The 248,754-nt window shown below is 44.8% G+C and overlaps 1 protein-coding gene across 3 annotated transcripts; it reads right to left on the reverse strand.

Moving 5' to 3' along the window:
* Positions 1–1,230: 1,230 nt before the first annotated feature.
* LOC137562861 (E3 SUMO-protein ligase ZBED1-like) lies at positions 1,231–169,208 on the reverse strand. Of its 3 annotated transcripts, none has more exons than XM_068274630.1 (12): positions 169,124–169,208; positions 58,253–58,319; positions 52,441–52,509; positions 43,826–43,873; positions 41,403–41,542; positions 41,210–41,298; positions 38,511–38,605; positions 34,190–34,285; positions 27,479–27,574; positions 20,067–20,121; positions 7,884–9,096; positions 1,231–2,129 (listed from the first exon to the last, which is right to left on the reverse strand). In XM_068274630.1, exons 1-12 carry the CDS (start codon positions 169,180–169,182, stop codon positions 1,445–1,447), a joined length of 2,712 nt encoding a protein of 903 aa, XP_068130731.1. In that variant the 5' UTR covers positions 169,183–169,208; the 3' UTR covers positions 1,231–1,444. The 3 variants fall into 3 exon arrangements, with proteins under 3 accessions (XP_068130731.1, XP_068130730.1, XP_068130732.1); XM_068274629.1 differs by lacking the exon at positions 169,124–169,208 and adding an exon at positions 71,279–71,381; XM_068274631.1 differs by lacking the exons at positions 52,441–52,509; positions 169,124–169,208 and adding an exon at positions 71,279–71,381.
* Positions 169,209–248,754: the final 79,546 nt, after the last annotated feature.

The following is a 248,754-nucleotide window of genomic DNA, read 5'->3' on the forward strand; positions in this document are numbered from 1 at the left end:
TATAACAAGTAACTTGTCTATATATCTTATCTAAAGTTTAAACAGCTTCAACAGTTTCTCCCGGCTGTCTACTTTCTATTGCTTTTCTTCCGGCTTCCCCTCACTGCCGGAACGCATATTGCGTTCCATACGTATCATCATATGCATTAATATTATTACTGCCATCTTGTGGCTAACACGCTAACTACCACGACCTACATTAATATGGGGAAGGGATTTGGACGTAAATCCGCATACCGACTTCTCTAATCTGATTGCCATCTTGTGGCGAAGTGGCTAACTGCGGGGTCTTTTTACCACCAATTGTTTTTATGGAAGCTACGCATTAAAAGTTGAAGTTTTATTGAAGTATATGGCGAGTTGCTCCCAGATTTCTTATTCTTTTGAAATACTACGGTTTAAAATTATTTATTCCAGTGAATACGAGAGCAGCCATGTTCTGTTTGTCACACTGGAGAAGCTGTGGGCGAGGCTTGTTTAGTTTATAAGGCATTAGAGTATTAAAACAAACAAACCAAAAAAAGTATTTGTCTTGAGGATGCCCTATAAACTATATGAAAGGAACAATTATGCAGTGAGTAAAAGATTATCTCGGACCCACTTTAAAAGTCACGGTGATCATACAAAATACTAGATGTAGTAGGTTTTGTTGTGGGGTGCATTTATTCTGCTTCAACAAATTTGAGTAAAACTAAAGATTTTGTGATCTAAGTTATATTATTAACCTTAATTTCATGTTACGGAGTTAAAGGGAAGGTTCAGGGAGGGCTGTAAAAAAATAAAAATCAATATCCACTTACCTGGGGCTTCCTCCAGCCCGTGGCAGGCAGGAGGTGCCCTCGCCGCCGCTCCGCAGGCTCCCGGTGGTCTCCGGTGGCCGACCCGACCTGGCCAGGCCGGCTGCCAGGTCGGGCTCTTCTGCGCTCCAAGGCCTGGCACTTCTGCGTCCCACGCCGGCGCGCTGACGTCATCGGACGTCCGCCGGGCTGTACTGCGCAGGCATACTTGCATATTTGCATGAGCAATGTCTTGTGATTAGTCAATAGGCCAAATTTGCAAAGCCAGATTTGCCAGGTTCCACTTGGTGTTTGATGCACACATAAAATTCTTTGTTGTAGTATATAATATACCGTAAATAATATTTTAGAGCAAAGAAGAAATGCTGAGTTTCATTTCGCTTTAACACAACAATAATAAAACAACAATGTAAAAAGTGCAAAAGTACAAAAATGAATTAAAAAAAAACTTTACTGCTCTTTAAAGTAGTCTTTAAATGGTCACGGATACATATAAGTGAACAACCCAGGGAGATCAATGAATCAAAAGTAATGCAGGGACCATGTGCAATCTGCAAGAACAATGTAGATATGGCAAACGCACCACAACACACCGTTCCCTCTGTCCAATTCCCGTTCCCCAATGTCACAAGGGAGACTCTAAAGAGTTAGCTGTCTGCAGGAAAGATGAGATTTTCATTGAGAAAAATCAGTTGCCGAACTGTGTTTGGATTTAGCTGGTTTCTCCTCTCAGAGATGATCTGGCCCGCTTCTGAAAATATCCTCTCTGCAGGCACAGCGGTAGCTACTATACAAAGTCTTTGTTTCATGATTACCGTCAGGCCCTCATAAAGTGATTGCCTGGCTTTCCACCAGGCTAGTGGATCTTCAGTCCTAGGAATCAAAGGCTCTGCAAGATAGCTTTTCATTTCTGACGTTGCCGTAGATTTAGGGTTGCTAATTGTGATTAAATCAGCCACTCTTTCATCAAAGTCCTCCCAAAAAGAAACTGCTCGTTCAGACTGGGGAGCGGGAGTGGTTGTGGGGTCTGTGAAGCCCACTTGATGTTGGTTACTGTCCTCAGTTCTTGCAATAGCTGTAATTATATTCTTTGTAGCTTCATCTGCCGCTGCTGTGTGATAAAAAGCTTTAAGTTTAAAGCGAGGATCCAATAAAGTTGCCTCAGCAAACGGAGGTAAGTATTCAACTTGCTGAAAATGATTATTCATTTCCTTTGATAGTGTATCCATCATTGCAAGAACAGGACCGTGATTGGACACAGCACCCTTTAATCGTTGAATAGCTCTTTGAAGTCCTCTTGCCATCAGAATGACCTTTGATGTGGTCATATATCTGTTATAAGAAAGAAAAGAGAGGGTTACTATGAATGAACACGAGCTATTGTAGGTCAAATGAAAAATAAATGGTTATGTTAATGACGAACACATAAGTAATAATCAATATGGTTTTAACAATGACAAATTAAAGTGTACCAGAGATGACATGTGACATGATGAAATAGACATGTGCATATACAGTGGCAAGCATACAGACACTTGTGCTGGGCTCCTTTCCTTTTTTCCCTGCCTGAAAGAGTTTATAATTAGCTATGGAACTGCCAGTTTTTCTCTAGTCTGGACTCAGTCGGCTCACTGATAAATTACAGCTATAAAACACTTTCCTAAGCAGATACCTGGGCTTTTTTCCTGTGAGAGGAAAAGATAAAAAGGTCAATAGTTTGTGTATTTTCACTCTGGGACGCTTGAGACACTGCAATTGAGCAGAGACTATAAAACATTAAATATGCTTTGTAATTGTTTACACATAAAATACAACCTTGAGATGTCTAATGATAGGTACACACCATACAATTTTCTGTTAAATTTTCTGTTAGATTTACCTGTCATGCTGGGAATACACATTACGTTTTTCGCGTTCGATTCTCTGCGCGATCTATTAGCCATTCGATTCTCTGATCTTCCACTCGTTTTTCTTATCATTTTTCCATTCACTTCTATGAGAAATCGAGCGGAACAGAATTGAGCTGAGAATCGGACATGTCGGTATTTTATCATCAAAGGCATCTATCGGAACGATTCTCTGCAAAAAAACGTAATGTCTATTCCCGGCATCAGATTGTTACAGCTAGACTTACCGGTAACTGTATTTCTAGACATCATACGGGACACTTGGAGATGAGGCTCCGCCCATCCAATTAGTGGAAACCACCTGAAAGAGTAAAAAGAGTATTAATAGCCCCCACCCTCCCCTGGCTCCTCAGTGTAATGAAAGTACCTCAACTAAAACACAGAGAAGAGGAAATAAAAAGACACCTAAAAAGAAGTGTAACCCATGAACCCCCAATCCAATAGCCATAAGAGAGTGCGAAAGGAATAGAGGTGGGTCAGTGTCCCGTATGACGTCTAGAAATACAGTTACCGGTAAGTCTAACTGTAACATTCTCTAGCCGTCGTACGGGACACTTGGAGAGATAACCAAGTAGTCTGAAAAGAAATACCTAGGGAGGGCCACAACCCTGGAGCACTACTCTGCTAAAACGACACAGTGCTATGCACAGGTCCATAGAATCGTATGTGCAGTGATTTCTCATGTAGAATAATTCTGCCACACAACTGAGCACTGGCCCTCAGAGCAGGATTGGCAATATCCCATTAAAATCCTGGATAAAAAAAAAATCTACTGAATACATTTGTAAGATTTAAGCATCTCGAAACCCTTTGCTCTGCATCCACTTATATCCTCTCTACAAGATTGTCAATCTCCACAGCCAGCATAGGTAAAATGCCGGCCTGTACATCAGACCAATTGAAAACAGGTCCGCAGACCAATCCGAAAAAGGCTCAAAGACCCACTCGAAACAGGTCGAAGTCGTAATCAAAACAGAGTCGTAATCAAAACAGAGTCAAAATCAAAACAGACAGAGTCGTAATCAAAACAGACAGAGTCGTAATCAAAACAGACAGAGTCGCAATCATAAGAGACTCGAAGCCGCAATCAAAAGAGACTCGAAGCCGCAATCAAAAGAGACTCGAAGCCGCAATCAAAAGAGACTCGAAGCCGCAATCAAAAGAGACTCGAAGCCGCAATCAAAAGAGACTCGAAGTCGCAATCAAAAGAGACTCGAAGTCGCAATCAAAAGAGACTCGAAGTCGCAATCAAAAGAGACTCGAAGTGATAATCAAAAGAGACTCAAAGTCATAATCGAAACAGACTCGAAGTAAAAAACGAAACAAACTCGAAGTCATAATCGAAAGAGACTCGAAGTCATAATCGAAAGACTCAAAGTCATAATCGAAAAGAGACTCAAAGTCATAATCGAAAGAGACTCAGTCATAATCGAAAGAGACTCAAAGTCATAATCGAAAGAGACTCAAACTCATAATCGAAAGAGACTCAAAGTCATAATCGAAAGAGACTCAAAGTCATAATCGAAAGAGACTCAAAGTCATAATCGAAAGAGACTCAAAGTCATAATCGAAAGAGACTCAAAGTCATAATCGAAAGAGACTCAAAGTCATAATCGAAAGAGACTCAAAGTCATAATCGAAAGAGACTCAAAGTCATAATCGAAAGAGACTCAAAGTCATAATTGAAAGAGACTCAAAGTCATAATTGAAAGAGACTCAAAGTCATAATTGAAAGAGACTCAAACTCATAATCTAAAGACTCAAAGTCATAATCTAAAGACTCAAAGTCATAATCTAAAGACTCAAAGTCATAATCGAAAGACTCAAAGTCATAATCGAAAGAGACTCAAAGTCATAATCGAAAGAGACTCAAACTCATAATCGAAAGAGACTCAAAGTCATAATCGAAAGAGACTCAAACTCATAATCGAAAGAGACTCAAAGTCATAATCGAAAGACTCAAAGTCATAATCTAAAGACTCAAAGTCATAATCGAAAGACTCAAAGTCATAATCGAAAGAGACTCGAAGTCATAATCGAAAGAGACTCGAAGTCATAATCGAAACACTCGAAGTCATAATCGAAAGAGACTCGAAGTCATAATCGAAAAAGATTCAAAATCGAAACAAGGGACTCTCTGAAAACTACCCAGAGATTCATGCCTTGAAAGTTTCCATTACTCCTTAATTGTCAATCACCATCGCTCCAGTGCAGGTTTGACAAATCATCCTGTTGTATTCTTGGGGAAGCCAATTGCTGCAATGGCAACAATTTACCTTCACCCCATCTGCTACTTAACATTCCTAGCTAGATTGTATGGACACAAGGGATAGGAAAACAGAAAAAAATAAATACGGGGAAGAAATACACTCTAATCTCAATGATATGAGTGCACATCCCTGCAAACAAAAGTCAGTTTCTGCATCTAGCATAGGAAACAAATGACTCCAAGACTGCTCATGGGTTTCCTTAACCTGAAAAACTCCATTACCTCTTTGTATAAATTGTCAATCACTACAGCTACGTAATCAAAACAGAGTCGTAATCAAAAGAGACTCAGAGTCGCAATCAAAAGAGACTCGAAGCCGCAATCAAAAGAGACTCGAAGCCGCAATCAAAAGAGACTCGAAGCCGCAATCAAAAGAGACTCGAAGCCGCAATCAAAAGAGACTCGAAGCCGCAATCAAAAGAGACTCGAAGTCGCAATCAAAAGAGACTCGAAGTCGCAATCAAAAGAGACTCGAAGTCGCAATCAAAAGAGACTCGAAGTGATAATCAAAAGAGACTCAAAGTCATAATCAAAACAGATTCGAAGTCATAATCGAAACAGACTCGAAGTAAAAAACGAAACAAACTCGAAGTCATAATCGAAAGAGACTCGAAGTCATAATCGAAAGACTCAAAGTCATAATCGAAAAGAGACTCAAAGTCATAATCGAAAGAGACTCAGTCATAATCGAAAGAGACTCAAAGTCATAATCGAAAGAGACTCAAAGTCATAATCGAAAGAGACTCAAAGTCATAATCGAAAGAGACTCAAAGTCATAATCGAAAGAGACTCAAAGTCATAATCGAAAGACTCATAATCGAAAGACTCATAATCGAAAGACTCATAATCGAAAGACTCATAATCGAAAGACTCAAAGTCATAATCGAAAGACTCAAAGTCATAATCGAAAGACTCAAAGTCATAATCGAAAGAGACTCGAAGTCATAATCGAAAGAGACTCGAAGTCATAATCGAAAGAGACTCGAAGTCATAATCGAAACACTCGAAGTCATAATCGAAAGAGACTCGAAGTCATAATCGAAAAAGTTTCAAAATCGAAACAAGGGACTCTCTGAAAACTACCCAGAGATTCATGCCTTGAAAGTTTCCATTACTCCTTAATTGTCAATCACCATCGCTCCAGTGCAGGTTTGACAAATCATCCTGTTGTATTCTTGGGGAAGCCAATTGCTGCAATGGCAACAATTTACCTTCACCCCATCTGCTACTTAACATTCCTAGCTAGATTGTATGGACACAAGGGATAGGAAAACAGAAAAAAATAAATACGGGGAAGAAATACACTCTAATCTCAATGATATGAGTGCACATCCCTGCAAACAAAAGTCAGTTTCTGCATCTAGCATAGGAAACAAATGACTCCAAGACTGCTCATGGGTTTCCTTAACCTGAAAAACTCCATTACCTCTTTGTATAAATTGTCAATCACTACAGCTCTCATAGATTTAGTGCAGGCTTGACAAATCATCTCGTTATAACACTGGTGAAACAATGTTGCAATAGCAACCTTTTTAGTTTTTGGCTTCTCCAAACACTATCCTATACCTCCCCCGCTTTTACTTTTAGCTTGCTATGATATAGAGAAAGAGGGAAAGGATAAAACAGGTGAAATCACACTCTAAACTGCATCATGTGAGTGTATATCCCTGCAAAAATGCACTATCAGTGCACACACCTCTGCTGCTGGAACAGACTGAGAAGCTTCTTGCCTGTGATCCCATCTCTCCAGCATGGACAATGCACTCACCTCTGCTGCTGGAAAAGACTGGGAAGCCTCTTGCCTGTGATCCCATCTTTCCATCATTGGGAGAACAGGAGCAGTTCCATTTCTTATGCTGCCTAGTTCTCCTGTATTGGACTCCCCCACCAGCGCCAGCTTCCCAACCATCGCTTGTGGCCCAGGGATTTCCTGCATGCGCAGCGCTGCCCAGAGGATGCTAGTTCGGCGACTCGGCAGCTGTGGGAGAGTACCACGATCCTTGCCCGCACAAATGCATATGGAGGGCAGAGGGATCGACATCCGAACACCGCGTTGGGAAGAAAACCGGGTGAGTAAAGAGACGCCACTAGCGTTCACAACGATCACCCAAGCCACCCGGTCTTCTCTTGGCCTCACCGCCTAGTGAGGCTAAATAAAAATAATAAATATTGAGGGAGCTACTACTCTTCGGTGTTTCCGGGACGGAAACCAAATGAAACTGAGGAGCCAGGGGAGAGTGGGGGCTATTAATACTCTTTTTACTCTTTCAGGTGGTTTCCACTAATTGGATGGGCGGAGCCTCATCTCCAAGTGTCCCGTATGACGGCTAGAGAAAGATAATTTCCAACATGTTGGAAATGATCTATCTAACCATCTATCTGCCTAGAAATTGGGCATTGTGCTACTCAGCAGGAGATAACCAGAAGACAATGCACCAGAGATAATGGCCAATACTTTACAGAAAATAATCTATAGATTTTTCTGTTAGATTTTCTGTTATGCTAGGTACACACCATACAATTTTGTGTTAGATAGATGGTTCGATAGATAATACATGTCCGATCGTTTTTCTGATCGATTTCTCTTAGAAGTGAATGGAAATAGATAAGAAAAGATAACAGACTCGAATGGGAAATAGGTTGGAAAATCGAACTGAAAATTGATCGGACAGAAAATCAACAAAAAAAAACGCATGGCGTGTACCCAACATAACAGAAAAATCTAACACAAAATTGTATGGTGTGTACTAGGCATTAAAAAGACATTTTTAGGAGTAGAAAGACATATCCAATTGTTTATCTCAGTGGGAGGAGGGGCAGGTCAAGGGTTACTGGATATTTACCCAGACTTTAGCTTTAACATTTTGAAAAAATGTAAATGGTTATGTGGTATAATAAATTCATACAAACCTTTCTGCGCAGATCTCCACCGTAACCTCCTCAAACGGCTTTAGAATCTCACATGCATCTTTTATTATGTCCCACTCATCCAGTGTCAGGGTTGGAAGGCTGGGATTGACTAAAGTAAGGGTTGAAATTATTGCTTCCTTCTGCTCGTAAAATCGCCTCAGCATATAATAAGTGGAATTCCACCTTGTGACGACATCTTGTTTGAGCCTCAGCTCTTCAAGGCCCATTTGCTTTTGTATCGCATTCAGTACTTCAGTTGCAATGGTGCTTCCATGTACATTTTCCACAACGTTCTTAACCTTTGCCACTGTCTCCTGTATTGGTTTTAAGCTTTCCCTCACGATAAGATTTAGCGCGTGGGCAAAGCAGGCCACGTTCTTCCAACCAAGCTTCTGAATAGCTGCTTTAATATTACTCTCGTTGTCAGAAACACAAGCACTGACTTTGTCTGTTATGCCCCACTCTTCACAAATTCTTTGAAGCTCAGCTGCTAAGTGGTCTGCTGAGTGGCTCTCTGTAAAAGAAAAGCAGTCCAGAAGATAGGACATACGTTTAAAGTATTTATCAATATAATGACAAGTTACTGCCATAAAACTAACTTTTGTCTGAGATGTAAAGCAGTCAGTTGTCAGACAAACAGCAGATGCATCTTTTACACTTTCCATTACTTGTGCCATAGTTCCCTCATACATACTTTGCATCAAAGTTGTTAGGGTCTTTCTGTTTGGCAAGACGTATGAAGGATCAATAGCCTTCACAAAATTTTTAAATCCTTGGTCATCGACAATCGAAAATGGTTGGAAGTCCAACGCTATCATCCTCATCAACTCCTCATCCAGGTTGGTTTGTTTGGAGGCGCTAATTGGTCTCACATAACTGGTTATGCCGCTTTGTCGTTGTCTTTGAGAAGCAGTGCGCCCTTCAGATGTGGTGGATGATTCTGTTGTGTGGATGCTAATTGTGCAGGGTGCTGCTGACTTTGATCGTCGTCTTGATTTTGCTGGGTTCTCTTGTCTAATTTGGGCTAGGACTTCTATCGAATGACTTATTTTCAGATGCCTTTTAAAATTTGAAGTTGATCCTCCATGGCTTGAGTATACCTTTTTACAGATTTTGCATTTTGCTTTCTTGGAATCAATCTCCTCAAAATGAACCCATATATTACTTCTTTTTCTTGATTCCATTTTAAAGGCCATTTTCTTCTTAAACACACCTGTTTCGGGGATAAAGCTCAGTTTGTGAGTAGTTATGGGCAGACAATAAAATGTTCTTTCTCGTTAGAAGGGAAAGGGGACATCTCTTATCCTGCACTGGGTGTACAGATCATGTCTTAAAAGGACAACTGAAGTGAGAAGAATATGGAGGCTGCCATACTTATTTCCTTTTAAACAATACTAGTTGCCTGTCAGCCCAGCTGATCTATTTGGCTGCAGTAGTGTCTGAATAACACCAATAACAAGCATGCAGCTAATCTTGTCAGATCTGACAATAATGTCAGAAACACCTGATCTGCTGCATGCTTGTTCAGGGTCTATGGCTAAAAGTATTATGCTGGGAATACACGGTGTGTTTTTGAGCCATTTAGATGGCTCGATTGATCATTTCCGACATGTCCGATCCCCGCCCGATCGATCGATTCCGCATAGGGAACAATGGGAAGAGATAAAGAAAACGCATGGAAGATAAGAAAATAGGGCGCGAAATCGACCGGGGGAATCGATCGGGCAGCAGAATCGAGCCGCAAAAACACACTGTGTATTCCCAGCATAAGAGGCAGAGGATCAGCAGGACAGCCAGACAACTGGTATTGCTCAAAAGGAAATAAATATGTCAGCATCCATATCCCTCTTGCTTCAGTTATCCTTTAACCTCCCTGGCGGTACGCAGTTTCTGAGGCTGCATCCGCGGGAGGGATTTTTTTTTTCATTTAAAGTTGTTTTTTCCTTTGTAGCTAGCACTAGGCTTGCTACCATTGTCCCCAAGTCCCCCCACAACCTTCTGATCCCCCCCAATCACCGCCGCTATATGTTACCAAGCCGAAATCCCGCGAGAGCCGCAACCTCCCCGATGAGCTTCAGTCATCACTATGGCGACGATCGAACATGACGTCATGCGCAATCCCGATCCTCCCCATAGCAAAGCCTGGAGCTGATTGAAGAGGCTGCGCCATCGCGGGATTTGGGGGGGCTCTACGTATAACGGCGGCGATCGGGGAGAGCAAACAAGAGCGGAGGGACTTGGGGGACAATGGTAGCTAGCGAAGTGCTAGCTACAAAGGATAAAGCAAATTTAATTCAAAAAAATCCCTCCCAGGGTAGAGAAATCCTCTGCGGCGGCTACCCCGAGTGTAGCTCGGGGTTACCGCCAGGAGGGGTAAAACAGAACTCCAGGATTCATGTAAAATATATCAGTAAACAGTCTTGCCAAAGTGTAAAAAAAATAATTATTTTATTTTTAACCACTTCAGCCTACAGCTTCGAAAATCCTATGCATCCGAGCAATGTTCACCTCCCATTCATTCGCTAATAACTTTATCGCTACTTATCAAAATTAATTGATCTATATCTCGTTTTTTTCGCCACTAATTAGGCTTTCTTTAGGTAGTACATTTTGCTAAGAGCCACTTTACTGTAAATACATTTTAACAGGAAGATTAAGATAGAAATGGAAAAAAAATTATTATTTCTCAGTTTTTGGCCATTATAGTTTAAAATTAATACATGCTACAGTAATTAAAACCCATGCATTTTATGTGCCCATTTGTCCTGCTTATTACACCATTTAAATTACATCCCTATCACAATTTATGGCGCCGATATTTTATTTAGAAATAAAGGTGCATTTTTTCAATTTGCGTCCATCACTATTTACAAGCTTATAATTTTAAAAAATTTAATAAGATACTCTCTTGACATGTATATTTAAAAAGTTCAGACCCTTAGGTAACTATTTATGTCGTTTTTTTTTTTTTTATTGTAATTTTTTTTATTTTTTTTTTAATACAAAAATGTATTTGGGTAATTTTAGTTTGGGAGGTAAATAGCCAATTTTAGATGTAATAGAATATATTTTTTTTAATTCAATACAGGTATGTGGGTGCAGTTTACTATTTGGCCACAAGATGGCCACGTTCAAAAAATTCCTAGATGCGAACGATGTCTCATCTAGGAACTAAAATGAAGAGAAGTTTCCTGGGGGCAGAAATACCACGCTCTCTGATGAGAAAGCGTCGGTATTTCTGCCGGGGACTTAGATCGGTGAATGGGAATTATATTCCCATTCACTGATCGGGGGGGGGGGGGGGGGGGGCAGCGGGAGGCAGCGGGAGCGCGCCCGATCGCGCGCACCACACGGCTGCAGCACCACTGCCTATCTGGACGGATATATGCGTCCAGATATGGCGAAGTGGTTAAAACTGAAATTTTTTATGTGTGCCTGATCTAAAAGCAGCGAACCAATGTCTGTTCCTTCAAGCCTGGCTGCTAGATAGGTGTCGACAGTGCAGGGAAAGTCCTGTCCTGACTCCTTCTGCCTGACTTGCTATCACAGTGCAGAAAAGATCCAAATCCTGCCATGAACTATTCCTTTGATAACTACTATTCACTGGGGAGAGAGTGAGTAACTAGCAAAGCAAGTAAATCGCTCCTAGTACTCACACGCCCCCACTCACTGCTGATTGGCCCAGACATCTGAATATTAAGGGTGATTGCTCAATTTTGATTCTTCTTGACTTGTCTGCAGCATTTGATACTGTGGATCATGAAATACTAATCCAGCGACTGAAGAATTACTGTGGCCTAAGGGGTACTGTTCTTAGCTGGTTTCAGACCTTCCTATCTGGCAGGACACAGCAAGTATGTCTGGGCACACACTACTCTAATCCAGTGCCACTTGCCTATGGAGTTCCACAGGGTTCTGTACTATCACCATTACTCTTTGTAGTCTACATGCTCCCACTGGGCAAAATAATCCAGAACTATGGCCTAGGATACCATTGTTATGCAGATGACACACAACTGTATCTGTCCTTCAAGCCTGGCACCCAAGACCCATCAGCATCCATAAATGCCTGTCTAGTGGATTTACAAAATTGGGTGAACACCAGCTGGCTGAGGCTGAACTCCGACAAAACAGAGGTGTAGGTGGTCCACACATGATGAATAAAGTTCAAAACGCTCACCACCTCAAACTAGCAATTGGGGGAGATACTGTACAGTATAAAGACTCTGTGCGAAACCTTGGGGTGATCCTGGATGGAAATCTAAAACTCAAACAGCAGATATCAGCTGTCGTCAAGTCTTCCTTCTTTCATCTAAGAAATATAGCGAAAATCAAACACCTTATCCCAGCTGAAGACCTACCTGCCCTGGTTCATGCATTTGTATCCTCCCGCCTAGACTACTGCAACGCCCTGTTCATCGGATCTACAGAAAAGGTTCTGCGCCCCTTACAGCTAGTACAGAATGCTGCAGCCAGATTCCTAGCCAATGCCCCCCGCAGCTCACAAATCACCCCAGTACTGCAAACTCTTCACTGGTTACCAGTAAAATGGAGAACCAATTTTAAGATCTGCCTGCTGACATTCAAGGCTCTACACCACATGGGACCCAAATACATAGCGAATCTATTGGAACTTTATGCCCCTCCACGCACCCTCCGCTCTGCCAACAAGATGAAGCTGATTATTCCCAGGATACACTTAACATTTGGTGCTCGGGCCTATTCCTACGCAGCCCCTACTCTATGGAACTCACTTCCACAATCAGTACGAGAGGCTCCCTCTCTGGACAGCTTTAAAAAAAAGGCTAAAAACTCACCTCTTTTCCATAGCCTTTGAGACTGCATAATGCAGGGTCACAGCGCTTTGAGTCCCCAGGGAGAAAAGCGCTATATAAATATTGTTGTTATTGTTAATACATCTTGTGTGTAGCTGTGACACACACACACACACACACACACACACACGAATGAGCTAGGATGTGTAATAAAAGACATCTGGGCCAATTAGCAGCAGGGGGAGTGACTACCAAGGAGTTACAGCTAATCATGCCCTCCCCAGTGAATTGAATTAAATGAATCGTTCATGATCCGGATCTTTTTAATGAACTGATTCTAATGAACCGATTCATTGAGACAGGGAACACACTAGCGGTGTTTGTGTGCGTTTTGCTGTGAACACCAAATTGTGCACGATTCTACAGGCTATTGAAGTCCATAGCCTTGTGCGAGAAACGCGTGCGGTGCATCTGTTTGCATTCTTTTCTGCATTTTCCAAACGCAGAGTTTTATGCTTTTTCCCTGAAAAGATCCAGACAGAAGCATGTGGAGGAGGTGGCAGTGTTCTCACCAGGCTCTTTTAGCTGGGTGCTCTACCCGGATAGTTTTGGTGATCACCCGGCTGTCATCGGCTCACCTCCTCCTATGCTTTAAGCAGAGTTGCTCACAGAAGCACTGGCCCTGCATTCTCTCATCTTGCCCCACCTGGTTACTTTTTCATGTCACCCGGCTGGAAAAAAAATTCTGGGGCGAACACTGGGTGGGGCCAGCTCGGACTGCAGTGAATACATAGGGCTTGATTCACAAAGTCGTGCAAACTGTTTAGCACTGAGAATTGCTCGCCGCAAAGCTATGGGCAGCCTGGCCCCTATACTACTTCCAGGTCGCAATGTCCCGGAGTAGTACGCATGCCCTGAACCCGACGCGTCCATTAGTTCGAATGCCCTGGCCCGGCGGTGCACGTGCTCGATTGTGCGCCTGTGGCTGGACACGCTTCACGGCAATCAGGAACGTGCACCGCCGGGCCAGAGCATGCATACTAATGAATGCGTGCGGACACGGGCATGCGTACTACTGCGTGACATTGCGACCCGGAAGTAGTACGCGGCCAGACTGCCCATAGAGATTTGTTTGGCGAGCTGTTCGCCAACATCTCTATTGTTGGGTCAGGAGGGGAGTGAGGAGGAGAGTAAGGAAACCAGCCAGGCGCTAGAGAAATTTAGGGCCCATTCACACTAAGGTGATTAGCGGGCGATTCCCACTAATAGCAGAAATGCTAGCGCTTTTTAAAAGCGCTAGTGCAATAGTAAGTATATGGCAACCCACTGCCGCATTTGCCGCCGATCGCCAGCGATTCGCAATTAGTGGCAATCGCCAAACGTGTTACCTGCTGCATTTTGGGCGATTAGCAATCGCTCCGAGAATGAGTATTGGTAAAGTGATTTTTCTGCATTTAATCACGGAAAAATCACATACACTAAACGGTAGCGCTAAGCGCTGTGGATGGGCCCTCAAGCGGGCGCTCCGCCTGGCTGATAAGGCTTAGGGAGAACAATGCAATATATAGTCACATGACCACTGTTTACATCTAAATTTTATCAAGGCGCCTGATAAAATTTCCCTCTGCTGACAATCTAGTGTGCGCAGAGCAGCCTCTGATAGAGCGCTGTGATTACAGCGCAGGAGATTTGGGCGCAGCCGGCGCCACCATAGGTCGTAATAGGAATTACAGCTATAGCGGCGCATAGTGAGTAACTTTGGCGCCGTCAGAAGATGGAACTGAAGTTGCTTTTAAAGCACCGTAATTCAGCTTCCAGCAATAGCTGGAAGCTGACTTACATTATTTCCCACTCTCCACGTGGACCTGGAGGTGGAATAGTAATTAAAGCCACCAGGAACTTGTGCAGCAGCAGGATAACCCATATACCGGCTGTATCCTGTGCCCAAGTCTACCGGCGGCCAATACATATGTATGCACCTCTGATGTCCCCCTCCCTCGACAGCTCAGCCAGTGATCAGCCTGACAGATTGAATCGGTCAAATGCGTTGTTTTGTCCCCAGTTGGTGATTTGGGTGCACGGTGCATCCGAAAATATACAGTATAATTTCGTTATAATAAACTCTGATATAGTAAACATTTGGGAATAGTAAACTACCTTTCCAGGTCCTGGCCAATCTCCATTATAAGTCTATGGGAGCAACACCTGGTATAGTAAACTCGGATATAATAATGTAAACAAAAGAGGATGCAGTGTTACCACTTTCACTTTGCAATCACCGATAAAAGTATCACCACAGTCCTCCCGCGAGATTGTACACACTCCCGGGTATCTCTTCCCTTGTTAGCAATGACGCTCCTGGTAGCGTGTGGAACACAGTACAGGCTACTTTCACTTTTAGTGCAGATCAGAATGGTCCTACTCACTGCAAAACTAAGAAGAGCGGAGAGTAGAGTGCCAAGTCCCGCCCGCAGAGGTATCGGAGCCTCTCGCAATACAGATGAGAGTGGCTTATTATGATTGGCTGCTTTTTGAAGAGAGGCTTCATGATTGGCTCAAGTGTGAGCAGAAAGTTTTGCAGGACACGTGCTGCAAGTCCGATCCACGGAGGTATTGGTAATACTCACAGGAAACGAGTGGCTGCCTCTATTCATTGACGGCTGCAATTTTTAAGGAGCCCTGGATACTGTATCAGCAATTTGTCCAGCCTGGCTATGCACCCAAAGGCATACTTAACCTTGTAGTTCACCAAATGTGCAAGTGCTGGTACTGTACCTCCAATAGGAGGACAAAGTTGCTCCTTTGCAGCAGAGAATGTACCAGGGCAGACAATTTCTGATATAGTAAACTTCTGATATAGTAAACCACGTTTCCTGGTCCCTTGGGAGTTTACTATAACGAGATTATACTGTACAGCCAATCGGCTATTCGGAGCTAGAATAGATAACACAGAAGTAAACATTATTGGACTATTCTCTCCAAATATAATGTACTGTAAATAATGTGTTATTTAGCACCTCTACATGGTTAACAATAGGGATACTTTAATGAGGTGCAAGTAATTGCAAGATGATGCAGTTTTTGATGCAAATTTTTTTATAAATACAGTGGAGGAAATAATTATTTGACCCCTCACTGATTTTGTAAGTTTGTCCAATGACAAAGAAATGAAAAGTCTCAGAACAGTATCATTTCAATGGTAGGTTTATTTTAACAGTGGCAGATAGCACATCAAAAGGAAAATCGAAAAAATAACCTTAAATAAAAGATAGCAACTGATTTGCATTTCATTGAGTGAAATAAGTTTTTGAACCCTCTAATAATAAAAGACTTAATACTTATCTGCCACTGTTAAAATAAACCTACCATTGAAATGATACTGTTCTGAGACTTTTCATTTCTTTGTCATTGGACAAACTTACAAAATCAGTGAGGGGTCAAATAATTATTTCCTCCACTGTATATGCAGCTTGAAAAAGTTTATGGCTGGCTTAAAGGACAACTGTAGTGAGAAGAATTTGTAGGCTGCAATATTTATTTCCTTTTAAATAATACCAGTTGCCTGGCAGCCCAGCTGATCTATTTTGCTGCGGTAGTGTCTGAATCAGAAACAAGTATGCATCTAACCTTGTCAGATCTGACAATGTCAGAAATCCCTGATCTGCTGCATGCTTGTTCAGGGTCTATGGCTAAAAGTATTAGAGGCAGAGGATCAGCTGGTTGGCCAGGCAACTGGTATTGCTTAAAAGGAAATAAATATGGCAGCCTCCATATCAATCTCACTTAATTTTTCCTTTAAACTATGCAAATTGCCTAGCAGTCCTACTGATCCTCTGCCTCTAATAGAAGGGTCACACTTGAAGCTGTGAGAAAACAGCAGCGGTTTCCCACGGCCGAATCTGCATTCTTGGCTGGCAGCCAGCAGAGACCAGGGCGATAGGAAATGTCATGCTTTGTACGATAAAATCAGCAGTGTTGGCTTTTTATACCCCACTGTGGAAACCCGCAAATTGCTCCTAGCACACTGATTGTGCATTGAGAAGCATTATGTGCGGCCGCGGATCGTTAGCCCAGGAATCAACGAATCGGGCCATGGTGCCCAATCCCTGATTCCTCTCCCACGCAGAAAAAGCGATGGCTTCTCTCGGAAGCCATCGGTTTTTCTGACTCCTACGTCCCCCTAAGCCACATGTGTCGAACTCCAGGCCTGGAGGGCCAGATCCATGCCGGTGTTTAGGATGGACTGAGAATGAGAGGAATGTGTTCTACCTGATGGACCACACCATCCTGATTCAGACCTATTGAGCTGTATCAAAAATGTGTGAGGACTTGGCCCTCGTAGGACCGGTTTGACATACCTGCTCTAAGCGTACATGTTATGCTTAGAGTGACGCCATGTAAACAAACCTAGGGTTGCCATCTTGTGGTCAAAAAGTAAAACTACATCTACATAAAAAATAAACATATTTACATAAAAAAAATTACTATTTACATCCCACCCTCCCAAAAATACCCAAATAAAATATTTAACAAAAAAATAAAAAATAAAAAAATCAAAAAAAAAATCATTACGATTAAAATATATATATCTAAGGGTCTAAACTTTTTAAATATCTATGTAAAGATAAAATATTTCTTTTTTATTATTATAAATGTGTAAATACTGATGGATGCAAAACGGAAAAAATGCACTTTTGTTTCCTAATAAAATATTGTCGCCATACATTGCGATAGGGACATCATTTAAATGGTGTAATAACCGGGACAATTGGGCAAATACAATACGTGGGTTTTAATTATGGAGGCATGTATTTTAAAACTACAATGCCCGAAACCTGAGAAATAATGAATTTTTTTTTTCCTTTTTCTTACTGTTAAAATGCATTTACAGTAAGGTAGCTCTTAGCAAAATGTACCACCCAAAGAAAGCCTAATTGGTGGTGTAAACAAAACAAGATGTAGTTAAGTTAATTGTGATAAGTAGTGATAAAGTTATAGGCTAATGAATGGAAGGTGAACATTGCTCGGATGCATAAAGTGAAAACGACTGAAGGCTGAAGTGGTTAAAGGATACCTGAAGTGACATGTCACATGTGGCATGATGAGATAGACATGTGTATGTACAGTGCCTAGCACACAAATAACTATGCGGTGTTCCTTTCTTTCTCTGCCTGAAAGAGTTAAATATCAGGTATGTAAGTGGCTGACTCAGTGCTGACTCAAACAGGAAGTGACTACAGTGTGACCCTCACTGATAAGAAATTTCAACTATACAACACTTTCCTAGCAGAAAATGGCCTCCGAGAGCAAGAAAGAGGTAAAAAGGGGAATTTCTTATCAGTGAGGGTCACACTGTAGTCACTTGCTGTCTGAATCAGGACTGAGTCAGCCAATTACATACCTGATATTTAACCCTTTCAGGCAGAGAAAGAACAAAAAAGGAACACAACATAGCTATTTGTGTGCTAGGCACTGTACATACACATGTCTATCTCATGTCACTTCGGGTATCCTTTAAGAAATAGCTGTTGCCTGGCTGTCCTGCTGATCCTCTGCCTCTAATACTTTTAGCCATAGACCCTGAACTAGCATGCAGATCAGATGATTCTGACATTGTCAGATGGCAATGGAAAAACACACAATCGCAGTGTAGTGGGAGCAATGTGTGTTTTCCTGCAGCGGTAAAAAAAATAAATAAATATGGGCCCTGGACTTTTTTCCGCACATCTCGTACAATTCCCTGTTGCTGTCAGTCGGCTGCTCTGGTCGCTGGCGGCAATATTACCCAAGGGACAAAAGCTTCTAAATATCAGATGTAGATGTAAACAATGGTCACATGATTAAAGCTGCTCTTTTTAGCCCCTCTTGCCAGGTACAGCAATGCTGCCTTCTGGGAGAAGGAAGTGCAGCCAAGCTACTGCTCACCAAAAATCAGTATGAAGGTAAGAACACACTAGGCAGAAACGCTAGCGTTAACACGTTAAATGAAAGTCCATCAGCCGCATGAAAAAAAAACGCATATGTTCACATTTTAGAAAAACACTGAACTTATTTAACGCATATTTTTCCAAAACGCATCTAAAATGCACATAATGTAGGTCAATGGTGACGCACAGGTATAGATTTTTATTGCATTTTTTATGTAATGTTGAGCATGAAATGCATGTGCGAAATGCAAACTCATTAAACGCAAGCAAAATGCATGTGTCAAACGCAAATGTACAAAAGCATATGCAGCAAAACGCAACCTTTCACGTAACGCTTAGTGTGTTCAAAGCCTGAGGGTGGGAACACACTAGGGGTTGCATTTTGCTGCTTAGGCATTTTGGAGTGCATTTGCATTTCAAACATGCATTTTGCTTGCATTTGCGTTTCGCATAAATAAAAAGCAAAAGTGTTTTTGTGCGTTTTGTATGTGTTTTTACTATGTGTTTTATGCTCATCACCAGGGAGTCAACAGGAAGCGGAAATGCATATCAAACATGTTTTTTTTTTTTAAACATACAAAACGCAATAAAACGCTATACCTCTGCATCACCATTGACATACATTAGGAGCATTTTAGATGCGTTTTGGAAAAATGTGCAGCAAGTTCAGTGTTTTCTAAAACCCACATTGCAGAACGGGTACATATGCGTTTTTTCCTCCGTCCCATTGACTTACATTATATACGTTAACGCTAGCGTTTCTGCCTAGTGTGTTCCTACCCTGAGGAGGGGGGGGTTAGGTAAAGCTGTTACTCTGCTCCCCTCTTGTTGGGCACAATGGAGCAGGGTGGTTCAGCAAGAGGAAGGGGCGTGGTTTGGAATAGTGATGGTCATGTCTAGGAGGACTCATGGAAAAGCATGTGATCAGTTTGGTCAGGTGATAGTTGGGAGAGATAATTTCTCTATTTTGTTGTTGTTGCAGCACTTGTAGTGCGCCACACATTTTCTCTCGTTATGCCCATACCCACTTTGCATCAAAGGGTTGGAGAGGTCATCTGAAATAAATTCTTGCCCTGTGTAGTCATGATCATGTCTAGAAGAACTCATGAAGCATGTGATCAGTTTAGTCAGGTGATAGATATGCAAGTCTCTGATTGGCTAGTTATGATCATGTTCTAAAGCAGGATGTGATCACAGCAAATCAGAGCTTTGCAAATTATCAGCTGATCAAACAAATCACATGCCTCTCCATGAGTTCTCCTAGACATGACCATCACTAGTTTAAATGGCAAGCTCTTGGGGATCCTGCTAGCTATCTGCCAGCAAGAAGAAGCATTTACATGTAAAACTTCTTAAGTGGGATTTATAATAACCCTACACTATTATTGGTAGTCGGGTGTGAGGGAGAGGAAGCCATTAGAGACATCAAAATATTGGGAATGTTACACATGCTGCATATACTCTGTACAGGAAAAACATACCATTTAAGCCTCCTCCAATCTGGTCCTCATAGGCTGGACCAATATGCGACAAATTCTACAAGACAAAAATAGAAATTAATTATAACATGATTTGCCTACAGGGGTGTTCCTTCCACAAGACTCTTCCTGAATTATGGAGATGCTCCAGGGCAGTGTTCCCCAACCCTGTCCTCAAGGCCCACCATGCATGTGTTGTGGATATCCACACAGGTAATTAATGAGCTCTGCTGAGACACTAATTGCCTCACCTGTGCATGTTTGTAGTTTCCTGCAAAACATGTACTGTTGGGTGGGCCTTGAGGACAGGGTTGGGGAGCTCTGCTCCAGGGGATCTGCTATCAAGTGGAGAAAGTTTGCAACCTTCCTCTGGTTCATATCTGGCTCTGTGAATACTAAAAGGTTCATGAAATCTTAGCTGGGATTGCAGTCCACAATACACTTGTGTGTAATTACAATTGCACGACCGTCATTGCACTAAAGGCCTCTTTCAGACTGGTGACTGAATTGCACGCTTGCCGGGCAGGTTCAGGGTCTCCTCTGCCGCCCACCAGTGCAATTTGTGTGCTTTTTAAATGCAGCCAAATTGCAGCGGTTGTAACACCATGTGTCAAGTGCCCACACGCAGTGGTGTTATAGGGCAGCAGAGGACCACAACATGTAACAACTGAGCACTGCTGTGGCCGTGCTCAGATGTGACTCTATGGGCGGGGCCCCTCATCCAGCCCAGGTATTGAGCACTAATAAGCAGCTGGCCAATGCAGGAGAGCAGCTGACAGGAATGTGACTCTATGGAGAGGGGGGGCGCCCATCCGGCGTCAGTACCGAGAACTAATAAGCATCTGGCCGATGCAGGAGAGCAGCTGACAGGCATGTGACTATGGGGGTTGTCCTGCCCATCCACCGTCAGTACCGAGCACTAATAAGCACCTGGCCGGTGCAGGAGAGCAGCTGACAGGCATCATGTGACTGGGGGGGTCGTCCAGCGACAGCAACGAGCACTAATAAGCACCTGGCCGGGGCAGGAGAGCAGCTGACAGGAATGTGACTATGGAGGGGAGGTGCACATCCAGCGTCAGTACCAAGCACTAATAAGCACCTGGCCGGTGGAGGTGAGCAGCTGACAGGCATGTAAATCTATGGGGGGGCATCCAGCGTCAGTATCGAGTGCCAACAAACGCCTGGCCGATGCAAGAGAGCAGCTTACAATCAGTGCATTCATCGCCTGTCAGCTGCCCCTGTGATAGAGACCTAATTCTTCAGCATTCCTCATGATATGACTCAGGTAAGGGTTGCAAACTTTCCCACTTTACAGGACAGCTGTCAAACTAAAGTAGGGGTGTCAATAGGTGCATAACTAGAAATCACTGGGCCCCCCTGCAAAACTTTGGATGCCCCCCCCCCCCTCGCTTTCTGCACAGGTAAACTGAGAACCAATGTTATTCATTTGGCTAGTGCACACTTGAATGCGTTTTCCACATGCAGAGAAAAACAGACAGCAGTGAAGCAGTGTAGGCATTTTCTCTATCAATTAGATTAGTTTAGCTTGTGTGATAAAATGTGCATGTTCTCATACAGAGGCGCGCACACGCACGCACGCACACACGCACGCACACTCGCGCACAGTGCGGAAAATTGACAGACTAGTGTGCTCTTAGCCTCAGTTTGTTACACTCACTATGTCCATTTCTGATGGAGCAGAACTAGCTTTTCAGACTCCTCCAGTGTCACTACAGTACAGAGCACTTGGGGAAGGGTAGGGAGACTGGGGGCTGTATACAAGAGCCTGCTGCACAAGGAATACGGACTGTCTACAAAACATTGTATGATTAGTTATCAGTGGCTGAGCAGTTGCAGTCATTAGAACAATTGTGCAGAGACCAGAAAGCGATTTCTCTCCGTGCCCTTAGTTGTCAGTCTCTCAGGACAGAGAAAACTTCTCCCCCCCATGGGGCCCCCTGCAGCTGCATCCCTTGCAGGGTCTATTACGCCCCTGGGTGTCAAACAAATAAACAGTGGGTCGAAATTGAAACTTAGACCAAGTCCAGGGCCGACCTTGATATGTACTGAAAACACTGTTTAAATCATGAATGTTTTTTTACTTTATATTTTGTAGGCCAATTTCAAGGTTAATCCAAGTAACCACTGTGAGACCAATGTTATGGAGCCGTGGGCCAGAGTTTGACATCCATGAGCTAAAATGATGGAGTGCAAATGGGTATTTTGTACTAGACAGAGGCTAAACTACCTGCTTGCTTAGATAAACACCAGGCTAGCGCTTCCTCAAGAGTGCAAACCTCCCTTTTGACTGAGAAAATTTTATGAAGGTAAGCCAATACTAGAAGGTAAGCCAATACTTGCCTTCCTCTTAAAGGGAACCTTAACTGCACATGATTTTAATAAAAAAAACCAGTTTCCCATATAACTTACATCTGCCCATGCCTGATGTTATCAATTTCGCCACTGTAGTGATCCCCGTTTTGCCTCGCTCAGTTTCGTTTTGGTGACGTCATGCAAAATGGCGGCGGCCGGGAACTAATACTTCCGGGTCACCGAGGTCTCCTCAGCTACATGCCGCGCTGCTGCTAAACGAAAGTCACACACAAATGAGCAGCACTGACACGACTAGCTGAGGAGGCGCGCATATGACAGGCACACTATCGTTGTTCATGAATATAAAATTTAGGAACAACCGCCACTCTTCGGAACTTGATGTCAAAAATAATTTTATTGGTAGAAAAATATACCAAACACCCCTCTGAAAAACCCAAACCCCTAAAAACAACAAGGACACGGGCATTCATGAACAGGAGCACTCCTGGTACATGCAATCGGACACTCAATCCACATACACTACAGATTTAGATCGGCCGATCTGTTATACTGCATGTGCCTGTGATTTGCTGAATTGGAACAGGAATATCTTTCCACATCAAACTCAGGACAATCTTGATATAAACAGATCTATTTCTGCTCTAAAGCATATCACCAGTCCTGGATGGATTCATGTGCATATGAACAGTCCTTGCTCCATACAAGCCCTCTGGCAACAAGTAGCTCCGCAGACAGCACTCAGTGCATAAATCAATCCAGTGTAACTAGATCTCTCCGGGCAGTTGCCCCCTCAGAACATAGATAAATCAGGTTACCTTCTCCGCTTGGAAAGAGCTCCTCTCCAACAATCAACTCACCGCGGCGTCCCGCGGGTCACAGGTACCTGTGAATAGATGGATGTGTCTGCAGCGCCCAGTCAGGGCAAACAGCTTAAAACTTGCTATTCAGGGTCATCAGTGTGTCAGCAACATGCTGTCTCCAGGAGTCCCTCCAGCCCAGCGTCCTCACAAACACGCCCACACGCGTTCCGTCCACTAAGACGTGGCCTTCATCAGTGTGATTATACGCTCTGCTGTCCTCTGGACAGATCCTCCCTCTCATATGCTTGGGAGCCAAACCTCACGACATGTTCGCCGATGCGCTCTTCATGGCGTCGGAGGGAGTCCCGATCCACCCCTTTGCGCTGCCTGGCGGTGATTGGCCAGGCTGCGCAAGGGGTCGAGGGGGGGTGCGGCGAATCGGCGGCGATCGTGTAGTACATTCAGCTAGCAAAGTGCTAGCTGCATGTAACTAAAAAAAATTTTTTTTACAAATCGGCCCACCAGGGCCTGAGAAATCCTTCATGGCGGCTTAGCCTGAGCTCAGCTTGGGCTTACCGCCAGGGAGGTTAAAGAGAACCTGTAGCAAAAAAAGTTCTCCTGGGGGGTACTCACCTTAGGAGGCGGAAGCCTCAGGATCCCAATGAGGCTTCCCCCTCCCCTGTAGCTGCAGGCAATCCACTGCTGGCTCCCCCGTAGTGTCCGGCAATCCTCCCTCGACAAGCCTGACAAGTGCTAATAAGCACTGATTTATTTACCTTTCCTGGCTCCAGCAGGGGCGCTGTTGCGGCTTTCCGCACGAAGATAGGCGAAAATAGCCGATCTCTGTCAGGTCTGCACTACTGCGCAGGCAGTAGAGCGCGCCAACAGCGATCGGCTATTTCCGCCTGAGCTGGGAAAGTAAACATTTACATCCCTGCTGTTCGGGGAGCTTTATCGCCGCCGCCGTGGGACCGAGGAGGACGGGGGAAGCCTCAATAGGATCCGGAGGCTTCCTGCACCCGGAGTACCCGCCAGGGGAGGGTTTTTTTTTGTTACAGGTTTTCTTAAAATGGATTTTAATTTTATCGTTCTTTTGGGCACCATGTTGTTATGCTGATATTCCGTATTTGACAGCAAACAAACACAGTCCACCAGCCTCAGGGATATGTAGTAATAGGATGTGGGAAGTCCTAATTGAGCAAGAGGTCCATCACTCCTCCAAAAACAGTCCACAACCAACAATAGTGCCATACAGGACTCGACCCCAAAAGCGGATATATATCCAAAATGCATTTATTCGATAGTGCAGAGATACAACATGAAAGTAGCACAACGTTTTGGGCGGAGGCCCTTTCTCAAGTGGTTGAGAAAGGGCCTCCGCCTAAAACATTGTGCTACTTTTCATGTTGTATCTCTGCACTATGGAATAAATACATTTTGGATATATATCCGCTTTTGGGGTCGAGTCCTGTATGGCACTATTGTTGATTGTGATATTCTGTATTTCCCTGAAAATAAGACAGTGTCATATTCATTTTTGCTCCAAAACATCTGCTAGAGCTTATTTTCAGGGGATGTCTTCTATTTCTATCAGGAAGTGTCTCTCAGCAGAACATTTCCTGTTCCTCTGTACTTTGCTGTTCCTGAGCTGTGTCTCCTCCTGCCTTCCCCAGTTTGCCATCTCATCCTCTGCTGGATCCTATGGTATGCTTTGGTGCTGATCAGGCACTTGTCCTGTCATCCCTGCACACTGCTGATAACCATGCTGTGTGCTGGGATGACAGGACAGGTACCCGATAGGCACTGTACCACTGTGTCCCTGCTGGCTGTCTGGCTCTTTCTCATGTTCAACGTACAGATTAGGCACGTGCACGCAGCTAGCTGATAAACTTGCTGTGTGCTGGGATGACAGGACTAGTCCCTGATTGGGAGCGGTCAGCCATACTATCTCAGAAAAACAACAACACATATATAAGTAGATAAATACTTGCTCTACTTACATAACACATGTATAATACTGTCCACGTTTTGATTTTAGTGATTTTTTTACAGTAAAAAAAAAAATTCTTCTTAGCATTTCCCATTCTAAGTGTGGCTATTTTGAAACCATTCCTGATGTAATTTCCCCCCTTACTCTCCTCTGTCTGATTTGCCCACCCTTCACTATAGAAAGTGCATTGTCTCAGCATGAGAAATATTGGCCAATCAGAGAGGAACAGAGGTGTGGGAGGGGAAAACAGGAGGGAAAGAGGCTTCAGCCAATCAGACTGCATTAGTTACTGTATTTTTCGGAGCATAAGACGCTCCGGAGTATAAGACGCACCTAGGTTTAGAGGACAAAAACCAGGAAAAAAAAATACTAAACCTGGTGCATCCATGGTACAGAGGCATCTTGTGGATCTTCTCCCCTCCTCAATTTATATGTCCCCCTTGTACCTCGTGTCCCTGTGTCCCTTTTGTACCTTTAGTGTCTCCCATGTGACCTCCTCTGTCCCCCTGTGTCCTCTTAAATGCCCCCCTTGTCCTCTAAGGTGGCCCCTTTGTCCTCTAAAGTGCCCCCCTGTGTTGTCTTAAGTGCCCTGTGCCCTTTAAAGTGCCTCCTGTATTCTCTAAAGTGTCCCCTGTGTCTTTCAAAGAGCCCCCTGAGTCCTTTAAGTGCCCGCCGTGTGCTTTTAGATGCCACCCATGTACTCTTAACTGTCCCCCGTGTCCTTTAAAATGCCCTGTGTGGTATTAAGTCACCCCTGTACTAGTCTGTCCCCATGTCTTCTTTGTCACCCGTCTGTTTAAGGAATCTGTGTATGGTTTATATCCTGTAATACATGATCCGCAATGAGTGTACGTGTCCCCGGGGCTGTCCCGTCCTGCCCCTCTATACTGGTGTGCTCCCGTCCCCTGTCCTCGGCTGTCCCGTCCCCTCAAACTACTTTCTACTTCTCTCTAAGGGTTACGTGAGGAGTGTGAAGGCTGCCGCTTACTGCTGGATGCATAGCGATGATCAGCGGTAATCCTCCGTGTTAAAGCCGCCAGGTGGTCCGTGCGCGCTGCCAAAGCCTTCCTCCCTTCACTTCTGCATTGGTGATAAAAGCCAGAAGTGAAGCGAGGAAGGCTTTGGCAGCGCGCACGGACCACCCGGCGGCTTTCGCACGGAGGATTATCGCTGATCATCGCTATGCATCCAGCAGTAAGCGGCAGCCTTCACACTCCTCACGTAACCCTTAGAGAGAAGTAGAAAGTAGTTTGAGGGGACGGGACAGCCGAGGACAGGGGGCGGCAACACACCAGTATAGAGGGGCAGGACGGGACAGCCCCGGGGACACGTACACTCATTGCGGATCATGTATTACAGGATATAAACCATACACAGATTCCTTAAACAGACGGGAGGACTGGACAGTCGCAGGGACACAAGATTTAAAGGGGGTGACAACTGGCGAGGGGTAGAATTTGCAGCATCCGGACCCATGTTTGGGGGAGGAAAAGTGCGTCTTATGGTCTGAAAAATACGGCAAGTCTAAGGGGGAGTAGAGAAGCAAAACAGGACAACCCAGCATGCCCTGAAACTTCCTTTTTGTGTACCAAATAAGAGGTAAACTGGGGAATGATCATTTATCATCAACAAGAAAAGTAAGTGATTTCAACTTTTTTTGATTGCCTTGTTAGCATCCTTATTACTTGTTTACCAGATAAAAATAAAGAATTGACTTTTGATTTTATGCACGACAGTTACTCTTTAACCTCCTTAGCGGTCTGGACGAGCTCAGCTTGTCCATCACCGCCGGAGGCTGCCGCTCAGGCCCTGCTGGGCCGATTTCTTTCAAATGAAAAGCAGCACACGCAGCCGGCACTTTGCCAGCCGCGTGTGCTACCTGATCGCCCCCGCAGCGCGGCGATCCGCCGTGTGCAGCGGCGAAAGAGGGTCCCCCCAGCCGGAACAAACAGTTCCGGCCAGCGCTAAGGGCTGGGTCGGAGGTGGCCGACATCAGGACGTCGGCTGACGTCCATGACGTTACTCCGCTCGTCGCCATAGCGACGAGGAAAGCGAAACAAGGAAAGCTGCTCATTGCGGCCTTCCTTGTTACTTCTGATCACCGGAGGCGATCGGAAGTACGCTACAGGAGCGCCCTCCAGTGGGCTTTCATGCAGCCAACTAGCTTTTTTTTTTATAAAAAAAAAAAAAAAAAAAACTCCCGCAGCCGCCCTGGCGATCTTAATAGAACGCCAGGGAGGTTAAGCATAAAACACTTCTCAAATGAGACCTCATATGTAGGCTTTTATTACCTGATCAAGAAGGCCAAATTTTGGATAATCGTCTTCAGGGTCCCTTCTGCCTGGGTCTGGATACTCCTTCACTATAAATACATCTCTCTCTTTAGTCTGAAAGCATAGCAGGTCATTCAGTACACTTCTCAGAGTTCTTTGTGCACAGAAAATACCAGTCATAAGCAGTAACTATGAAGAGTGCATTTCAACAGTGGTGCGTTTCCAGACATAGGCCTCAATTCACTAAGATCATGCTGGTGATAATAAGGTAAGAGAAAAAAAAAAAAACAACTTACCAGCACACATCCCTCTTGTCTTATTAAGGTGTAGAAGATACGTTTTCACAGCCAGAGTTATCTTATCACTTCAGTCCTTAAAGAGAACCAGAGACAAAGCACCCTCATGTATTTTACCATATATATATCAGCGGGAACATTTGAGAAAACATCTACTCCGCTTTCTGTTTCATTCAGCACTGCACAGCTTGCTTCTTATCAACCCTGATAAAACCCCCAACTGAGCATTCAGTCTGGCTTTGCTCAGGAATATTTATAGCTCAGTCTGTCTTCTCATGTCTTTTCAAGCCCAAGCCTGGCCCCTGCTGGCTCTGCTCAGGAATTTTTATAGCAGAGTCATAGCAAAGCCAGACTGAATGCTCAGTCGGGGATTTTATTAGGGTTGATAAGAAGCAAGCTGTGCAGTGCAGAATGAAACAGAAATCAGGTTAGGTGTTTTCTCTAATGTTCCTACTGATATATATGGGAAAATACACAATGGTGCTTCGTCTCTGGTTCACTTTAAGTTACCTCCTCTGTAGTTTTTTTTCACATGCAGTTAATTAACAGCCTGTCTTTAAAAGGAAGATCCGCGCTGGAAATAAAAAAAAAAAAAAAAAACTCCACTTACCTGGGGCTTCCTCCAGCTCCTGGCAGTCGATCTTTGCCCTCGTAGCAGCTCCTCTCCCTCTCCTGGCGTCCAGCGGTGAAAAAGCCAACCTCGGCCAGGTCGGCTTCCTGTGCGATCCACGGGTCACGTGGTGTACGTGACGTCATCGGGTCTCTACTGCGCAGGCGCAGTATTTCTGCGCAGTAGTGACCCAATGACGTCCCTGCACCACGTGACCCCCCGCCGTGGAGCGCACAGAAGCTGACTTGGAAGCCGACCTGGTGAGGTCTTCACCGCTCTACGCCGGGAGGGAGAGGAGCTGTGGCGAGGGCACCGATCGACTGCCAGGAGCTGGAAGAAGCCCCAGGTAAGTGCAGTTTTTTTATTTTCATTTCCAGCTAGGACCCTCTCTTTAACATTTGAATTCTGGAGTTATTTTAAGGATTGAAATGTTAACTTTAAGGTGCGTGCACACGCAGTATTGTAACGACGAGTCAGTCAGACCCTCCGGCACGGTCGTTCTGCCAACAGTAGTACGGGAGTACACGCTGTTGGCAGACTGCTAAGACTGTTTTTGACTGATCCAACGGACGAATCAGTCAAAAACAGTCTTATCAGTCTGCCGACAGCCTGTACTCACGTACTACTGTCGGCAGAACGACCGTGCCGCGGGAGGGTCTGACGGACCCATCGTTCGTTACAATACTGCCTTTGTACGCACCTTTAAAGATCTCTCCTTAACTTAAAGGACCTCTGTCGTGAAAATCTTAAAAGTGTAAAATATATGTAAACATATACAATTAAGAAATACGTTTCTTCCAGAGAAAGAAAGAAGAGTTAAGTTTAGGTTTGCCTGAGGTAAATGGTTTAGTGAATACTACATGCCTTATCACCATAGTGATAACACTAAAAACAGTTGAGAAACGTTATTAAAGACAGGAGATAAGCTTAGTGAATTGAGGCCATTGTGTTCAATAAAGAGCATGTTACATAGCAAATGTTCAGGCCCCTTTCACATTGGGACGTTTTCATTGGGTTGCGTTGCCCTTTTTTTTTACCGCAGGGTGACGCTAGGGCAATGAAAGTCTACTGGGCCTTTCACACTGGTTGCAATGTCCCAGAAGTATTGCGTCTGACGCGATAGCATCAGCGTGCCACTGTTCGACATGCATGCCGATGTGCGGCGAGATGGAAGTCATGCAAGTCTTTGGCGACACAGAGATTTTAAAATGTTTGGCATTGGCGCTGCAGATGTGTATTTTTTCAATCCACTTCCACACAATTCATATTTCTGCCACAGGAACTAAGTGCTAGAGAGCCTCTTTTAAGCTCTCATCAGCAACTCTGAATCCTATTACTGCGCATTAGAGTAGGTATCTGGGAAGGCTTATTTTGTTGATGCAATCATCAGATCGCACCGCATTAAAAGCGTCAGTTCGCAGTGTGAAACCGGCCTCAAGCTATGAAGATAACATACATTACAACATATAGAATGGGAGTTGTGTAAACTGAGCCTAAATGGCAAGAATTCAAGTTCAAACTAACTGACAGGTCCCTTTAGTGAAGAATCCTTTTCCCAACACATAATCCTTTTCTTCACCACGTTCTACCAATCCTGACATGTAACCTTAACCCTTTACCCCTAACCTGAACTGATGAATAAGATCCATTCCCTACCTTATCCCCTAACCCTGAGGAGGATCACCCACCAGGCAGCCTAGGCAGATGCATGAGGTCTAGTTAGCATCAAGCAGCCCATCTTCCACCTTCTCTGACCTTTCTACACTTCAGCTTACCAAAACAACCTCAAGGGGGTGCCAAATCTAATACCTTTCTTAAAGAGAACCCGAGGTGTGTTTAAAGAATGTTATCTGCATACAGAGGCTGGATCTGCCTATACAGCCCAGCCTCTGTTGCTATCCCAAACCCCACACTAAGGTCCCCCTGCACTCTGCAATCCCTCATAAATCACAGCCATGCTGTGAGGCTGTGTTAACATCTGTAGTGTCAGTCTCAGCTGCTCCCCCACCTCCTGGATAGCTCCGGTCCCTGCCCCCTTCCCTTTCCTCCAATCAGCAGGGAGGGAAGGGATGCAGGCGGGGACTGGAGTTCTGCAGGAGGCGGGGAGAGCAGCAGACTGACACTATAGAGATAAACACAGCCAGCTCTGACAAGCTGTTTGTCAGCAGCGTGGCTGTGATTTATGAGGGATTGCAGAGTGCAGGGGGACCTTAGGGGGGTTTGGGATAGCAACAGAGGCTGGGCTGTATAGGCAGATCCAGCCTCTGTATGCAGATAATATTCTTCAAACCCACCTCGGGTTCTCTTTAAAGAGACACTGAAGCGAGACTAAATCTCGCTTCAGAGCCTATATTCAGCAGGGGCATGTGTGCCCCTGCTAAAACGCCGCCATCCCGCGGCTAAACGGGGGTCCAATGTATTTTGTGGAGCTCCGCTCACAACCTCCGTCCGCCGACAGTGCAGGAAAGCAGGCTGCCAAAACCTCGAATCCAAGACTGTACAAAAGTGGAATCCGCACAATGTCGGCAGATATATAGACGACCTGCTGGTCGTCTGGGACGGCACGCGCGACCCTTGGTTCCTACAAATGTAATTTTTCAACCTGCCATTATTGTGCTGTACATAAGCCCACTCGTTCTGTTATTTCTTTGTCTAATGGTAAAACTTTTCCCATAAAACAATATATGAATTGTGACACGAAGTACACGATTTATCTAATCTCGTGTTCTTTATGCCGTATTCAATATGTGGGGTGTACTACCAGACATCTTAGACAACGTATAGCAGAACACTATAGGGGAGCTGGCTGGTTAACTCTGGAGGTGTCAAATGTAGCGAAGCACTTTAGATTGGTCCATTCAGGTGATATGTCCTCCTTTTCATTTCAGGGTATCGAGCGTGTCCTGAGGCCTACGAGAGGGGGAGACGTTTATAAACGTCTCCTCACCCGAGAGGCATATTGGATTTTCCAGTTAGGGACACGCTCGCCGGGAGGGCTCAATGCAAAATGGGACCTCAACACAGTCACTTGAAGTGACTGGGTTGTTCATTTCTGCCTGTTGTTCTCATGTAGTTTTATGATCTAATTTGAACCTTTGTAATCATTGAGATGATCATATCCATTGCTGTGTAATGTCATAGTGTGTGTAATCATAGGCATTTACATTTTTATTTTTATATTATGTTTTTATGTACCAGACTACACTAATTGGGGGACTTTTTGTCCTTGTTTTTGTATATGCACTTTTTTCTTTGTGGGTGGGGCCATCTGAGCATGTGATATTGGGTGTAACCTCACTCTATATATGAGTCACCCTTTCTCGCTTGCGCCCATGCTATGATTAAGGGCGTGTAACGCCCGAAACATGTCAGCATGTGGTGCTGGTTTTAGCCTGTCGTGTGTAATGACCAAATAAAGATATACAGATTCTGCCGACATTGTGCGGATTCCACTTTTGTACAGTCGTAAACGGGGGTCCCTTACCTCCCAAATCCCCCCTGCAAAATCCGCGACCAACTTGGTCGTAGATTTTGCTGCTGTTGAGGCAGGGCTAATGGCTGCAGCCCTGACTCCATGCGCGTCTATCAGCGGCGCATCACTGCCTCTCCCCTGCCCCTCTCAGCGAAGGAAGACTGAGAGGGGCGGGGGAGAGGCGGAGATACGCGCTGATAGACGCGCATGGAGGCAGGGCTGCGGCCATTAGCCCTGCCTCACCAGGAAGAGATCCCCGGGACTCCACGAGGGGATTTGGGAGGTAAGGAACCCCTGTTTAGCCGCGGGATAGCGGCGTTTTAGCAGGGGCACACATGCCCCTGCTGAATATAGGCTCCAGTATAGCTAGTATAGGTACCCCGGCGCAGCTAGTATAGTGCCTCAGTATAGCTAGTATAGTGCCTCAGTATAGCTAGTATAGTGCCCAGTGTGCCCCAGTATAGCTAGTATGGTGCCCCATGTGCCCCAAGATAGCTAATATAGTGCCCCATGTGCCCCAGTATAGCTAGTATAGTGCCCAGTGTGCCCCAGGATAGCTAGTATAGTGCCTAGTGTGCCCCAGGATAGCTAGTATAGTGCCCAGTGTGCCCCAGTATAGCTAGTATAGTGCCCCATGATAGCTAGTATAGTGCCCAGTGTGCCCCAGGATAGCTAGTATAGTGCTCAGTGTGCCCCAGGATAGCTAGTATAGTGCCCAGTGTGCCCCAGTATAGCTAGTATAGTGCCCAGTGTGCCCCAGTATAGCTAGTATAGTGCCCCATGTGCAGCTAGTATAGTGCCCCAGGATAGGAAGTATAGTGCCCAGTGTGCCCCAGGATAGCTAGTATAGTGCCCAGTGTGCCCCAGGATAGCTAGTATAGTGCCCAGTGTGCCCCAGGATAGCTAGTATAGTGCCCAGTGTGCCCCAGGATAGCTAGTATAGTGCCCAGTGTGCCCCAGGATAGCTAGTATAGTGCCCAGTGTGCCCCAGGATAGCTAGTATAGTGCCCAGTGTGCCCCAGTATAGCTAGTATAGTGCCCCATGTGCAGCTAGTATAGTGCCCCAGGATAGCTAGTATAGTGCCCAGTGTGCCCCAGGATAGCTAGTATAGTGCCCAGTGTGCCCCAAGATAGCTAGTATAGTGCCCAGTGTGCCCCAGGATAGCTAGTATAGTGCCCAGTGTGCCCCAGGATAGCTAGTATAGTGCCCAGTGTGCCCCAGTATAGTGCCCCAGGGTAGCTAGTATAGTGCCCCATGTGCCCCAGGGTAGCTAGTATAGTGCCCAGTGTGCCCCAGGGTAGCTAGTATAGTGCCCCAGTGTAGCCCCCCTCCCCCCGCGGCCGCCGCTTCTGTTACCGGTTATGAGCTGGCGGCCGATTCCTGTCACAAAGTCCCCGTAGCCGCTATGAGGAATGCAGCATCTCCTATTACAGCAGCGCTTCCTGCGCAGCTGCTGTAAGGAGGGAAGAAAGCGAGACAGCGGCTTCCTGTAGCGGCGATCACCGTTACCATGGAAACCGGCGCTGTCTCGCTTTCTTCCCTCCTTACAGCAGCTGCGCAGGAAGCGCTGCTGTAATAGGAGATGCTGCATTCCTCATAGCGGCTACGGGGAATCTGTGACAGGAAGCGGCCGCCAGCTTATAAGGTGACAGGAGCGGCAGCCGCGGGGGGCGAGAGGCCAGACCCGCCGCGGCCCAGCTGGCAACTGCCCACGGACCGGCAGTGGGCCGCGGCCCGGTGGTTGGGGACCCCTGCATAAACTATATGAAAGGAACACAATTATGCAATGAGTAAAAGTTTATTTCGGATCTACTTTAACCCTTCTCTGCCCTAACCCTCCTAAACATCAAACTCCAGCTGATCATTCTCCTCTAGTTATCTTCACCCCAGCATAGAGTCCAGGCACTAGAATTCTGACTGACAGCCAGAACTGCTCTACTGTATATAAACTATATACTTCTCTATAAAAAAAATGTGGTTACCTGCACTCAAAGAAGCCTTCTACAGAACACCTGAGCCTTTAGACAGAAAAAACACCCAGTAGGTGCCAGTATCGGTTATGTCACAGCCAAACACAAACGCCCGTATCAAAGGCAAGAACCTGTATGGGCTGCAGGTCTAGTGAAGGCATGTCCCTCCAGATGACAATCTCCAACCACTGCAGATGCCAGTTCAGTAATATAGAAGACCCTGAGCAAGACTACTGGTGCCAATATTTCCACACTCACTGGGGTCTCATTTTAAAAATGGAAATGTGGAAACAGTTATCACTCAGATTTCACACTCCCGTTCTACAGCGCACTATCAAATTTAGGTAGATATTAAAATGAACTGTCATAAAACAGCGTACCATAATCTTTACAATTCTATCCGGCCAAGCCTCCTTTTCCTGCCTCTGTCGTGTGGTCAGACTCTTCCAGTATTTGTCAATAAATGGAATAATATCCTACAGGAGGAGAGAATATTGGATCAGTGAAGGAAATTAGTTACAAATTTATATAACTTTTCCTGCAACACTTTATAGAAAACATCAAAATTCACTTGAGCGTTCCTCTGTGCTGCATGCTGTCTTTTTCCAACACAATTCAGGGCTTCCTCCCCCCCCCCCTCCCCCCCAAAAAAGCCAAAAAGATATGTAACGCACACTTTATTTCAAAATTAAGTCCCTATATGTCCCCCATCCCCCCCCCCCCCTTTTTTACTTGGTATGTTTTACTTGCGCAGTGTCAGCAGGATTGTGGAACGTTTTTTTTTTTTTTTTTTTTACTACAGTAACAAGCTTGTCTCAGCATGCAAATGACAGAATGGTTCCTATTTTGGATAACATACGTAATTTGAATCTCCCCCTCCTTACTTTTGAAGAGTCTACAATGATGTAAGCCTGTTGTCTAGGAGATTGCGCTGTTAAAGAGACTCCGTAACAAAAATTGCATTCTGTTTCTTATCATCCTACAAGTTCAAAAAGCTATTCTAATGTGTTCTGGCTTACTGCAGCACGTTCTACTATCACCATCTCTGTAATAAATCAACTTATCTCTCTCTTGTCAGACTTGTCAGCCTGTGTCTGGAAGGCTGCCAAGTTCTTCAGTGTTGTGGTTCTGCTATGAACTCCCCCTTCCAGGCCCCTGTATGCACACTGCCTGTGTGTTATTTAGGATTAGAGCAGCTTCTCTCCTCTCTTATCTTTTACAAGCTGGATAAATCGTCCTCTGAGCTGGCTGGGCTTTCACATACTTAAGAATTACAGACAAGGGCAAAGCTGTTTGCAGGAAGAAACAAGTAGCCTGAAACTTCAGTGCATGAGAATAGGGGGAAAGAAACACACAAATAATCTCTTGAGATTCAAAAGGAAGGCTGTATACAGCCTGCTTGTGTATGAATGTATTTTCTATGTGTGGACATACTGTACATCAACCTACTTCCTGTTTTGGTGGCCATTTTGTTTGTTTATAAACAAACTTTTTAAAACTGTTTTTAACCACTTTTAATGCGGCGAGGAGCGGCGAAATTGTGTCAGAGGGTAATAGGAGATGTCCCCTAACACACTGGTATGTTTACTTTTGTGCGATTTTAACAAAACAGATTCTCTTTAAGGTGCGTACACATGCACTACTATAGAAAACGACGGGTCCGTCAGACCTACCTGCCGGGCGGGCGTTCTTACGACAGTAGTGTGTGTGTACAGTCTGTCAGACAGACTGATAAGGCTGTTTCTGAAAGATCCACTGAGTGGATCGTTCAGAAACAGCCTTATCAGTCTGCAGACAGACTGTACACACGCACTACTGTCGGGAGAACGCCCGCCCAGCGGGAGGGTCTGACGGACCCGTCGTTCTTTATATTAGTGCGTGTGTACGCACCTTTAGGGACAGACTGTGGCAGTAGGGAGGGAACAGAGCCGGGACGTCGTCTTCAAGCACCCAAGGCTGAGACACCAAAGTGCGCCCCTCCATCCCTCCAGTAACACACTGATTGCTATTAGACTAAGAGGCACCACAGGGCCCCCAACCCCTTAATCTAAAGTTATCCGGCTTGCAGTCGCTGCCATACATCCAATTTTCTTAATTATTTCTGCTTCAAACACATTAAGGGAATGACAGCTGAGTGAGTTGTGCGCCCCCTCCTACACTGCGCCCTGAGGCTGGAGCCTCTCTCGCCTCTGCCTTAGCCTGACCCTGGGAGGAAAAATAAACAATGAGCTGGGTTGGGGGGGGGAAAAAGGGCAGAAGTTATGTCGCAAAAATAAGCACTGTATTTATTTCAATCAATATGGAGTATCCCACTTTAACCACTTAAGGACCAGGGGATTTGCATATGCGCTGTGCTGGGTGGACTCTTCAGCCCCCAGCACAGATCACGTTGCAGGCAGGGCGATCCCCGACGGCTATTTGTGCCTTGCAGGGGGGGCACTCCTCAAAGCCCCCCTCCGCAGCGCTATTCCGCCCTCCCTCTCCTTCCCTCCCTCTCCTCTCTACGGGCGGTACAGGACGGCCGATATCCTTTGCGGCGCTGCTGTGACAGCAGCGCCATACGGTGTAAACACCGGGGATTATGTCCCTGGGTGTTAACATTTAGCCTGCGAGCCACGATTGGAGGCTCGCAGGCTGTTCACGGAGACACCCTCCGTGAACGGACAGGAAACGGCCGCTCGAATGGCCGTTTTCATAGAAACCCACTTACGACCAGCCGCCGCCTATCGGCGTTAGGCGGTCGTTAAGTGGTTAAACAAGCGACACCCATGCTAACCTAGAAATAAAAAAACACATATACAAGTAGATAAATACTACTTCTACTTACATAACAGATGTATTGTGCTATCCACGTAATGATTCCTGTGAATTTTATAAAGGAAAAGCAGAAAATCCTATTCTAGGCAGTGGCCATTTTGCCAACCTAATGCTGATATCATATCCTCCCTGACTCTTTGTTTTCCCCCCTCCTTTCTCTTGCTCATTGTGTATTCATTAGCTGCCCTCCTCCCAGAGTCTTCAGACACTCCCACTGAGGTGTATACTAACAACTGCACTGTCTTTGCAACTGGAACTGTGAGAAGAGGTGTTTAAGATAAGAAGCTAGGCAGGGAAATAAATGGAAGAGGAGGAATATATTATAGATAAAAAGAACCCTCAGCATTCAGCTGTTTGGCACTGACTACTAAAGGGCCATGTCAGGAACCGGCCCCGCGGCAAGCCTGCAGATACGGATCCCGACTGCGGGTTTGACCAGATCGAGAGGGGAGCAGCCTTTTTCAAGCTACAATAAGGCTGTCGCCCCTCAAACACTCCTCACTGCCACCACTAGCTGCCGCTAGACACTTCAACGCTTCCCACTCTGCTGTCGAGGGATCTACACGCAATCTGCGTTTCCGTATTTGGGTCAGCTTTGCGCTTTAGGCCGAATACGGGAACGCCACGCACACACACACAGTACAATCGTACAGTAGCAAGGCACAATCAGGCACGGAACTTGTAACGCAAGTTAAACTGCAGACTCTTCTAGGCTATGAGCGTTAGTTTAGTACAGCAGAAGTCAAACTTATTAAATAACGATTTAATATTCCAGAAACGTGTGGAACAATGCAGAAAATAATATATACAAAAGATTTACAAAAACAAAATAACAATTACAAAATAAAGGTTACAAAAGGTACACACAAGGATATTTACTTACCAAAATAAACAGGGATCAAGATAGAAGAAACTTGGACTTGGTTTTGTGGAGGGACACAGTTCTGATTGGATCAGGACTCCACCTAGCTTCAGCAACCGTCAGGAGCGGACTGATTTTAGGTATCTGCCCCTGCCTTTTAAGCCCATTTGGAAGGGGGGGGGGGGGGGGGGGAACTAGTTTTAATTAAATTTCCAGACATAATTTAATTCCCAGATCGTTCAGTTTGTCATATCCTTTCTGTGATATGCGAACTTCACAGGTTTCTCCTGTCCCCCTTTTGATCTTTGCAGATTTCATTTCAAACACTCAAACGCTTCCAGCGCAATATTCAGACCACAGGTGAAATTGTATCTTAACACACACATCAAAAGATTTCTTCCTGGCTGTCATATGTATATTCCAAGGCTTTTCCTGTCCCCCTTTTAACTTTGCAGACTCAATTAGTCCGATTGTATTTTGGCCAACAGGTAGCGGTTTACATGAATACAAAGTTCAAAGCAATGCAACACCTTTGCAGGATGCAGGACAAAAGAGGGGTCATTATCTAATTACATAAGGAACTCCCATTAGCAGCTTCCAACTTCCAGAGGACTGAATACAGGCTCAAAGTACTTCATATTGTCATACAGACAATCACAGCTGCCCTCAAAGCAGACATACACATGATACACAATGAAAAATGAAACAATATGGCTTCCACAAGATATAATATGGCTACTAGGTTCTGCATATTACCATACATATCATCATCACCACATATATCCTTCACAGGCCACTACTCCTAAAGTATGTGATAACTCCAAACCATAACAGCAGAAAAAAGTTTTGCAAGTTTTGAATGCAGAATTAGCATTTTTATCACTGAATACACTCGGACCAATTGCTGTTGAAATTTGATTTTTATGGTGACAATACCGCTTTAAGAGGAAACCCGTGAAAACACTGGGAGTCACAAGACCAGTACTATTCGGTTACTACAACCAGAGCTGTGTAAAGGTTACCTTGTCTTTGGAAAACATTGTCTTTGGACGCGAAACCTGGTTTCTAGATTGCCATGTCAAGTTTGCTAAGGTGGTCAAACACATCTCCTTTAGATCTGCAAATCAAAGAATATGAAGCTAATTACTCTGGTAAAGGTGAAACGCTTCAACATGACAGCAAGTCTGAACTGCAGCTGCATTTTCAATACAAATCCATTATTGCTGCGCACAGGTAATCCCCATGTTACAAACATCCCAAATTACTAATAGCCTGCATATCCTTCGCAATGTCAATTCCAAGCTTGTGGAACCTCTATGGGACAGTTTCAGTGGTGAGAAAATGGCAGGAAGGGGGTGGGGGAAAAACCCAAGAACAGAGGGGAATACTGGAGACACATGGGGGACCAGTATTCCAATTATTAAAATTTAAGAATACGCCTACAGTCCCTATCTCATCTGTTAATTGAGCCAGATGCCAGGATTTTGATGCCAAATTTTCTTGACTAGCTAATAAAACAGCCCCTTGCCTTCATTTCAAGTATCTATCAACTTGTGAGAATACTCAAGTGCGTGACCAGTTACCAGCAATCTGTGACAGACTAAACCCTCGTACACACCCTAGATCAGGGGTCCCAACCACCGGGCCGCGGCCCACTGCCGGTCCGTGGGCAGTTGCCAGCTGGGCCGCGGCGGGTCTGGCCTCTCGCCCCCCTCCCCCCGCGGCCGCCACTCCTGTCACCTTATGAGCTGGCGGCCGCTTCCTGTCACAGATTCCCCGTAGCCGCTATGAGGAATGCAGCATCTTCTATTACAGCAGCGCTTCCTGCGCAGCTGCTGTAAGGAGGGAAGAAAGCGAGACAGCGCCGGTTTCCATGGTAACGGCGATCGCCGCTACAGGAAGCCGCTGTCTCGCTTTCTTCCCTCCTTACAGCAGCTGCGCAGGAAGCGCTGTTGTAATAGGAGATGCTGCATTCCTCATAGCGGCTACGGGGACTTTGTGACAGGAAGCGGCCGCCAGCTCATAACAGGTAACAGAAGCGGCGGCCACGGGGGGGAGGGGGGCTACACGGGGGCACTATACTAGCTGCACATGGGGGCACTATACTAGCTATCCGGGGCACACTGGGCACTATACTAGCTACCCTGGGGCACATGGGCACTATACTGGGGCACACTGGGCACTATACTAGCTATCCTGGGGCACATGGGGCACTATACTGGGGCACACTGGGCACTATACTAGCTATCCTGGGGCACACTGGGCACTATACTAGCTATCCTGGGGCACACTGGGCACTATACTAGCTACCCTGGGGCACACTGGGCACACTAGCTATCCTGGGCCACACTGGGCACTATACTAGCTATCCTGGGCCACACTGGGCACTATACTAGCTATCCTGGGCCACACTGGGCACTATACTAGCTATCCTGGGGCACTATACTAGCTGCACATGGGGCACTATACTAGCTATACTGGGGCACACTGGGCACTATACTAGCTATCCTGGGCCACACTGGGCACTATACTAGCTATCCTGGGGCACATGGGGCACTATACTAGCTATCTCTGGGGCACTATAGTAGCTGCACATGGGGCACTATACTAGCTATACTGGGGCACACTGGGCACTATACTAGCTATCTGGGACACTGGGCACTATACTAGCTATCCTGGGGCACACTGGGCACTATACTAGCTATCCTGGGGCACACTGGGCACTATACTAGCTATCATGAAGCACTATACTAGCTATACTGGGGCACACTGGGCACTATACTAGCTATCCTGGGGCACACTAGGCACTATACTAGCTATCATGGGGTGCTATACTAGCTATACTGGGGCACATTGGGCACTATACTAGCTATCCTGGGGCACACTGGGCACTATACTAGCTACCCTGGGGCACATGGGGCACTATATTAGCTATCTTGGGGCACATGGGGCACCATACTAGCTATACTAGGGCACTATACTAGCTATACTGGGGCACACTGGGCACTATACTAGCTATACTGGGGCACTATACTAGCTGCGCCGGGGTACCTAGACTCCCTATAACTGGGGCAGCTGTGCCGCACCCCCCCCCCCCCCCCCCCAGAGAAAATTTTGGACGGTTACCGGTCCCCGGGCCGAAAAAGGTTGGGGACCCCTGCCCTAGATGACTCTTGGCTAAGGCGGCTAGTTCGAGCTTTAACTGGTGTGTGTACCCCCAGATAAAGTGGCACCCCACCCACTCTGTGCCTCAGCTAGAGATCTCAATGGTGGATCGTCTTGGCCTTATGCACACGGTACGATTTTCCGCGCGATAGATGGATCCGATTGATAAAATCCGCCATGTCCGATATTGCTCCGGATCGTTTCCGCACTCGATTTCTCATAGCGATGAATGGAAGAAGATAAGAGAAACGAATGAAGATAAGAGAATCGAGCACAGAATCGTGCCGAAAAACGATCGGGTCGTAAAATTGCACGGAAAATCTTACTGTGTGTACCCAGCATAAGTCATTGCTCTCCCCACTCTCTTTTTAATATAAAAGCCGACTTTGTAAATAAATAGATATACAGTGATGTTTGTATTGATCAGAATTCATTTTTATTCTTTGAATAAAACAGTGAGTTCTGTTTTGCACTAATCACATCAGGACTGTCTCTGAATGGACACACTGTGGGGAGTCTCATTGTTTTCCTGCATATAAAGTAGTTCAGGACTTACTGGCTTTCTTTCTGACAAAATAAGTCTTTCTGGTGTGGTGACAATCTTTGCAATGGAAGGTGTAGTTGGTCATAAATGGAAGACAAGACCTAAGACCAAACAAAACAAAAAAGATAAATCACTAGCCTTATAGACTTGTAACCATGGGTAAGTTACTTTGTATATGAAGTGTGTGACAGAATGTAACACATACGTGGTGTCTATTCCAAATGTATCTGCGCCAAACCACGTCCGGCAGATGCCACACTGCAGCTCAATCTCTCCCAGCTGGCGTCCATTCTCCTCATCCGCTGAGCCTGTCTGTGTGTCCATGGCTTCACCTTCTATGGCGTCCTGTGAGGAGAACCACAAAGGGACAGCAAGAAAAAGGATCATTTCACTTTCAATTCCACAAGGCTGATAAGCCAACCCCACCATAGCCACATAACACCAATCCTTTGCTCATTCCACTGACTACCCATAAAATGGAGAACATTCCTCAAAACTGGCATGGTAACATTAAAATCTCTACATGATCTAGGCCCTGGGAACCTAAAGGATTTGTTGCACATGCAACACACCTTCCACAATCCAAAATCCAAATCTAAAGGATCTTATAACTTCACCACTCCAGAGTCCAACTCAAAAACCTTGGAAACAGAGCCTTCTGTCATGCTGCCCCTTCTCTTTGGAATGCCTTGCACACCCAATCAAGACAGCTCCAACCCTGGAGGCATTTCAATCAAAACTGCAAAGCCTCCTGTTTAGTCTGGCATCTATGATCAGAAGACTTTTTCCCTGTAACACATCACTATGTACTCATCTGAGACAAGCGTATGCGCTTTGGGTCCTATGAGAGAAAAGTGCTTTACAAATGTTTTGTTCTTGTGGCTGGATAACGTACTGGTAAAGGGCTCTGAATCTGACACATGGGGGCCAGGGTTTGAATCTCTGCTCCTCCTGTTCAGTAAGCATGCACCTATTCAGTGGGGAGACCTTGGGCAAGACTCCCCAACACTGCTACTGCCTATAGAGTCCACCCTAGTGGTCACAGCTCTGGCACTTTGAGTCCGTCAGGAAAAGGTGCAATATAAATGTTCTGTGTCTTCGGTCTTGTTATATAATTTAAGAAAGACTATTACCTGTTTTACAACGAAGTAGCCTGATCTGGTTTTTCCGGAATTTCAATATATATCTAAACAATGTAAATTTCAGTCACATTGCCATTTTCCAGGCTACCTCCCATCCAGCTCTTCTAATACGCTTTGCAGATGGAGGCGCTTCCCAGTAACTCATAAGTACAAATTGCATTTTTCTACCATGGAATCTGTACTCCTTTTTAATACGAACAGCCCTGGTATTTCCTCTTCCTACATCAGCTGCATCAAGCAGGAGATCTTGTAGCTAATCTTCCAATGCTTGCACTAATTAAGTGACTGGCAGCCACATGGACATTCCAAACCCCGACAGACTGTTGAAACAATCATGATAAAGGGGCTGAGTGACTGCGTGCTCAGTATCAAGGTACACAAGTTTGCTATGATTGCCAAATCATACTTCAATGTGTGGAACTCAAGGGTGGAATTCACTGTGCGGGTTCATTGTATTTACTCTCCTGAGGTGTAGATGAAGTTTTTAGGGGAGTAGATATACTGCTCTAAAACCATTAAAGTGGACCCAAATTAAAAATACAAGATTTCAGAAATAAAATCTATTTTCTAAATTATAATAATAAATAGCAGCCTTTTTTCAGCCGCATGATGACAAATCTAAAATATTTTACATTTATTGGAGGAACCCCTCCTTTCCTTTCATATTGCCGGGACAGAATCCGGCAAACTGGTGAAATAGATGGTGTCCAGCAAAAGGAGGAATTGCTAATGGCTGCCTCCTGTATAACCCTAGTTATGAAAAGAGAAGGGTGATAAAGTATGCATTGAAATGCTCATAGGCTTGAAGGAGTGTTTATTTATCTTTGTATGAGTCAGAGTGGTGCAACTTAATATTTTGAATTGAAAAAAATGTTTGGTTTGGGTCCGCTTTAAATGGTTAAAATTCAGCAGGCTACAGTACTGTACAAACAGGAGAGGGGTACAGGCAGTGTGGGGGTCTACAGCCGTTTGACCCCATATATCTGTGGCGCTTCTTCAGGACAATGAGCATCAACACAATACCCCCTTATAAACTCTCTGTCATCCATAATTACCTGGAAAGGGAAGGACGCCACGTGGAGGCGCACATCTGTGTGCGTGGCACGTTAAAGCGTCAAAACCCAGCGCCGGATGCATAAAGCTGTCCCCGATCCCTAACCAAACATTTCCTGCAGTACACAGGAAGTGACGTGAGACAAATAATCCAGTGGGTGGAACGCAAACCCTGGTAACCATGGTGACAGAGGCAGGCGACAGGGGCAGCACTTGGATATTTCCACCGGATAGTAAGCACACAAACTCAACAAATCTTAGATATTAAATATAGCTTATAACATTGTCTCAAAAGAAGTCTGCCGGGGGGCAGACCAAACAAAACCACCATCAGCGTCCTACTAGCCATTACCCGTAGTCCCTAAAAGAGACAATTAAAATAACGACTTATAGAAAAAAAGGATTATTAGGCCGTAACCTATTACGAACTCACCACCGCAGACACAACCTCCGCCCACCCGGCTGAATCTGAAATCTGCACCTACAAAAAAAAGACCAGGAAGGTATTACCATAATGTAAGAATGTATCAAAACGTCAAAGGGTATAAAGGTTAAGGGAAGAATTATAATAAAATTCACATAAAATATATACAGTCTAAAGAAATACAGATAAATTATTTTTGTCATTCAACTCTAAAGGACCAGAGGCATAAAAAAAAAAAAAAGATCCAAAAGCTCTCGCTACGCAAAAGCTTCTTGTCCCAGTCCCCACCACGTTTATCTCTTGTTACCGGTTCTACCCCCAAAAAAACAAAGGAGGGCGACATCACCATCGATCACACGGGGACTTCCTACACAACTATTATTGATGTGCACTGATCTTGATAATGATCCTTGACCAGCCTGGTTGTCTCTCCTATATAGATCCTGTCACAAGGACAGGTTACGGGCATATACCAGGCCTTTTGTTTGGCAGTTATTGAACTGCCTAAACCTGCCACTCACAATAAAATTGCAACACGAGCACCGGCCACATGGATAATTGCCCACCAGGCGATTACCATCCAACCAGGTTGTTGTCTGGAGACTGACAAATTTGCTACGTGTAAGCTTGTCTTTCAAATTGGGAATACTATGATAAGATACACAGGGAGATAGATTGCTTTTATCACTCAACAGCTTATCTTGTTTTATGATCCACCAGTTGTTTTTAATCGAGGTCTAATATGCTCATACATGGGGGAATATGTAAAGTGCATATAAAAGCGTTCTGCTACAGAGCGCTTCTTTGGAATCAACAAGGCTCCCCTGTCCTTATTAGATGCTTTCCAAAAAGCATCTTGAAAAGAGTCATGACTATTAGGTCCTGTGACTGTGAAACAAAGTCCTCCCATGTAATTGCATTACGCCTCAAGCGTAAGAATTGGCTATATGGAAGACTTTTAATCGTAGCTGGAGGGTGATAACTAGAGGCATGCAGAAGGGAGTTGACTGCTGTGGCCTTCCTTTGAGTGTTGGTCAATATTGTTAAAATCGCACAAAAGTAAACATACCAGTGCGTTAGGGGACATCTCCTATTACCCTCTGTCACAATTTCGCCGCTCCTCGCCGCATTAAAAGTGGTTAAAAACAGTTTTAAAAAGTTTGTTTATAAACAAACAAAATGGCCACCAAAACAGGAAGTAGGTTGATGTACAGTATGTCCACACATAGAAAATACATTCATACACAAGCAGGCTGTATACATCCTTCCTTTTGTATCTCAAGAGATCATTATACACAGGCAGTGTGCATAGAGGGGCCAGGAGGGGGGAGATGCATCACAGAACCACAACACTGAAGAACTTGGCAGCCTTCCAGACACAGGCTGACAAGTCTGACAAGAAAGAGATAAGTTGATTTATTACAGAGATGGTGATAGTAGAACGTGCTGCAGTAAGCCAGAACACATTAGAATAGCTTTTGGAACTTGTAGGATGATAATAAACAGGATGCAATTTTTGTTACGGAGTCTCTTTAAAGAGACACTGAAGCGGAACAAAATTATGATATAATGATTTGTATGTGTAGTACAGCTATGAAATAAAAAAACATTAGGAGCAGTGACATGTCTAATATTGTTTCCAGTACAGGAAGAGTTAAGAAACTCCAATTATCTATGCAAAAGAGTCATTGAGCTCCACGACTTCAAAGTCGCAGAGAGCTCTGTCTTCTGAAGCTTATTATCTCAAGTGTCAGTCACTGTATTATTTTATTTTCTGCAGAGGACAGTTCGAAAGTTCACTAGGTTGCTCTGTAAAATCATTTAGAACGCTGAGTAGTGTGTAAACTGCAAATATTACAGAATGATGCAATGTTATTAAAAAAAAAAACCACACACAAAAAAAAAAAAAACACAACAACTATATAACTGAAAATAAAAACATGAGAATATTTTCTTTGCTACAAATGTTCTAGTAATTATACGTACTATACAACCAACTCATATCAATTTTTTTCGCTTCGGTGTCTCTTTAACCTCTTAATGACAAGTAGACTTATAAAACGTCCTACTAGAGCCTCCTAGTGGTTCCAGGACGTTTTTATAAGTCAAACAGTGCTGCTGCCGCCGTGCACGTGAGATTAGTGGGGAAAAAAAACACCTTAGAAAAAATACACCTTTATTTCCAAATTATATATTGTCACCAAACTTTGTACTAGGGACATAATAAAATAAATAGTCTTGTGATAACCAGGACAAATGGGCAGATAAAATGTGTGTGTTTTATGTACAGAAGCAGTGTTTATATTAAAACTATAGGGGATTAAATTGGAAAAATAGTGCATCTTTTCCTTGTTTTTCCCTTTAAAATGCATAGAAAAAGGAATTACTGAAAACAAATATCAACCCCCAAAAAGCTTAATTGGTGGTGAAAAAAACAAGATATAGATTATTTCATTGTGATTAGTAGTGATTAAGCTATTGGCAAATGAAAAGGATGAGCACTGAAAGGTGAAAATCGCTCGTCTGTTAGGGTAAAAACCGCTTTGGGGTGAAGTGGTTAAAGGGAATCTGAAGTGAAAATACATTTATGATATAATGATTTGTATGTGTAGTACTGTTAATAAATAAAACATTCGCACAGATGAGTCTCATATAGTTTCCAGTACAGAAAGAGTTAAGAAACTTTAGTTATTTATTGTATTTATGAAGCACCAACATAGTTACATAGTTATTTTGGTTGAAAAAAGACATACGTCAAGACAAGACAAATAACATTTATATTGCGCTTTTCTCCTTGCGGACTCAAAGCGCCAGAGCACAGCAGCAGCCACTAGGGCGCGCTCTATTGGCAGTAGCAGTGTAAGGGAGACTTGCCAAAGGTCTCCTACTGAATTAGTGCTGGCTTACTGAACAGGCAGAGCCGACGTCCATCCAGTTCAACCAGAGAACAAAGTACAACACCAGCCTGCTCCCTCACATATCCTCGTTGATCCAGAGGAAGGCGAAAAAACCCTTACAAGGCATGGTCCAATTAGCCCCAAAAGGGAAAAAAAATTCCTTCCAGACTCCAGATGGCAATCAGATCAAATCCCTGGATCAACATCATTAGGCATTATCTAGTAATTGTAGCCATGGATGTCTTTCAACGCAAGGAAAGCATCTAAGCCCCCATTAAATGCAGGTATAGAGTTTGCCATAACTACTTCCTGTGGCAATGCATTCCACATCTTAATCACTCTTACTGTAAAGAACCCTTTCCTAAATAAATGGCTAAAACGTTTTTCCTCCATGCACAGATCATGTCCTCTAGTCCTCTTAGAAGGCCTAGGAACAAAAAGTTCATCCGCCAAGCTATTATATTGCCCTCTGATGTATTTATACATGTAATTAGATCCCCTCTAAGGCGTATTTTCTCTAGACTAAATAAACCCAGTTTATCTAACCTTTCTTGGTAAGTGAGACCTTCCATCCCACGTATCAATTTTGTAGCTCGTCTCTGCACCTGCTCTAAAACTGCAATATCTTTTTTGTAATGTGGTGCCCAGAACTGAATTCCATATTCCAGATGTGGCCTTACTAGATAGTTAAAAAGGGGCAATATTATGCTAGCATCTCGAGTTTTTATTTCCCTTTTAATGCATCCCAAAATTTTGTTAGCTTTAGCTGCAGCGGCTTGGCATTGAGTACGATTATTTAACTTGTCGATGAGTACTCCTAAGCCCTTCTCCAAGATTGATGTCCCCAACTGTATCCCATTTATTTTGTATGGTGCTAGACCATTGGTACGACCAAAATGCATGACTTTACATTTTTCAACATTGAATTTCATCTGCCATGTATGTGCCCATATAGCCATCCTATCCAGATCCTGTTGCAATATGACACTATCTTCCTGAGAGTTGATGATTCTGCCCAATTTTGTATCATCTGCAAAAATAGCAGATGATACAAAATTGGGCAGAATCAGTAGTAACTCTCATATTACGCAGCGCTGAATAAATATATACAATGATACAAGGATGGCAGACATAACAAGGTTATACAACATAGAACAAAGTTATACAAGGCAAACAGGATACAAGATACATGATCATGCTATTATGGGCTGGTTAGGTAGGCCCAGTAATACAATTACAAGGCTGTCATAGGAAAGGAGCCCACAATCCTGTAGATTACACTAGGAAAGGAAGGACCCTGCCAGAGGCTGACAATCGAAGGGGGAAAGGGGGTGGAAACACTAGGTGGAGCTGTGGAATAAATATTCAGTAGAGAGTTACTGTGTGGTAGGGGGTGGGTAGGCCATCTTAAAGAAGTGGGTTTTGAGGACTTGCTTGAATGTGTTGAAGGAAAGAGCAAGTCTGAAGGGCGGTGGAAGGGAGTTCCAGAGTTTGGGGGCGGCTCTTGAGAAATCCTGCAGGCGCACATGGGAGTGGGAAATCCTGCAGGCGCACATGGGAGTGGGAAATGCGTGAAGCGGTGAGGCGAAGGTCATTGGAGGATTGGAGGGGGCGACCTGGTGTATACCTGTGAACAAGCTTAGAGATGTAGGTAGGGCAGGTTTTGTGCACAGATTTATACGCCAGGCATAGAATCTTGAAACGTATCCGGAATCGGATATGGAGCCAGTACAGGGATTTACAAAGGGGAGATGTGGATGCGGAGCAGTGCGAAGAATGGATGAGCCTTGCCACCGCATTCATAACTGATTGAAGGGGGGCAATGCGTTTCAAGGGGAGGCCAGAAAGGAGGAGTTACAGTAATCAAGGCGGGAGATGATGAGGGCATGGATGAGCAGTTTGGTCGTGTCCAGGGTTAAGAAGGGCCGAATCTTGCAGATATTACGGAGGTGCAAATTGCAGGCTCTGGTGACATTTTGGATGTGGGGGGATGAAGGAGAGGCCAGAGTCCAGTGTGACACCCCGACAGCAGGCCTGGGGCGTAGGGCGCGGTACAGTCAGAGGGGGAAGAGCCATGTCTCTGTGAGGGCAAGGAAAGTGAGGGATTTGGAGAGGAAGAGCTCATGGATGGATGGATGAGACAGATGTGGTGTTCCAGAGACCACAAAACAGAGGGAGAGAGTGATTGGGGAGGTATGGATGGGAATGAGATTATTATGGTGTGGTCTGCGGATGCAAGAGGAGTGTGATGGGGCTGGGAGGTGGGTGGCCGGGGTTTAGGGACCAGTTTGGTGTCTAGGGATGGAAGGATAGTGGGTGGAGGGAGAAAGTAGGGGGACAAGCTGGTGGAGGAAGAGCATGTGGTAGTGGTGGAGGGGGGCAAAGGGTTTGGAGGAAGATGGTGGGGAAGTGTGGGTGAGCCAGAGAGAGGGTGGGTGTTCGGGGGGGGGGGGGGGGGGGAAGAGTACATTACGTTGTGTAGGGGTGAAGAGAGCAGTGGTCTGGACTGAGGTAGATGTGTAGAGAATGGTGGAAGTGTCATGGAGTAGGAGAAAGGAAGAAAGTTATGTGCAAAGCTTGGATAGTGATCAGCAATGCAGGCGAGGTTAAAAGGTAAAGGAAGTTACCTTAATGTTAAGCTGAATTGCTGGTGAATTCTGGTAAATTCTGGTTAATTTCCACCCTTTGAAAACAAACCGAAGTCGTCCCGAACTGACTACAAAACCTCCTGATATACACACAGCATCGCATCGGAGCAAATGAGTAATCAGGATGGTCTGGCAGACAATTTACAATTAAGCAGGGGGGAGGGTCACTAGAGTCTCCTGCAAGACAAAAACTTGTAGGGGTTACAAAACTATAGGGGATTAAATTGGAGAAATAGTTTCTTTTCCTTGTTTTTCCCTTTAAAATGCATAGAAAAAGTGTCTTCTTCAAGTAATAAGCTTTTACATCATATTATGGCACTAACAAGAAGGCATATTGCCTTTAATTGGAAGTCTAGCCACTTAAATGACATCTCAGTTTTCACTAAGCTTAAAGTGATCTAAGCAGCTCCTGGCTTCAAATAGCTGAAAGGGCTGCCATGTTTCAGGAGTTCAAAAACCCCTTCTGCTTTTACAATGTCTTATCCAGGCTAGGTGTGAAATTCTTCAAGTGCGTCTTATGTTTTCTGTTTGAAGTACAATGGGGAAGGCTCAGGGTTTGTTTGTGGTCAATTAAGTCTAATGAGGTGATTTCTTATCAGCCTTCCATCATCTGTTGCTCTCAGTCCTTTCAAGGACACAAGAAGTGTGTATTTTAACTTAAAAAGATGAGGTAAAATGAAAGGTGTTTTTTTTAATAATAAACTATTTTTAGAATGCATTTTTAATTTGCTATAGAGCTGCACTGGGTGTTAAAAATGATGCTCTGTTCACTTTAACGAAGCTATGCTGTCAGAGCACATCCTAGCCAAGGTACATGACACACTAGACTTCTTCTCGGCAACCTGGTCCCCGTGGATAGAGACGCATGACAATGAGGGGCTGGAATATGCTTTACATTCTTTTTAGGATTTCTCTCCACTCTGGTGTTGATGTGTATGGTGATCTAAATGGCATTGAGTAAGTTAATTCAGGGGGAATGGGGCGTGGTGGATGGTATTGAATATTTTCGTCTGATTCTTTTAATTTAGCTACGCAAGTGAGAGGCTGCTTTTGTCCTTTGAGTTTCTTACCTTTCCTTTCCCTTCCCTTCCCCCCCTATTCCCCTTACCTTCCCCTTGGATGCATCTCATCGGCATGATGCGATTTCCCCACCCATGAGATCTCCTTGTATTTCCCTATCTTCCTTACTCCTCCCATTTGTCCCTTACTTTCCCCCTCCTGTTTTTCCCCTTTTTCCCTTCCCCAACCCCTTATCAATATAGAAAATTGGGTTGATATCAATATGATGTTTTCAATGTGCGTATTATTCAAGGAAGTAAGATTTTAGGTTCTATGAGCTTGTTATTTGCATGTACTCATAAAGATCTGTATATTTTGTGAATTTACCTTTTGATATTCCCCCCAAGGGGGATTTACTGTTTGTACATTATTTGCTATCTTTGTGAACTTATTTCTTACACAATTAACACCCTTGAAATGAAATTACTGACAGGCCACCAGGACATCCAGTGTGAAAAAAAAGCCAGAATTTCAATTGCAATTAGTAAATTACAATGTAAATATGTTACTTAGGTACTACTAATATGGGAGAGGCAGAGCAGGACAGCAGAAATGAACCACATGCAATAGATTAGAGATCAAACATACACAGGCAGATGAATGCAGTAAGGGGTCATTTTCAAGTTCAGTGCAGGTCAGCTTAGAGATCACACTACACAGGCAGGTGAATGCAATAAAGGATTGGTTTCACGTTCAGTGCAGGTCACATTAGAGATCAGTGTTCTCCCCAGAGCCTATTAGCCGGGCGGAGCGCCCACCTGGGTCTCTGTTCCCGCCCGGCTGCTGTGATTAGGCTCAACCTAAGCCGAGACTCATTCCTCTGCACGGAGTTTTGAATCATTTCTCTGCACAGTTTTGAATCACTAGCCCTCCTCCTCCTTCCTATCAGCAGCATGGAGGGGCGGGGAAAGCTCCTAGCACAGAGCAGAGATGAGTCAGACCGCGGGAGCTTTTAGCTGCAGTCCAGACTCCAGGCACAGAATAGAATGTGCAGCTCTATTGCTTTCCTTTTGGTGAGTCACCTGATCTCCCCCAGCTACTACAGTGCACAGACGCTCTCCTTTCCCTGCAATGTCCAAAAACCTCAAATACTGGCTGATCAACACATTTCCTTTTTTCTACTGATAATACAGATAACAAGCTGTTTACAGGATCTGTAACCTGAACCTGGTGCTGCATTCACTCTGCCTACTGTGTTCCTGCACTTCATCACAAACTGACCACCAAGTGTTCAGTTAAATCACTGAGATATCCAGCTTCCAGTATGGGCAAATGAATGGCAAATTGTTCAGTACAGCATGTTTAACTTATCTTTGCTCAGCAGTTAGTTTTAGGTTGAACAGAAGATTTACAGCCATCCAGAATACTAAATCATTGTAGCATGGTTTTTACAGTCTTCTCTGGAGTTCTCACCATGATTGTCACCTGCCTGTGTGATTTTAGTCAGCACTCGTCTGCTCCGATACAGCAGCAGGAGTCACATACATTGCATGCTGGGAGTGGTTAATGATGTCTGGTCATATATGTGATGATGGGGGCTATGGCACTAAGGCCCCTTTCACACTGGGGTGCTTTTCAGGGAATGTCCAGAGCTTTACCGAATGCCAGCAAACAGAGGTACTATGGCAAAGTTGCCCTGTGGTAGCATTTACACTAAGTTGCAATTTGTATGAAAATATCATACATATACAGCATTTTGGAAGCGCTCGCAATGTGATTTTTGTTTCTCAAACAAGTTATTCCCCCCTTTCCCCCAAACCAGCACGATCTAGAAATCTTCCCATCTAGTGTGACCCTCCCTCTCCAGCAGCACCCAGCGTGACCTTACTTCCCCACCCGGCTACAAAATATCTCTGGGGAGAACACTGGAGATCAAACATACACAGGCAGATGAATGCAGTAAGGGATCGGTTTCAAGTTTAGTGCATGTCAGCTTAGAAATCAAACATACACAGGCAGATAAATGCAATAAAGGATTGGTTTCACGTTCAGTGCAGGTCACATTAGCGATCAAACATACACAGGCAGATGAATGCAGTAAGGGATCGGTTTCACGTTCAGTGCAGGTCAGAATAGGGGTCAAATACACCTGTGAGGAGAAGAGGATGAAGATGATCAGGGAATTTGCAGATGAATTAATTGCGGGTGCATGTGCAAGTGTAGTTCAATCATAAATTGAATTCTGGATAAAATTTCCACCCTTTGAAAACGACACCCTTCGAAAACGAACTGAAGACGGCCCTAACCGACTCAGAGATCTCCTGATATACACACAGCATTAGACCAAAATCTATCTGTTATCTATGCAAAAGAGCTTCTTTGAGCTCTGCCACTTTATAAAGTCGTGGACAGCACTGTCTTTTGAAGCACTTATCTCAGCTGTCTCTCATTGTTTCTTATTTGTTTATGATTTTTCTACTGAGAAAAGTTCAAAGGGACAGTAGCCTGCTCTGTGAAATCATTTCAAATGATGTGTATTGTGGAAACTGCAATTATTGATGCAATGTTATATATAAAAAAAAAATATATATATAAAAAAAAAAAAAGCTATATACCTGAAAATAAAAATGACACTATTTTCCTTGCTACTAATGTTCTATTAATCATCCGTATTACACAATCAATTCATTATATCATGAGGGTTTTTTTTCGCTTCAGCGTCACTTTAAATCAAGGAATTCCAATGACTGATCTCCCCAATGATCCAATGATGTGTAAATAACATTCACATCAAATATATATATATATATATATATCTGGTCCAGGAACCCATTCCTCGGGAAGTAAATGGAATTAGCCTCCCAGTGGCCCATGAAGAGGTCGGCATTGGTAGGGGCCACAGGGGTTTCCATAGCCGTGCAGAGACTTCCTGGTGGTACCACTCATGATCAAAGAGGTACGAGTTCCTGGTCAGGACAAACTCCGGACCCGCCAACACAAACCATTGCAAGGCATCATCCTCAACCAAGGAAGGCAAAAAACATTCCACAGCAGCCAACCCATCTACATGACAAATCCTACTGTACAGTGACACTACATCAATTGATGCCAAATGGTAGGAGTCTTGCCTTTCAAAATCCCCCAAAATATTAAGTACCTCTGTACTATCTCTCACATAATAAGGAATGGATTGTAAAAGAGGTCTCAAATGGAAGTCCAGAAACTGCGACAGGGGTTCCCTCAGTGGGCCAATAGACACGATAGGATGGCCCAGAGAGTTCTCCAAAGATTTATGTATCTTGGGGATACAATACCACCCCGGGCTCCTAGGGTGTGTAGGAATCAACTTGTTTGCTGTGGCTCTATCTAGATCACCCTCTGTCACAGCTCTTGGGAACAGTATTCTCAATTCAGAGAGATAATCAGATGTCAGATCAATAGGTAATCTAGAGTAGGTAGATCTATCTTGCAGTTGGTGGATACAATCAGCACGGTATTTCTCAGTTGACAGGACCACCACTAGGGTTGCAACGGTATGAAATTCCACGGTATGATAACCGTCAAAAAAAAAAAATACTACGGTATGACGGGATTATACAATTATTTGGACCCTGAGCCCCCTCTGTAGCCAGTAGTAGGTGCCCGCAGCATAGGTAGCCAGGGATAGGTGTAGCCAGTAATAGGTGGACGCAGCATAGGTAGCCAGTGACAGGTGGCCGCAGTATAGGCAGCCAGGGATAGGTGTAGCCAGTAGTAGGTGCTCGTAGCAAAGGTAGCCAGGGATAGGTGTAGCCAGTAGTAGGTGCTCCCAGCATAGGTAGCCAGTAGTAGGTGCTCGCAGCATAGGTAGCCAGGGATAGGTGTAGCCAGTAGTAGGTGCTCGCAGCATAGGTAGCCAGGGATAGGTGTAGCCAGTAGTAGGTGCTCGCAGCATAGGTAGCCAGGGATAGGTGTATCCAATAGTAGGTGCTCGCAGCAAAGGCAGCCAGGGATAGGTGTAACCAGTAGTTTGTGGCTGCAGCATAGGTAGCCAGGGATAGGTGTATCCAATAGTAGGTGCTTGCAGCAAAAGGTAGCCAGGGATAGGTGTAGCCAGTAGTAGGTGGCTGCAGCAAAGGTAGCCAGGGATAGGTGTAGCCAGTAGTAGGTGGCTGCAGCATAGGTAGCCAGGGATAGGTGTAGCCAGTAGTAGATGCTCGCAGCAAAGGTACCCAGGGACAGGTGTAGCCAGTAGTAGATGCTCACAGCAAAAGGTAGCCAGGGATAGGTGGCCGCGGGAGGGGGGGGGGGGGGTTGGGAGGGGACGCAGCAGCAGGGATAAATACTCACTTGCCGGCAGCAAGGTCCTTCACAATGTATGGGCTTCATTCTACTTCCTGTTCTTGCATCATCTTGTAATAGCACCCAGGGGGTGCTGTTTCTGGGAAATGTGATGCAAGAACAGGAAGTACAATTAAGCAGGGCTGTGGAGTCGGAGTCATGGAGTCGGAGTCGTGGAGTCGGGCAATTTTGGGTGCCTGGAGTCGGAGTCGGGAAAAAATGCACCGACTCCGACTCCTAATGAATTTGTAACTAATTAAAATAGAAAATATGATAACATGTTCTATTTCTCAGATAATAGTCATTAAAAATAATGTATATATACAGTATCTATACAGCAATAGCTGTGCTTAGTCCACAAAAATGAAATAAACCAATCAAAATTAGTTACTTGTGCTGCTTCAATAAAGCAGTCCCTGTATTTTTAAGGTCAGATATACATATCTGATTGTGACTGTATATATGATGTGTACTCAGGAATCTCTTATATATACTAAATAACATCTATGCTGTAAGAATAAAGCCTGATGTGTAGCTGTGTCACTAATAGAGATGGTCAACGAGATGGAAATAATTCTGCATTGATGCTGATTTATGCAAATGTTTGCACTCCCTTTGCTGATGAAATCAAATAATTTGATATGTTGTTAAAATTTGGTTTGGTGACTACAAATTAAAGGGTAACTGAGACGGATGAAAAGTAAAGTTTTATACATACCTGGGGCTTCCTCCAGCCCCCTTCAGGCTAATCAGTCCCTCGCTGCCCTCCACCACCCGGATCTTCTGCTATGGCGGTGGAGTGTGTGCATGCGCACTACGCCTGACTGGCTCAAGTACCTGGACTCATAGCAGAACATCCAGGTGGTGGAGGAGGACAACGAGGGACTGATTATCCTGAAGGCGGCGGGAGGAAGCCCCAGGTATGTATAAAACTTTAATTTCATCTGTCTCAGGTTTACTTTGTTACACAGTAGTACTATACTCTACATATGCACTCCCCACAGAGCTGCAGGGAATCCACTGAGAATGCTGTGCACATTGAACACAGAGGTGTTGTCTGTTTACAGTACCTGCACATCATTCTTACATGTACCCACACTTACATTGCCTAGGGCCTGATAGATGTTCTTTGTTCCGGTTTGTACCTTTTACAAGTACTCTTACCAAGGACTAGTTTTAGTCTAAAGGGAAGAAATATAGTAGTCTACATATCCTTCTCACTTCAGTTGTCTTGTAAAATTCCTAAGCGTTGGCAGTTAAGAGACGAATTTCATGTTACATACTTTTAATCAACAAAATTGTAATATGCAAATTAGAGGAGTCGGAGTCGAGGAGTCTGAGTCGGTGGATTTTTGGACCGACTCCACAGCCCTGCAATTAAGCCAGTACATCGTTCAGGATGGAGCTGGCTGCCCGCAAGTGAGTATTTGTATCCCCACTGCTGTACGTGCGCTCGCCGCTGCGTCGCCCGCCCCGCCCCCTAAAACAAGATTGTGCATGGTATGATTACCATGCACAACCAAACTGCGGTATATCGTCATACTGGTATACCGCGGCAACCCTAACCACCACCCCACCCCCCTTATCTGCCTCCTTCACAGTAGAATCCGGTCTACTGAGCAACCACTTCAAAGCTTTTTTCTCAGCAGGAGATAAATTTGACTGCACTTTTGGATAAATCAAAGCCCTACAATCTGCGAGCACTCTCTGCTGGAACAATTCAACTGAACCACCAGGAATTGTGGGTGGATTAAAAGAAGACCTATGTTGTAAGGCAGTGGTGCATTTCTATCTACCAGATTCAAAGTTCCAGTCTCAGAGAGTTCACATAGGTCTTGTAAGGTGCATGCATACCAATAATTAGCTGAAGTTCCAACCAGTGGAGGTACTTGAACTATATCCGGGGTGGTCGGACTGTCCCATGGTCTTCGTTGAGTAGAGAAAAACTTATGAAGAGCCAACTTCTGTGTGATGAGAAACAGTTCTTGCTCAAATTGGACAAAATCAAACTCCACAACTGGACAGTACCAGAGTCCTTTATTCAAGAAACACAGAACCGCATCATCCAGAGATACTCCAGATGAATTAAACAATTTTACTTTGTTTCTTTCGGAGCGTCTCACTTGTCGGCTGTTCCAAGACACTTGTTTCAATATGCTTTTTTGCTTTTTTGAGCCTTGTCTGTTAAAGGGACCTCATCACCAGAAGATCTTGGGGATCCCCCAGGGGACCCAAAAGTAGAATCCTGGCCAGATTTGTTACCTGAGGGATTACGTTTCCTTCTCCATTTGTTTCCTCTTCTTGGTTTATTGATTAGTTTGTCCCCATCACCATGAGAAGACTTTCTGCTGTTCATAATCCAGGTGATCTCGTGTAAACTTAGCATTTTTATGTTTCTTGATTTGATCTTGTATAGGAATCAACCTTTTCTCAAATGTTGTAATGCAAGATTGTAAGAACTCTTCACTAGATTCTGCCAGTATAGTTTTTTTTTGACCTGTTCAATATCCTCACAGTCAATTTCATTCCCCTCAATCAAAAGATCGAGATACAGAAGAACACATTTTCTAAAAAGATCATGATATTTCTCCTTTGCCAATGGATGAATTTTATGCTAGGAGCACACAATGCGTTTTTCCTGCTCGATCGATTTTGCCGCTCGATTCTCTTATCTTCCGCTCGTTTTTCTTTTCTTTTTCCATTCACTTCTATGAGAAATCGAGTGGTAAAACGAAAGTGAGATCGGACATGTCGGAAATGATCTATCGAACCATCTATCTGCTGGAAAACCGCATGGTGTATACGCAGCATTAGACTGTTGAGCTCCTGAATTTTCATAAAAGTAGCACACAATCTTCATCAGATAAGAATGATGCGCATCTCACACAGGCCATCCCTGCTTGGAGATAAATGACCTCAGTAACTGATAAGGCCCCCAAAAGAAGAAAAAAAATAAATTAAAAAAAAATTAACCTTGCTTTTCAGGCACACTTAACACAAGAATGATGCAGAAGAGAGGAAACTTTTACTATATTCTTACTTAAAATGTCTTGTAGCAGTGTGATTCAGTGAGGTCTCTAGTTTAAAAAAGGAATGGCAGTCTTGCCACCATTCCTCAAATTCAGTACATACAGCCCACTGTGTTGTAATCGGTGTCCAACAAAGAAGCACGCTGGTGCATGTGAACTGTTATGTGCCGAGTTCAATTATTGTCCCCTCAGAATCACTACAAGATGGTATCAAGCCTCATCTACACGTGTAGATGAGGCGGCGATCCGGCGGCTCAATTAGCCGCCGGATCGCCTCTTCCGCGTCCCCGCGTGTACCCGCTCCGGATTCGATTCCCCGCTCCTCAGCGCCGGCGCTGCTTATCTTCCGCTCGATTCCTTGCCATTGTCCCCTCGCGGGGAGCGAGCAGGGAATCGGCGGTGCGGAGATCCGTCCTGTCGGATCTTATCAATAGAGCCGCATCAGCGGCTCGATTGATAAGGAACATCGCGGCCGCATCTACGCGTGTAGATGCGGCTTTAAGGGTGTTACCAATTACAGAGCCAGCTCTGTACATCACTTACCACAGCAACCTTTTCATTGGAGGATTCTGTGTCCGGTCCAGCTCCTGAGCCCAGCTGAATGGAAACCCTACAAGGAACAAAATATGGTAAGTTATCAACTTCAACACATATGCAGTAATTGCCATAATAAATATGATAAAAATATTACAGAAACACAAATGGAGGGGTTGGTTGTTTTACAGGTACTTCTATCATCTGAACTCCGAGTACCTATCAATTTTTATGTCTCTTGCAAATGAGTAAATCCTTTCACACCTGTATAGGGGGTGTAACCTCCATGTAGTCTTCCCAAAGCTCTCGGCACTTGAGAGGTCTAAATGTTGATACATGTAAGAATGGCTGCAAGAAATATGGGTGCAAGATGAAGCTGAAAAACAGCTCTCCCTGGCTCCTGCAAAAGTCCCCCTCCAGGCTGCCATGGACAATGGGGAAAGACAGCTTTTGCTGGAGGCCAAATTATGCTCTTTTAAAGTAATTTGCGCTACATCTTTAATTGGCGCCCAAATTGCCTTCTGAGCGCAGCTATAGCTGTAATTCTCATTGAAGCCTACGGGGGGGCATGGTGTGTCCAAACTTACAGACGCCTATTTGTTCTGTTTACCCTTACACACAATTATTTTCCTATTCACTTCCTGGCAGATTCAATCACACTTATCAAATCTGATGGGTTCATATTCCCCTGAAGGAAAAAAAAGGGGGTGGGGAGAAGGGGAGGAGCCAGAAAGAAACAGAGAAAGAATGTCTAGTAGAAGTAAGGGGGAAATATGGAGAAAGAAACAGTGGAACCCAACAAACCAGATGTATAGCTATCAATAGTACGGTGATATTATGCAGGACCTAGAACACAAAGCATTAAAGTGAACCAGAGACAAAGCATCCTCATGCATTTTACCATATATCAGTGGGAACATCAGAGAAAACACCTACCCTGCTCTCTGTTTTATCCTTCACTGTTCAGCTTGCTTGTTATGAGCACTGATAAAATCCCCGACTGAGCATTGTTTGGCTTTGCTCAGGAATCATTATAGCCGAGTCGGTCTTCTGTGATGTCTTTTCAACCCCAAGCCTGCCCCCTTCTGGCTCTGCTAAGGAATCATTACAGCTGAGTCATTATAGCAAAGCAAGACTGAATGCTCAATCAGGGATTTTATCTGGGGTGATAACAAGCAAGCTGAACAGTGAAGAATGAAACAGAGAGCAGGGTAGGGGTTTTCTCGTATGTTCCCACTGATATATATGGCAAAATACATGAGGGTGCTTCGTCTCTGGTTTACTTTAAAGCTGATCCGAGATGAAAAGCTAACTATAACAAGTAAATTGTCTATATATCTTATCTAAAGTTTAGTTTACAGAGCAAATCTAGCTGCAAACAGCTTCAACAGTTTACGATTATTTATTCCTGTGATACGAGAGCCTCCATGTTTGTCACATTGCACACAGGCAAGCTGATCTGTATCTCCAGCCCTCTCCTCCTCCCCTCTGCCTCTGAAATCTCTGGCTAATAACCTCCTCCTGCCCAGACTGAGCTCCCATAAGCCCTTGCTTCATGGATCTGAGAGTGCCAAGGCACTCTGGAGAAGCTGTGGGTGAAGCTTGTTTAGTTTATAGGGAATTAGAGTATTAAAGAAAAAAAAAAAAAAAGTATTTGGCTTGAGGAATGCCCTATAAACTATATGAAAGGAAAACAATTATGCAATGAGTAAAAGTTTATCTCGGATCCACTTTAAATACAACTGCTACAGAAGCCAATAGCCAATAAAGTGAAGTAAAGAAACCAGGCTTATATGCAAAACCACCATGAGGGTGCTATATACAATAAAATAACCAGAACCCTATCTATCCTATAGACAGGGCTGTGGAGTCAGAGTTGGAGTAATTTTGGGTACCAGGAGTTGGAGTCAGTGATTTAATAATCTGAGGAGTGGGAGTCGGATGATTTTTGTATCAAATCCACAACCATGGTAAGTATTACAGTCCTGGCCAAAAGTTTTGAGAATGTCAAAAATATTGGAAATTAGAAAAGTTGGTGCTTAAAGGAGTTCTGTTAGGGGTTCCTGAGGAGAAAAACAGACACTTACCTTGGGCTTCTATCAGCCCCCTGCAGCGGTAATGTCCCACGGCGTCCTCCTCCCATCTGCCGTTCTCCGCCGCCGGCCCCGGTCTAGCGTGGCATGGTATCCAACTGCGGCTGCGCTACAGAGGCCGCGCAACCGCTCGCTTCCGTCTGCGTCATCGGAAGCTTACTGCGCAAGCGCAGTACAAGACTCCGTTGTATTGCGCATGCGCAGTAAGCCTCAGATGACGCGAGCGGAGGCGCGGCAACGCGCAGTATTCGTCTGTGTGACAGACAAATAATAGCCCGTTGCCGGCTGCGGGGAACGGCGGATGGGAGCAGGACGGCGTGGGACATTACCGCTGGAGGGGGCTGATAGAAGCCCCAGGTAAGTGGCAATTTTTCTCCACAGAAACCCCCACAGAACCCCTTTAAGTTTTTATAATAGCAATTTGCATATACTCCAGAATGTTATGAAGAGTGTTCAGATGAATTGCACAGTCCTTATTTGCCATGAAAATTAACTGAAAACCCAATTGCCAAAAGCTGGAAGCAACCTTCTGTGCTATTCAATTTAGTGTTATCCAGAGTTGAGAATCTGAGGATTATGGATCTTATACATCATTCATTATCAAACTCCATGTATAAATATCATAATGATTGGGATGATTGGAGCATCTTTAAGATGTTCCCTACTAACACTATTTAATATACTGAAATAAGACCTACTAGGACATTATGCCCTTACTGTTGCTGAAACTAAAAATATCTTGCACTGTTATCTGTATCTGGAGGTACTAACACTGTTAATACTGTAACGTTAATAAATGTTAAGTTCCAATAGTTTTTGCTATTTTGTATGCAATTGGAAATCTATATTGGAAATAAGTATAGTTCAATAGTTCTGTTAATATTGTTGGAAGTTGGCAATTGTATACAACTCATGAGATCTGTATCTTAACGTTAAAACATCACAAAGCAAAGTTGTAATCAATATGGTATCTTTAATAAAGATTTTGTAAAAGAAAATTAACTGAAAACCCCCCAAAAAAAAACAAAAAAAAAAACTTTCCACTGCATTTCATTGCGGTCATTAAAGGACCTGCTCAGATCATTTCAGTAATAGTCTTCTTAACTCAGGTGAGAATGTTGACGAGCACAAGGCTGGAGATCATTATGTCAGACTGATTGGGTTAGAATGGCAGACTTGACATATTAAAAGGAGGGTGATGCTTGAAATCATTGATCTTACATTGTTAACCATGGTGACCAGCAAAGAAACACATGCAGCCATCATTGCATTGCATAAAAATGGCTTCACAGGCAACGATATTGTGGCTACTAAGATTGCACCTAAATCAACAATTTATAGGATCATCAAGAACTTCAAGGAAAGAGGTTTAATTCTTGTTAAAGAGAGACTTTGAAGTCTCGTAAAAACCATCTTTTTATTTTAAAATGTGTTTAACATGAAAACTCCAGTGATTGGTGGGTAGAGCGGTGTTGACACGTACTTTACTAATTGTTTAACATGAAAATGTGCTTAAAACAGCAAGCGACAGGATCGTCTCCTAAAGAGGATTTAGCTGTGGAATCGGAGTGCAACCAGTGCAGAGGTTGCTCAGGAATGGCAGCAGGCAGGTGTGAGCGCATCTGCATGCACAGTGAGGCGAAGACTTTTGGAAGATGGCCTGGTGTCAAGAAGGGCAGCAAAGAAGCCACTTCTCTCCCCAAAAAACATCAGGGACAGATTGATCTTCCGCAGAAAGTATGGTGAATGAACTGCTGAGGACTGGGGCAAAGTCATTCTCTGATGAAGCCCCTTTCCGATTCTTTGGGGCATCTGGAAAAAGGCGTGTCAGGAGAAAAGGTGAGCGCTACCATCAGTCCTGTGTCATGCCAACAGTAAAGCATCCCGAGACCATTCATGTGTGGGGTTGCTTCTCATTCAAGGGAGTGGGCTCACTCACAATTTTGCCAAAAAAACACAGCCATGAATAAAGAATGGTACCAGCACACCCTCCAACAGCATCTTCTTCCAACAATCCAACAACAGTTTGGTGAAGAACAATGCATTTTCCAGCACGATGGAGCACCGTGTCATAAGGCAAAAGTGATAACTAAGTGGCTCAGGGACCAAAACGTTGAAATTTTGGGTCCATGGCCTGGAAACTCCCCAGATCTTAATCCCATTGAGAACTTGTGGTCATTCCTCAAGAGGCGGGTGGACAAACAAAAACCAACTAATTCTGAGAAACTCAAAGAAGTCATTATGAAAGAATGGGTTGCCATCAGTCAGGATTTGGCCCAGAAGTTGATTGAGAGCATGCCCAGTCGAACTGCAGAGGTCCTGAAAAAGAAGGGCCAACACTGCAAATACTGACTCTATGCATAAATCTCATGTAATTGTCAACAAAAGCCTTTGAAACATATGAAGTGCTTATAATTGTATTTCAGTACACCACATAAACAACTGAAACAAATATCCAAAAGCAGTTTAGCAGCAAACTTTGTGAAAACTCATATTTTTGACAGTCTCAAAACTTTTGGCCAGGACTGTAGACTAAGGAGTCAGAGTCGAGGAGCTGGAGCTTTTTTGGGTGCCTGGAGACGGAGTTGGAGGTTTCATAAACTGAGGAGTTGGAGTCGGATGATTTTTGTACCTACTCCACAGCCCTGCTTATAAATGGAAAATAGACTGACATGGTACGTGTATGTAGACACAGTGACTGGTTGTCTATAAGCAACAGTAACAATGGTAATCTGAAGAGAGGCATGGAGGGTACGGGCATTAAACATACCATAGAGAATACGAAGGCAGCGTAGTAAAACAAAGACCACAGCAAACAGACAGAAAATATATCTGCAGGAATACTACAGTTTCGGTAAAAGAAATGGGCTCACCTCATGGAAGCAGTGTTTGGGACGGATGACAAGGTAGGTATGTGGGCTAGATGGATATGTGGCCATCTTTTTAACGGAGCACAGAGCCACACTTCACAGTCACGTGAGGACTCTCCCCTCCAACAGGTGATAATGGCAAATAGCAGCTACATTTACATGTTGCGTAATATCCCCATAACCAATCAGGGGAGGAGGGTGTGTCCACCACCTATGCAATGTTCACAATGCAGTGAGTGTGCTATGCCATTGTAACGCATAGCATGTAGTATGTTCCCACAAAACATGCACATTAACGATATACGGCTTAACCTGCTCCTGCACAAGTTCCCGGCGGCGATCATTGCTATTCCCCCTCTGGATAGCGGGGAATGATGTAATTTGGGTTCCAGCTATTGCTGGCAGCTCAATTACAGTGTTTAAAAGTAACTTCAGCTCCATCTTCTGACGACGCCGAAGTTACTCTCTGTGCGCTGCTATTGCCATAATTCCTATTACGGTCTATGGTGGCCCAGGCTGCGCCCACATCTCCTGCGCTCTAATCGACGTGTTCGACTTAAACTTACCTTGAGAGGAAAGCCTCAGGACACTACCCTCGCTACTCCGTTGTCCCCCGTTGCTGAGCGGGGCCTCCCTGAAGATTAGTGACAAGGCGGACGGGATCGCGGCCCGCGACTACTGCATGGCCATGATCCAAGAAGACGAACTGCACGACCCCAATGTGAAGGGGGGCTGTGCTCAGCATATGTGGAAGCTGCATTTTTCATAATCCAGACACTCCTGCCATGACCCATCGCCCCTGTACAGCCTTCAGAAGGGAGGCACACAATGTGATAAGGAAGGCGAGCCTCAGATGGACCATTACAGTAAGCAATTACTGGAGCACCTGAAGGCAAAAAGCTGGGTGCATGTATCCACACCATTCCCAGCAATTTTAAAGAGACTGTAATAAAAAAAAAAAAAAGTTCCCCTGGGGGGTACTCACCTTGGGAGGGGGAGGCCTCTGGATCCTATCGAGGCTTCCCCTGTCCTCCTCCATCCCACTATGGTCTCGCTGCAGCCCATTGAATGTACAGCCGACAATTTGTCAGGCTGCGCAATATTTACCTTTACCTGTTCCAGCGGGGGCGCTGTTGCAGCTCATGGCTCGGAAATAGGCGGAAATAGCCAATCTCAGTCTGGTCCACTCTACTGCGCAGGAGACTTGCGTCTGCTCAGTAGAGTGGACCTGACTAGGATCGGCTATTCCCGCCTATTTCGGAGCAGAGAGCCGCTACTGCGCCTGCGCTGGAGCCGGGAAGGTAAATATTTACATGCCCACTGCTCGGAGGGGCAGCGAAAGACCACCATGGGACACAGTAGGACGGGGGAAGCCTCATTAGCATCCAGAGGCTTCCCCCTCCTGAGGTGAGTACCCCCCAGGGGAATTTTTTATAGTTACAGATTTATGTTCTTCTATCCTGGCTGAAGAAGATGGAGGCGTGCATACAGATGAGGAGCTAGTGACTAGCTCCCAAAGGTACGTTAAAGTGAACCGGAGACAAAGCACCCTCATGCATTTTACCATATATCAGTGGGAACATTAGAGAAAACACCTATCCTGCTCTCTGCTTCATCCTTCACTGCTCAGCCTGCTTGTTATCAGCCCTGATAAAATCCCCAACTGAGCATTCAGTCTTGCTTTGCCCAGGAATAATTATAGCTGAGTCTGTCTTCTGTGATGTCTTTTTAAGCCCAAGCCTGCCCCCTTCTGGCTCTGCTCAGAAATAATTATAGCTGAGTCATTGTAGCAAAGCCAGACTGAATGCTCTGTTGGAGATTTTATCAGGGCTGATGAGAAGCAAGCTGAACAGTGAAGAAAGAAACAGAGCAGGGTAGGTGTTTTCTCCAATGTTCCCACTGATATATATGGTAAAATACATGAGGGTGCTTTGTCTCTGGTTCACTTTAAGCCTGACAACCTCCCAACAGGCCCACACTATTTACAACCCTCTCTTAACCACCCTGGTGTTCTATTAAGATCGCCAGGGTGGCTGCGCAGCAGTATTTTTTGAATTTTTTTTTCTAAATCATGTAGCTAGCCCAGCTCTAGCTACATGATTCCCCCCTCCCTGCTGCATCCCTCCCACTATTCGATCGCCGCCGGCGATCAAACAGGACGCCATTTTACCGTAGCCCTGCTCTGCCGCTGCGGTGAACTGACAGGGCGTATATTAGACGCCAAAAGTCAGTTCACGCTGGGGGGTGCTTTGGGGGTGCTTGAAGAATTTTAGGGGGTGCTTCAGCACCCAAAGCACCCCGCTGGCGCCGCCACTGGCTATGGGTGTGATCTCACTAGAGCGATGTGATTTTATAAAAAAAAAAAACCCATAGCATTGCATTAGCAAGATCTTTTTCAAATCACTAACGTTTAGAAAAGGCTTCTAGTGCGTTTGAGCCCTTACGCTTAACTCACACACACACAAAAAAAAAAAAAAAAAAAAAAAAAAAAATCACAATCACTAGCACTTAGCGAATTTGTAAAGTAATTTTCAGAGATTTTTGAATGTGCGTTTTTTGCACATACATTCTAGCTGATAACCCGATGAGTGGGAGACTTGTTGGTGAAGATGAGGTGTAACCCTTCTGAGAGTTCAGGTGAGTATAGTTTTCATTTTTATTTAAAGTGGATCCGAGATAAACTTTTACTCATTGCATGATTGTGTTCCTTTCATATAGTTTATAGAGCATTCCTCAAGCCAAATACTTTTTTGTTTTGTTTTTGTTTTAATACTCGAATGCCCTATAAACTAAACAAGCCTCGCCCACAGCTTCTCCAGAGCCTAGGCACTCTGAGGGCCCGTTTTCACTATCGCGAATCCGCATGCGTTGCCCGCATGCGGATTCGCACAGTCAGTACAAGTGGATGGGACTGTTTCCACTTGTGCGTTTCCCCGCACGTTTTTCTGTGCAGGAAAAATCTGCAGGGTAGGGCCCTCAGAATTCGCCTGCATGTGGAATGCAGGCGAATCGCACGCAATGTATTTAATAGGGAAATCGCATGCGTTTTCCCCATGCGTTTTTTGCCGCGATTTCGCATAGGTATTAACCACTTCACAACTGAGGGGTTTTACCCCTTCAGCATCCAAGCAATTTTCACCTTTCAGCTCCTTCCATTCATTTGCCAATAACTTTATCTCTACTTATCAGAATGAAATGTGTTAAATGTCTTTTTTTTTATCACTAATTAGGCTTACTTTGGGTGGTACATTATGCCAAGAATTTTTTTATTTTAAATGTTTTTTAATGGAAAAATAAGAAAAAAATTGGAAAAAAATCCTTATTTTTCAGTTTTCGGCCATTATAATTTTTAAATAATGCATGCTACCGTAATTAAAATCCACGTAATTAATGTGCCCATATGTCCCGGTTAATACACCATTTAAATGATGTCCCTATCACAATGTCTGGTGCCAATATTTTATTAGGAAATAAAGATGCATTTTTTTTCAGTTTTGCATCCATCATTAATAAAAAGCCCATAATTTATAAAGTAACAGTATTATACCGTCTTGACATACATATTAAAAAAGTTCAGTCCCTAAGAAAACTATTAATGCATTTTTTATAATTGTAAATTTATTTCATTGTATTTTTTTACAAAAAAAATAAATGTTGGTAACTATTGGGGAGTGTGGGAGGTAAGGGGTTAATTTAAAATGTAAAAACAGGTCTTTGCATTTAAAAAAAGTACTTTTAGATGTAGTTTTACTATTTGGCCAAAAGATGGCCTCAGTCTTTTTTTTTGTTATATGTCCTGTAAGCGAAATATGTATGCTTACAGGAAGTGTACTGAAGATGGGAAACTTTTATTTATTAGAATGATCGTGCAGCTTCTCATAAAAGGTGCCGATAATTGGTACGGGGACTTAGATCAATGATTAGGAATTGCTTTCTCATTCATTGATCTCCTGGCGGGCAGATGGCAACATGAACGAGTGCACAAATAAGCGGGAGCGCTTTCAGCAGTGGTAGCAGCGGGAGTACGTATATTTACTCCCCTGGGCGGTTAGATGAAGTCTGCAGGGGAGTAGATATACTGTACTGGAGCTGTGAAGTGGTTAATGTTAATTTACACAGGCAGTGACATGGTTAATTTCGCATACAGCCTTACCTATGCGAAATCGCATGCGAAATCGCGGCAAAAAACGCATGCGGAATCGCACCCGCATGCAATTTCGCCTGCGGTGATTCGCCGGCGATTCCGCAACGCTATAGTGGAAACGGGCCCTGAGTCTTAGTAGCAAGGGCTTATGGGAGCTCAGTCTGGGAAGGAGGAGGTTACTAGCCAGAGATTTCAGAGGCAGAGGGGAGAAGGAGAGGGGAGTGACGTTTTCACAGGCTGAGGGCTGGAGATACAGATCAGCTTGCCTGTGTGTAATGTTTACAAACAGAACATGGCCACTCTCATTGTCTCACAGGAAGAAATAACCATAAACTGTTGAAGCTGTTTGCAGCTAGATTTACTGTGGACATCTAGCTACACTTTAGATAAGGTATATAGACAAGTTACTTGTTATGGTTAGTTTTTCATCTCGGATCTGCTTTAAAAAGGTACCACTGACAAATGATTTGTGGGGTTCTGGAGGGGGAAAACATATGGGGACACACTGCCTATGTATTGGGGGGGGGGGGGGGGGGGGAGGGGGGAGACAGTTTATTATACTGTCTATGGAAACTTAAATGGAGTATAAGCATATGTTGGCATTACAGAGTGTGCAGTATGAGTGATGGGGATTGGGCCACAGATGCATTCCAGCAGATTATGTACAGCACCTGGGAGAAGAGTGGGTGGAGCCAATAACAGCAGGATGCTGCAAGTCAGATTTCCGGCTATACACAGTATATTAACGGTCTGTGCACACTGCCCTGCAAAAACGCAGTCTGTGCAAAACGGTCGTCAGCCTTTAATGCCCAGCACCCACCGCCACTGATCACAATACTATGTACAGATATATGAGAAATTTAGCAATAGCATGTGCATATTTCGAGTTGTGACCTGTTTGTACACATCTCTTGGATTAAATCATATATCAGCAGTACGGACTTTCCCCTTTCTACTCATTATTTCATAGACCTTATTAACCAGTTGAGGACCACAGGCTTACACCCCCCTGGTGACCAGGCTATTTTTACAATTCAGGCCACTGCAGCTTTAACAGCTCGCTGCAGGGCCATACAACTTAGCACACAAATGAATTTTGCCTCCTTTTCTTTCACCAAGAGAGCTTTCTGTTGGTGGCATCTGATTACTGCTGTGATGTTTGTTTTTTATTAATTTTAATAAAAAAATCTTTCTTTAAATTTTCCCTACCCAGCATCTCTCCCTCCCCTCAGGGAGCAAATCAGTGTGATCAGCTCTCATAGGCATTAGCCTATGAAGCGATCATCTTTTGAGCTAATCGAGGGGACAGCTGTGACAGAGCTGTCCCCGTACAGCAGGAGATCTCAGCGCTGTACAATGTAGATAAACGGCAGTTTCCCTATCTAACAGTCTGCCAGCAAAAATTGCCGCCGGGCAGACTGTTTCAGAGCTCAGCTCCCTTACTCAAGCGCCCAATCCCCTGCATTATACTCCCCGAGGACTTGACACCAATCATAGTTAAGGGGCCCATACACCTAACGATTTTCCCGCCGATATACAGCAGTTTCGATCACAGTGATCGAAACGGCTGTGAAATCACCGCGCACACCGCTGACAGAACGATCGATTTCCGTCCGAAATCGATCGTTCCCATCGACCCATCCGTGCGGAAGATTTTTCTCGGTCGCCGGCGGGTCGGGAGTATGTCGCTAGCGGCGTTCGAATGCCCGACGACCGACGCAATACAGCGGTAATACATTACCTGCTCCAGCCTGCGCGAGTCCTCTGGTCTTCTCCGCTTCGGGCTCCAGAGCTACACAGAACTTCCTGTCCCGGCAGGAAGTTTAAACAGTAGAGCACCCTCTACTGTTTAAACTTCCCTTGGACAGGAAGTTAAGTAGCCGGAGCGGAGCCGAAGACAGCAGGGACTCGCGCTGGCCGGAACAGGTAATGTATGCAGGGGGGCAGCAGCTTCACAGATTGTGATCGGTTTCAGGTTGAAATCGATTCACAATCTGTTTGCAGTAAAGATGGCCATACGATCCCTCTCTGATCAGATTCGATCAGAGAGGGATCTATCTGTTGGCCGAATCTGATGGCAAATCGACCAGTGTATGGCCACCTTTAGGCGATCCTGAGGGAGCCACATTGTGGCCACCTATCGGCATTAGGCGGTCGTAAGGTTTATGAAGATACACTGCCCACTACAAAGACGGGGGGGGGGGGGGGGGAAGCTAGTCTAATTTAGGTGAGCAAGCAGGAAACCTCGTAGGAAAATTCTACATACGTGACTGGATGGACAAGATTGCAGTGCTAGGTTTCAGATAGATTATAGTAAACTATGCCTACACTATTCAGAATGTTTTGTGCTACAGAGATTGCTGTGAGAAATGAGCCCTATACGTTTTCCTGCTAGGCTCCCCAAACTCTACTGGCATTTAGATGCCTCTCATGATCCATAATTCCCATAGGATTACACAATGCATATTGTTTCCATAGGAGGCTGAATATCTCTTGAACGTTACTTACAGGCGGTAATCACATCGTCAGCAGCAGCACAACTCTAGGACCCGTTTCCACTAGTGCGGTGCGGAATCGCCGCATATCACCGCTGACAAAATCGCATGCGGATGCGATTCCGCATGCGTTTTTTGCCGCGATTTCGCATGCGATTTTGCATAGGCAGGGTATATGCGATTTTAACAATGTCACTGCCTGTGTCAATTTACATTACTTCAATGCGAAATCGCACGCGAAATCGAGGCAAAAAACGCATGCGATTTCCCTATTAAATACATTGCCTGCGATTCGCCTGCATTCCACACGAATTCTGCAGGGTCTACCGTGCAGAAAAATCCTGCACATAAAAACGCAAATGAAAACTGACAAGTGGAAACAGTCCCATCCACTTGTATTGCCTATGCGAATCCGCATGCGTTGTCTGAATGTGAATTCGCGCTAGTGGAAACGGGCCCTTACAGGTAACAGGAACACTTGCTGTTCTGTAGGATCCCGTTATATAATACAGGTGCTTATCATTGCCATCTCTGGTGGCTAATAACCACAACAAGGATGCTGCAATCTTATCTTGCAATTGGTACAAGTATACTCCAAGTACAGTATGGAGTAAATCATGCATTGGAGTAAATCATGCATTTTTAAAGGTTTCTCAGGGAACTATAAAGCATACCTCCCAACTTTTTGAGATGAGAAAGAGGGACAGTTAAGCCATGCCCCTGCCACGCCCCCATCACACCCCTAGTCACGCATACCATGAGGATTTCATAAGAAAAATATGTTTTATAATTCAAACCACATTGGTCCTTTCTATCCTGGTTAATGTTACTTAATATTACCATTTTAAAATTAGTAATTTATCAATTTAAAGGATGGGAATAAAGTTTAGAGTCAACACACATTTTTTAGTAGAGAAATATATATATTTTACACAGAAAGAGGGGCAACGTTCTGAAAGAGGGACAGGGCTCCAAAAGAAGGACAGTTGGGAGTTATGTTATAAGTACAATACTTTCCTATATGTTTAGGCTCTTGCTCTCACAAATGGGGATACTCCCACCCTCAGAGGTTTGTACGGCAATCGGATCTGAGTTTCCCTTACTTTTCCAGAGTGCAAGAGGGCAGAAGAAGCTCCATACAGATGTTGTCCCAGAAACCCAGTGCTGCAAGAGGGAAGTACTACATTCTCCAGCCTATAATATTTCTCCATGCACAAGGGCTTCTGGGATTTTTAGTTCCTCTCTGCACGAAAAGCGGACAACTTGCAGTGAGTTTAACCTTTGCCAAGCCACTTCTCATGTCCATTCTGTGCTGCCTGCAGAGGCCATTCGCTGCCTCCATTCAGAAGCACACAACCACACATCAGACCTACATTCCCTACACGACCCCTTATCAGCACCGTGCAACTCCATGCCCCACCCACACTGCTTACCCGCATCGGTTATCCCCGCCCCCTCCCGGGCTGAAGCCGGATCCTCCTCCCGCCTCCGCACTCTCGTTCTCCGTTACCGCCGCCATCTTCGTACAGAGTCGCGTGCTGCTGACGCGTGACGCCAGCTTGGGCGGGGCATCGTGGCGGCTGCGCAGGAGAGAGTGGAAACCGTCGCCGCCATGTCTGTTGAGGGCGCTGATTCCATTATAAGAGCAAAACGCGGGAAAAGCGAATGTGTGTGAACTGAGCTCGTGCCTCGAACTGCTCGCCGTGCGGAGTATCTTCCTGTGGCGGCAGTATGGGCCTATAGAGCGGTTATCAATTGGAATATTATTAATATCAGTTATATCACGGAAGTTTATATCTTTCACACAGCAATTTACAGGGTTATGACATACCTCACAATTTTTTCAGATGAGAAAGACACGCCCCCCCGACACACCCCTAGTCAGGAATACCATGAAGATTTCAAAAGAAAAATGTGTTTTATAACTCAAACGATACTTGTCCTTTCTACCCTGGTTTATTTTCCTTCATATTAACATTAGAAAATTAGTAATATATCAATTTAAAGAGAACCCGAGGTGGCCTTGTATTACGTAAGTGGGGCACAGAGGCTGGTTGGGCACACTAACACCAGCCTCTGTTGCCCCATCGTGTGTGTCAAAGACCCCCCTGCTCGCCGCTAAACTCCCCGCAGTGCTGGCGACACGCAGCGCGTCGCCAGCACAATGTTTACTCTATCGCTGTCTGTCAGTGCCGCTCCCACGCCTCCTCCGCATCGCCGCTACCCGCCCTCGTCCCTTCCCTCCAATCAGCGGGAGGGAAGGGACGAGGGCGGGTAGCGGCGATGCAGAGGAGGCGGCGGAGCGGCGCTGACAGACAGCGCTAGAGTAAACATTGTGCTGGCGACACGCTGCTAGTGTTGTCCGGATCATGAACGATTCGGATCTTTGATCCGAATCTATTTTATGAGTCGATCATCCGAATCATCAAAATGAGTGATTCGGATCACAAAAGGGGCGGGGCCAGGAGCGACACGCCCCCTCTCAGCGGGCAGCGGGGTCTTGGAAGCAGAGCAGAGATGGATCGCTCTGTTGGAAGGGAGGCAGCCTTGCAGGGAGACAGGTAGATGACAGAGAGGGGACATGGGTGCCACTGCCAGATATGTGTAGAGCACACATACTGGCTATAACGTGCTGCTGAGTATAGGCTGGCTGTTCCGTAGTGCTGCACAGTGACCACATGGGAAACTTTTGGCTCAGCACAGCTCAGTAACTTTGCAGACAGTGTGATTGAAAGGCAATATAATCCTCCTGCACTCGGCACTAAACAGCTGCACTTATCTTCTGGGAATGCTTTCTTTCACTGTGCGACCTTTTCTTTCAAAGTGTACAGATGAACATATAGGTGAAATATATGTAAAGCATATGACTTCAGCATGTGGGTATTACGTGCAAACATTTCTGCTCTCTGCTCGTCCCTCCTCCCTTCTCTGTCCACTCCCTGCCCTCTGTCCATCTTCTCCCCTTCTCTGTGTGTCCACCCCCTCCCCTTCTCCTGTCCACAGACCTGTCCTGCTGTTCATTTCACCCCCGAATGCTTCCAGTAGTAAAATGATCCGAGATTCGGATCAAAGATCCGGATCTCTTCAATGATCCGATTCGAATCATCCGGATCATTGAAAAGATCCGAACTTCCCATCTCTACACGCTGCGTGTCGCCAGCTCTGCGGGGGTATAGCGGCGAGCAGGGGGGTCTTTGACACACACGATGGGGCAACAGAGGCTGGTGTTAGTGTGCCCAACCAGCCTCTGTGCCCCACTTACGTAATACAAGGCCACCTCGGGTTCTCTTTAAGGATGGGAATAAAGTTTAGAGTCGAACACATTTTTCGGTAGATAAATACAAATATTTACATAGAAAGAGGTACAACGTCCTGAAAGAGGGACAAATCAGAGGGACAGGGCTCCCAAAGAGGGACTGTCCCTCCAGGGGAGGACTGGGACTTTTTGGCCTGGGGGGAAACACAAACCAGAGGCCTGTTATCATGGCAGCCCCAGCCCAAATGACGTCACACACGCACCCCACATCGTGTATATGCCAGTAGTCATGTGGAGCGCCAATGCAGAAATACAGGCAACGGGGGTACATAATACATTTTGAGGGACACCGGCCGGGGTTTACGTCGTGTCTATCATTTGTGGTTATCGCATGCCATGATTATCGCACTTGACAATCACATTGGCCCGAGATTTCCCAAGATCTCAGATTGATACATTCAACCAATTTCCACCCAAAATTCCATCACTGTTTTCGCTCCCCCCCCCCCCAACATCCACGCCTTGCTTACCTGCTTTTTATTGGTGTCAGTGGCAAAGAGTCACTGCCTGCCCACAACCCACTTCATGCCCCCCAACAGTCCCGGATTGGTCGGGATTCTCCCGATTTGGGGGACTCTCCCGCGCTCCCGGGAAGCCCCCCTTAAGTCCCGGCCGGCTGGGGAGAGAAGACAGAAAAGAAATGATCGAGGCGCCAGCCTCGCCAATAAGGGATGCGGGAGCCTGTTTATTGCTCCCTCCCTTCCTCTGAATGCCCCCACCTGCTGTGAATGTGTCCCCCCCCCCCTGTAGGCAGTGTGTGCGGAGCGGAGCGATAGGTCCTCTTACCGCAGATCCATGCGCACCGGCAACTAGTCTCTACGTCCTGTGATGTCATGGTAAACAGGAAGTAGAGACTAGTTGCCGGTGCGCATGGATCTGCGGTAAGAGGACCTACCGCTTCGCACACACTGCCTACAGGGGGGGGGGACACATTCACAGCAGGTGGGGGCATTCAGAGGAAGGGAGGGAGCAATAAAGCAGGCTCCCGCATCCCTTATTGGCACGGCTGGCACCTCGATCATTTCTGTCATCTCTCCGTAGGGCAATCTCCTCCCCACACAGGGGCACCTTCCTCCCCACCCACGGGCATTCTCCCCTCCCTCCACTGACGACTCCCCCTACCCACTAGCACCCTCCTCTCCCCACCCACTGACACCCTCCTCCCCACCCACTGGCACCCTCCTCCCCACCCTCCTCCCCACCCACTGGCACCCTCCTCCCCACCCACTAGCACCCTCCTCCCCACCCACTGACACCCTCTTCCCCACCCACTGGCACCCTCCTCCCCACCCACTGGCACCCTCTTCTTTGCTGACTGGCACCCTCCTCCTACCCACTGACACCCTCCTCCTACCCACTGGCACCTTTCTCCCCCACCCAGTGTCACCTTCCTTTCCACCCACAGGTACCCTCCTCCCCACCCAGTGTCACCCTCCTCCTTCCCACTGACACCCTCCTCCTACCCACTGGCACCTTTCTCCTCCACCCAGTGGCACCCTCCTTTCCACCCACAGGTACCCTCCTCCCCACTCAGTGTCACCCTCCTCCTACCCACTGGCACCTTTCTCCCCCACCCAGTGTAACCCTACTTTCCACCCACAGGTACCCTCCTCCCTACCCAGTGTCACCCTCCTCCTACCCACTGGCACCTTTCTCCTCCACCCAGTGGCACCCTCCTTTCCAGCCACAGGTACCCTCCTCCCCACCCAGTGTCACCCTCCTTCTACCCACTGGCACCTTTCTCCCCCACCCAGTGTCACCCTCCTTTCCACCCACAGGTACCCTCCTTCCTACCCAGTATCACCCTCCTCCTACCCACTGACACTTTCCTCCTACCCACTGGCACCCTCCCCCTACCCAGTGGCACCCTCCTTTCCACCCACAGGTACCCTCCTCCCCACCCAGTGCCACCCTCCTCCTACCCACTGACACCCTCCTCCTACCTACTGGCACCTTTTCCCCCACCCAGTGGCACCCTCCTTTCCACCCACAGGTACCCTCCTCCCCACCCAGTGTCACCCTCCTCCTACCCACTGACACCCTCCTCCTACCCACTGGCACCCTCCTCCCCACCCAGTGTCACCCTCCTTTCCACCCACAGGTACCCTCCTCCCCACCCTCTGGCACCCTCCTCCCCACCCAGTGTCACCCTCCTCCCTGCTCACTGGCACCCTCCTCTCTGCCCACTGACACCCTCCACTTTCCACTAACACCCTCCTCCTACCCACTGGCACCTTCCTCCCCCACCCACTGGCACCCCCCTTTTCACCCAGTGTCACCCTCTCCCATCCACTGGCACCCTCCTCCGCAAACTTATTCCTCCCATTGTCACCCTCCTGAAAAAGCAGGGGTGTGGCTTAAGGCCGCACAGGGGGCGTGGCTTAAGTGTCCCTCTTTCACATCTTCAAATGTTGGGAGGTATGCCCACTTTACTATAGTATGAAACAGGGGCGTTCCTAGGGTCCTTGGAGATTGGGGGCACCTGTGGGCACTAGGTGGGTGGTATATGGCAAAAATGGGCGTGGCCAAATGTACATGAACTTAGCAGCGGTGTAAGCTACAGATAATGGGCCTGCCCATCAAAATATTGGATGGAGCCCCCTGTCCTTTATTTAGATAATTTACAATCAGTATAGGCATAGATCAAAGATGTATACGCACATACAATTTTGATTGGTCAATCACTGACCAATTTTACCACCCCCATGCAGTAAGTGGGCCAACAGACAATGAATTTGATGAACAGAGCTAAAATTGGCTAATCAAAATTGTATGTGTGTACCAGGCTTTACAGCTAATACTGTCCATACTGAAAGTTGCAGGGATCAGCATAGAATACGGCTGGTTTACAATCAGTAAAGGCACAGAGTAACACCTTATACTGTACACACTGGGAGGTAGATCAGCACACAGTGCAGGCACTAGAGAACAGCTTAAACTGTACATACTGTAGGTAGCAGAATTCAGCACACTGCAGCTAGCGTGCCGAAAAATATGAGGGTTACATTGTGCGGCGCGGCGTGCCGAAAAAGGGGTGGGCCATGGACCAGAATGTGGGTGTGGTAACGGGTGGAGACAAATTTACATGAACTTAGCAATGGTGGGACATTAGGTTAGGACAGTGGAGCCTTTTGGAGGCCGAGTGCCCAAACTGTAACCCAAAAGTCACTTATCTATCGCAAAGTGGCAACAGCAATTTAAACTAAACACTGTAAAAACGTTTTAACTCATACATGAACATTATGGAAAATCCAAGTTGAAAATAAACTGTGAAGATAAACAATTTCATCCATCCTACTCTTGAAAAATGTACTAAATTTTTTAGAACCTCACAGTTTTATTTTCTGTTTTAAAAAGCTAAAAAAAAGTAGGTTTAATGCTATTGTCTCATATGATGATGATTCAGCTTTTCCCATAGTCTCGCAGTTAGCAATCATGTGACCCCCAAAAAGACAAATTCAGCACTCATGAGGCCCCCCATCAAGACAAATTCAGGAAACGTGAGGCCCCTATCAAGACAAATTCAGCAATCATGAGGCCCCCAACATGACAAATTCAGCAATTGTGAGGCCCCCAACAACACAAATTCAGCAATCATGTGACCCCCAAAAAGACAAATTCAGCAATCATGAGGCCCCCCATCAAGACAAATTCAGCAATCGTGAGGCCCCTATCAAGACAAATTCAGCAATCATGAGGCCCCCAACATGACAAATTCAGCAATCATGAGGCCCCTAACAAGACAAATTCAGCAATCGTGAGGCCCCCAACCAGTGGTGTAGCTAGAGATCATGGGGCCCCATAGCAAAACTTTCATGGGGCCCTCAGATGAAGGCACTCAAGCAATTCCACCTGCCCTACCCTATGTATGTAAGCTAATTGGGCAATTTCCATTCTCATGCAATCAAAACTGCACATAGTTCATGGGCATTGAGACAAAGTCAGAGGGTGGAGAAACCCCAAAAAGTTAATGGTAAATACATTAAGTACCCAATGAGCCCCCTATGCTCCAGGGCCTCTTAGCCACTGCTATGGCTGTTATGGCTATTGCTACGCCCTTGCCCCCAACAAATCATGAGGCCCCCAACAAGACAAATTCAGCAATTTCGAGGCTCCCAACAAATCATGAGGCCCCCAACAAGACAAATTCAGCAGTCATGAGGCACATAAATAGACAGCATTTCACATAAATAGGCAGAATGCCCCCTTAATATGGTAGACACCTCTCACCTGGCTTCTGAATTCTCCTCTACGGGCTGCTGTGCCTGGCAATACTGTTTTTGGCTGGATTGGGGATGATGTGTGGGCTAAAAGGCCTGGCAGTGATGCTGTGGCCGATGCTGTGGCTGGGTTGGCTGGCGGCGATGCTGTGACCTTGCTGGCGGTAATGCTGGGCTGTTGAAGTAAATTCTGGCCTGACTGGTGGTGATGCTGTGGCCTTTTTGACAGTGATTCTGGGCTGGTTGGCTGGTGGTGATGCTGGGCTGGCTGGCCTGGATAGTTTAGGTAGTGACAGGTGCCCCCTAGTTAAGGTAGCGACAGCAGTCCCCCAGTTTAGGTAGTGACAGGCGCCCCTCAGGTTAGGTAGTGAGTGACAGGGACCTCCAGGTTAGGTAGTGAGTGTCAGAGATCCCCAGGATAGATAGTGAGTGCCAGGTGCCCCCTAGGTTAGATAGTGACAGGTGCCCCCCAGGTTAGATAGTGAGTGACAGGTGCCCCCCAGGTTAGATAGTGAGTGACAGGTGCCCCCCAGGTTAGGTAGTGAGTGACAGGGACCCCCAGGTTAGGTAGTGAGTGACAGGGACCCCCAGGTTAGGTAGTGACAGGTGCCCCTTACTCACCCCCCAGCAGCAGCAGCAGCTTCAGACCTCGATCAGCGGGCGACCCGACCAGTTAGAGGAGGCGCACGGACACACCACGCTCTATATGCGGCTGATCGAGGTCTGATGCTGGCAGCGGCGGCTGGAGGACACAGCGGGGCAACCCAATAAATAGATTGATGTTGGTGGCACAAGCCCCTCTAAAATAGGGCTAGCGACGCCCCTGGTATGAAACCCTATAGGCCACATCCATACTCAGTACTGACAGGTGGAAAAGCCATTATGATTCGATCACAGTGAAAAAATCTGTCCATAACAATTGATGCATGTATGGCCAGCTTTAGATTATGATTTCTAATAACAAGATTGGAGAGATGAAAGTGAAGGCAAAGCAGGTGGTTTTTGGTGCATGGTGCCAGGGCTGTGGAGTACAAAAATCTTCCGACTCCAACTCCGACTCCTCAGTTTATGAAACCACCGACTTCAGTTACCCAAAATGGCTCCGACTCCGACACCTCGACTCCGACTCCTTAGTCTAATACTTACTAGGGCTGTGGATTTTGTACAAAAATCATCCGACACCTCAGTTTATAAAATCTCCAGGTACCCAAAATTGCTCTGACTCCGACTCCACAGCCCTGCACCGGTTACCCAAACCAGGAGCCCCATAGCAGCAATAATAAACTGTGCGGGGCACGTAATGGTAATTCGGGGCCCAGGTGATCGCCGTGCCCCAAATTACACCTCCCTCTAAGGTGCAACGACTCAGAGGGGGAATAGTATTTAACACTGCCAGGGAGTTTAGTGGCAGCAGGAAGAGCCGTCATTCGTCACTCCCGGCACCCAACTTACCCGCAGCGTACAAATACTAAGGGCTCAGACACACTATAAGCACTTTTATGAGAACTTTTTAGCCATCAGAACTTTCTGAGAGCTTTTAAAAAAAAGTGCTCCCATTGACTTACATGAAAATCATGGTAAAATTGTGATCACAGTAAAATCGCTCAGAAAAGCACTCATAGGGCTTAATTCACTAACTGGCACTAAGCCGGTTAGTGAGCCCTATCTCTTAATGGGCAAAAACCACAGCGCTAGGTGGTTTGTGCCCACACATCGCGCACTGCACTGTGCATAGTGCGCGCAGTGCGGTGCGCCGATAACAGCGGTGGTGCGACAATAACGTTGCACCTGCTATGCTGTCTATGATGCAACGATAACGGCGCATAGGATGCGACGATAACGGCGCATTGAGTGCCCCTTAAACGGCACACTGATGCACAGTTATGGTTGCATCATAGAGGGTGCGACAATAACGTTACACTGCGCACTGTTATGGGCGCCCTGCACTGCGCGCACTATGCGCGGTGCAGTGCGCGATGTAGCTTTGTGCATCTGTGATGCACAATGCTACATATGGGGCACCAAGTGGATTTTCACTTCGGTGCTTCGCACCAGTTAGTGAATCAAGCCCATAGTGTGTCTGAGGCTCTGAGCCCTTATGCAGAGAAGGGGAGAAACAGTGAGGAGAGAAAAGCTGAAAGAGAAGGAAGAAGATAGTTAAGTGACAAGACAATATGTTCTGTACAGCACTGCCGCAGATGGCGGTGCTATATAAATACTAAATAATAATAACAATAATTTGCCTCACCACGATTGCACTTTCGTTTAGCTTTCCTGTATAAGAAGACACAGCCAGGCAGCACTAGGGGAAGAGGAAAAGAAAGGTGACCGAGGAAGGGCTGGTGCCCACCAAGAGCGATTTTGAGCGTTTTTCAAATCGACAGTGATTTGAAAAGTTCTTGGCTAATGTTACCCTATGACGCTGTTCCCACAGCAGATTTTTTCAAAATCGCAAACATGCTGCAGGTAGTGTTGGGCGAACATCTAGATGTTCGGGTTCTGGCCGAACAGGCCGAACATGGCCGCGATGTTCGGGTGTTCGAGCCGAACTCCGAACATAATGGAAGTCAATGGGGACCCGAACTTTCATGCTTTGTAAAGCCTCCTTACATGCTACATACCCCAAATTTACAGGGTGTGTGCACCTTGTGAGTGGGTACAAGAGGAAAAAAAAATTAGCAAAAAGAGCTTATAGTTTTTCAGAAAATCGATTTTAAAGTTTCAAAGGGAAAACTGTCTTTTAAATGCGGGAAATGTCTGTTTTCTTTGCACAGGCAACATGCTTTTTGTCGGCATGCAGTCATAAATGTAATACAGATAAGAGGTTCCAGGAAAAGGGACCGGTAACGCTAACCCAGCAGCACACGTGATGGAACAGGAGGAGGGCGGCGCAGGAGAAGGCCACGCTTTGAGACACAACAACCCAGGCCTTGCATGAGGACAAGAAGCGTGCGGATAGCAATTTGCATTTTGTCGCCATGCAGTCATAAATGTAATACAGATGAGAGGTTCAATAAACAATAAACAGTAATTGGTGTAGTCCAGAATGCGCACAATGCGTGGGTCGCGTTCAATGCAGTCCTAGGCCGAAGAGGTCATAGCCTAGGGTCACAAAAACATGTTTATTTGGGCAATTTCAATGGTGGCGAGTCTGACGTACATAAATCGCAGCAATGGCCGTTAGCAACGTCTGAATCTCACGAAATGTCTCATGCAGGTAGAAGACATATTGTTAGACTTGGGCTTCAAAGATGGGTTCCCTACATCTCTGCAAACCAGAGTTACAGGGCTCCAAATTTGGTAAAATCCCCCATAGGCTTTCATTGGGCCTTCTATTTACAGTTCCAAAATCTCACATCTTTTCAAAGGGCAATTGCTCAGCAGTGGCAAATTTTCTAGCATTGTAGGGACCCTTAGGGGGAACATGACTGGTGAGTTTCGGGCCCCTAGGCCAAAGAGGTCATAGCCTAGGGTCACAAAAACCTGTTTATTTGGGCAATTTCAATGGTAGTTATGCTGACGTACATAAATCTCAGCCATGGCCGTTAGCAACGTCTGAATTTCACGAAATGTCTCATGCAGGTAGAAGACATATTGTTAGACTTGGATTCCAAAGATGGGGTCCCTACATCTCTGCAAACCAGAGTTACAGGGGTCCAAAATTGGTAAAATCCCCCATAGGCTTTCATTGCCTCCCTATTTCACTTTCCAAAATCTCACATCTTTTCAAAGGGCAATTGCTCAGCAGTGGCAAATTTTCTAGCATTGTAGGGACCCTTAGGGGGAACATGACTGGTGAGTTTCGGGCCCCTAGGCCAAAGAGGTCATAGCCTAGGGTCACAAAAACCTGTTTATTTGGGCAATTTCAATGGTAGTTATGCTGACGTACATAAATCTCAGCCATGGCCGTTAGCAACGTCTGAATTTCACGAAATGTCTCATACAGGTAGAAGACATATTGTTAGACTTGGATTCCAAAGATAGGGTCCCTACATCTCTGCAAACCAGAGTTACAGGGTCCAAAATTGGTAAAATCCCCCATAGGCTTTCATTGCCTCCCTATTTCACTTTCCAAAATCTCACATCTTTTCAAAGGGCAATTGCTCAGCAGTGGCAAATTTTCTAGCATTGTAGGGACCCTTAGTGGGAACATGACTGGTGAGTTTCGGGCCCCTAGGCCGAAGAGGTCATAGCCTAGGGTCACAAAAACCTGTTTATTTGGGCTATTTCAATGGTAGTGATGCTGACGTACATAAATCTCAGCCATGGCCGTTAGCAACGTCTGAATTTCACGAAATGTCTCATGCAGGTAGAAGACATATTGTTAGACTTGGATTCCAAAGATGGGGTCCCTACATCTCTGCAAACCAGAGTTACAGGGGTGCAAAATTGGTAAAATCCCCCATAGGCTTTCATTGCCTCCCTATTTCACTTTCCAAAATCTCACATCTTTTCAAAGGGCAGTTGCTCAGCAGTGGCAAATTTTCTAGCATTGTAGGGACCCTTAGGGGGAACATGACTGGTGAGTTTCGGGCCCCTAGGCCAAAGAGGTCATAGCCTAGGGTCACAAAAACCTGTTTATTTGGGCTATTTCAATGGTAGTAATGCTGACGTACATAAATCTCAGCCATGGCCGTTAGCAACGTCTGAATTTCACGAAATGTCTCATGCAGGTAGAAGACATATTGTTAGACTTGGATTCCAAAGATGGGGTCTCTACATCTCTGCAAACCAGAGTTACAGGGCTCCAAAATTGGTAAAATCCCCCATAGGCTTTCATTGGGCCTACTATTTACCGTTCCAAAATCTCACACCATTTCAAAGGGCAATGGCTCAGCAGTGGCAAAACTCACCAGTCATGATCCCCCTAAGAGTCCCTACAATGCTAGAAAATTTGGTACTGCTGAGCCATTGCCCTTTGAAAAGATGTGAGATTTTGGAAAGTGAAATAGGGAGGCAATGAAAGCCTATGGGGGATTTTACCAATTTTGTACCCCTGTAACTCTGGTTTGCAGAGATGTAGGGACCCCATCTTTGGAATCCAAGTCTAACAATATGTCTTCTACCTGCATGAGACATTTCGTGAAATTCAGACGTTGCTAACGGCCATGGCTGAGATTTATGTACGTCAGCATCACTACCATTGAAATAGCCCAAATAAACAGGTTTTTGTGACCCTAGGCTATGACCTCTTCGGCCTAGGGGCCCGAAACTCACCAGTCATGTTCCTCCTAAGGATCCCTACAATGCTAGAAAATTTGCCACTGCTGAGCAATTGCCCTTTGAAAAGATGTGAGATTTTGGAAAGTGAAATAGGGAGGCAATGAAAGCCTATGGGGGATTTTACCAATTTTGGACCCCTGTAAATCTGGTTTGCAGAGATGTAGGGACCCCATCTTTGGAATCCAAGTCTAACAATATGTCTTCTACCTGCATGAGACATTTCGTGAAATTCAGACGTTGCTAACGGCCATGGCTGAGATTTATGTACGTCAGCATAACTACCATTGAAATTGCCCAAATAAACAGGTTTTTGTGACCCTAGGCTATGACCTCTTTGGCCTAGGGGCCCGAAACTCACCAGTCATGTTCCCCCTAAGGGTCCCTACAATGCTAGAAAATTTGCCACTGCTGAGCAATTGCCCTTTGAAAAGATGTGAGATTTTGGAACTGTAAATAGGAGGCCCAATGAAAGCCTATGGGGGATTTTACCAAATTTGGAGCCCTGTAACTCTGGTTTGCAGAGATGTAGGGAACCCATCTTTGGAGCCCAAGTCTAACAATATGTCTTCTACCTGCATGAGACATTTCGTGAGATTCAAACGTTGCTAACGGCCATTGCTGCGATTTATGTACGTCAGACTCGCCACCATTGAAATTGCCCAAATAAACAGGTTTTTGTGACCCTAGGCTATGACCTCTTCGGCCTAGGACTGCATTGAACGCGACCCACGCATTGTGCGCATTCTGGACAACACCAATTACTGTTTATTGAACCTCTCATCTGTATTACATTTATGACTGCATGGCGACAAAATGCAAATTGCTATCCGCACGCTTCTTGTCCTCATGCAAGGCCTGGGTTGTTGTGTCTCAAAGCGTGGCCTTCTCCTCCTGCGCCGCCCTCCTCCTGTTCCATCACGTGTGCTGCTGGGTTAGCGTTACCAGTCCCTTTTCCTGGAACCTCTTATCTGTATTACATTTATGACTGCATGCCGACAAAAAGCATGTTACCTGTGCAAAGAAAACAGACATTTCCCGCATTTAAAAGACAGTTTTCCCTTTGAAACTTTAAAATCGATTTTCTCAAAAACTATAAGCTCTTTTTGCTAATTTTTTTCCCTCTTGTACCCACTCCCAAGGTGCACATACCCTGTAAATTTGGGGTATGTAGCATGTAAGGAGGCTTTACAAAGCACGAAAGTTCGGGTCCCCATTGACTTCCATTATGTTCGGAGTTCGGCTCGAACACCCGAACATCGCGACCATGTTCGGCCCGAACCCGAACATCTAGATGTTCGCCCAACACTACACGTGACCTGTTCGGCCAATCACAGCGCTAGCCGAACGTTCGGGGAACGTTCAGCCATGCGCTCTTAGTTCGGCCATATGGCCGAACACCATCAGATGTTCGGCCGAACTCGAACATCACCCGAACAGGGTGATGTTCTGCAGAACCCGAACAGTGGCGAACACTGTTCGCCCAACACTAGCTGCAGGTAGCATTTTTTTGAGGGAGTCATTCAAAAATCGCTCTGAAATTCGTTTCACAAAATCGCACTTGCAAATTGCTAGCAATTGCTATGGTGCACTAGCCCAGAGAGAGGAGGAGTGGAGAGAGACTGAGAATAGCCCGAGATGGAGCAGAGCTGTATTGCAGTCCCACATCACACAGAGACTACTTGCCTGTAATATGACTCATGTCCCTGCCAGTCTCTCACACAAGTCAGAAGGCAGCCCTCCTGGAGTCTAGGGACTGTCAAAAACTTTTCAACCTGTTTAACGCCTTACCCACACATTATAACAATGGGAAGAGACCAGACAGATGTTTGCCCACGGACCCTCCAGGCAAGCTCTGCATCATGCTGTGCATATTTACTGGGTCCAGTGAAAAATGGCACCGGCTAAATAATGGCGCCCCCTTCTGCCCGATATATATGTTTAAAACGATATTTATCGTTTTAAAGGTTAAAATAGTGCAGACCTTTTGAACGAAATTTATCGTTTTAAAACTTTTTTTTTTTAACCCTGCCTCAACGATATTTATCGTTTTAACCCCTGCTTTGCTGTCATTTGGAAAATATCTGCCCGCCGACTTTAATGTTTAATAGCAAAGCCCCCTTAAACGCTAAAAACACCAAATTTTCAGAGAATGTTAAGAAAAAACTTGTGAACAAGAGAAATTTTTTTTTTCAAAAAGATCTTATAGTTTTTGAGAAAATAGATTTTGAATATTCTCCTTCTGACCGTGGGAAAATTAAACGCCCGCCGACTTTAGCGGTTAATAGCAAAGCCCCTTTAAATGCCAGAAATACCAAATGTGTAGGGAAATGTTAAGAAGAACAGTGGGAACAAGAAGTAAAAATTTTTTTTTCAAAAAGACCTTATAGTTTTTAAGAAAATCGATTTTAAATCTTCAAAGAGAAACATTATCTATTTAAATCGCGTAATGACATTTTTGCGGAAACATTTCCCGCCGACTTTAGCAGTTAATAGCAAAGTCCCCTTAAATCCTAGTAACACCAAATTTGCAGGATATGTTAAAAAGATACTGGGAAACAATATTTAAAAAAAAAATAGAAAAATTGTATTCATTTATTTTTTAAATTAAAATTTTTGGGTTATGTTCTGAGTGTGGGAAATTTTTTGAAAAAAATGACGAGGGGTCCCCTCCTTCTAAGCCTCTGTAACCCCTTGTCTCCCATGCAAGCTAGGATAGCCAGAATGGCCAGAGTGCAAAGCCCCCGGCCGACTGGGGCTTTGCACCCTGAGCTATACCAGCCCGCATGGTCCATGGTATGGGGGGCTCCGGGGGGAGGGGCGGCCAAGCTTTCCCCTCCCCCCCGGAGCCCTTGTCCAATCCATGGACAAGGGGCTCTTCCCCACGACGACGACTCCCTGGGAGGGGGTTCATGGTGGCATCTGGGAGTCCCCTTTAAGAAGGGGACCCCCAGATGCCCACCCCCTTCCCAGGAGAAATGAGTATAGGGGTACAAAGTACCCCTTACCCATTTCCACAAAGGGTTAAATGAAATAAAAACGCAACCACGAGAAAAGTCCTTTAATGTTCTAAATTAACCACAAATACTTACCTGTACCTTTAAGAAAAAAATCCCACGTCAATTAGGTCCCACGACAGTATCCTCCATCTTGCGACCTTCTGATACATCTTGATTGAAGATCTCCGCCGCCCCGACGCCACACACGCCGCCCCCGCTGAACTGCTCTCAGCTATACTTAGTATAGTGTTAGTACTTAGTGTTATTCGTTGGATCATTTCCGAGGATATATTGGCGTAGGAACATTTTTTTTAAAGGTACAGGTAAGTATTTGTGGTTAATTAAGATTATTAAAATACTTTTCTCGTGGTTGTGTTTTTATTTCATTTAACCCTTTGTGGAAATGGGTAAGGGGTACTTTGTACCCCTATACTCATTTCTCCTGGGAGGGGGGTGGGCATCTGTGGTCCTTTTCTTAAAGGGGACTCCCAGATGCCACCATGAACCCCCCCCCCAGGGAGTCGTCGCCCCCACCTCCTCCTGGGGCACCGGAGGTGGGGAAGAGCCCCTTGTCCATGGATTGGACAAGGGCTCCGGGGGGGAGGTTTGGCCACCCCTCCCCCCCAGAGTCCCCCCATACCATGGACCATGCGGGCTGGTATAGCTCAGGGTGCGAAGCCCCAGTCGGCCGGGGCTCTGCATTCTGGCTATCCCAGCCTGCATGGGAGACAAGGGGTTACAGAGGCTCGGGAGGGGGGACCCCACATCATTTTTTTCAAAAAATTTCCCACACTCAAAACATAACCCAAAAATTTAAAGAGAATCTACCATTCTATTCATTATTTTCTCCTGTGCCCCTCTGTGCTGTTTCTGCCACTCTCTGCTGCAATCCTGGCTTGTAATTAACAGTTTTAGGCAGTGTTTACAAACAAACTAACCAGCTTCTAATAGGCTCAGCTAAGCATAGTGTGTGAGTCATTCAGAGTGTGCAGGGGGCCTGCAGAGGGTGTGTATCGCTTCTACCAATCACAAGCAGCCCTGCACATTCCACACAATAAAGCCTTAGCCCGACAAACAGGACAGAGGAAAGATACATTGATTTATTACAGAGACAGTGCAGTTAGGAAAGACTGCAGTAAGCCAGAGCAGATTAGAACAGGCATAGGAACTTATAGGATAGAAGAACTAAGGCTGAAAAATTTGTTACAAAGTCTCTTTAAATTTTAAAGAGAACCCGAGGTGTGTTTAAAGAATGTTATCTGCATACAGAGGCTGGATCTGCCTATACAGCCCAGCCTCTGTTGCTATCCCAAACCCCACTAAGGCCCCCCTGCACTCTGCAATCCCTCATAAATCACAGCTATGCTGTGAGACTGTGTTTACATCTGTAGTGTCAGTCTCAGCTGCTCCCCCGCCTCCTGCATAGCTCCGGTCCCTGCCCCCGTCCCTTCCCTCCAATCAGCAGGGAGGGAAGGGATGCAGGCGGGGACTGGAGTTCTGCAGGAGGCGGGGAGAGCAGCAGACTGACACTATAGAGATAAACACAGCCAGCTCTGACAAGCTGTTTGTCAGCAGTGTGACTGTGATTTATAAGGGATTGCAGAGTGCAGGGGGACCTTAGGGGGTTTGGGATAGCAACAGAGGCTGGGCTGTATAGGCAGATCCAGCCTCTGTATGCAGATAATATTCTTCAAACCCACCTCGGGTTCTCTTTAAAAAAAAGTTTTTCAATTTTTTTTTTAAATATTGTTTCCCAGTATCTTTTTAACTTATCCTGCAAATTTGGTGTTGCTAGGATTTAAGGGGACTTTGCTATTAACTGCTAAAGTCGGCGGGAATTGTTTCCGCAAAAATGTCATTACGCGATTTAAATAGATGTTTCTCTTTGAAGATTTAAAATCGATTTTCTCAAAAACTATAAGGTCTTTTTGAAAAAAATGTTTTACTTCTTGTTCCCACTGTTCTTCTTAACATTTCCCTACATATTTGGTGTTTCTGGCATTTAAAGGGGCTTTGTTTGCTATTAATCGCTAAAGTTGGTGGGCGTTTTTATTTTCCCACGGTCAGAAGGAGAATATTCAAAATAGATTTTCTCAAAAACTATAAGGTCTTTTTGAAAAAAAAATTTTCTCTTGTTCACAAGTTTTTTTCTTAACATTCCCTGCAAATTCGGTGTTTTTAGCGTTTAAGGGGGCTTTGCTATTAAACATTAAAGTCGGCGGGCAGATATATTCCAAACGGCAGCAAAGCAGGGGTTAAAACGATAAAGATCGTTCAGGCAGGACAAAAAACAAAAAGTTTTAAAACAATAAATTTCGTTCAAAAGGTCGGCGCCATTTTTTAACATTTAAAACGATAAATATAGTTTCATAATGTAAGTGAATGGTGTGCCGTTTTTATCTATCAGCGCTGGGCGCCATTTTTAACTGACCCGATATTTAACAGCTTTCCTGCCCTCTAATTGCACTTTTATCAGCTAGCCCAGTGTTTCACATTGCCTTACAATAATAATAATCCGAACATTTATATACCGCTTTTCTCCTGTCGGACTCAAAGCACTCAAGAGCTGCAGCCACTGGGACGCGCTCAGGAGGCCACCCTGCAGTGTTAGGGAGTGTTGCCTTGAACTCCTTACTGAATAGGTACAGACCCTAGCCAGGACTCGAACCCTGGTCTCCCATGTCAAAGGCAGTGCCCTTAACCAGTACTCTATTCAGCCACTTACAACAAACCTGAATACACCAGGCACTGGACCGGGCCTAAATCACTGAATGAAAGGCGGCCTGGGGGGAGATTGCCCCCCTTCCTCCCTGGCCAGTCTGCCCGTGTCCCTCCGAAAGAGGGACAGTTGGGAGCTATGTTATGGGCTCATTCACCAGGGCCTATTTACAGTTTTTCTCCTGAGATTTCTCCTAGGTGGTATTTTCACACTTTGCCAATAAAATTATTTTTAAATCCTGCAAGCAAGTAAATGCTTGTAGCAGAGCTGAAAAATCATACATACCAGGAGCTTCCTCTAGCCTGATTGCTCCCTTGGCGCCATCCTCTGCCTCCTGGATCTTCAGTAATGGGTCCCGGTATCTTGGGCCAGTCGGTGCACGCGCAGTGTGGCTGAGCCCGCTCCCCCCAGGTCTATAGGTTTCCCCATTGGAAGTAACCAGGCCTATAGGTGTCCCCAGAATAGGTAGCCAGGTGTATAGATGTCCCCAGAATAGGTAACCAGGTGTATAGATGTCCCCAGAATAGGTAGCCAGGGCTATAGAAGTCCCCAGAATAGGTAGCCAGTGCTATAGAAGTCCCCAGAATAGGTAGCCAGGGCTATAGATGTCCCCAGAATAGGTAGCCAGGGCTATAGATGTCCCCAGAATAGGTAGCCAGGGCTATAGATGTCCCCAGAATAGGTAACCAGGGCTATAGATGTCCCCAGAATAGGTAGCCAGGGCTATATATGTCCCCAGAATAGGTAACCAGGGCTGTAGATGTTCCCAGAATAGGTAGCCAGGGATATAGATGTCCCCAGAATAGGTAGTCAGGGCTATAGATGTCCCCAGAATGGGAGAGGTGGGTATAATGGGGAAAGGAAGGAAGGAAAAATGGTAAATGAGAGGGGAGGGTAGAGGAAAAAGGGGGTCCAGTGATTGGGTCCTGCAGTAGCAGGACCGGGGTATAGACCAGCATGGATAGGTATGGGGAATGGGAGAGTATGGAGAAAGAAAAGGAGGAGTCACCTGAGGAATAATGGATAGTAGTGCATTATGCTTACATATCAATAACAGAAAATAATAGCAAGAACCAAATATAAAAGCGCATATAGTAATCATAGCTGCTGAAAGTGACATACAGAGTGTCATATGAATCGGTCATAACCTTCTGAGAAAGAGTTGTAAGAAAGAGGGATTGTGCAACATTAACAGAACAGGACCGTAGAAACCTCTAGTGGTGAAAAAATAGGAGTCCATGCTGTAAAGCAAAGTTTAGGTTAACAAATAAAACTTATGAAGTATTAGAAAAGGGGGGGGGGGGGGGGGAGAGAATATTCGGATCCGTATTCAGTGTAGAGGGAGCAATCAATAGTTAGTTAGAGATACTTCTCACTTATAGATGGTACATTCAAAATCCACCATATGTACTTTCCTGCAGGGATAGAGGAGTTCGCCATAAGTATTTATTTATTTATATAGCGCCAACATATTACGCAGCGCTGGACATTAGTTTAGGTTACAGACAATATTTAGGGTGACATACAGCAAAATGACAATACAGGAATACAAGAAAGACCACAGTATGAGTACAAGGTAATGCTTAGTCACTGGAGGGGAGCATGGAGATTAGGCAAGTTAGGTTCACTCCGATGCCTAGCATGGGTTCACAGTAATGGAGGTGCATGATCAGGTAGGACACAAAAGGAGGAGGACCCTGCCCAAAGGCTTACAATCTAGATGGAGAGGTAAGGACACGAAAGGTAGGGGACCAGAGTTCAGCTGTGGATTTAGAGCACTTGTGAGGAGCAGTAGGCCAGAGTGAAAAGGTGAGTTTTGAGGGCTTTCTTGAAGATGTTGAAGGAGGGGGCTGCCCTAATGGGTGGAGGTTGGGAGTTCCATAGTGGTGGAGCAGCTCTTGAGAAGTCCTGGAGCCGTGCATGGGACTGGGTGATGCGGGGGGCGGTTAGGCGAAGTTCATTGGAAGAGCGGAGTGAGCGGCTAGGTGTGTACCTCTGAGTAAGATCGGAAATGTAGGTTGGACAGGTTTTGTGGACAGATTTGTAGGTCAGACACAGTATCTTGAATCTGATTCTGGACTGGATAGGAAGCCAGTGGAGGGATTTTAGGAGGGGATCTGCCGTGGTGGAGCGATGGGAGCAGTGGGTAATTCTGGCTGCCGCATTCATGATGGACTGCAGTGGGGCTGTTCGGGTCATAGGGAGACCAGTCAGCAGGGCATTGCAGTAGTCAAGGCGGGAAATTATGAGGGCATGGATGAGGAGTTTGGTGGTGGCAGAGGTCAGGAAAGGGCGAATCTTACAGATGTTACGAAAGGAAAGGAAAAGTGTAGGATTAACAATGTTTTTTGTCGAAACCCATGGACCCTAACATTTTCGGTAGACTATATGCAGCATCAACAGATCGTATAGAAAGGTGTGGTAGCGAAAACTTACAGTTCAGAGTGTACAGCCATGTACATAGATGCAACATGTAAAGTAGGAGCCTTTGGCGTCCTGTCCATTTACAATGAAAAGTTTTCTTATATGACATAAAGAAAAGACAAGCCAACATGTAATTTTCAGCCCTTGTGCACAGGAAGGGTTTCACTGCATGGTGGCTTCTGGATCAGAAAAGCCGGGAATAGCATGGAGTATTGTATGTTTTGTTCCCTTAGTTTTAACTTGTAGGAAGGATTTCCTCGCCTTTTGAGTTTCTGTTGTAAAGTCAGGGAAGAGCATAATCTTATTGTTCTCTAGGCGGAGTTCTTCCACCTTCCTCGCAGCTACCAATATGGCATCTCGGTCTCTGAAGTTCAACACTTTGAAAATCAGAGGCCTAGGAGGAGTGCCTGGTGGGCCTTTCTTAGCAGGCATACGATGGGCCCTTTCCATAAGGAAAAATGTAGAAAAAGTATCAGGAGGTAAAAGCTGCTTAAGCAATGTTTCAACATAAACTGGAATGTCTGCGCCTTCACTGTCTTCAGGGAGGCCTAGTATGTGGATGTTGCAGCGTCTATTCCGATCCTCTGCATCCACAGCTCTGGTAGTCAGGGCCCGCATCTGTTTTTGCAGGGCAGGAAATCACATGTGCTAATGTGTGGTGTCTTCAATGGCGGAGATTCTGTCTTCTCTCTGACTCGCGTCTTGGAAAGTTCCTATATAATACATTTTTACTGTCGAGGAGGTCTGGCATTTCTTAATTGCCGCCATAAGATCTGCTATGCTAGGCTGGGGAGGGTCATCGTCAATGTCCTGTTCCCGTCGTCTGTCACTCCTACCTCTATTCCCAGTTCTTTGTGACGCCGGTGTCAATAATGAGTGCTCCGGGGATCGGGATCTGTCCCTTCTGTCTCTGCCATTTCTCCCTTTGGATGGCATGTCAGCGTAGGAGTAGGGGGGGTGTAGCGGTCTGAGCACTTCTTGTGCCGCGTGGTGCGTGCGGCCTTCAGCTGTCTTGTACTCGAGCGGCCTTCTCCGTGGGAGTCCTCCGACGGTGGGGAGAACCATTCGTCCAGAATGATGTGTGCTTGCTTCCCCAAGTAAGGTGAGCAGCTTTACCTCTGAAAGGCAGGTGCAAAGCAGCGGAATCAGGAGGATATCAGCAGCCAGGTAGCGGAGCAACTAAGAGCACGTCTGCTCAAGGTGCCATTCAAGCCACGCCCCATAAGGACCTATTTTAGAAAAAAAAAAGTGTTTACATATATATTTGGGGATCTAACTATTTTTAGGCAATTTTTTTTTATTTTTGAATATCACCTCCTTCTTAAAATGGAACCTTAACTGAGAGGGAGAAAAAGAGTTACACTTACCTGGGGCTTCTACTGGCCCCCTGCAGATGTCCTGTGCCCACGCCGGGACAAACCGATTCTCCAGTCCCCTGCAGCAAGCCAGTTTCGTTTCAGATGACTGGCCAGTTGGTGGGCTACTGCGCCTGTGCGGCCCTGCCTCCGCACATCCTCGTTCACGCTTCCATCAACATCGCCATCCTGCCCAGTACTAGATTTCTTGTATTGTGCACGCGCAGGACGACAACGGCAGCATGAACGACGATGACAGTCTGCATTGGCCCCAGACTGTCCTGAAACGAAACAAGCTCGCTGCAGGGGACCGGAGGATTGGTTTGTCCCGGTGCGGGCACAGGACGTCTGTACGGGTCTGGAAGAAGCTCCAGGTAAGTGTAATTTTTCTCTCCCCAGTTAAGGTTCCCTTTAATGCACACGTTTTGTGGTAACACATGCAGTGCGTTATGATGCTGCACGCAGTTATACACTCTGAACATTGCCTAGGTAGAGCACTGCGGCAAGCTGCGATCAAATGGATCTGACACACCACAACGTACCATTGTGAACGTAGCCTTCATTATTGTCCAAAAATATGGGTTTCATTCGTCACACACCTTAAAGGGAAACCGTGACCAAGAATTGAACTTTATCCCAATCAGTAGCTGATACCCCCTTTTACATGAGAAATCTATTCCTTTTCACAAACGGATCATCAGGGGGTGCTGTATGGCTGATATTGTGGTGAAACCCCTCCCACAAGAAACTCTGAGGACCATGGTACTCCTGGCAGTTTCCTGTCTGTGAACCTTGTTGCATTGTGGGAAATCGGCGTTTACAGCTGTTTCCAACTGCCAAAACAGCAAGGAGCAGCTACATCACCTGCCAACAGTAAAAATGTCACCATGTAATAAATGTCAGAATGTAAATCAGGGATTTAAAAGATTTTACAATGGGCAAACACTGACTAAATCATTCATACATAATGATTGTAAAAATGAAGCACTTTTTTATTACATTATTTTCACTGGAGTTCCTCTTTAATCTCTTGCCGATCGCGTCACGCCGATGGGCGTGGCCGCAGCGGCAGCCCCAGGATCGCCTAACACCAATTGGTGTAAAGTCCTGGGGCTCTGTTTTGCAGGAGATCGCGCGCCGTCTGCACGCGCATCTACTGCTTAGGGGGCTATTGCCGCTCGGGAGACTGTTAGACGGCGTGATCGCCGTCTATTTCCATGTACAGCGCTGCAATCAGCAGCAGCGCTGTACTGGGGACAGCTGTGTCACATCGCCTGGGGGACAAGAGAGCGATCGGCTCTCATAGGCAGAAGCCTATGACAGCCGATCGCCATAATTGGCTGGCTGCAGGGAGGGAGGAAGGGGAGATTTTTAAAGGGAAGGTCCAAGCAAAATAAAAAAATGAGTTTCACTTACCTGGGGCTTCTACCAGCCCCATGCAGCCATCCTGTGCTGCTCCAGTCCCCCTGGGAGGTCGGCGGATCGCATTGCGTACATTTTTACGCATACCCGCTAGTGCAGGAACATTAACACATACATTTTTACGCGTCAGTGGTGCCATGCGTACATTTTTTACGCATTGACCCACTAACGCGTAAAAATGTATGTGTTAATGTTCCTGCACTAGCGGGAATGCGTAAAAATGTACGCAATGCGTCCCGCCGACCTCCGTCGTCGGCAAGCTGCCAGTGGGGGACTGGAGCAGCAGTGAGTGACTACGAGGGCACAGGATGGCTGCATGGGGCTGGTAGAAGCCCTAGGTAAGTGAAACTCATTTCTTTATTTTGCTTGGACCTTCCCTTTAAAGAAACAGGGTTTTTAAAAAAAAAAAAAGTAACAATAATATTTATTAAAAAAAAACAAAAAAACAATGTGGGGGCAATCAAAAAGGGGGGGGGGGGGGGAATCACTTGTGTGCTGTGTTGTGCGGCCCTGCAGCTTAGCCTTAAAGCTGCAGTGTCCTATTTTACTAAAAATGGCCTGGTCACTAGGGGGTTTAGCACTGCGGTCCTCAAGAGGTTAAACTGGCTTATGCAATGATAACAGTTACAGAAATCTGATCAGTTGCAAAAGGGTGAAAGTAAAAACAAGACAGCACACACCGTGATGACACGAGGCGGCCGGCGTGTGACGTCAGCCGCGTCATACGCGGAAGGAACAGCCCGACACTCAGCAGAGTGTCGCCCGGGCTGCGGCCGGTCAGCCATTCCGGAGCGGGGACTAGGAGAGGAGCCAGGACGCCGTCGTGGGACCTCCCGACCAGCACTGGGCTGGAAAAAGCCCCGGGTGAGTACAACTTTCTTTTTTTACTTGAGCTCGGAGTCCCTTTAAAAAGTTCAGACCCTTAGGTAACTATTTATGTAGTTTTTTTTTATTGCAATTTTTAAAATTTATTTTGTAATTAAAAAATGTATTTGGGTAATTTTAGTTCGGGAGGTAAACAGCTAATTTTAGATGTAATATAATGTAATTATTTATTTAAAAAATGTATGTGGGTGCAGTTTACTACTTTCATTACATTCAAAAAAGTCCTGGAGCATACGATCACGCTACCAGGAACTATAAGGAGGCTGTAATTTTTTTTTTGGGGGGGGGGGGGGGGGGAGCGACAGAAATACTGCGCTCTCTAATTAGAAAGCGTCGTTTTTTCTGCGGGGGACTTAAATCGGTGAATGGGAATTATATTCCCATTCACTGATGGGGGGGGGGGGGGGGTTTAACGGCAGGCAGAGGGAGGGCAGCACAGTCTATCTGGACAGATATATGCGTCCAGATAGACTTAAAGAGACTCTGAAGCGAGAATAAATCTCGCTTCAGAGCTCATAAATAGCAGGGGCACATGTGCCCCTGCTAAAACGCCGCTATCCCGCGGCTAAACGGGGGTCCCTTCACCCCCAACCCACCCCCCGCAAAAGTGTGTCGTGAAAAAGTCGCTGGCTGTCTCTTCCTGGAGGCAGGGCTAACGGCTGCAGCCCTGCCTCCAGTCGCGTCTGTCAGCGGCGCATCGCCGCCTCTCCCCCGCCCCTCTCAGTGAAGGAAGGGGAGAGGCGGAGATACGCGCTGACAGACGCGCGTGGGGCAGGGCTGCGGCGGTTAGCCCTGCCCCAACCAGGAAGCGCTCCCCCGGTGTATCGAGGGGGATTTGGGGGTGAAGGGACCCCGTTAAGCCGCGCTATAGCGGCGTTTTAGCAGGGGCACACATGCCCCTGCTATTTATGAGGTCTGAAGCGAGATTTATTCTCGCTTCAGACTCTCTTTAAGTGGTTAATATTTCAAAGGGACTCCCAATAGATGTAATTACAGCCTCCATATCCCTCTCACTTCAGATGCCCTTTAAAGGAAACCCAAGGTGAGAGTGATATGGAGGCTGCAACATTTACAGGATCTTCTCAAAAAATTAGCATATTGTGATAAAGTTCATTATTTTCTGTAATGTACTGATAAACATTAGACTTTCAAATATTTTAGATTCATTACACACAACTGAAGTAGTTCAAGCCTTTTATTGTTTTTCTTATTGATGATTTTGGCATACAGCTCATGAAAACCCAAATTTCCTATCTCAAAAAATTTGCATATTTCATCCGACCAATAAAAGAAAAGTGTTTTTAAAACAAAAAAAGTCAACCTTCAAATAATTATGTTCAGTTATGCACTCAATACTTGGTCGGGAATCCTTTTGCAGAAATGACTGCTTCAATGCGCGTGGCATGGAGGCAATCAGCCTGTGGCACTGCTCAGGTGTTATGGAGGCCCAGGATGCTTCGATAGCGGCCTTAAGGTCATCCAGAGTGTTGGGTCTTGTGTCTCTCAACTTTCTCTTTACAATATCCCGCAAATTCTTTATGGGGTTCAGGTCAGGAGAGTTGCCCATGGTATTACTGTGCTCAATTGGCCTGCCAACTGGACAGCTCTCTTCAACTTACACCACAGATTTTCAATTATAATCAGGTCTGGGGACTGAGATGGCTATTCCAGAATGTTGTAATTGCTCCTCTACATGAATGCCTTAGTGTATTTTGAGCAGTATTTAGGGTCGTTGTCTTGTTGAAAAATCCAGTCCTGGCGCAGCTTCAGTTCTGTCACTGATTCCTGGACATTGGTCTCCAGAATCTGCTGATACTGAGTGGAATTCATGTGTCCCTCAACTTTGACAAGACTCCCAGTCCCTGCACTGGCCACACAACCCCACAGCATGATGAAACCACCACATTTTACTGTAGGTAGCAGGTGCTTCTCTGGTAATGCTGTGTTCTTTTTCCTCCATGCATAACACTACTTGTTATGCCCAAATAACTCAATTTTAGTTTCATCAGTCCACAGCACCTTATTCCAAAATGAAGCTGGCTTGTCCAAATGTACTTTAGCATACCTCAAGCAAATCTGTTCGTGCTGTGGGTGAAGAAAAGGCTTTCTCTGCATCACTCTCACATACAGCATCTCCTTGTGTAAAGTGCGCCGAATGGTTGAACGATGCACAGTGACTCCATCTGCAGCAAGATGATGTTGTAGGTCTTTGGTGCTGGTCTGTGGGATGACTGACTGTTCACACCATTCGTCGCTTCTGTCTATCTGATATTTTTCTTGGTCTGCCACTTCGCGCCTTAACTTGAACTGAGCCTGTGTTCTTCCATTTCGCTTCCTCAGTATTACCAAAGAGACTTATATCACGATTTTGTGTTCCTCTAATTGAATATTGTAACCTATAACATTCACAACTTTTAGCTGCAACCTGGATGCGAGTCCCCCTGGTATTGGGGTAATTGTATGTCACACAAAGGTCATATCTGCAGGCAGCCAAAAAATAGGAGACCCCATAGGGGTCAAAAGTATAGATGATCTACCCAGGGCCGGATTTGTAATTTCCAGCGCCCTAGGCCGGCTGTCACCAACCGCCCCCCCCCCAACTCTGACTAGTTTGAACGGGCCCCCGTTTTGCTGCTTTGCCCCGTTCAACAAAGAAGCAGTGCGTGCTGTCCACTCAATGTAATTTTGCGCTCCTGTCTGCATGCACAGCAGCCGATAGTGTTCTGGGCTTGCATACTTCAGAAATGATGCTCATGTATGAGCACTCAGCAGCACTTGTCAAGTACACATACCCATAACACTCCCTCAGCTCCTGTGCACATGCATACAGGAGTGCAAAATCACAAGGAGCCCCAGTAGACATCGCTGCTTCTTTGTCCTCTGTGCTACTTGCTGCCATCAGAGCCACAAATAGGGGACAGTGTAGCACAATGCAGAGAAGCCCATAAAAAAAAAGAGAACAGGTATGTAGAAGGATCCGGCACTACACACACTGGCATAGATGTAGTGTAATGCTAGGTACACATGATGCAATTTTCTGACAGATTTACTGTCAGGTCGATTATTTCCATCATGTCTGATCTAATTTCAATTTTTCGATCAATTTGTTGTTCACTTCCATGAAAAATCATTCAGAAAATTGATTGGAAAGCAGATCGGACATGTTGGAAATAGTCGATCTGACAGTAAAGCTGTCAGAAAATTGCATTGTGTGTACCCAGCATAAGCTCAGGTGTACTTTCCACAGTGACAATTTAGCACTTAAAGCCAATGGGTACCGGTTAAAAAAAGAAAAAGTCAGATACTCACCTAAGGAGAGGGAAGGCTCGGTCCTAATGAGCCTTCCCTCTCCTCTCCCGGTGCCCTCGGTGCTGCGCTGGCTCCCCCGTTCGCGTCCGCCGCCGCAGGAACTTCAGAGGTCTTCTGGAGCACTCGGGCTTCCGAAGACGGGCCGCTCCATACTACGTATGCGCGAGCGCGTCATAGAGGGCGCTCGCGCATGCGTAGTATGGAGCGGCCGCGTCATCGGGAGCCCGAGTGCTCCCGAAAAGTCCCTTCGGCATGCGGAAGTGGCAGTATTTGACTGAACTGGTCGAATACTGCCACGGGGGATCCTGCACGGGACCGGGCACCGGGAGAGAAGAGGGAAGGCTCATTAGGACCGAGCCTTCCCTCTCCTTAGGTGAGTATCTGACTTTTTCTTTTTTTAACCGGTAAACATTCACTTTAAGACAGATTTTAAAATCAGTCAGCAGGAAGTTTTGTAACAGAATAACACTTTTTATTGGCTAACCAAAAGAAAAACAGTGAGCCTTTGGTTAATGAGCCGTCTTCAGACTTTGTTACTGTATACAAGATGTTAGGCACACAGCTATATATAGTCAGCAGGAGATGCATTGATTGTTTTGTAAATATAAATAAATGTAACACAGTTGTCATTCCGTTTCAAAACATCCTGCTTTCACTGATGGTCAACACAGTACTTTGCCGACAAAAAAAAAAGCCAGGAAAGAGTTAAACTGTAGCACAAAGAATGTTGTTGTCCTTCTCTAGGAGGGAAAAAAAGCCATAAATTCAACAGATCTGAGGTCTTTAACAGCACTGACCTACTAGTAATAAACTAACATCAGTCAGGGAGGGGGAGAGCTGCTAATTTCTGCCCATGAATGCGTGCTGCATGAGAAAAACGAATCTGAACTCAAGAGTTCTGCAACTTGAGCCCATATATTTTTCTTCTCACAGCAGATTGTTTGTCCCCTCTCATCATACAGGTGACAGCAGATGCTGACTGCCATAACACACACTTTGCACAAGTAAGAGAGATGCAGGGATCTCTGGAATTCAGGCAGACCAGAGCAAAGCAGGAGTGGTGATTTACTTTGACATGTGACCTCTTATCTCTCCAAGTCCTGCGCCCTGCTAATTTTTATCGCCCTAGGCCATGGCCTCTGTGACCTTCCCAGGAATCCGGGCCTGGATCTACCCTTCACGGAAGGGATACTGGGGTATCAAAATAAACAGTAGGTGCATAAGTGTACAACATATATACAGTGCTCTCAACAATTGTTTCACCCCTTTAAGGGGCGTCGTCAGGAGAAGATCGTGCACAAAATAATAAAATTAAAGTTTCCCCCAGCAATAGCCCAAGTCAGAGTTAAACGATTGACCAGCTGAATGGGTTTAAATAGCTGATGATCACCACACTCTGCCCTTCAAAGAACGCTCTTCTAAAATTCCCTATGCATGTTACCTGTCCAGGAGGTGAAACTGCCTGTCCCATCTTACTCCCCTATCTCTGCCCCCTCCTCTGTATATAAGAGCGGTGTGATTCGATCCATCTACCGCTCTCCAAGCCTCGTTTTGGCCAACTGACATTTCCTGTGACGTCACATCCTCCTTGTTGCCATGCGTCCATAGCAACTCACAGAAGCCCTGCGAATGTCAGCGTTGTGTATTCAGATCTGCGCTGTACGTCCGTTTATTGGGCGCTGTCATGGCAACTCTGCTTTGTTGTCAGATACACGCTGGTGCGCGCGATCAGCACTGGGCATGATGACTAGTTCTTATGTGTGTGTGTGTGTGTATATATATATATATATATATATATATATATATATATATATATATATATATATATATATATATAATCCTGGTTTTCAAACTTATACCAGGCAACACGGCTGTAGGAATTAACCCCTTGATGATGTATGACTGCCTAATGTAGTTGACATTAATGTATGCCGGATTTAAAGGTGTATTACTTAGAAGCATGTGTTGCACTGTAATGGCCTATTTATAAAGGTGTAGATTTAACTGCTGCCGTGGGAGGGTTGCTGGCTTTTGCATGGGGGGAGGAAAGATAGGGGGTGGAAGACATCAGGGACATGAGACTATGAATGGAGGGAGGGAGAATGCAATCATAAATACATGTATCAACTGGGTATAACACAAGATTGACCGGGGATATATCAATAAAGCTAAACATCAGTGATTACAAAAAGCATTTAACAGAAAAATCTTCATTCAACCCTTTTGGGGCAAGGGTATCCATCCTGAAGATCCATGCTGCCTCCAATTGCAACTTCCTATCAAGGTCACCCCTCCGAACTCCACATTTCCACTGCTGTAGCCCCCAAAAGGAAATGGCAAAGGGGTTTGTAACATGTTGCGAGTTCATATGCCTTGATATGGGGGTCCACATTTGAATGAACCTTTAGGTTTAGGGGGTAACCATGTAAGATGAGTTCACCCCTCCTTTTTGGCTGTATATGTACTGTGCACTAGCATATCCCTCAGGCTTTCACTTCGTCGGTAAGTCACTGATGGTTTCATTGCCAGAAATTTAGTTAAGTCCTTGTCTTGATGTAAAATGGGCCAGTACCTCTCTAGTATACGAAAAATCTGATGGGACCGATTCGAAAAAGTCCCTATCAATCTCAAAGGTTGTTGTTTAGTTTGTTGGGGTGCTCTTCTAGGCATCAGGGTCTCTGCGCGTCCAGTGTTTTTGGCCCTTCTGTATGCTTTGTCGATAGTGTATTTTGGGAACCCGCTTTGAGCAAATCTTCTGCTCAATAGTTTACTTTCTTCTTCGAATAGCTCCTCTATGGAACAGTTTCTCCTTGCTCGGAGAAACTGTCCGATTGGGATCCCTGCTTTTAATGATTTGGGATGCACCCTTTTCCAGTGTAACAGCGAGTTAGTTGCTGTACTTTTTCGAAAGATTTTCGTATTTAGACACCCACTGGTACTCTTACTGATCTCTAGATCCAAAAACGTGATCCTCTGCAAGTTAATCTCATATGTAAAGTGCATCCCAATATCGTAGTTATTCAAAATGTCAACAAAATCCATAAGTTCATAGTTCATTGGGGCCCTCCCACAGTACCAAGATATCGTCTATAAATCTTCCTCAAAATATGATGTGTGACGTAAAGAATGAGAGGTCATCATTGAAGACCCTTGTATCCTCCTACCAGCCCAGGAACAGATTAGCATACGAAGGGGCACATGACTCCCCCATCGCGCAGCCCCTGAGCTGGTGGTAGCACCTATCTCCAAATATGAATGTATTGTGGGTCAAAATGAATTCCAATGACCTCAACAAGAAGTTGGAGCGTGCTGCCAGGTGTGTACCCCATGATCAGAGGAAATATTCCACAGCCTGGATGCCGAGATCATGTCGTATGTTGCTGTAAAGTGACTCTACATCCAGGCTGGCCAAATATGTGGATTCTGAGATATGGATGTCCTGTAGCTTACATAGGACATCTTTGGTGTCCTGTAGGTATGATGGTAAAATCACTACAAAAGGTTTAAGGAATAAATCCACGTATTGGCTTAAGAGATCTGTCAGATTCCCTCTCCCTGAGATAATGGGCCTCTCGGACGGCTCAGTTTGATGCTTGTGAATTTTAGGCAATCGAGTGTTTCGTTGAATTTTTCAAAAGTTCAAAATCATCTTTGTCTAAAGCGCCAGTTGACAGGCCTTCTTTTAACAATGTTTTCAATTCTTCCCTATGAGTGTTTATGGGATTGGATGTTAGTAGCCCATACTGATCATTTTTTTTTCAAAATCTTTTCACACATTCCCACATATTTTTCTGTGTCCATCACCCCCTTGTCCGCCGGTTTTATCACAATGTTTTTATTTTGTGTTAGACTTGCAAGGGCTGCTTGTTCATCTCTTGTTAAGTTTCTATAATCTGTATCGTTTCTCTGATGAACCTTCATCCCCAATTCCCGTAGGTCTCTTGCTACCATGTTTACAAATGTTTGTATGTGAGTATATTGCGAAAAAGTGGGACAAAATGTGCTTGTGATGTATAGACTACTTTCGGGAGTCATTTCCCTCTCTCCAGAATTCTCCAACAATAATTCATTAAGAGCATCATATGCTGCTTTGTCCAACTGATCAGTTCTTTTTTTCCTTTGCCAAATGAGTTTCATGTGTTTTGATTAATGCCAGTTTCCTGGCGAAAATATGTATATCCTTTGCCCACTCGAAGGTGGAGAAATCTTTTGTGGGAACAAATGATAAACCCTTCTTTAAAGAGAATCTGTACTCTAATATTCTTACACTAAAAAGCATATCATTCTATTCCTTATTTTCTCCTGTGCCCCTCTGTGCTGTTTCTGCCACTCTCTGCTGCAACCCTGGCTTGTAATTAACAGTTTTAGGCAGTGTTTACAAACAAACTAACCAGCTTGTGATAGGCTCACATAAACAGAGTGTGTGAGTCATACAGAGTGTGCAGGGGGCCTGCAGAGGGTGTGTATCGCTTCTATCCAATCACAAGCAGCCCTGCACATTCCACACATTCAAGCCTTAGCCCGACAGACACGACAGAGGAAAGGAGATAAGATTTATTACAGAGACAGTGCAATTAGGCAAGGCTGCAGTAAGCCAGAGCACATTAGAACAGGCATAGGAACTTATAGGATAGAAGAACTAAGGCTGAAAAATTTGTTACAGAGTCTCTTTAATACCTCAATCTGTGTCTCACTGAATGGTTCATCAGATAAATTCACAACTTTTAAAGAGACACTGAAGTGAAAAAAAAACTATGATATTATGATTTGTATGTGTAGTACAGCTAAGAAATAAAACATTAAGATCAGATACATCAGTCTAATTGTTTCCAGTACAGGAAGAGTTAAGAAACTCCAGTTGTTATCTCTTCACAAAAAAGCCATTATCTCTACGACTTTCAACTTGGAGAGGGCTGTTTTCTGACTTTTATTATCTCAACTGTTAGTTAACTATTTACTTTTCCTCTGGCAGAGGAGAGGTCATTAGTTCACAGACTGCTCTAAAAGAATCATTTTGACTGCTGAGAGTTGTGTAATCTGCACATATTAGAGAATGATGCAATGTTAGAAAAAACACTATATACCTGAAAATAAAAATATGAGAATATTTTCTTTGCTGCTAATCTTCTAGTAATTATTCATAGTACACAACCAATTCATTATATCATATATTTTTTTTCGCTTCAGTGTCTCTTTAAGGCAGTGTGGGAATCCCCCTCAGTGGTTATCTCTTCTTTCTCTACCACTGATGTGTGGGCCTTCTCCTCTTCTCCCCTGTGTAGCCCCATCTGTCCTTGTTTCGCAAAGTCGGTGTCTGGGTAGAGTTTTTTCCTTTGGGCCCACTCACTGGGGTGTCTATAGTCTGTTCTAAAAAACTGGCACCTTGTTATTTAAGAAGGCAATTACACCAAGCTTTGCTTTTTTAGTAGGAGGGCTTTTTGGTTCCTTTCATCCCCCTATACATTCCTAGTAGTTTGGGTCACCCTGAGCTGCTTGGTTACTCTGTTGTACTCGACCAAGCCCTATTTCATACAGCCTTATCAATCCCTGCCATGTACTGATGAGGACCAAAAGTCCGAAACAGGCTGTCTACATGTGGGTTTGATATGGCTGTGTAAAACTTAAAGCTATAGGCTTGCTATAAACCAGCGGTTCTGAAAGCTTGCTTGGCTTAACAAGGGCGGAAAGGGATAATTTGCATATTTAGTAGGTGTGCATTGTGGGTAACCACAAATGTTCATTTATAACTGAATTATTGCAAATTTCCTTCTGTTTTAAGAAGGCAATTACACCAAGCTTTGCTTTTTTAGTAGGAGGGCTTTTTGGTTCCTTTCATCCCCCTATACATTACTAGTAGTTTGGGTCACCCTGAGCTGCTTGGTTACTCTGTTGTTATTTCTCAGAGAGGGGTTGGGATTCAAGGGGGTTTCTCCTGTTTTTCTTTTTATTGAAAGCACCCTGGTTTCTTGGAGGGGGGCTCCTTCTGTTCGTGTGTCTACGTGTTTTTACTGATGACAATGATGATTCTGTTTCGGATTGTACTTCACTCTCTGACTGCGATTCTTCCGTTAGGTGTAGGGTTTTAGTTCGCAGCCCAAGAATAAATTTTATTCTGTTTGAAATCATCACGGTCTCTCTGAATTTTGCGTTGTTTCCTGGATTTGATTTCTTCCCTATATAAATTGATTTTTATTCTAGTTTGGCTTCCAGCCAATCGAAATCGGGATGTCCAGATGCTTCTAATATCAGTTTCTGTTGTTCCTTAAGTTTTATTTTTGTTTTTTCTAGAAATTTGCTCTCAAAGTCTCTCAGGTATTGCATCTGTTCCAGGGTTTATTTTGTTTTGTTTTTAAATCTTCCCACCCCCTCATAAACTCAACACATGCTCCTAAGTAATACACCTTTAAATCCGGCATACATTAATGCCAACTACATTAGGCTGTCATACATCATCAAGGGGTTAATTCCTACAGCCGTGTTGCATAGTATAAGTTAGAACACCAGAATTATATATATATATATATATATATATATATATATATATATATCTACATATATACATACACATAACAACTAGTCATGCCCAGTGCTGATCGCGCGCACCAGCGTGTATCTGACAACAAAGCAGAGTTGCCATGACAGCACCCAATAAACAGGGACGTACAGCGCAGATCTGAATACACAGCGCTGACGTCCGCAGGGCTTCTGTGAGTTGCTATGGATGCATGGCAACAAGGAGGCTGTGACGTCACAGGAAATTACGTCAGTTGGCCAAAACGAGGCTTGGAGAGCGGTGGATGGATCGAATCACACTGCTCTTCTATACAGAGGAGGGGGCAGATATAGGGGAGTAAGATGGGACAGACAGTTTCACCTCCTGGACAGGTAACATGCATAGGTCACTTTAGACAGTTGTTCTTTGAATGGCAGGCTTTGGTGATCAGCAGCTATTTAAACCCATTCAGCTGGTCAATTGTTTAGCTCTTACTTGGGCTATTGTTGGGGGAAACTTTGACACTTGGTGGGGGATTGCTGTATCTGTATTTATTATTTTGTGCACAATTTTCTCCTGACGACGCCCCTTAAAGGGGTGAAACAATTGTTGAGAGCACTGTATATATGTTGTACACTTATGCACCCACTGTTTATTTTGATGCCCCAGTATCTCTTCCGTGAAGGGTAGTTCACCTATACTTTTGACCCCTATAGGGTCTCCTGTTTTTTGGCTGCCTGCAGATATGACCTTTGTGTGACATACAATTACCCCAATACCAGGGGGACCCGCATCCAGGTTGCAGCTAAGAGTTGTGAATGTTATAGGTTACAATATTCAATTAGAGGAACACAAAATCGTGATAGAAGTCTCTTTGGTAATACTGAGGAAGAGATAGCTACACTCCACTGTGCCAAAACGATCAGTGGGGGGGATCAGCAAAGACCTTAGTAGACGCATTACCATAGACTAACCATACGGTTTCTTATTCCTCATAATATTGTACAGTAATTCCCTCACAAATCGTGGCAATAAAATTGCCGATTTATGTGTGGGACAGGATAAAAGGCAACCCGTTTTTAGGTACATATGGTCAAGCCATTTGGGCAAAGTGTAATCATTAAGTTATTACCAGTACCCCCATTCGGTAGCGTGGCAACTTAGTTCTTCCATTTCCTCAATATGTTCCTAACTGTGGAAACAGCTGAAATCTGAGTAAGCTTTCTGTATCCTTCCCTTAAACCATGCTGGTGAACAATCTTTGTCTTCAGGTCATTTGAGAGTTGTTTTGAGATCCCCATGTTGCTACTCTTCAGAGAAAAATAAAAGAGGAGGGAAACTTACAATTGACCCCGTTAAATACTATTTCTCATATTTAGATCCATCTGTGTATGTAGGTCAGGGGTCACTGAGCTTACCAAGCCAATTTGAGTTCCAATAATTAGTTCTCAAAGTTTTGGAATCAATAAAATGACAACAGTGCCCACATTCATGCACCTGCCTAATTTTATTTAAACAATTATTGTGCTCTTTCTGTAAATCCAATAAACTTCATTTCACTTTTCCTATATGATATATTTAACTAACATTTTTTATCGTAACAACCAACAATTTATACAGGAAAATCATGAAAATTAACAAGGTTGCCCAAACTTTCGGATCCCATTGTAGGTAGCTACAGGTGTCTCTTAGCATTAGGTAGCCATAAAGTACCCAGAGGTGCACCTGACTGAAGGGAGGTCACCTCAGTGTAATGCCGAGAGCTGGGTGTGTAACCTCTCATTTACACTCTGCTCAGGACTCTGGATAGGGAAGGAGGGAGGAAAGCGCTCTTGAAGGGAAGTGAGCCGCCTTTCCATCAGGCGCCTGTAGGCACCTGGTGCTCCTGCTCCCCCTTCCCCTCAGTGCAGCCAGAGTATAGGGGCATCCCAGGCAGCGGCCAGCAATCAGCTTACCTCCTCCGGCGCGCGAGCCGTGAGGGAAACTCTGCATGCCGCCGCCTGGTCTAATGATGTCACTAACTAGACCACACCAGCGGCATCCAGAGTTCAGGATCATGTCCCGGACGGCCGCTGCCACTCTGCTGGAAGGCGGGGAAAGAGAGCGAGTTCCCCTCCATGTGTGTATGCGCTCTCTGCTGCTCCCCTCCCCCTCCGAGGGGAAAAAAAAACATTTTTTAAATAAAAATTAAAAAGTTTAAAAGAAAAAAAAAAAAGAAAAATGATAAGTAAATTAACTATAGGTGGCCGCGGCCCCCCCCTAAGGCCCACCCCATGCCACCGGCCCACGGGTGCCTCTTAATAGATACGTCCCTGCATATCCCTCTTACTACAAAATTGTAATGAACAGGCAATCATGCACAGGTGAGTGTAATGATTCATTTAAGAGGTGTCCAGCAGACAGGCGACTATAAAAGGGCATTGCTTAAAGAAAAGCCCCTCCCATTTCATGCTGCCAGTAATGGCTCCACATGGAAGAGAAACGTAAAAAAAAATTCAGAGAAAGGAAATCATTACTTTACACAAAAAGTGTGAGGGCTACAAAAAGATCAGCAAAGCTTTATACATCAGTCAAAATACTGCAGCAAAAGTGATCCAAAATTTAAAGAAAACCTGAACTGAAAATGTAAAGTCAAAATAAACATACACAATTCATACTTACCTCCCGTGCAGTCTACTCCTCAATCTCTTTCTCCTCTCCTGCATCCTGTGTGTCCACTGTGATCAAGGGAATTCTCTGTCCTCCATTTTGAAAATGGCCATTACCCCATAACAGCTTTCTGGTCAGCACACTGGTAAACTGTAACGTCGCCCAGTTGAGCCATGAAAATGACATTACTGGGCACATCAGTTGTCCTCTCAGCTATAACTGACAACAACTGATCTATTTCAGTTTTGACAAAATGTTGTCAGAACTGAAAGGGATCGTTGTCAGAAGAAAATGGTGAGCTTCTGAGAGGAACTGATGGCAAGGTAACTATGTAATGTTTATCTGAAGTTACCTCATGTGTTTATTTTAAATAATTTTACTCAGTTCAGGTTCCCTTTAAGAAAGATGGAAGGGCAACCATCTTACATAGACGTCCAGGCCGTCCACAGAAGTTAACATCTCAACAGGAGCGTCAGCTGATGAGAAGGGTTGAAGAAAGTCGCCATGCAAGTTCACTGCAGTTAGCTAAAGCAGTAGAAAGCCAAACTGTAGTGACCGTTTCCAGTGACACCAAACGGCGCACACTGCAGAGGAAGAGAAGAACCTCTCCTAAAGCCCATGCACAAAAAAAGCACACATGGAATTTGCTAGGGCCCATGCTGAAAAAGATGAAGACTACTGGGATTCTATATTATGGAGTGATGAGACAAAGATCACGGTTTTTGGAACTAATGGTTTCAAAATTGTATGGCATCGTAAAGGTGAGGATTTCAAAGAAAAATGCATGGTGCCTACAGTGAAACATGACGGTGGCAGTGTCCTTATGTGGGGCCGCACTAATGCTGCTGGTGTTGGGGAGCTGCATTTCATTGATGGTATCATGAATGCAACAATGTACTGCTCTATACTGAAAGAGAAGATGCTGCTATCACTTCATGCACTTGGTCGCTGTGTACTTTTCCAACAATGATCCAAAAAGCACATCTAAAGTTACTGCTGAATTTCTGAATAAGAACTGGGTGCAGGTGATTGAATGGCCACGTATGTCTTAATCTATACCCAATCGAACACCTGTGGGGAATTCTGAAGCGACAAGTTGAGCATCACTCTCCAGCTAGCATCCAGGCTCTAAAAGAGGTTATTCTTGAAGAATGGAAAAAGACAGATGTTGCAATAGGTCGCCAATTTGTTCATTCCATGCCTAGAAGACTTGGTGCCGTCTAAAAAGCGGATCCGAGATGAAAAACTAACTATGGCCTGGTGCACACCGAGCAGTTTTTGCAGTGAACCGCTTCTGCCTGTGAAAACACTTGGTCAATGTATTTCAATGGGATGGTGCACACCAGCGGTTTGCGTTTTTTAGCAAACCGCAAACGTGCTGCAGGAGGCAGAGGCGTTTCTGCCTCAAAGTATAGGAAAACCGCAAACCGCTCTGGAAAACGCTAGATCAGAGCGGTTTTCCAGGCATTTTTGTTACAGAAGCTGTTCAGTAACAGCTTTTACTGTAACAATATTTGTAATCTGCTACACAAAAATGCTCCCAAAAACGCTAGGCATGCTTAGAAAACGTCTCTAAACATGCCTAGAATCGCTCTGAAATCTGGTCCAAAAACCTCTAGCGTTTTGAGGATCTGCTAGCGGTTTTGGTGTGCACTGGGCCTAAGACAAGTAACTTGTCTATATATCTTATCTAAAGTTTAGATAGTTTACACAGCAATTCTAGCTTCAACAGTTTATAATTATTTATACATGTGAATACAATGAGAGCAGCCATATTCTGTTTATCACATTACACGCAGTCAAAGCTGATCTGCATCTCCAGCCCTCAGCCTGTGAAAAAGTCACTTCCCTCTCCTCCTCCCCTCTGCCTCTGAAATCTCTGGCTAGTAACCTCTTCCTCCTCCTGCCCAGACTGAGCTCCCATAAGCCCTTGCTACTAAGGTTCAGAGTGCCAAGGCACTCTGGAGAAGCCGTGGGCGAGGCTTGTTTAGTTTATAGGGAGTCAGAGTATTAAAAGAAAAAAAGTATTTGGCTTGAGGAATGCCCTATAAACTATATGAAAGGAACACAATTATGCAGTGAGCAAATCTAATAACACTGCACAGCGCTGCGATCTAAAGCGATCCGCTGACATACGCTGATGCCTATGACAGCCGATCGCGCCGATTAGGTAAATATTTGTGTTTTTTTTATTGTAATTTTTTTATTATTATTATTATTATTAAACATTTTATTTGGGTATTTTTGGGAGGGTGGGATGTAAAAAGTAATTTTTTTAATGTAAATATATGTTTAATTTTTTTTTTATGTAGATGTAGTTTTACTTTTTGGCCACAAGATGGCAACCTTAGGTTTATTTACATGACGTCACTCTAAGCGCAACATATACGCTTAGAGGGACGTAGGAGGCAGAAAAAGCAAAGCTTCCGAGAGAAGCTGTCACTTTTTCTGCGGGGGAGAGGAATCAGTGATCGGGCACCATAGCCCGATACATTGATTCCTGGGCTAACGATCCGCGGCTGGGAGCACGCGTGCACGATCGGCCGCGGGAGCGCACATGGCCTCCTGGACCTAGCTAGTACGTCCAGGAGGTGAAAGTAGCTAAAGTGGATTCAAGGTGAACTTTTACATTAGGGGGGCAGTTGCAGGGATTTTGTCTTTAGTTGCTCGTTCCACCGCACACCCGATCAACCAACTTCTGCCCGACATCTTACATCAAGGGTGATCAATTAACGCGACCAATTTCATCTTGAAATTGGTCGCATCGTCGGTCGGGCCTGCACTTGGTGGCACCGATTTTCAACCAATTTAATAATAATAATTAAATTGGTTGACCGACCGCCACAGTCGCCTAATGTATGGGCACCTTAAAACATTGGCAATCAGGTTAAATTGCAGTATTGGCACTGTGAAACAAGTTCTGCTTGCGTTGCAATTTAGACACGGTGGCTCAAAAAGGTTTATCATCAATTTTACACATCTATGCAAGCACCTATAACAACATAAGGTTTTAATTAAAGCGGTATAAAACCCTTACATAATATTCAATAAAAACATGCTTTCCTACTTTTTAGATGCCATACGGTTATCATATTTGCTTTTGTGCATAAGTAGTATTAGTCATTTAGAAATTACAAGTTCCCAAAGTACAGTTTTTTGATCTGAGAGCTGCCTTTGCATTTTATACATAACAGGTTTTATTTATTTTATTTAGTCAATAGGCCAAATTTGCAAAGCCAGATTTGCCAGGTTCCACTTGGTGTTTGATGCACACATAAAATTATTTGTTGTAGTATATAATATATCGTAAATAATATTTTAGAGCAAAGAAGAAATGTTGGGTTTCATTTTGCTTTAACACAACAATAATAAAACAACAATGTAAAAAGTGCAGACGTACAAAAATGAATTAAAAAAAACCTTTACTGCTCTTTAAAGAGAATCTGTACACTAAAATTCTTACAAAAAGCATACCATTCTATTCATTATGTTCTCCTGGGCCCCTCTGTGCTGTTTCTGCCACTCCCTGCTGCAATCCTGGCTTGTAATTGCCAGTTTTAGGCAGGGTTTACAAATAAAAATCATGGCTTCTAACCAGAGTGTGAAATGCTGAGAACAGCTCACTGTGTGACTCATGCAAAGCTTGGAGAGGGTGTGTATAGCTTCTGCCAATGACAAGCAGTGCTGCACATTCCACACATTCTAGCCTGAGCCCGACAGAGGAAAGAAGATAAGATTTATTACAGAGACAGTGCAACTAGAAAAGGCTGCAGTATGCCAGAGCACATTAGAACAGGTATAGGATTTTATAGGATAGAAGAAATAAGGCTCAAAATTTTGTTACAGAGTCTTTTTAAATTAATCTTTAAATGGTCACGGATACAATAAGTGAACAACCCAGGGAGATCAATGAATCAAAAGTAATGCAGGGACAATGTGCAATCTGCAAGAACAATGAAGATTTGGCAAACGTACCACAACACACTGTTCCCTCTGTCCAATTCCCGTTCCCCAATGTCACAAGGGAGATTCGAAAGAGTTAGCTGTCTGCAGGAGAGATGAGATTTTCATTGAGAAAAATCAGTTGCCGAACTGTGTTTGGATTTAGCTGGTCTCTCCTCTCAGAGATGATCTGGCCCGCTTCTGAAAATATCCTCTCTGCAGGCACAGCGGTAGCTACTATACAAAGTCTTTGTTTCATGATTACCGTCAGGCCCCCATAAAGTGATTGCCTGGCTTTCCACCAGGCTAGTGGATCTTCAGTCCTAGGAATCAAAGGCTCTGCAAGATAGCTTTTCATTTCTGACGTTGCCGTAGATTTAGGGTTGCTAATTGTGATTAAATCAGCCACTCTTTCATCAAAATCCTCCCAAAAAGAAACTGTTCCTCCAGACTGGGGAGCGGGAGTGGTTGTGGGGTCTGTGAAGCCCACTTGATGTTGGTTACTGTCCTCAGTTCTTGCAATAGCTGTAATTATATTCTTTGTAGCTTCATCTGCCGCTGCTGTGTGATAAAAAGCTTTAAGTTTAAAGCGAGGATCCAATACAGTTGCCTCAGCAAGCAGAGGTAAGTATTCAACTTGCTGAAAATGATTATTCATTTCCTTTGATAGTGTATCCATCATTGCAAGAACAGGACCGTGATTGGACACAGCATCCTGTATTCGTTGAATAGCTCTTTGAAGTCCTCTTGCCATCAGAATGACCTTTGATGTGGTCATATATCTGTTATAATAAGAAAGAAAAGAGAGGGTTACTATGAATGAACACGAGCTATTGTAGGTCAAATGAAAAATAAATGGTTATGTTAATGACGAACACACAAGTAATAATCAATATGGTTTTAACAATGACAATTTAAAGTGTACCAGAGATGACATGTGACATGATGAAATAGACATGTGCATATACAGTGACAAGCATACAGACACTTGTGCTGGGCTCCTTTCCTTTTTTCCCTGCCTGAAAGAGTTTATAATTAGCTATGGAACTGCCAGTTTTTCTCCAGTCTGGACCCAGTCGGCTCACTGATAAATTACAGCTATAAAACACTTTCCTAAGCAGATACCTGGGCTTTTTTCCTGTGAGAGGAAAAGATAAAACGATTAATAGTTTGTGTATTTTCACCCTGGGACTCTTGAGACACTGCAATTGAGCAGAGACTATAAAACATGAAATATGCTTTGTAATGGATTACATAAAATACATCCTTGAGATGTCTAATGCTAGGTATACACCATACAATTTCCTGTTAGATTTTATGTTCGATTTTCCTGTCATGCTGGGAATACATGTTACGTTTTTCGCATTCGATTCTCTGCGCAATCTATTAGCCATTCGATTTTCTGCTCAATTTGCTTATCTTCCGCTCGTTTTTCTTATCTTTTTTCCATTTACTTCTATGAGAAATCGAGCGGAACAGAATCGAGCGGAGAATCGGACATGTCGGTATTTTATCATTGAAGGCATCTATCGGAACGATTCTCTGCAAAAAATGCAATGTGTATTCCCGGCATCAGATAGATAATTTCCAACATGTTGGAAATTATCTATCTTACCATCTATCTGCCGAGCAATTGGGCATTGTGCTACGCAGCAGGAGATAACCAGAAGACAATGCACCAGAGATAATGGCCAATACTTTACAGAAAATAATCTAAAGGGTCCCATACACTAAGCCGATTAGCGACTGGTCGATCGAAATCGATCGCAAATCGACTGACCAATCGATTTGCGTCCGATTTCAATTGATTTCAATCAATCTGACATGCTGGAAAATCTAGGTCGATCTGTTGAGATTGCTTATCATTTTGCATTGGACTTAATGGAAATCTGATGGCAAACAAAATGCCATCACATTGATTTTCAATAGATTTCATACTGAAATCTATTGGAAATCTGTCCCTAGTAAAAAAATGTTCCTAAACACATCAGATGGATCAGAAAATCTATCTGATGATCTATCTGCTGCTAATATTATGCTGAGCATACACGGGCTGCTGGGAGGCTTATCATTCGAGCCTGATGGCTCGATTGATAATATCCGACGTGTCCGATACCCCGCTGGATCGATACTGCGCTTGATACCGGCGGGGAGAACAATTAAAGAAATGAGCGGCTGATTAGCAGCCGCCCGCGGGGACGAGCGGGGATCAATCCGCACGCACGCGCCGGCATTGAGCGGCTGGCTTGATACCGCCGCATAATCTAGCCGTGTATACCCGGCATAAGGAGTGTATGGCCACCTTAAAACCCCATACACACACTCAACAGCGGTCTTTTAGGCTCTCACAACTTTTCTTGTGAAAAACCTAAAAAAAAAATCTCTTGCTATTGTTCAAGCAGCTGATAAGACTGATAAGACGTCAATTCAACATTTGGATTGACTTCTTATCAGTCTTATCAGCTGCTTGAACAATAGCAAGAGATATTTTTTAGGTGTTTCACAAGAAAAGTTGTGAGAGTCTAAAGGTCCGTACACACGCCGGAATTGGAGGCAACGACGGGTCCGTCGTCACCTCCCGCTGGGTGGGCGTTCCAGCGACAGTCCGGCGTGTGTACAGTCTGTCTGCAGACTGATACGGCTGTTTCCAGCGGGAGGTGACGACGGACCCGTCGTTGCCTCCAGTCCGGCGTGTGTACGGACCTTAAAGGTGCGTACACGTGCACTACAAATGGCAATGACGGGTCCGCCAGACCCTCCCGCTGGGCAGTCTTTTAGAAGGCAGTTTCTGAACGATCCGCTGAGCGGATTGTTCAGAAACAGCCTCATCAGTCCGCCGACAGCGCGTACACACGTGCTACTGTCGTCTAAAAGACAGTCCAGCGGGAGGATCCGGCGGACCCGTCGTTTCCTCTAGTAGTGCGTGTTTTTGCACCTTAAAAGACAGCTGTTGAGTGTGTGTGTATGGGGCTTAACAGAAAGATCTAATGCTAGGTACACACCATACAATTTTGTGTTAGACAGCTGGTTCGATAGATAATTTCCGACATGTCCGATGTTATTTTCAATCGTTTTTCTAATCGATTTCTCTTAGAAGTGAATGGAAATAGATAAGAAAAGATAACAGAAATTGAATAGGAAATAGATTGGAAAATCGAATTGGAAATTGTTTGGACAGAAAATCGATGGAAAAAAACGCATTGTGTGTACCCAGTATAACAGAAAAATCTAACAGAAAATTGTATGGTGTGTACTAGGCATTAAAAATACATTTTTAGGAGTAGGAGGACATATCCAATTATTTATCTCAGTGGAAGGAGGGGCAGGTCAAGGGTTCAGTGTTCTCTCCAGAAATTATTTCCAGCCGGGTGGCATGAAAAAGTAGCCGGGTGGCATGAAAAAGTAGCTGGGTGGGGCGATATGAGAGAATGCAGGGCGGGTGGTTCTTTGCGCAACTTTGCTCGCAGCATAGGAGGTGGTGAGCTGATAACAGCCGGGTGCTCACCAAAACTAGCCGGGTGGAGCACCCTGCTAAAACAGCCTGGGGAGAACACTGGGGTTACTGGATATTTACCCAGACTTTAGCTTTAACATTTTGAAAAAATATAAATGGTTATGTGGTATAATAAATTCATACAAACCTGTCTGCGCAGATCTCCACCGTAACCTCCTGAAACGGCTTTAGAATCTCACATGCATCTTTTATTATGTCCCACTCATCCAGTGTCAGGGTTGGAAGGCTGGGATTGACTAAATCAAGGGTTGAAATTATTGCTTCCTTCTGCTCGTAAAATCTCCTCAGCATATAATAAGTGGAATTCCACCTTGTGACGACATCTTGTCTAAGCCTCAGCTCTTCAAGGCCCATTTGCTTTTGTATCCCATTCAGTACTTCAGTTGCAATGGTGCTTCCATGTACATTTTCCACAACTTTCCTAACCTTTGCCACTGTCTCCTGTATTGGTTTTAAGCTTTCCCTCACGATAAGATTTAGCGTGTGGGCAAAGCAGGCCACGTTCTTCCAACCAAGCTTCTGAATAGCTGCTTTAATATTACTCTCGTTGTCAGAGACACAAGCACTGACTTTGTCTGTTATGCCCCACTCTTCACAAATTCTTTGAAGCTCAGCTGCTAAGTGGTCAGCTGAGTGGCTCTCTGTAAAAGAAAAGCAGTCCAGAAGATAGGACATACGTTTAAAGTATTTATCAATATAATGACAAGTTACTGCCATAAAACTAACTGTTGTCTGAGATGTAAAGCAGTCAGTTGTCAGACAAACAGCAGATGCATCTTTTAAACTCTCCATTACTTGTGCCTTAGTTCTCTCATACATACTTTGCATCAAAGTTGTTAGGGTCTTTCTGTTTGGCAAGACGTATGTGGGATCAATAGCCTTCACAAAATCTTTAAATCCTCTGTCATCGACAATCGAAAATGGTTGGAAGTCCAACGCTATCATCCTCATCAACTCCTCATCCAGTTTGGTTTGTTTGGAGGCGCTAATTGGTCTTACATAATTGGTTATGCCACTTCGTCGTTGTCTTTGAGAAGCAGTGCGTCCTTCAGATGTGGTGGATGAATCTGTTGTGGGGATGCTAATTATGCAGGGTGCTGCTGACTTTGATGGTCGTCTTGATTTTGCTGGGTTCTCTTGTGCAATTTCGGCTAGGATTTCTATGGAATGACTTATTTTCAGATGCCTTTTAAAATTTGAAGTGGATCCTCCATGGCCTGCGTATATCTTTTTACAGATTTTGCATTGCGCTTTCTGGGAATCAAGCTCCTCAAAATAAGACCATATATGACTTCTTTTTCTTGATTCCATTTTAAAGGCCATTTTCTTCTTAGACACACCTGTTTTTGGTGACAAAGCTCAGTTTGTGAGTCGTTATGGGCAGGCAATAAAATGTTCTCTCTCGTTAGAAGGGAAAGGGGACATCTCTTATCCTGCACTGGGTATCCATATGTCTTAAAAGGACAACTGAAGTGAGAAGAATATGGAGGCTGCCATATTTATTTCCTTTTAAACAATACTAGCTGCCCGGCAGCCCAGCTGATCTATTTGAATGCAGTAGTGTCTGAATAACACCAATAACAAGCATGCAGCTAATCTTGACAGATCTGACAATGATGTCAGAAACACCTGATCTGCTGCATGCTTGTTCAGGGTCTATGGGTAAAAGTATTAGAGGGAGAGGTTCAGCAGGACAGCCAGACAACTGGTATTGCTTAAAATGATATAAATATGTCAGCCTCCATACCCCTCTCGCTTCAGTTATCCTCTAACCTCCCTGGTGGTACGCACTTTCTGAGGCTGCGTCCGCGGGAGGGAATTTTTGAATTAAAGTTGTTTTATCCTTTGTAGCTAGCACTAGGCTAGCTACCATTGTCCCCAAGTCCCCCCACACCCTTCTGATCCCTCCGATTGCCGCCGCTATACGTTACCTTGCCGCGATCCCGCGAGAGGCGCAACCTCCCCAATGAGCTTCAGTCGTCGCTGTGGCGATGATCGGACACGACATCATGCGCAATCCCGATCCTCCCCATAGCGAAGCCTGGAGCTGATTGGAGAGGCTGCACCATCGCGGGATTTGGGGGGGGGGGGGGTATGTATAAGGGCGGCAAACGAGGGCGATCAAACACGAGCGGAGGGACTTGGTGGACAATGGTAGTGTCGGGGCAGAGAAATCCTCTGCGGTGGCTACCCAGAGTGTAGCTCAGGGTTACCGCCAGGAGGGTTAAAACAGAACTCCAGGATTCATGTAAAATAAATCAGTAAACAGTCTTGCCAAAGTGTAAAAAAAAAAGTATGATTTTATTTTTAAAAATTACATTTTTTATGTGTGCCTGATCTAAAAGCAGCCAGCAGTGATCCAATGTTGACACCTATCTAGCAGCCAGGCTTGAAGGAACAGACAGTGCAGGGAAAGTCCTGTCCTGACTCCTCCTGCCTGTCTTGCTATCACAGTGTAGAAAAGATCCAAATCCTGCCATTAACTATTCCTTTGATAACTACTACTCACTGGGGAGAGAGTGAGTCACTAGCAAAGCAAGTAACTCGCTCCTAGTACTCACACGCCCCCACTCACTGCTGATTGGCCCAGACATCTGAATATTAATAAATCTTGTGTTTTGCAGTGCTACACACACACACACACACACACACACACACACACACACACACACACACACACACACACACACACACACACACACACACACACACACACACACACACACACACACACACACAGCAGAGGGAGAAGGAGCCAGGAGGTGTATTAAAGACATCTCGGCCAATTAGCAACAGGGGGAGTGACTAGTAAGCAGGTACTGCTAATCATGCCCTACCTAGTGAATTGAATTAAATGAATCGTTCATGATCCGATCTTTATAATGAACTGATTCTAATGAACAGATTCATTGAGACAGGGAACACACTAGCGGTGTTTGTGTGCGTTTTGCCGTGAACACCAAAAGGTGCACGATTCTACAATATATAGTCACATGACCACTGTTAACATCTAAATTAATGGTACTTCTATAGGGTCTATCTGGTACCGTCCCAATAAAATTACCATATAATGAAATCTACCTTCAGTAATGTATAAATACCTGGACTGGGTACACATGCTAAATGAAACCCTCATCCAGGGTGCCTGATAAAGTTTCCCTCTGCTGACAATCTAGTGTGTGCACAGCAGCCTCTGATAGAGCGCAGCCGGCGCCACCATAGGTCGTAATAGGAATTACGGCTATAGCGGCGCACAGTGAGTAACTTTGGCGCCGTCAGAAGATGGAACTGAAGTTGCTTTTAAAGCACTGTAATTCAGCTTCCAGCAATAGCTGGAAGCTGACTTACATTACTTCCCACTCTCCATGTGGAAACCTGGAGGGGAAATAGTAATTATTAAGGCACTTGTGCAGCAGCAGGATAACCCATATACCGGCTGTATCCTGCGCCCAAGTCTCCAGGCGGCCAATTCATATGTATGCACCTCTGAAGTCCCCTGGTATCTCTTCCCTTGTTAGCAATGATGCTCCTGGTAGTGTGTGGAACACAGTACAGGCTACTTTCACTTGTAGTGCAGATCAGAACGGTCCTACTCACTGCAAAACTAAGAAGAGCGGAGAGTAGAGTGCCAAGTCCCGCCCGCAGAGGTATCGGAGCCTCTCGCAATACAGATGAGAGTGGCTTATTATGATTGGCTACATTTTGAAGAGAGGCTTCATAATTGGCTCAAGTGTGAGCAGAATGTTTTGCAGGACACGTGCTGCAAGCCCGATCCACGGAGGTATTAGTAATACTCACAGGAAACGAGTGGCTGCCTCTATTCATTGACGGCTGCAATTTTTAACCGGTTCAGCACCGCAGTGTCGAAAACCTCACGCATCCGAGCAACGTTCACCTCCCATTCATTCTCCAAATAACTTTATTGCTACTTCACACAATTAATTGATCTATATCTTGTTTTTTCCGCCACTAATTAGGCTTTCTTTGGGTAGTACATTTTGCTAAGAATTATTTTTTTCGAAATCCATTTTAACAGGAAGATTAAGAAAGAAATGAAAAAAAATTATTTCTCAGTTTTTGGCCATTATAGTTTGAAATTAATATATGCTACTGTAATTAAAACTCATGTATTTTATTTGCTCATCTGTCCCGGTTATTACATTGTTTAAATGATGTCCCTATCACAATTTATGGCGCCGATATTTTATTTAGGAATAAAGGTGCTTTTTTTCAATTTGCGTCCATCACTACTTATAAGCTTATAACTTAAAATAATATAATAACATACTCTCTTGACATGCATATTTAAAAAGTTCATACCCTTGGGTAACCATTTGTGTTGTTTTTGTTTGTTTTTTTATTGTATTTTTTTTTTCTTAATAAAAAAATGTATGTGGGTAATTTTTGGCGTGGGAGGGAAACAGCTAATTTTAAATGTAAAATAATATAATTGTGTAATGAAAAATGTATGTGGGTGCAGTTTACTATTTGGCCACAAGATGGCCACAGTCAAAAAGTCCTGGATGCGAACGATCTCGCATCCAGGAACTAAAAGAAGACGGAGAAGTTTCCTGGGGGCAGAAATACCGCGCTCTCTCAATAGAAAGTGTCGTTTTTTTTCTGCAGGGAAGTTAGATCGGTGAATGGGAATTATATTCCCATTCACTGATCGGGGGGCTAGCGGCGGGCGCGCACCATGCGGCGGCAGCAGCAGCAGAGCCTATCTGGACGAGTAAGTTCGTCCAGATAGGAAACAACAATCTGGAGGTACCGCTCCACTGCACCGTGTGAGACAGTGCTGGATCACGGGCAGCCAAGCCCAAAGAAAGCAAGAAAATGGAAGACGGTCCGCACAATGTCTCCAACAGATCAATAAATTTTATTCAGGACATATCCAGATCCACATAAAAGCACTCGACTTCAGAGCTCATAGTTAGCAGGGGCATGTGTGCCCCTGCTAAAACGCCGCTATCCCGCGGCTAAACGGGGGTCCCTTCACCCCCAAACCCACCCCCTCAAGACTTGGTCGTCAACTTGGTCGTAGATATTCTCTTCCTGGAGGCAGGGCTAACGGCTGCAGCCCTGCCTCTAGTCGCGTCTATCAGACTCGCATCGCCGCCTCTCCCCCACCCCTCAGTGAAGGAAGACCGAGAGGGGCGGGGGAGAGGTGGAGGTACGCGTCTGATAGACGCACGGGAGGCAGGGCTGCGGCGGTTAGCCCTGCCCCAATGCGGAAGCGCTCCCCGGCTGTACGGAGGGGATTTGGGGGTGAAGGGACCCCCATTAAGCCGCGGGATAGCGAGCGGCGTTTTAGCAGGGGCACACATGCCCCTGCTATCTATGAGGTCTGAAGCGAGATTTATTCTCGCTTCAGACTCTCTTTAAAAGGAAATATAAGAGAAGGGTCACACTTGAAGCTGTGGAAAAACAGCAGCGGTTTCCCACAGCCGAATCTGCATTCTTGGCTGGCAGCCAGCTGAGACCAGGGCAATAGGAAATTTCATGATTTGTGAGATTAAATCAGCAGTGTTGGCTTTTTTACCCCACTGTGGAAACCCGCAAATTGCTCCTAGCACACTGTGATTGTGCATTAAGAAGCATTGTGCGAAAACGCCTGCGATTTTAAAGCACACCTGAATTGAGAGGTATATGGAGGATGCCATATTTATTTACTTTTAAAGGATATCCAAAGTGACATGTGACATGATGAGATAGACATGGTGTTGCGCTGATCCACCTTTTGCGCAATTTTCAATTTTACTTGATTAGCCGCACCCAGGCTATGCATATACATAGGTTAGGATTTAGTTAGTGTTAGGCCCCTCCCATGGAGGATTGACTTCTTCGCAGTGGGAAGGACGAGTACTTAATAGGTTGCATGCAAGCTGTTACAGGAAACCAACATCCTCCAGTGGTAGACAGGTCATGTGTATGCTAGGTGTGTATTTTATTCCACAAGTGGGGCTTGCACTCTTTTGCAGGTAGGCACTTGCCTGTTTTTAAGTAGCGCTGTTCATTTCCTTGCTATGTACTAATTTAATTCGTTTTTGGTCAGCTGCTCCCACTTAGCAGCCTTGCTATTGGTGTATATGCAGAGCTTCTGTTTGGGTTCAAGGTGCGTTTGTAGTTCCTGGGGGGGCTCAGCGCATCTCTGATGGAGGCCATTCGGAGGCGGCCTGGTGTTGCGCTGATCAACCTTTTGCGCAATGTGTATGTACAGTGCCTAGCACACAAATAACGGTGTTCCTTTTTTTTCCCTTTCTCTGCCTGAAAGAGTTAAATATCAGGTATGTAAGTGGCTGACTCAGTCCTGACTCAGACAGGAAGTGACTACAGTGTGACCCTCACTGATAAGAAATTCACCTTTTTATCTCTTTCTTGCTCAGAGGCCATTTTCTGCTAGGAAAGTGTTTTATAGTTGGAATTTCTTATCAGTGAGGGTCACACTGTAGTCAATTTTCCTATTGTAGTCAAATTTCCTATTGCCCTGTTCTCAGCTGGCTGCCAGCCGAGAATGCAGATTCGGCTGTGGGAAACCGCTGCGGTTTTCTCACAGCTTCAAGTGTGACCCTTCTCTTAGAGGCGGAGGATCAGTAGGACAGCTAAGCAATTTGCATAGTTTAAAGGAAAAAATAAGTGAGAGTGATATGGAGGCTGCCATATTTGTTTTCCTTTTAAGCAATACCAGTTGCCTGGCCAACCAGCTGATCCTCTGCCTCTAATACTTTTAGCCATAGACCCTGAAGCAGCATGCCGCAGATCTGGGGTTTCTGACATTATTGTCAGATCTGACTAGATTAGATGCATGCTTGTTTCAGACACTATTGCAGCCAAATAGATCAGCTGGGCTGCCAGGCAACTGGTATTATTTAAAAGGAAACAAATATGGCAGCCTACATATTCTTCTCACTACAGTTGTCCTTTCCAACTATAAAACACTTTCCTAGCGAGAGAGCAAGAAAGAGGTAAAAAGGGGAATTTCTTATCAGTGAGGGTCACACTGTAGTCATATGGAAGTATATATTTTTTTTATGTTGGCCAATAGGAGAGCTGTGTGATATGTGTGCTTGGATGGATGCAGGGAGCTCCCAGATAGTATTATAGGGCAGTTGGATATTGAGGTTTGGGCAATTTTAAAATATTTTGTATAGATTTTTGATACTCAAAGTTTTTTTGATAAATTCACACTTTGTGTATGTAATTTTGGTGTGTATCGTCTACCGCATGATTCCTTCCTAGTAAGTTTGTACCACACTGTAGTCACTTCCTGTATGAGTCAGCCTGAAAATCTGCGTGGCTAATGTATCTCTATGGGCTGGTGCACACCGGCGGATTGAGGTTTTTACCAAGCCGCAAACATGCCTCTTGCTGCACGTTTGCGGTTTGCTAAAAACCTCAAACCGCCGGTGTGCACCAGCCCATAGAGATACATTAGCCACGCGGATGCGGATGCTGATGCGGCCGGCGGATCTCATACAAAATCCGCTCGGTGTGCACCCAGCAAATATCGGCTCTCTGCTCCAAAAACTGCTAGCGGTTTTGGTGTGCACTGGGCCTGAGTCAGCCACTTACATACCTGATATTTAACTCTTTTAGGCAGAGAAAGGAAAAAGGAACACAGCATAGCTATTTGTGTGCTAGGCACTGTACATGTCTACCTCATCATGTCACCTCGGGTATCCTTTAACCACATCAGCCCGAGAGCAATTTTCAGCTCCGATTCATTCGCCAATAACTGTATTACTCCTTATCACAGCTAAATGATCTATATATTGTTTTTTTTTAGGACAAAATTTGGCTTTTAGTGTGTGTTAATTTTGTTTAGTAATCGCCTTATTTTCTATGCATTTTAAAGGGAAAAAAAGGGGGGGGGGGGAGGAAATTAAAAAACAAACTATTTCTCCATGTACCTCCATTATAGCTTTACATTAAACCGTGCTGACTAGAAGTTAAACCCACTAATTTTATTTGCTCATCTATACTGGTTATTGCAAAATTTAGATAATGTTCCTAGCACAATGTATGGTGACAATATTGTATTTGGAAATAAAGGTGTCTTTTTTCTGTTTTTTTGCTTTCTTTTTGTACACTATCAATGATTACAAGGCCTTATTTTGAAAACTAATAGTAATATACCCTCATAGCGTACATATTTAAAGGGAACCAGAGACGAATGAACAGCTAAAATAGGAAAAGGTTTTATACATACCTGGGGCTTCTTCCAGCCCCATAAGCCTGGATCGCTCCCACGACGCCATCCTCCGCTTCCTGTATCGGCGGTACCGGTTCCCGTCACTTCCGGAAGACACGGCCAATTGTCCGCATGCACAGGGGCTCCCTCCATACCCTTACGCACGCGGCTGCGCAGTACGGAGCCGCACGCGTACGGGTATGGAGGGAGCCCCTGTGATGTGGACATTTGGTCGCGTGCTGCCGCCGACTAGCCGAAACTACGGGACCCGGTACCGGCGCATACAGGCAGCGGAGGACGACGGCGTGGGAGCGATCCGTGCATATGAAGCTGGAGGAAGCCCCAGGTATGAATAAAACCTTTCCTTCATTTCATATCTGGTTCTCTTTAAAAAGCCAGGTTCCTAAGGTAACAATATATGTTGTTTCTTTCATATTCTGTCACTTTGTTTTCACTTTACAAGTCTTTTATTTTAGTACAGAATATGCAAAATTTAATTTCTTTTGATTCAGTTTCTGACAAAAAAAATATACAGCAGACATGCACCTCAACCCTAAAACTCTTTAAAGAGAACCCGAGGTGGGTTTGAAGAATATTATCTGCATACAGAGGCTGGATCTGCCTATACAGCCCAGCCTCTGTTGCTATCCCAAACCCCCCTAAGGTCCCCCTGCACTCTGCAATCCCTCATAAATCACAGCCACGCTGCTGACAAACAGCTTGTCAGAGCTGGCTGTGTTTATCTCTATAGTATCAGTCTGCTGCTCTCCCCGCCTCCTGCAGAACTCCAGTCCCCGCCTGCATCCCTTCCCTCCCTGCTGATTGGAGGGAAGGGACGAGGGCAGGGACCGGAGCTATGCAGGAGGCGGGGGAGCAGCTGAGACTGACACTACAGATGTAAACACAGCCTCACAGCACGGCTGTGATTTATGAGGGATTGCAGAGTGCAGGGGGACCTTAGTGGGGTTTGGGATAGCAACAGAGGCTGGGCTGTATAGGCAGATCCAGCCTCTGTATGCAGATAACATTCTTTAAACACACCTCGGGTTCTCTTTAAACTCTATTCTACTACTTATCACGGTTAAAATGATACCACATATGTCTCTTGTAGTGTTGCTAAAATTTTCCCAAGTTTGATCATAATTCTGAAAATGACTTTTTATGTTTGATTGAGTTTGTCCCTACCCATTTTTCATGTGACGTCATGACGTCACTCCGCCATGGCGACGAGGTAAGCAAAACAAGGAAGGCCGCTCATTGCGGTCTTCCTTGTTAATTCTGATCGCCGGAGGCGATCAGAATGACGCGTCCGGAGCGCCCTCTAGTGGGCTTTCATGCAGCCAACTTTCAGTTGGCTGCATGGAATAGTTTTTTTTTAATGAAAAAAAAACCCTCCCGCAGCCGCCCTGGCGATCTTAATAGAACGTAAGGGTGGTTAAAGAGAAACTCAGACCAAGAATTGAACTTTATCCCAATCAGTAGCTGATACTCCCTTTTACATGAGAAATCTATTTCTTTTCACAAACAGATCATCAGGGGGCGCTGTATGACTGAAATTGTGGTGAAACCCCTCCCACAAGAAACTGAGTACCGAGGTACTTCTGGCAGTTTCCTGTCCGTGAACCTTGCTGCATTGTGGGAAATAGCTGTTTACTGCCAAAAAAGCATGCAGCAGCTACATCACCTGCCAACAGTAAAAATGTCACCACGTGATAAATGTCAGAATGTAAATCAGGGATTTAAAAGATTTTACAATGGGCAAACACTGACTAAATAATTTATACATAATTATTGAAAAAAAGGAAGCATTTTTTTTAATTACATTATTTTCACTGGAGTTCCTCTTTAAGTGGTTAAGAAATACCTGTTGCCTGGCTGTCCTGCTGATCCTCTGCCTCTATACCTTTAGGGCCCGTTTCCACTAGGAGCGGTGCGATGCGGCTACATAGCCGCATCGCACCGCGGGTGTGCTGAAACACATGCACGCCAGTGGAAGAGTTTCCACTGCGTGCATGTTGTGCGGTGCGGAGCAATCCGAAAATCTGCAGCAGCCGCGTCCCATCTTTTCCATGGACATCCGCATCAAGAGATGCGGAAGTGATGCGGCCAGCGGCGAAAGTGATGCGATGCGGCTAGGTAGCCGCATTCGCATCACTTACTAGTGGAAACGGGCCCTTAGACATAGACCCTGAACTAGCATGTAGATCAGATGAGTCTGACATTATTGTCAGATGGCAATGGAAAAACACACAATCGCAGTGCAGTGGGAGCAATTTGCGTTTTCCTGCAGCGGTAAAAATAAATAAATATATATTTATATATGGGCCCTGGACTTTTTTCCGCACATCTCGTACAATTCCCTGTTGCTGTCAGTCGGCTGCTCTGGTCGCTGGCGGCAATATTACCCAAGGGACAAAGCTTCTAAATATCAGATGTAGATGTAAACAATGGTCACATGATTAAGGCTGCTCTTTGTAGTCCCTCTTGCCAGGTACAGCAATGCTGCCTTCTGGGAGAAGGAAGTGCAGCCAAGCTACTGCTCACCAAAAATCAGTATGAAGGTAGGAACACACTAGGCAGAAACGCTAGCGTTAACACGTTAAATGAAAGTTAATCGGCCGCATGAAAAAAAAACGCATATGTTCACATTTTAGAAAACGCTGAACTTATTAACGCAGATAATGCATATTTTTCCAAAACGCATCTAAAATGCACATAATGTAGGTCAATGGTGACGCACAGGTATAGTTTTTTATTGCATTTTTATGTAATGTTGAGCACGAAATGCATATGTGCGAAATGCAAACGCATTAAAACGCAAGCGTAAACCGCAAATGCACAAAAGCATATGCAGCAAAACGCAACCTTTCACGTAACGCCTAGTGTGTTCCCAGCCTGAGGGTGGGAACACAAAAAGCGCTGCGTTTTGCTGCTTAGGCATTTTTGAGTGCATCTGCGTTTCGAACATGCATTTTGCTTGCATTTGCGTTTCGCATATATAAAAAGCAGAAGTGTTTTTGTGCGTTTTGTATGTGTTTTTATTATATGTGTTTTATGCTCATCACTAGGGAGTCAACAGGAAGCGGAAATACATCATCAAAGCTGTTTTTTTTTTTTGTTGTTTTTTAAACATACAAAACGCAATAAAACGCTATACCTCTGCATCACCATTGACATACAACAGAAGCGGTTTAGATGAGTTTTGGAAAAATGTGCCGCAAGTTCAGTGTTTTCTAAAACACACATTGCAGAACGGGTACATATGCGTTTTTTTCATGCGTCCCCTTTGATTTACATTATATACGTTAACACTAGCGTTTCTGCCTAGTGTGTTCCCACCCTGAGGAAGGGGTTAAGTAAAGCTGTTACTCTCAAAGTAGTACACTGTAGGAAGGAAAACACTCGGCACTCAGACTATAGATTGTTGTGGGCAGGAGCTCTGACCTGCACTTCTGGTATATAATATGATGAATTTCACCCCAGGCACATGTATGCGGCACTTTAAATAAGCTGAAGGACGTGCTACCGGCTGATTTGTATAGAAAACATTGTCAAGATCAAAGTACATGTATACAGACCAGGCACTGTCACTTTGCTGCTTTATTCTTCAATTCATGCCATAAAAATTGCATTCACAACAGTCATTGCTGAATAAATACGTCAAACCTGACTTGGGTGCAGTGTGGGGGTGTTCTGGATTCGGGTGACCAGGGGGGAGAGTGATGAAAGGACGGCACTACAGCCGTTTCACGCCCGACTGGAGCTTGCTGTAGTGCCGTCCTTTCATCACTCTCCCCACTGGTCACCCGAATCCAGAACACCCCCACACTGCACCCAAGTCAGGTTTGACATATTTATTCAGCAATGACTGTTGTGTATGCAATGTTTATGGCTTGAATTGAAGAATAAAGCAGCAAAGTGACAATGCCTGGTCTGTCTACATGTACCTTAAAGCTGTTACTCTGCTCCCCTCTTGTTGGGCACAATGGAGCAGGGTGGTTCAGCAAGAGAAAGGGATGTGGTTTGGAATAGTGATGGTCATGTCTAGGAGGACTCATGGAGAAGCATGTGATCAGTTTGGTCAGGTGATAGTCGGGAGAGATAATTTCTCTATTTTGTTGTTGTTGCAGCACTTGGCATGTGATCAGTTTGGTCAGGTGATAGTCGGGAGAGATAATTTCTCTATTTTGTTGTTGTTGCAGCACTTGGCATGTGATCAGTTTGGTCAGGTGATAGTCGGAAGAGATAATTTCTCTATTTTGTTGTTGTTGCAGCACTTGTAGTGCGCCCCACATTTTCTCTCAATGTGCCCATACCCACTTTGCATACAGGGGCTGGAGAGGTCATCGCGAATAAATTCTTGCCCTGTGTAGTCATGATCATGTCTAGAAGAACTCATAAAGCATGTGATCAGTTTAGTCAGGGGATAGATATGCAAGTATCTGATTGGCTAGTCAAGATCATGTGCTAAAGCAGGATGAGATCACAGCAAATCAGAGCTTTGCAAATCTATCAGCTGATCAAACAAATCACATGCTTCTCCATGAGTTCTCCTAATCATGACCATCACCAGTTTGGATGGCAGGCTCTCAGGGATCCTGCTAGCTATCTGCCAGCAAGAAGGAGCATTTACATGTAAAACTGTTATCAAGGGGGATTTATAATAACCCTACACTATTATTGGTAGTCGGGTGTGAGGGAGAGAAAGCCATTAGAGACATAAAAATATTGGGAATTTTACACATGCTGCACATTTTCTGTACAGGAAAAACATACCATTTAAGCCTCCTCCAGTAGCAACAGCACCACTCTGGTCCTCATAGGCTGGAACAATATGCGACAAATTCTACAAAACAAAAATAGAAATTAATTATAACGTGATTTGCCTACAGGGGTGTTCCTTCCACAAGACTCTGCCTGAATTATGGAGATGCTCCAGGGCAGTGTTCCCCAACCCTGTCCTTAAGGTCCACCATGCATGTGTTGTGGATATCCACACAGGTAGTTAATGAGCTCTGCTGAGACACTAATTACCTCACCTGTGCATGTTTGTAGTTTCCTGCAAAACATGTACTGTTGGGTGGGCCTTGAGGACAGGGTTGGGGAGCTCTGCTCCAGGGGATCTGATATCAAGTGGAGAAAGTTTGCAACCTTCCTCTGGTTCATATCCGGCTCTGTGAATACTAAAAGGTTCATGAAATCAAAGCTGGGATTGCAATAAAGGCCTCTTTCAGACAGGTTACTGAATTGCGCTCTTGCTGAGCAGTTTAGTGTCTCCTCTGCCGCCCGCCATCACAATGCCAGTGCAATTTAAATGCAGCCGAACTGCAGTGATTGTAACACCATGTGTCAAGTGCCCACACGCAGTGGTGTAACAGGGCAGCAGAGGACCACAACATGTAACATCTGAGCACTGCGGTGGCCGTGCTCAGTTGTGACTCTATGGGCGGGGTTCCCCATCCAGCGTCAGTACCGAGCACTAATAAGCACCTATCCGGTGCAGGACAGCAGCTGACAGGCATGTCACTGTAGGGGGGGGGGGGGGGGGGCGCCCATCCAGCATCAGTACCGAGCACTAATAAGCACCTGGCCAGTGCAGGAGAGCAGCTGACAGGCATGTGACTCTATGGGGGGGGGGGCCATCCAGCGTCAGTACCGAGTGCTAACAAACGCCTGGCCGATGCATGAGAGCAGCTTACAATTGGTGCATTCAGCACCTGTCAGCTGCCCCTGTGATAGAGACCTAATTCTTCAGTATTCCTCATGATATGACTCGGGTAAGGGTTGCAAACTTTGCCACTTTACAGGACAGAAAACTAAAGTTGGGGTGTCAATTGGTGCATAACTAGAAATCACTGCCCCCCCCCCCCCCCCCCTTGCTTTCTGCACAGGTAAACTGAGATCCAATGTTATTTATTTGGCTAGTGCACACTTGAATGTGTTTTCCACAAGCAGAGAAAAACAGACAGCAGTGAAGGCATTTTCTCTATCGATTAGATTAATTTAGCTTCTGTGATAAAACATGCATGTTTTCCTACATACAGACAGACACGGTGTGCAGAAAACACACACAGAAAACTGACAGACTAGTGTGCTCCTAGCCTCAGTTTATTATACTCACTATGTCCATTTCTGATGGAGCAGAACTGGCTATCCAGACTCCTCCAGTGTCACTACAGTACAGAGCACTTGGGAAAGGGTAGAGGCTGGGGGCTGTATACAAGAGCCTGCTGCACAATGAATACGGACTGTCTACAAAACTTTGTATGATTAGTTATCAGTGGCTGAGCAGATGCAGTCATTGTACAGAGAGCAGAAAGCGATTTCTCTCCGTGCCCTTAGTTGTCAGTCTCTCAGGACAGGGAAAACTTCTCCCCCTGCAGCTGCATCCCTTGCAGGGTCTATTTTTACGCCCCTAGGTGTCAAACTCAAATAAACAGTGGGCCAAAATTGAAACTTAAGGGTCCCATACACTGAGCCAATTAGCGGCCGATCGATCAAAATCGACCCAATGGAAATCTGATGGCAAAAAAATGCCATCAGATCGATTTTCAATAGATTTCATATTGAAATCTATTGGAAATCTGTTCCTAGTAAAAATGTTCCTAAACACATCAAATAGATCAGAAATCTATCTGATGATCTATCTGCTGCTAATCTAACGAGTGTATGGCCACCTTTATGCTGGGCATACATGGATCGTTTTATATTATCAATCGAGCCGCTGATGGCTCGATTGATAATATTCAACCTGTCCGATCACCGCGGCGGGTCGATACTGCGCTCGATCCCCGCGGGCAGACAATGGTAGAAACGAAAGGCAGACAAGGAAGTGCCCGAGGGGACGAGTGGGGCTCAATCCGCGCGGACGAGTGGTGACGTGCCGGCATCGAGCCGCTGGCTCGATACCGGCGCATAATCTAACCATGTATGCCCAGCATTAGACCAAGTCCAGGGCCGACCTTGATATGTACTGAAAACCCTGTTCAAATCATGAATGTTTTTTACTTTATGTTTTGTAGGCCAATTTCAGGGTTATTCCAAGTAACCACTGTGGGCCCAATGTTATGGTGCTGTGGGCCAGAGTTTGACATCTATGAACACTTGGAGTGCAAATGAGTATTTTGTATTAGACAGAGGCTAAACTACCTGCTTGCTTAGATAAACAACACCAGGATAGCGCTTCCTCTAAAGTGCAAACCTCCTTTTTGACTGAGAAAATTTTATGAAAAATACAGTTTATCTACTAGAAGGTAAGCCAATACTTTACTTCCTTACTGCCTTCCTCTTAAAGAGAACCTGTAACAAATAAAAAGTTCCCCTGGGGGTACTCAACTTGGGAGGAGGAAGCCTCAGGATCCCAATGCAGGCAATCTAGCGCTGGCTCCCCCAAGGTGTCCGGCAATCCTCCCTCGACAAGCCTGACAAGCACTGTAGCGCAGTAGAACGGGCCAAGAGCGATCGGCTATTTCCGCCTATCTCTGAGCGGAAAGCTGATACTGCGCCTGCGCTGGAGCTGGGAAAGTAAATATTTACATCCCTGCTGTTCGGGGAGCTTTATCGCCGCCGCCGTGGGACCGAGGAGGACGGGGGAAGCCTCAATAGGATCCGAAGGCTTCCTCCACCCGAGGGTAGTACCCCCCAGGGGAGGGGTATTTTTTGTTACAGGTATTCTTTTACCTTCTGAGCGGTATGGACGAGCTCAGCCCGTCCATTACCTCCGGAGGGTGCCACTCAGGCCCTGCTGGGCCGATTTTCGCCAAATAAAAAGCAGCACACGCAGCCGGCACTTTGCCAGCCGCGTGTGCTACCTGATCGCCGCCGCTCTGCGGCGATCCGCCGCGAGCAGCGGCGAAAGAGGGTCCCCCCAGCCGCCCAAACCCTGCGCAGCCGGACCAATCAGTTCCGGCCAGCGCTAAGGGCTGGATCGGAGACAGCTGACGTCCATGACGATACTCCGCTCGTCGCCATGGCGACGAGAAAAGCAAAACAGGGAGGGCCGCTCATTGCGGCCCTTCTTGAAATATGCGGTAGGAGCGCCCTCTAGTAGGCTTTTATGCAGTTGCTGCATGAAATTGATTTTTTTTTTTTTATAAAAAAAAAAAACCCTCCCACAGCCGCCCTGGCGATCTTAATAGAACGCCAGGATGGTTAATTGGATTTAAATTATTTTATCGTTCTTTTGGGCACCATGTTGTTATGCTGATATTCCGTATTTGACAGCAAACAAACACAGTCCACCAGTCTCAGGGATATGTAGTAATAGGATGTGGGAAGTCCTAAATAAGAAAGAGGTCCATCACTCTAACAGTCCGCAACCAACAATAGTGCCATACAGGACTTGACCCCAAAAAGCGGATATATATCCAAAATGTATTTATTCCATAGTGCAGAGATACAACATGAAAGTAGCACAACGTTTTGGGCGGAGGCCCTTTCTCAAGCACTTGAGAAAGGGCCTCCGCCTAAAACGTGCTACTTTTCCTATTGTATCTCCGCACTATGGAATAAATACATTTTGGATCTATATCCGCTTTTGGGGTCGGGTCCTGTATGGCACTATTGTTGATTGTGATATTCTGTATTTCCCTGAAAATAAGACAGTGGGCTCAATTCACTAAGATCATACTGGAGATAATAATGCAAGAGAAAATGTAGCTCCACACAGTGAGAGAGCCATCTTATCTCTTCATTCCTTAAGTTACCTCCTCTGTAGTTAAATTACCTCCTCTGTTACGTTTCCTCCTATGTAGTTAAGTTACCTCCTCTGTAGTTATTTTCAGAATTCTGGAGTTATTTTAAGGATTGAAGAGTTAACTTTAGAGATCTCACCTTAACTTAAAGACAGAAGTTAACTTTAGGATTGCCTGAGGTAAAATGTTTCCTGAATACTACATGCCTCATCACCATGGTGATCACTCTAGAAACGTTATTAACCTCCTGGGTATTTTCAGGGGATGTCTTATATTTCTATCAGGAAGTGTCTCTCAGCAGAACATTTCCTGTTCCTCTGTACATTGCTGTTCCTGAGCTGTGTGTCCTCCTGCCTTCCCCACTTTGCTTCCTCATCCTCTGCTGGATCCTATGGTATGCTTTGGTGCTGATCAGGCACTTGTCCTGTCATCCCTGCACACCGCTGATAACCGTGCTGTGTGCTGGAATGACAGGACCGGTGCCCAATTGGCACTGCACCGCTGTGTCCCCGCTGGCTGGCCGTCTCTTCCTCATGTTCAATGTACAGAATTGCAGCAGAATTGACCATCAGATAGATTTCTGTCAGAAGCCTATCAGGTTGAATATGACAGGAATGTATCGGCTGTGTGCCACAAAGTAGGAATCGAATTTCAATAGATTTCAGAATTAAATCTATTGAAATTCGATCGAAATGCAGTGTTGCACTGTTCTATCCAATGCAACCCTATGGGCCATCGATCGGCTGCCAGTAGCCGATCGACCCAGATTTTCCGCCCGGACCCATCAAGCAAATCAGCTGCAAACCGATCAATTGGCTGATTTGAAAGAGTCGATTTCCAATCGATCGATTCTATGGATTCTATCAGTCGATCGATGGCTGAAATCGACCAGCCCCTTAAGGCCCGGGTTCTGCCGATGTGGTATAAAAAAACATTGTACACATGCTAGATCAGGGATTCCCAACCCTGTCCTCAAGTACCATCAACAGTGCATGTTTTGTGGGAATCCACAGAGGTAGTTAATCAGCTCTGCTGAGACGCTAATTACTTCACCTGTGAATGTTTTTAGTTTTCTGCAAAACATGCACTGTTGGGGGTACTTGAGGACAAGGTTGGGAAGCCCTGTGCTAGAGCAGAGCTCCCCAACCCTGTCCTCAAGGCCCACTAACAGTACATGTTTTCAAGAGAACCACAAACATACACAGGTGAGACAATTAGTGTCTCAGTAGAGACACTGAGTGGATAAACTACCTGTGTGGATTCCCACAAACCATTCACTGTTGGTGGGCCTTGAGGACAGGGTTGGGGAACACTGTGCTAGAGGGTCCATGGCTGAGGTGGCCCATTCGGGACATCGCTGCCAAAGACCTGGCACGTGTATAGCAGCCCCAATGCATCTCCCACAGATCTGGAGTGCCAGATCATCAGCCCCATGTATTGTTCTGCTTACCCTTTCCACTTGAAGCCACTGCATTGTGTGCTGCAATGTAGTCCCTCTTCCCCCCATCCTACAAGGCTAGCCATAGTTCTGTACAGCACTCGGGCCCAAACTGGCACCTAAGGGATCTAGACCCAATCCCTGCCGAAGACGGTTACTGTGTTTTGCAATCCGATTTCTGTTTCTTACTTGTGACTCGGAATTCCTAGTCAAAGACGGCTCTTAAAGAGGAGATGTCAGCCATACTATCTCAGAAAAAAAACACATATATAAGTAGCTGTATAGTTGCTCTACTTATAAAATATATGTATTGCACTTTCCACTTTTTGATTTTAGTGGTGATTTCTATACAGTAAAAAAAAGACAAAATCCTTAGCATTTCCCATTTTAAGTGCGGCTATTTTGAAGTCAATGCTGATGTCATTTCCTCCCTTACTATCCTCTGCCTGATTTGCCCACCCTTCACTATAGAAAGTGCATTGTCTCAGCATGAGAAATATTGGCCAGAGAGGAACAGAGGTGTGGGAGAGGAAAACAGGAGGAAAAGAGGATTCAGCCAATCAGGCTGCATTAGTCAACTCTGAGGGGAAGTATAGAAGCAAAAAAGGACAACCCAGCATGCCCTGCAACTTCCTTTTTGTGTACCAAATTGTGTGTGTACCAAATAAGAGTCATGTTAACTGGGGAATGATCAGTTATCAACAAGAAAAGTAATAGTGATTTTAACTTTTGGATTACCTGGTTAGCATCTTCATTACTTGTTTGCCAGATAAAAATAAAGAATTGTTTTTTTTATTTTATGCTGACAATAACTCTTTAAGCCTGGTACATACCTTTGATTATGATTAACCAATCCCCACCCAAAGTTACCACCTCCATGTAGTCTGAGGATTAACAGATTTTGAATACGAGTAGATTGTGTAGGTAAGCTCTCGTACTAAATGAAGGTGGTAAAATTGGTCAGTGATTGGCCAATCATAACTGACAGTGTGTACCAGGCTGTAAGCCAGGTACACACATCTAATGTTACCACCTTAACATAGTATGAGAGTTCACGTACACTATCTGCTCATAGTACTTAAAATCTGTTGGTCTTCATACTAAATGAAGGTAGTGAAACTGGCCAGTCATTGGCCAATCACAATTGGATGTGTGTACTAGACTTAAGTCTCTAGCAGGAATAACAACTGCTTCTTGTAATTGACACACAGTGGTGTAACTAAGGAACCTGGGGCCCCAGTGTAAGTTTTAAATGGGGCTCCAAACACTGTATTGATATGGCGCCAAAAAACCAACCAAGTACAACTGCAGTGTCAGAAATCCGAGAAATTAGAGTAAGTCAACAGTTTAAAGTGAACCAGAGACGAAGCACCCTCATGTATTTTACCATATTTTACCATATATATCAGTGGGGACATTAGAGAAAACACCTTCCCTGCTCTCTACTTTATCCTTCACTGCTCAGCCTGCTTGTCATCAGCCCTGATAAAATCCCCGACTGAGCATTCAGTCTGGCTTTCCTCAGGAATCATTATAGTTGAGTCATTATAGCAGAGCCACAAGGGGGCAGGCTTGGGCTTGAAAAGACAAAATCGAGCGCAGAATCGATCCGGGGGACATCGGAAATTATCAATCGAGCCATCTTAATGGCTCAAAAACGTACCGTGTATTCCCAGCATAACACATCACTATTTACTCATCTGAGACAAGCGTATGCGCTTTGGGTCCTATGAGAGAAAAGTGCTTTACAAATGTTTTGTTCTTGTGGCTGGATAACGTACTGGTAAAGGGCTCTGCATCTGACACATGGGGGCCAGGGTTTGAATCTCTGCTCCTCCTGTTCAGTAAGCATGCACCTATTCAGTGGGGAGACCTTGGGCAAGACTCCCCAACACTGCTACTGCCTATAGAGTACGCCCTAGTGGCCACAGCTCTGGCACTTTGAGTCCGTCAGGAAAAGGTGCAATATAAATGTTCTGTGTCTTCTGTCTTGTCATATAATTTAACAAAGACTATTATCTGTTTTACAACGAAGAAGCCTGATCTGTTTTTTCCGGAATTTCAATATATATCTAAACAATGTAAATTTCAGTCACATTGCCATTTTCCAGGCTACCTCTCATCCAGCTCTTCTAATACGTTTTGCAGATGGAGGCGCTTCCCCGTAACTCATAAGTACAAATTGCATTTTTCTACCATGGAATCTGTACTCCTTTTTAATACGAACTGCCCTGGTATTTCCTTTTCCTACATCAGCTGCATCAAGCAGGAAATCTTGTAGCTAATCTTCCAATGCTTGCACTAATTAAGTGACTGGCAGCCACATGGACATTCCAAACCCCGACAGACTATTGAAATAATCATGATAAAGGGGCTGAGTGCCTGCGTGCTCAGAATCAAGGTACACAAGTTTGCTATGATTGCCAAATCATACTTCAATGTGTGGGCCTGAACTCAAGGGTGGAATTCACTGTGCGGGTTCACTGTAACCAGTGATGAGCTCACGAGTAGTATATTTACTCTCCTGAGGCTTAGATGAAGTTTATAGGGGAGTAGATATACTGTACTAAAACCATTAAGATGTTTAAATTAAACAGGCTACAGTACTGTACAAACAGGAGAGGGGTACAGGCAGTGTGGGGGTCTACAGCCATTTCACATAAATATATATGTGGCGCTTCCTCAGGACAATGAGCATCAACACAATACCCCCTTATAAACTCTCTGTCATCCATAATTACCTGGAAATCGTATGCAGGTGTGCGAGGTGCTGTTCAACCAGGAGACCTGTCGCCATGACACCTATCCACTGCGTACAGAGATTTGCGTTGGAACACACGCTGGGTATAGGAAAAACGTGTGGAGGCACACTTCCGTGTGCGTGGAGCGCACGTTAAAGCGTCAAAACTCGGCGCTGGACGCGTAAAACGGTCTCTGATCCCTAACCAAACGTCATTTCCTGCGGTACACAGGAAGTGACTTGAGACAAATAAATAATCCAGTGGGTGGAATGGAAACCCTGGTAACCAGGGTGACAGAGCCAGGCGACAGGGGCAGCACTTAGATATGTCCACCGGATAGTAAGCACACAAACTGTCAACAAATCTTAGATATTAAATATAGCATATAACATTGTCTCAAAAGAAGTCTGCCGGGGGGCAGACCAAACAAAACCACCATCAGCGTCCTACTAGCCATTACCCGTAGTCCCTAAAAGAGACAATTAAAATAACGACTTATAGAAAAAAAGATTATTAGGCCGTAACCTATTACGAACTCACCACCGTAGACACAACCTCCGCCCACCCGGCTGAATCTGAAATCTGCACCTACAAAAAAAAGACCAGGAAGGTATTACCATAATGTAAGAATGTATCAAAACATCAGGGTATAAAGGTTAAGGGAAGAATTATAATAAAATTAACATAAAATATATAGTCTAAAGAAATACAAATTATTTTTGTCATTCAATCCTAAAGGACCAGCGGCATAAAAAAAAAGAGATCCAAAAGCTCTCACTACGCAAAAGCTTCTTGTCCCAGTCCCCACCACGTTTATCTCTTGTTACCGGTTCTACCCCCAAAAAAACAAAGGAGGGCGACATCACCATCGATCACACGGGGACTTCCTACACAACTATTATTGATTTGCACTGATCTTGATAATGATCCTTGACCAGCCTGGTTGTCTCTCCTATATAGATCCAGTCACAAGGACAGGTTACGGGCATATACCAGGCCTTTTGTTTGGCAGTTATTCAACTGCCTAAACCTGCAGATTTTTCCAAACCTGGTGAAGGATTTACCACTCACAATAAAATTGCAACACGAGCACCGGCCACATCGATAATTGCCCACCGGGCGATTACCATCCAACCAGGTTGTTGTCTGGAGACTGACAAATTTGCTACGTGTAAGCTTGTCTTTCAAAATGGGAATACTATGATAAGATACACAGGGAGATAGATTGCTTTTATCACTCAACAGCTTATACAATACAATACAATAACATTTGTAAAGCGCTTTTCTCCCATAGGACTCAAAGCGCATAGCTGTGTCTCAGATTAATACAGGGTTTCAGGCTGGGTTGTGTTACAGAGGAGATAGTCAGATGTTCATGAATGCCAGACTGAAAAGGTAGGTTTTCAGTTTAGACTTAAATGTTTCCAGGGATGGGGCTGTCCTGATTGGGTGTGGCAGGGAGTTCCAAAGTGTAGGGGCAGCATGACAAAAGGCTCTGTCTCCAAAGGTTTTGAGGTGGACTCTGGGGGTGACCAAGGTGTTACGTCCTTTTGATCTAAGATTGTGGGGGGTGTGATGTAGTTGCAACAAGTCCTTCAGGTATCCAGGGCCCAGATTGTGCAAGGATTTGAATGTCAGTAAGCCAATCTTAAACAGAATTCTCCATTTTATCGGTAGCCAGTGGAGTGAGCTCAGGGTTGGTGTTATGTGGCAATGGCGGGGTTGGCTCGTTAACAGCCTTGCGGCGGCATTCTGTACTAATTGCAGGCAGCGTAAGTCTTTCTTATGCAGGCCTGTGTAGAGGACGTTGCAGTAGTCTAACCTTGATGTGACGAAGGCATGAACTAGGGTTGGAAGATCCTCTGAAGGAATTAGGTGTTTAATCCTTGCAATATTCCTTAGGTGAAAGAAGGAATGTTTCACAACAGCTGAGATTTGATTCCTGAAGCTTAATTTCCCATCAATCAGTACTCCCAGGCTGCGCACACAGTCTGAGTTGTTCAGGTCTGAGCTCCCTATCCTTAGCGGTGTTGGTCGAGACTGGAGCTGCTTTGCTGTTGAGCCCTGGCCCTCGATAACAAGAACCTCTGTTTTGTCAGCATTAAGTTTTAGCCAATTATTATTCATCCACTCCTGAAGCTCAGCTAAGCATGCGTTTATTTGTGGAGTAGGGTCTGTGACGTCAGGTTTGAATGACAAATATAGCTGGGTGTCATCAGCATAGCAATGATATGTCAGGCCATGTTTTTGTATGATTTCTCCAAGTGGCAGCATGTATATGGTGAACAGTAAAGGGGATAATATTGCGCCCTGAGGTACACCGTATTTTAGTGGTACAGGGTTGGAGAGGAAGGGCCCTAAGGCTACCCTTTGTGTTCTGCCAGCCAGGAAGGAGTTGAACCACAGGAGAACAATGCCATCTATGCCACAGTACTCTTGTAGCCTGTTGAGTAAGATTTCATGATCGACTGTGTCAAAAGCCGCGGAGAGGTCGAGCAAAATCAGGATGGAACATTGACCCTTGTCTCTTGCAATGAGCAGATCATTGCAAATCTGGGTGAGGGCTGTTTCACAGCTGTGATATTTCCTGAAACCAGATTGAAGAGGGTCAAGGATGTTGTTTCTGGAGAGCCTGGCTTCAAGTTGGAGGTAGACAGCCTTTTCAATAACTTTTCCCAGAAAGGGGAGGTTTGAGACAGGTCTGTAGCTGTTTAGAGCATCTGGGTCTAAGGATGGTTTCTTGAGTAGAGGCCTGACGATTGCTTCTTTCAAAGTAGAGGGAAACCACCCTTCTTGTAAGGAGCCGTTGACTATTTTGTGGAATGCCGGTGTAAATAGTTCAGGGCATTTCAACATGAACTTAGTGGGGCCAGGGTCCAGATCGCAGGTAGTCTGGCGAAGGTTTGAGAGGATATCCAAGATGTCTTTTTCAGTGATTACCTTAAAATCAGACCATGGTGGTAGGCTATTTTTGCACCTGTTATATGGCTCTGCATGGGTTTCTGGGGCTGTGAATTGAATGGCAGATCGTATGGAGGAGACTTTGTCTGAGAAGAAGTGGGCAAATTCCTCGCACAGTTCCTGTGAAGGTCTGATGCTGGATTTCCTGCAAGATGGATTGCAGAGACTGTCAACCGTGCGGAAGAGTTGGGCAGGTCTGTTGGCTGCATTTGCAATTTCGTGAGACAGGAATAAGGACTTCTTTTTGTTAATCATCGTTTGATATTTTTTCAGGTGAGCAATTAGGGAAAGTTTGTCATCAGGAGACTGATGTTTGCGCCACTTATCTTGTTTTATGATCCACCCGTTGTTTTTAATCGAGGTCTAATGTGCTCATACATGGGGGAATATGTAAAGTGCATATAAAAGCATTCTGCTACAGAGCACTTCTTTGGAATCAACAAGTCTCCCCTTTCCTTATTAGATGCTTTCCAAAAAGCATCTTGAAAAGAGTAATGACTTTTAGGTCCTCTGAGCGTGAAACAAAGTCCTCCCATGTGCTTGCATTACGCCTCAAGCGTAAGAATTGGCTATACGGAAGACTTTTAATCGTAGCTGGAGGGTAATAACTAGAGGCATGCAGAAGGGAGTTGACTGCTGTGGCCTTCATTTGAGTGTTGGTCAATAGGAGGCCCCGACATCCAAAGATTTTTAAAGAGACACTGAAGCAAAAAAAAAAAAAATTATGCTATAATGATTTGTATGTGTAGTACTGCTATGAAATAAAACATTAGGAGCAGTGACATAAGTCTAATATTGTGTCCAATACAGGAAGAGTTAAGAAACTCCAGTTGTCTATGCAAAAGAGCCATTGAGCTCCACGACTTAAAAGTCGCAGAGAGCTCTGTCTTCTGAAGCTTATTATCTCAAGTGTCAGTCACTGTTTTTTTAACTTCAGTGTCTCTTTAACCACTTAATGACAAGTAGACTTATAAAAATGTCCTGCTAGAGCCTATTAGTGGTTCAAGGACATTTTTATAAGTCAAACAGTGCTGCTGCTGTGCGCGTGTGCGTTCCCGCGCACGTGCATGTGAGATTACTGGGAAAAAAATTCACCTTTATTTTTTTAAATAATATATTGTCACCATACTTTGTACTAGGGACATAATAAAATAAATAGTCTTGTGATAACCAGGACAAATAAGCAGATAAAATGTGTGGATTTTATGTACAGTAGCAGTGTTTATATTAAAACTATAGGGGATGAAATTGGAGAATTACTGGAAACAAATAACCCCAAAAAGCCTAATTGGTGGTGAAAAAAAAAAAAAAAAGATATAGATCATTTCATTGTGATTAGTAGTGATTAAGCTATTGGCAAATGAAAGGGATGAGCACTGAAAGGTGAAAATCGCTCTTGTCCGTTAGAGTAAAAAGCCCTTTGGGGTGAAGTGGTTAAAGGGAATCTGAAGTGAAAATACATTTATGATTTAATGATTTAATGTATAGTAATGCTAATAAATAAAACATTATTAGCACAGATGACTCTCATACTGTTTCCAGTACAGGAAGAGTTAAGAGATTTCAGTTATTTATTGTATTTATGAAGCGCCAACATATTACACAGCGCTGGATAATAAATATGTACCCAGGGTGTTGAGAGTCATGAGGAAACCTTGTTCATGGTGGTGGATGAGATATCGGGGGTATGGAGGTAAATCTGAGTGTCGTCAGCATAAAGGTGGTATTTGAAGCCCAGGGAGGAGATACATTTGCCAAGAGGGCCCAGAACAGAGCCCTGGGGGCCCTTGACTGAGAGGGGGCACGGGTTGAGAAGGAGCCATTGCAGGAATTCCTGAAGGAGCAATTGGATAGGTAGGAGGCGATCCAGGCCAAGGCGAGATCATGAATGCCCATGGACGGCAGTGATTGGAGGAAAAGGGGGTGGTCTACAGTATCAAATGCCGAGGAAAGGTCAAGGAGGAGCAGGAAGGAAAAACTGCCTTTGGCCCTGGCAAGGGTAAGGTCGTTGACCAACTTGGCGAGGGCTGTTTCAGTTGAGTGTGCAGGTCGGAATCCACACTTTAGGGGGTCAAGTAGGGTATTGGTGTTGAGGTATTGGGTAATGCATTGGTGGTCCAGGCGCTCTAGGAGTTTAGAGGCAAAGGGAATAAGGGAGATTGGGCGGTAGTTTGAGGGTAGGGATGGGTCGAGTGAGGGTTTCTTCAGTAGTAGGAAGTACAATGGCGTTTTGAAAGCTTTGAGGAAGATGCCTGTGGAAAGGGAGAGGTTGAACAAGGAGGTGAAGACTGGTGCCAGGTCAGGGAAGTGCGGGCGAAGGGTGTTTGCGGGTACAGGGTCAAGAGGGGGGGGGGGGGGGGGAAGCCACTAGCAGCAGGCTGACTTCATCAATGGTGGCAAGAGCAAAAGAGGTGAGGGGTGGATGAGACAAGGGAGTGGCTGGGTGGGAAGGTAAGGGGACGACCTGAGAGGCGTTGGGGAGGGAGGGATGGAGGAGGGAAATTTAATTGCGTATTGCTGCAATTTTAGTGTTGAAGTGGTTGGCTGAGAGGGAGGAGCTGGGAATTAAAGGTAGCAAAAAGACGTTGAGGGTTGGAAGCTTGGGTTCCAATCAGGGCTGCAAAGTACCTTTGTTTCGCTTCAAAAAGGTGCAGTGTGGAATAGTAGCAGTTTGGCCTTGTAATCTAGGAAAATCGGGATCGAGAGGCAATTTTCTTAATTTCCGTTTAGCTACTTGAGTTACTTTTCTGAAGTTACGTGTGTGGGTGTTGTGCCAGGGTTGGGGGGCTTGTTAGGGTGGAAGATTGAAGGGACAGCTTCATCTAAAGCAGATGAGAGGGCACTTGCTAGTACAGTTGGGCTGAGATTGCAAAGGTCTCCCTACCATCGACCAGGCTGAGGGGTGGGGAGAGAAGGGGTCGATGGGGAAATGGTGAAGGTGAGGAGGTGATGGTCGGAGATAGGGAAAGGTGCGATGTCCAGGTTGCTGTGGGAGGCGGACTTGGAGAACATGAGGTCAAGAGTAAGACCAGCCTGGTGTGTGTGTGGGGGGGGGGGGGGGGGGAAGAGACGGGGGACTTTGTGTGTTGAGAGAGGCCGAGAGACTACCTGCTTGGTAACAGGGGAGTTAGCCTCATCGGTAGATAAGTTGAAATTCCCGAGTATGATGGTGGGGAGGTCAGATGACAGGATGTTGGGGAGCCAGGAGGCCAGGTTGTCAAGGAAGTGTGAAGTTGTAGTACACGGGATGGGGGGGCGGCGGGCAATATAGCACTGCAATGATGGCTGGCAGGGGATGGTACAGGCGGACTGCATGGGCCTCAAAGAATTAGACGTGCAGGGAAGGGGGTGGTGAGAGAACCCGGAAGGCGAAGGATGGGGAAAGAAGCAGACCTGCGGTCAGGTCTGGGGGTGTGAGTGCAGTCCGCCATAGGAGAGAGCAGAGGTACAGTCAGAGGGTGAGAGCCATGTCTCTGTGAGGGCGAGGAAAGTGAGGGATTTGGAGAGGAAGAGCTCATGGATGGATGTGAGCTTGTTGCAGACAGATGTGGTGTTCCAGAGAACACAAAACAGAGAAGACAGTGCCTGGGGAAGTATGGATGGGAATGAGATTATTATGGTGTGGTCTGCAGATGCAAGAGGAGTGTGATGGGGCTGAGAGGTGGGTGGCCGGGGGTTTAGGGGCCAGTGGGATGTCTAGGGATGGAAGGGTAGTGGGCAGAGGGAGAAAGTAAGGGAACAAGCTGGAGAAGCAGGTGGTGGAAGAGCATGTGGTAGTGGTGGAGGGGGGGGGGGGGGGGGGCTCAAAGGGTTGGGAGGAAGATGGTGGGGGAAGTGTGGTTGAGCCAGGGAGAGGGGAGGGGGGTAAAGAGTACATTACGTTGTGTGGGGATGAAGAGAGCAGTGGTTTGGACTAGGGTTGCAACGGTATAAAATTCCACGGTATGATAACAGTAAAAAAAAATACCGCGTTATGACGGTATTATGGTATACGGTTTAAACAATTATTTGGACCTGGGGCCCCCCTCTGTAGCCAGTAGTAGGTGGCCGCAGCATAGGTAGCCAGGGCTAGGTGTAGCCAGTAATAGGTGGCCGCAGTATTCGTAGCCAGGGCTAGGTGTAACCAGTAATAGGTGGCCGCAGTATAGGTAGGCAGGGATAGGTGTAGCCAGTAGTAGGTGCTCGCAGCATAGGTAGCCAGGGACAGGTGTAGCCAGTAGTAAGTGCTCGCAATATAGGGAGCCAGAGACAGGTGTAGCCAGTAGTAGGCGCGCGCAGGATAGGTGTAGCCAGTAGTAGGTGCTTGCAGCAAAGGTAGCCAGGGACAGGTGTAGCCAGTAATAGTTGGCCGCAGCATAGGTAGCCAGTGATAGGTGTAGCCAGTAGTAGGTGCTCACAGCATAGGTAGCCAGAGATAGGTGTAGCCAGAAATAGGTGGCTGCAGCACAGAGAGCCGGGGGGAGGGAGAGGGGAAGCAGCAGCTGGGATAAATACTCACTTGCCGGCAGCAAGGTCCTTCACCGATGTACGGGCTTCAATCTACTTCCTGTTCTTGCATCATCTTGTAATAGCACCCAGGGGGTGCTGTTTCAGGGAAATGTGATGCAAGAACAGGAAGTACAATGAAGCTTGTACACCGTTCAGGATGGAGCTGGCTGCCTGCAAGTGAGTATTTGTATCCCCGCCGCTGTTCGTGCGCTCGCCGCTGCGTCGCATCCCCGTCGCTACGCCCCCCAAAACGAGATTGTGCACGGTATGGTTACAGTGCACAATCAAACAGTGGTATTTCATAAAACCGGTATACCACGGCAACCCTAGTCTGGAATGAGGTAGATGTGTAGAGAATGGTGAAAGTCATGGAGTAGGAGAGAGGAAGAGAGTTTTGTGCAAGGCTTGGATAGTGATCAGCAATGCAGGTGAGGTTAAAAGGTAAAGGAAATTACCTTAAAGCTAATGGGAATCCATGCTTCAGTAAAAAAAAGTCAGATACTCACCTAAGGAGAGGGAAGGCTCGGGTCCTTATGAGCCTTCCCTCTCCTCTCCCGGCGCCCTCGATGCTGCGCTGGCTCCCCCATTCCAATCCTCCGCCACGGGGACTTCGGAAGTCTTCGGGAGCCGAGTCCTCCCGAAGACAGGCGGCTCCATACTGCGCGAGTGCGTCAGAGGGTGCTCGCACGTGCGCATTGTAGAGTGGCCCGTCTTCGGGAGTACTTGGGCTCCCGCAGCATTTCCGAAGCCTCCCTTCGACGGGAGAACAGCGGTATTTGAGCGAAACGGTCGAATACCGCTACCGGGGAGCCAGCGGAACAGCGGCGACCGGGAGAGGGAAAGCTCTATGGGACCCAGAGCCTCCCTCTCCTTAGGTGAGTATCTGACTTTTTTTTATTACAGAATGGGTTCCCATTCACTTTAATGTTAAGCTGAATTCTGCTGAATTGCTGGTGAATTCTGGTAAATTCTGGTTAGTTTCCACCCTTTGAAAACAAACCGAAGTCATCTCGAACCGACTACAAGACCTCCTGATATACACACAGCATTGCATCAGAGCAAATGAGTAATCAGGATGGCCTGGCAGACAATTTACAATTAAGCAGGGGGGAGGGTCACTAGAGTCTCCTGCAAGTCAAACAAACTTGTAGGTGTTACAAAACTTTTGTTTGAAATTACTGACAGGCCACCAGGACATCCAGTGTGAAACAAAAGCCAGAATTTCAATAGCAATTAGTAAATTACAATGTAAATATGTTACTTAGGTGCTACTAATGTGGGAGAGGCAGAGCAGGACAGCAGAAATGAACCACATGCAATAGATTAGAGATCAAACATACACAGGCAGATGAATGCAGTAAGGGATCGGTTTCAAGTTTAGTGCAGGTCAGCTTAGAGATCAAACATACACAGGCAGATGAATGCAGTAAGGGATCGGTTTCAAGTTTAGTGCAGGTCAGCTTAGAGATCAAACATACACAGGCAGGTGAATGCAGTAAGGGATCGGTTTCAAGTACAGTGCAGGTCAGCTTAGGCATCAAACATAAACAAGCAGATTAATGCAATAAGGGATCGGTTTCAAGTTCAGTGCAGGTCACATTAGAAATCAAACATACACAGGCAGGTGAATGCAGTAAGGGATCGGTTTCAAGTTCAGTGCCGGTCACAATAGGGGTCAAATACACCTGTGAGGAGAAGAGGATGAATATGAATATGATCAGGGAATTTGCAGATGAATTAATTGCGGGTGGCATGTTCAAGTGTAGTTCAATCATAAATTGAATTCTGGATAAATTTCCACCCTTTGAAAACGACACCCTTCGAAAACGAACCGAAGTCGGCCCTAACCGACTAGGAGAACTCCTGATATACACACAGCATTAGACCAAAATCTATCTATCTATCTATCTATCTATCTATGCAAAGGAGCTTCTTTCTGCGACTTTATAAAGTCGTGGACAGCACTGTCTTTTGAAGCACTTATCTCAGCTGTCTCTCATTGTTTCTTTGTTTTTTCTGCTGAGAAAAGTTCAAAGGGTCAGTAACCTGCTCTGTGAAATCATTTAAAATGCCGAGTGTATTGGGGAAACTGCAATTATTACTGATGCAAAAAAAAAAAAGCAAACTATATACCTGAAAATAAAAATGACACTATTTTCTTTGCTGATAATGTTCTATTAATCATCCGTATTACACAATCAATTCATTATATCATAAGGGGTTTTTTTTCGCTTCAGCGTCACTTTAAAATCAAGGAATTCCAATGACTGATCTTCCCAATGATGTGTAAATAACATTCACATCATTGTGTGTGTATGTATATATATATATATATATATATATATATATATATATATATATATATATATATATATATATATATATATATATATATATATATATATATATATATATATATATATATATATATATATATATATATATATATATACATACATATATACATACATATATATATACATACATATATACATACATACATACACACACACACACACAGTGGTGTGAAAAACTATTTGCCCCCTTCCTGATTTCTTATTCTTTTGCATGTTTGTCACACTTAAATGTTTCTGCTCAAAAAACGTTAACTATTAGTCAAAGATAACATAATTGAACACAAAATGCAGTTTTAAATGATGGTTTTTATTATTTAGTGAGGAAAATAACTCAAAACCTACATGGCCCTGTGTGAAAAAGAAATTGCCCCCTGAACCTAATAACTGGTTGGGCCACCCTTAGCAGCAATAACTGCAATCAAGCGTTTGCGATAACTTGCAACGAGTCTTTTACAGCGCTCTGGAGGAATTTTGGCCCACTCATCTTTGCAGATTGTTGTAATTCAGCTTTATTTGAGGGTTTTCTAGCATGAACCGCCTTTTTAAGGTCATGCCACAACATCTCAATAGGATTCTGGTCAGGACTTTGACTAGGCCACTCCAAAGTCTTCATTTTGTTTTTCTTCAGCAATTCAGAGGTGGATTTGCTGGTGTGTTTTGGGTCATTGTCCTGCTGCAGCACCCAAGATCGCTTCAGCTTGAGTTGACAAACAGATGGCCGGACATTCTGCTTCAGGATTTTTTGGTAGACAGTAGAATTCATGGTTCCATCTATCACAGCAAGCCTTCCAGGTCCTGAAGCAGCAAAACAACCCCAGACCATCACACTACCACCACCATATTTTACTGTTGGTATGATGTTCTTCTGATGAAATGCTGTGTTACTTCTACGCCAGATGTAACGGGACACGCACCTTCCAAAAAGTTCAACTTTTGTCTCGTCGGTCCACAAGGTATTTTCCCAAAAGTCTTGCCAATCATTGAGATGGTTTTTTAGCAAAATTGATACGAGCCTTAATGTTCTTTTTGCTTAAAACTGGTTTGCGCCTTGGATATCTGCTATGCAGACCGTTTTTGCCCAGTCTCTTTCTTATGGTGGAGTCATGAACAATGACCTTAATTGAAGCAAGTGAGGCCTGCAGTTCTTTAGATGTTGTCCTGGGGTCTTTTGTGGCCTCTCGGATGAGTTTTCTCTGCGCTCTTGGGGTAATTTTGGTCGGACAGCCACTCCTGGGAAGGTTCATCACTGTTCCATGTTTTTGCCATTTGTGGATAATGGCTCTCACTGTGGTTCGCTGGAGTCCCAAAGCTTTAGAAATGGCTTTATAACCTTTACCAGACTGATAGATCTCAATTACAGTACTTTGTTCTCATTTGTTCCTGAATTTCTTTGGATCTTGGCATGATGTCTAGCTTTTGAGGTGCTTTTGGTCTACTTCTCTGTGTCAGATAGCTCCTATTTAAGTGATTTCTTGATAGAAACAGGTGTGGCAGTAATCAGGCCTGGGGGTGACTACAGAAATTGAACTCAGGTGTGATAAACCACAGTTAAGTTATTTTTTAACAAGGGGGGCAATCACTTTTTCACACAGGGCCATGTAGATTTGGAGGTTTTTTTTCTCACTAAATAATAAAAACCATCATTTAAAACTGCATTTTGTGTTCAATTATGTTATCTTTGACTAATAGTTAACGGTTTTTGATGAGCAAAAACATTTAAAAGTGTGACAAACATGCAAAAGAATAAGAAATCAGGAAGGGGGCAAATGGTTTTTCACACCACTGTATATATATATATATATATATATATATATATATATATATATATATATATATATATATATATATATATATATATATATATATATATATATATATATATATATGTCATGAATTCCTCAAACGCAGATCGATCACCTGACCAGATCAATAAAATATCGTCTATGTAGCGGATCCAGAGTTGAATCTGGTCCAGGAACCCATTCCTTGGGAAGTAAATGGAATTAGCCTCCCAGTGGCCCATGAAGAGGTCGGCATTGGTAGGGGCCACAGGGGTTTCCATAGCCGTGCAGACTTCCTGGTGGTACCACTCATGATCAAAGAGGTACGAGTTCCTGGTCAGGACTAACTCCGGACCCGCCAACCCAAACCATTGCAGGGCATCATCCTCAACCAAGGAAGGCAAAAAAACATTCCACAGCAGCCAACCCATCTACATGACAAATCCTACTGTACATTGACACTACATCAATTGATGCCAAATGGTAGGAGTCTTGCCTTTCAAAAATCCCCCAAAATATTAAGTACCTCTGTACTATCTCTCACATAATAAGGAATGGATTGTAAAAGAGGTCGCAAATGGAAATCCAGAAACTGCGACAGGGGTTCCCAGTGGGCCAATAGCAGACACGATAGGATGGCCCAGAGGGCTCTCCTAAGATTTATGTATCTTGGGGATACAATACCACCCCGGGCTCCTAGGGTATGTAGGAATCAACTTGTTTGCTGTGGCTCTATCTAGATCACCCTCTGTCACAGCTCTTGGGAACAGTATTCTCAATTCAGAGAGATAATCAGATGTAATCAGATGTCGGATCAATATGTAATCTAGAGTAGGTAGATCTATCTTGCAGTTGGTGGATACATTCAGCCCAGTATTTCTCGGTTGACAGGACCACCACTAGGGTTGCAACGGTATGAAATTCCTACGGTATACAGAATTATTTGGACCCGGGGCCCCCCTCTGTAGCCAGTAGTAGGTGGCCGCAGCATAGGTAGCCAGGGATAGGTGTAGCTAGTACTAGGTGGCCGCAGTGTACGTAGCCAGGGATAGGTGTAGCCAATAATAGGTGGCTGCAGTATAGGCATTCAGGGAGAGGTGTAGCCAGTAGTAGGTGCTCGTAGCATAGGTAGCTAGGGATAGGTGTAGCCAGTAGTAGGTGCTCGACGCATAGGTAGCCAGAGATAGGTATAGCCAGAATTTGGGGGCCGCGGGGGGGGGGGGGGGGGGGGTCTGGGGGGGTCACGCAGCAGCAGGGATAAATACTCACTTGCCGGCAGCCAGGTCCTTCACGATGTATGGGCTTCATTCTACTTCCTGTTCTTGCATCATCTTGTAATAGCACCCAGGGGGCGCCGTTTCTGGGAAATGTGATGCAAGAACAGGAAGTACAATGAAGCCAGTACATCGTTCAGGATAGAGCTGGCTGCCCGCAAGTGAGTATTTGTATCCCCACCGCTGTTCGTGCGCTTACCGCTGCATCGCATTCCCGCCCCCTAAAATTAGATTGTGCATGGTATAATTACCATGCACAATCAAACCGAGGTATATCGTCATACTGGTATACCGTGGCTACCCTAACCACTACCCCACCCCCCATATCTGCCTCCACAGTGAAAATCCGGTCTACTGAGCAACCACTTCAAAGCTTTTTTCTCAGCAGGAGATACATTTGACTGCATTTTTGGATATATCAAAACCCTACAATCTGCGAGCACTCTCTGCTGGAACAATTCAACTGAACCACCAGGAATTGTGGGTGGATTAAAAGAAGACCTATGCCGCTGGGAGATAGGATACACTGGCTTAAGTCTATAATCCTATAAAATAGGCTCTTGCCCAGCCAATTTTTTTGGTTAATGTATGGGCAAGGGATATTTTTACTGCACTTATACTTACAACAGCTGTTTCCCCCGTGTAATACCGTTGGTGTTGTAACGCTCTTGTTTATTGGTTTTACCACTAGCACCAGTAACTATCCATTTTGTGTTTGCAACATGTCAAATATCATATCTGTTATGTGTGATTTTTGTCCACTTTTGTTTGCAACAACAGTTTTCGTTATGTTTAAACTTACGCTCTGCTTATGTACTTCCTGTAAGCTTCTTATTTTACAAAACCTAATAAAAACGATTGAAACAAAAGAAGACCTATGTTGTAAGGCAGTGGTCCATTTCTATCTACCAGATTCAAAGTTCCAGTCTCAGAGAGTTCACATAGGTCTTGTAAGGTGCATGCATACCAATAATTAGCTGAAGTTCCAACCAGTGGAGGTACTTGAACTATATCCGGGGTGGTCGGACTGTCCCATGGTCTTCGTTGAGTAGAGAAAAACTTATGAAGAGCCAACTTCTGTGTGATGAGAAACAGTTCTTGCTCAAATTGGACAAAATCAACCTCCACAACTGGACAGTACCAGAGTCCTTTATTCAAGAAACACAGAACAGCATCATCCAGAGGTACTCCAGAGAGATTAAACAACTTTACTTCTTTTTGTTCCTTTCGGAGCGTCTCACTTGTCGGTTGTTGCAAGACACTTGTTTCAATATGCTTTTTTTGTTTTCTTTGAGCCTCGTCTGGTTTTTTTGTCTCCTTAAGGGACCTCACCACTCGAAGATGAACTGGCATCACTGCCAGATCTTGGGGATCCCCCAGGGGATCCAAAAGTAGAATCCTGGCCAGAGTTGTTACCTGAAGGATTACGTTTCCTTCATTTGTTTCCTCTTCTTGGTTTGTTGATTAGTTTGTCCTCGTCACCATGAGAAGACTTTCTGCTGTTCATAATCCAGGTGATCTCGTGTAAACTTAGCATTTTTATGTTTCTTGATTTGATCTTGTATAGGAATCAACCTTTTCTCAAATGTTGTAATGCAAGATTGTAAGAACTCTTCACTAGATTCTGCCAGTATCATTTTTTTGACCTGTTCAATATCCTCACAGTCAATTTCATTCTCCTTAATCAAAAGATCGAGATAGAGAAGAAAATATTTTGTAAAAAGATCATGATATTTCTCCTTTGCCAATGGACGAGTTTTATGCTGGGAATAAACAATGCGTTTTTTTTGCTCAATCGATTTTGCCGCTCGATTCTCTTATCTTCCGCTCGTTTTTCTTATCTTTTTCCATTCACTTCTATGAGAATTCTAATAGTAAAATGAAAGCGAGATCGGACATGTTGGAAATTATTTATCGAACCATCTATCTGCTGGAAAAACACACAGACCATCCCTGCTTGGAGATAAATGGACAGCCTGGTGACCTCAGTAACTGATAAAGCCCCCAAAAGAAAATGAAAAAAAAATATTAACCTTTTCAGGCACACTTAACACAAGAACGATGCAGAAGAGATAATGCTTTTATTATAATCTTACTTAAAATGTCTTGTAGCAGTGTGATTCAGTGAGCTCTCTAGTTTAACAAAGGAATGGCAGTCTTGCCACCATTCCTCAAATTCAGTACATATAGCCTACTGTGTTGTAATAGGCGTCCAACAAAGAAGCACACTGGTGCATGTGAACTGCTATGTGCCGAGTTCAATTATTGTCCCCTCAGAATCACTACAAGATGGTATTAAGGGTGTTACCAATTGCAGAGCCAGCTCAGTACATCACTTACCACAGCAACCTTTTCATTGGAGGATTCTGTGTCTGGTCCAGTTCCTGAGCCCAGCTGAATGGAAACCCTACAAGGAACAAAATATGTTATCAACTTCAACACATATACAGTAATTGCCATAATAAATATGATAAAAATATTACAGAAATACAAATGGAGGGTTTGGTTGTTTTACAAGTACTTCTATCATCTGAACTCCTCGTACCTATCAACTTTTATGTCTCCTGCAAATGAGTAAATCCTTTCACACCTGTATAGGGGGTGTAACTTCCATGTAGTCTTCCCAAAGCTCTTGGCACTTGAGAGGTCTAAAGGTGCATACATGTAAGAATGGCGCCAGCAAGATGAAGCTGAAAAACAGCTCTCCCTGGCTCTTGCAAAAGTCCCCCTCCAGGCTGCCACGAACAACAGGGAAAGACAGCTTTTGCTGGAGGCCAAATTACGCTCTTTTAAAGTAATTTGCGCTACATCTTTAACAGGCGCCCAATTTACCTTCTGAGTGCAGCTATAGCTGTAATTCTCATTACAGCCTATGGCGGGGCACGGTGTGTCCAAACTTACCAACGCCTATTTGTTCTGTTTACCCTTACACACAATTATTTTCCTATTCACTTCCCAGCAGTTTCGATCACACTTATCAAATCTGCTGGGTTCATATTCCCCTGAAGGAAAAGAAAGGAGGTGGGGAGAAGGGGAGGAGCCAGAAAGAAACAGAGAAAGAATGTTTAGTAGAAGTAAGGGGGAAATGGGGAGAAAGAAACAGTGGAACCCAACAAATCAGTTGTATAGCTATCAATAGTACGGTGATATTATGCAGGACCTAGAACACAAAGCATTCAAGTAAACCAGAGACGAAGCACCCTCATGTATTTTACCATATATAGCAGTGGGAACATTAGAGAAAACACCTATCTGCGCTTTGTTTCATTCTCCACTGTTCAGCATGTTGTTTATGAGCCCTGAAAAAATCCCCGACTGATCATTCAGTCTGGCTTTGCTCAGGAATCATTATAGCTGAGTCTGTCTTCTGTAATGTCTTTTCAAGCCAAAGCCTGCCCATTTCTGGCTCTTCTAAGGAATCATTATAGCAGAGTCATTATAGCAAAGCGAGACTGAATGCTCAGTAGGGGATTTTATCAGGGGTGATAACAAGCAAGCTGAACAGTAAAGAATGAAACAGCAGGATAGTTTTCTCTGATGTTCCCACTGATATATATGGTAAAATACATGAGGGTGCTTCGTCTCTGGTTCACTTTAAAGCGGATCCGAGATGAAACGCTAACTAACAAGTAAACTGTCTATATATCTTATCTAAAGTTTAGTTTACAGAGCAACTCTAGCTGCAAACAGCTTCAACAGTTTATGATTATTTATTCCTCTGATACAAGAGCATCCATGTTCTGTTTGTCACATTACACACAGGCAAGCTGATCTGCATCTCCAGCCCTCTCCTCCTCCCCTCTGCCTCTGAAATCTCTGGCTAGTAACCTCCTCCTCCTGCACAGACTGAGCTCCCATAAGCTTCATGGATCTGAGAGTGCCAAGGCACTCTGGAGAAGCTGTGGGTGAGGCTTGTTTAGTTTAAAGGGAATTAGAGTATTAAAGCAAAAAAAAAAAGTATTAGGCTTGAGGAATGCCCTATAAACTATATGAAAGGAAAACAATTATGCAATGAGTAAAAGTTAATCTCGGATCCACTTTAAATACAACTGCTACAGAAGTCAATAGCCAATAAAGTGAAGTAAAGAAACCAGGCTTATATGCAAAACCACCATGAGGGTGCTATATACAATAAAATAACCAGAACCCCATCTATCCTATAGACAAGGCTGTGGAGTCAGAGTTGGAGCAATTTTGGGTACCTGGAGTCAGAGTCAGGATAAACTGAGGAGTGGGAGTCGGATGCTTTTTGTACCAAATCCACAACCATGGTATTACAGTCCTGGCCAAAAGTTTTGAGACTGTCAAAAATATTGGAAATTAGAAAAGTTGGTGCTTAAGTTTTTATAATAGCAATTTGCATATACTCCAGAATGTTATGAAGAGTGTTCAGATGAATTGCATAGTCCTTCTTTGCCATGAACATTAACTGAAAACCAAAGAAAACGTTTACACTGCATTTCATTGCGGTCATTAAAGGACCTGCTGAGATCATTTCAGTAATAGTCTTCTTAACTCAGGTGAGAATGTTGACGAGAACAAGGCTGGAGATCATTATGTCAGAATGATGGAGTTAGAATGGCAGACTTGACGTGTTAAAAAGGACGGTGATGCTTGAAATCATTGATCTTACATTGTTAACCATGGTGACCAGCAAAGAAACACATGCAGTCATCACTGCGTTGCATAAAAATGGCTTCACAGGCAACGATATTGTGGCTACTAAGATTGCACCTAAATCAACAATTTATAGGATCATCAAGAACTTCAAAGGAAAGAGGTTTAATTCTTGTTAAGAAGGCTTCAGGGTGTCCAAGAAAGCCCAGCAAGCGACAGGATTGTCTCCTAAAGAGGATTTAGCTGCGGAATTGGAGTGCAACCAGTGCAGAGGTTGCTCAGGAATGGCAGCAGGCAGGTGTGAGCGCATCTGCACGCACAGTGAGGCGAAGACTTTTGGAAGATGGCCTGGTGTCAAGAAGGGCAACAAAGAAGCCACTTCTCTCCCAAAAAAACATCAGGGACAGATTGATCTGCAGAAAATATGGAGAATGGACTGCTGAGGACTGGGGCAAAGTCCTATTCTCCGATGAAGCCCCTTTCCGATTCTTTGGGGCATCTGGAAAAAGGCTTGTCAGGAGAAGAAAAGGTGAAAGCTACCATCAGTCCTGTGTCATGCCAACAGTAAAGCATCCTGAGACCATTCATGTGTGGGGTTGCTTCTCATCCAAGGGAGTGGGCTCACTCACAATTTTGACAAAAAACACATCCATGAATAAAGAATGGTACCAGCACACCCTCCAACAGCAACTTCCTCCAACAATCCAACAACAGTTTGGTGAAGAACAATGCATTTTCCAGCACGATGGAGCACTGTGTCATAAGGCAAAAGTGATAACTAAGTGGCTCGGGGACTAAAACGTTGAAATTTTGGGTCCATGGCCTGGAAACTCCCCAGATCTTAATCCCATTGAGAACTTGTGGTCATTCCTTAAGAGGCGGGTGGACAAACAAAAATCAACTAATTCTGAGAAACTCAAAGAAGTCATTATGAAAGAATGGGTTGCTATCAGTCAGGATTTGGCCCAGAAGTTGATTGAGAGCATGCCCATTCGAATTGCAGAGGTCCTGAAAAAGAAGGGCCAACACTGCAAAGACTCTTTGCATAAATCTCATGTAATTGTCGATAAAAGCCTTTGAAACGTATGAAGTGCTTATAATTATATTTCAGTACATCACATAAACAACTGAAACAAATATCCAAAAGCAGTTTAGCAGCAAACTTTGTGAAAACTCATATTTTGAAAAATATCAAACGATGATTAACAAAAAGAAGTCCTCATTCCTGTCTCACGAAATTGCAAATGCAGCCAACAGACCTGCCCAACTCTTCCGCACGGTTGACAGTCTCTGCAATATATCTTGCAGGAAATCCAGCATCAGACCTTCACAGGAACTGTGCGAGAAATTTGCCCACTTCTTCTCAGACAAAAGTCTCCTCCATACGATCTGCCATTCAATTCACAGCCCCAGAAACCCATGCAGAACCATATAACAGGTGCAAAAATAGCCTACCACCATAGTCTGATTTTAAGGTAATCACTGAAAAAGACATCTTGGATATCCTCTCAAACCTTCACCAGACTACCTGCGATCTGGACCCTGGCCCCACTAAGTTCATGTTGAAATGCCCTGAACTATTTACACCGGCATTCCACAAAATAGTCAATGGCTCCTTACAAGAAGGGTGGTTTCCCTCTACTCTGAAAGAAGCAATCGTCAGGCCACTACTCAAGAAACCATCCTTAGACCCAGATGCTCTAAACAGCTACAGACCTGTCTCAAACCTCCCCTTTCTGGGAAAAGTTATTGAAAAGGCTTTCTACCTCCAACTTGAAGCCAGGCTCTCCAGAAACAACATCCTTGACCCTCTTCTTCAATCTGGCTTCAGGAAATATCACAGCTGTGAAACAGCCCACACCCAGATTTGCAATGATCTGCTCATTGCAAGAGACAAGGGTCAATGTTCCATCCTGATTTTGCTCGACCTCTCAGCGGCTTTTGACACAGTCGATCATGAAATCTTGCTCAACAGGCTACAAGAGTACTGTGGCATAGATGGCATTGTTCTCCGGTGGTTCAACTCCTTCCTGGCTGGCAGAACACAAAGGGTAGCCTTAGGGCCTTTCCTCTCCAACCCTGTACCACTAAAATACGGTGTACCACTAAAATACGGTGTACCTCAGGGCGCAATATTATCCCCTTTACTTTTCACCATATACATGCTGCCACTTGGAGAAATCATACAAAAACATGGCCTGACATATCATTGCTATGCTGATGACACCCAGCTATACTTGTCATTCAAACCTGACGTCACAGACCCTACTCCACAAATAAACGCATGCTTAGCTGAGCTTCAGGAGTGGATGAATAATAATTGGCTAAAACTTAATGCTGACAAAACTGAGGTTCTCGTTATCGAGGGCCAGGGCTCAACAGCAAAGCAGCCCGTCTCAACTAACACCGCTAAGGATAGGGAGCTCAGACCTGAACAACTCAGACTGTGTGCGCAGCCTGGGAGTACTGATTGATGGGAAATTAAGCTTCAGGAATCAAATCTCAGCTGTTGTGAAACATTCCTTCTTTCACCTAAGGAATATTGCAAGGATTAAACACCTAATTCCTTCAGAGGATCTTCCAACCCTAGTTCATGCCTTTGTCACATCAAGGTTAGACTACTGCAACGTCCTCTACACAGGCCTGCATAAGAAAGACTTACGCCGCCTGCAATTAGTACAGAATGCCGCCGCAAGGCTGTTAACGAGCCAACCCCGCCATTGCCACATAACACCAACCCTGTGCTCACTCCACTGGCTACCGATAAAATGGAGAATTCTGTTTAAGATTGGCTTACTGACATTCAAATCCTTGCACAATCTGGGCCCTGGATACCTGAAGGACTTGTTGCAACTGCATCACACCCCCACAATCTTAGATCAAAAGGACGCAACACCTTGGTCACCCCCAGAGTCCACCTCAAAACCTTTGGAGACAGAGCCTTTTGTCATGCTGCCCCTACACTTTGGAACTCCCTGCCACACCCAATCAGGACAGCTCCATCTCTGGAAGCATTTAAGTCTAAACTGAAAAACCACCTCTTTAGTCTGGCATTCATGAACATCTCCTCTGTAACACAACCCAGCCTGCAACCCTGTATTGATCTGAGACACAACTATGCGCTTTGAGTCCTATGGGAGAAAATCGCTTTACAAATGTTATTGTATAATAGATATATATATATATATATATATACACACACACACACACATCTCAAAACTTTTGGCCAGGACTGTAGACTAAGGAGTCAGAGTCGAGGAGTTGGAGCAGTTTTGGGTGCCTGGAGTTGGAGTCAGAGGTTTGAGAAACTGAGGAGTTGGAGTCGGATGATTTTTGTACCTACTCCACAGCCCTGCTAATACATGGAAAATAGACTGACATGGTACCTGTATGTAGACACAGTGACTGGTTGTCTATAAGCAACAGTAACAATGGTAATCTGAAGAGAGGCATGGAGGGCACGGGCATTAAACATACCATAGAGAATACAAAGGCAGCGTAGTAAAACAAAGACCACAGCAAACAGACAGAAAATATATCTGCAGAATTACTACAGTTTCGGTAAAAAAAAAAATGGGCTCACCTCATGGAAGCAGTGTTTGGGACGGACGACAGGGTAGGTATGGAACGTGGCTGTGGGCTAGATGGATATGTGGCCATCTTTTTAACGGAGCACAGAGCCACACTTCACAGTCACGTGAGGACTCTCCCCTCCAACAGGTGATAATAGGAAATAGCAGCTACATTTACATGTTGCGTAATATCCCCATAACCAATCAGGGGAGGAGGGTGTGTCCACCACCTATGCAATGTTCACAATGCAGTGAGTGTGCTATGCCATTGTAACGCATAGCATGCAGTATGTTCCCACAAAACATGCACATTAACAGTATACTTTTCATTGACTGCACGTGGCACGACACTATAGATAACGTGTGGGGCCACTTTCCCGTTGTATTCCTGCTGTTATAGGGAGCGAAACGCAATTCCCACTGTGAACCAATCCTAAAGAATAGGTGAAGTTAAAGTATACCCGAAGCTCAGGTACAAAATCAGATACTTATACTGCGTACAAGTGAAATCGCCGCCGGGAGACTTGGGCGTAGGATACAGCTGATATATGGCTCACCCTGCTCCTGCACAAGTCCCGGCGGCATTAATTACTATTCCCCCTCCAGGTCCTTAAGTTTAGTGGGGTATGATGTCATTTGGCTTCCAGCTATTGCTGGCAGCTGAATTAGTGTTTAAAAGTAACTTCAGCTCCGTCTTCTGACGGCGCCGAAGTTAATCTCTGTGCGCTGCTATAGCCATAATTCCTACTACAGTCTATGGTGGCCCAGGCTGCGCCCTCTCTTCAGGATAAGTGCCAGTATTTGATTTTGAACCCGAGCTTTGACTCGAGTTCACTTTAACAACTTGGGTTCACCTATACTTTTTCATGTTGTTTCTTATGTGGAAGCTGCATTTTTCATAATCCAGACACTTCTGCCATGCCCCATCACCCCTGTACGGCCTTCAGAAGGGAGGCACACAATGTGATAAGGAAGGCGAGCCTCAGACCATTACAGTAAGCATTTACTGGAGCACCTGAAAGCAAAAGCTGGGCACATGTGTCCACACCATTCCCAGCAATTTTAAAGCAGTATGGCTAATAAACCTGATGTCATTTCTGCCCTTTACTTTTTTCTTTTCTCCTCCAATCGCTGAGTCACCTCAGCCTTGCTTGTAAACACAAGTGAGCAGGGGATCGTGTTTCAGATAAGCAGCTGGCAGGGAAATAAAGGGAAGAGGAGGAATATATTCTAGATAAAAAGAACCCCCAGCATGCAACTGTTTGGCACTAACTACTAAAGGGCCAGTGCTCCTTAAAGGACCTCTGTCGCGAAAATCTTTACATTTTAAATACATGTAAACATATACAAATAAGAAGTACATTTGTTCCAGAGTAAAATGAGCCATAAATTGCTTTTCTCCTATGTTCCGGTCACTTACAGTAAGTAGTAGAAATTTGACATTACCGACAGATTTTGGACTAGCCCATCTTCTTATGGGGGGGTTCTTAGGGTTTTCTTTATTTTTAAAAGCACTTGGTGAATGGCAGTTGCTCCATCTTACTGCCAAAGAAGTGTACGATGAGCAGGAAGGCTGGCCAGCATCTTTGTATAAATCTTTTTTGGGGGAGTCTTCATTATGAATAAAGGCCATGCTGAGAATCCTCTATGAAGAGATAGTCTAGCCCAAAACCTGTGGGTAATGTCAGATTTTTACTACCTGCTGTAAGTGAGAGCAGCACAGGAGAAAAGTAATTTATGGCTCATTTTACCCTGGAAGAAATGTACTTCTTATTTGTATGTGTTTTAAATTTTAAGATTTTCGTGACAGTTCCTCTTTAAAGGATACCCGAAGTGACATTTGACATGATGAGATAGACATGTGTATGTACAGTGCCTAGCACACAAATAACTATGCTGCGTTCCTTTTTTTTTTTTTCTTTCTCTGCCTGAAAATTTAAGAGTTAAATATCAAGTATGTAAGTGGCTGACTCAGTCCTGACTCAGACAGGAAGTGACTAAAGTGTGACCCTCACTGATAAGAAATTCCAACTATAAAACACTTTCCTAGCAGAAAATGGCTTCTGAGAGCAGGAAAGAGATAAAAAGGGGAATTTCTTATCAGTGAGGGTCACATTGTACTCACTTCCTGTCTGAGTCAGGACTGAGTCGGCCACTTACATACCTGGGCCAATATGCAATTCTCATTTTCCCCTGAGTTTTCTCCTAGGTGATATTTTTACAACTTGTCATAAAATGCCTTTTAACACCAGAAAGCAAGAATATGCACAAAATAATTTTGATAGTACTATTTCACCTACTTTTTAGTAGTTTTTTTAGTTGAAAAGTGCTGAAAAGGTATTCAAAAATGATGATAAAAAATGATCTCCTAGGTGAAAATGTGAATTGCATATGGGCCCTGATATTTAACTCTTTCGGGCAGAAAAAGAAAAAAAACAAGGAACGCAGCATAGTTATTTGTGTGCTAGGCACTGTACATACACGTCTATCTCATCATGTCACCTTGGGTATCCTTTAATTCAAACTGGATACCTTAATTCAGGGCACTCGATAATCCAGACCCTCCACCATGACCTGAACATAGACCGATTTTTTTTGAACTGTTAAGATTGCCATACACCAGGCTACTTGGCGGCCAATCGACCATCTAAATTTGAATATTATAATCAGATATAAATCTGTGCTGCCAAGTGCATGCCCGATCGGGCAGAAATTGGTCGCATTAATTGATTGGGCTTGCTGCTCGATCGTGTGCGCAGCAGTAATGGTGAGCAATATTAGGACAACTTCAAATGAACTTTACATAGTTACCTTGCCATCAGTTCCTCTCAGAAGCTCACCATTTTGTTCTGACAATGATCCCTACCAGGTCTGACAACATTTTGTCAGAACTGAAATATATCAGTTGCTGTTAGTTATATATCAGTTGCTGTCAGTTACAGCTGAGAGGAGAACTGATGTGCCAGGTAATGTCCATGTTTCCCTATGGCTCAAGTGGGCAATGTTACAGTTTAACAGTGTGCTGACCAGGAAGCTGTTATGGGGTAATGGCCATTTTCAAAATGGAGGACGGAGAATTTCATTGATCACAGTGGACAAACAGGACACAGGAGAGGAGAAAGAGATTGAGAAGTAGACTACATGGGAGGTAAGTATGACTTGTGTATGTTTATTTTGACTTTTAATTTTCAGTTCAGGTTTTAAGTATGTGATAACTCCAAATCATAACAGCAGAAAAAGTTTTGAAAGTTTTGAATGCAGGATTAGCATCCTTATAACTTAAAACACTCAGACCAGTTGCTGCTGAAATTTGATTTTTATGGTGACACTACTTGCCACAGGCGCCCTGGTGGCTGGAACGCGAAATGCCTTTCAAACGGTTCCAGCGCACAGATCGTGCAAACTGTGGTTGCAGTCTATGCGCAGAAACCGTTGGGAGTTGGCCGCAGACAAACCAGAAGGGAGCCTGTGAGGTTACGGTAATTACAACTTACACACTATTTCAGGGTATATCTGCCACCACCACTGGTATGGGCCAGTGGTCCCTACCGACTGACTGATCCTGCAAATAAAACGGTTAAAACACGCTGTATTCTATCTAGATATCAATAATAGTAGCGACTCCTCAGAGACCTGAGTTCAGTTTCTGTGTATGGCTGTAAAGCAGGTGTAGCGGAACAGTAAACGACTTTGATAAAGTCTTTATTTACGTGCAATATAAATAATACATACAGAAAATCGTTAAAAACAACAATTAGAGACATTAGATAACGCAGTATGAAAAGAAAAGGATTAAATACTTCGGTTCATGGAAGATGTCCTTTTGTGGGAAAACTTGTAAAGTTCAGTTTCAGCAAAATTCTTTTGTTGAAGATCAGAGCAAAGTCCAAACAAGATGGCCGCTAGCCATGTGTCCTCTGGCTGGCAGCAGACAGGCTCTCATACAGATGGAATTTGGAGGACTGAGGTCCGCCTGCCAGCCATATGCTTTTGATGAAGCTGGTTTGGGGGGTGTGGCAATGCCGGCCCCCTCTGAGTTACCAACCAACCACAGTTCAAGTCCTTGGGGAGAGATTTAGGCTTAAACTAAAATGCCGTAACTCAAACGGTACATGTCATATTTAGGTGGATAGCAGATTCCTGATTGTCAGAAAATACTGTTTAATATGACATCAGACATGACCCAGGCAGCGGGTCAGGTTCCTGAGAAGATTCATACCGCAATAACTGGACGAGATATTGCCATGAATGTTATATCAGCGCGTTGGGAAGACTTTAAAGAGACACTAAAGCGAAAAAAAAATATGATATAGTGAATTGGTTGTGTACTATGAATAATTACTAGAAGATTAGCAGCAAAGAAAATATTCTCATACTTTTATTTTCAGGTATATAGTGTTTTTTCTAACATTGCATCATTCTATATGTGCAGATTACACAACACTCAGCATTAAAAATGGGTCTTTCAGAGCAGTCTGTGAAGTAATGACCTCTCCTCTAGCAGAGGAAAAGTAAATAGTCCAGGAACAGTTGAGATAATAAAAGTCAGATAACAGCCCTCTCCACGACTAACTTAGTCGGAGAGCTTAATGGCTTGTTTGCATAGAGATAACAACTGGAGTTTCTCAACTCTTCCTGTACTGGAAACAATTACACTGATGTATCTGATCTTAATGTTTTATTTCTTAGCTGTGCTACACATACAAATCATAATATCATCATTTTTTTTTCGCTTCAGTGTCTCTTTAACGAATATGACTATATGAATTTTATAGCTGTGCGATATACGGTCTCCATATAATAGGTAAGAAACCATACATCACATGCATTCATAACTGTCCTTGTTGGTGCCTACCTGGCTGGCTTCTCACCCCCCCCCCCCCCCCCTCTGGGGAGCCAGCTTCCAGGCTCTTTTCATGGAGCCATTTGACTGTGGGGGGAATGAGCTTGTCCCTGCAGGGAATCTGGCAACGTGCGACATTCCTGAGGGATGAGGGGAATGCTTTGCTCACAGGGGGACAGATCTCTGGTTTAAAAAGAATACAAAAATGCCATTTTCTGATCGCTTTCACGACTACACAACCAATCTAGGTCTAGCACATCAATGGCAATCGGCATTAATAAACCGATTGCGATCTCGTTTCTCACGGCTGTTCCGTGACACTACCGCTTTAAAGAGACTCTGTAATTAAAAAAAAAAAGTTCCCCTGGTGGATACTCACATCAGGAGGGGGAAACCTCTGGATCCTATCGAGGCTTCCCCTGTCCTCCTCCATCCCACTATGGTCTCGCTGCAGCCCACTGAATGTACAGCCGACAATTTGTCAGGCTGTGCAGTATTTACCTTTCCCTGTTCCAGCGGGGGCGCTGTTGCAACTCATGGCTCGGAAATAGGCGGAAACAGCCGAACTCAGTCTGGTCCACTCTACAGCACAGGAGACTTGCGCCTGCGCAGAAGAGCGGACCCGACTAGGATCGGCTATTTCCTCCTATTTGGGAACCGAGAGCCACTACTGCGCCTGCACTGGAGCCGGAAAGGTAAATATTTACATGCCCGCTGTTCGGAGGGGCAGCGAAAGACCACCGTGGGACACAGGAGGATGGGGGAAGCCTCATTAGGATCCAGAGGCTTCAACCTCCTGAAGTGAGTACCCCCCAGTGGAATTTTTTGAAGTTACAGATTTAAGTTCTTCTATCCTGGCTGAAGAAGATGGAGGAGCGCACACAGATGAGGAGCTAGTGACTAGCTCCCAAAAGGTACATTAAGCCTGACAACCTCCCAACAGGCCCACACTATTTACAACCCTCTCTAAGGGCTCTTTCACATCACAGGGTGCGTTGGAGAACGCTCAAAGCATACGTTTTGTTGTATGCGTTTTAATATGCGTTGCACTGCAGTGTGTGCGTTTTTATTCCGTTTTCAATGCGTTACAGCACATAGAAAAACACAGGTATTTTTTTTTTCTTTTAGTTTTCAATTTTCTACATTGTTCCTCTGTTGCATTCTGGGACTGATTGCCTGCGTTAACAGATTAAAAACGCGCATAGTGTGCGTTTTACATTGACTAACATTGTAACGCATAAAGCTAGCGTCGGCCAAAAAACTGCGCCTGGGTGCAGTGTAACGCAACGCACAAAAAGGCTGCGTTATATGTGAAAGCTAAAATGAAAGTCTATGGACTTTCATTTCACCTTGGGTAACGCAAACTTTATCCTTTGCGTTGAAACGCAGAAAATCTGCCCTAATGTGAAAGAGCACTTAGGGCTCTTTCGCATCAGGGCAGATTTTCTGTGTTTCAACGCAACGGGTAAAGTTTGCGTTACCCAAGGTAAAATGAAAGTCCATAGACTTTCATTTTAGCCTTCACATATAACGCAACGTTTTTGTGCGTTGCGTTACAACACACCCAGGCGCAGTTTTTCGTCCGATGCTAGCTTTACACGTTACAATGTTAGTCAATGTAAAACGCACGCTATGCGCGTTTTTAAAAACGTCAATGCAGGCAATCAGTCCCAAAATGCAACAGAGGAACAATGTAGAAAGTTGAAAACTAAAATTACATGCGTTTTCCTATGTCCTGTAACGCATTGAAAACGCATTAAAAACGCACACTTACTGCAGTGCAACGCATATCAAAATGCATCAAAACGCACACAACAAAACGTATGCGTTGAGCGTTTTCCAACGCCAGCTCTGATGTGAAAGAGCACTTAGGCCTGGAACCCACTAGGAGCGCTTTTCTGAGTGCTTTGTAATTTGAAAAAGCTTTTGCTAATGTAATGCTAGGGCTGTGATCCCACTAGAGTGGGGGTGTTAAACTCAAATACGAAGTGGGCCGAAATTGAGCTCTGGGACCAAGTCGCGGGCCAACCTCAATGTCTATTGGCCACCTCCCTCCCTTATAAAATTCCCTGGTATCTAATAGCCCCCCCCCCTCCATTCCCTATAAATATACAGTTTCCTGGTGTCTAGTGCCCCCCTCCTTTCCCTACACGGTTCCCTGATGTCTTGTGGCTCTCCTCCCCATCTATACAGTTCCCTGATGTTTAGTGGTCCTCCCTCCCCATCCAATTTCCTGGTGCTCAGTGTTCCCCCTCCTTCCCCTACACGGTTCCCTGGTGTCTAGTGGCTCTCCTCCCCCATCTATACAGTTCCCTGATGTTTAGTGATCCTCCCTCCCCATCTAGTTTCCTGGTGCCTAGTGCCCCTTCCTTTCCCTATACAGTTCCCTAATGTCTGGTGCCCCTCCCCCTCCCATACATTTCCATGGTATTCTAGTGCTTTCCCCTCACCCTATTTGGCTTCCCTGGTGATCTAGGACTTACCTTCCAATATAGGTTCTCTGGTTGTCCTAAGTGGGCCAGACATAATGCAAAGTGGGGAAACCACCTGAGGGCCAAATCTGATGGCTCCGAGGGCCAGATTTGGCCCACGGGCCAGAGTTTGACATGTATGCACTAGAGCGATGTAATTTTATAAAAAAAAAAATCCCCCATAGCATTGCATTAGCAAGAGCTTTTCAAATCACTAACGCTTAGAAAAGGCTTCTAGTGGGCTTGAGCCCTTAAAGAGTAACTGTTAGGCTGCAAAAGCTAATTTAAACCTCTATTCTCCCGTTAAACAGTTTAGAAGGAAGCCAAAAAGGCAATACTGAAGTTAAAAATCTCTCTTACTTTGTTGTTTGCTGAATAGCAATCCTCTTTATTCCCAAGCTCCTAAGGAGGCCGCAGGCTGCATAACAGATCCTGCAAAGCATGCTGGGGCGGCTGCTTCTACCTACTGCACTCCCTTGGTCCTCACCTTCATTTCCCTATCCCGCCCTAAGGCTGCTTTCACAGTGGGAAGTTCCAGGCTCGTGTTACAGCAGCTTGTAACTTGCAGCCCAATTCACAGCACTGAAAAATCAATGTGCTGTTCAGAGTGCACATGTTGCTAGAGTATACTGCACTAGTCCGCTATTGTTCCTAGCCACATGGCTAATTAATATTCACTGCACAGTAGTGTTGTCAGGATCATGAACAATTAGGTTCTTTGATCCGGATCTTTCTTTTGAGTCGAATCATCTGAGATTCGGTTCACAGTGGATGTCTGGAAGAAACAGGAACCGCAGCTTCTGTGCACAAGCACAATCTTCCTGCTGCAGCTCTCCCTTCACCAATAGCACCCTAAATGTGCCCTCATTCTCCTGCACCTCTCACTCTGCTGCAAATGATTCAAAGATTCGGTTCAAAGATCCGAATCTTTTCAATGATCCGATTCGAATCATTGAAAAGATCCGGACTTCCCAGTATAGAACTAAAATGGCTCACCTCTGTTCATCTGACAGCCTCCCCGGGACGATTGCAGCCCCCCCCCCACACTCCCACTGACAGCATCGCCCGCACACCCTTTTGCCCCTTCCCCCTGCTGAGCGACAGACAATATGCCCCGTTAGACCAGAGACTGGTGGAAGTGTCTGAGGGCTGGAACTTGGGAGGGCTAAAGAATCATCAATCAAGAAGCAGGGTAAGTGAGGATATTACATCACAATTGGCTTCATACAAGACAGTCAAACATGGAACCTGCCATGAGCTGTCCTACCTAACAGCTCCTGTTTAAGCTTAGTTTACACCCAAAAAAATCACAATCACTAACATTTAGCAAATTTGTAAAGTGATTTGAAGAGATTTTTGAATGTGCGTTCTTTGCACATTTATTCCAGCTGAATCACTCCAAAAAGAAATGGTACATGCAGCACATTTGCGTTTTAACAAAAGCACAATGGTGCTGTGGGAACACCCTTATAGGATTGCATTAGGCAAGTGCTTTTGAAAATGTGAGCGCCTTGAAAAGCACTCGTGCGAACCAAGCCTTTAGGTGGAGGTGTGTAAGTGCTCAAATCCCTTTAAGGCCCTAGTTCAGCCTGCCAATTTGTAATGCATAAGATAGTAAATTTGTATTTTAGATGAATTAGTAATGCAAGAAATGCCATGCATTGCACTTTTTGCAATAATATATTGAAAGCAGCTGTCCGGTTTGCTTCATTCTGTGTGTACATGGCTGCATTCTGCACAGCACTGTCACTGGGGGAAGTGTGAGCTGCACCTGGTATTATGCCTGGTACACACCATGCAATTTCCTGCCAGATAAACAGGTCAAATCGGTCTTCTCCAACAGGTCCTAACAGGTTTCCAATCGATTTTGTGCAGAAGTGAAAATCGATCTGAAACCTGATCAGACATGTTGGAAATTTTTGATATTGACCCGTCGATCTGATGGGAAATGGCATAGTGTGTACCAGACATAACTGGCAAAGCTGTAGTAAGTTCTGCTACAGCTGGACAGGAGAGCAGAGCAGCAGTGGATAAATTATACTGAGGCTGTGTACAGTGATAGTGTCAGATGATGTGGAGTGATATGTGCTGCAGCTGCATCACCCAACACTTCATTATAACCCGATGAGTGAGAGACTTGTTGCTGAAGATGAGGTGTAACCCTTCTGAGAGTTCAGGTGAGTATACAGTTTTCATTTTTATCTAAAGTGGATCCAAGATAAACTTTTACTCATTGCATAATTGTGTTCCTTTCATATAGTTTATAGAGCATTCCTCAAGCCAAAAATTGTTTTTCTCTTCAATTACTCTAAACTCCCTATAAACTAAACAAGCCTCACCCACAGCTTCTCCAGAGAGCCTTGGCACTCTCAGCCTTAGTAGCAAGGGCGTATGGGAGCTCAGTCTGGGCAGGAGGAGGTTACTAGCCAAAGATTTTAGTGGTAGAGGGGAGGAGGAGAGGGGAGTGACGTTTTCGCAGGCTGAGGGCTGGAGATACAGATCAGCTTGCCTGTGTGTAATGTAACAAACAGAACATGGCCACTCATTGTCTCACAGGAAGAAATAACCATAAACTGTGGAAGCTGTTTGCAGCTAGATTTACTGTGGACAACTAGCTAAACTTCAGATAAGATATATAGACAAGTTACATGTTATAGTTAGTTTTTCATCTCGGATCCGCTTTAAAGGTACCACTGACACCAATGATTTGTGGGGTTCTAGGGGGAAAACATATGGGGACACACTGCCTATGTATTGGGGGGGGGGGGGACAGTTTATTATACTGTCTATAGAAACTTAAATGGAGTAGAAGCATATGTTGGCATTACAGTGTTTGCAGTATGAGTGATGGGGATTGGGCCACAGATGCATTCCAGCAGATTATGTACAGCACCTGGGAGAAGAGTGGGTGGAGCCAATAACAACAGGATGCCGCACGTCAGATTTCCGGCTATATATAGTATACTAATGGTCTGTGCACACTATCCTGCAAAAGCGCAGTCTGTGCAAAACGGCCGCCAGCCTTTAATGCCCAGCACTCACCGCCACTGATCACAATACTATGTACTGATATATGAGAAATTTAGCAATAGCATGTGCATATTTCGAGTTGTGACCTGTTTGTACACATCTCTTGGATTAAATCATATATCAGCAGTACGGACTTTCTACTCATTATTTCATAGACTTTATTAACCAGTTGAGGACCACAGGCTTACACCCCCCTAGTGACCAGGCTATTTTTTACAATTCAGGCGACTGCAGCTTTAACAGCTCGCTGCAGGGCCATACAACTTAGCACACAAATGAATTTTGCCTCCTTTTCTTTCACCAACAGAGCTTTCTGTTGGTGGCATATGATTGCTGCTGCGATGTTTGCTTGGTTTTTTTTTCATTAACCACTTCAGGATTCGGCGTACGCTTAACTACGCCCCTGAATCCTGAAGTGGATTCCATGGAAACGGCCGCTCGTTCGAGCGGCAGTTCCATGTCAGTTCACGGAGGGTGTCTCCGTGAACACCCTGCGAGCCGCCGATCGTGGCTCGCAGGGTAAATGTAAACACACGGGGAAGATCTTCCCCGCTGTTTACATGTATACGGCGCTGCTGCGCAGCAGCGCCGTAGCGGAGATCGGCGATCCCCGGCCTCTGATTGGCCGGGGATCGCCGGCACCTGATAGGCTGAAGCCTGTCCTATCCGGCGCAGGACGGAATTCCGTCCTGCGCCGCTCACAGGGGGAGGGAAAGAAGGGGAAGGAGGCCAGGAAGCGCTGCGGAGGGGGGCTTTGAAGAGCCCCCCCCCGCAAGCGGAAACAGCCGGCGGCGATCAGACCTCCCCAGCAGGACATCCCCCTAGTGGGGAAAAAAGGGGGGTAGTCTGATCGCCCTGGCTGCTAGCTGATCGGTGCTGCGGGCTGGAGAGCCCACGCAGCACCGATCAGGCAACCCCCTCCCGGTACAGAAGTGGTTAATTTTAAAGTTATTTTTTAATTAAAAAAATATTTTTCGGCTTATAAGGCGATCATCTTTTGAGCCAATCGAGATGACAGCTCAGTGACAGAGCTGTCCCCATACAGCACTGCAGGAGATCTCAGTGCTGTACAATGTAAATAAACAGCAGTTTCACCATCTAACAGTCTTCTGGCAACAATCACCGCCGGCAGACTGTTTACGGAGCTCAGCTCCGTTACTCAAGCGCCCAATCCCCGGCATTATACTCCCCCAGGACTTGACGCCAATTAGTTAGGTGATGCTGGGGGAGCCACCTTGTGGCCGCCAATCGGCGTTAGGCGGTCACAGGGTTTATGAAGATACACTGCCTACGACAGACTATGGGGTTGGGGGGGAGAGGGGTGGCACTGGATCTAAAAACAAGCGCTGCCACAGATGATCTCTCAGCATAGACGTTGGAGCTAGTCTAGTTTAGGTGAGCAAGCAGGAAACCTCACAGGGAATTTCTACTAACGTGATTGGATGGACAAGATTGCAGTGCTAGGTTTCAGATAGATTATAGTAAACTATGCCTACACTGTTCAGAATGTTTTGTGCTAAAGAGGTTGCTGTGAGAAATGTTCCCTATACGTTTTCCTGCTAGGCTCCCTAAACTCGACTGGCATCGAGATGCCTCTCATGATCCATAATTCCCGTAGGATAACACAATGCATATGGTTTCCATAGGAGGCTGAATATCTCTTGAACGTTACTTATAGGCGGCAATCACATCGTCAGCAGTACAGCTCTAGCAGGTAAGAGGAACACTTGCTGTTCTGTAGGATTCTGTTCTATAATACAGGTGCTTACCATTACCATCTGTGGTGGCTAATAACCACAACAATGATGCTGCAATCTTATCTTGCAACTGGTACAAGTATACACCAAGTACAGTATGGAGTAAATCATGCATTTTTAAAGGTTTCTCAGGGAAGGCTAAGTACAATAATTTCCAGTAGGTTTAGGCTCCTGCTCTCTCAAATTGGGATACTTCCAGCCTCAGAGATTTGGATGCAGAATGTACGGCAATCATTGGATCTGAGTTTTCCTTACTTTTCCAGAATGCAGGAGGGCAGAAGAAGCTCCATACAGATGCTGTCCCAGAACCCCAGTGCTGCAAGAGGGAAGTACTACATTCTTAGCCCTGCAGAATTATGTTTCTCCATGCACGGGGGCTTCTGGGACTTGTAGTTCCTCTCTGCAGGAAAAGTGGGCAACTTGTAGTGAGTTTAACCTTAGCCAAGCCACTTCTCATGTCCATTGTGTGCTGCCTGCAGAGGCCATTCACTGCCTCCATTCATGCTGCAGCCAGCAGCACACAGACATCACACCCACATTCCCTACACGACCCCTTATCAGCACCGTGCAACTCCATGCCCCACCCACACTGCTTACCCTCTTCGGTTATCCCCGCCTCCCGCCTCCGTACTCTCGTTCTCCGTTACCGCCGCCATCTTCGTACACAGTCACGTGCTGCCGAGTACCGACGCCAGCTTGGGCGGGGCATCGTGACGGCTGCGCAGTAGAGAGAGTAAAAACCGTCGCCGCCTTGTTTGTTGAGGGCGCTGATTAAGATAGAAACGCGGGAAACGACTCGTGTCTGTCACTGTCTTGTCTTCTTGAGCTGCTCCAGTCGCCATGCGGAGAGTTTTCCTGTGGCGGGCCGTATGGCCCATAGAGCGGTTATCAATTGGAATATTAATATCAGTTGTATTACGGAAAATTATATTCACACAGCTTTATAGTTTTCCCATAGCAATTTACAGGGTTATGGGCTCATTCACCAGCCTGGCACCAGGGCCTATTTACAATTTTTCTCCTGAGATTTCTCCTAGGTGGTACTTTCACACTTTGTTTGCCAATAAAATTATTTTTAAATCAGTACACTTTGGTGAGGTTCGGGAGATTCTACAAAAATATTGGCATCTCTTACAAAAGAGACCCAATCATGGCAAAAATTGTGGGTGATTACCCACACATGGCGGCTAAGAGATGTACCAATCTTGGAGACCTATTAGTCTCGAGCGAGTTTGGGTGGAATAAGACCCCCAGGAAGAGATCCAACAGTGGAATGCATAAGTGTTTAGATTGTGATGTGTGTAGATATGTTCAACCTGGTAACCGATTTTTCAACTATGATCGGTCTAGATCGTTCACTATCAATGACTATATATCTTGTACATCAACTAGGGTCGTTTACCAGATTAGATGCCCGTGTGACCTAATCTACATTGGTAAAACATATAGACCCCTAAACACACGCATTGGCCACTGGCGTAGGAGCAGGGGTCGCAGCAGTCGCACTGGCGACCGGGCCCGCGATCTCCTAGGGCCCGTACCGGCCCCTGCTCCCCGCATTCTCCTCTGTCCCCAGGCCCTCCGTGACAGCCGCTTAGCTCCGCCCCCAAATCGCGGGTAGCTCCGCCTCTCACAGGATCGTTCCTGTGAGTTGCTTTACTCTTTACCGAGCCCTGCCCCTGCAAATCCCATTGGCTGGCACAGCAAGAACAGAGGACAGAGCATGGGAGAAGATGGAGATGAGCCAAGAGCTCCCTTCCCCCAGGCAAACAGAGCGGGAGGTATGAGAGGTGAGTGCTGTCTCCCTCTTTATTTCCCTGTCACTGCTTATCAGCCTTTACTGTATCCAGAGCCCGCAACAGTGCTCACTAACCTTCCTCCACCAGACCCCTAGTAATTTCCTGTCTTTCTATCCACCCCCCAGAATTCTCACTAGCCCCCCCTCAACCTCTCTCCCCCAGACTCCTAATAACCTCCCTCACTCCCCCCTCAATATTCTTCACCCTCCCTTTCCCAGACCTCTAACTGCTCTCCCTTCTTACTCCCCCGACCCCTAATAACCCCCCTGTCTCTCCTCACTTCCCCCTCAATATTCTTCACTGTCCCCGACAACTAATAATAGCTCCCCTCTCTCGCCTCACTCCTCCCTCAATATTCCTCATCCTCCCTTTCCCAGACTCCTAATAACCCCCCTGTCTCTCCTCACTCACCCCCCCCCCTAATAACCCCCCTTTTTCTCTTCATTCCCCCTCAATATTCCCCACCCTCCCCTTCCCAGACCCCTAATAATCCTGCTCTCTCTTCTCACTACCCCCTCAATATTCCTTACCCTCCATCCCCCAGATCCAATGCTACCAGCGTCACATGGTGCACACGCCTGTTTGCTGAGGACACTGACCTGCAGTGACAGCTATATTGGCCTGCAGGTGACAGCTATATTGCTGTCTGCTTCCACATCACTTGAAAGAATACATAGGGCACTGGCAGAGTAAGTATGGGGGGGGGGCCATGTCCAAATTCTGCATCGGGGCCCTGAGGTCTGTAGCTACGCCACTGGCATTGGCGAACATATTGCTAATATCAAGAGTCCCAATATTGATAAAAAAAGACTCAATCCACTTGCACAGCATTTTAAATCTGTGCATAGTGGGGACATATCTGGCCTACGATTTATGGGTATATACAAATTAACCACTTCACCACTGAGGGGTTTTACCCCCTGACCACCAGAGCAATTTTCACCTTTCAGCGCTCCTTCCATTCATTCGTCTATAACTTTATCATTACTTATCGCAATGAAATGAACTATATCTTGTTTTTTCCGCCACCAATTAGGCTTTCTTTAGGTGGGACATTATGCCAAGAATTATTTTTTTCTAAATGTGTTTTAATGGGAAAATAGGAAAAATGTGGGGAAAAAAATAATTATTTTTCAGTTTTCGGCCATTATAGTTTTTAAATAATGCATGCTACTGTAATTAAAACCCATGAAATGTATTTGCCCTTTTGTCCCGGTTATAAAACCATTTAAATTATGTCCCTATCACAATGTTTGGCGCTAATATTTTATTTGGAAATAAAGGTGCATTTTTTTCATTTTTGCGTCCATCCCTAATTACGAGCCCATAGTTTATAAAGTAACAGTGTTATACCCTCTTGACATAAATATTTAAAAAGTTCAGTCCCTAAGGTAACTATTTATGTATTTTTTTTAATTGTAAATTTTTTAATTTTTTTTTTAATTACAAAAAAAAAAAAAAATGGGGAGTGTGGGAGGTAATGAGTTAATTTTATGTGTAAAAGTCATTTATTTGTATGTGAAAAATGTGTAGGGTGTAGTTTACTATTTGGCCACAAGATGGCCACAGTAACTTTTTGTTTTAATGCGACCTCCAAGCTTCCTTCCGGAAGCTTGGAGGAAGTATAAGGAGGCTGGACACGTGAGTTTTTTCTCACAATGATCGCGCTGCCCATAGGAGAGCAGCGGATCATTGCGGGGCTTAGATCAACGAACGGGAATGGATTTTCCCGTTCATTGATCTCTGGGCGAGCGGGCGGCGGCCTGTTTACTAGCGGCGGGCGGCGTGTTTACGAGCGGGAGCGCGGACAGCGTCGGGAACGCGAAAAGTACGTATTTCTCCGTCCCTGGTTGTTAAAGGATGGAAAAAGGGGCGGAGAAATACGTACGCGCGGGGGTAAAGTGGTTAAATATCAGCCCCCGACGGGGTGATTTTGACAAACAACTCTTGAAAAAGGAGTCAAGTCTTATATATGACTGTGGCAGCTTGTCCCCGCAAGGACTAAATAAGGATTTGAATTTGAAAGTATTTTTGTGATTGAACACTATCACCTGAATATACCTCTTTATTCATGATTGAATATCAGCTTCTTTTTTAAAAAGGACGCATGGGTGATTTGTTTTTAAATCCTGCTAATTCCTGGGAGCCCAGCAAGGCAGGCGGATTGGTTGCTATGGTCACTATGGATATATAAGGTGGCAACAGTTCCGCATGCATCACGTCTGAAGAAGTCACGTGTTAAGGGATGAAACTCGTCACGTGAGCAGGCTCTACCCGGAAGCGTACGCCTGCGCCAACGTCCCCCGTGCTTCCGCCTCTCTTCCTCCTCCTGCCTCACACATCAGTGTATCCAGCACTTTCAACTGAGACAAGCCGGCTTTCCGCATTGTGTGCGCCACAGGAATAGAGGTGCCTCTCCTGCGTGGGCGCTTGCCGGCCATCTGGGACACGTGAGTTTGGCTGGTTCCGCAACTTGGTGAGCCATGAGTGCTAGGAGTTGAGGTTAGACACCGCATCACGGGTCTGTAATGAGGGCGTATGTGCTTTGATGCACAGAGGCGTGCTTCTGTATATGCACACGGGTGATTGTATAGCTTCTCCATTGCCCTTGATGCACAGGCAGCTTCTGGATTATGCCTATGACCTGGCAGTACTACAAATTGGGCCCGAAGAAATTTTTATGACATGTCACTTCTATTTTTACCTAGGAGTGCACTCCTGCTGGAACTGTTAGGGTCCCTATACAGCTCAGTAGATCTTTGGCCAGGATCACTTGCTTGTTTTTATGGGGGTTTGTATGAGTGTCATTACATGTTAGACCTTTTTCAATAAATTTGTACCAATTTTTGTAACTAATCTTGAGCTCCCTGTACCCTTCTTTTCTTGTCATAGCTTTTTATGGGTGAGACAGATTATACTCTAGGTAGATATCCCGTGCCCTTCTTTTCTTTCTTATTTTTAAATCATCTGCTAGCAAAAAAATGCTTGTAGCAGAGCTGAAAAAATCATACATATCTGGAGCTTCCTCTAGCCTTATTGCTCCCTTGGCTCCATCCTCCGCCTCCTGGATCTCCAGTAATGTGTCCCGGTCTCTTGGGCCAGTCGGCGCACGCGCAGTGTGGCTGCGCCCGCTCCCTGTCTCACTCCTGTGGCCAGGAGAGTTCTACAGTAGCACTCCGCAGGCACAGAGAGCTCAAGGGACAGGACCGCGCATGTGCAGTAAGTCCCGACTGGCCAAGATACTGGGACCTGTTACTGAAGATCCATGAGGCGGAGGACAGCACCGAGGGAGGGATCACGCCAGAGAGGGCTGAAGGAAACCCCTGGTATGCATGATTTTTTTTTTACTTTTCAGCTCTGGTTTACGTTAACCATTTAAAGAGAACCCGAACTGAAAATAAAAAGTCAAAATAACCATACACAGGTCATACGTACCTTCTACATACCCCCCACCCATCCCGTTTTCGTCGGGACTGTACCGATTTTGGGGGGCTCTCCCGCTATCCCGGTATGAGACCCCCCAAGTCCCGGGCGGCAGTGGGCAGAGAGGGTAAAAAAAAATGATCAAGGCGCCAGCTGCGCTTAAGTGGGATGCCGATACTGGCAATACAGTACTACCTTTCTCCCTTGAAATCTGCCCCCCTGCGTCCCCCGTTAGCAGAGTGCGTAGGGCAGCGGAGCGGGCTGTCATCTTGCCGGCATCCATCGATGCGTTCCGGTATCCAACTTCCTGCTTATTGTGACGTCTATCCCGGTATGAGCCCCCCAAGTCCCGGGCGGCAGTGGGCAGAGAAGGTAAAAAAAAAATGATTGAGGCGCCATCCGCGCCTAAGTGGGATGCCAATAATACATTACTACCTCCCTCCCTCCCTCCCTTGAAATCTGCCCCCCTGTGCCTCCCCGTTAGCAGAGTGCGCAGGGCAGCGGTGCGGGCTATCATCTTACCGGCGTCCATCGATACGTACCGGTATCCAACTTCCTGCTTATTGTGACGTCACAGGAAGCAGCAAGTTGAATGAAGCCAGATGTCGGTACACATTGATAGACGGAGGTAAGATGACAGCCCGCTCCGCTGCCCTGCACACTCTGCTAACGGGGGGACACGGGGGCAGGTTTTCAAGGGAGGGAGGGAGGTAGTAATGTATTGCCGGCATCCCACTTAGGCGCGGCTGGCGCCTCGATCATATTTTTTTACAGTGGCACCCATCCTCACCCTCCTCCCCACCCACGGGCACCCTTACCCTCCTCCCCACCCACGGGCAGGGTATATGAGGGTTATTTTTATTAAAAATTATAAGGCCATCAACATTCATTAAAAAAAATATTTAAAAAAAAAACTTTGTGGTAGGCGTGGTTAGGGGGTGTGGCCTGTGTCCCGATTTCAAATTTTAAAATGTTGGGAGGTATGCTCCTATGTAGTCTACTACTCAATCTCTATTTCCTCTCCTGCATCCCATTTGTTCACTGTGATCAATGGAATTCTCCGTCCTCTATTTTGAAAATGGCCCTTACTCCATAACAGCTTCCTTGTCAGCACACTGTTAAACTGTAATATCGCCCACTTGAGCCATAGGGAAACATGAACACTACTTTGTACATTCACTTGTAACTGACAGCTGCTAATATATAACTAACAGCAACTGGTATATTTCATTTCTGACAAAATATTGTCAGAACAGGAAGGGATGACTGTAAGAAGAAAATGGAGAGCTTCTGAGAGGAACTGACGGCGAAGTAAGTATGTAATATTCATTTGCAGCTATGTCGTGTTTATTTTAAATAAGTTTACTCGCTTCAGGTTCCCTTTAAGCCCATGGGGTGGTTTCACCTTATGGACGAGATAATTTTTCCCATTTCAGCACTTCTTCCATTCATTCCCCAATAACTTTATCACTACTTATCACAACAAAATGATCTATACCTTGTTTTTTCTGCAACCAATTAGGCTTTCTTTAGGTGGTACATTATGCTAAGAATTATTTTATTCTAAATCCATTTTAATGGGAGTAATACGAAAATATGTAAAAAAAATATATATATATTTCTCAGTTTTTTCGGCCATTATAGTTTTAAAGTTTTATAGTTTTACTGTGGATAAAAGTCACACATTTTATTTGCCCATTTGTCCTGATTATTGTAATGTTTAAATTATATATCTAGTACAATGTATGTTGACAATATTTTCTTTGGAAATAAAGGTACATTTTTTCAGTTTTACATCCATCTCTAATTACAAGCCCATAATTCAATAGTAATATACCCTCCTGACATACAGATTGAAAAAAATTTAGTCAGTAACTGTCGGGCATAAAATCAAAAATCAATTCTTTATTTTTATCTGGTAAACAAGTAATAAGGATGCTAATCAGGCAATCCAAAAGTTAAAATCACTTTTACTTTTCTTGTTGATAAATTATCATTCCCCAGTTGACATGACTCTTATTTGGTACACAGACAATTTGGTACACAAAAGAGAAGTTGCAGGGCATGCTGGGTTGTCTTTTTTGCTTCTCTACTTCCCCTCAAACTTAACTAATGCAGCCTGATTGGCTGAAGGCTCTTTCCCTCCTGTTTTCCGACTCCCACACCTCTGATCCTCTTTGATTGGCCAAAATTTCTCAGGCTGAAACAATGCACTTTCTATAGTGAAGGGCGGGCAAATCAGGCAGAGGAGACTAAGGGCGGATATTACATCACGACTGGCTTCAAAATAGCCACAGTAAATATGGAAACTGTCTAGAATAGGATTTTCTACTTTTCCTTTATAAAATTCACAGGAATCATAACGTGGACAGTGCAATACATATGTTATGTAAGTAGAGCAAGTATTTATCTGCTTATATATTTGTTTTTTTTTCTTGAGATAGTATGGCTGACAGCTCCTCTTTAAGTCTGTAGGTGTAATTTTACTATCTGGCCACAAGATGTCCTTGCTCATTTCCTATTGTGTACAATAAGTACGCTAAATAGGAAGGCATGCTGTAACAATTGTGGAATTCTCTCCGTGGTCAGCGCACAGGACGCGCTCTGACACTGCGGAAATCCTCCACAAGCGTATAATTTGAGAGAACCCAGCAAAAGGTGCAACGCACCTGTAGAGGGAAATTCCTGTCGGCAGATGGAGCTGTGGAGTGCAGAGGAACAGATCCTCTGCCCTGCCACAGACGCCAGATAGGAATTGTACGAAGGCAAGAACGCAGGGCAAGAGAGCCCTTAAAGGGATACTGTAGGGGGGCCGGGGAAAATGAGTTGAAGTTACCCGGGGCTTCTAATGGCCCCCCACAGACATCCTGTGCCCGCGCAGCCACTCCCCAATGCTCCGGCCCTGCCTCTGGTTCACTTCTGGAATTTCTGACTTTTAAGTCAGAAAACCACTGCGCCTGCATTGCCGTGTCCTCGCTTCCGCTGATGGCACCAGGAGCATACTGCGTAGACCAAAGACCATACTGGGCTTGTGCAATACTCTCCTGGTGACATCAGCGGGAGCGAGGATGCAGCTGCGCAGGCGCAGTGGTTTTCAGACTTTAAAGTCTGAAATTCCAAAAGTGACCGGAGGCGGGGCCGGAGCATCGGTGAGTGGCTCCGTGGGTACAGGATGTCTGCGGGGGACCATTAGAAGCCCTGGGTACATTCAACTCATTTTCCCCCGACCCCCCTACAGTATCCCTTTAAAGAAAGAGAGTAAAGCGACAGAGTGTATGTGTGTCCACCAATCTAGTCGCCACCCAGCGACGATGAACACACAACCATGAAGATCAGGTGAGAAGGCAATCGCAAGAGATGGCGATTGCTAACAGTGACACAAGACAGAATAAGCACAGAGGAGGAATGTATGTGTGTGCACCAATCTAGTCGCCAACCTGCGACGGTGGACACACAACAGAGGAAACCAAGTGAGAACACAATCGCAAGAGAAGCGATTGCGAATGAGAATGAGCACAGGGACAGAATGTATGTGTGTGCGCCAATCTAGTCGCCAACCCGCGACGGTGCACACACAACAGCAGATACGAAGTAGGAACGCAATCGCGAGAGAGGCGATTGCCAGAGGTGACACAAGGCTAAAGCAAGACAGGGCACGAGAGTAGCAAAGGCACAGCAAACCATACAATGAGAAGATAAGGAAAATAACAAATGCTAACTAAACGCGAACACCGCACTCATTTGCAACAGCGAACGCGTTTACAGCGCGATCTCCGCACGTTAAGCGCAACAGACACAAGCACGCCTAACTAACCCCCACCACCCAAACACGAAACAGAGAACGCGAGCGCTTGCTTAACGGTTACCTCACCGAGCCTACAGCAAGCGTTCGTATCAGACAAGACAGACAGACGACCGGCAAACAGGATAGGAAAGATCCACTGCTCTTTCCGCCAGAGCGAGTGTGATCCAAGTAAAGCAACAGAGCTTAACAGGATCCACTGCTCTTTCCGCCAGAGCGAGTGCGATCCAAGTTCAGGGACAGGATAGGAAAGATCCAATGCTCTTACCGCCAGAGCGAGTGCGATCCGGGTTCAGGGACAGGATCACAGATCAGAAGGATCCACAGCCGCTACCGTTAGGGGCTAGTGCGATCCAAGTAAGATAGATGAAACGGAAGGGGCTACCATTAGCAACCGCTGCACTGGTTAGCACCCACAGACAGACAGTACGATTTCCTATCGACCACTGTTGGCGACAGGACAATCACAGCAGAGAGGCAACATAGATAAAACAGATAAGCAGGCTAACTGCACTAGAGCTGCCTAGTGCAGTCCCCAGAATTACTCTAAGATACCTATAACAATTCAACAGGGAAGGCTGACACTCCAGGAGTGTATTTAACAAACCGTTATGACCAGCAAAGCCTTTTGGTCAGCAGAAGGCTTTTATACTGCCAGCCCTCAAACGAGACAGCTAGGCAATTTGCATGTATGCAAATCCCTCAGCAAAGCAACTCTGAAAGTTGCAAGATGAAGCCAGGTCTCTTTTCCAGAGACCTGCATCTCTCAGGGACGGATTCCAGTCGTCCCTCAAAACTGGTATTTCCACAAAACTCTAACTGAAGACTCATGAAGGTTGGGACAGCCCGACAAGGCCCAATTCCAGAGTCAGTCCACCCGAAACTGACCTCATCGGAAGCAGAAGCCACCGAAACATGCCCATCAGTACTACAAGTCTCAGTGTAACACCTATCAGGACTGTGAATGCCAGAGAAGAAGCCATCGACACCCTCCAGACAATACCCACCACCTTCCCGGGAGCGTCCGAAAACACCAAACCTGCCACAATACCTGTTCGAAGTGTCTCTTTCAAAACAAAAGCCACTGTTGATCCTATTCAGGGTACCAAGCAAAATCTCTCCCGGAATCTCCCAGAACCATTTGAAGCTCCGCAGAGATCCCAAGAGGCCAGAACATTCACCAGGCTCACACGGAGAACCACCAAGAACCCCTATGGAACCTATGATTATTCTGGATTCAGAATTACCAGGACACCCATCAAGATCAGGACTTCCAGGGACTACTTCTGGGCATGCAAACAGACAGGCAATATCAGAGCATGTCTCCACCGAGGAAGCATCTGAGCATGCTGGTAACCGAGGCACACTTGGGCTTTCTGGGTCACAGAGCACATTGGGGTACACCAGCACAGGAGAAACCTCAGAACATGTCGGGGAACTGCCAACCTCAGAGTCCGACACGACAAGACCAAAACCAGGACCGGGCAAAAAAATCATCACGAGTAGAGGCTACAGGTACTGGTCTTTCAAAAGAAGACTCGGACTTAAATTCAGAAATTTCTGTGACTGTAATATCATCATTGACTACACATGAGTGAAGCTCCACCAGAGCTGCAAAGGTAGTCAGCACAACAGCAATGCCCACTGAAGTGGGCAAAACCTCAGACGGATCTGGGGGGCAGGAGGCATCTCCTAGAAGTTCTGCATCCCCCAGGAGAGACTTGGAAACCTTCAAAACATCAAACAAGACCTCAGAAGTATCATTTTCCAAGTTTTCTAAGAAGGATTCTGAAGTATCCATGTTACAGGGCTGAACATTAAATACCTCCTGCAGGCAGGGCAGATGTCTCAGGAATGGTTCCACCATAAGCTGAGACTGAATTTCATCATCAGGACACGGAAGCACAGGAATATCTAGTGAAACTATGACTTTCTGAGTTTCGTTTCACTGCAGGCAGATTTTATACAAGGCAAAACTGACTCATCCAGAGTACAGGGTGGAGAGTCAATACTTTCTTCAGAGCAAGAAAGGGACTCACAACTGTCAGTGCGATTGGACATCATATTGTTATTCATGGTACAGGGCAGGCTCAGAGAAACCTTCTCTGGACACAACAAACAGTGGCGGCTCCAGGAAATTTTTTTAGGGGGTGCTATGCAGGTGCTGGACCAATTTCCGGGGGAGCTGCCGACCTGCGGCGCGCTTCGCGCGCCGCGGCAAGAAATGGGTGTGGCCATGACCGGATGGGGGCGGGGCTAACTGTAATTTAAAGTGAACCCAGGGTGAGAGTGATATGGTGGCTGCCATATTTATTTCCTTTTAAACAATACTAGTTGCCTGGCAGCCCTGCTGATCTATTTGGCTGTAGTAGTGAACTGAATTACACCAGAAACAAGCCATGCAGCTAATCTTGTCAGTTCTGACAATATTGTCAGAAACCCCTGACCTGCTGCATGCTTGTTCAGGGTCTATGGTTGAAAGAATAAGAGGCAGAGGACCAGCACGGCAGCCAGGCAACTGGTATTGCTTAAAGAGAGATAAATATGGCAGCCTCAATATTATTCTCACCTCGGGTTCCCTTTAAAAGTGCAACGCAAAGACAGAGGGCCCAAGTTTTGGTGACCCTTTTCCCAGAAAATTCACATAATTGTGCAGGTTTTCTCAAGAAAATACACGTAATGTGAGCAGATTTTAACAAAAAACACGTCCAATGACCCCAATATGCACAATCGTTATCAGATATGGCTCCAATATGCACAATCGGTAGCAGATATGACCCCAATATGCACAATCGGTAGCAGATATGACCCCAATATGCACAATCGGTAGCAGATATGACCCCAATATGCACAATCGGTAGCAGATATGACCCCAATATGCACAATCGGTAGCAGATATGACCCCAATATGCACAATCGGTAGCAGATATGACCCCAATATGCACAATCGGTAGCAGATATGACCCCAATATGCACAATCGGTAGCAGATATGGCCCCAATATGCACAATCGGTAGCAGATATGACCCCAATATGCACAATCGGTAGCAGATATGGCCCCAATATGCACAATCGGTAGCAGATATGGCCCCAATATGCACAATCGGTAGCAGATATGGCCCCAATATGCACAATCGGTAGCAGATATGGCCCCAATATGCACAATCGGTAGCAGATATGGCCCCAACATGCACAATCGGTAGCAGATATGGCCCCAACATGCACAATCGGTAGCAGATATGGTCCCAATATGCACAATCGGTAGCAGATATGGTCCCAATATGCACAATCGGTAGCAGATATGGTCCCAATATGCACAATCGGTAGCAGATATGGTCCCAATATGCACAATCGGTGGCAGATATGGTCCCAATATGCACAATCGGTGGCAGATATGGTCCCAATATGCACAATCGGTGGCAGATATGGTCCCAATATGCACAATCGGTGGCAGATATGGTCCCAATATGCACAATCGTTATCAGATATGGCCCCAATATGCACAATCGGTAGCAGATATGACCCCAATATGCACAATCGGTAGCAGATATGACCCCAATATGCACAATCGGTAGCAGATATGACCCCAATATGCACAATCGGTAGCAGATATGACCCCAATATGCACAATCTGTAGCAGATATGACCCCAATATGCACAATCGGTAGCAGATATGACTCCAATATGCACAATCCGTAGCAGATATGACCCCAATATGCACAATCGGTAGCAGAAATGACCCCAATATGCACAATCGGTAGCAGAAATGACCCCAATATGCACAATCGGTAGCAGAAATGACCCCAATATGCACAATCGGTAGCAGAAATGACCCCAATATGCACAATCGGTAGCAGAAATGACCCCAATATGCACAATCGGTAGCAGAAATGACCCCAATATGCACAATCCGTAGCAGATATGACCCCAATATGCACAATCCGTGGCAGATATGACCCCAATATGCACAATCCGTAGCAGATATGACCCCAATATGCACAATCCGTAGCAGATATGACCCCAATATGCACAATCAGCATCACCTGAAAAAGAAAAGAAAAACCCATTTACTCACCTACAGCCAGAAGACCTTCTTTCCCGACCTCCTGTCCCGAGTCCCGACCTCATTGTGGCGCGCAGCGCCCGCGCGCCCACGATCCTCTTCCTTCCCGACGTCACGACGAGACTTCCTGCCTGCATGCAGAGAGCAGGGCTACGGGAAAATGGCCGCCCGAAGCCATGCACTGCAGACTCGAAGTCTGCAGAACAGGGCTCCGGGCGGCCATCTTACCGTAGCCCTGCCTGCTGCTCCGTGCTGCCGCTGTGTGAACTGACTTGGCGTCTTTTAGACGCCTGAAGTCAGTTCACTCCAGGGGGTGCTTTGGGGGTGCTTGGACAATTCTAGGGGGTGCTCGAGCACCCCCTTGCACCCCCCTGGCGCCGCCCCTGACAACAAAGATGCTTCAGTGTCAGATTCGCAAAACCAAAACACTGTCTCACTCTTAGATTCGGCTAACGATGTCGAATCCGGGGAGTCAGAACGCAAACCTTGCGAATCTAAGATCGCTTTAGGTTGTGAAACTGACGCTCCATAGCGCAAACCTCCGCGATCTGCGGAGCAGACTGTAAGGCGTTCAGGACAGAAACACTGGAGCAACTGTCACCAGGCAACGGGCCCTTACAGGAGTGAACAGGGTGAGACAAAGACTCATTTGCAGAAGAAATAGCGACAACAACAGGAGAAACTTTATTAGACATATTACATTTTCTTTTGACGCTGCATAATTTAGGAATTTTCCCCATAGCAGGATCATAGATGGAAGATCTTAAAGATCTGTTTTTAGATGACAAGGGATCCCACATATCTTTGAGAAAACTGGCACATTCATGTTGATCGCAATTTGCAGGAACATCCGAGAAACAGGCATTAGATCGCATAAATTCAAACTGCACACAGTCAGGAGAGAATCTTTCAGGATTCGCACAGGAGTCAACCACAGTGGTACACCCATTCATTTCAGATCGCACAATATCTAGACTCACATGCTTTACCCCCGAAAGGCAGGAACAATCATCCGATAACAATGACTCTTTATTGGAATCAATTAATTGGTGTGTGTGCAACTCATCCAAAATCGTCTGCCACACACACATCACTGGATCCACAAAACACCTGTCACACTCATCAGAATCTATCAAAGTGTACACGGAATTTATACAAGCGTTTAGCGTCTCTGCGCTTTCTGCGATATAGAAATCGCAAAACGCCTTCCAATCCATCTCAAATTCCTCAACCAAAGCTCCAATATCCCAGGGAGCAAATGGGGGCTCAAACAACCCGGTATCTAAGTAGCTCTCATAAGGGTTGGGGTCAGGAACATGAATAGACTTTCTTACTCCTTTAATATAGAAAATAATTCTGCCTATTGAAGGGTCCACAAAAGCTTCTGATTGGGGTAATAAACCCTGAGACTGAGCAACATCATGAAGCGTTTTATTCAGGTGCTTGCGTTTTTTAGTTCTTTCCTTTTTAGCAACCTTGCATGACTGCTGTTTAAACGCAAGAGAGGTATCAGAGCAGTTCTCTTGCATCTGCTTAGAACCTGAAGTGGCAACAGAAAGATTGAACTGATTGTTATACTGAATGGTTTTAAATAGAACAGCTGACTTATCAGCAGCTACACATTCAATCAGAACAGGTGGTAAGCAAGGCAGCTTAAACCAGTGAGAGAATATCAATGCAAGAAACTGATACAGACTATCATTCCAAGAATTGTCTTTTAAAATATTATAAGCCCAGGAAAACAGATCTCCTTGCATCAGCACATAGGCTAATTCAATAGCTGACGTGGATGGATCAGTAATTTGAAAGGTAGGATTCAGACAAAATTTTACACATTCAGAGAGGAAATCCTGCTTAGTCTCTGAATCCAGTTTTTTGAAGCTTTTAAAGACACAGGACTCATATTCATCAAAAACGAACAAATCGGAAATTCCCTCTACACTGGGAATTTCGGTTTGGCTGGTCATACTGTAACGATTGTGGAATTCTCTCCGTGGTCAGCGCACAGGACGCGCACTGACACTGCGGAAATCCTCCACAAGCGTATAATTTGAGAGAACCCAGCAAAAGGTGCAACGCACCTGTAGAGGGAAATTCCTGTCGGCAGATGGAGCTGTGGAGTGCAGAGGAACAGATCCTCTGCCCTGCCACAGACGCCAGATAGGAATTGTACGAAGGGAAGAACGCAGGGCAAGATAGCCCTTAAAGAAAGAGAGTAAAGCGACAGAGTGTATGTGTGTCCACCAATCTAGTCGCCACCCAGCAATGATGAACACACAACCATGAAGATCAGGTGAGAAGAATCGCAAGAGATGGCGATTGCTAACAGTGACACAAGACAGAATAAGCACAGAGGAGGAATGTATGTGTGTGCACCAATCTAGTCGCCAACCTGCGACGGTGGACACACAACAGAGGAAACCAAGTGAGAACGCAATCGCAATGAGAATGAGCACAGGGACAGAATGTATGTGTGTGCACCAATCTAGTCACCAACCCGTGACGGTGCACACACAACAGCAGATACGAAGTAGGAACGCAATCGCGAGAGAGGCGATTGCCAGAGGTGACACAAGGCTAAAGCAAGACAGGGCACGAGAGTAGCAAAGGCACAGCAAATCATACAATGAGAAGATAAGGAAAATAACAAATGCTAACTAAACGCGAACACCGCACTCATTCGCAACAGCAAACGCGTTTACAGCGCGATCTCTGCACGTTAAGCGCAACAGAGACAAGCATGCCTAACTAACCCCCGCCACCCAAACACGAAACAGAGAACGCGAGCGCTTGCTTAATGGTTACCTCACCGAGCCTACAGCAAGCGTTCGTATCAGACAAGATAGACGACCGGGAAACAGGATAGGAAAGATCCACTGCTCTTTCCGCCAGAGCGAGTGCGATCCAAGTAAAGCAACAGAGCTTAGCAGGATCCACTGCTCTTTCCGCCAGAGTGAGTGCGATCCAAGTTCAGGGACAGGATAGGAAAGATCCAATGCTCTTACCGCCAGAGCGAGTGCGATCCAGGTTCAGGGACAGGATCACAGATCAGAAGGATCCGCTACCGCTAGGGGCTAGTGCGATCCAAGCAAGACAGGCAGATGAGATAGCCGGTGGCAACCGCTGCCACAGCTATACTCCAAGAAAGCAGATCAGAAGGAACAACAGCCGCTACCGCTAGAGGCTGATGCGATCCAAGTAAGACAGATGAAACGGAAGGGGCTACCAGTAGCAACCACTGCACTGGTTAGCACCCACAGACAGACAGGACGATATCCTATCGACCACCGTTGGCGACAGGACAATCACAGCAGAGAGGCAACATAGACAAAACAGATAAGCAGGCTATCTGCACTAGAGGAGCTGCCTAGTGCAGTCCCCAGAATTACTCTAAGATACCTATAACAATCCAACAGGGAAGGCTGACACTCCAGGAGTGTATTTAACAAACCGCTATGACCAGCAAAGCCTTCTGGTCAGCAGAAGGCTTTTATACTGCCAGCCCTCAAACGAGACAGCTGGGCAATTTGCATGTATGCAAATCCCTCAGCAAAGCAACTCTGACAGTTGCAAGATGAAGCCAGGTCTCTTTTCCAGAGACCTGCATCTCTCAGACATAAGGAATGGTCAAACAGCTGTCTGCCTGTGCAGCCAGCTGAGCGGATCATTACAAATGCGTGCCTGTGTTACTTTGGAAGTGACGCAGGCATCTCATTGATGCCGGTGATCACGAGGACCTAGAGGGGAGATTAATGAATGGGAACTTCGTTCATCTAACAATCGGCGACAGGAACGAGCGAGCGGGAGGAAGTGAGGCGGAACAAGCGGTACAAAATCAGAGAATGATCATTGTTTTTGAACAAAAAGAGTGATCATTCTCACGGACTATTACGGATTGGCTCAGAGGACTTCTGTCCCCTGCCACCAATTCCCCATCACGAATTGCGCGAACAGCCCCGCAGACTGCACGGACATGAGTCTTACATCCCTGCCGCTACAGCAACACCTGCTGTGGGTGTGAGTCTCTCATCTGTGCTGCAGTTATGGTTAAAGTGTACCTGAGACTTTGAATAGTGCTGTATTTATAATTACCTGGGGCTTCCTCCAGCCCCATGTGGTGAGTGGGCTCCCTTGCTGTCCTCTCCAGCTGCACCGTTCTCACCTCTGCTGAGGGGTAACCTCAGGAGAATGGAGCACCTGGGGAAGACACAGAGGGAGTCCACGGACCACATAGGGCTGGAGGAAGCCCTAGCTAAGTATATATACAGCACAATTATAAGTCTCTGGTTTCCTTTAAATTAATGTTTATGGTACTTTTTCACCTAACAACAACAACACATAACATTTGTAAAGCGCTTTTCTCCCGTAGGACTCAAAGCGCATAAGCATGGCTCAGACCAATTATTGGTTGATTGGTAAATCGTGGTACAGAGGAAGAATTCTATAAGTCCGGAAAAGCCAGGCTAAACAGGTGGCTTTTCAGTCTGGATTTGAATAACTCCAGGGATGAGGCTGTCTTTACTAGGTGTGGTATGAGTTCCAAAGAGTAGGGACCGCATGACAGAAAGCTCTGTCTCCAAAGGTTTTGAGGTGCACTCTGGGGGTGACCAAGTTTATGGATCCTGCTGATCTGAGGTTGTAAGGGGTCTGGTGCAGCTTCAGCAAGTCCTGAACTCATGTATCCAGGGCCCAAATTGTGCAGTGATTTGAATGTCAGCAGTCCAATCTTGAAGAGTATTCTCCATTCTACTGGTAGCCAGTGCAGTGAGCGAAGGATTGGTGTAATGTGACAGTGGCGAGGCTGGTTTGTTAGCAATCTAGCAGCAGCAGCATTCTGCACTAATTGCAGGTGGAGCAGGACCTTTTTGGGAAGGCCTGCATAAAGGGCATTGCAGTAGTCCAGCCGTGATGTGATGAATGCGTGAACTAAGGTTGGAAGATCCTCTGGGGGAATCAGATGTTTAATTTTTGCAATGTTCTTCAGATGAAAGTAGGAAGATTTGACTACGGATGAAATTTGGTTTCTGAAACTCAATTCCCCATCAATTAGCACACCAAGGCTGCGCACAAGGTTGGAGCTGTTTATGTCTGAATTCCCAACCCTGATTGGTGTTGATTTAGGATAGAGCTGTTTTGATGGCGAGTGCTGGCTTTGGAGAAAAAGGTCCTCAGTTTTGTCAGCATTCAGTTTCAACCAGTTATCATTCATCCACGCCTGTAGCTCGGCTAAGCAAGAATTTATTTTTGGAGTAGGGTCTGTTCCACCAGGTTTGAAGGACAGGTATACTGTAGCTATGTGTCATCGGCGTAGCAGTGGTAAGTCAGGCCATGTTGTTGGATAATTGTACCGAGTGGTAACATGTAGATTGCAAACAGCAGAGGGGATAGGATTGATCCTTGTGGAACTCCGAATTTTAGAGGTGCAGGGTTGGACATGATAGGTCCTAGGGATACTCTCTGTGTTCTGTCAGTCAGGAATGATCTGAACCACTGGAGGACTGATCCATTGATGCCACAGTACTCCTGCAGTCTGTTGAGCAGGATTTCATGGTAATCTGTATCAAAAGCCGCTAGAAGATCCAACAGGATTAGGATGGAGCATTCCCCTCTGTCCCTTGCCATGAGCAGATCGTTGCAGACTTACAGCGGCTTGCATAAGTATTCGGCCCCCTTGAAGTTTTCCAAATTTTGTCACATTACTGCCACAAACATGAATCAATTTTATTGGAATTCCACATGAAAGACCAATACAAAGTGGTGTACACGTGAGAAGTGAAACGAAAATCATACATGATTCCAAACATTTTTTACAAATAAATAACTGCAAAGTGGGGTGTGCGTAATTATTCAGCCCCCTTTGGTCTGAGTGCAGTCAATTGCCCATAGACATTGCCTGATGAGTGCTAATGACTAAATAGAGTGCACCTGACCTGTGTGTAATCTAATGTCAGTACAAATACAGCTGCTCTGTGATGGCCTCAGAGGTTGTCTAAGAGAATATTGGGAGCAACAACACCATGAAGTCCAAAGAACACACCAGACTGGTCAGAGTTTAAAGTTATTGTGAAATTTAAAGCAGGCTTAGGCTACAAAAAGATTTCCAAAGCCTTGAACATCCCACGGAGCACTGTTCAAGCAATCATTCAGAAATGGAAGGAATATTACACAACTGTAAACCTACCAAGACAAGGCCATCCACCTAAACTCACAGGCCGAACAAGGAGAGCGCTGATCAGGAATGCAGTCAAGAGGCCCATGGTGACTCTGGTCTGGACGAGCTGCACAAATCTACAGCTCAGGTGGGGAAATCTGTCCATAGGACAACTATTAGTTGTGCACTGCACAAAGTTGGCCTTTATGGAAGAGTGGCAAGAAGAAAGCCATTGTTAAAGCGGTATCGTCACCATAAAAATCTAATTTCAACAGCAACTGGTCTGAGTGTATTAAGTGATAAAGATGCTAATCCTGCATTCAAAACTTTCAAAACTTTTTCTACTGTTATGATTTGGAGTTATCACATAGCTTAGGAGCACTGGCCCTTTAGTAGTCGGTGCCAAAGAATTGCATGCTGGGGGTTCTTTCTATCTATAATGTATTCCTCCTCTTTCCTTTATTTCCCTGCCAGCTGCTTATCTGAAACTTAATCCCCTACTCACTTGTGTTTACAAGCAAGGCTGAGGCGACTCAGCGATTGGAGGAGACAAGAAAAAAGTAAAGGGCAGAAATGACATCACGAGTTAGCGGTAACTGTGGGCAAAAGACATGGCCCCCACCACTAACAGACTTCTCGTCATTTACTATATGACATTCACTGAAATCAAAACGTGGACAGTATAATACATGTGTTATGTAAGTAGATCAAGTATTTATCTACTTATGTATGTGTTTTTTTTCCCCTGGCATAATATGGCTGAGCCTACTGCTTTAACAGAAAAGCATAAGAAGTCCCGTTTGCAGTTTTCCACAAGCCATGTGGGGGACACAGTAAACATGTGGAAGAAGGTGTTCTGGTCAGATGAGACCAAAATGGAACTTTTTGGCCAAAATGCAAAACGCTATGTGTGGCGGAAAACTAACACTGCACATCACTCTGAACACACCATCCCCACTGTCAAATATAGTGGTGGCAGCATCATGCTCTGGGGGTGCTTCTCTTCAGCAGGGACAGGGAAGCTGGTCAGAGTTGATGGGAAGATGGATGGAGCCAAATACAGGGCAATCTTGGAAGAAAACCTCTTGGAGTCTGCAAAAGACTTGAGACTGGGGCGGAGGTTCACCTTCCAGCAGGACAACGACCCTAAACATAAAGCCAGGGCAACAATGGAATGGTTTAAAACAAAATATAACCATGTGTTAAAATGGCCCAGTCAAAGTCCCGATCTAAATCCAATCGAGAATCTGTGGCAAGATCTGAAAACTGCTGTTCACAAACGCTGTCCATCTAATCTGACTGAGCTGGAGCTGTTTTGCAAAGAATGGGCAAGGATTTCAGTCTCTAGATCAGCAAAGCTGGTAGAGACATACCCTAAAAGACTGGCAGCTGTAATTGCAGCAAAAGGTGGTTCTACAAAGTATTGACTCAGGGGGCCGAATAATTACGCACACCCCACTTTGCAGTTATTTATTTGTAAAAAATGTTTGGAATGACGTATGATTTTCGATACACTTCTCACATGTACACCACTTTGTATTGGTCTTTCACGTGGAATTTCAATAAAATTGATTCATGTTTGAGGCAGTAATGTGACAAAATGTGGAAAACTTCAAGGGGGCCGAATACTCTTGCAAGCCACTGTAGGTGAGGCCTTTTTCACAGCTGTGGTGTTTCTTAAAGCCAGATTGTAGAAGGTCCAGGATGTTGTTTGCTGAGAGCCTGGTTTCAAGTTGCAGATAGACAGCCTTTTCAATAACTTTACCTAAGAAGGGGAGGTTGGAGACAGGTCTGTAGCTGCTCATTGCATCTGGATCCATGGAAGGTTTTTTAAGAAGGGGCTTGACGATTCCTTCCTTTAGAGAGGTAGGAAACCTTCCTGCTTGCAGAGAGCAATTTACTATTTTGTGAAATGCTGGACCAAGCAGGTCAGGGCATTTCAGCATATGTTTAGTTGGTCCAGGGTCCAGGTCGCAGGTTGTCTGGTGGGGAAACAGTAAATTCGGGCGCCTGAGGCTAGTGGACAAATCGGGCGCCGCCATTCACTTCTATAATAAATATCGTTTAATGGGCGCCCGGTAGGAAAAAAGGGCGCCGGAGAAAACTAACGTTTTAAAAGCGGCGCCCGGAGACTTAATGTTTTATTACTGTTTCTCATGATTACACATTATTTAATGATTTATACATGTTTAAATATTATTTTTAAACGAAAACCAGTACAATATTTTTCCCAAACATTATTTTTAAACGAAAAACATTACTTTTTTTTTTTTTTTACATTATTTTTAAACGAAAACAATTACAGGGGGGTCTTAGGTTTAGGCACCAACAGGGGGGTCTTAGGTTTAGGCACCAACAGGGGGTCTTAGGTTTAGGCACCAACAGGGGGGTCTTAGGTTTAGGCACCAACAGGGGGGTCTTAGGTTTAGGCACTAACAGGGGGGTCTTAGGTTTAGGCACCAACAGGGGGGTCTTAGGTTTAGGCACTAACAGGGGGGTCTAGGGGTTAGGGGTAGGTACAGGGAGGGTTACTTAGGCACCAACAGGGGGGGTCTTAGGTTTAGGCATCAACAGGGGGGTCTAGGGGTTAGGGGTAGGTACAGGGAGGGTTACTTAGTAATTTTTTTTTTAAACGTTATTATGCGTTTCATTATTTAAACGAAAGATTAACGTTTTTACAATTGCCGATTTAATACACATTATTTAATGATTTATAACGTTTAAAAACATTACTTTTAAACGAAATACATTTTTAAACGTAATCCATGTTTATCGTTAAAAACCCGGCGCCCTTTTTTCCCATCGCCCCTTTTTAACGTACGCGTCTGGTGGAGGCGACGGAGGATGTCTGAGATCTCTTCCTCACTAATACTTTTGAAGTCAGTCCAGGGTGTTAGGTTTTTCTTGCAACTATTTACAGGAGTTGAATAAGTCTTAGGTGCTGTGGACTGAATGAGAGACCGAATAGAGGACACTTTGTCAGAAAATTAGCAAGCAAATTTCTCACATAGCTCCTTTGAGGGATTTATGGTAGGATTTTGACAAGATGGGTTACAGAGGCTATCAACAGTGCGGAATAGTTGGGCTGGCCTGTTGGCGGCCTTTGCGATCTCTTTTGATAGGTAGGAAGATTTTTTCTTAGTGATCGCATTTTGGTAGCTTCCCAGGTGAGAGACAAGAATGTGTTTATCTTTTGAATTCTGATATTTTCACCATTTTCTTTCTAGTCTGCGCACTTCTTTCTTTAGGTCCTTTAGTGAGCTATCAAACCACCGTGCATGGTGAAGTGGTGTAGACCGTTTAATGCGAATTGGAGCAAGGGCGTCATAAGCAGATGACACCACATGGTTGTACATCAGGACCATGGAGTCTGGGTCTGCGCAATGATTGGTTAGTTCGTCGAAGTTGAGGATATTCTGAACGTGTTGGCGTGAGACATCTTTCAAAGAGCGGTATTTTATGAGCTCTTTCCCTCTGTGTTTTATCGCTGGTGCTGTCAGAGAGAAATGGATGGTGTGGTGATCTGACCATACCACTGCATTTATATCCATGTGTGATGTTAGAAGTCCGGAATGGAATATAGGATCTAGAGTGTGCCCTTTCTTGTGGGTGGGGAGTTTGACAGCCTGAGAGAAACCCAGTTCACTCATTGGGCCTGATTCACAAGGCAGTACTAACAGTTAGCACGCTGGTGAAAAGCCCTTTATCACGCCTAAACTCAGTTTAGGCATGATAAGTTTAGGTGTGATAAGTTTAGGTGTGATAAGTTTAGGCATGTTAAGTTGAGGTGTGATAAGTTTAGGCATGATAAGTTTAAGCACCAACTGGGTTAGCACCACAGTGCACAGCTGATCAAAAGTTTTGCGCTAGCAAAGTCTGGTGCACTTCGCATAGAGTTTAATGGCGCTGCTTTGTGTGCGGGACTTTGCGTGCGATCTAAACTTATCTAAACTTAGCATGCCTAAACTTATCACGCCTAAACTTATCACTCCTAAACTGGCTTTTCACCAGCGTGGTGCAATGGTTATCACGCCTAAAGTCTCTAACTGGGTTTTTCACTTTGTGAATCGAGCCCATTGTGAGAAGTAGTTCACTTCCTAGGTATGAGTCGTGATCATCCACCCATGCATTAAAATCTCCCAAGATGATCCATCTAGGGTGTTCCACTGTTAGGCAGGATAAGAGTTCAGAGATTTCTTTAAGAAAGGCTGAGCCATTTTCTGGGGGGCGGTATATGAGCAATATGTTGATGTTTTTCTCTGCTGAGAGTTGGGCCGCCAGGCATTCAAAGGATTCAGTGGGGCCTATGGCCAGGGACTTTATGTTCAAAGAGGATCTGAAGCATATAGCAACTCCCCCTCCCTTTCGGTCTTGCTTCAAAATTGTCAGCAGTGAAATACAAGTCAGATAAAAACAAAAACAAAAAAGAGAAACCAAGCAAGTCACACTATTAATCATACAGAATCCTTTTCAGACAACACACCTGTTATAACAATCAAGAGCTGCGCGGATACTAAAGTGCAGTGTTCAGATCAGAAGCACCACTATGGGGGAAAAAAAACGTGCCGACCAAGGGGACCAAATCTCATCAAAATGATCTTCCTGCCCCAATAATGAAGAGGTGATTTTCTCCATCCAATAAAATGAAAGGCTCGTAGGGTATAGAGGGGGATTTCCATTCCTTGGCTATGCTAGATTTAGCTGCATTGCATAGGTGTACCAGTAACTTGTTTTTAGACTTTGTGAGGGAGGGAGCACTCTTACAGAATAGGGCCAGCCAAGGATCTGGGGGTATATCTGTATCTAGGACAGAAGAGGCCAAATGAAAGCATTTAGTCCAGAAGTTTTGGACTTCTGGGCAGGACTACCAGCAGTGCTTCTGATCTGCAGGACTACCACATCCTCTGAAACATGTATCCGTAGGGGGGAGATTCCTCTTGAAAAGGAGGGCAGGTGTCCTATACCAATTGTCTGAAAAGTTATTTTTAAAGAGAAGAGGAATAATTCCCTCCTAGGAAAAAAAAACTCTAGAAAAAAAAGTTAATTGTAAAAGGCACTATGCGCGGTAGGCCTAAACGATTTATCGATTTTGTATCAAAATCGCGATCACGGAAACGACGATTCCATGATCGCCAAAGCGGCAGTTTTTGACGATATCCCGTGTCCTCCTGCTGTGCGCAGCTTCGTGTACAAATAGCTGCGGCTCAGCAGCACTCACTCCCCGTGGCAGATTAGTATCTTTACTTTCGTCTAGTGCCTCCTCCTTCTCCTGCTATGTCATTAGCCCAGTGGCAGGCTCTCGCTCTCTTTCCCTCTGGCAGCTCATAAGTGTCATTTTCTCCGCTGATTGTTTAATGCTGCACAGAGGGGTGCAGACCACAGGGAGGGGCAAGGCAATTTAGTTAAACTAAGCTAGTGTCTGGTCTGGCTTTCCCTCCCCGTCATTCAGCAGTTTGGTGGCTAGCAGAGGGAGCAGAGAAGGAATTCCCTCCCTCCTCCTCCCCCATTCCAGAACTCCTCACTGCCAAAGTGCAGAGAGAGTATGTGGATCTGCAAAGCATGGGGGAGATTCAGCAGGCAAGACTGAAGCATACCTCCCAACATTTTGAGATGAGAAAGAGGGACACTTAAGCCACACCCCTGCCACACCCCCTGATCACGCCCCCATCACACCCCTAGTCACGCATACCATAAAGACTTCCTAAGAAAAATATGTGGTTTTATAATGCAAATCACACTGGTCCTTTCTATCCTGATTCATTTTCCTCCATATTAACATTTTAAAATTAGTAATATATCAATATATGCAGCCAGGTGTATAGGTCTCCCCAGTATATTTAGCCAGGTGTATAGGTGCCCCCAGTATAGCCAGGTGTATAGGTGTCCTCGGTATATGCAGCCACGGGTATAGGTCTCCCCAGTATATGCAGCCTGGTGTATAGATGTCCCCAGTATATGTAGCCAGGTGTATAGGTGTCCCCAGTATAGCCAGGTCTATAGGTGTCCCCAGTATATGTAGCCAGGTGTATAGGTCTCCCCAGAATAGCCAGGTGTATAGGTCTCCCCAGTATATGCAGCCACGTGTATAGATGTCCCCAGTATATTTAGCCAGGTGTATAGGTCTCCCCGGTATATGTATCCAGGTGTATAGGTGCCCCCAGTATAGCCAGGTGTATAGGTCTCCCCAGTATATGCAGCCACGTGTATAGATGTCCCCAGTATATGTAGCCAGGTGTATAGCTGTCCCCAGCATAGCCAGGTCTATAGGTGTCCCCAGTATATGTAGCCAGGTGTATAGGTGCCCCCAGTATAGCCAGGTGTATAGGTCTCCCCAGTATATGTAGCCAGGTGTATAGGTGCCCCCAGTATAGCCAGGTGTATAGGTCTCCCCAATATATGCAGCCAGGTGTATAGGTGCCCCCAGAAAGGGAGGCATCCAGTGAAAGGGAGCTGGTGGCAAAGTGGCGGAGAAGGGGGGAAGTCTCCCCCCCTTCCCTCACCTTGGGGCTCCCTTTCCTGGCTCTCCCTTTCGGATTAATGTGTCTCCTATGATAGCGCAGCGGCTGACAGCGGGCGGGGAGGACTTACCGCTGTCCTTCCAGCCGGCAGAGGGAGCTGTGATCTGTGCGCCGCTAATCTGGTCTTGAGTAGACCAGACTTGCGGCGCACAGATCACAGCTCTCTCTGGTGGCTGCGTAACAGCGGTAATAATAATAATAATAATAAGTCCTCCCTGCCCGCTGTCAGCCACTGCGCCATCGGAGGAGAAACATTAATCAGGAAGGGTGAGCCAGGTAAGGGAGCCCAAAAGGTGAGGGAAGGGGGGGGGGGGGGAGACTTCCCCGCTTCTCCGCCACTTTGCCAGCTCCCCTTCACTGGCTGCCTCCCTTCCTGCACCAATAGTCAGTCCGCCCCTGCATCTGACCCCCCAGCCAGCCGGGACACTGGGGCGGGATAGCGGGAGAGCCCTCCCAAATCGGGTCAGTCCTGACGAAAACGGGACGGTTGGGGACTCTGCTGAAGTGCGTGACTCAGTTTGTGTGTGTCAGTGAGTGCTGTGTATGTGTGCCTATCAGTGTGTGCTGAAGGATGAGTGCTGGATAAGTGTGTATGTGTGCATATAAGAGTGTGTAGCAGTGAGTGCTGCTGGTTAAGTCCCCTCCTTAGAGGTGCAACAGACTCAATGATCATATATCTCAGCTGACTGACCTGATGGCCAGCCTGCTGAAAATGAAAAGTGACAGCCTGGTCAGTCAAGAATTCTCTAATCGCATGTTTATGTGATGATAATCTTTTCTTAATTTTTGGTGTTGTCTGTCCAATGTATAGGAGGCCACAAGGGCACTTAAGTGCATAAACTACAAATGATGAATCACATGTAAAACAATCAGGTATCTTAAATTTAACACCTGAATGTGGATGCTGGATAAATTGACCCTTAATAACCGAACTACAGTGGACGCAGTTCATACAGGGAAATGTACCCATGCGATTAGATCTTGACCGACCAACTCTATCGCACCTCATATCAGCGCGGACCAATTGGTCTCTCAAATTTGGCGCTCTCTTATATGAGATGATAGGTGGATGTCTAAACTGTTGTATTTCAGGAAAACTTTCTGTAAGTAAATACCAGTGGCGTCTGATGATCTTAGCTATATTGTCACTCTCAGTGTTATATTTAGTCACAAAGGGTAACCTCTGACTGCTATCCCTATGTCTAACCCTTCCCTCTCCTCCCCCAACCACTCTATCACGTGCTGATTGTACAACATCAACTGGGTAACCTCTATGCAAAAATCTATCCTGTATCTCATCAAGTCTCTGTGTCCTGACCTCATCCAACCCAACTATCCTATGCACTCTTTGGAATTGACCCACCGGGACAGACCTCCTAGTGGCCCACGGATGGAAACTCCCGAAATGTAAGAGGGAGTTTACATCCGTGGGCTTAGTGTAGAGGTCTGTAACCAGTCTACCCTCTCGGACACTGATTAACCACTTTGTCCTACTTGACGTATAAAAGCGTCAAGGAGGACAGGCGCGCTCCCGCGGCCGATCGCGCGCGTGCACGCGCACACTCCCGGCCGCGGATTCGGCAGCCACGGAATCAATGTATCGGGCTATGGAGCCCGATCACTGATTCCTCTCCCCCACTGAAAAAGCACCAGTCTCGGAAGCTTCGCTTTTTCTGAAGCTATGTCCCTCTAAGCGTACATTGTACGCTTACGTCATGTAAACAAACTCAAGATTGCCATCTTGTGGGCAAAAAGTAAAACTACAAGTAAAAGTAAAAAAACATTACAATACACAAACATTTCCCCAAATAAAACACTTTTATATCCCACCCTCCCAAAAATGCCCACATAAAATGTTTAATAAAAAAAAACATTACTATAAAAAAAAACACATAAATATTTACCTAAGGGTCTAAACTTTTTAAATATCTATGTAAAGATGAAATATTTCTCTCTATTTTGTTTTATAAGCTTATCCACGACAAGAGGCTGGCACCACAAAAGTCAAAGTTCAGCTCTTTTATTGATTAGTCATTAGAATGACATGAAGGTCAAAGGATGATAAAAATGGCAATAGCAGCGACAGCCCGCTGTTTTGAGCCTCCTAGCTCTTTCTCAAGCCACTCAGCCATACTTAAAAACATCAATAGGAAATTCTTATATACATGCATATGCACAAATCAACCAATCAATTAAAAATGTCTTAGACCAATGAGAATGCACCATGCAGTGAGCGGACCTGATGGGGGACAATGCTTATAAAAAGTTCAGCTTACCTACGGCAGAGTCAGAGTAATATATTCAGCAGCAGTGCGGCCAGTTTTATAAGCTTATAAATAGTGATGAATGCAAAACGGAAAAAATGCTCTTTTATTTCCAAATAAAATATTGTCGCGATACATTGTGATAGGGACATAATTTAAACGGTGAAATAACCGTGACAAATGGGCAATTACAATACGTGGGTTTTAATTATGGAGGCATGTATTATTTTAAAACTATAATGCCCGTAAACTGACAAATAATGATTTTTTTCTTTTTTTTTCTTATTCTTACTGTTAAAATGCATTTACAGTAAGGTAGCTCTTAGCAAAATGTACCCCCCAAAGAAAGCCTAATTGGTGGTGGAAAAAACAAGATATAGATCAGTTCATTGTGATAAGTAGTGATAAAGTTATAGGCTTATGAATGGGAGGTGAACATTGCTCGGATGCATAAAGTGAAAACGACTGAGAGCTTAAGTGGTTAAGGTGTCCAAGAAATTGACCTGCTCCACTGACGTATGTAAGGTAAGTCTGATCTCTTTACACTTAGACATCAATTCCTCAACGAACTCAACTAGGGTCGAATGTGGCCCCGCCCAAACGCAAAATATATCATCAATATACCGAAACCATTGTAATGCATATTGTTTAAACAGAGGACTGGAATACACAAACATTTCCTCATATACAGCCATATAAATATTTGCGTAGGACGGGGCCACATTCGACCCCATTGCCATACCCCTAATTTGCATATAAAACTGGTCCTCAAACCTGAAATAATTACATTTCAATACTATCTCCAACAACTTCTGATCCATATTCCAGCTCATCTCAAGAGGGTTTTTCAGATCAAACCTCAAATCTGGAAGGACACGGAGGGGCGGCAGGAAGAGGAGAAGGGGAGGCGGTATCAGAGAACGCCTTCGATCACGACAACCGAAACAACTGAGGAAATGATTGTGATTAACATCTCGTCTGTGGTCCTGACCCCACCCCAGCTATCCGCACTTAACTTTGGTCTGTCGTTTTCTCCTACAAATATTCCAGATCCACTGGAGATTGACATTGAATTACAATGATTTTTTCGTTCCATCAAATTGAAATATTTTTTCTCTATACCACGACCGTTCATGGGAAAGCAACCAGCAGACGTTGACACTAATTTGTTGACACTCAAAGATGCTAACTTACGCCTAAAGAGCAGGTTTCAGCCTACATCATGTCAGATTATTGACATCTATATTAAGAAAGTTCAGGAAGAAGTCGATATGCTCATGAGGAAATCTAATCTTACTGGGTGGAAAATACGCCCAAATGTCAGTGAAGCTGAGAGAACTGCTATTAAAGAACTGGCATCAAACCCTGCTATTACTATAAAGCCCGCCGACAAGGGGGGAGCTGTTGTGGTCATAGACACTCAGATGTATCGTAATGAAGTTCTTCGGCAACTACATGATACTACAACTTACTTACCAATTGACAGGGATCCACTCACGGAGATTCAGAACAAAATTGGACAGACCATTACGCAAGCTTTGAACAAAAACCTTATTGATGATAGACTTGCTCAGTATTTGACACAAGCTTATCCTATGACCCCTGTCATTTACGTGTGCCCCAAAATACATAAAGGATTAGATAATCCTCCGGGTCGGCCCATAGTGGCAGGGATGGACTCAGTACTGGCCCCTCTTGGGAAATATCTTGACCAGGTCCTCAGACCTTGTGTAGTGTCCATGAAGTCTTACTTAAGGGACACTCAAATGTTTTTGAACATTATAAAAAATATGTCTCTGATTACCAATGATTGTATTTTGGTGACAATGGATGGTGGGATAGAGGCAGTACAATACATGTTGGAAACAGCTTCTGATTTGTCTAAACAGCAGATAGAATTTATTGGCAAGTTGTTGGAGATAGTATTGAAATGTAATTATTTCAGGTTTGAGGACCAGTTATATATGCAAATTAGGGGTACGGCAATGGGGTCGAATGTGGCCCCATCCTACGCAAATATTTATATGGCTGTATATGAGGAAATGTTTGTGTATTCCAGTCCTCTGTTTAAACAATATGCATTACAATGGTTTCGGTATATTGATGATATATTTTGCGTTTGGGCGGGGCCACATTCGACCCTAGTTGAGTTCGTTGAGGAATTGATGTCTAAGTGTAAAGAGATCAGACTTACCTTACATACGTCAGTGGAGCAGGTCAATTTCTTGGACACCTTAATCAGTGTCCGAGAGGGTAGACTGGTTACAGACCTCTACACTCAGCCCACGGAGGTAAACTCCCTCTTACATTTTGGGAGTTTTCATCCGTGGGCCACTAGGAGGTCAATTCGGTGGGTCAATTCCAAAGAGTGCATAGGATAGTTGGGTTGGATGAGGTCAGGACACAGAGACTTGATGAGATACAGGATAGATTTTTGCATAGAGGTTACCCAGTTGATGTTGTACAATCAGCACGTGATAGAGTGGTTGGGGGAGGAGAGGGAAGGGTTAGACATAGGGATAACAGTCAGAGGTTACCCTTTGTGACTAAATATAACACTGAGAGTGAAAATATAGCTAAGATCATCAGACGCCACTGGTATTTACTCACAGAAAGTTTTCCTGAAAAACAGTTTAGACATCCACCTATCATCTCATATAAGAGAGCGCCAAATTTGAGAGACCAATTGGTCCGCGCTGATATGAGGTGCGATAGAGTTGGTCGGTCAAGATCTAATCGCATGGGTACATTTCCCTGTATGAACTGCGTCCACTGTAGTTCGGTTATTAAGGCTCAATTTATCCAGCATCCACATTCAGGTGTTAAATTTAAGATACATGATTGTTTTACATGTGATTCATCATTTGTAGTTTATGTACTTAAGTGCCCTTGTGGCCTCCTATACATTGGACAGACAACACCAAAAATTAAGAAAAGATTATCATCACATAAACATGCGATTAGAGAATCCTTGACTGACCAGGCTGTCGCTTTTCATTTTCAGCAGGCTGGCCATCAGGTCAGTCAGCTGAGATATATGATCATTGAGTCTGTTGCACCCCTAAGGAGGGGTGGAGATAGAGTTAAGAGGCTGTTATACAGAGAGGCATTTTGGATCAAAAAGCTTGACACTATGGAGCCTCGGGGGTTAAACCGAGTGTCACGGACGATTGCGGAGACGCAGGCGCGTCCTGGAACCGCCCGTGAAGAAAAGAACGATCGCACTCGATTCCTGCATCGATTGCGCCTCAGATCAATAAAGCCAAGATCTGATGTGCAGTATCCCTCTGCTTAGGAACAGCTGGGAAATCTGTCTTAGCTGAAATGACAGCCTGGGGGGAAGGTGTTAATTAGCTTGGACATATTCCCTGTGGAAGGCACAATTTTCCTTTTGGCTCTGGGAACCAGGTGACACCTAGATGTTAATTAGTCAGCAGAGAACTCACTCTGCCATTTGGGGAAGACAGGATGAGCTCCCAGCAGGGGGCTATTCAAAAAATCTGCTCTGCTCAGACCGGCCGGAGCCATATTAGAAAGCATGGAGTTTAGTATTTTGAGCATGTTTAAGCAATACCGTTCAGGTGAGAAATGTGAAAGTTATATCATTCTGCTGGTCCGGATCTTGTGAGTGTTTTGATATTAAATTTGGGCCACTGTCCTAAACAGAACTCTGGGAATTCCACCGTTTTTTAACCAGGCATGCAAACATGCCCAAGTTTGATATCATATTAATCGGTAGGTTCTGGGGATCGAGAATATGTACTTATTATTTGTGGGCCGGCCGCGCAGGTCTGCCTAGGGAACATGTCAGGATTATGAGGTTGCTAAAGCCCCTGCCCACATGTGATTACCATAGTCCGGCCTGGAGGGCCGACTCTGGGAGCCCGCCTCTGAGCTCAGCTCCATAAAAAGTGAATGAGCTGCCTGGGAAGAGGTCCTCCACACTGAACCATCTTGCACTCATCAGATGCCAGCTTGAGGATATGCTGGTATCCACCTGGTCTGAACTCTAAACTCTGGACTTTGAAACCAAGGACTTTATGATTCTTCCCACAATAAGGACATCTTTCCAGGAACTAAGTATTTTTCTCCCTTCTTTTATTTTTCATACTGGCTATTACTGTTTTAATAATTGTTGATTTTCATAATTGTCTGTATATATTAATTATTTATATTGCGTGAATAAACGACTTTCCCCAAGTCATTCACTGTTTCGCTACCCTGCTTATCAGCACACACAGAAATGATCCCGGGTCTCTGAAGATACGCTACTGTTTGTTTGTTGTTGGCTAGACAGAATATCGTGTGTTTAACCGTTTTATTCGCAGGATTAGTCAGTCAGTTAGTGGGCCCCACGGTCCCATAGTAACCGCGGTGGTGGCAGTTTACTCTGAACCAGTAGGTGACGTTGTAATTACCCGTGTCTCACAGGCTCCCTTCTGAGTTGTCTGCGGCTAATTCTTAACGGTTCCTGCGCATTGACTGCGACCAGAGTTCGCACGATCTGTGCGCTGGCACCGTTTAGAAGGCTAAGTGCGGTCAGCCACTAGAGCTCCTGTGACAGTGTTAGGCAGCGGTTGGGATCTGTGTTGTGCTGAAAGTATCTGCGATAGCGCTAGCGCTATCGAGAAACGAACTAATTCGTTGGTGTAGCTGGAAGGCAATATATTTTTTATATATACAGAGAGACTGTGTAGCCAGTACCCCTTCCCCAAAGTTTTATTTTATTTGGCATGGAAATGTCCGGGAACTACCAGAACATGTGCCTAGCAGACCTGGAAAATCTTTGCGAAGAGAGGGGCATTGGCATCCTCCGCAAGACAAAACGGGACCTGATAGCAGACTTGTCCAGATGGGATGCCCAGCAACTGCGGGAGCCGGGAGTGTCCGCTGAGGTGGATACCAGCCCATCTGACAATCAAGGGGAACCAGAGGCTGAAGATCTTAGGCGTACAGAGGTTGAGCATCCTGCGGGCCCTGTTGCAACAGTTACGCCAGAGACTGTCAGTATGGACCCCAATCCCAGAGTTTCTGACATTACTCGCCCGGAACTGGCCAGTACTGGACTGTCCATGGGTGCTGACCCGGTAATGCAGCAGGCATTACAAAAGCTGATGGAGACTGACCTGGAAAAGTACATGCAGTACATGGAAGCACGAGAGGAACGGGAGCGCCAATCTGCAGAACGCAAAGCTGCTGCTGCTGCTGCTGCTGCTGCTGAACGCCACGCGGAGAGGGATGCCGCAGAGGCGCGGGAGAGACGACAGCATGAGCTCAACATGGCAAAGGTGCAACAGGCCAGCCGGAGTTCACCGCCCAGCCTCCCTGCTGAAGGAGCTGCAGCACCCGTAAGTGCAAAATTTAAATTTGCTAATATTGAAAAAGACACTGACATTGACTTGTTTTTGCGGTCTTTTGAAAAAGCATGCCGTCAGTATCGTCTGTCCCAAGACCAGTGGGCCAGACATCTGACACCTTTGCTGCGCTACAAAGCGCTTGATGCTTTCGCAGAATTGCCTGCGGAAAAGGATAATGATTATGATGCTATAAAAGACGCTATCATTACTAAGTACCAGCTGACGCCAGAAGCCTATCGGAAAAAGTTCAGGGCCTGGCAGAAAAAGCCTTCTGATTCGTACCGAGATGTGGCCAGCAGCTTGCTCACCACACTCCGGCAGTGGACTCTAGGCCTCACCAAAGGGTCTTATGGCGTCCTGGAGGACTTGATAGTCCTGGAACAATTTCTGAACATTTGCCCTGCTGATGTACGACAGTTTGTGTTAGAACGCAGGCCGGCTTCAGCCACTGTCGCTGCAGACCTTGCTGAGACTTTTGCAACTACCCGGGTGGCTGATACACGCAGAACTGTCCCATCCAGCTGGAGAGGAGGTCAGCCCAATACCTCGGCAGACCCTCCTGCCCCTGTGAGCCGTCCGCCACAGAGGCCACCCAGCGCAGCTGCTGCACCCAGGCCCGCAGCGCCTGGAGAGGTCACCTGTCACTACTGCCGCCAGCCCGGACACATGAAATTCGACTGTCCGGAGCGGAGACAGACACCACCAGCACCTGGATCATCTGCATCACCTGCACCTCACCCACAGCAGAGGCAACCCGCCAGCGAACCACAGCCTGGATCATCAGATTTTGTCCTGTTTGCACGCGGACAGGAAATCCGCGACCGAACCGACCAGCAGCAACTTGTTAGAGTGAACGGCAAAGTTGTCACCGGATTTCGAGACACCGGAGCTGACATCACGTTAGTTCACTCACATCTTGTGCCAAAGGAGAGCATCAGCTCCAGCCGATCCCTTGCCCTTACTGGAGTAGAGGGCACCCTTTTCCACATAGCCCACGCAAAAGTGAAGCTGGATTGGGGAGTGGGAGGAGTCCAAGAACGGGTTGTTGGGGTTATGAAGGATCTCCCAGTCCCTGTGTTGCTTGGGACTGATTTGGGCAAGCTTGTGTCCTACTATGAACCTGCCACGACCGCCTTGTCGCTCACGGAAGGAGACGGACTCTCCACCCACCACCAGGTACTTTATACACTTGGGGGAGCACCAGGGGGAGGTGGGTTGAATGTGCCCAGTTCAAGGGTACCAGGTTCAATAGTGACTGCTTCAAAGGCACCTGAGTTTGATGTACAGACTGTCTGTTGTGATGATGCTGTAACTGTACCTGAGTTTACTGTACAACCTATCTGTAATGAAAAAATGTCTATACCTGTCAATATCATTACTGCATGCAATGATGATTTGAGTACTGTCCGTCTGTGCCATTCTGACAGTGTACCGGTGCTAGCAGTACCGCGCAGCTGCACTGCTCAGAACCTGGGCTCGGAACAGGTGGAGGGGGTTCCGGCCTCCTCCCCCTCCTCTGACCGCAGGGATGAGACCTTTCAGCCGCTGGCCTCGTGTGACATGAGCCAGTTGGCTGAAACTGACAGCGCCGTATTCTCAGCTGCACTACAAAGTGACCCAAGCCTGGAGGTGCTCAGGCAGCAAGCCGCTGAGCCCCTCGCAGACGGGGCCGCTTTCAAGGTGTACTGGGAAGGTGGGAGACTGTACAGTGAGTCTGTACAGCCCCCTACAGGTAGATCCCACGCGAATACCAAGTGGCTTGTGGTCCCGAGTGCGTTCAGGGGACATGTGCTGAAATCCGCACATGGTAATCCTCTGACAGGGCACTCGGGTGTCCGCAAGACACTCGCCGGTATTCGGAACCAGTTTTATTGGCCCCGGATGAACAGGGATGTAGCAAACTACTGCAGGGCATGTGCCGTCTGTCAGGAGCTGGGAAGGTCCAGGGATTCCCGCGGGGTTCCCTTAGGTCCACAGCCACTCAGCAGGGGAACCCTGCGTGGGCTGGCTTTTGACCTAACCAACCCACTGCCCGTTGTCAGCAGTCCCGGCAGGCACCACGTCCGACTGCAGTGGCGCAAACGCCCTGTCCAGAACGGTCCAGGTTGGGTCAACCCTGAGGGTAGCAGACCGCGACCGGTCCACAGGCTCCAATAGGTTTTCCCGCCGTACCGGCAACTCGAGGCCCGTCAGCCAGGTTAGCGGCGCCGCCACACATCTTGCGGATGAGTGGCTAAGCCACGGACAAGGGGGAGGGCTGTCACGGACGATTGCGGGGACGCAGGCGCGTCCTGGAACCGCCCGTGAAGAAAAGAACGATCGCACTCGATTCCTGCATCGATTGCGCCTCAGATCAATAAAGCCAAGATCTGATGTGCAGTATCCCTCTGCTTAGGAACAGCTGGGAAATCTGTCTTAGCTGAAATGACAGCCTGGGGGGAAGGTGTTAATTAGCTTGGACATATTCCCTGTGGAAGGCACAATTTCCCTTTTGGCTCTGGGAACCAGGTGACACCTAGATGTTAATTAGTCAGCAGAGAACTCACTCTGCCATTTGGGGAAGACAGGATGAGCTCCCAGCAGGGGGCTATTCAAAAAATCTGCTCTGCTCAGACCGGCCGGAGCCATATTAGAAAGCATGGAGTTTAGTATTTTGAGCATGTTTAAGCAATACCGTTCAGGTGAGAAATGTGGAAGTTATATCATTCTGCTGGTCCGGATCTTGTGAGTGTTTTGATATTAAATTTGGGCCACTGTCCTAAACAGAACTCTGGGAATTCCACCGTTTTTTAACCAGGCATGCAAACATGCCCAAGTTTGATATCATATTAATCGGTAGGTTCTGGGGATCGAGAATATGTACTTATTATTTGTGGGCCGGCCGCGCAGGTCTGCCTAGGGAACATGTCAGGATTATGAGGTTGCTAAAGCCCCTGCCCACATGTGATTACCATAGTCCGGCCTGGAGGGCCGACTCTGGGAGCCCGCCTCTGAGCTCAGCTCCATAAAAAGTGAATGAGCTGCCTGGGAAGAGGTCCTCCACACTGAACCATCTTGCACTCATCAGATGCCAGCTTGAGGATATGCTGGTATCCACCTGGTCTGAACTCTGAACTCTGGACTTTGAAACCAAGGACTTTATGATTCTTCCCACAATAAGGACATCTTTCCAGGAACTAAGTATTTTTCTCCCTTCTTTTATTTTTCATACTGGCTATTACTGTTTTAATAATTGTTGATTTTCATAATTGTCTGTATATATTAATTATTTATATTGCGTGAATAAACGACTTTCCCCAAGTCATTCACTGTTTCGCTACCCTGCTTATCAGCACACACAGAAATGATCCCGGGTCTCTGAAGATACGCTACTGTTTGTTTGTTGTTGGCTAGACAGAATATCGTGTGTTTAACCGTTTTATTCGCAGGATTAGTCAGTCAGTTAGTGGGCCCCACGGTCCCATAGTAACCGCGGTGGTGGCAGTTTACTCTGAACCAGTAGGTGACGTTGTAATTACCCGTGTCTCACAGGCTCCCTTCTGAGTTGTCTGCGGCTAATTCTTAACGGTTCCTGCGCATTGACTGCGACCAGAGTTCGCACGATCTGTGCGCTGGCACCGTTTAGAAGGCTAAGTGCGGTCAGCCACTAGAGCTCCTGTGACACCGAGAGCTAGATCTTTTACCGTTTATTTGATGTGGTGATCTATATGTCTCTCTGTCTGACAGCCTTTAGCCTTAAAGTGGATCCGAGATGAACTTTTACTCCTTGCATAATTGTGTTCCTTACATATAGTTTATAGGGCATTCCTCAAGCCAAATACTTGTTTTGTTTTGTTTTAATACTCTAATTTCCTATAAACTAATCAAGCCACACCCACAGCTTCTCCAAAGTGCCTTGGCGCTTGCAAGGGATTGTGGGATTTCAGTCTGGGCAGGTGAAAAAGGTGTTACTAGCTATAGATTTTAGAGGCAGAGTTTTCACAATCTGAGAGCTGCAGTGCAGATACAGATCAGTTGCCTGTGTAATGGAGGAGATAAGAGTGGAGTTTTCACAGAATATGCAGAATTAGCATGCCTAGATACAGATAAGCTTGCCTGTGTGTGTAATTGTGTAATAGTGACAAGCAGAAAACATGTCTGCTCCCATTGTATCACAGGAAAAAATATTAATATACTGTTGAAGCGGTTTGAAGATAGATTTGCTGTGTAAACTATCTAAACTTTAGATAAGATATATAGACAAGTCACTTGTTATATTTAGTTTTTCATCTCGGATCCGCTTTAAGTTTAATTTTTGTTATTTACATGCTTTTTTACTTTTGTGCATGTTTATAATACAGCAATCATTTGCTGACAGTTTCTCTGGTATGGTGTTGCTATGTTGTGTACACTAGTTTACCTACTGTCCCCTTCCGGTCTCCTCTCCTGGTTCTTTGACTATGTTAGCTATTGAGTATTTTTGTACGCATGTTATGCGTAGTTGCCTCCTGCCTCTTTCCTGCCTCTCCTCTTTGTCCTTAGACTATGTCAGCTATTGAGTATTTTTGTACGTATGTCATGCGGAGTCGCATGACACGTATTATTGTTTACGTTTGTAGGTGGTTCCCTATTGGCTGGTGTGACTGGGGCACGCCTTCCCTTCCATCTGCCATTGTGCGCGGCGAGTTTTCGCCGCTAGCATAGGCGTTGTCAGGACAACATGGGGGACGGCGCGTTGGCTCCGCCTACCTCATGTTACGTGGGTTAGTTCCCCATCTGGTCCGCCAGGCTGGCGGCCAGCTGGGTGATGCGGCCATACGTATCCTGACGCTTAGGCGTGCCCCTGCCTCGCAGCAATAGGTAAGTGTGGGAGGAAGGGAAGGATACATATTCAAATGTTCCTATGAAATGTGACCAGTGTAGTTCGCCATTAGGTCCGCTCTGAGGACGGACTGCAGGATTGGTGGATGTTAGAATTTTTTTGTGATTGGTTACAAGTCTGCCATGTTGGGTATATAAAGAGTGTGTATGTCATTTGTAAATTTGATGGCAAACAGCTTAGCTTGATAAAGGGGCGGCTGCCCTGAAACGTCGTTATGATAGCTGTTCTGTGCCAATAATAGAGCTTATATTTACATTGATGGTGCCGGTTTCATCTCTACAATTCTTAATGCCACTATATCAATTTGTGTAAGACATTTTTTTAAACATTACAGCTAAACAATGGTATGCCATCAATATATCACTGTCCAAGTACACATAACAAAATACAATTTATCAACTCTGTAGTCTTCAAATACAGGTATCCACGTGTTTAAAAAGTAATTGAAAGAGTCTATGCTGAAAGGGGCACTGCAGCGAAAAACTGTATAATTTTAAAAAATGTGCAAACATATACAAATAAGAAGTCTTTTTTTTTTTCAAAATAAATTGAGCCATAAATTACTTTTATTCTATGTTGCTGTCACTTACAGTAGGTAGTAGAAATCTGACAGATGTGACAGTTTTTTGACTAGTCCATCTCTTTATAGGGGATTCTCAAGGATATATTTATTTCCAAAAGCACTTAGTGAATGGCACTTGCTCTGCCTAACTGACAGAAAAACTGTGTAGCGAGCAGGGAAGCTGTCCAGCATTAATGTTTAAATCCTTTTTAGGGAATATCTTTATAAAAAATAAAACCCTTGCTGAGAATCCCCTACGAAGAGATTGTCTAGTCGAAAACCTGTCACTTCTGTCAAATTTCTACTGCCTACTGTAAGTGACAACAACATCGGAGAAAAGTAATTTATGGCTCATTTTACTCTGGAAGAAACATACTTCTTATTTGTATAAGTTTGCACACATTTTGAATTTCACAGTTTTTCACTGTAGTGCCCCTTTAACCACTTGCCGACCGCCTACTTCATATTGGCGGCGGCAAAGTGGCAGCCCCAGGACCACGTAACGCAGATTGTCGTCAGGTCCTGGGGCACTCTCTGGCCGGTGATCGCGCGCTGGTATGCGCGCGCATCCGCCGGCAATAGGCTCCGCCCACCCGCGACGTCAACCCGCCGGCCAATCGGAAGCGCCGGCGGGTTGTTAACCCGACGATCGCCGGATAGGAAGCGTATAATACGCTTTGTAATGTTTACAAAGTGTATTATACAGGCTGCCTCCTGCCCTGGTGGTCCCAGTGTCCGAGGGACCACCAGGGCAGGCTGCAGCCACCCTAGTCTGCACCCAAACACACTGATCTGCCCCCCCCTGCCCCCTGATCGCCCACAGTACCCCTCAGACCCCCCCCCTGCCCACCCCCCAGACCACCGTTTGCACACAATCACCCCCCTAATCACCCATCAATCACTCCCTGTCACTATCTGTCAACGCTATTTTTTTTTTTTAGTCCCTAAACTGCCCCCTGCTCCCTCCTGATCACCCCCCCACCCCTCAGATTCTCCCCAGACCCCCCCAGACCCTCCCCCCCCCCTGTGTACTGTATGCATCTATCCCCCCTGATCACCTGTCAATCACCTCTCAATCACCTGTCAATCACCTGTCAATCACCCGTCAATCACCCCCTGTCACTGCCACCCATCAATCAGCCCCTAACCTGCCCCTTGCGGGCAATCTGATCACCCACCCACACCAATAGATCGCCCGCAGATCCGACATCAGATCACCTCCCAAATCCATTGTTTACATCTATTCTCTCCTCTAAACACCCACTAATTACCCATCAATCACCCATCAATCACCCCCTATCACCACCTGTCACTTTTACCCATCAGATTAGACCCTTGCGGGCACCCAATCACCCGCCCACACGCTCAGATTGCCCTCAAACCCCCCTTTATCGATTCGCCAGTGCATTATTTAAGAAAAGATTATCATCGCATAAACATGCGATTAGAGAATCCTTGACTGACCAGGCTGTCGCTTTTCATTTTCAGCAGGCTGGCCATCAGGTCAGTCAGCTGAGATATATGATCATTGAGTCTGTTGCACCCCTAAGGAGGGGTGGAGATAGAGTTAAGAGGCTGTTATACAGAGAGGCATTTTGGATCAAAAAGCTTGACACTATGGAGCCTCGGGGGTTAAACCGAGAGCTAGATCTTTTACCGTTTATTTGATGTGGTGATCTATATGCCTCTCTGTCTGACAGCCTTTAGCCTTAAAGTGGATCCGAGATGAACTTTTACTCCTTGCATAATTGTGTTCCTTACATATAGTTTATAGGGCATTCCTCAAGCCAAATACTTGTTTTGTTTTGTTTTAATACTCTAATTTCCTATAAACTAATCAAGCCACACCCACAGCTTCTCCAAAGTGCCTTGGCGCTTGCAAGGGATTGTGGGATTTCAGTCTGGGCAGGTGAAAAAGGTGTTACTAGCTATAGATTTTAGAGGCAGAGTTTTCACAATCTGAGAGCTGCAGTGCAGATACAGATCAGTTGCCTGTGTAATGGAGGAGATAAGAGTGGAGTTTTCACAGAATATGCAGAATTAGCATGCCTAGATACAGATAAGCTTGCCTGTGTGTGTAATTGTGTAATAGTGACAAGCAGAAAACATGTCTGCTCCCATTGTATCACAGGAAAAAATATTAATATACTGTTGAAGCGGTTTGAAGATAGATTTGCTGTGTAAACTATCTAAACTTTAGATAAGATATATAGACAAGTCACTTGTTATATTTAGTTTTTCATCTCGGATCCGCTTTAAGTTTAATTTTTGTTATTTACATGCTTTTTTACTTTTGTGCATGTTTATAATACAGCAATCATTTGCTGACAGTTTCTCTGGTATGGTGTTGCTATGTTGTGTACACTAGTTTACCTACTGTCCCCTTCCGGTCTCCTCTCCTGGTTCTTTGACTATGTTAGCTATTGAGTATTTTTGTACGCATTTTATGCGTAGTTGCCTCCTGCCTCTTTCCTGCCTCTCCTCTTTGTCCTTAGACTATGTCAGCTATTGAGTATTTTTGTACGTATGTCATGCGGAGTCGCATGACACGTATTATTGTTTACGTTTGTAGGTGGTTCCCTATTGGCTGGTGTGACTGGGGCACGCCTTCCCTTCCATCTGCCATTGTGCGCGGCGAGTTTTCGCCGCTAGCATAGGCGTTGTCAGGACAACATGGGGGACGGCGCGTTGGCTCCGCCTACCTCATGTTACGTGGGTTAGTTCCCCATCTGGTCCGCCAGGCTGGCGGCCAGCTGGGTGATGCGGCCATACGTATCCTGACGCTTAGGCGTGCCCCTGCCTCGCAGCAATAGGTAAGTGTGGGAGGAAGGGGAGGATACATATTCAAATGTTCCTATGAAATGTGACCAGTGTAGTTCGCCATTAGGTCCGCTCTGAGGACGGACTGCAGGATTGGTGGATGTTAGAAATTTTTTGTGATTGGTTACAAGTCTGCCATGTTGGGTATATAAAGAGTGTGTATGTCATTTGTAAATTTGATGGCAAACAGCTTAGCTTGATAAAGGGGCGGCTGCCCTGAAACGTCGTTATGATAGCTGTTCTGTGCCAATAAAAGAGCTTATATTTACATTGATGGTGCCGGTTTCATCTCTACAATTCTTAATGCCACTATATCAATTTGTGTAAGACATTTTTTTAAACATTACAGCTAAACAATGGTATGCCATCAATATATCACTGTCCAAGTACACATAACAAAATACAATTTATCAACTCTGTAGTCTTCAAATACAGGTATCCACGTGTTTAAAAAGTAATTGAAAGAGTCTATGCTGAAAGGGGCACTGCAGCGAAAAACTGTATAATTTTAAAAAATGTGCAAACATATACAAATAAGAAGTCTTTTTTTTTTTCAAAATAAATTGAGCCATAAATTACTTTTATTCTATGTTGCTGTCACTTACAGTAGGTAGTAGAAATCTGACAGATGTGACAGTTTTTTGACTAGTCCATCTCTTTATAGGGGATTCTCAAGGATATATTTATTTCCAAAAGCACTTAGTGAATGGCACTTGCTCTGCCTAACTGACAGAAAAACTGTGTAGCGAGCAGGGAAGCTGTCCAGCATTAATGTTTAAATCCTTTTTAGGGAATATCTTTATAAAAAATAAAACCCTTGCTGAGAATCCCCTACGAAGAGATTGTCTAGTCGAAAACCTGTCACTTCTGTCAAATTTCTACTGCCTACTGTAAGTGACAACAACATCGGAGAAAAGTAATTTATGGCTCATTTTACTCTGGAAGAAACATACTTCTTATTTGTATAAGTTTGCACACATTTTGAATTTCACAGTTTTTCACTGTAGTGCCCCTTTAACCACTTGCCGACCGCCTACTTCATATTGGCGGCGGCAAAGTGGCAGCCCCAGGACCACGTAACGCAGATTGTCGTCAGGTCCTGGGGCACTCTCTGGCCGGTGATCGCGCGCTGGTATGCGCGCGCATCCGCCGGCAATAGGCTCCGCCCACCCGCGACGTCAACCCGCCGGCCAATCGGAAGCGCCGGCGGGTTGTTAACCCGACGATCGCCGGATAGGAAGCGTATAATACGCTTTGTAATGTTTACAAAGTGTATTATACAGGCTGCCTCCTGCCCTGGTGGTCCCAGTGTCCGAGGGACCACCAGGGCAGGCTGCAGCCACCCTAGTCTGCACCCAAACACACTGATCTGCCCCCCCCTGCCCCCTGATCGCCCACAGTACCCCTCAGACCCCCCCCTGCCCACCCCCCAGACCACCGTTTGCACACAATCACCCCCCTAATCACCCATCAATCACTCCCTGTCACTATCTGTCAACGCTATTTTTTTTTTTAGTCCCTAAACTGCCCCCTGCTCCCTCCTGATCACCCCCCCACCCCTCAGATTCTCCCCAGACCCCCCCAGACCCTCCCCCCCCCCTGTGTACTGTATGCATCTATCCCCCCTGATCACCTGTCAATCACCTCTCAATCACCTGTCAATCACCTGTCAATCACCCGTCAATCACCCCCTGTCACTGCCACCCATCAATCAGCCCCTAACCTGCCCCTTGCGGGCAATCTGATCACCCACCCACACCAATAGATCGCCCGCAGATCCGACATCAGATCACCTCCCAAATCCATTGTTTACATCTATTCTCTCCTCTAAACACCCACTAATTACCCATCAATCACCCATCAATCACCCCCTATCACCACCTGTCACTTTTACCCATCAGATTAGACCCTTGCGGGCACCCAATCACCCGCCCACACGCTCAGATTGCCCTCAAACCCCCCCTTATCGATTCGCCAGTGCATTATTTAAGAAAAGATTATCATCGCATAAACATGCGATTAGAGAATCCTTGACTGACCAGGCTGTCGCTTTTCATTTTCAGCAGGCTGGCCATCAGGTCAGTCAGCTGAGATATATGATCATTGAGTCTGTTGCACCCCTAAGGAGGGGTGGAGATAGAGTTAAGAGGCTGTTATACAGAGAGGCATTTTGGATCAAAAAGCTTGACACTATGGAGCCTCGGGGGTTAAACCGAGAGCTAGATCTTTTACCGTTTATTTGATGTGGTGATCTATATGCCTCTCTGTCTGACAGCCTTTAGCCTTAAAGTGGATCCGAGATGAACTTTTACTCCTTGCATAATTGTGTTCCTTACATATAGTTTATAGGGCATTCCTCAAGCCAAATACTTGTTTTGTTTTGTTTTAATACTCTAATTTCCTATAAACTAATCAAGCCACACCCACAGCTTCTCCAAAGTGCCTTGGCGCTTGCAAGGGATTGTGGGATTTCAGTCTGGGCAGGTGAAAAAGGTGTTACTAGCTATAGATTTTAGAGGCAGAGTTTTCACAATCTGAGAGCTGCAGTGCAGATACAGATCAGTTGCCTGTGTAATGGAGGAGATAAGAGTGGAGTTTTCACAGAATATGCAGAATTAGCATGCCTAGATACAGATAAGCTTGCCTGTGTGTGTAATTGTGTAAGGGCTGGTTCAGACGGACGTTTGGAGGCGTTGCGTTTGCTGGCGTTGCGTTCAGCAGCGTTCGTGTGCGTTTGGATGCGGTCGCGTTTTTTCTTCCCCTAGGGGGACATAAGCCGTCGCGGTTAACCTCCCCTGGAAGCTACATGTAGCTTCCAGGGGCTCCTTGAACGCCAGGGAAAATCGGGACCCGAACGCCGCGTTTGTGCAAACGCGCGTAAAAGCTTGGTACAAACGCTCCCATTCACTTGAATGGGAGCGTTTAACACCAAGCCCTGAACGCTGGCTGTAAACGCTCTGCAAGCGTCCGTCTGAACCAGCCCTAATAGTGACAAGCAGAAAACATGTCTGCTCCCATTGTATCACAGGAAAAAATATTAATATACTGTTGAAGCGGTTTGAAGATAGATTTGCTGTGTAAACTATCTAAACTTTAGATAAGATATATAGACAAGTCACTTGTTATATTTAGTTTTTCATCTTGGATCCGCTTTAAGTTTAATTTTTGTTATTTACATGCTTTTTTACTTTTGTGCATGTTTATAATACAGCAATCATTTGCTGCCAGTTTCTCTGGTATGGTGTTGCTATGTTGTGTACACTAGTTTACCTACTGTCCCCTTCCGGTCTCCTCTCCTGGTTCTTTGACTATGTTAGCTATTGAGTATTTTTGTACGCATTTTATGCGTAGTTGCCTCCTGCCTCTTTCCTGCCTCTCCTCTTTGTCCTTAGACTATGTCAGCTATTGAGTATTTTTGTACGTATGTCATGCGGAGTCGCATGACACGTATTATTGTTTACGTTTGTAGGTGGTTCCCTATTGGCTGGTGTGACTGGGGCACGCCTTCCCTTCCATCTGCCATTGTGCGCGGCGAGTTTTCGCCGCTAGCATAGGCGTTGTCAGGACAACATGGGGGACGGCGCGTTGGCTCCGCCTACCTCATGTTACGTGGGTTAGTTCCCCATCTGGTCCGCCAGGCTGGCGGCCAGCTGGGTGATGCGGCCATACGTATCCTGACGCTTAGGCGTGCCCCTGCCTCGCAGCAATAGGTAAGTGTGGGAGGAAGGGAAGGATACATATTCAAATGTTCCTATGAAATGTGACCAGTGTAGTTCGCCATTAGGTCCGCTCTGAGGACGGACTGCAGGATTGGTGGATGTTAGAAATTTTTTGTGATTGGTTACAAGTCTGCCATGTTGGGTATATAAAGAGTGTGTATGTCATTTGTAAATTTGATGGCAAACAGCTTAGCTTGATAAAGGGGCGGCTGCCCTGAAACGTCGTTATGATAGCTGTTCTGTGCCAATAAAAGAGCTTATATTTACATTGATGGTGCCGGTTTCATCTCTACAATTCTTAATGCCACTATATCAATTTGTGTAAGACATTTTTTTAAACATTACAGATAAACAATGGTATGCCATCAATATATCACTGTCCAAGTACACATAACAAAATACAATTTATCAACTCTGTAGTCTTCAAATACAGGTATCCACGTGTTTAAAAAGTAATTGAAAGAGTCTATGCTGAAAGGGGCACTGCAGCGAAAAACTGTATAATTTTAAAAAATGTGCAAACATATACAAATAAGAAGTCTTTTTTTTTTTCAAAATAAATTGAGCCATAAATTACTTTTATTCTATGTTGCTGTCACTTACAGTAGGTAGTAGAAATCTGACAGATGTGACAGTTTTTTGACTAGTCCATCTCTTTATAGGGGATTCTCAAGGATATATTTATTTCCAAAAGCACTTAGTGAATGGCACTTGCTCTGCCTAACTGACAGAAAAACTGTGTAGCGAGCAGGGAAGCTGTCCAGCATTAATGTTTAAATCCTTTTTAGGGAATATCTTTATAAAAAATAAAACCCTTGCTGAGAATCCCCTACGAAGAGATTGTCTAGTCGAAAACCTGTCACTTCTGTCAAATTTCTACTGCCTACTGTAAGTGACAACAACATCGGAGAAAAGTAATTTATGGCTCATTTTACTCTGGAAGAAACATACTTCTTATTTGTATAAGTTTGCACACATTTTGAATTTCACAGTTTTTCACTGTAGTGCCCCTTTAACCACTTGCCGACCGCCTACTTCATATTGGCGGCGGCAAAGTGGCAGCCCCAGGACCACGTAACGCAGATTGTCGTCAGGTCCTGGGGCACTCTCTGGCCGGTGATCGCGCGCTGGTATGCGCGCGCATCCGCCGGCAATAGGCTCCGCCCACCCGCGACGTCAACCCGCGGGCCAATCGGAAGCGCCGGCGGGTTGTTAACCCGACGATCGCCGGATAGGAAGCGTATAATACGCTTTGTAATGTTTACAAAGTGTATTATACAGGCTGCCTCCTGCCCTGGTGGTCCCAGTGTCCGAGGGACCACCAGGGCAGGCTGCAGCCACCCTAGTCTGCACCCAAACACACTGATCTGCCCCCCCCTGCCCCCTGATCGCCCACAGTACCCCTCAGACCCCCCCCCTGCCCACCCCCCAGACCACCGTTTGCACACAATCACCCCCCTAATCACCCATCAATCACTCCCTGTCACTATCTGTCAACGCTATTTTTTTTTTTAGTCCCTAAACTGCCCCCTGCTCCCTCCTGATCACCCCCCCACCCCTCAGATTCTCCCCAGACCCCCCCAGACCCTCCCCCCCCCCTGTGTACTGTATGCATCTATCCCCCTGATCACCTGTCAATCACCTCTCAATCACCTGTCAATCACCTGTCAATCACCCGTCAATCACCCCCTGTCACTGCCACCCATCAATCAGCCCCTAACCTGCCCCTTGCGGGCAATCTGATCACCCACCCACACCAATAGATCGCCCGCAGATCCGACATCAGATCACCTCCCAAATCCATTGTTTACATCTATTCTCTCCTCTAAACACCCACTAATTACCCATCAATCACCCATCAATCACCCCCTATCACCACCTGTCACTTTTACCCATCAGATTAGACCCTTGCGGGCACCCAATCACCCGCCCACACGCTCAGATTGCCCTCAAACCCCCCTTTATCGATTCGCCAGTGCATTATTTAAGAAAAGATTATCATCGCATAAACATGCGATTAGAGAATCCTTGACTGACCAGGCTGTCGCTTTTCATTTTCAGCAGGCTGGCCATCAGGTCAGTCAGCTGAGATATATGATCATTGAGTCTGTTGCACCCCTAAGGAGGGGTGGAGATAGAGTTAAGAGGCTGTTATACAGAGAGGCATTTTGGATCAAAAAGCTTGACACTATGGAGCCTCGGGGGTTAAACCGAGAGCTAGATCTTTTACCGTTTATTTGATGTGGTGATCTATATGCCTCTCTGTCTGACAGCCTTTAGCCTTAAAGTGGATCCGAGATGAACTTTTACTCCTTGCATAATTGTGTTCCTTACATATAGTTTATAGGGCATTCCTCAAGCCAAATACTTGTTTTGTTTTGTTTTAATACTCTAATTTCCTATAAACTAATCAAGCCACACCCACAGCTTCTCCAAAGTGCCTTGGCGCTTGCAAGGGATTGTGGGATTTCAGTCTGGGCAGGTGAAAAAGGTGTTACTAGCTATAGATTTTAGAGGCAGAGTTTTCACAATCTGAGAGCTGCAGTGCAGATACAGATCAGTTGCCTGTGTAATGGAGGAGATAAGAGTGGAGTTTTCACAGAATATGCAGAATTAGCATGCCTAGATACAGATAAGCTTGCCTGTGTGTGTAATTGTGTAAGGGCTGGTTCAGACGGACGTTTGGAGGCGTTGCGTTTGCTGGCGTTGCGTTCAGCAGCGTTCGTGTGCGTTTGGATGCGGTCGCGTTTTTTCTTCCCCTAGGGGGACATAAGCCGTCGCGGTTAACCTCCCCTGGAAGCTACATGTAGCTTCCAGGGGCTCCTTGAACGCCAGGGAAAATCGGGACCCGAACGCCGCGTTTGTGCAAACGCGCGTAAAAGCTTGGTACAAACGCTCCCATTCACTTGAATGGGAGCGTTTAACACCAAGCCCTGAACGCTGGCTGTAAACGCTCTGCAAGCGTCCGTCTGAACCAGCCCTAATAGTGACAAGCAGAAAACATGTCTGCTCCCATTGTATCACAGGAAAAAATATTAATATACTGTTGAAGCGGTTTGAAGATAGATTTGCTGTTTAAACTATCTAAACTTTAGATAAGATATATAGACAAGTCACTTGTTATATTTAGTTTTTCATCTCGGATCCGCTTTAAGTTTAATTTTTGTTATTTACATGCTTTTTTACTTTTGTGCATGTTTATAATACAGCAATCATTTGCTGACAGTTTCTCTGGTATGGTGTTGCTATGTTGTGTACACTAGTTTACCTACTGTCCCCTTCCGGTCTCCTCTCCTGGTTCTTTGACTATGTTAGCTATTGAGTATTTTTGTACGCATGTTATGCGTAGTTGCCTCCTGCCTCTTTCCTGCCTCTCCTCTTTGTCCTTAGACTATGTCAGCTATTGAGTATTTTTGTACGTATGTCATGCGGAGTCGCATGACACGTATTATTGTTTACGTTTGTAGGTGGTTCCCTATTGGCTGGTGTGACTGGGGCACGCCTTCCCTTCCATCTGCCATTGTGCGCGGCGAGTTTTCGCCGCTAGCATAGGCGTTGTCAGGACAACATGGGGGACGGCGCGTTGGCTCCGCCTACCTCATGTTACGTGGGTTAGTTCCCCATCTGGTCCGCCAGGCTGGCGGCCAGCTGGGTGATGCGGCCATACGTATCCTGACGCTTAGGCGTGCCCCTGCCTCGCAGCAATAGGTAAGTGTGGGAGGAAGGGAAGGATACATATTCAAATGTTCCTATGAAATGTGACCAGTGTAGTTCGCCATTAGGTCCGCTCTGAGGACGGACTGCAGGATTGGTGGATGTTAGAAATTTTTTGTGATTGGTTACAAGTCTGCCATGTTGGGTATATAAAGAGTGTGTATGTCATTTGTAAATTTGATGGCAAACAGCTTAGCTTGATAAAGGGGCGGCTGCCCTGAAACGTCGTTATGATAGCTGTTCTGTGCCAATAAAAGAGCTTATATTTACATTGATGGTGCCGGTTTCATCTCTACAATTCTTAATGCCACTATATCAATTTGTGTAAGACATTTTTTTAAACATTACAGCTAAACAATGGTATGCCATCAATATATCACTGTCCAAGTACACATAACAAAATACAATTTATCAACTCTGTAGTCTTCAAATACAGGTATCCACGTGTTTAAAAAGTAATTGAAAGAGTCTATGCTGAAAGGGGCACTGCAGCGAAAAACTGTATAATTTTAAAAAATGTGCAAACATATACAAATAAGAAGTCTTTTTTTTTTTTCAAAATAAATTGAGCCATAAATTACTTTTATTCTATGTTGCTGTCACTTACAGTAGGTAGTAGAAATCTGACAGATGTGACAGTTTTTTGACTAGTCCATCTCTTTATAGGGGATTCTCAAGGATATATTTATTTCCAAAAGCACTTAGTGAATGGCACTTGCTCTGCCTAACTGACAGAAAAACTGTGTAGCGAGCAGGGAAGCTGTCCAGCATTAATGTTTAAATCCTTTTTAGGGAATATCTTTATAAAAAATAAAACCCTTGCTGAGAATCCCCTACGAAGAGATTGTCTAGTCGAAAACCTGTCACTTCTGTCAAATTTCTACTGCCTACTGTAAGTGACAACAACATCGGAGAAAAGTAATTTATGGCTCATTTTACTCTGGAAGAAACATACTTCTTATTTGTATAAGTTTGCACACATTTTGAATTTCACAGTTTTTCACTGTAGTGCCCCTTTAACCACTTGCCGACCGCCTACTTCATATTGGCGGCGGCAAAGTGGCAGCCCCAGGACCACGTAACGCAGATTGTCGTCAGGTCCTGGGGCACTCTCTGGCCGGTGATCGCGCGCTGGTATGCGCGCGCATCCGCCGGCAATAGGCTCCGCCCACCCGCGACGTCAACCCGCCGGCCAATCGGAAGCGCCGGCGGGTTGTTAACCCGACGATCGCCGGATAGGAAGCGTATAATACGCTTTGTAATGTTTACAAAGTGTATTATACAGGCTGCCTCCTGCCCTGGTGGTCCCAGTGTCCGAGGGACCACCAGGGCAGGCTGCAGCCACCCTAGTCTGCACCCAAACACACTGATCTGCCCCCCCCTGCCCCCTGATCGCCCACAGTACCCCTCAGACCCCCCCCTGCCCACCCCCCAGACCACCGTTTGCACACAATCACCCCCCTAATCACCCATCAATCACTCCCTGTCACTATCTGTCAACGCTATTTTTTTTTTTAGTCCCTAAACTGCCCCCTGCTCCCTCCTGATCACCCCCCCACCCCTCAGATTCTCCCCAGACCCCCCCAGACCCTCCCCCCCCCCTGTGTACTGTATGCATCTATCCCCCTGATCACCTGTCAATCACCTCTCAATCACCTGTCAATCACCTGTCAATCACCCGTCAATCACCCCCTGTCACTGCCACCCATCAATCAGCCCCTAACCTGCCCCTTGCGGGCAATCTGATCACCCACCCACACCAATAGATCGCCCGCAGATCCGACATCAGATCACCTCCCAAATCCATTGTTTACATCTATTCTCTCCTCTAAACACCCACTAATTACCCATCAATCACCCATCAATCACCCCCTATCACCACCTGTCACTTTTACCCATCAGATTAGACCCTTGCGGGCACCCAATCACCCGCCCACACGCTCAGATTGCCCTCAAACCCCCCTTTATCGATTCGCCAGTGCATTATTTAAGAAAAGATTATCATCGCATAAACATGCGATTAGAGAATCCTTGACTGACCAGGCTGTCGCTTTTCATTTTCAGCAGGCTGGCCATCAGGTCAGTCAGCTGAGATATATGATCATTGAGTCTGTTGCACCCCTAAGGAGGGGTGGAGATAGAGTTAAGAGGCTGTTATACAGAGAGGCATTTTGGATCAAAAAGCTTGACACTATGGAGCCTCGGGGGTTAAACCGAGAGCTAGATCTTTTACCGTTTATTTGATGTGGTGATCTATATGCCTCTCTGTCTGACAGCCTTTAGCCTTAAAGTGGATCCGAGATGAACTTTTACTCCTTGCATAATTGTGTTCCTTACATATAGTTTATAGGGCATTCCTCAAGCCAAATACTTGTTTTGTTTTGTTTTAATACTCTAATTTCCTATAAACTAATCAAGCCACACCCACAGCTTCTCCAAAGTGCCTTGGCGCTTGCAAGGGATTGTGGGATTTCAGTCTGGGCAGGTGAAAAAGGTGTTACTAGCTATAGATTTTAGAGGCAGAGTTTTCACAATCTGAGAGCTGCAGTGCAGATACAGATCAGTTGCCTGTGTAATGGAGGAGATAAGAGTGGAGTTTTCACAGAATATGCAGAATTAGCATGCCTAGATACAGATAAGCTTGCCTGTGTGTGTAATTGTGTAAGGGCTGGTTCAGACGGACGTTTGGAGGCGTTGCGTTTGCTGGCGTTGCGTTCAGCAGCGTTCGTGTGCGTTTGGATGCGGTCGCGTTTTTTCTTCCCCTAGGGGGACATAAGCCGTCGCGGTTAACCTCCCCTGGAAGCTACATGTAGCTTCCAGGGGCTCCTTGAACGCCAGGGAAAATCGGGACCCGAACGCCGCGTTTGTGCAAACGCGCGTAAAAGCTTGGTACAAACGCTCCCATTCACTTGAATGGGAGCGTTTAACACCAAGCCCTGAACGCTGGCTGTAAACGCTCTGCAAGCGTCCGTCTGAACCAGCCCTAATAGTGACAAGCAGAAAACATGTCTGCTCCCATTGTATCACAGGAAAAAATATTAATATACTGTTGAAGCGGTTTGAAGATAGATTTGCTGTTTAAACTATCTAAACTTTAGATAAGATATATAGACAAGTCACTTGTTATATTTAGTTTTTCATCTCGGATCCGCTTTAAGTTTAATTTTTGTTATTTACATGCTTTTTTACTTTTGTGCATGTTTATAATACAGCAATCATTTGCTGACAGTTTCTCTGGTATGGTGTTGCTATGTTGTGTACACTAGTTTACCTACTGTCCCCTTCCGGTCTCCTCTCCTGGTTCTTTGACTATGTTAGCTATTGAGTATTTTTGTACGCATGTTATGCGTAGTTGCCTCCTGCCTCTTTCCTGCCTCTCCTCTTTGTCCTTAGACTATGTCAGCTATTGAGTATTTTTGTACGTATGTCATGCGGAGTCGCATGACACGTATTATTGTTTACGTTTGTAGGTGGTTCCCTATTGGCTGGTGTGACTGGGGCACGCCTTCCCTTCCATCTGCCATTGTGCGCGGCGAGTTTTCGCCGCTAGCATAGGCGTTGTCAGGACAACATGGGGGACGGCGCGTTGGCTCCGCCTACCTCATGTTACGTGGGTTAGTTCCCCATCTGGTCCGCCAGGCTGGCGGCCAGCTGGGTGATGCGGCCATACGTATCCTGACGCTTAGGCGTGCCCCTGCCTCGCAGCAATAGGTAAGTGTGGGAGGAAGGGAAGGATACATATTCAAATGTTCCTATGAAATGTGACCAGTGTAGTTCGCCATTAGGTCCGCTCTGAGGACGGACTGCAGGATTGGTGGATGTTAGAAATTTTTTGTGATTGGTTACAAGTCTGCCATGTTGGGTATATAAAGAGTGTGTATGTCATTTGTAAATTTGATGGCAAACAGCTTAGCTTGATAAAGGGGCGGCTGCCCTGAAACGTCGTTATGATAGCTGTTCTGTGCCAATAAAAGAGCTTATATTTACATTGATGGTGCCGGTTTCATCTCTACAATTCTTAATGCCACTATATCAATTTGTGTAAGACATTTTTTTAAACATTACAGCTAAACAATGGTATGCCATCAATATATCACTGTCCAAGTACACATAACAAAATACAATTTATCAACTCTGTAGTCTTCAAATACAGGTATCCACGTGTTTAAAAAGTAATTGAAAGAGTCTATGCTGAAAGGGGCACTGCAGCGAAAAACTGTATAATTTTAAAAAATGTGCAAACATATACAAATAAGAAGTCTTTTTTTTTTTTCAAAATAAATTGAGCCATAAATTACTTTTATTCTATGTTGCTGTCACTTACAGTAGGTAGTAGAAATCTGACAGATGTGACAGTTTTTTGACTAGTCCATCTCTTTATAGGGGATTCTCAAGGATATATTTATTTCCAAAAGCACTTAGTGAATGGCACTTGCTCTGCCTAACTGACAGAAAAACTGTGTAGCGAGCAGGGAAGCTGTCCAGCATTAATGTTTAAATCCTTTTTAGGGAATATCTTTATAAAAAATAAAACCCTTGCTGAGAATCCCCTACGAAGAGATTGTCTAGTCGAAAACCTGTCACTTCTGTCAAATTTCTACTGCCTACTGTAAGTGACAACAACATCGGAGAAAAGTAATTTATGGCTCATTTTACTCTGGAAGAAACATACTTCTTATTTGTATAAGTTTGCACACATTTTGAATTTCACAGTTTTTCACTGTAGTGCCCCTTTAACCACTTGCCGACCGCCTACTTCATATTGGCGGCGGCAAAGTGGCAGCCCCAGGACCACGTAACGCAGATTGGCATCAGGTCCTGGGGCACTCTCTGGCCGGTGATCGCGCGCTGGTATGCGCGCGCATCCGCCGGCAATAGGCTCCGCCCACCCGCGACGTCAACCCGCCGGCCAATCGGAAGCGCCGGCGGGTTGTTAACCCGACGATCGCCGGATAGGAAGCGTATAATACGCTTTGTAATGTTTACAAAGTGTATTATACAGGCTGCCTCCTGCCCTGGTGGTCCCAGTGTCCGAGGGACCACCAGGGCAGGCTGCAGCCACCCTAGTCTGCACCCAAACACACTGATCTGCCCCCCTCTGCCCCCTGATCGCCCACAGTACCCCTCAGACCCCCCCCCCCTGCCCACCCCCCAGACCACCGTTTGCACACAATCACCCCCCTAATCACCCATCAATCACTCCCTGTCACTATCTGTCAACGCTATTTTTTTTTTGTCCCTAAACTGCCCCCTGCTCCCTCCTGATCACCCCCCCACCCCTCAGATTCTCCCCAGACCCCCCCAGACCCTCCCCCCCCTGTGTACTGTATGCATCTATCCCCCCTGATCACCTGTCAATCACCTCTCAATCACCTGTCAATCACCTGTCAATCACCCGTCAATCACCCCCTGTCACTGCCACCCATCAATCAGCCCCTAACCTGCCCCTTGCGGGCAATCTGATCACCCACCCACACCAATAGATCGCCCGCAGATCCGACATCAGATCACCTCCCAAATCCATTGTTTACATCTATTCTCTCCTCTAAACACCCACTAATTACCCATCAATCACCCATCAATCACCCCCTATCACCACCTGTCACTTTTACCCATCAGATTAGACCCTTGCGGGCACCCAATCACCCGCCCACACGCTCAGATTGCCCTCAAACCCCCCCTTATCGATTCGCCAGTGCATTATTTACATCCGTTCTTCCCTGTAATAACCCACTGATCACCTGTCAATCACCCCCTGTCACTGCCACCCATCAATCACCCCCTGTCACTGCCACCCATCAATCAGCCCCTAACCTGCCCCTTGCGGGCAATCTGATCACCCACCCACACCAATAGATCGCCCGCAGATCCGACATCAGATCACCTCCCAAGTGCAGTGTTTACATCTCTTCTCTCCTCTAAACACCCACTAATTACCCATCAATCACCCCCTATCACCACCTGTCACTGTTACCCATCAGATTAGACCCTAATCTGCCCCTTGCGGGCACCCAATCACCCGCCCACACGCTCAGATTGCCCTCAGACCCCCGCCTTATCAATTCGCCAGTGCAATATTTACATCTGTTATTCCCTGTAATAACCCACTGATCACCTGTCAATCACCCATCAATCACCCCCTGTCACTGCCACCCATCAATCACCCCCTGTCACTGCCACCCATCAATCAGCCCCTAACCTGCCCCTTGCGGGCAATCTGATCACCCACCCACACCAATAGATCGCCCGCAGATCCGACATCAGATCACCTCCCAAGTGCAGTGTTTACATCTCTTCTCTCCTCTAAACACCCACTAATTACCCATCAATCACCCCCTATCACCACCTGTCACTGTTACCCATCAGATTAGACCCTAATCTGCCCCTTGCGGGCACCCAATCACCCGCCCACACCTCAGAACGCCCTCAGACCCCAGCCCTGATCACCTCGCTAGTGCATTGCTTGCATCTATTTCCCCCCTCTAATCACACCTTGAGACACCCATAAATCACCTCCTGTCACCCCCTAGCACACCTACCCATCAGATCAGGCCCTAATTTGCCCCGTGTGGGCTCCTGATCACTCGGCCAAACCCTCAGATCCCCCTCAGACCCCCTTCCGATCACCTCCCCAGTGCATTGATTGCATCTATTTTCCCCTCTAACCGCCCCCTGAGACACCCATCAATCACCTCCTGTCACCCCCCTAGCACTCCTATCCATCAGATCAGGCCCAATACATCCTGTCATCTAAGAGGCCACCCTGCTTATGACCGTTTCCACAAAATTTGCCCCCTCATAGACCACCTGTCATCAAAATTTGCAGATGCTTATACCCCTGAACAGTCATTTTGAGAAATTTGGTTTCCAGACTACTCACAGTTTTGGGCCCGTAAAATGCCAGGATGGTATAGGAACCCCACAAGTGACCCCATTTTAGAAAGAAGACACCCCAAGGTATTCTGTTAGGTGTATGATGAGTTCATAGAAGATTTTATTTTTTGTCAAAAGTTAGCGGAAATTGGATTTTTATTGTTTTTTTCACAAAGTGTCATTTTTCACTAACTTGTGACAAAAAATAAAATCTTCTATGAACTCACCATACCCCTAACGGAATACCTTGGGGTGTCTTCTTTCTAAAATGGGGTCACTTGTGGGGTTCCTATACTGCCCTGGCATTTTAGGGGCCCTAAACCGTGGGGAGTAGTCTAGAAAACAAATGCCTCAAAATGACCTGTGAATAGGACGTTGGGCCCCTTAGCGCACCTAGGCTGCAAAAAAGTGTCACACATGTAGTATCGCCATACTCAGGAGAAGTAGTATAATGTGTTTTGTGGTGTATTTTTACACATACCCATGCTGGGTGGGAGAAATCTCTCTGTAAATGGACAATTGTGTGTAAAAAAAAATCAAAAATGTGTCATTTACAGAGATATTTCTCCCACCCAGCATGGTTATATGTAAAAATACACCACAAAACACATTATACTACTTCTTCTGAGTACGGCGATACCACATGTGTGACACTTTTTTGCAGCCTAACTGTGCTAAGGGGCCCAAAGTCCAATGAGTACCTTTAGGATTTCACAGGTCATTTTGAGACATTTGGGTTCAAGACTACTCCTCACGGTTTAGGGCCCCTAAAATGCCAGGGCAGTATTGGAACCCCACAAATGACCCCATTCTAGAAAGAAGACACCCCAAGGTATTCTGTTAGGTGTATGATGAGTTCATAGAAGATTTTATTTTTTGTCAAAAGTTAGCGGAAATTGGATTTTTATTGTTTTTTTCACAAAGTGTCATTTTTCACTAACTTGTGACAAAAAATAAAATCTTCTATGAACTCACCATACCCCTAACGGAATACCTTGGGGTGTCTTCTTTCTAAAATGGGGTCACTTGTGGGGTTCCTATACTGCCCTGGCATTTTAGGGGCCCTAAACCGTGAGGAGTAGTCTAGAATCCAAATGCCTCAAAATGACCTGTGAATAGGACGTTAGGCCCCTTAGTGCACCTAGGTTGCAAAAAAGTGTCACACATGTGGTATCGCCGTACTCAGAAGAAGTAGTATAATGTGTTTTGGGGTGTATTTTTATACATACCCATGCTGGGTGGGAGAAATCTCTCTGTAAATGGACAATTGTGTGTAAAAAAAATCAAATAATTGTCAATTTATAGAGATATTTCTCCCACCTAGCATCTGTATGTGTAAAAATACACCCCAAAACACATTATACTACTTCTCCTGAGTACGGCGGTACCACATGTGTGGCACTTTTTTGCACCCTAAGTGCGCTAAGGGGCCCAAAGTCCAATGAGTACCTTTAGGATTTCACAGGTCATTTTGCGACATTTGGTTTCAAGACTACTCCTCACGGTTTAGGGCCCCTAAAATGCCAGGGCAGTATAGGAACCCCACAAATGACCCCATTTTAGAAAGAAGACACCCCAAGGTATTCCGTTAGGAGTATGGTGAGTTCATAGAAGATTTTATTTTTGTCACAAGTTAGCGGAAAATGACACTTTGTGAAAAAAAAACAATTAAAATCAATTTCCGCTAACTTGTGACAAAGAAAAAAAATCTTCTATGAACTCACCATACTCCTAATGGAATACCTTGGGGTGTCTTCTTTCTAAAATGGGGTAATTTGTGGGATTCCTATACTGTCCTGGCATTTTAGGGGCCCTAAACCGTGAGGAGCAGTCTTGAAACGAAATTTCTCAAAATGACCTGTGAAATCCTAAAGGTACTCATTGGACTTTGGGCCCCTTAGCGCAGTTAGGGTGCAAAAAAGTGCCACACATGTGGTATCGCCGTACTCAGGAGAAGTAGTATAATGTGTTTTGGGGTGTATTTTTACACATACCCATGCTGAGTGGGAGAAATATCTCTATAAATTGACAATTGTGTGTAAAAAAAATAAAAAAATTGTCATTTACGGAGATATTTCTCCCACCCAGCATGGGTATGTGTAAAAATACACCCCAAAACACATTATACTACTTCTCCTGAGTACGGCAATACCACATGTGTGGCACTTTTTTGCAGCCTAACTGCGCTAAGGGGCCCAAAGTCCAATGAGCATCTTTAGGCTTTACAGGGGTGCTTACAATTAGGCACCCCCCAAAATGCCAGGACAATGAACACACCCCACAAATGACCCCATTTTGGAAAGTAGACACTTCAAGGTATTCAGAGAGGAGCATAGTGAGTCCGTGGCAGATTTCATTTTTTTTTGTCGCAAGTTACAAGAAATGGAAATTTTTTTATTTTTTTTTTCTGTCACAAACTGTCATTTTCCGCTAACTTGTGACAAAAAATAAAATCTTCAATGAACTCACCATGCCTTTCACTGAATACTTTGGGATGTCTTCTTTCCAAAATGGGGTCATTTGGGGGGTATTTGTACTATTCTGGAATTTTAGCCCCTCATGAAACCTGACAGGTGCGCAGAAAAGTCAGAGATGCTTGAAAATGGGAAAATTCACTTTTTGCACCATAGTTTGTAAACGCTATAACTTTTACCCAATCCAATAAATATACACTGAATGTTTTTTTTTTTTTTATCAAAGACATGTAGCAGAATAACTTTCGCGCTCAAATGTATAGGAAATTTTACTTTATTTGAAAAATGTCAGCACAGAAAGTTAAAAAAGTCATTTTTTTGACAAAATTCATGTCTTTTTTGATGAATATAATAAAAAGTAAAACTCGCAGCAGCAATCAAATAGCACCAAAAGAAAGCTGTATTAGTGACAAGAAAAGGAGGTAAAATTCATTTAGGTGGTAGGTTGTATGACTGAGCAATAAACCGTGAAAGCTGCAGTGGTCCGAATGGAAAAAAAGGCTCTGGTCCTTAAGGGGTTTTATGACTGCAGTCCTTAAGTGGTTAAAGAGGAACTGAACTATTTTTGCCCATTTTAATTTAAACATAACTTCAGTGCTTGCATGATAAGTAAACTACCGCGTCTCAGCTGGAAAACGAGGAATGCAGACAGGGTCGGACTGGGCCACAGTAGTACAGTTTTTTCCCTCGGTGGGCCATGCCTCCAGGTCTTTGGTGGGCCCCCCCCTCCGTGTCTGACAGAGCTCCAATTGCTGCCTGCAGCACAAAAATTCTGTTCTCAGTGCTGTAATCACTCATGCTGAGAGCAGTGGCGTAGCTAAGGAGTTGTGGGCCCCGATGCAAGTTTTACAATGGGGCCCCCCCAGCACTCTATACATAGCAATTGATACGGCGCACCAAAACCTGCCAATGGCAACTACAATGTCAGAGGTGCAAGAAGGGGATGGGGAACAGTTTGTTAATGATTACCACTATTCAAAGTATCTATAGAAGTGATGATTATGAGCACAGGACCAATAGAGAGGTAATACTGTAGTTGAGGGAGGGCCCTTTGGGGCCCCTCTGGCCCAAGGGCCCCGATGCGGTCGCAACCTCTGCAAAGTAGGACATTACTTTATATTGAGGGAGGGGACTCTATGCAAAGTTTTGCTGGGCAGCAGTGTCTCTGAATTACAATGCTGCTAAGATCATGTATATTTGGCCCTGTCCATAATACATCATGACCACGCCCACCTTCCAGTGCATGGTCACGCCCTTTGTTCACCGCAATCATGGGATGTTTGGGCCCCACGTTGAAATTTCTTTGGTGGGCCCCCAGCGTCCCAGTCCGGCCCTGGATGCAGAGCCCCAAAACCCCTGGGGACCAAACCAGCCGGCATTTCCTGGATAGGACATAGCTTTCAGCTTCTGCTCTGCCACTCCTGATTTTAATCGTGGCGAATCACCAACTCTCCACGTTTCTCTCACTCTTCCTTCACAGAAAGGGCCGGGGGGGGGGGGGGGGGGGGGTAGGCGGCAGGAGAGGCAAAGATACTGCAGAAATCTCAGCTTTACAGAGCAGAAACATCCACGACTAAGTTGGTCGAGGATATTTGCAGAGCGATTTAGGGACTATAAAGCCCTCGTTTTGAGGTGGGAACGTGATAGTTTCCTTGCCATGAGAGTACTAAATATGTGTAATGTGCAAAATTAGTTTGCATCAGAGACTCTGTAAGTCAGCATTTTATCATTGTCCCATTACAAAATGCCTATTTAGGTAGACCAATCATCATATCCCATGTTTTTGTCAACAAGTAAATAGTGTTTGAGTACAGCAACGGCAATTTAGGTAATCCAGTTTAATTTTCTATATCAGTGTAGCTAAGCTAGTTTAGGCAACTGATTTAAAGAGACACTGAAGTGAAAAAAAAATTATGATATTATGATTTGTATGTGTAGTACAGCTAAGAAATAAAACATTAGGATCAGATACATCAGTCTAATTGTTTCCAGTACAGGAAGAGTTAAGAAACTCCAGTTGTTCTCTCTATGCAAAAAAGCCATTAAGCTCTACGACTTTCAAAGTCATGGAGAGGGCTGTTATCTGGCTTTTATTATCTCAACTGTTTTCTTTTTCTCTGCCAGAGGAGAGGTCATTAGTTCACAGACTGCTCTGAAAGAATCATTTTGAATGCTGAGTGTTGTGTAATCTGCACATATTAGAGAATGATGCAATGTTAGAAAAAACACTATATACCTGAAAATAAAAATATGAGAATATTTTCTTTGCTGCTAATCTTCTAGTAATTATTCATAGTACACAACCAATTCATTATATCATATTTTTTTTTCGCTTCAGTATCTCTTTAAACCTGCCTAAAAATAGATATCCAAAAAAAAAGTAAATATAAGTTATTGGTTAATTGAAATTTGTACTCAAATATATAAAATCCGTTTCTAGAAGTCCAAATTTACTTAGGTTAGTTAAAATTGACTCATTTGTGTTAAATAATTCTTGTTGGACTCGTGTTATGAGACCCAATATAGGTCAGCAAGTGACCAGTATCATAGTACAGGTAAGGTATTTTCAAAAAAAAAAAAGATTATTTCAAACAATACAGGTATGCCACTAAACAATATACATTCATAGGTAAGCCATTGCATTTATAGCTGTAATTCAAACCCTTATATTGAGTAGAAATCAGTATGGTGACCAAGGGATGTTGGTAAGAACCTTAAAGTTCAGACGCACCCATGTGCAACAGAACTAAAGGTACCTGAGATGCGGAATCAAATTACATGAACTTAGCAGTGTTGTAACCTAATAGTAATGGTCCTGCCCAACAACATTTTAGAAAAAACCCATATCCTTTAGATAGTCTTTCAATATAGGCACAGAGTAAAGAATCATATAAACTTTCAAGTGTAACTTGTCTTTACATAACCAATTTCAACTAATCAATGTCTTATGAGGGCTAGAATATGAACATAGGTAAGATCAATATACTCTGAAAGACACCCCCCACCCACGGTACACCACCGGCGAAAAAATGGGCGTGGCTATGACCAGATGGGGCGGAGCTAATTTAAAAGTGCACCCAAGTTTTAGTCAACTTTTCTCCAGAAAATTCACATCATTGAGCAGCTTTTCTCCAGAAAATACACAAAATGTCAGAAGCTTTCAACATAAAATACACGTAATGCGAGAAAATTTCACCAGACATTACACGTTATGTGAGCAGATTTCACAAGAAAATACATTCAATCATGTCGGCAGATTTGACCAGAAAAAAATCATTCAATCTTGCGGCACATTTGACCAGAACATACACAATGTCAGCACCAGATTTCACCACAAAATACACAATATCGGTAGTTAAACTGACCACAAAGTACACAATGTCGGCAGTTAATCTGACCACAAAATACACAATGTCAGTAGCAGATCTGACCACAAAATACACAATATCGGTAGTTAATCTGACCACAAAATACACAATGTCGGTAGCAGATTTGAGTGTTGTCAAGCTGATAGCCTGGTGGGTAGGTGGTGAAGGGTGAGCAGCCTGATTGCCTAGTGGGTAGGTGGGCAGCCTGCTGGGTAGCAGTGGTGGGTAGGGGGGCAGCAGTGGTGGGTAGGTGGGCAGCAGTGGTGCGTAGGTGGGCAGCAGTGGTGGGTAGGTGGGCAGCAGTGGTGGGTAGCCTGGTGGGTAGGTGGGCAGCCTGCTGGGTAGCCTGGTGGGTAGGTGGGCAGCAGTGGTGGGTAGGTGGGCAGCAGTGGTGGGTAGGTGGTGGGTAGGTGAGCAGCAGTGGTGGGTAGGTGGGCAGCAGCGGTGGGTAGGTGGGCAGCAGCGGTGGGTGGCCGGGTCGGTGCACCTGTAAAAGAAAAAAAAAACATTCACTTACCTGCAGATGCAGCCTCTCTCTCCGCAGCTCCTCTTGAATGTCCCGCGCCGTCTCCCGCTGCGTCATCAGTGCAGGGCTACGGGAAGATGGCCGCCGAAGCCCGCACTGGAGACAAAAATAGACGGCAAGATGGCGTCGGCGGCCATCTTGCCGTCTATTTTTGTCTCCAGTGCGGGCGTCGGCGGCCATCTTCCCGTAGCCCTGCTCGGGTAAACTGAGGGCGGCTATTAGCCGCCCTGTCAGTGCCCGTTGCCGGCGCCCGTGGAGGGGAAGCGCCGAAGGAGGGGACCCAGGTGAGGGAGATGTGGGGAGGTATTTCCCCCCTCCCCGCCGACGCTGCCACCCCTCCTTCAGCGCTGCTTCCCCTCCTGTGTCATCAAGGCTTCTGGGGAGGCCTTGATGACACCCTTGATGACACCCCCCCTGGAGCTGACACCCGGAGCGGAGCGCTCCTGGCCGCCCCATGGTAGCGACGCCACTGAGCACAATGCACATTAATGTAGCATTACATGCATACATTTATAGCAGTAAATATTAGTGATCTAGATAACATTTTAAAAGTACCCGGAGATCATGTACAGTGCAATACTTTTACTTAACCATGGCTTCTTTTATCCCCATAAGCATGACTGTGTTCATCTCTGTCACCCTACGTTTCCTCATTCATCCACTTACAGCCACATTAAGCTTTTATTGGACATCAGTGGCTAACCTTCTGTACATGTGCGGATCTTCTACGCTAGTACAGAAGGCCACGGATAATGTCACTCATTAAGACTGAGTCTTACTGAGGCACTTAGCAAGAATTGACTGTTTGTGAACGACGGTGTTGAGGAGGATGGAGGTGAACACAGCCATGATTATGGCGCTGAAGGAAGCCCCTGGTAATTGAAAATACAGTAGTATAATTTATTTACAATTATCTTTAAGCAACTGTGCTGCATAGTTTCTCATTTTACCCTCACAAACAAAAAGTGGGCTTTAGGTCACTGCTTAATCTTCCATAAAGTTTAAAAGGACTCGTACATTGTTCTGCAGGCCTAGCAGTTTACAAGCAGGTCAAAGTCTAGATCACGAGTTAGGTTTGGCACTATAGCCAAGCTCTACAACTTTCTCTATATTGTCTCCTTGTAAGTCTATTGACTGGCAACACAAGATTCAGAAGGTCTGGTCTCGAAAAATTCATCTCCGCTCTAGCTGGTGGATGGAGGAGGAGAGAAGATGGGCTGGGCTGAGGTGACATCCCAACTCTTGATGCTGCTGACCTTGTTTTTTTGTGCTTCTACACTATCAAAAATGGCTTACCTCCTCGGTCCACAGTCCGAGCCTGCAGTCATCTTCCCTTCCTATGTTCTCCATGTAGCGTCTGATTAGTTTTCAAACGCTACATGAAAAAGCCTGGAGGGGAAGATATCTGAAGCCTCCTGAGAACATGCCAAGATTAGGTGATTACATACATGCATCTGCCGGGGGACATTTAGGTTAACACACAAAGGGCCAAGTGCTTTGGACCTTTTGTTCTAGCAACGCCACTGTTTTATCTTAGTACATATGTAAAGCAATTTAGGTAATTCAAGTTTTGTTTTTTCATTGATTATAAACTAATTTAGATAATAAAGTTTTCGTTGTCAAACTTATGTGAAAGCTTTAAATGATTGCTTACAGCTTAGAAACTACTATGCCAGATTTTTTTTTTAAACAGAAATTCACTGAATGACTTAAACATGTCATTTTAACTTTGCATTTAGCTAGAAATCCACATCCATGCTCATGTTTAGTTACAATTGTATCTTTGTTCGGAATACAAATAGACCTCTGAAAAGCCTGTCTGGAAAGTCCTCTGTGCTCTCTCAGAGAGGTGTTTGTTTTTTTATATTGTAAACAGATATATTTGTATCTAAACCTCAGTACGGAGGAGGATTTCTAGCTAAATGCAACACTTAAATTTCAATTTTTATTCCATTCAGTAAATTTCTTAAAAAAAAAATTCTAGCATAATAGTTTCTAAACTGTAAGCAATCTTTTAAAGCAAAGTTTAAATGCTATGGGTATTAGACTACTTTAAGGCAGTTTAGGAAACCGATGTATCACTTTTCAATTATCTAAATCCAAGTACTTGTATGTAAGTTATTAGTATCCACATACAGTTTTCCAATTTCATGAATTTTTATTTTTTAATCTAAATAATAAAAAAAAAAAAATCAGCAGTATGTAAGTATGGACGTAAGCGGCTTCGCGTCAGAGTGTACGTGGTAGGTCACGTGTTTATGTTGTTATTGAGTAGGAGGGGGACGGAGAGCCTCGCTGCGCCCGCCCTTCCATGACGCCGATGACAGCGTAAGTTGCTGCGGTTTGATTCGCTTGATGCAGCGGGGGGTGGCAACCTAAATACTGATACCAGTAGGGGTGGGGAGAGAAGGTAATTTAAATATTAGGCTGACAGTTTTCCATCAGGTCCGCCGGCGGCCCCACGCGTGGGATTGGTCACAACATGGTCACCTGACTCTTTTAGAGTGCTATTTAAATGGACACCATGTCAAGTTTAAGTGTGGAGGACGTGCTTTAACAGCTTGAGAAAGGGCTGATGCCCGAAACAGCGGAGCTGTCGCTGCTGATTGCTTGATCTCCTTGCTTTTATGCTTTGATACCAATAAAAGAGCTTTTATGGAAGACGGTGCTGACTCATTGGAAACGTCTATTTGTGAAGACACCTGCAGTGCACAGGTGACTGGAGTGGAGAGCACGTCTCACGTTGTCCTCGGTCCTCCATAGGTGCTTGCTACACATTGTTTTGACTGGAAGAGTGCACTAACAAGTGATTGCACTATGGATGTTGACCCAGAGGGTACTGATGCTACATTTGTCTATACGCAGGATGATGCGGCACGCATACTGGCACCGGTGGCTGGTAATACCTCATTTCTACAAAAGCCAGATGAAAAAATAATGAAACGAGAATTGGAGAACTGCTACAAAACCAGGATCAGTCTGGAGCTACATGCGGCAACTCTAGCTGAGTATCACCAGCAAAAAAGAATCCCCAGATCGGTGAGAGCCCAGGTTGCACCTTTGATGTTCCCCAAAGACAAGATCTTTTGTGGGGTCTGGGAGAGAATTTGGAATAAGGCCTCATTCGACGCCATGCTACATACAGTGGCCCGGATACAACAAGAGTTGCCTATTCTTGATGCTAAGATTGCTACAATGGAAAAAGAATTACGTAGGGTGTTGCTGCCAGCTGCTGGACAGCAATACTCTGATGATTTGAAAGAAAAACTTGCTAAGTTTCGTAGTGGAGTGGAAGATACAAAGAGGTCCAAATACCACCGGGATATGATGGACTATACTAATGGGTACGTGTACACGTGGCAGAGGGAAGGTTTTAACCTGAGGAGAAGAGGTAGGAGGCCCCCCTTTTTTAATAAAGGCAAAAAACCTCAACAAGGACCCCCAGACTCAGAAGTTGGTTCCTCTGATTTTTTACAAACCTCCAGGGACAGTTCCCCTGTGTCCTCCCGCGACACAGAAGGAGAGGAGGAAGGAGATATCAACGCAAAAAGCAAAGGCAAAAGACACAAACCTTCGAGCAACAAGATGAACCTCCGCCAACGTGCCCAGAAGACCAATTAGTAGTGAATCTATCAGATTATGACCTGACGGCAGATGAGACCAGGGTGTTGAGCCATGGATTGGGATTCTGTCCAACCTATGGGCCTGATTTTTTTCAATTAGATCTGGATCTATGCAGATTCTTCAGGAACATCAGATTAAATCAATATTTCTCTTGTGTGCCAAGATGGCCAGGATCACATACTACAGATGAAATTTCTGAACTATCCATAAAACCTCTTGGTCTACGGAACAAAAGTAGCTTCAATCCTCCAAGTCATCCCTCGATTGACCTCTTTGCCTCTAAGGTTAAGGAGGACTTATCACATCTAGAGGACAGATTTTTGAGAGACTCTCCTCAGATAACTTCAAATCTCTCTAAGGGGGAGAGGGAAGCACTTAAGACTCTGCAAGAAAATGATGAGATTACAATCCGCCCAGCGGATAAGGGGGGAGCAGTAGTGGTGTTAAATAGTAATTATTACCGTTCAGAAATCTTACAACAATTGTCTAATGAGGAGGTATACACTAGATTAGATCGAGATCCCCTGTTTGAGATTCAGGGGACCATTAAGAAAGTTGTTGATGATGCCTTAGCGAAAAAAATCATAGATGAAGAATGCAGTAGATTTCTTATAAAACAGCATCCTATGACCCCCATTTTGTACACGCTACCAAAAATCCACAAGAGTTTAGAGGCACCCCCAGGGAGGCCTATTGTTTCTGGGGTAGACTCAGTGTTTGTCCCGTTGGCCCAGTTTGTGGATAGAATATTACAGCCCCTGGTACATTCCTTGGATTCTCATCTGCGAGACACTAATGTATTCTTAGAAAAATTAAAGGGTTTGCCAGCATTGGAGCCAGATTGTCTGTTGGTTACTTTGGATGTTGAGAGCCTCTACACCTCCATCCCACATGATGGGGGTGTAGAGGCTGTAGACTGGTTTCTTATGGTTTATTCTGATTTGACCATCCTACAGAGAAAATTTGTTATCTCACTTTTACAGATTATTCTACATAGAAATTACTTCTTATTTGAGGGACGCTTTTATGCGCAGCGAAGGGGAACGGCCATGGGATCGAACGTGGCCCCGTCCTATGCAAATTTATTTATGGGGCAGTATGAGGAGAGTTTTATTTATACGAGTCCCCTTTTCCATCAGCATGCAAAGTGCTGGTTTCGTTATATAGATGATATTTTTTGCATATGGGCGGGGCCACGTTCGACATTGGATACGTTCATTCAGGAATTGAGAGACAAGTGTCCGGCTATTGTCTTGACGGCCCATGTTGATCCCGTGAGAGTCCCATTTTTGGATACCATGGTGTACAGGTCTGGGGGGCGTCTGCTCACAGACCTGTACACTAAGCCAACTGACCGCAATTCAATTTTGGAGTTTAAAAGTTTCCATCCGCAACATATTAAAGATAACATCCCTTCTGGGCAGGTGGCAAGGGTGGAGAGAATAGTGGCTGATCCCCTAGTGTGTCAACAAAGGGTAGAACAGATGAGAACTAAATTCAGGAAAAGAGGGTACCCTGAGAGATTATTAGAAGGGAGGAGAAGCAGGGGGAATCATCCTAATAAGAAAATTAGTGGTCCTCGAATCCCATTTGTGAGTACCTATAATAGCCAGAGCCAACAAATTGGCCAAATTATACGTAAACATTGGAGGATTGTTGCTGAATCTTTTCCTCAGGTACAGGAATTCAGATACCCGCCCCTCTTGTCTTTTCGCAGGCCTCCTACCATTAGGGATAAAGTTGTCCATACTCATGGAAGGGAGAGTGCGGCGGTTGGTAGGAATGGAACGTATCCATGTTTACATTGTCACATGTGTAATAATGTGACAAAGGGGGACACCTTTACACATCCCTCTAGTGGGCGTAGGTTTCAAATTAAGGGTCACTTTTCATGTGACTCCACATATGTGGTGTATTTAATTAAGTGTCCCTGTGGGTTGGGATACGTGGGTAAGACCACGCAACCTCTTAGGGATAGAATTTCTTCACATAGGTCGTCCATTAGGGGTGAGAGTAGGGATCAATCTGTGGCCTGTCACTTTAAGGAATATAGGCATGGTGTTTCTCAGTTGAAGGTGCAGGTAATTGATCATGCACCTCTGCGCTTGCGTAGGGGGGATCAACATAAATTACTCCTTAAAAAGGAGGCTATGTGGATTAGAAAGTTGGGTACAATGGGGAGAGGGGGTCTAAATAAAGAATATGACCTGCTACCGTGTATCTAGATGTAATGCTGCTACTCTTGTGATATAGACATATATCCTTTTTGTATCATTACAGGTGGACATGTGTGGCGATCTGACGTGTGGGATCTCTGGCCCAATCCCCTTATCCCTGGGGCCGCTGTATATCGGTGCTGTGGTGGGTGAGTGCGGGGAGTGATTCAATGTCCCTCTACCTATATATGTTATTTTATCTGACAGCCGGAGTTCTGCAGGTGGGTGGGGCTTGTTTTTTTCCCCCCCTGTGAAAGCGGAGCGTCCGGTTGCCTAGTGATATGGTGACGCGATTGCCGCTATGAGTGGACGTAAGCGGCTTCGCGTCAGAGTGTACGTGGTAGGTCACGTGTTTATGTTGTTATTGAGTAGGAGGGGGACGGAGAGCCTCGCTGCGCCCGCCCTTCCATGACGCCGATGACAACGTAAGTTGCTGCGGTTTGATTCGCTTGATGCAGCGGGGGGTGGCAACCTAAATACTGATACCAGTAGGGGTGGGGAGAGAAGGTAATTTAAATATTAGGCTGACAGTTTTCCATCAGGTCCGCCGGCGGCCCCACGCGTGGGATTGGTCACAACATGGTCACCTGACTCTTTTAGAGTGCTATTTAAATGGACACCATGTCAAGTTTAAGTGTGGAGGACGTGCTTTAACAGCTTGAGAAAGGGCTGATGCCCGAAACAGCGGAGCTGTCGCTGCTGATTGCTTGATCTCCTTGCTTTTATTCTTTGATACCAATAAAAGAGCTTTTATGGAAGACGGTGCTGACTCATTGGAAACGTCTATTTGTGAAGACACCTGCAGTGCACAGGTGACTGGAGTGGAGAGCACGTCTCACGTTGTCCTCGGTCCTCCATAGGTGCTTGCTACACATTGTTTGGACTGTAAGTATTTCCTTGCATCAATACCAATCATTATTTTCTCCGTATACATAAACCATTACAGCAAAACAAAACAAAAAAAGAATACGTTTACGTTAGCCAATGACCGGAGATCCAACATATAAAAGGCATTTTAGGAAAAGCAGTTTTCTTTATCAAAATTTTGATAAAGTGTAGATAAACCAGTACTCCTTAGAGTGTAACAATTATGTAGTTAAAAAAAAAATTATATATGTCAACAAGGTAATAAAATATATTTAATATTAAATATTGAAATAGAAAAATTGGAAAAGATTTGGGAAAACATTCCCACCCTTCACTTCTGTTTTCCCAAACATAATCTGCCCAATAAGCAAATTTTTACAATTTACTAAAGTTTAAAAAAGTAAAATAGTATTTACAAAAATGTACTGTTAAAATGAGTTAAAGAAAAAAAAACCAAAAACAAACCAGGTCTTCCTTCATACCATGGCATTCGCCCTGTGCCTTAAAGAGACTCTGTAACATGAAAAACATCCCCTGGGGGGTACTCACCTCGGGTGGGGGAAGCCTCGGGATCCTAATGAGGCTTCCCACGCCGTCCTCTGTCCCACGGGGGTCTCGCCGCAGCCCTCCGAACAGCCAGCGACTGTGCCGACTGTCAGTTCAATATTTACCTTTGCTGGCTCCAGCGGGGGCGCTGTGGCGACTTTCGGCACGGAAATAGACGGAAATACCCGATCTCCGTCGGGTCCGCTCTACTGCGCAGGCGCCGGAAACTTGCGCCTGCGCAATAGAGCAGACCCGACGGTGATCGGGTATTTCCGCCTACTTCGGCGCCGACAGCCATCAGAGCGCCTGCGCAGGAGCCAGGAAGGTAAATATTGCGTCACCGCTGTACGGAGGGCTACAGCGAGACCCCCGAGGGACACAGGACGGCGTGGGAAGCCTCATTAGGATCCTGAGGCTTCCCCCACCCGAGGTGAATACCCCGCAGGGGCCGTTTTGTCGTTACAGTTCCTCTTTAAACAAAACTGTGACGTTTCTTATTCTTATCTCCTGGTGCAGTTGTCCTCTCTAGTTTTGGTTCTGAGACGACTACTTTAGTGCTACAGCGTATGGTTCAATTACTTTGATCAAGGGCATCAGGAAGTTACTGTGAAGGCTAAAAATTTATTTATATGCAAAGTACCTTTCTGATAACTTCGACGATACCAAGTGACCCGTACGGTAAAGCACCAAAGCAGCCGACTTAGAACTAGACCTGGTGATTTTGGCTATGCCTGGGGAGAAGACCGGGAATAACCGGAGCATTGGTGAAGAGAAAAGACAGCTGCAATGGGCTGTAGGAAGCCACAGGGTTTTTTGTTTTAAATTGTTATAAATGTTGTTAGAAAATGAGGTTTTGTTAAAAACGATATTTAACAAAAAAACATAGTAATGTTTTTTGTCTTAAATTTTGTACCAGGTTATGTTTTTTTTCCTGTTCAAGGGAAAAAAATATTTTCCAAATAATCTTAAACTGTACTATCTATACATATTTATTTCAATATGAAATATCAATATTCGTTTTTTAAATAAAACAATCAAAAAAAAATATAAATGTACAACTTTTTACAATACTACACTACAAAAACCGTGAGCTGTACTTGTTTAACAGTACTTCTTTTGTTGGTTTTTCACATAAAGCAGTGTTTACAGGAACTTCTTTGGCATGAAACACAACTTCAAATTCACGACTTTCTTTAAGGACATCCATTACATTTTCAAGTATTTCTAGCGCAAATTGATTGCTAGTTGGCTCATATATTGGTTTAACAATCCACTCTTTTGAAATTTTTGAATATTCCATACGAAACCTCTCATCTCCTACAGCTCCTCTCCCTATTCCTCCTTTTTGTACAGTTGCTATTGGTCTGTTGCAGTTGGAGTTATGGTCCAACACTGCCAACTGTGTTCGAGCACACATACCATCCATTAAATAGTGCAATCTTTTACTTCTGTACTTCAACACATTTGAATGGAAAACTTCCAGCTGTCCAGTGTGCTTAAACTGATGTAGAGGTTCAATGTCTTGTATAAATCTTTTGTTCGAGACTATTTCTCTAAATGTTTCATAAGCTGTCGATTTGGAGTCTAACCATTTAATTTCTTCGAAATCAGACTCAGATCATTGGTTATGTTCACATTTGTATGACACACCTCCTTCTTCCCATTCGTGAATGTTCACAACATGTTTCACAATTGACATCCATTTGTTGACCATTACCGTTTTGCTCTTGCAATAAGTTTTAAAAGACCACCATAGATGTCTAACTGCTGGTGTGATCCACATTGAAATTTCAGAACATTGCTTGTTGTTACTTGTCTTTGTCAGTTTCTTTTGTAAAGATTTGCCAAGATGCCACAGATCGTTCTGATGGTCTATTGTTTGGTAATCTTCTTTAAGAAATGTTTTAATTCCAGTGTGCCGGTCAGTGCACATAGTTTCTACTTTGTAATTGTCAGTTATCCAATTCAAAGAGTTTTTGCATGCTTTTTTCTCTAACCCTACTGATGAAACGCCTGGCATTACTTGTTGGATATCAAAATGCAAAATCTTTTTGGTGGATTCCTCCATAATTGTGTACGTACAGTATTTAGCAGAAAAACCGGTGAATCACACTGCCCATCACCAAGGATTACTAAATCTTTATTTGCAAATTCCTCTTTCATTAGAGTTTTTTGCTGAAGCCAACTATGTTCTATTGTTGGGGAAATACATTTTCGTTGTATTTGATAATAGGTAGTTGCTGATATGCCATATATTCCCAGTACCTGGAAAAAACTGTGAATTTTTGCAAAACATGACCCACTCAACAAAACACCAGCTGCAAAAGAAACATTTCCAAAATAATTCCTGTTCTTTCTAGGTTGACTCTCCCATAAATTAAAAGTATGTCCATGCTCGCATGCTCCCATTACTGACATGTATGATCCTATGATGTTTTTTTTTAACATAGCACACTGGTTTGCAACACTGTAGGGATCCTTGGCATGTTATTCTTTTAAACAGACTTAGTATGCACTCTTCATAAACCAAGAGAGTTCTCATTTTTTGTGTACCACAATCCTCTATTAAATCCTGATTTTTTTTGATAACCAGATGGTATTTCAACTTTGTCTTCAACTTCTTCTTCTGAAGTTTCAGAAACGGAATTAGGTTCATAATCAGGATCTTCAGAACTCTTAGGATGAATCACTATGGTTTCACTATCACTATTCTCAGACTGCATTTCTTGATTGTGTGAAGCAAACTTATTTTGTGTATTGTGTACTGGTATAGTAATGTTGAATGAAGTGTCTTCCTTAATGTATTTTTCCCACATACTACTAGTAACTTGTGGAAAATTTTGATCCATTGGCCAAGTGAATAGTGTCTGTGTTGATGATGTTTTCATTTCTTTCAAGACATGTGTAGTGTTTTGCATTCTCTCAAAGTTCAGAGTGTTACTATTGGACTGACTTTCAGTTAAGATTTCTTCAAATGCAGACACTGTCTCCATTTCAGTTTGTACACTTTGTACTTTTCCAATGTATTGCGTACCTTCAAAGCCTGTACAGATAATCTGATCAGATAGATGACTAATTCCAGTTTTGTAAATGTCTCTTTTCCCTTTTTTTGGTTGCTTTCCAATTTCATTGGTTTCCTTTGGAATTAATAAAGTTGGTACAGCTCCAAATACTAATTTTTTTTTAATTTTCTTAATTTCATAACTGTCATCGGTGAAGTGCTTCGAAGAGATGCGATGTGGATCATTTCCTCTTTTCTGCTGAATTTCATAAATTAGTTCATCGATGTCCACAGAATTGTAACCAATGCAATCTAACCATTTTCTGATTGCTTCTTCTGTCTTTGGAAACACATGTAATATGTAGTTGTCTTCAGGTTTTTTTTTAAATTTCCACTTGTGCAGCCGTACACCATGCAAGTAGGCATCTTATCTGTTTCAATTTAAACAATTAAAAAAACAAAAAGCAAAAATAAACAACTCAAAAAAAAAATACCTTTGTATGAATATACAATTAATTGTCAAAATTAACCCTTGTTTTCTCCCACATTTTTCTCAAATTACTGCCATAAACATTACTCACTTCTACAGAATTCCATGTGAAATTAGAATACAAAGTGGTGAAAAGTTAAACCGAAAACAAACAAAAAAAATATTTTTTAAAAATTTTAAAAAAATCAACAGTTGGGTTTGCGTAATTATTCAGCCCCCTGGTTATATATTTTGTACAACCACCTTTTGCTGCAGTTAAAGCTGCCAGTCTTTTAGAATAAGTCTATATTAACTTTGCACATCTACAAACTGATTTCCTTGTAAATTCTTCTTTGCAAAACAGCTCTAGCTTAGTCAGATTAGATGGACAGCGTTTTCAAACAGCACTTTACAGATCTTGCCACAGATTCAGAATTGTATTTAGATCTGGACTTGATTGGGACATTTTAACACATTGATATGTTTTCATTGAAACCATTCAATTGTTGACCTGTCTTTATGTTTCGGGTCATTATCCTGCTGGAAGGTAATCATTCACCCCAGTCTCAAGTCTTTTGCAGACTCCAAGAGGTTTTCTTCAAAGATGACCCTGTATTTGCCTCCATCCATCTTCCAACCAACTTTAACCAGATTCCCTGACCCTACTTAAGAGAAGCTCCCCTAGAGTATCATGCTGCCACCAACATATTTGACAGTGGGGATGGTAACGGATCGGTCAGCAGCAGTACAGAATCGTCAGGCAATCGTAGTCAATGGTAAGCTGAGGTCGGCAACGGGTCGGACAGATAAGGTACAGAATCGGGAAGCACAAATCAGAGTCAAAGGTACAGGCAGGAATTCGGCAACAGATCAGATAGCTAAGTACAGAATCAGGAGGCAGGAATCGGAGTCAGAATACGAGCATAGGGTCATACACAATAAAACAACAATAATATTCAGTTATAATTATAGCTATCAAAGGCCATGCGACTGTGCGGCAGGGATCGCCGCCGGCTGAGATGCGGAGGTGGCGGACATCCCCGCCGCCTGTTACAGTTTTCTTTATTTTCATGATTATGAACATTGCAGATTTATACTGAAGACATCCAAACTAATAATTAACACATGTGGAAGTATAGTACATAACCAAAAAATGTGAAAACTGGAACTATGTCATATTCTTTGTTCATCAAAGTAGCCTCCTATTTCTTTGATAACTAGCTTCAAGAGGTAGTCACCTGAAATGGTCTTTCAACAGTCTTGAAGGAGTTCCCAGAGATGCTTAGCACTTGTTGGCCCTTTTGCCTTCACTCTGCGGTCTAGCTCACCCCAAACCATCTCCTTTAGTTTCAGTTCTGATGATTGTGTGGACCAGGTCAACTGGATCAGCACCACATCACTCACCTTCCTTGTCCAATAGCCCTTATACAGCCTGGAGGTGTGTTTGGGGTCATTGGCCTGTTGAAAAATAAATAATGGTCCAACTAAACTCAAACCGGATGGAATAGCATGCCGCTGCAAGATGCTGTGGTAGCCATGCTGGTTCCGTATGCCTTCAATTTTGAATAAATCCCCAACAGTGTCACCAGCAAAGCACCCCCACACCATCGCACCTCCACCTCCATGCTTCACTGTGGGAACCAGGCATGTAGAGACTATCCGTTCACCTTTTCTGCATCGCACAAAGACACAGTGGTTGGTACCAAAAATCTCAAATTTGGACTTATCAGACCAAAGCAGAGATTTCCACTGGTCTAATGTCCATTCATTGTGTTCTTTAGCCCAAAGAATTCTCTTCTGCTTGTAGCCTATCCTTAGCAGTGGTTTCCTAGCAGATATTCTACCATGAAAGCCTGATTCACACAGTCTCCTCTTAACAGTTGTTCTACAGATGTGTCAGTTGATAGAACTCTGTGTGGCAATGACCTGGTCTCTAATCTGAGCTGCTGTTAACCTGCAATTTCTGAGACTGGTGACTCGGATGAACTTATCTTCTGCAGCAGAGGTGACTCTTGGTCTACCTTTCCTGGGGCAGTACGCATGTGAGCCAATTTGTTTGTAGCGTTTGATGGTTTTTGCACTTTCTTAGTTTTTTCCCAGATTGACTGACCTTCATTTCTTAAAGTAATGATGGCCACTGGTTTTTCTTTACTTAGCTGCTTTTTTCTTGCCATAATACAAATTCTAACAGTCTATCCAGTAGGACTATCAGCTGTGAATCCACCTGACTTCTCCACAACGCAACTGATGGTTAACCCCATTTATAAGGCAAGAAATACCACTTACTAAACCTGACAGGGCACACCTGTGAAGTGAAAACCATTTCAGGTGACTATCTCTTGAAGCTCATCAAGAGAATGCCAAGAGTGTGCAAAGCAGTAATCCAAGCAAAAGGTGGCTACTTTGAAGAACCTAGAATATGACATATCAATAGTTGTTTCACACTTTTTGATGAAGTATTATACTTACACATGTGTTAATTCATTGTTTGGACATCTTTAATTGGAATCCACAATGTTTATAGTCATGAAAATAAGCTCTATTAATGAGAAGGTGTTTCCAGACCTTTGGTCTGTACTATTTTTAAGAAGATTAATAATGTAATATGTAGTTTCTTGTACTTTAAAGAGACTCCGTAACAAAAATTACATCCTGTTTTTTATCATCCTATAAGTTCCAAAAGCTATTCTAATGTGCTCTGGCTTACTGCAGCATGTTCTACTATCACCATCTCTGTAATAAATCAACTTATCTCTCTCTTGTCAGACTTGTCAGCCTGTGTCTGGAAGGCTGCCAAGTTCTTCAGTGTTGTGGTTCTGTGATGCATCTCCCCCCTCCAGGCCCCTCTCTGCACACTGCCTGTGTATTATTTAGATTAGGGCAGCTTCTCTCTTATCTCTTATCTTTTACAAGCTGGATAAATCTTTCGCTGAGCTGGCTGGGCTTTCACATACTGAGGAATTACATACAGGCAGAGCTGTCTGCACTCTGCAGGAAGAAACAGCCTGACACTTCAGTGGAAGATAGCTGCAGGGGGAAATAAACTATCTCTTGAGATTCAAAAGGAAGGGTGTATACAGCCTGCTTGTGTATGAATGTATTTTCTATGTGTGGACATACTGTACATCAACCTACTTCCTGTTTTGGTGGCCATTTTGTTTGTTTATAAACAAACTTTTAAAAACTGTTTTTAACCACTTTTAATGCGGCGAGGAGCGGCAAAATTGTGGCAGAGGGTAATAGGAGATGTCCCCTAATGCACTGGTATGTTTACTTTTGTGCGATTTTAACAATACAGATTCTCTTTAATAACAAAATTACATATTTTTTTTTATAGATATATGAGGAAGGCTGCCTATAGTTCCTTTACATTGTGGGCCTATGGATACTTAGGACCAAAAAAAAAAGGTTTCCTTTACCATCTTGTATGGTAAATGCAATTAGAAGACGATTTCCAGATCCGGATGATGTATACTTAGGATTTAAGTGGAGTGCTAACGCTACGGTCCGTCATTTCCATTTTGTAGATTAATTTATGGTTTTTATTTAATTTTAATAAAGGGAAAATATTTTTTTTTAATTCTTTAACATTGATTATTTATTTTTCCTTTAATGTATTTACTATACAGTTTGGGTTAACACAAATAAGTACATGTTGACCTTAATTACAAATAGTTATATTTACATCGAAATGTTTCATATATAAAACATTCTACACTGGCGTCTTCCGTCTCATTTTTGTCATTTTTTGAAAATATCTTTATTTAGTCCTTTCTGACTAATGATGTACAGACTAACCAGCAAGCTCATGGTGACCCAGAACTCATTGGAGTGTGTAAGGGACTAACAATGGTCCTAAAAGCCCCCTTACTAAGATGTTAAGAAAAAGATGTTTTCTTAACATCTTAGTAAGGGGGCTTTTAGGACCATTGTAGTCCCTTACACACTCCAATGAGTTCTGGGTCACCATGAGCTTGCTGGTTAGTCTGTACCTCTCGGTTTACAAGCCCTACTCCATAGAGCCAAATTAATCCATGCCATGCACTGATGAGGATCAAACAATCCGAAACAGTCTGTATGCATGTTGGATTATTATGGCTCTGTACAATTTAACAAGCTGACACATCATTGCATTCCAGCGGTTCTGGAGGTGTGTTTAGCTTCTAAGGGTACAATGGTTAATTTGCATATATTCAGCAGTGGTGCTCTGGGAGACATCTCAAGCTCACTCCAACCTGAATTATCGCAAATTCTTTCTGTTTTAGGAAAGCAATTTTTTGTTTTTCTTAACATCTTAGTAAGGGGGCTTTTAGGACCATTGTAGTCCCTTACACACTCCAATGAGTTCTGGGTCACGATGAGCTTGCTGGTTAGTCTGTACCTCTCGGTTTACAAGCCCTACTCCATAGAGCCAAATTAATCCATGCCATGCACTGATGAGGATCAAACAATCCGAAACAGTCTGTATGCATGTTGGATTATTATGGCTCTGTACAATTTAACAAGCTGACACATCATTGCATTCCAGCGGTTCTGGAGGTGTGTTTAGCTTCTAAGGGTACAATGGTTAATTTGCATATATTCAGCAGTGGTGCTCTGGGAGACATCTCAAGCTCACTCCAACCTGAATTATCGCAAATTCTTTCTGACTAATGATGATGGAGATTTTTTGGAACAGAGTCTTATAAGCAAGTTAATGAATTTTCCATTTATGTACAATGGAAAAGTGTATTTCTTGAGTTATACATTGATTAAGGTAAATGTGAGTATATATATTAATCTTCATCTGTATTTATGTTTTATGTATAAAAAATTCAAACAGACTTTTTATTTTACCAAAAAAACACATTTACAAAATATCATTTACTTTTAATTTCTAAATTATGTACAATTTGTTTTTTTTAAACAAATTTACATAATATTTTTTTAATGTCTTATTTCATTAATTATTTACATATGTATACTAGTTATTAAAAACAATTAATAACAAATTAACATAATGCTTTTTTTTGTATTTATATTTATACAATAGAACTTAATTCCCTTAACTTGTCCCTTGTTTCAGCTGTGCTCCTCTCCTGGTCCCCCTGATATTTTCAAAAATAATTATTTATTAACTTATCTAGAAATACTTATTATGAACATACCTACGAATGTTATGCGCATTGCACAGAAGACTCCTGGTAGTGGTATAGTGAGAAATAACTGAATATCCAATTTTAAACTGGCAACTGTACATAGGAAAAGACCAGACTTGCAACAGAAGAACACACAGACATCTAGTGGCTGGAAGAAGCCACTGGTAATTTTGAGGTTTTTTTGTATAAAACTTTAGGTACCCAAAAAATTTCTACAAATTTTCTAATCAAACTTCACAGTTCATGCATTTATCCAGGGCCGGATTACCGACCAGGCAACAAAAGCAGCCGCTTGGGGCCCCATTCAGAGTCAAAAGGGCCCCATCAGCACATGAACCAGCCCTCGCCATCCTGTCAGCGGTGGCTAGATGGTATAATGGTTAAAGGGACTCTGAGCAGTGCAGTAACTATGGAAAGATGCATATAATTTTAAAGTTCTCTTTCTCCTCTTTCCAATGATATATAAACCGCCACCCTATGCCTTTAAGTTTTCGCTATTTTCGCAATCGAAATCACGGCCACGGCAAATTTGATTGCGAAAATAGCGAAAACTAAAAGGCTTAGGGTGGCAGTTTATCTATCATTGGAAAGAGGAGAAAGAGAACTTCAAAATGATATGCATCTTTCCATAGTTACATTGTATTACACAGGACGACTTTTCTCCAAAATCAGCAGCTCGATTCAGCACAATGCAATGAAATATAAGGAACCCAGGGGGTTATAATTACAAACATCATGCTGGTAGGTGTGAGGATGTAATTAATTAGTTGTGGGTATGCTTAAAGGCATACCCACAGGCACTGCTCAGAGTCCCTTTAAGGGCTCTGCTTCTGACACAGGAGACCAGGGTTCGAATCTCGGCTCTGCCTGTTCAGTAAGCCAGCACCTATTCTGTAGGAGACCTAAGCCAAGTCTCTCTAACCCTGTCACTGCCTATAGGGTGCGTTCTAGTGGCTGCAGCTCTGGCGCTTTTAGTCCGCCAGGAAAAAAGCGCGATATAAATGTTATGTGTCTTGTCTTGTCAAATGATGCCGTGCGCTGCTGACTGTCTTCTGAGCCAGGCTCTCCTCCTTAGTCCCCCTCCTGCTACTGTGCGCTCTGCCGCTGCCCACTCCGCCCTCCCTTCCCACAGAGAACCATAGCTGCAGCAAGAATGATAGCAGCAGATTGCAAATGCTCACTCAACTATCCATGATCCAAGCGATTGAGATCCCGTCATCTGAAACCCATCTGTCTCTTCTACAGTGCAGTCGCTCGCTCTGAACGTCCTGATTCTCAGATCAGATAGGAATTAGGGAGTAGTAATAGTAGTAGTAACATAGCGGCAGCACTCTAGAGGAGACAGATGGGCTCCGGATGACGGGACCTCTATTGCTTGGATCACAATAGGTGAATGTGAGTCATCTGGTGCTGTCATTCTCCCCCGCTGCGGCTGCCTTCTCTGCTGGACTATCGTATTCACTGGGATGGAGGCTGCATGGTGGCTGTCTAGTTTGGGAGGAAATTGGTTGTTCGGTGGTGGGGGTGGTTATGTAATTCTGTCTGGGGAACTGCTTCCGGTTTGGCGGTGTCCAGAGCTTTCTGCTATTGCCAGGCTGGAGATGCAGGGGGAAAGTGCTGCTGCTGTGATATCTGGCGCCCTCTTCACAGGGGTGCCCCAGCCCCTGAGTGCCCCCGATCTCCAAGGACCCTGGACATTAGATTACACACTGGTGCACTCTATTTAGTCATTAGCACTCATCAGGCAATGTCTATGGGCAACTGACTGCACTCAGACCAAAGGGGGCTGAATAATTATGCACACACCACTTTGCAGTTATTTATTTGTAAAAAAATGTTTGGAATCATGTATGATTTTCGTTCCACTTCTCATGTGTACACCACTTTGTATTGGTCTTTCATGTGGAATACCAATAAAATTGATTCATGTTTGTGGCAGTAATGTGACAAAATGTGGAAAATCTAAAGGGGGGCCGAATACTTTTGCAAGCCACTGTGTGTATGTATATATGTATGTATATATATATATATATATATATATATATATATACCGTATTTTTCGGAATATAAGACG

The sequence above is a fragment of the Hyperolius riggenbachi genome, chromosome 3, assembly GCF_040937935.1.
Source record: "Hyperolius riggenbachi isolate aHypRig1 chromosome 3, aHypRig1.pri, whole genome shotgun sequence".
Lineage (NCBI taxonomy): Eukaryota > Metazoa > Chordata > Amphibia > Anura > Hyperoliidae > Hyperolius > Hyperolius riggenbachi.

Bases quoted from the DNA above. Each gene is read 5' to 3' on its own strand.
- LOC137562861 (XM_068274629.1), bottom strand. From the start codon at position 71,364: ATGGCGGCGGTAACGGAGAACGAGAGTGCGGAGGCGGGAGGAGGATCC. The intron at 43,874-52,440 runs GTATGTTTGATC...TTTTTTTTGTAG, and splicing joins TACTGCATTCATCTGCCTGT to GTGCAGATTTCAGATTCAGC. The intron at 41,543-43,825 runs GTGAGTTCGTAA...TTCTCCTCACAG, and splicing joins CGGAGGTTGTGTCTGCGGTG to GACGCCATAGAAGGTGAAGC.